The 288,358-nt window shown below is 43.7% G+C and overlaps 1 protein-coding gene across 1 annotated transcript; it reads right to left on the bottom strand.

Annotated features, from left to right (window-relative positions):
* Positions 1 to 90,311: 90,311 nt before the first annotated feature.
* Positions 90,312 to 262,440, bottom strand: LPAR1 (lysophosphatidic acid receptor 1). The gene is made up of 5 exons (XM_069766542.1): positions 261,984 to 262,440; positions 206,900 to 206,959; positions 164,101 to 164,232; positions 145,771 to 146,518; positions 90,312 to 92,380 (listed from the first exon to the last, which is right to left on the bottom strand). The coding sequence occupies exons 3-5, from the start codon at positions 164,155 to 164,157 to the stop codon at positions 92,079 to 92,081; spliced, it is 1,107 nt and encodes a 368-aa protein (XP_069622643.1). The 5' UTR covers positions 164,158 to 164,232; positions 206,900 to 206,959; positions 261,984 to 262,440; the 3' UTR covers positions 90,312 to 92,078.
* Between the last annotated feature and the right edge of the window lie 25,918 nt (positions 262,441 to 288,358).

Below are 288,358 nucleotides of genomic sequence, written 5' to 3'. Positions count from 1 at the left end.
TCCCTCAGTAAGTAAAAGTTTTTTTTTTTGTAAATAAATTTGTGTTTTCCCCCAATCACTGCTTGATCTTTGTCTCTTTCATCGTCGGCAACACACACTGTGTGCCGTCAACACAGATGTCGCCGTATGCACACACTGTGTTTTTGCCACCTCATATCTCCATGACACACAATATGCAGCTCCTCTTTTTTATTTACATTACCAGCAGCATTGCTTCTTGTGCGTGTAATGGAGCTATGAGGTGGCAAAAAGACAAAGAGGAATAAAAATCCTCCAAAAATAAATATATTAATACAGTAAAAAAGGTCAGGGGTCAACAATGCTCACCTGCCCAAGTGTCAGCACTAGTGCACTCAGGATGCAGTGTTTTCTGCATCCTGAGTGCGCTAGTTCTGACACACAGGCAGGTGAGTAAAGATATGAGGTGGATTAGCTCTATCATCTCTTCAATCTGCAGTAATATATAGAAATAGAGAAAAGGCAGACTGAAGAGACGATGGAGCTAATCCAATGTCACCTACCATAGCACTGACATCAGAAAGAAGAAGTGTAGTGCAAAGCATGGGTTACATAACCCAATTTGGTTATAATCCAATGCCTGTACCATGTGATCTGCATGATAAAGCGAGTGAACTATATAAAAACTGTAGTTGTGAACTGGTGATCACCTTAATAACCTCTAATAATTAGTATTCTAATAGAGAGGACACTTGGAACAGTTGTTTAACTATAGGTGTTTTATTGTCAGCAAACAGTAATGTAAATTTAAAAAATGACAGGTACATAACATTGCACAACATTACAAGAACACTAAACCCTGTCATCTCGCCAGGACAGACGTCCACTCTCAGAAACAAAGTAGGACGCAAATGTATTCTTCATTTGGGCAACTTCAACAGTTGTCCTGAAAGGGTGATGATGGTAATCTGGCAATCGGTTATTAACAGGTTCATCAAGTTCAATGTTGGTTCGCTCTTTAGCCATTATGTAGCTGTGCAGAACCACATACGCCTTGACCACCTCATCGACTGTCTCAATTTTTAGATTCAAAAGATACGATGGCTGGCACTCAACTTCAAGATTAGAATGATGGTGCTAGTGAAAGGGGCCAGTGGTCCCATAAACAATAGTTCAAAAAACTCACTGCACACTTATGAGTTGAAAATTATGCTTTAAGTGAGAATTTATTAATAGTAATTGCTGAAGTGACAGGCAAAATGACGTTTCGGTCAGTTAATAGCCTTGATCACATAGTCACCCATTTAATGAAGCATCTTAAGGTACCTTCACACATAACGATATCGTTAACTATATCGTTGCTTTTTGTGACGTAGCAACGATATCGTTAAGGAAATCGTTATGTGTGACAGCGACCAACGATCAGGCCCCTGCTGGGAGATCGTTGGTCGCTGAACAAAGTCCAGAACTTTATTTCGTCGCTGGATCTCCCGTGGACATCGCTGGATCGGCGTGTGTGACACCGATCCAGCGATGTCTTCACTGGTAACCAGGGTAAACATCGGGTAACTAAGCGCAGGGCCGCGCTTAGTAACCCGATGTTTACCCTGGTTACCAGCGTAAAAGTAAAAAAAAACAAACACTACATACTTACCTACCGCTGTCTGTCCCCGGCGCTGTGCTCTGCACTCCTCCTGTACTGGCTGTGAGCGTCGGTCAGCCGGAAAGCAGAGTGGTGACGTCACCGCTCTGCTTTCCGGTCGCTGCGCTCACAGTCAGTGCAGAAGGAGTGCAGAGAAGCACAGCGCCGGGGACAGACAGCGGTAGGTAAGTATGTAGTGTTTTTTTTTTTACTTTTACGCTGGTAACCAGGGTAAACATCGGGTTACTAAGCACGGCCCTGCGCTTAGTTACCCAATGTTTACCCTGGTTACCCGGGGACTTCGGGATCGTTGGTCGCTGGAGAGCTGTCTGTGTGACAGCTCTCCAGCGACCAAACAGCGACGCTGCAGCGATCCGGATCATTGTCGGTATCGCTGCAGCGTCGCCTAATGTGAAGGGGCCTTTAGATCAAGGATTCAAAGATAATTATCCCTGTGGTGTGGTTGTCATGGTTATGTTCTCTCAGGGCTAATGTTGTTAGCCTCTCTTTCAAGATGGGAGAGCTATTTATACTCGCTCCTAACCTGGTATCCTTGTCAGCTTTAGATTTTCTGCAGTCTGTATGCTTGACCTCTGGAGTGTGTGCTGGCTTGCACAGTGTCTTGCTGTCACATGCTTTATTCATTTTCCTGGACCCCTGGCTTGGCTTCTGACTATTCCCTGACTCTCCCTGTTGGTATCTTGTACTCTCCTGGCTACGACCTCTGCTTGTTTCGCTATTCTTTTATGCTTATCCCTTCTCCCTTCTCTGTTTCCCTGCATCTGGCTCTGCCCCATGACCGCCTCCCACTCTGTCACATGTTCTAAGGTCCTGTTGCTTTACCTGATCACTATGTCACATGTGTAAGGTCCCATTGGTGATCAGGTTAGTACTCTACATCTAGTCCAGCTCTGTTGCTGCTGGGTGCATTTTCCCCTGCAGCAGCAATACCCGGGTATCGTGACATTATAGCTGACCTGATAGTTTTTCTCCCTGGTGTGGTGGGGGGTGTTGGTATGCCATGGACCTCGTACAAGCTCTCACGGGACAGGTTAATGAGCTTTCCCAGCTTTTGCAGAAGCTGTCTGTGGAACAGCAAGCCCTGGTGCACTCGCACCAACAGGTGAAGAGAGATATGGCAGGTGCTTTACAGATGTCTGCTCCATTTTGGACCCGGGAGGGGGGCCCCTCTAATGTATTATTAGCGGACCCCGAACCACCGGTAAAATTACCTGACACTTTTTCTGGGGATAAGAAATTGTTCAGGGTCTTTTAGGAGGGATGTAAGTTGATTTTTAAGTTGCATCCCCAGACCTCTGGAAATGAAAGGCAGGGGGTGGGGGTAGTTATGTCTTTATTAAGGGGGTCCCCGCAGGCATGGGCCTTCTCTCTCTCTCTCCCTCTGCTCCTGAACATATGTCTGTGAACCTGTTTTTTGAGTCTCTGGGGCACATTTATGATGAGCCTGATAGAGTACGTCTGACAGAGGATATGGTGATGAGTGTGACACAGGGGAAGCACTCCGCTGAATGGTTCTGCTCGGATTTTATGCGCTGGGCAGCTGAAGTTTCTTGGATTGATGCAGCCTTGAGGGGGTTGTTCCGCATGGGTCTGTCTGACCGTCTGATGGACGCTCTGGCACTTCATACGCCTCCTGATACCCTGGAGGATGCCATGACACAGGCAGTTCGAATGGACGGAGACTCCGTGCTAGAGGAATGATGCAACAGGAGACTTCCTTATTCTCTAAATTGTGTGACGCTGCACCTGTATCTGAGCCCATAGAGATTGGGTCAGTCCCAATCATGGAGAGAGAGAATCTATAAAGGCATGGATGATTGACCTCGTGGAGACCAAAACACCCAACACTGCGGAGACACCATCACGTGTTTCTCAACGCAGGGATCCAGAGCACTGCCCCCAAATATGCAAATGCATGTAGAGGAGCTGCGGAGACACCATCACGTGTTTCTCAATGCAGGCAGTGAATAGCCAGGCCTTTCCCCGGTAAGAAACAACCAAGGCAAGGGCAGCATCCAATAAAGAAAAACATCCAATAAAGGAAAACCACCTATGCCAAGCATGGTATCCATCCACAGACAGCTGTTTCGGGGTTTTTGCCCCTCATCAGTGTGGAGTAGGAAACTGGCTATCAGAAGCAGTGCCTAATAGAAAGTCTATAAAGGACGGATGATTGACCTCGTGGAGACCAAAACATCCAACACTGCGGATACACCATCACGTGTTTCTCAATGCAGGGATCCAGAACACTGCCCCCAAATATGCAAATGCATGTAGAGGAGCTGCGGAGACACCATCACGTGTTTCTCAACGCAGGCAGTGAATAGCCAGGCCTTTCCCCAGGAAGGAACAACCAAGGGAAGGGCAGCATCCAATAAAGGAAAACATCGGTCGAGACCTTTTATCTTGGAGGTCGATGCGACAGAGGTGGGGTGGAGGCAGTGTTGTCTCAGGGCCTGTCCACCCTTACTAACCTTAAACCCTGTGCCTTTTTCTCTAAAAAATGATCTTCGTCTGAGAGAAATTATGATGTCGGCAACAGAGAATTGTTGGCAATTAAATTGGCCGTCGAAGAATGGAGGCATTTTTTGGAAGGGGATGTTCATCCCATTACGGTCATCACTGATTATAAAAATTTGGCCTATATCGAGTCTGCTAAGAGATTGACCCCCAGACAGGCTCAGTGGGCACTTTTTTTTCTCAGTTTCATTTTACCATTACGTTCCGACCACAGTCTAAAAATGTAAAGGCGGATGCCTTATCCCAAAGTTTTGATTCTGTGTCCCCTCCAGAACCTCTTTCCTCCATTATTCAACCTGGAGTGGTTGTGGCTGAAATCTCATCTGAGTTACAGAGAGAGAGATTTTGGAAGCACAGTCACAAGCTCCCAAGAATAAACCCTCTGGCAAATTGTTTGTACCTGATCATTTCCGTCTCACACTTCTGCAAGAATTTCATGACTGTGTTGAGTGCACGCCCTGGGATTGCAGCTACCCGTGGGGCAGTAGCTAGGATTTTTTGGTGGCCTTCTATGGGTACTGATATTAAAAAGTTTGTGCATTCTTGTGGGGTGTGTGCTCGCTCTAAGAGCTCTCTGGTCCGGCCGGCCGGGGAATTGGTACCTTTGCCAATTCCAGATAAACCTTGGACACACCTGTCCATGGACTTTATCACTAATCTTCCTCCTTCAAAGGGCAACTCTGTAGTCTGGGTAGTGGTTGATAGGTTTTCTAAGCAAGCCCACTTTGTGCTGTTACCTGTGTTTCCTTCTGCTGAAACCTTAGCACGTTTGTTTACTCTACATATAGTTGAATATATCGTTTATAGTTTACTCAACATATAGTCCCTGTGAATGTGGTGTCTGACAGGGGTGTGCAATTTGTTGCTAGAGTTTGGAGGGCTTTTTGTAAGAAGTTGGGGGTTATGTTGTCTTTCTCCTCTGCTTATCACCCGGAATCTAATGGTCAGACTGAATGAACAGATTTTGAGATGCCTTGCCTCTTCCAGACAGGAGGACTGGTGTGAGGTATTACCCATGGCAGAATATGCATTCAACTGTCTTATTAACCAATCTACTGGCAAATCTCCTTTTCAGGTCAATTATGGGTTTGTTCCACAATTTGGAGAATTTTCCCGCATGGATTCTGGTTGCCCTGGTGCTGAGGGTCTGGTGCAACAGTTAAGAACCCTTTGGAGGGAGGTTCAGGGTAATATTTCCAAAGCTCAGAGGAGGTACAAACATTTTGCAGACAGGAGGAGGGGGTCGACTCCTACACTTACTGTGGGGGAGAAGGTGTGGTTGTCTACCCATAACATCAAACTTAAAGTACCCTCTATGAAGTTGGGCCCCAGGTCTATAGGTCCATACAAGATTATAGAGGTAATCAACCCGGTGGCCTATAGATTACAGCTGCCCGTCTCCTTCAAAATATCTAATGTCTTCCACAGGTCCCTATTAAAACCTGTGGGGAAAGTTAAAAAGATTCCTCATCCAATGTTCCGCCAGTGTTGGTAGAGGGTCAGCCGGAGTACGAGGTAGGGCACATCATTGATGCACGGTGGATGCGTTGAAGGTTTCAGTACTTAATACATTGGAAGAGATATTCTATTGAAGATTGGTCACGGGTTCCGGACAGTTCTGTGCATGCTGATCAACTGGTGTGTGCCAGGCACCCTGAGAAGCCTGGGGGTCCAGTGGCCCCCCGTTAAGGAGGGGGTAGTGTCATGGTTAGGACAAGATTAATGTCCTGTTCTCTCAGGGTTAATGTTGTTAGCCTCTCTTTCAAGATGGGAAGGCTATTTATACTTGCTCCTATCCTGGTATCCTTGTCAGCCATAGATTTTCTGCAGTCTGCATGCTTGACCTCTGGAGTCGGTGCTGGCTTGCATAGTGTCTTGCTTCACGTGCTTTATTCATTTTCCTGGATTACTGACCCCTGGCTTGGCTTCTGACTATTCCCTGACTCTCCCTGTTGATATCTTGTAATCTCCTGGCTATGACCTCTGCTTGTTTCACTATTCTTTTATGCTTATCCCTTCTCTGTTTCCCTGCGTCTGGCTCTGCCCCCTGAGTGCCTCCAACTCTCTCACATAGTCTAAGGTCCTGTTGCTTTACCTGATCACTCTGTCACATGTGTAAGGTCCCGTTGGTGATCAGGTTAGTACTAGGCATCTAGTCCAGCTCAGTTGCTGCTGGGTGCAGTTTCCCCTGCAGCAGCAATACCCGGGTATCGTGACAGTAGTATTTCATATAATATGATATGGTGTATCCCCACAAAGAGAGATACAGGCTTAGAAACTGAAGTGTCAGCATCTACCACTGTGCATCCAACAGATAGTGACAGCTCCACACCAGAACCTATTGTGTGGAACCTTCTTTTGTCAGCACCTGTAAAAAGATCCCTGTATCTCTACTTGTGGGGATACACCATATCATATTGTATGAAATATTACACCACAGGGATAATTATCTTTGAATCTTTGACCTTAGATGCTCCATTAAATGGGCAACTATGTGATCAAGGATATTAACTGGCCGAAACTTCATTTTGCCTGTCGCTTCAGCAATCACTATTAATAAATTCTCACTTGAAGCATAATTTTCAACTCGTTGTTTTTAACTATTTAATTTTTAGATTAATGGCTGTCCCTAAAATGCGCCATTTTGAGACAAGGATACCAAAGGCACACTCAACAGTTCTTCTTGCCCTGGTAAATCTGTAATCAAAAATCCTTTTAGTGTGGTTCAAGTCCCTAGTGGAGTATGGCTTCAGGAGGTTTCCACACATCTGAAAGGCCTCATCCCCAACTACAACAAATGACATTGGCGGGCCTTGAGTGTTGTGAAGAGGTTGTGGCATGGGGAAATTACAATGATTTCCATGCAACCTCTGGCCCATGTCCGAGTTTTTAAATGTCTGTGAGTCATTACCATGGCAAAAAGATCCAATGTCCACAGAGAAAAAACCTACAGTCTTCAGTTGCAATTGCCATGAGCACAAAGGAAAAATATTTTTTATAATTAAAGTACTTGGATCCAGTTCCAGCCGGTTTGGTAATCCTGATATGTTTTCAGTCCACTGCTACCAAACAGTTGGGGAAATAACAAACTTCAAAAAAATTGGTCTGCAGTTTGCTGCCAGATTTCCGTGGTGGGTAGGGGGATGAATTCCACACGGAGAACATCCCACAAAGCCCTGCAGGTGTCTGCGACAATCCCACAGAGTGTGGAAATTTCTATCTGAAACTGGAAATGGAGCGATGATTGGCTCTCTCCGGTAGCCAGGAATCTGCCGAAAAGAGAAAGAAAAATATAAATGAGAACAATAATTTTTACGACTTGGGGTTTTGAAAATAAGAGAAAGAAAGAAAGAGAAAGAAAGAAAGAAAGAAAGAAAGAAAGAAAGAAAGAAAGAAAGAATATGGCTTTTAGAACAATAATATTTAGGACAGCATTTTAGCAAAAGGGGATAATATTAAGTACATTGCAGAACAATAATAATTATGACAGGCATTAATATTTACATATTATGTACCTTAGTGTCACCAGAAGATGTTCCTCAGCAGGAATTGCTCTATGGAGCTGGGTGTCCTGCCTCCTGATGGCTCCATGTACACGGTCCTGCAATACCAGAAAGCTGTCTTGAGACATCATCATGTACTCAAAATATTTATGTGGGTTTTCACAGAGCTCAATGAATAAGGAGTGGTAGGCTCCACAGCTCTGTCATAGTTCAAGAATTGGGTGCTGCCCAAAGCCCCGACGCCGTCTTCTCTTTTGTTCTCTTTTCCGTTCTTGCTCACAAGCAAATGCAAAGGAAAGAAACAAGTTGACATCTAAATCCAGATTCCGATAGAAACTCTCCATGCAAAGATCCATCTTGACACAGGATATAGGAGCAAAATGTGAGGATTTCATCTGTACAAGGGTTTATATAGAGAAATCCCATGAGCCACGCCCATTTGGCATGGCTTGTTTCAAGGAAATTCTTCTTGAAACAATGTTTCCTTTTAAACGCATGCGCATAAAAACGCAAACGCATGCAAAAACGCATGTAAACGCATGCAAACATTGTGGTTTTTATCCATCATGCGTAAGTTATTGCAGGAAAAAAATCAAGCGGTTGCATGCGTTTTGCATTGCGTTTGCGGTTGCGCACGATACGCTGCTGACTCAACCGCAAATGTGAACCTAGCCTAAGGCACATCTTTGCTATTCTTGTAACAACCTGTAACCTTTCAAATCCCCTCTATATTTGGATAAAGATCAAAACTGATATCAGTGAGGACATGCTCATGCAGGTTAAAAAGGAAAATCCTCAGCAACTTTTCAATAGTGATGAGCGAATATAATCGTTACTCGAGATTTCCTGAGCATGCTCGGGTGTCCTCCGAGTATTTTTTAGTGCTTGGAGTTTTAATTTTTAGTGCTGCAGCTGAATGATTTACATCTGTTAGCCAGCATAAGTACATGTGTTGATTCCCTAGCAAACAGGCAACCCCCATATGTACTTATGCTGGCTAACAGATGTAAATCATTCAGCTGCGGCGCTAAAAACTAAAACTCTGAGCACTAAAAAATTCTCGGAGGACACCCGAGCATGCTCGGGAAATCTCGAGTAACGAGTATATTCGCTGATCACTAGTTATCAACTTCACTGAATAAATTTTCAACAAAAGCTTAATTCTCCTTGAGGACCACTGCATGGAAATGTCTGGAAAAGCATTACACCTACTTGGCTTGCCTACTCCAACAAGAAACCAGGAAGCTAACCAAATGTGCAGGGAGATTTTCAGAGAAACAAACTACAACATTGATGAACTCACAGCATTTGTCTCTTACAATGAGCCACCAGACCAAAGAAATGCCTACAGCCAAATTTTAAGTTTCACTGCAACCAACAAGAGTGTGATTGTCGTCTTAGTTGTTCCAGGTGGTACAGGAAAGACATTTTTAATCAACTTGCGCCTAGCAAAATTTCAGCAACAATAAAAGATTGCACTTGCAGCGGCATCTTCTGGAATTGCACCTACACTTTTAACTGGTGATGGGACTGCACATTCGACATTCAAGCTACCACTTAACCTGTCTCACAGTGACAGCCCAGTTTGCAACATTGCCAAGGGATCAGGACAGGCCAAACTGCTTCAAAAGTGAAGTGCCATCATTTGGGATGAATGCGTAATGTCACACAAGAGGCCTCTGGAAGCAGTGGACAGACTGCTGAAAGACTTGTGTGGAAACAATTCTATCATGAGAGGTGTAGTTGTTGTTTTGGCAGGTGACTTTCAACAAACTCTACCCGTTAGACCAAGCTCAAACCCTGCAGATGAACTCAATGCCTGCCTACAAGTATCATACTTTTGGAGACAAGTTAAGAAAATGTTGCTGAACACAAACATGAGGGTCCTCATGACAGCCGATGTTTCTGCTGGACTGTTCTCCAAGCAACTTTTGACTATTGGAGATGGCAAGGCACCAGTAAACTCAACCACTGGACAGATCATGTTTCCAAGCAACTTTTGCTACATTGTTACATCAAGTGAGGAGTTAAAAGAAAAGGTTTTTCCAAACATTCAATGCAACTTCAGAAAGTCTGGCGGGCTGAGTGAAAGGGTTATTCTAGCTTGGAAAAATGATAGTGTCAACAAGATCAATCTTCAAACTTTAAGTCTCCTTCCAGGTATGTTCATGCATTATTCTATCCAATAGAGTTCTTCAACTACTTGGAGCAACAAGGACTTCCTCTGCATAAACTCTTTCTATAACCTGGAGCACCTATTCTGCTATTGAGAAATATAGATCCACCAAAGCTGTATAATGGAACAAGACTCTTGATTAAGAACCTGTTAACACATGTAATTGAAGCAACCATTTTGACAGGATGTGCCAAAAGAGAGGTCACTTTCATTCCAAGATTTCCACTCATTCCATTTGAATTGCCTCCAGTTTCCAGTCAGACCGGCATTTGCAATGTTCATTAACAAGACTCAGGGACAGTCCTTGAAAGTAGAATGGATTGATTGGCAATCTCCATGCTATTCTCGTGGTCAACTTTACGTGGCCTGCTCAAGAGTTAGAACTGCCAAAAATCTATTAATTTTTGCATCGGAAGGAAAAACTAAAAATGTTATTTATCAAAAGGCTCTTGAATGAGTTGAAAATAAAATACTATCAATACTTGGATAATCATTAAGTTAATTTATGTAGCAAATCTGTAGTGTTGAGTATATGATGTGAAATGTTTTTGTGTGCAGTATAATCATTATAATTTGTTATAACTAACAACAGTTAGCTACCGTTGCCCGGGCTCTTCAGCTAGTACAATATATAGTTAAGAATATCCACTTATTCTATATATGCATTATTTATATTTTTGTGTGTATTTCTAAATTTTATAAAGTGTATAAAATTATGATAAAATTATGTTGCCAGTGCCATTTCTGTATGTAATAGCAACCTTTACGTAATCATTTGAGCTGGTAGAATATATTCCCTTAGTATACAGAATTCCCTCACATCTGCGTTTAAAATCTGCAAGTGCAATGTGAGAAAAAAATCACATTGCACTTGCAACAATGTTGTTCAATGAAGCAGTGTCCATCTGCGAGTTTTCTCTCACTGGAGTGAGGACACAATTGCAGCATGCTGACTACGGCTGAGTAAAACGGCCGAGATTCACCAATGCAAGTCAATAGATGCGAGAAAAAAATTCATATGCCGTCCAATTTTTATGCACCCATCTCAAGGGAAACCTGACATTTTAAAGATGTCAGTGAGATATATAATTAGCGCAGTGAGTGTGTAGCTTACTGTACATGCATTTAATTAATAAATAAAGAAATAAAAGAAAAAAATTGTGAGGTATCCCCTTTATTTTTAATACCCAGCTGTGGGAAAGCAGACAGCTGGGTGTTCAGTGTTATTATTCTGGGCCAATATTCATGAAGTTTCCCAGGTTATTAATATTAGCTCACAGCTGTCTATTCAATCAGAAAAGAAACCAATTGTATGTAAAATCAAATTTGTCATGCACAAATTAGCAAAGAAATCCTCCCCAAAAAATATGCAATAAAGGACAATATTTTATTAAATAATTTTATACTTTATTGAAAATAATAATAGTATTATATATTAAAAATATTATACAGCTGATAATAGAAGCAACTAAAATAAAGGTACAAAGCAGGCCCAACAATTAATAACAAATGTATCAAAATACCTTACTGGATAATGCATAAAAAAACATGAAAAAGTGAATATGAGAATAAATGAAAAAGCCTTGTGAAATAAACCAAAATGTCATCCGCCATAATACCTATTAATGTTTCAAATATCCAGTGTATAAACCTAGATAAGTGACAACATTTCATAAAAGGGATAGAAAATACTATCAAATGTGCAACAGTGCAAAAAAGTGCAAAAAGTGCTAATGCCACAATATCAGAGGAGTATAACCCAAATAAGAAAGTGCAATAGTGCTGATATTAAAAATTAAACTAGGTATATCCCAATCTAAAGATCACTTAATCCAAGCACTGCCTGCAGCAAATATATAAGGTGCCATAGTGCCAAAAATAATAATTAAACATAAACCCAGCAGGTAAAAACTGAACATAGTATACACATCCCAATCAAGAATTAGTTAATCAAAGCACTGCCTGCAGTGAATATATAAAGTGCCACAGTGCTAAAATACTAATTAAGCATAAATCCATTAGGTAGATACTAACAAATATATAAAAGGCTTCTCAAACCTAAGCGTGCTCCGGGTCACTACGCGTGTTTAGGCGCTTGCCTTCTTCTGAGGGGCGTGTACAATGTAACAAGGAGGCATGCATATTTATATAGCAGTGGGCCAATCAATACCAGGTATTGCATGCCGAGTGATGTGTAGCGGTGCATGTGCAGCCGCCCGGACCGCCAATTGCATGCACCCGGCGTCACCCTGACAACGCACAACAAGGTCCGCAACCACGCCCACATAGTCCCGTGAACAGGGAACGGCCGAGAGCATGTCCCCGGGAGACAGACGCCGGAATGGATGCAAACAGCGGCCGGGAATACCGCGTAAGCGCACCACCACCCGCATGCAAGTTAGGTCTGTCATTCATATAGAACAAAAAAACTCTAGTAAAAACAATGCCTACCATAACCTATGTAAGAAGATCAAACTAAGACGGATGGCATCAAATCAAATGGAAGAGAGAATATATAGTATAACCTATTAATACAGCAAATGTACCAAAAATTCATGTATTATTAACATATGATGTACTATCCCGTCGAGGTGGGGTGGGCCCGTATGACCACCGACAGGATAGTACGTCATACGCGATCGGCTGCGCTCACGGGGGGAGTGTGGCCGATCGCGGCCGGGTGTCAACTGACTATCGCAGCTGACAACCGGCACTATGTGCCAGGAGCGGTCACGGACTGCTCCCGGCACATTAACCCCCAGCACACCGTGATCAAACATGATCGCAATGTGCTGGCGGTACAGGGAAGCATTGCGCAGGGAGGGGGCTCCCTGCGTACTTCCCTGAAATGATTGGTACAAGGCGATGTGCTCACCTTGTACCGAGCGTCTCCTCCCTGCAGGCCCCAGATCCAAAATGGCCACGGGGCTACTTCTGGGTCCTGCAGGGTGTACTTCCGGGTCCAGAGCAGGCGCCTGTAAGCCTGCAGCAGGGCATGCCAGATCGCTGATCTGACACAGTGCTCTGCAAAGTGTCGGATCAGCGATCTGTCACTATACAGTGATGTCCCCCCTGGGGCAAAGTAAAAAAGTTTAAAAAAAATGTTCCAATTGTGTAAAAAAAAAATAAAAAAAAAATGTCCTTAATAAAGCAGAAAAAAATATATTGTTCCCATAAATACATTTCTTCATCTAAATAAAAAAACAAACAAGTACACATATTTAGTATCGCCGCGTCTGTAACGACCCAACCTATAAAACTGTCCCACTAGTTAACCCCTTCACTGAACACCGTAAAAAAGAGGCAAAAAAACACTTTACTATCATACCGCTGAACAAAAAGTGAAATAACACGCGATCAAAAAGACAGATATAAATAACCATGGTACCGCTGAAAACGTCATCTTGTCCTGCAAAAAACGAGCTGCCAAACAACATCATCAGCGAAAAAATAAAAAAGTTACAGTCCTCAGAATAAAGCGATGCAAAAATAATTATTTTTTCTATAAAATAGTTTTTATCGTATAAAAAGCACCAAAACATAAAAAAAATGTAAATGAGGTATTGCAGTAATCGTACTGACCCGAAGAATAAAACTGCTTTATCCATTTTACCAAACGCGGAACAGTATAAACGCCCCCCCAAAAGAAATTCATGAATAGCTGGTTTTTGGTCATTCTGCCTCACAAAAATCGGAATAAATAGCGATCAAAAAATGTCACGTGCCCTAAAATGTTACCAATAAAAACGTTAACTCGTCCAGCAAAAAACAAGACCTCACCTGACTCTGTGGACCAAAATATGGAAAAATTATAGCTCTAAAAATGTGGTGACGCAAAAAATATTTTTTGCAATAAAAAGCGTCTTTTAGTGTGTGACGGCTGCCAATCATGAAAATCCGCAGGAAAACCCACTATAAAAGTAAATCAAACCCCCCTTCATCACTTCCTTGTTAGGGAAACATAAAAAAATGTATTTATTTCCATTTTCCTATTAGGGTTAGGGCTAGGGTTAGGGCTAGGGTTAGGGTTAGGGCTAGGGCTAGGGTTAGGGCTAGGGTTAGGGCTAGGGTTAGGGCTAGGGTTAGGGCTAGGTTTGGGCTTAGGGTTGGGGCTAGGGTTAAGGCTAGTGTTGGGGCTAGGGTTGGGGCTAGGATTGGGGTTAGGGTTGGGGCTAGGGTTGGGGCTAGGGTTAGGATTGGGGCTAAAGTTAGGGTTGGGGCTAAAGTTAGGGTTGGGGCTAAAGTTAGGGTTGGGGCTAAAGTTAGGGTTTCAATTACATTCATGGTTGGGATTAGGGTTAGGGGTGTGTCAGGGTTAGGGGTGTGGTTAGGGCTATGGTTAGGGCTAGGGTTAGGGCTAGGGTTAGGGCTAGGGTTGGGGCTAGGGTTAGGGCTAGGGTTGGGGCTAGGTTTGGGCTTAGGGTTGGGGCTAGGGTTGGGGCTAGGTTTGGGCTTAGGGTTGGGGCTACGGTTAGGGCTAAAGTTAGGGTTGGGGCTAAAGTTAGGGTTGGGGCTAAAGTTAGGGTTTCGATTACATTTACGGTTGGGATTAGAGTTAGGGGTGTGTCAGGGTTAGGGGTGTGGTTAGGGCTATGGTTGGGATTAGGGTTAAGGGTGTGTTTGGGATAGGGTTTTAGTTAGAATTGGGGTTTCCACTGTTTAGGCACATGAGGGCTCTCCAAAAGCGACATGGCGTCCGATCTCAATTCCAGCCAATTCTGAGTTGAAAAAGTAAAACAGTGGTCCTTTCTTTCTGAGCTCTCCCGTGCGCCCAAACAGGGATTTACCCCAACATATGGGGTATCAGCATACTCAGGACAAATTGGACAACAACTATTGGGGTCCAATTTCTCTTGTTACCCTTGGGAAAATAAAAATTTGGGGGGCTAAAAAAACATTTTTGCGGGGAAAAAATTAATTTTTATTTTAATGACTCTGCTTAATAAACTGTAGTGAAACACTTGGGGGTTCAAAGCTGTCAAAACACATCTAGATAAGTTCCTTGGGGGGTCTAGTTTCATAAATGGTGTCACTTGTGGGGTGTTTCTACTCTTTAGGTGCATCAGGGGCTCTGCAAATGCAACGTGACGCCTGCAGACCAATCCATCTAAGTTTGCATTCTAAATGGCGCTTCTTCCCTTCCGAGCTCTGCCATGCGCCCAAACGGTGGTTCCCCCCACACATGGGGTATCACCGTAATCAAGACAAATTGGTTAACAACTTTTGGGGTTGAATTTCTCCTGTTATCCTTGGGAAAATACAAAACTGGGGGCTAAAAAATAATTTTTGAGAAAAAAAAATAATTTTTATTTTCACGGCTCTGCATTATAAATTGTAGTGAAACACTTGGGGGTTCAAAGCTGTCAAAACAAAACTAGATAAGTTCCTAACGGGGTCTACTTTCCAAAATCGTGTCACTTGTGGGGGGTTTCAATGTTTAGGCCCATCAGGGGCTCTCCAAACGGGACATGGTGTCCCATCTCAATTCTAGTCAATTTTGCATTGAAAAGTCAAACAGCGCTCCTTCTCTTCCAAGCTCTGCCATGCACCCAAACAGTTGTTTACCCCCACATGTGAAGTATCGGCATACTCAGAACAAATGGCACAACAACTTTTGGGGTCCAATTTCTTCTCACCCTTGGGAAAATAAAAAATTGGGGGCAAAAAGATTATATTTGTGAAAAAATATTTTTCAAAATCGTGTCACTTGTGGGGGGTTTCAATGTTTAGGCCCATCAGGGGCTCTCCAAACGGGACATGGTGTCCCATCTCAATTCTAGTCAATTTTGCATTGAAAAGTCAAACAGCGCTTCTTCCCTTCCGAGCTCTGCCGTGCGCCCAAACAGTGGATACCCCCACATGTCGGGTATCGGCATACTCAGAACAAATGGCACAACAACTTTTGGGGTCCAATTTTTTCTCTTACCCTTGGGAAAATAAAACAAATTGGAGCTGAAGTAAATTTTTTTGTGAAAAAAAGTTAAATGTTAATTTTTTTTAAACATTCCAAAATTTCCTGTAAAACACCTGAAGGGTTAATAAACTTCTTGAATGTGGTTTGGAGCACCTTGAGGGGTGCAGTTTTTAGAATGGTGTCACACTTGGTTATTTTGTATCATATAGACCCCTCAAAATTACTTCAAATATGATGTGGTCCCTAAAAAAAATGGTGCTGTAAAAATGAGAAATTGCTGGTCAAATTTTAACCCTTACAACAACCTAACAAAAAAAAAGTTTGGTTCCAAAATTGTGCTGATGTAAAGTAGACATGTGGGAAATGTTACTTATTAATTATTTTGCATGATATATCTCTGTGATTTAAGGGCATAAAAATTCAAAGTTGGAAAATTGCAAAATTTGCACCAAATTTCTGTTTTTTCACAAATAAACGCAAGTTATATCGAAGAATTTTTACCACTATCATGAAGTACAATATGTCATAAGAAAACAGTGTCAGAATCACAGAGATCCGTTGAAGCGTTCCAGAGTTATAATCTCATAAAGGGACAGTGGTCAGAATTGTAAAAATTGGCCTGGTCATTAACATGCAAACCACCCTTGGGGGTAAAGGGGTTAAATATTAAATACTACAATAAGGGTGAATCATAAAGTAATGCATGATAAATAATAATTTTAGTAAATAGTTAATGTGATATATAAGTATATATTATATTAAGACAAAAAAAATATATATATATTAAAAAATAATAATAAAGAAATACATTTGTACTAATAGTGATAATAAAGAGTGATGTGTATAAGTACATACATTAATGAATAAATAAATACTGAATATTACACAAAAAATATATGAATAATAAAACAATAATATAGGCATAATAATAATACTCAGAAAATTAAATGAAAAATTAAAAAATAATTAATAAAAAATAATAATGAATATTAATGAAATAATGATAATAGTAATAATAATAATATGTGTGACATTTAAGTACATATATAAGTTAATAATTAATTAATGTTACACAAGAAGTGAATAATAAATGTATACGCAAAGATAATAATCACGAATACATATAAATATTTCTTATTTCCTATGTGTCCATCAAATTAAAGTCCATCAAACTAAATCGACATCAAACAGATCAAATTGTTGATGTTAACATCTTCTGATTGTTTGATAGCTGAAATAGGTCTTCAAAATCTTCTTATTAGTCATAAACTAAAGATGGTCCCAGAGTGAAGAATATAGTATTATGACATGATATGCTAAAAAAATAAAATAACATAAATTCATATATGATAATAATAAGTTAAATATGCATACATAATAAAAATGGAATATAGAAATAAAATATAAAATATATAATTAATAAAATTTAACGATGATCAGAGAAATGTTGAATAACTTAGTGTCTCATTAAAACCCAGAGGTTGAAGTGTACGGAGAGTCCAAATCCATCTAGTTTCTTTTTGGGCAAGTCTGCGGCTAATAATGCCGCCATGTAAATCTGTAACGATTCTGTCAATACCAATTATTCGAAGGCCAGTTGGATCACATTTGTGATGGATCTTAAAATGTCTTGGTAATATTTTTAAATATTCAATTGTTTCTTTCTCAGCAGCAATAATTTCTCTCACATGCTCTTGTACGCGTAGTTTCAAGGATCTCGTTGTAAGACCAACATAAATTTTTCCGCACCGACACGTTGCATGATATATTACTGCTTCGGTATTGCACGTAATGGTCTGTGTAATTTTCTAAGATTTACTATCAGATCCAACAAACATAGTAGCATAGTCAATATTAGAACAGGCAATACAATTGCCGCACGGAGCACATCCCCATTTTTCAATGTGTTTTGAAATCAAAGAAGGAAACAATGTAGACTGATTATTAATGGAATAAAAACTCTTGGTTAAATGATCTTTTAAATTACGTGCCCGGCGTGCTGTTATACAAGGTTGTTCTTGTAAATACTCTTTTAATATAGGATCACTTGTAAGTATGGCCCAATGTTTGGAGAGAATATCCCGCATCACATCCCATTGGGAATGATTAATCTGATTTTAGTATCTTTGTGTGGTTTATACATTGGAAAAATTAAACTCTCACGTTCTGTCTTCATGGCACGATAGTAGGCCTTCTTTATACACCTATGGCTGTACCCTCGATCAATGAATCTCCTCTTCATGGGGATGTGCTCTGTGCGGCAATTGTATTGGGGGTTATTTAAACTTTTATATTTTTTTAATTTTTTTCACATTTTTTTTTACTTTTTTTTTAACTTTTGCCATGCTTCAATAGCCTCTATGGGAGGCTAGAAGCTGGCACCACTTGATCGGCTCTGTGACATAGCAGTGATCATCAGATTATGTGGCACTTATATTGCACACAAGTGGACTTCCTTTCTTAAACCATGTGACTTAGAAAGGTAAGGGGTAAATACATATGCACATGACAGTTTTTACATGAACGTAAATTATGCCTTTATTTTTCTCACTTCACTGTCGGTCCCTATTATACTATTTCTACTCTCGTGAAATTTATGCCACTTCTGTGGTGTAAGGCCCTCATTTGTTTAAATGTGAACACTCCTGGTTGGGTGTAGTGAAAGACCTCTCAGTCCCTATTAAACTATCTATACTGTGGTGATATTGATGCCACTTTGGTGGTGTCTGCCAATAATTTTTGGAAATGTGAACACTCCTGGTTGGGCGTCCATCTGCTGGATTGGGAGTAGTGGAAGACATGTCGGTCCCTATTATGCCATTTCTACTGTGTTGAAATTGATGCCACTTTGGTATTGTCTTCCAATAATTTTTGGAAATGTGAACACTCCTGGTTGGGTGTCCATATGCTGGATTGGGCACATTGGAAGACATGTCGGTCCCTATTATACTATTTCTACTGTGGTGAAATTGATGACACTTTAGTATTGTCTGACAATAAATTTTTGAAATGTGAACACTCTTGGTTGGGTGTTCATCTAATGGATTTGGTGTAGTGAAAGACCTGTCGGTCCCTATTCTACTCTCATGAAATTGATGCCACTTTGGCATTGTCTGCCAATAATTTTTGGAAATGTGAATACTACTGGTTGGGTGTCAATCTGCTGCATTGAGTGTAGTGGAACACCTGTCGGTCCCAATTATATTATTTCTACTCTAGTGATAATTTACGCTTCTTCTGCGGTGTAAGGCCCTCATCTGTTTAAATGTAAACACTCCTGGTTGGGTGTCCATCTGCTGGATTAGGCATAGTAAAATATCTGTCGGTCCCTATTATACTATTTCTACTGTGATGAAATTGATGCCACTTTGGTGGTGTCTGCCAATAATTTTTGGAATTTCGGGGTCTGCTTCATGCTTGTTGCCTGTAGCAGTTGGCCTCCGAGACCATCAGGCCTCCACTCCCTTGGACTCAACTACCCGTGTTACTATCCTTAAATTTGTCTGATAATGGTAATCTGCAAGACTAATATTTGTGCAACCTGAGTGTGGCATGAAAACAAGGTAGAGGTGTTTCATGTGGCATCAGGGCTCCCAGCAAAGGAGGCCTACACGGATCCCTCACCCACCTGGTCTTACTATGACATTCAATTGAAAGCTGTAAATGCTGTCCCAGACCCCGATACCTCATGCCTGGCTGATTGCTGCAGTGCCATGCTGTAATTTGTACTGTAGGTGAGTTGAGGCCACTTTCCTGGTGTCTGTCCCTCATTTGATGTGTTTTGACAGCATTTGGGGCCGTTATAAGGTGTTGTGCATGCGTTTGTTTTCGCCTCCCATTGACATGAATGGCATTCAGTTATGTTTGGCGAATATTCGATGAATTATTCATTGAATATTGCAAATTCGTCGATTGTAATCCAATCCAAATATTGAAAGGTTTGCTCATCTCTAGTTATGACAACCTTTGCTACATTTGTAGCTATAGTCTTTCTCAATTTTGTGTGTGGGCTGTGTCTTGTTTTGTGGCTATTGTGGCTATGTACTGCTTCTAGAAGTAAAATACTGTGGCCCCAATTCTCCAAGACTGCCATTTTGCATGGCCTTCTTGATAAACAATGTCCTAGAGTAAAATGTGTCCAATTCATTAATAGGTGAGCGTTGCTTGGAGAATTGTGCCACCACAACAAATGTACTGCAGTCAGAGACAGGGAATGAAGTACATTTCTGTTGTAATTTAAGCCACTTTTGTGCCATAAATTTTGATGAATTTGCCACCCACACTTGTACATGTCCTCTTGTATTGGTTGAAGCATCTTTTTATTCATCTTTACAGAATGTGTGGGAATATTTTATCTTTAACACAGTCAAACAAAATATGCTTTCTAAGGAAAAAAAATACTTTAGAAAACATTTTGTTGCCAGGTATAATGGCATGTTTGCTGAGGTTGTTTTCCTGTAAATGCTTTGCAGTAGTATGTTTGTTTGCATAAGAAGCAGCTTGAGAACTATTTGTATTAAGTACATAATCTTTAGCCTCAGTACTTAATTAAAAGATTAAAAGCAGAATATACTGGTACTGCATATAATCTACAAATATGCTGTGGTGAAATGTCAAGATCAATTCTTATTTCTAAAGAAAACAGCCAGCATTTAGATTGAGATCTCAGAAACTAGTTTACCTCCAGCATGCAAGTACTTTACTTCAATAAAATTAATGTGCATGTTAAGAGCCCATTTTGAAATAAGCACTTTTGGTGACACTTGTACCCAATTATCGGCCTACCTAAACAGGCCAGCAGACATCCCTTAAAAGAGCGAAACATTCATAGGTCAGGTGAGAATATTTTTAAGCTTATTTACAATTCAACAATCTCAGCTGCACAGCATCCTGTGCTGACATGACATGTGCTGTCGACAACATGAAATTATATGGGTACAGACAGGGTTGGACTGGGGTATCTGAGGCCCACAGGGGAAATAGGCTCTAGGGGCCCACTCTACAGCTATATGCAAATATTTGTTAGCTGTTAACCCCAATATAGTGGATGTCAACTGTAAAACACAGGCGGCTTCTGCACATCTACTGTGCGCCACCATAACTGGGATGTACAACTACAATACTTTGCATTAATGGTGATCTTTGATGAAAACAAGTTATTACAAATCCACAGGTTAGGTAGGTGACTTATTGATCAGTAGAATCTGACCATTGCAAACTGCAATGATGGGAAGAATGTGGAACTTTTATCCCTGACAGGACACTTTTATCCCCATTTTAAATTGGAGCAGCAGGTGGGATGTCTGACCTCATCTCCATTTATCATCATTGGGGGCTTCCAGAAAAAGCCAAGGGCAGCCACTTAGGGAATGAATGGATCAGTGGTGGAGTCGTACATGCCGCTCCATACTAATGGAGATAAAAGTTGTGGATTCTGCAGATTGGTGCAGGTCCCAGCAGTCGGACCCCTACCAATCTATAACTTAACACTTATCCTTTGGCCACATTCACTGTTGTGAATTCTGTGGCTGAATTCACTCCTGTGGTCACAAGTGGTACTGCAGCTTCTGAGCTTCCTTCCTCAGGTGTTCTGGTGAGCTCATTAGCTGCTTCGTTACTTAACTCCACCTGATGCTGCTATCCTTGCTCCTAGTCAATGTTCCAGTGTTGGATATGAGCTTCTCCTGATTGTTCCTGTGACCTGCTGCTCTGTATAGCTAAGTGCTTTTTGCTATTTTGTTGCCTTTTTTCTGTCCAGCTTGTCTTTTGTTTTGCTGGAAGCTCTGAGACGCAAAGGGTGTACCGCCGTGCCGTTAGTTCGGCACGGTGGGTCTTTTTTGGCCCCCTTTGCGTGGGTTTTGCTTTAGGGTTTTTTGTAGACTGCAAAGTTCGCTTTACTGTCCTCGCTCTGTCTAAGAATATCGGGCCCCACTTTGCTGAATCTATTTCATCCCTACGTTTTGTCTTTTCATCTTACTCACAGTCATTATATGTGGGGGGCTGCCTTTTCCTTTGGGGTATTTCTCTGGGGGCAAGTCAGGCCTATTTTTCTCTTGCGCCAGGAGACCCTGCATTGAGTAGTGTCGATGCGTTTTTCCTGGCACTCGGATTACTGTTATGTCTGCTAATGAAAGGTGTAATGAAGGCAATCCAGAGACACAGTGTGCCTAGCGATCAGAGCGCACACAGTGATCTGACAAATACCCAAAAACAAAAGAACGAGCTCTGAGACGTGGAAACTCTGTAGACTGCACACCTGATCCTATCCTAAACACAACTAAAAGTGGCTGTGGATTGCGCCTAACCACTACCTATGCAACTCGGCACAGCCTAAGAAACTAGCTAGCCTGAAGATAGAAAAATAGGCCTGACTTGCCCCCAGAGAAATACCCCAAAGGAAAAGGCAGCCCCCCACATATAATGACTGTGAGTAAGATGAAAAGACAAAACGTAGGGATGAAATAGATTCAGCAAAGTGGGGCCCGATATTCTTAGACAGAGCGAGGACAGTAAAGCGAACTTTGCAGTCTACAAAAAACCCTAAAGCAAAACCCACGCAAAGGGGGCCAAAAAAGACCCACCGTGCCGAACTAACGGCACGGCGGTACACCCTTTGCGTCTCAGAGCTTCCAGCAAAACAAAAGACAAGCTGGACAGAAAAAAGGCAACAAAATAGCAAAAAGCACTTAGCTATACAGAGCAGCAGGTCACAGGAACAATCAGGAGAAGCTCAGATCCAACACTGGAACATTGACTAGGAGCAAGGATAGCAGCATCAGGTGGAGTTAAGTAACGAAGCAGCTAATGAGCTCACCAGAACACCTGAGGAAGGAAGCTCAGAAGCTGCAGTACCACTTGTGACCACAGGAGTGAATTCAGCCACAGAATTCACAACAATTCACACGTTCATTATTAGGTTAGTATTTTACATCATATTTGTAAGTCAAAACCAGGAGTGAAACAATCATAGGAAAAGTATAATAGAAACATATGCACCACTTCTGTATTTACAGTATAACGCACTCCTGATTTTGGTTTACAAATACTTAGACAAAATATTGACCAAATACTGAATGTGTGAACATGGCCTTAGAAAAAGTGATTACTTGTAGAATCGCTGTAAAAACAGTTGTGCTCAAAAGTTTGCATGCCCAGGCAGAATTTTTGCTTCCTTGACCTTTATTCAGAGAATATGAATGATAACACCTAAACATTTTCTCCGCTCATGGTTAGTGGTTGGGTAAAGCCATTTATTGTGAAAGTATTGCACTCTTTTTGGCAAACCGCCTCCAGTTCCTGTAAATTCGTGGGCTGTCAAGCATGAACTGCACGCTTGAGATCTCCCCAGAGTGGCTCAATGATATTGAGGTCAGGAGACTGAGATGGCCACTCCAGAACCTTCACTTTGTTCTGCTGTAGCCAGTGTCAGGTCGACTCGGCTTTGTGTTTTGCATCGTTGTCATGTGGGAACATCAAAGTACATCCCATTCCTATGAGCAGCTTCTGGGCTGATGAGTGCAAATTTGCCACCAGTATTTGCTTTTAACGTGCTGAATTCATCTTTCCTTCAACTTTGACCAAGATTCTTGTGCCTTTGTAGCTCACACATCAACAAAACATCAGCGATCCAACTCCGTACTTTACAATAGGATGGTGTTCCATTCATCATAGGCCTTGCTGACCTCTCTCCAAATGTAACGCTTATGGTTGTGGCCAAAAAGTTCAATTTTGGTCTCATTACTTCAAATTCCCTTGTTCCAATAGTTTTGAGGCTTGTCTCTGTGCTGTTTTGCATATTGTAGGCAAGATACTTTGTGGCATTTGCGCAGTAATGGCTTTCTTCTGGCGACTCGACCATGCAGCCCATTTTTCTTCAAATAACTCCTTATTATGCACCTTGAAACAGCCACAATGCTAGTTTTCAAAGAGTCCTGTATTTCAGCTGAGTGATTTTCTTTGCATCCCGAACAATTTCATTGGCAGTTGTGGATGAAATTTTTGTTGGTTTACCTGACCATGGGTTTGGGTTTTGTTTTTTCAGTGTCCCTGATTTTCCATTTGTTGATCACAGTTTGAACGCTGCTGACTGGCACTATCAATTCCTTGGATATCTTTTTGTATCCTGTCAGTGGCTGGATGAAATATGCCAGAGCCTGTCTGGATCCCAGAAACTCACTCAGCTTTTATGCACACACACACTGTTTACAAGCAAACAGGTCACAGGTGAGGATGTTACCTTTAGTAGCCATTCAAACCCATTTGTGTCAACTTCTGTGCATGTTGTCAGGCCAAAATCACCAGGGTATGTGAAATTTTGATCAGGGTCATTTGGATGTCTTGGGCTTCACCCAACCACTAACCATAAGTGGAGAAAAAGTTTTGGTGTTATCATTTGGTGTTCCTTTGAAACGCGTTGGTACGCTTTTTGGCCCCAGTATTGCTCCGTAGCTTAGTTTGTGACATCACACGCCAGACAGTCCTGTCGGCCATCTTTTCCCCTTTTCCTCCTGCACACATCCTGAGATGCCACCGCCCGGGGTTTCTCTGGCTCTGCACAGCACTTCCTCACCTGTGTTCTGCCGACGCCCGCCTCCCTCCTGCCGCTGCAGACTCTCCAACTCTCGGCGATCAGTGCCCCGTCTATCTGGTGAGTCTCACATCTATGCACCAGTTAGTCATATGCACAGCCCCTAAAGCATCACCATCAGCTGTACATTACAGCGGCCTGCAGGGGACCAGTTTTCAGCGTGTAAATTTACGGTGGAACTTCCAGAGGTACAGAACCCGTCCTTAGGTCACATGTATCTCACTCATCGATACATACTGGGTTAGTGTGTACTGTATATACACCGTTTGTATGTCCTACCCTAGATTCATTTCCACCACACCTATGTATCACACATTTCTGTTATAGACCTTTACATCATCCAATTTACGTGGACCCCCCAGTGATTCAGATGCGCCCCTCTCTTCCTTCTCTGATCGCTTTTTCAAAGTATAGTGACACACATTTTTTATCGGATTAAACATAGGTTTCTTTATTTCCCTCAAGCGTGGTTTCGATTCTTTTTCAACATCTACATATCTGTACAAGGAACAGTTAAACTCAGTGTCATGATGAAGAAGATGAAAAGACACTTATGGTACTTGTGCAAGGAACTGATCGTTCGATCTTTGTTTGATAATGCGGTGTCAAATAACACAAAATGTTTGATGGTGGCAACCCTACAAACACCAGCTGGAAAACATCCTCCCAAGAAGATAACTGTTGATTCAGCATCAGTTGTGACTAAGAACCTGGAAGACTTTGTCACTCAGAAAACCTACAGGTTCTTTTGCATGAACGGCATTTCATCAGTGTTCCTGTCCAAGGATGTAGGCTAACAGCCTGCCAAGTAAACAGTGGTAAGACTGTGGTAAGTAACTAATGATACTGCAAAACGTGGAGTAGCACTGATGGAAGAATATAACAAGATGCATACAACAAATGAAGAACAGAAACAATTTCTGCTGTTCGCAGACAAGGAGTTTTGAGAACGACATGGAGACAGAATGAAAAAGAAACTCATGGCCTGCAAATAATAAGTGACACTATCAAACAAGTATTTAACTGGCAGGCAACAAAAGTAACTATTTTGCTGAGAAATAAACATGATTTGTAATTGCCAATCATAATGGTTAATTTTTACCAAGATATGTTCAAATTAGTGTTGAGCGATACCTTCCGATATTCAAAGGTATCGGTATCGGATGGTATCGGCCAATATCCAAAAAATATCGGATATCGCCGATACCGATACCCTATACCAATGCAAGTCAATGGGACACAAATATCGGAATGTATCCTGGATGGTTCCCAGGGTCTGAAGGAGGGGAAACTCTCCTTCAGGCCCTGGGATCCATATTCATGTAAAAAATAAAGATTAAAAATAAAAAATATGGATATACTCACCCCTCCGGAGGACCCTGGCTGTCACCGCTGCAAGCGTCTGCCTCCGTTCCTAAGAATGCAGTGAGTGAAGGACCTTTGATGACGTTGCGGTCAGGTAACCGGTCACCTGACCGCTCATGTGACCGTGACGTCATCGAAGGTCCTTCACTCACTGCATTCTTAGGAATGGAGGCAGACGTTAGCAGCAGTGACAGCCTGGGTTCGCTGGAGGGGTGAGTATATCCATATTTTTTATTTTTATTCTTTATTTTTTACATGAATATGGATCCCAGGGCCTGAAGGAGAGTCTCCTCTCCTCCAGACCCTTGGAACCATACGCACCACACACGCCGATTCCGATTTCTGATATCGCAAAAATATCGGAACTCGGTATCGGAATTCTGATACAGCAAATATCGGCCGATACCCAATACTTGCAGTATCGGAATGCTCAACACTAGTTCAAATGACTACATATGTTAATTGATAGGGACCTGTAAAATTAAAAATATTTTTAAAATGTTTATTTAGTTTTTTACCCAAACTAATCATTTCAAAGGTGCCCCATCAAAAAATTTAAAATATAACTTTTTTGCTTGGACTAAGGACCACTCTAGGGTACAGTCAACACTCTTTGTATAGAGAGCAGTGGCTCTAACTGCACCTCCGGCACTAACTGACAGCTGGCCCTAATGCTGATCCTAGTGTCAGTCAGTGCTGGGGTCACACTTACAGCAGAAGTCACAATTGGGCTCCCACCCACAAAAAAAAAATAATATTTGGCGCGGTCACAGAAGAGCACATCTCACAACTTTGTAGCCCTTACAAAGTAATTTTCCTCCTATTGAAGCCCCTGAGTGTAGTCCTTTCATGGCCCACATAAAGTATTATGCCGACCCCAAAAAGTATCACACTCCCATCATGACCCAACTCAGCATGATGGACCCAACTCAGACCTCCATACAGTGTAATGGCCTTCCATACACTACACATACCCTTACACCCCTGCACACAGTATGATGGCCAGTACACAATTCTATACACATGAACAAGAAATCATGAAGCATAAACGCAGTATATGGCTGAGAGCAATATAGTGCAGCTCTCCCAAAATCAGTATCCAGACACACTGGGTCACCAGGACAACTCCAACAATCATGTACTACAGCAAAGAAACGGAGTATAAAAATCCCAAGGATCATAATAGAAAAGACAACTTTATTGGTACAAAAATACATAGCAAAAAGATATGATCTATTAACCCCTTAGCGACCGCCGATACGCCTTTTAACGGCGGCCGCTAAGGGTACTTAAACCACAGCGCCGTTAATTAACGGCGCTGTGGAAAAAGTCCATAGCGCCCCCCAGAGGCCGATTTTCTCCGGGGTCTCGGCTGCCGAGGGTAGCCGAGACCCCAGAGAACATGATTCGGGGGGTTTTTAACCCACCCCGCATTTGCGATCGCCGGTAATTAACCGTTTACCGGCGATCGTAAAAAAAAAAAAAAAAAAGCGATCTCTTTTTAATTTCTCTGTCCTCCGATGTGATCGCACATCGGAGGACAGAGAAAAGGGGTCCCAGGTGGCCCCCCAATACTCACCTAGCTCCCCCGATGCTCCTCGTGTCTCCCGGTGGGCGCCGCCATCTTCAAAATGGCGGGCGCATGCGCAGTGCGCCCGCCGGCCGGCACCGGGAGAATCTTTGGGGTCTCGGCTGCCGGGGGTAGCCGAGACCCCAAAGAGCACGATCGGGGTCGGTATTACCGACCCCTGTTTTGCGATCGCCGGTAATTAACTGTTTACCGGCGACCGCAAAAAATAAAAAATAAAAAAAAAAGTAAAGTGTAATTCTCTGTCCTCTGATGTGATCGCACATCAGAGGACAGAGAAATAGGGGGATTCGGGGACCCTAGCATACTCACCTAGGTCCCTGGATCCTCTTGCTGCTCCTCCTGGCCGCCGGCAGCAGAACATGGCGGACGCATGCCCAGTGCGCCCGCCATCTGTCTCCATCTGCCGGCCGGCAGGAGAACAGCAGTTGGGGCTAAAATTAGGGTTAGGGGTAGGGTTAGGGTTAGGGTTAGGGGTAGGGTTAGGGGTAGGGTTAGGGGTAGGGTTAGGGTTAGGGGTAGGGTTAGGGGTAGGGGTAGGGGTAGGGTTAGGGGTAGGGTTAGGGTTAGGGGTAGGGTTAGGTTAGGGGTAGGGTTAGGGGTAGGGTTAGGTTAGGGGTAGGGTTAGGGTTAGGTTAGGGTTAGGTTAGGGGTAGGGTTAGGGGTAGGGGTAGGGTTAGGTTAGGGTTAGGGGTAGGGTTAGGGGTAGGGTTAGGTTAGGGGTAGGGTTAGGGCTAGGGTTGGGGCTAAATTTAGGGTTAGGGTTGGGGCTAAATTTAGGGTTAGGGTTGGGGCTAAACTTAGGGTTAGGCTTCTTTCACACTTACGTCGGTACGGGGCCGTCGCAATGCGTCGGCCCGACATACCGACGCACGTTGTGAAAATTGTGCACAACGTGGGCAGCAGCTGTAGTTTTTCAACACATCCGCTGCCCAATCTATGTCCTGGGGAGGAGGGGGCGGAGTTACGGCCACGCATGCGCGGTCAGAAATGGCGGATGCGACGTACAAAAAAACGTTTCATTGAACTTTTTTTGTGCCGACGCTCCGCCAAAACACAACTGATCCAGTGCACGACGGACGCGACGTGTGGCCATCCGTCACGATCCGTCGGCAATACAAGTCTATGGGCAAAAAACGCATCCTGCGGGCACATTTGCAGGATCCGTTTCTTGTCCAAAACGACGGATTGCGACGGAATGCCAAACGACGCAAGTGTGAAAGTAGCCCTAGAGCTAGGGTTAGGGTTGGGGCTAAAGTTAGGGCTAGGGTTGGGGCTAAAGTTAGGGTTAGAGCTGGGATTAGGGTTAGGGTTTGGATTAGGGTTACGCTTGGGATTAGGGTTAGGTTTGGGATTAGGGTTAAGGCTAGGGTTGTGATTAGGGGTGTATTGGGATTAGGGTTAGGTTTGAGGTTAGGGTTGAGATTAGGATTAGGGGTGTGTTGGATTTAGGGTTTTGATTAGGGTTATGGTTGACATTAGGGTTGTTTTGGGGTAAGGGTTGTGATTATGGTTAGGGTTAGTGATTAGGATTATGGATGAGGTTGGGATTAGGGTTAGGGGTGTGTTGGGGTTAGGGTTGGAGCTAGAATTGGGGGGTTTCCACTGTTTAGGTACATCAGGGGGTCTCCAAACACTACAGCCAATTTTGCGCTCAAAAAGTCAAATGGTGCTCCCTCCCTTCTGAGCTCTGCCGTGCGCCCAAACAGTGGGTTACCCCCACATATGGGGCATCAGCATACTCGGGATAAATTGGACAATAACTTCTGGGGTCCAATTTCTCTTGTTACCCTTGTGAAAATAAAAACTTGGGGGCTACAAAATCTTTTTTGTGAAAAAAATAATATTTTTTATTTTCACGACTCTGCATTCTAAACTTCTGTGAAGCACTTGGGTATTCAAAGTTCTCACCACACATCTAGATAAGTTCCTTGGGGGGTCTAGTTTCCAAAATGGGGTCACTTGTGGGGGGTTACTACAGTTTAGGTACATCAGGGGCTCTGCAATCGCAACATAATGCCCACAGACCATTCTATCAAAGTCTGCATTCCAAAAAGGCGCTCCTTCCCTTCCGAGCTCTGCCGTGCGCCCAAACAGTGGTTTACCCCCACATATGGCGCATCAGCGTACTCGAGATAAATTGGAAAACAACTATTGCAGTCCAATTTCTCCTGTTACCCTTGTGAAAATAAAAACTTGGGGGCTACAATATCTTTTTTGTGGAAAAAAAAAAATTTTTTATTTTCACGACTCTGCATTTTAAACTTCTGTGAAGCACTTGGGCATTCAAAGTTCTCACCACACATCTAGATAAGTTCCTTGGGGGGTCTAGTTTCCAAAATGGGGTCACTTGTGGAGGGTTTCTACTGGTTAGGTACATCAGGGGCTCTGCAAACGCAACATAATACCCGCAGACCATTCTATCAAAGTCTGCATTCCAAAACGGCACTCCTTCCTTCCGAGCTCTGCCGTGCGCCCAAACAATGGTTTACCCCCACATATGGGGTACCAGCATACTCAGGACAAATTGGACAACAACTTTTGGGGTCCAATTTCTCTTGTTACTCTTGTGAAAATAAAAATTTGGTGGCTAAAAAATCTTTTTTGTGGAAAAAAAAAATATTTTTTATTTTCACGGCTCTGCATTATAAACTTCTGTGAAGCACTTGGGCATTCAAGGTTCTCACCACACATCTAGATAAGTTCCATGGGGGGTCTAGTTTCCAAAATGGGGTCACTTGTGGGTGATTTCTACTGTTTAGGCACATCAGGGGCTCTCCAAACGCGACATGGCGTCCAATCTCAATTCCAGCCAATTCTACATTGAAAAAGTAAAACGGCACTCTTTCTCTTCCAAGCTCTGCGGTGCGCCCAAACAGTGGTTTACCCCCACATATTGGGTATCAACGTACTCAGGAGAAATTGCACAACAACTTTAGTGGTCTAATTTCTCCTGTTACCCTTGTGAAAATGAAAATTTGTGGGCAAAAAGATCATTTTTGTAGAAAAAATGCAATTTTTTTTTTTCACGGCTCTACGTTATAAACTTCTGTGAAGCACATGGGGGTTCAAAGTGCTCGCCACACATCTAGATAAGTTCCTTAAGGGGTCTAGTTTCCAAAATGGTGTCACTTATGGGGGGCTTCCACTGTTTAGGCACATCAGGGGCTCTCCAAACGCGACATGGCGTCCAATCTCAATTTCAGCCAATTCTACATTGAAAAAGTAAAACGGCACTCCTTCTCTTCCAAGCTCTGCGGTGCGCCCTAACAGTTGTTTACCCCCACATATTGGGTATCAGCGTACTCAGGAGAAATTGCTCAACAACTTTTGTGGTCTAATTTCTCCTGTTACCCTTGTGAAAATAAGAATTTGTGGGCGAAAAGATCATTTTTGTAGAAAAAATGCAATTTTTTTTTTCACGGCTCTACGTTATAAACTTCTGTGAAGCACATGGGGGTTCAAAGTGCTCGCCACACATCTAGATAAGTTCCTTAAGGGGTCTAGTTTCCAAAATGGTGTCACTTATGGGGGGCTTCCACTGTTTAGGCACATCAGGGGCTCTCCAAACGCGACATGGCGTCCAATCTCAATTTCAGCCAATTCTACATTGAAAAAGTAAAACGGCACTCCTTCTCTTCCAAGCTCTGCGGTGCGCCCTAACAGTTGTTTACCCCCACATATTGGGTATCAGCGTACTCAGGAGAAATTGCTCAACAACTTTTGTGGTCTAATTTCTCCTGTTACCCTTGTGAAAATAAGAATTTGTGGGCGAAAAGATCATTTTTGTGTAAACAAAAGCGATTTTTTATTTTCACGGCTCTACGTTATAAACTTCTGTGAAGCACTTGGGGGTTCAAAGTGCTCACCACACATCTAGATAAGTTCCTTAAGGGGTCTAGTTTCCAAAATGGTGTCACTTGTGGGGAGTTTCCACTGTTTAGGTACATCAGGGGCTCTCTAAATGTGACATGGTGTCCGATCTCAATTCCAGCCAATTCTGCATTGAAAAAGTCAAACGGCGCTCCTTCACTTCTAAGTTCTGCGGTGCGCCCTAACAGTGGTTTACCCCCACATATGGCGTATTCAGGAGAAATTGCATAACAAAATTTATGGTTACATTTCTGTTTTTACACTTGTGAAAATAAAAAAAATGGTTCTGAATTAAGATGTTTGCAAAAAAAAGTTAAATGTTCATTTTTTCCTTCCACATTGTTTCAGTTCCTGTGAAGCACGTAAAGGGTTAATAAACTTCTTGAATGTGGTTTTGAGAACCTTGAGGGGTGTAGTTTTTAGAATGGTGTCACACTTCATTATTTTCTATCATATAGACCCCTCAAAATGACTTCAAATGTGATGTGGTCCCTAAAAAAAAATGGTGTTGTAAAAATGAGAAATTGCTGGTCAACTTTTAACCCTTATAACTCCCTAACAAAAAAAAATTTTGTTTCCAAAATTGTGCTGATGTAAAGTAGACATGTGGAAAATGTTATTTATTAACTATTTTTCATGACATATCTCTCTGATTTAAGGGCATAAAAATACAAAGTTTGAAAATTGCAAAATTTTAAAAATTTTCGCCATATTTCCGTTTTTTTCATAAATAATCGCAAGTAATATCGAAGAAATGTTACCACTAACATGAAGTACAATATGTCACGAAAAAACAATCTCAGAATCAGCGGGATCCGTTGAAGCGTTCCAGAGTTATAACCTCATAAATTGACAGTGGTCAGAATTGCAAAAATTGGCCTGGTCATTAAGTACCAAATTGGCTCTGTCACTAAGGGGTTAAAATAATGCACCGAAACAGGTAGTAAATAGAGAGAAACTCTAGGTATACTGGTGTAAATGGGAGACACTAAATGTATCCGGGGATAAGCATGCTGCTAGCGATGCGGCTACTACAAAATCCTATCATTATAGGGTGGTTCCTACAAAATCTCCAGGTGTCAGAGACAATACCCCATGAGGAACATACCTAACAAATAAATAGCCTATGCGTGCTTACCCATAGTATGGCCGGACAGCTCACCCACTGTGCACCAGGAGCCCCTTGACGCACGTTTCGCCACCAAGCTTTTTCAAAAGGGGTTAACTATCAGCTGTTCAAATACCTTTAAATAGTCAGGGAACCGGAACTGCCGCTGGAGTCCGGCGCCTGCGCGTGTGAATCCAGGCTCCACAGCCCCTGTGGCTGTCACCGTCATGCGCGCATTAGAGCAGAAGTCCGCCGCGTGATGTCATTTGACATGCGCACAAGACGGGTATAGATAACCACAGGAGGAGTGGAGAGAACCGGGCCCACACCGCGCCTGTGCACCCAGAGCGGCCTTTAAACTGTGGACGATAGGTGCGGCCATATTGTAAGGGATGTCTGTGGTCTATAAGAATACCGCTGTAGGAATAACTGGCACTAAAATGCACCGTTCATCCCCAACCACAGCGGTGAACTGTCAGAACGTTCGTGGAACCGCATTACTATCAAAATACTAACACAGACTAAAGATAGACTGTGACACATACAGTGAATGTGAAATAATGAAAACATATGAGAAAAGACAAGGACAATAAAAAGAGTATATGAATATATAACATCGATGGGACAAAAAGTGACAAAAATAATTAATACATGTGCAGCAATAAAAGATGAATAATAAGTAGGAAGAAAACCTTCCTAATACACAAGTGATCATATAATAAGCAAAATGACACATATAATAATATTGCACGAAGAGTGTATCCTCCGTAATTCATCCTAGTGATTCCAAAGAAGAAGGCGATTCCAGAGCAAAAAAGAGAAAAGATCTCAAACAGGTCAGGCCGACCAGCATAAATAAACTAAATAAAAAAGGAAAAAAGAACAATAAGCAAAGAAAACATATTAAAACATTAAGAAATAAAGTGGAGGCGACCCACACAAATCAGGAGATGAGGAGGACTCAGACCCATATAACACGAGTATCATATATATGGTGCACGCCAAAAAAACGAAAAGCACCAAAAGATTGGCACCATCGAGAGATCGGCGCACATCCCACACAGAAAGATACCACCTACAGAAGCGGAGCAAAACTAAGGATACCACCAACAGAAACGGAGCAAAACTGATTGATTCGTTTTAGGGGCCAAGGTATCAAGGGTGACAATCCACCTACACTTGCATTGTGCCGTTAATTGGTTAAGATTGCCACCCCTGATACCCCCATGTATTCTATCAATGCCCCTTACTTTCAAGCCACTGGGATCGGAGCCATGGCATTTCCTAAAGTGCCTAGGTATGGTCTTTAACAATGATACATCTAAGGCATCCTTAGCGGCTAGAATGTTGCGCACGTGTTCGCGTGTCCTTATTTTAAGTTCCCTAGATGTGAGACCGACATAAATGAGGGAGCAGGGACAGGTGGCATAGTAAACCACGTGAGTAGTATTACAAGAAATATATTCTCGAATCTTGTATTCCCTGTTCCCATCAGAAGTTTTGAAGGGCCCACATCTAAGTACATTAGGACACGCGACACACGAACCGCATGGGAAGCATCCAACTCTAGGGCAACCAGTGGTAAAAAAAAAATTTCTGTGCCGCCACATAGTGACTTTGCACAAGATTGTCCCTGAGATTCCTCCCCCTGCGCTGTGTAACACTTGGGACTTGTGGTAGATGAATCCCCAGGATATTATCAGTACGCAAAACCGACAAATGCCTTGTCAAAATCTCCCGCATCCGATCCCAATGGCAATTAGAAGTAGATATAAACCTAATTTCAGATTTTCCCGCAGATCTTTTCTGCTTGGATTGTGTCAATAGATCCTCTCTCGCGGTGGCTCTAGCCCGTCTATATCCCGCCTTGATACACCTACGGCTATATCCTCTGGCCCTAAATCGATCGGCAAGGGCCAAGGACTGTCCCTCAAAGCTCCGGCCTATGCAAATTTGTTTTTGGGATACTGGGAGAGGTCCATCTTCCAGGGGGACCAAGCACATGCCGCGGACTCAGTGGTGGGCTGGTTTCGGTACATCGATGATGTATTGATGATTTGGAACGGTGACAAAGCCAGCCTATCCATATTCATGCGGGATTTGAATGACAATTCTTTTAATTTGAAGTTTACTTATTTTTGACATCAGAGGAAAATTAATTTTCTTGACATTACGTTGTGCGTCGCGGAGGATGGTTCCATTGAAACGGACCTATACCGTAAAGAGACATCTGTGAACTCGTTGTTACATGCCTCCTCGGCACACAACTATTCTGTCATTAAAGCCATCCCGGTTGGCCAATTCTTGAGGGGGAGGTGGGTCTGCTCTACCAATGCTCGCTTTGAGGGACAGTCCTTGGCCCTTGCCGATCGATTTAGGGCCAGAGGAAATAGCCGTAGGTGTATCAAGGTGGGATATAGACGGGCTAGAGCCACTGCGAGAGAGGATCTATTGACACAATCCAAACAGAAAAGATCTAGCGGCAAATCTGAAATTAGGTTTATATCTACTTCTAATTGCCATTGGGATCGGATGCAGGAGATATTGACAAGGCATTGGTCGGTTTTGCGTACTGATAATACCCTTGCGATTCATCTACCACAAGTCCCATGTGTTACACAGTGCAGGGGGAGGAAGCTCAGGGACAATCTTGTGCGAAGTCACTATGTGGCAGCACAGAAATCTTTTTTCACTGCTGGTTGCCTTAGAGTTGGATGCTTCCCGTGCGGTTCGTGTGTCGCGTGTCCTAATGTACTTAGATGTGGGACCTTCAAAACTTCTGATGGGAGCAGGGAATACAAGATTCGAGAATATATTTCTTGTAATACTACTCACGTGGTTTACTATGCCAACTGTCCCTGCTTCCTCATTTATGTCGGTCTCACATCTAGGGAACTTAAAATAAGGACACGCGAACACGTGCGCGACATTCTAGCCGCTAAGGATGCCTTAGATGTATCATTGTTAAAGACCATACCTAGGCACTTTAGGAAATGCCATGGCTCCGATCCCAGTGCCTTGAAAGTAAGGGGCATTGATAGAATACATGGGGGTATCAAGGGTGGCAATCTTAACCAATTACGGGCACAATGCGAGTGTAGGTGAATTGTCACCCTTGATACCTTGGCCCCTAAAGGGTTAAACGAATCAATCAGTTTTGCTCTGTTTCTGTAGTTGGTATCGTTAGTTTTGCTCCGCTTTAGTAGGTGGTATCTTTCTGTGTGGGATGTGCGCCGATCTCTCAATGGTGCCAATCTTTTGGTGCTTTTCGTTTTTTCGGCGCGCACCATATATATGATACTTGTGTTATATGGGTCTGAGTCCTCCTCCTCTCCTGATTTGTGGAGTCGCCTCCACTTTATTTTTTAATGTTTTAATATGTTTTCTTTGCTTATTGTTATTTTTTCCTTTTTTATTTAGTTTATTTATGCTGGTCGGCCTGACCTGTTTGAGATCGTTTCTCTTATTTGCTCTGGAATCGCCTTCTTCTTTGGAATCACTAGGATGAATTACGGAGGATACACTCTTCGTGCAATATTATTATATGTGTCATTTTGCTTATTATATGATCACTTGTGTATTATGAAGGTTTTCTTCCTACTTATTATTCATCTTTTATTGCTGCACATGTATTAATTATTTTTGTCACTTTTTGTCCCATCGATGTTATATATTCATATACTCTTTTTATTGTCCTTGTCTTTTCACATATGTTTTCATTATTTCACATTCACTGTATGTGTCACAGTCTATCTTTAGTCTGTGTTAGTATTTTGATAGTAATGCGGTTCCATGAACGTTCTGACAGCTCACCGCTGTGGCTGGGGATGAACGGTGCTTTTAGTGCCAGTTATTCCCACAGCGGTATTCTTATAGACCACAGATATCCCTTACAATATGGCTCTGGGTGCGCAGGCGCGGTGTGGGCCTGGTTCTCTCCACTCCTTCTGTGGTTATCTATACCCGTCTTGTGCACATGTCAAATAACGTCACGAGGCGGACTTCCGCCCTAATGCGCACATGACAGTGACAGCCACGGGCTGTGGAGCCTGGATTCACACGCGCAGGCGCCGGACTCCAGCAGCAGTTCCGGTTCCCGGACTATTTAAAGGTATTTGAACAGCTGATAGTTAACTCGTTTTGAAAAAGCTTGGTGGCAAAACGTGCGTCAAGGGGCTCCTGGTGCACAGTGGGTGAGCTGTCCGGCCATACTATGGGTAAGCACGCATAGGCTATTTATTTGTTAGGTATGTTCCTCATGGAGTATTGTCTCTGACACCTGGAGATTTTGTAGGAACCACCCTATAATGATAGGATTTTGTAGTAGCCGCATCGCTAGCAGCATGCTTACCCCCGGATACATTTAGTGTCTCCCATTTACACCAGTATACCTAGAGTTTCTCTCTATTTACTACCTGTTTTGGTGCATTATTTTAATAGATCATATCTTTTTGCTATGTATTTTTGTACCAATAAAGTTGTCTTTTCTATTATGATCCTTGGAATTTTTATACTCCGTTTCTTTGCTGTAGTACACAATTCTATACACATTATGATGGCCCGCATGGAGTATGATAGACCCCACTAGCCCTCAAAACAGTCTAATGGCCCCCACATAGCCCTCCAAATACTACAATGGATATCACAAAAGCCTCCAAATATTATAATGGCCCACATAACCGTACAAATAGTATAATGCCCCCCCACTTACAGAAGAATAAATCATATAATGACCCACATATAGCCCTACAAATTGTATGGTAGGCCCCATATACAACTGCAAACTATATAATGGCTTCTAAATAGACCTGTAAACTGTATAATGGCCCACACGTACCCCTGCAAACTGTCTTATGGCCCATACACAGCCCTGAAAATTATCCTAGGGCCTACAAACAGCCCTGCAAATCGTATAATGGCCCTTACATAGCCCTGCAAACTGTATAATGGTCACTATATAGTCCTATAAACTGTATAATGGCCCCCACTTGGCCCTGTAAAAATATTTTATTGTTCAATACAGCCTTTAAAATTGTACAATGGTGCTCATATAGCCCTGAAAACTGTATAAAGGTCCTCACTCTGCCCTGCAAACTGTGTAATGGCCCCACATAGGCCTGAAAATTGTATAATTGCACAATGTAACTTTGTAAACTGAATAATGGCCCCCACATAGCCACAAAAACTTTTTTAGGGGCCCCATACAGCTCTCCAAACTGTATAATGGCCCCCATATAACCCTTAAAATTGTATTATGGCCTTAATATACCCCTAGAAATTGTATACTAGTCCCTATATAGCTCTGCAAGCTCTTTAGGGACCCCAACATGCTCTCAAAACAATATAATTGCCCCATTGATTTACAAAATAAAATAATCAAAAAGTCAACTCCTTCCAGGATGCTGGTACAGTTGAAACTGCGATGTCAGGATGGGGACCCGGGAGACAGCACTGGGACCCCCTGACTCACGGACCCCATAGCTGCCACATGGTCTGATGCTATTAGTGGTACGTCACTGGCAAAGCATACAACTGCAATTGCGATGATTTTCTCTAAAGGCAGTGACCTCTATCAGCATCATATTGTGCTTTGCCACACTGCAAAATTGGCTCATGAATAATTCCCCAAACCTTAATCGATTGAGCACATATTTGATGTGACAGAAAAACTAGTTCTAACTATGAAAGTCCAACCTGCAACCTAAAGTCCCTAAACCATATCTTACTACGTCCTGTGATGTAATAAAGAATTTATGAGTGTTCTAAACTAACTTAAACTGTATTGTTAAATTTTAGAATTCAATCTTGGTGTACACCAAGTATATTTCATGGCCAAAAGTATATTAAAATGTATTAATTCCAATTCATACTGTGTCAGTGATGCTAATGACATCACCATCACCATAATGTCAATTTTAGCAGGCGTTCTAAGCAGATATTATATAGAGGCAGCCTGGATTGCTAAAGAGAAAACGTATTTAAGCAATAATAAGCATCTGGAAGTCATTTTACTAAGTCGTTAGGATGCTGCCTTTCAGGCACATGCTAATAAGAGGGATTGTATGTTTGAGCGGGATACTCTTTTATCAATGGCCAAGTTCATGAAGCTGATGAGTGTGAAGAGCAGAACAATATATAAATTTATAGCCATGTATATTTTAAATAAACTGTGAATCACATATAAAGTCACAAGTTTATGCAAGAACATAAATAACAATGCAACGTTACTGTAACGAGAAAGTTAAAGAGGTGTTCTCATCTTCTGTTTATCTGTCTTTAGGACTAAACTGTTCCCCTGCCTTATGGCCTCCTGCTTCACTCCAACACCTCATATAGTAAAGTCCTTTTATCTATTACTGGTGTCTGATGGACAGCTCTGGTCACATTCTCCACCATCAGCAGCCATTGTATAGCTAAGGGTCACAAACCTGTAGCTTGGGAACCACATTAGCTCCAAGTCTAGCAAACCGGTATGAAGAGCACATCTCAAAATGGTGAATTTTGTGGTAGCCCTGCAAAGAAGAGCAGATATGGATTCACATGTACTCGTCTTAGGGTTTAGAGATAATTTAAGGATGGTAAGATATAGACAGGCTTATACTACTTGCCAAAGGAGGTGCTTAAAGCTGGACAGTACATTGTGTGGGGGGTGATTTATGCGAGAATACTGAATGGAGGTGTTCTGTCTCTTCCTGATGGCTGCAAATCCCAAGCGTTCTAATTATCAACTTTTTAGATAATTGTGTGACTGGTACTTACACCACCAAGCGTTCACAGACAGTTTAACTCCTGCGGCACTGCAACTGTAGATAGACGAGGACAAACGGTGCTGTTTTCTTCCAAAATCATGTATTAGTTACAATGAACAGTAGGTAAAAAAGAGTAATCTGTACAGGGCAGTACATATGAGTCTTGAGTAATGGCTGCTGTAGACTAAACTGAGGAAGAAGGAAGGAGCAACCTAATACAGAGCTCAACTGGGTGAGGGACATAGGGACAATCTTCACACAATCTAATTATTCCTAGCAACAACAGGGAATTTTGTTGATTAGAGGAAAAAACTAAGACAGAGAAATATATATTACAGGCTGTTCCCATTCATGGGACACAACAGGAGGTATTGTGGGAAACCCAGGATCTCGGTATACTGCTTTGTTGTGATTTCTGTGGAAAAGCTTTGGTTATCATTATACCTCTAATAGGGGCTATGGATGCCACTATTGTGAGGGGGACAGAAGCTGAATGTGGCTCGTGACCCTCTCTCAGAGATGAATGTGGCTCTCAATGTTAGAAAGGTTGGGGACCACTGGTATGGATAGAAGTGCTGGACAGTTTGTAAGGAAAGCAGCAGTATCAAAAAAATGGCCGATGTCCAGGAAATCCATCAGAGATCTTATTCTCACAGTCTTATTTAGCTGTCTTTTTTTCTGAGCTTCTCCCGGCTGATTTGTGGCCACAGACTGCATTAAAGTTGTTACTGAAAGGGATATATTTAAAATGAGATATGATTGGGGAAAACAAGAAAAAATATGGAGAATGAATACAACTTAAACAATATCATACAATGTCAATCAACAGCTTCTAAGGCCAGCAGGATATTGTCATGTAGTATAAGAGATATGAACTCGCAGAACAGGAATGTAATCCTACCACTTTATAAAGTGTTCATGTGGCCTCATCTGAAATTTGCAGTCCAGTTCTGGGCACCAGGTCACCGAACGGAGGGCCTGTAGCTAAAATAGACATAACGAAGAGCTACAAAACTAGCTGGTCACAATGGAAAGCGTGGATGATCTTTAAAAAAGGCTTTGATCCATTTTAGAAGAAAATAACAAAAATGTAGCATGCATATGTGAAAAAATATACATATATTTTCAATATTGATCCAGTCTATCGACATTCGGGATCAAGAGTGAAAAATTTGCTCTTTAAGGTCAGATTGGTTCATGCTTTGCTGTACCCTTTTTAATCATCTCCAATTACTTGGTTGAACTTGATGGGCATTTATCTTTTTGCAACAGTACTAACTATGCCCCTGACTTCTAAAGATTTAACTATTTCATAGAAAATATGTATTTATTTACTAAAACAGACACATGTGGAGATGACAGGTCCTCTATATAGAATGATAATGCACATGGGAAGTATAGACCGATGCAGATCTAAACAATGCTTTATTTCTTTTTAATCTGTTACTTACAATGTAAATATAGAATAAAAAAAAAGTAAAATTTTAAGAAAAGTAAGTGCTACAAGTCAGAGTTAAATGTAAGCCACAAGTTATACATTGAACATAGAGACACACTAGTCCTATTTTAACCATTTCTGAATGTGCTAGATCTGGTTAGCTCAAAAACTCATTTACACCGCCAAACACATTCATATTTCTCACATATATTATGAGAATCCAATCGATTTCCCATAAAATGGGGTTTTCAATTCCTTAAAACACGGGAAAGATGAATAAAAATGCTCTAAAACAATAATAATAAAAACTGTATTCATCTCTATAATCACCTGCCATTTTATCGCATATCCTCTGGCAGTGTCCCATCAGCGATGCTACATACGTGTTACACGCACCCAACACTGAACTCAGTAGTCATGCGCCGTACGATTTACACCACTGGGAAATAATATAGTGCCTCCTCTGGATAAGCAGAAGAATGATGATATCAGAACTGTTTGCTTCTATTCATCTTTTAACTAGCAAAAAAACTCCATTTAACTTTTAGTTATGTAAAATCTTAAGGAAAATTTCAACAATGAAGGAAAAAACAATTAAGAAATAAATGAACTATAAGATCCATAAGAATTAGGCTTTAATGTCAATAAACACACAAAACAACATTTAAACAAGACTTTAAGAAAAAACAGTTTAGCATTTCAAAGTTGACTTTTATACTCATTTGTGAAACACAAGACCTGTAGTCGGTTATTGATACAGCTTGTGTTCTGTCCTCACTAGCTGAGGCAGGCTCATACGTAGCTATACAGTCAGCTAAACCGCTATACCGGGGTCCAATAAGGAGACTGTGGTTGAGTCTGTGCTTTATTAAACGTAGTGGTATATTGATGCGGTGAAACTGTGAACAATGATATACATAGAATCAGTGCATGGTATAGAACAGATACATACTACACATGATGTACATTATGCATAACATTTAGAAGGCTAGTAACTGAACTAGGAGTACAACTGGTTAAACTAAGCTAATATAGATCAGGAATATCTATATGAAGCATAAAGACATACCGGCAATGCAATCGCAAGGGGGATGAAGTGAAGCGTCTTTCCTTGAAGGCAAACTGAAGAAAGTGAAAGGAAAAATGGAGGGAAATGGAGGCTGAGCTACCATAATGCATTGCAAAGGAGGAGGAGAATCAGACATGGATAATACAAAAACAAGATTGAACTGCCAACATAACTCTGACCGCTAGAGGGAGCCAAAGCATCACAGATGAATAAAGGCATGAATATATCAATACTGTATACTGAGGAAACTGCAATTATGCAAGCAAATAATCAGGGTAACAATATTAGATGGCGGAGACAGAACACTCCCCGTCTGGCATCAACGGATGTCACTATTCCTTTCTTCCGAAGGCAACAATAGGACCAGTTCAGATACCGGTCTGGAAAATGTCTTAGGTTCATTCCCTTTGGTCATCCTTAGCTCAACTTTGCGGACGTTGCCGTCCTTGCTCGGGAACGTTGCGGTAACTAGACCAAGTGGCCACTGGTTCCGGTGAATCTGACAGTCTTTCACAAGAACAAGGTCACCTATGTTCAGATTAGGTTTAGTAGATTGCCACTTCGTCCGTGGCTGCAGGGTAGACAAATATTGTTTGCGCCACCTGTCCCAGAAAGTATTTGCAAGACTTTGTACCTGTCTCCATTGGCGCTTGTAGAGGTCCTTCGCGTCGAATCCTCCTGGAGGGGCACTGGACAGTCCTGTTTTCTGGGTAAGTAAAGTAGCTGGAGTCAATAACAAGGGCTCCTCAGGGTCGTTAGGAACTGGAACCAGGGGTCTTGCATTGATTATAGCTGCAGCTTCAGCCATGAAGGTGATGAGACTTTCGTGGGTAAGCCTCACTGCTCCTTTACATTTTTCCATGTCACGAGTTCTGGTGGTCCTGAATGAGCGAGCTATATGAGTCAGGCAGGTAATGGCTCGAGTAAGTGACTTACAACTTGAGAATCTGTCGAACCTGCAAGATCCAAGCTGGATAACATAGGTCATTGTATGTAGTGTAGACACCTGAGGGCGGATTTCAGCATCTGAGTCCTCTCCTACAAGTTCGAAGGTGTCTGGAAAACATTCCTCAATGTACAATAGTTTTGGTCCAGAGAGCCACGTTGTGCTTCCTAGTCGACTTGCGTCAACTGCTCTAGTTGCATGATCTGCGGGATTCTGGTCTGTGGGTATGTAATGCCACTGCTGTGGGTGAACTGATCTCCTGATACGTAGCACTCTGTTATTGACATAAACGTAGAATCGCCTGGTTTCATTGTGGATATATCCCGGGACTACTTTGCTGTCTGAGTAGAACTTGGCTTGTGTCAGGTCGATATCCATTTCGGATGCGATGAACTCCGCTAACTCAACGGCTAAGACTGCGGCACAAAGCTCTAACCTGGGTATAGTGTGCTCTGGTTGTGGTGCGAGTTTGGCCTTTCCCATGACGAAACCAATGTGGCACTGACATTTGGAGTCTACAGTTTTGAGGTAGGCAACAGCGGCAATTGCTTTGACAGAAGCATCTGCAAATACGTACAGTCTTTGGCTCTGTATCTCAGTAGATGGCACAGGGGTGTATGGTCTTGGCATATGCAAGTTGGAGAGTGCCGCTAACGAGTTCTTCCACTCTTCCCACTGGATCCTCTTATCAGGTGGCAGAGGTGCATCCCAGTCAGATGTTTCCCTAGTTAAGTCTCTTAGTAGGGCCTTGCCTTGTATAGTAACAGGAGCTGCGAAACCCAAGGGGTCGTACAGACTGTTGATGGTAGACAGGACGCCTCTACGTGTGAAAGGCCTTTCTTCCTGGCTGACCTGAAAGGTGAAAGTGTCTGATTGTAGATTCCAGAGAAGCCCGAGGCTGCGTTGCATTGGTGCGGGGTCTGACCCCAGGTCCAGGTCTCTGAGACCATTACATAGGTCTTGAGAAGGGAACGCTTCCATGAGTTCTTGGCTGTTTGAGGCTATTTTATGAAGCCTAAGGTTCGAGTAGGCAAGCATGTCCTGAGCTCTCCTGAGAAGACTGATGGCAGTCTCATTTGAAGGCATGGCTTTTAGACAGTCGTCGACATAAAAGTCCTTTTCTATGAATTGTCTGACATCTGCTCCGCATTCTGCTTCTCCTTCCTGAGCCGACCTTTTGAGTCCGTAAATGGCGACTGCAGGTGAAGGACTGTTGCCAAAGATGTGCACTCTCATGCGATACTCTGTGACTTCTTTAGTAGGATCATTGTCTCTGTACCAGAAGAATCTTAGGAAGTTCCTGTCTCTCTCTCTCACAAGGAAACAATGGAACATTTGCTGGATGTCAGCGATGAAGGCAATGGAATCCTTACGGAAGCGCATAAGTACACCCAGTAGTTTGTTATTGAGGTCTGGTCCTGTCAGCAGAACGTCATTCAGGGAGACATCATTAAATTTAGCACTGGAATCAAACATGACTCTGATCTGGCCTGGTTTCTTAGGGTGGTATACTCCGAACATGGGTAGGAACCAGCATTCTTCAGAGTCTTTGAGAGTGGGAGCTAGTTCTGCGTGACGGTTTTCAAAAATCTTTGACATGAAGGAGAAAAAGTGATCTTTCATCTCTGGTTTCTTTTGCAGATTACAAATGAGAGAGGAGAAACGTTGTAATGCCTGATTTCTGTTGTTCGGTAGACGTGGTCTGTGGGTTTTGAAGGGAAGAGGTGCGACCCAGCTGTTGGTCTCATCTTTAACGAGTCCCTTGTCCATTACCTCTAAGAACAACTTGTCCTCTACCGACATTGCCACTTGGTTGTCCTGCTTAGTTCTTTGGAAGACTGTGCCCCCTAACTGATCCTCATAGCTTCCCGACACTATACTGCTGTCGTGAGTAAAGTCTATTAAATGATCAGGTAGTTGGATGCTGTGTGGCAGTTCCCTGACATGGAACTCATTGTTACAAGGTTGAAACAGAGATGGACGTCCTTTCTCCAATGTATTTGTCAGCATGCTTGTCACAGAAGATGGGGCGTGCATGCGTCCCAAGCATACGTTGCCAATTATGACCCATCCTAGGTCTAGCCTTTGGGCATAGGGAGCATTGTGGAGTCCGTTGATATGACGTCTCACTTTATGAACCTGTAGGATATCTCTCCCCAACAGCAGAATTATCTGGGCCTGATGGTCGAGTTCCGGTATGAGGTGTGCTATTTGTTTTAAGTGAGCGTGATGGATTGCTACATCTGGCGTAGGGATTTCAGATCTGTTGTCTGGGATCTGGTTACATTCGATGATCGTAGGTAGTGGTAGGCAGAATTGTCCGTCTAAAAACTCGATCTGGTAGTCAGTAGCTTTCCTGCCTGCTGTTGTCACAGTACCTGCACACGTCTTTAAGGAGTAGGGAGTGCTTGGCCCTTTGATGTTGAATAGGTCAAAGAACGTTGATCTAGCCAAGGATCGATTACTTTGGTCATCTAAGATAGCATACAGTCTTACAGCTTGGTCTCTATGGCCCTTCGGGTATACTTTGACGAGGCATATTTTTGAACAGGACCTACTGTCTATTGTCCCTTTGCAGACCTCGGTGCATTGTGAAGTGATCTCTGGCGTAGCTGTATCAGTGTTCCTTTCCTCCCCGCCATGCTCACTGTCAGCTGGCGTGTTTTGTGTACTCCATGGTGCTGGGCCAGGGTGTAGAGCGGTGTTATGATCTGTGGTGCCACATTCTGTGCATTTTACACTGACCTTGCAATCCTTGGCGAGATGAGCTGTGGACGAGCAGCACTTGTAGCAGATACCGTTTTCTTTCAGGAAGCTTCTGCGATCTGGCATAGATTTTCCTCTGAAGGCTCTGCATTTCAGGAGAGGATGAGGCTTCTGATGAAGTGGGCACTGCTTGTCAGGGTCCTGCACCTTTGTCTCTGATTGGGAGCAGCCAGCAGACCTGTAATTAGAACCTGGAGAAGAAACATAAGTCTTGTGTACTTCCACAGATGTTCTGCGTGGATTTGCAGGTGGTGACGGTGTGGCATATGGTATTGCAAAGTCAAAGCTGGGATCGTTTCTAATTCTTGCTTGTTGGTGTATGAAGTCAACAAAAACGGAGAAGGGAGGGAATGGAACGCTGTGTTTGTATTTGTACGTGGAACCATGTGTGAGCCACCTCTCCTGTAGATTGTAGGGCAACTTCTGGACTATAGGGTTAACACCTCTGGCTGTGTCGAGAAATGCAAGTCCCTGTAGGTCGTCCTCGTATTTGGCAACTTGGACTTCCTTTAGCAAGTCGCTTAGCTCTCTAAGTTTCTGGAGACCTTTGTTAGATATTTTAGGAAAGTCATCGATTCTTTTGAACAAGGCTCTTTCTATTACTTCTGCTGAGCCGTAACACTCATCCAGCCTTTTCCAGATCTCTTTGAGGCCGGTCTCAGGGGGGTTTATATTAATGTCTCTGATTAGGGTTGAGCGAAACGGGTCGAACATTTTCAAAAGTCGCCGACTTTTGGCTAAGTCGGGGTTTCATGAAACCCGATCCGACCCCTGTGCGGGGTCGGCCATGCGGTACGCGACTTTCGCGCCAAAGTCGCGTTTCAATGACGCGAAAAGCGCCATTTCTCAGCCAATGAAGGTAAACGCAGAGTGTGGGCAGCGTGATGACATAGGTCCTGGTCCCCACCATCTTAGAGAAGGGCATTGCAGTGATTGGCTTGCTGTCTGCGACGTCACAGGGGCTATAAAGAGGCGTTCCCGCCGACCGCCATCTTACTGCTGCTGATCTGAGCTTAGGGAGAGGTTGCTGCCGCTTTGTCAGAAGCAGGGATAGCGTTAGGCAGGGTCCATTAACCACAAAACCGCTTGTGCTGCAGCGATTTGCACTGTCCAACACCACCCTCGGTGTGCAGGGATAGTGGAAGTTTTTTTTTTTTTTTTTTTCCCCTCAGCGCTGTAGCTCATTGGGCTGCCCTAGAAGGCTCCCTGATAGCTGCATTGCTGTGTGTACGCCGCTGTGCAAACCAACTGCTTTTTTCAAAGCACAAATCCTCTTGTTCCTTCCTTTCTGCACAGCTATCTTTTTTGTTTGTCCACACTTTTTATTTCATTTGTGCATCAGTCCACTCCTTATTGCTGCCTGCCATACCTGGCTGAGATTACTGCAGGCAGGGAGATAGTAGCTGCCTGCCATACCTGGCTGAGATTACTGCAGGCAGGGAGATAGTAATTGTAGGACATTCCCTGTTTTTTTTTTTTTTTTTTTTTTGGTGGGAGATTAAGATTGGCAATTTGGCATTTCTGCTAGAGTGCCATCCCTGTGTGTGCCATCTCTCTCACATAGTGGGCCATAGAAAGCCTTTTCATTTTTCTGTATTTTTTTTTGTGGGGTGTATAAATTCTCCCTGATAAAAATACAGTGGGAGATTAATATTGGCCTTTGGGCTTGTGTGCCAGTCCTGAGTGTGCCATCTCTCTCACAAATAGTGGGCCATAGAAAGCCTATTTTATTTTTTTTGGGGTTTTATAAATTCTCCCTGAAAAAAAGGGAGATTAATATTGGCCTCTGGGCTTGTGTGCCAGTCCTGAGCGTGCCATCTGTGCCAGCCCTGAGCGTGCCATCTCTCTCACAAATAGTGGGCCATAGAAAGCCTATTTAATTTTTTTTTTGGTTTTATAAATTCTCCCTGAAAAAAAGGGAGATTAATATTGGCCTCTGGGCTTGTGTGCCAGTTGTGAGCGTGCCATCTGTGCCAGTCCTGAGCGTGCCATCTCTCTCACAAATAGTGGGCCATAGAAAGCCTATTTAATTTTTTTTTTGGTTTTATAAATTTTCCCTGAAAAAAGGGAGATTAATATTGGCCTCTGGGCTTGTGTGCCAGTTGTGAGCGTGCCATCTGTGCCAGTCCTGAGCGTGCCATCTCTCTCACAAATAGTGGGCCATAGAAAGCCTATTTAATTTTTTTTTTGGTTTTATAAATTTTCCCTGAAAAAAGGGAGATTAATATTGGCCTCTGGGCTTGTGTGCCAGTTGTGAGCGTGCCATCTGTGCCAGTCCTGAGCGTGCCATTTCTCTCACAAATAGTGGGCCATAGAAAGCCTATTTAAATATTTTTTTGGTTTTATAAATTCTCCCAGAAAAAAAGGGAGATTAATATTGGCCTCTGGGCTTCTGTGCCAGTCCTGAGCGTGCCATCTGTGCCAGTCCTGAGCGTCCCATCTCTCTCACAAATAGTGGGCCATAGAAAGCCTATTTTTTTTTTTGGGGGGGTTTTAGAAATTCTCCCTGGAAAAAAAAAGGGAGATTAATATTGCCCTTTGGGCTTGTGTGCCAGTACTAAGCGTTCCATCTCTCTCTCTCTCTCAGTCAGTGGGCCATAGAACGCCTATTTTTGGTTTTATTTGTTTTCTAAATTCTCCCTGAAAAAATCATTTTATTTTATTTGGTTTCTAAATTCTTCCTGATAAAATCATATTTTTTTTATTATTTTTTTTTCTAAAGTCTCCCTGAAAAAAAAAAAAAAAAAAAACAGTGGGAGATTAATATTGGCCTTTCTGCTTGTGTGCCAGTCTTGACTCCTGGGTGCGTCATCTCTCAGTCAGTGGGCCATAGAACGCCTATTTTTGGTTTTATTTGTTTTATAAATTCTCCCTGAAAAAATCATTTTATTTTATTTGGTTTCTAAATTCTTCCTGATAAAATCATATTTTTTTTATTATTATTTTTTCTAAAGTCTCCCTGAAAAAAAAAAAAAACAGTGGGAGATTAATATTGGCCTTTCTGCTTGTGTGCCAGTCTTGACTCCTGGGTGTGCCATCTCTCTCTCTCTCTCTCTCTCTCTCCAATTGTGGTCCATAGAAAGCCTATATTTTTTTTCCTTGATTTGGGTTCCAAAATCTACCAGAGAAAATAACTCCATCAATCATTGGTAGAAAAATATTGGCCTCTGGGCTTGTGTGCCACTCCTGATTCCTGTGTGCGTCATCTCTCAGTCAGTGGGCCATAGAACGCCTATTTTTGTTTTTATTTGTTTTATAAATTCTCCCTGAAAAAATCATTTTATTTTATTTGGTTTCTAAATTCTTCCTGATAAAATCATATTTTTTTTATTATTTTTTTTTCTAAAGTCTCCCTGAAAAAAAAAAAAAAAAAACAACCAAAAAAAACAGTGGGAGATTAATATTGGCCTTTCTGCTTGTGTGCCAGTCTTGACTCCTGGGTGTGCCATCTCTCTCTCTCTCTCTCTCTCTCTCCAATTGTGGTCCATAGAAAGCCTATATTTTTTTTCCTTGATTTGGGTTCCAAAATCTACCAGAGAAAATAACTCCATCAATCATTGGTAGAAAAATATTGGCCTCTGGGCTTGTGTGCCACTCCTGATTCCTGTGTGCGTCATCTCTCAGTCAGTGGGCCATAGAACGCCTATTTTTGTTTTTATTTGTTTTATAAATTCTCCCTGAAAAAATCATTTTATTTTATTTGGTTTCTAAATTCTTCCTGATAAAATCATATTTTTTTTATTATTTTTTTTTCTAAAGTCTCCCTGAAAAAAAAAAAAAAAAAACAACCAAAAAAAACAGTGGGAGATTAATATTGGCCTTTCTGCTTGTGTGCCAGTCTTGACTCCTGGGTGTGCCATCTCTCTCTCTCTCTCTCTCTCTCTCTCTCTCTCTCTCTCCAATTGTGGTCCATAGAAAGCCTATATTTTTTTTCCTTGATTTGGGTTCCAAAATCTACCAGAGAAAATAACTCCATCAATCATTGGTAGAAAAATATTGGCCTCTGGGCTTGTGTGCCACTCCTGATTCCTGTGTGCGTCATCTCTCACTCAGTGGCCCATAGAAAGCATATAGTTTGTTACATTTGTTTTCTAAATTCTCCCTGCAGAAATCTATTTTTTTTTTTTGGGGGGGTTTCTAAAGTGTTCCTGAAAAAAATAAAAATAAAAAAAAAATAATAGTGTGACATTAATATTAACATTTGTGCTTCAGTGACAGTCCTGCGTGTGGGGCATCTCTCTAATTTGCAGCCACCAAAAAAAGAGTGTGTAACATTGGGCCTGATTTTCGCTGTGGTCTCACCAACCTGTAAAGGGGTAGCTAAATCATACTGAAGTTATAGCTCACCGTGTAAGTTGTGTGACTGCAACAAATAACGTTAGTTTGGTTACGTTTTTAAAACAATGAGGAAGTCTAGTGGAAGAGGTCGTGGCCGGGGGCGTTCATTGTCAGCTGGTAATGAGGGTAGTGGTAGTGGTGGAGCATCAGGTGGTCGTGGGGAAAAAAATATTGCACCTAAGTCTGGAGCTGTGGAGCCAGGTTCGTCGTCCGGCTACACAAGGCCTCGAACGCTCCCTTTTCTGGGATTAGGAAAACCGCTTTTAAAGCCGGAGCAGCAAGAGCAAGTTTTGGCTTATCTTGCTGACTCAGCCTCTAGCTCTTTTGCCTCCTCTCGTGAAACTGGTAAAAGTAAAAGCAGCGCGTCGTTAGTGGATGTTCACGGTCAGGGACAAGTCACTTCCTTGTCCTCTTCAGCAAAAACAACAACAGAGAAGAATGCAGCAGGCGACACAACGGGTTACTCCATGGAGCTCTTTACACATACCGTCCCTGGCTTAGAAAGTGAAGCAGTTAACAGTCCATGCCCATTACAAATTGAATCTGACATGGAGTGCACTGACGCACAGCCACAGCCAGACTACTATGCTGGTCCTTTGACTCAGACCACAACATTGCCCTCGCAGGGTGCTGATCAAGAATCAGACCCTGATGAGACTATGTTGCCCCATCACGAACGCTATACCACCGAACGACACGGTGACACAGACGAAGTTGCGCAGGAGGTACAAGAAGAGTTATTAGATGACCCAGTTCTTGACCCCGATTGGCAGCCATTGGGGGAACAGGGTGCAGGCGGCAGCAGTTCTGAAGCAGAGGAGGAGGAGGGGCCGCAGCAGGCATCAACATCGCCACAGGTTCCATCTGCCGGGCCCGTATCTTGCCCAAAACGCGTGGCAAAGCCAAAACCTGGTGGAGGACAGCGTGGCCATCCGGTTAAAGCTCAGTCTGCAATGCCTGAAAAGGTATCCGATGCTAGAAAGAGTGCAGTCTGGCATTTTTTTAAACAACATCCAATTGATCAGCGCAAAGTCATCTGTCAAAAATGTTCTACTTCCTTAAGCAGAGGTCAGAATCTGAAAAGTCTCAATACTAGTTGCATGCATAGACATTTAACCACCATGCATTTGAAAGCTTGGACTAACTACCAAACGTCCCTTAAGGTTGTTGCACCCTCGGCCAATGAAGCTAGTCATCAACGCAACATCCCTTCCGGCAGTGTAGGACCACCATTTAGCGCACCACCTGCTGTATCTGTGCAGGTATCATTGCCAGGCCAAAGCAGTCAGGGTCAGGGAATCACCAGTTTCGTAGTAGGAAACACTACATCTAGGGCACCGGCGGCAACAATACCATCTCCCACCGTCTCTCAGTCTGCCATGTCCACCGGCACCCCCGCTAGTTCCACGATCTCCATCTCTCCAGTCCAGCTCACCCTACATGAGACTATGGTTAGAAAAAGGAAATACTTAGCCTCGCATCCGCGTACACAGGGTTTGAATGCCCACATAGCTAGACTAATCTCGTTAGAGATGATGCCCTACCGGTTAGTTGAAAGCGAAGCTTTCAAAGACCTGATGGACTACGCTGTACCACGCTACGAGCTACCCAGTCGACACTTTTTTTCCAGAAAAGCCATCCCAGCCCTCCACCAGCATGTTAAAGAGCGCATCGTCCATGCACTCAGGCAATCTGTGAGCACAAAGGTGCACCTGACAACAGATGCATGGACCAGTAGGCATGGCCAGGGACGTTACGTGTCCATCACGGCACACTGGGTAAATGTGGTGGATTCAGGGTCCACAGGGGACAGCAAGTTTGGGACAGTTCTGCCTAGCCCACGGTCTAGTAAACAGTTGTCTGTAGCCGTTCGCACCCCCTCCTCCTCCTCCTCCTCCTCGTCCTCCTGCAGAAGCAAGAGCTCGTCCACAGACCGCAGTCGCACAAACACTCCATCCGCACCTGCCACTGTTGCACACCAGGTCTCCCATTATGGGGCAGCTACTGGCATACGTCAGCAGGCTGTATTGGCTATGAAGTGTTTGGGCGACAATAGACACACCGCGGAAGTTCTGTCCGAGTTCTTGCAGCAAGAAACGCAGTCGTGGCTGGGCACTGTAGATCTTGAGGCAGGCAAGGTAGTGAGTGATAACGGAAGGAATTTCATGGCTGCCATCTCCCTTTCCCAACTGAAACACATTCCTTGCCTGGCTCACACCTTAAACCTGGTGGTGCAGTGCTTCCTGAAAAGTTATCCGGGGTTATCCGACCTGCTCCTCAAAGTGCGTGGACTTTGCGCACATATCCGCCGTTCGCCTGTACACTCCAGCCGTATGCAGACCTATCAGCGTTCTTTGAACCTTCCCCAGCATCGCCTAATCATAGACGTTGCAACAAGGTGGAACTCAACACTGCACATGCTTCAGAGACTGTGCGAACAGAGGCGGGCTGTTATGTTTTTGTGGGAGGATACACATACACGGGCAGGCAGTAGGATGGCAGACATGGAGTTGTCAGGTGTGCAGTGGTCGAAGATTCAAGACATGTGTCAAGTCCTTCAGTGTTTTGAGGAATGCACACGGCTGGTTAGTGCAGACAACGCCATAATAAGCATGAGCATCCCCCTAATGCGTCTGCTGATGCAAAGTTTGACGCACATAAAGGATCAGGCGTCTGCACCAGAGGAAGAGGAAAGCCTTGATGACAGTCAGCGATTGTCTGGTCAGGGCAGTGTACATGACGAGGTACCGGGCGAAGAGGAGGTGGAGGATGAGGAGGATGATGGGGATGAGTATATTTTTAATGAGGAAGCTTTCCCGGGGGCACGGGAAATTGGTGGCGTGGCAAGGCCGGGTTCTGGTTTTTTGAGGGACACAAGTGACGTAGATTTGCCTGCAACTGCCCCTCAACCAAGCACAACCGCAGATTTGACAACGGGAACTTTGGCCCACATGGCGGATTATGCCTTGCGTATCCTCAAAAGGGACACACGCATTACAAAAATGATGAACGATGACGATTACTGGTTGGCCTGCCTCCTTGATCCTCGCTATAAAGGCAAATTGCAAAATATTATGCCACATGAGAACTTGGAACTAATATTAGCAACAAAACAATCAACTCTTGTTGACCGTTTGCTTCTGGCATTCCCTGCACACAGCGCCCGTGATCGTTCTCACACGAGCTCCAGGGGCCAGCAGACCAGAGGTGTTAGAGGGGCAGAAATCAGAAGTGGCGTTGGCCAGAGGGGTTTTCTGACCAGGTTGTGGAGTGATTTTTCTATGACCGCAGACAGGACAGGTACTGCAGCATCAATTCAAAGTGACAGGAGACAACATTTGTCCAGTATGGTTACAAACTATTTTTCATCCCTTATCGACGTTCTCCCTCAACCGTCATTCCCATTTGATTACTGGGCATCCAAATTAGACACCTGGCCAGAATTGGCAGAATATGCATTGCAGGAGCTTGCTTGCCCGGCAGCTAGTGTCCTATCAGAAAGAGTATTCAGTGCTGCAGGTTCAATACTAACAGAAAAAAGGACTCGTCTGGCTACCCAAAATGTAGATGATCTAACCTTCATTAAAATGAACCACAACTGGATTTCAAAATCTTTTGCCCCACCCTGCCCGGCTGACACCTAGCTTTCCTATGAAAAGGTCTTGCCTGTGGACTATTCTGAATGACTTTTCCAATCTCGTAATTTTCTTCACCTGATTGTCCAGCATACGACATGTTTCCACCTCACGAAATGGCCAAACTCCCCACACGGGGCCGTGCTATCGCCACTTTGCGCTTGGACCCTTGAGAGTGCTGTTTGTCTGAAGAGGTGGGTGTGGCCGCTTTTGGTCGACGGCACTGCCACTGGGTCCCTCATAGTACAATAAAGTGTCTCTGGCGGTGGTGGTGCGCACCCAACGTCAGACACACCGTTGTAATATGAGGGGCCCTGTGCCTGTACCGCCGGCCACAAGACAGTTCCCCCCCCCAGCTCAAACAGTGCTCTACCACTAGCAAAATTATCTCTCACAGCTTCACCAATGTGTAGTCTAGGCGCTGACATCCTTCAATGCCTGGCACTGACAATACCATTGTTTTGACATTTTTGTTATGTTAGGCCTTCGAAGCCTGTCTGCGGTCCCTTCTTTCTACAACTACTACACTGACCAGGCCACTGCTGGCCGTGTTACCCTGGAACCAATTTAAAAGTGCCTACAGTCAGCCCAATTTTGTTATGTTAGGCCTTCGAAGACTGTCTGCCGTCACTCCTTCCACTAGACTTCCACTGACCATACACTGCTGCCCATGTACCCCTGGAACCAATTTAAAGTGCCTACAGCCAGCCCAATTTTGTTATGTTAGGCCTTGGAAGCCTGTCTGCGGTCACTCCTTCCACTAGACTTCCACTGACCAGACCACTGCTGCCCGTGTACCCCTGGAACCAATTTAAAAGTGCCTACAGCCAGCCCAAGTTTGTTATGTTAGGCCTTGGAAGCCTGTCTGCGGTCACTCCTTCCACTAGACTTCCACTGACCAGACCACTGCTGCCCGTGTACCCCTGGAACCAATTTAAAAGTGCCTACAGCCAGCCCAAGTTTGTTATGTTAGGCCTTGGAAGCCTGTCTGCGGTCACTCCTTCCACTAGACTTCCACTGACCAGACCACTGCTGCCCGTGTACCCCTGGAACCAATTTAAAAGTGCCTACAGCCAGCCCAAGTTTGTTATGTTAGGCCTTCGAAGCCTGTCTGCGGTCACTCCTTCCACTAGACTTCCACTGACCAGACCACTGCTGCCCGTGTACCCCTGGAACCAATTTAAAAGTGCCTACAGCCAGCCCAAGTTTGTTATGTTAGGCCTTCGAAGCCTGTCTGCGGTCACTCCTTCCACTAGACTTCCACTGACCAGACCACTGCTGCCCGTGTACCCCTGGAACCAATTTAAAAGTGCCTACAGCCAGCCCAAGTTTGTTATGTTAGGCCTTGGAAGCCTGTCTGCGGTCACTCCTTCCACTAGACTTCCACTGACCAGACCACTGCTGCCCGTGTACCCCTGGAACCAATTTAAAAGTGCCTACAGCCAGCCCAAGTTTGTTATGTTAGGCCTTGGAAGCCTGTCTGCGGTCACTCCTTCCACTAGACTTCCACTGACCAGACCACTGCTGCCCGTGTACCCCTGGAACCAATTTAAAAGTGCCTACAGCCAGCCCAAGTTTGTTATGTTAGGCCTTGGAAGCCTGTCTGCGGTCACTCCTTCCACTAGACTTCCACTGACCAGACCACTGCTGCCCGTGTACCCCTGGAACCAATTTAAAAGTGCCTACAGCCAGCCCAAGTTTGTTATGTTAGGCCTTGGAAGCCTGTCTGCGGTCACTCCTTCCACTAGACTTCCACTGACCAGACCACTGCTGCCCGTGTACCCCTGGAACCAATTTAAAAGTGCCTACAGCCAGCCCAAGTTTGTTATGTTAGGCCTTCGAAGCCTGTCTGCGGTCACTCCTTCCACTAGACTTCCACTGACCAGACCACTGCTGCCCGTGTACCCCTGGAACCAATTTAAAAGTGCCTACAGCCAGCCCAAGTTTGTTATGTTAGGCCTTGGAAGCCTGTCTGCGGTCACTCCTTCCACTAGACTTCCACTGACCAGACCACTGCTGCCCGTGTACCCCTGGAACCAATTTAAAAGTGCCTACAGCCAGCCCAAGTTTGTTATGTTAGGCCTTGGAAGCCTGTCTGCGGTCACTCCTTCCACTAGACTTCCACTGACCAGACCACTGCTGCCCGTGTACCCCTGGAACCAATTTAAAAGTGCCTACAGCCAGCCCAAGTTTGTTATGTTAGGCCTTGGAAGCCTGTCTGCGGTCACTCCTTCCACTAGACTTCCACTGACCAGACCACTGCTGCCCGTGTACCCCTGGAACCAATTTAAAAGTGCCTACAGCCAGCCCAAGTTTGTTATGTTAGGCCTTCGAAGCCTGTCTGCGGTCACTCCTTCCACTAGACTTCCACTGACCAGACCACTGCTGCCCGTGTACCCCTGGAACCAATTTAAAAGTGCCTACAGCCAGCCCAAGTTTGTTATGTTAGGTCTTCGAAGCCTGTCTGCGTCCCGTTCTTTCAACTACAACTACACTGACCAGGCCACTGATGGCCGTGTTCCCTTGGAACCAATTTTAACTTGCCTACTGCCAGCCCTATGTTATTATGTTAGGCCTTCGAAGCCTGTCTGCGGTCACTCCTTCCACTAGACTTCCACAGACCAGACCACTGCTGCCCGTGTACCCCTGGAACCAATTTAAAAGTGCCTACAGCCAGCCCAAGTTTGTTATGTTAGGCCTTGGAAGCCTGTCTGCGGTCACTCCTTCCACTAGACTTCCACTGACCAGACCACTGCTGCCCGTGTACCCCTGGAACCAATTTAAAAGTGCCTACAGCCAGCCCAAGTTTGTTATGTTAGGCCTTGGAAGCCTGTCTGCGGTCACTCCTTCCACTAGACTTCCACTGACCATACACTGCTGCCCATGTACCCCTGGAACAAATTTAAAAGTGCCTACAGCCAGCCCAAGTTTGTTATGTTAGGCCTTCGAAGCCTGTCTGCGTCCCGTTCTTTCAACTACAACTACACTGACCAGGCCACTGATGGCCGTGTTCCCTTGGAACCAATTTTAACTTGCCTACAGCCAGCCCTATGTTATTATGTTAGGCCTTCGAAGCCTGTCTGCGTCCCGTTCTTTCAACTACAACTACACTGACCAGGCCACTGATGGCCGTGTTCCCCTGGAACCAATTTTAACTTGCCTACAGCCAGCCCAATGTTAGGCCTTTGATGCCTGTCTGCCGTCAATCCTTCCACTAGGCCTCCACTGACCTGTCTATTGCTGCCCGTGTACCCCTTGAACCAACATCATTAAATATAAAAAAAATTAATTTGATTATAAAAAATAAGATCGTGTTGAGATCTCAAATGCAGACATTTTAACAATCAAAACAAACACACAACAAATATCTGGAACTGTACTACAAAGGTCCAACAGCTACAATTTCTTTCTCCTGCAAGAAGTTAACTGAAAGTTTTTTGGAGTTGTTAACACAGATATGGCATCCACCGAGTGTTGTCCTGTCGCGTCTCCTTTAAATTATTTCCAATAAGATGTTAAACTATTAATTTAATAAAATCAATAATTAAAAAAATAATTGAGTAAGTCAAAAGCACATTGCAAATAAACATTAATTACAAATCAAGAAGCATGGCGCGTCCGAGGGTGAGTAGATACCGAATAAGAATATAATCACCCTCGGACGCGCAATGCTTATTTACAACAGCCTTCCTTCCTAAGAATCAGCCCTTCCGTGGTGTAGAGAGAGGTTGTGTTACACTCCAAGGTGTTCCCCAGGTTGCCTTTCCTGAGCTTCGATCTTCCGGCTCTCGTTTAGTAGCTGTTGGAAACTACGCTGCATTAGGCCTACTAATTGTGTATGGGTGAAACAGTGGCGCATCTGCGGTCCCTCCTTCCACTAGGCCTCCACTGACCTGTCTACTGCGGCCCGTGTACCCCTTGAACCAACCTAATAAAATATTTAAAAAATTAATTTGATTATAAAAAATAAGATCGTGTTGAGATCTCAAATGCAGACATTTTAACAATCAAAACAAACACACAACAAATATCTGGAACTGTACTACAAAGGTCCAACAGCTACAATTTCTTTCTCCTGCAAGAAGTTAACTGAAAGTTTTTTGGAGTTGTTAACACAGATATGGCATCCACCGAGTGTTGTCCTGTCGCGTCTCCTTTAAATTATTTCCAATAAGATGTTAAACTATTAATTTAATAAAATCAATAATTAAAAAAATAATTGAGTAAGTCAAAAGCACATTGCAAATAAACATTAATTACAAATCAAGAAGCATGGCGCGTCCGAGGGTGAGTAGATACCGAATAAGAATATAATCACCCTCGGACGCGCAATGCTTATTTACAACAGCCTTCCTTCCTAAGAATCAGCCCTTCCGTGGTGTAGAGGGAGGTTGTGTTACACTCCAAGGTGTTCCCCAGGTTGCCTTTCCTGAGCTTCGATCTTCCGGCTCTCGTTTAGTAGGTGTCGGAAAGTAGGCTGCATTAGGCCTACAAATTGGGTATGGGGTGGAGAGAGATGGTGTGTTACACTCCAAGGTGTTCCCCAGGTTTCCTTGCCATTGCTTCGGTCTTCCGACTCTCGTTTAGTAGTTGTAGAAAAGTACACAGCATTAGGCCTACAAAATGGGTATGGGGTGGAGAGAGATGGTGTGTTACACTCCAAGGTGTTCCCCAGGTTGCCTTTCCTGAGCTTCGATCTTCATGCTCTCGTTTAGTAGGTGTCGGAAAGTAGGCTGCATTAGGCCTACAAATTGGGTATGGGGTGGAGAGAGATGGTGTGTTACACTCCAAGGTGTTCCCCAGGTTTCCTTGCCATTGCTTCGGTCTTCCGACTCTCGTTTAGTAGTTGTAGAAAAGTACACAGCATTAGGCCTACAAAATGGGTATGGGGTGGAGAGAGATGGTGTGTTACACTCCAAGGTGTTCCCCAGGTTGCCTTTCCTGAGCTTCGATCTTCATGCTCTCGTTTAGTAGGTGTCGGAAAGTAGGCTGCATTAGGCCTAAAAAATGGGGAATGGGGTGGAGAGAGATGGTGTGTTACACTCCAAGGTGTTCCCCAGGTTTCCTTGCCATTGCTTCGGTCTTCCGACTCTCGTTTAGTAGTTGTAGAAAAGTACACAGCATTAGGCCTACAAAATGGGTATGGGGTGGAGAGAGATGGTGTGTTACACTCCAAGGTGTTCCCCAGGTTGCCTTTCCTGAGCTTCGATCTTCATGCTCTCGTTTAGTAGGTGTCGGAAAGTAGGCTGCATTAGGCCTACAAATTGGGTATGGGGTGGAGAGAGATGGTGTGTTACACTCCAAGGTGTTCCCCAGGTTTCCTTGCCATTGCTTCGGTCTTCCGACTCTCGTTTAGTAGTTGTAGAAAAGTACACAGCATTAGGCCTACAAAATGGGTATGGGGTGGAGAGAGATGGTGTGTTACACTCCAAGGTGTTCCCCAGGTTGCCTTTCCTGAGCTTCGATCTTCATGCTCTCGTTTAGTAGGTGTCGGAAAGTAGGCTGCATTAGGCCTAAAAAATGGGGAATGGGGTGGAGAGAGATGGTGTGTTACACTCCAAGGTGTTCCCCAGGTTTCCTTGCCATTGCTTCGGTCTTCCGACTCTCGTTTAGTAGTTGTAGAAAAGTACACTGCATTAGGCCTAAAAAATGGGTATGGGGTGGAGAGAGATGGTGTGTTACACTCCAAGGTGTTCCCCAGGTTGCCTTTCCTGAGCTTCGATCTTCATGCTCTCGTTTAGTAGGTGTCGGAAAGTAGGCTGCATTAGGCCTACAAATTGGGTATGGGGTGGAGAGAGATGGTGTGTTACACTCCAAGGTGTTCCCCAGGTTTCCTTGCCATTGCTTCGGTCTTCCGACTCTCGTTTAGTAGTTGTAGAAAAGTACACAGCATTAGGCCTACAAAATGGGTATGGGGTGGAGAGAGATGGTGTGTTACACTCCAAGGTGTTCCCCAGGTTGCCTTTCCTGAGCTTCTATCTTCAGGCTCTCATTAAATTGTGGTTAAATGGAACAACTGCATTTGGCGTACTAGTTGGTTTGGGGCCTACTATCGGTGTCTGCCACTCCTTGCTGTTCTCCTGGTTTCCTGTCCTGAAATACCATTTTCAGCCTCTCGTTAAGTAGTTGTTAATGTTAGACTGCATTTGGCCTACTAGTTGGGTTGGGGCCTACTATCGGTGTCTGCCACTCCTTGCTGTTCTCCTCCACTGAACAAAGCTGTGCCGCCTGTTTACTACGGTTGCCAATTTTGAACTGCATTTCGACTACTTACTGATTTGGCCCTACTCTCTGTGTCAGCCTCTCATTCCAGTTGTCCTCCACTGCAATGCCCCCTGGTTATTCCTGTGTTACCAATTTTGAACTGCATTTAGCCCACTTTCTTCTTTGGGCCTATATCTGTGTTTCCACTTCATCGTGCCCATTGCCCAGCCAGTGATAGATGAGTCTGCTGGTACATTGACCCATAACGCAACATTCCCCGTGCACGCTACACAACAACATTGTGACCCTGCTGAAAGTCAGGTTGCTCTTCCCGCATACCATACCACCTTACACGGGGACAAAGAGGAAGGTGCAGATGAAAGTGCAGGTTCCTTCATCAGGTGGGGGGAGGAATACTAGTTGGCGACGTCACTGGCACAGGGCCTCTCATAGTACGCAAAAGTGTTGCTGCCGGTGGGAGGCGCCCCCGCCGTGCAAACACACCGCTGTACTTTGAGGGGCCCTGTGCCAGTGCCAATGCCAACGAGTGGGCCCCCCCTGCTTGCTCAGGTTCACAGCACTTGCAAAGTTGAAATACTTACCTCTCCCTGCTCCACTGCCGTGACGTGGTCCAGATTTCCTGGGCCCACTAATTACTTGAACCAGCCCTACCCCCCACAACTTTAGCCAAATGACCCCCAATTTCAAATGCCTTCCAATTATTATAAGGTAAATTACGCTTGACAAGCTTCATTAAGAAGAATGGATGGTTTTGAAATTAAAATGGGCACTCTAGGTGTTTTCCTGGCCCCCACTCACTGCCGACTATGCTGCCCCATTGACTTGCATTGGGTTTCGTGTTTCGGTCGATCCCGACTTTACGTCATAATCGGCCGATTTCACTCGACCCGACTTTGGACATAGTCGGGTTTCGCAAAACCCGGCTCGACTCTAAAAAGGTTAAGGTCGCTCAACTCTATCTCTGATCCTTACTGCGTGTTTGACTGACTCTTCTCCCAGGTATTTGACTAACAGGTCTATCTCTTCCCTGTGTTGTAGCCCCAAGTCTCTAATGACATTTTGGAAGGAAGCTTTCCAAGCTCTGTAACCTTCAGCTCGGTCAGTGAATTTCATGAGTCCCTTGGCAACCAGTTCACGTCGTGTGAAGAACTTGGCAAATTCTGTCGTGAACCGGTTGTCAGCAGAGTATACTGGTGATGGGTCGCCCTGGTAGTGATGTGAGGTGCGTTCGTACCTGTTAGTGTCCTCATGGTGGCGCCAGCCGGTGTCGTATTGCTTCGGCCTGATGTACGGTGCGTCAGCAGGGTGATCCACGTTGGTTACCTGATGAGGGGCAAGGTAGTCATTAGCAGAGTTGTTTTGCCTCACATTTTCGAGTTTGTTTCTGTCCTGAGCCTCGTGACGACTCTCGCTCACTTCGCTGGAGGTGTCGTATTCTGGTTTTGGTACTGGTTCAGGGTTATAGTTTGGATCAGGAAGGTCATTAACATACTGAGATGTGCGTTGTGGTGAGTCTTGCAGTGGAAACTCCAGACTCGACGTACTGCTTTGGCTATGTAGCTTGGGATTTTGCGCGGCTTCTAGCGATTCTGCTTCGGCGAGGGCTGCGGCAGCTTCCCTTTTTGCTGCTAGGCTTTCTAAGGCGGCATCCACACGTGCCTTCTCTAACTGCGTTCTTCTCTCTTGGTCGGCTCTCTCTAAGCGTGACCTTCTCTCTTCGTCATCTAGGCGTGCTTTTTCTAATTTAAGTTGCATCTCTTGGTCAGCAAAGCTCGCTCGTATTTTGGCGGCTTCAGCATTTGCGCGGGCAATGGCGACCGCGCTGCTGATGGATGTTGTCTTTGAGGAGACGGAAGTAACAGATCTTGTCCTATGTGATTTGTGAGACATGGTGTCTTGGGAGAGTGCTTGGCTGTGCAGAGATTGCTGCAGCTGTATTCAGTCTCTGTGTAGCCGGTGACTTGAATCCCACTAGTTGGATGGCTGCCGTTTCACTGTTCTGTCCTCACTAGCTGAGGCAGGCTCATACGTAGCTATACAGTCAGCTAAACCGCTATACCGGGGTCCAATAAGGAGACTGTGGTTGAGTCTGTGCTTTATTAAACGTAGTGGTATATTGATGCGGTGAAACTGTGAACAATGATATACATAGAATCAGTGCATGGTATAGAACAGATACATACTACACATGATGTACATTATGCATAACATTTAGAAGGCTAGTAACTGAACTAGGAGTACAACTGGTTAAACTAAGCTAATATAGATCAGGAATATCTATATGAAGCATAAAGACATACCGGCAATGCAATCGCAAGGGGGATGAAGTGAAGAGTCTTTCCTTGAAGGCAAACTGAAGAAAGTGAAAGGAAAAATGGAGGGAAATGGAGGCTGAGCTACCATAATGCATTGCAAAGGAGGAGGAGAATCAGACATGGATAATACAAAAACAAGATTGAACTGCCAACATAACTCTGACCGCTATAGGGAGCCAAAGCATCACAGATGAATAAAGGCATGAATATATCAATACTGTATACTGAGGAAACTGCAATTATGCAAGCAAATAATCAGGGTAACAATATTAGATGGCGGAGACAGAACAGCTTGAATTCGTAAAGAAGGGGTATTGCTGTCTAGATCCTTATAAAAGACAAAGGTTGGCCATACACTTTAGAAAAATACTGGCCAGCCACCTGATTTCAGTAGAATGGACTATGCATGTTAGGGCAGCCCAAATTCCTATCACTGGGGCATAAATAAGGAAAGTGTGGACTGTTTGATTTGAACATGCCAATTCCGTGGCTACCGGGGGAGATGAGCTTCTTTGAGATCTTTAGCTTTTGAAATAAAAATGCACACTGAAACCTAGTTCTTCTATACATTGATAACTAATTTGCTATATGCATTGCCATTGAGCACAGCAAGAAGATTATGTAGCACTGTGTAATGCCTTATTCACATGTCAATATTTTTGCCAGTTATTTCATTAGTATTTGTAAGCTAAAAACCAGGAGTGATTCCAATACCCAGAATAGATGTGGGGTTTCCAATACCCAGAATAGATGTGGGGTTTCCATAAGGCTAGTTTCACATTTGCGGATGAGGGCTTTGCGAAGGGCTGTGTAGTTCCTCAGTTAAGCCCCGCAACATGTTGCGGTCAACGCAGGTCAGCGCAGTGTGAAAACGATGCATGCGGAGATATCTGCATACATCCGCATAATCTGCGTAATCCAATGTTAAAGACAGGGTACACAAGACGCATGCCGATGTAGGCGAAGCTGAAGGAAGTCTGGCAATGGTCGGGAGTTAACAGGAACTACGCAGCCCTCCGCAAAGCCCTCGTTCACAAATGTGAAACCAGCCGAAGGCCTTTTGTCTCTATAGATTCCACTACTGAATTTTGGCTTCCAACTATGCAGAAAAGCTGTCCAGAAAAAAACCTGAGATGGAAAGGCGTTAGTATGCATTTACACTGGCTGATAAAAGCTGTTTAACGACCCCTGATAGGCCATATTTACAGAGGACAATGGATCGGCAAAGAACAAGGAATTTTAAGCAGCAATTTACTTGTTGGTCAGATGACTGCAAGCCTGTGACTTACCAATCATCAAGAAACGAGTGCTCTCAAGAATGCTCGTTCACATTTGCACAATGTAAAATGCACCCTTAGTCATTCAAATCTATGTGAGGTTTATGTATTTGTGTCAAAAATGATAAGAATATTGCAGGAGTAAGACCTTTGTTAGCTAACCAGAAAGGCCCCTTGACCAGGCAGGTTAGGAAAAAAAAAATATATTTATTAAAAAAAATATTTTTCTACTTATTGAATTCTTCTACTTATTTAAAGCCTTCACCCCGAAGCCTGTTTTCACCTTCCTGACCAGGCCAATTTTTACAATTCAGATCACTATTATTTTATGAGGTTCTAACTCTGGAATGCTTCAACTGATCCCAGTGACTGAGATTGTTGTCTCATGACAATTGTACTTTATGATAGTGGTATATTTCTTTGATATGACTTGCGTGTATTTGTGGAAAAAAAATGGAAATTTGATAATTTTGAAAATTTTGCAATTTTCAAACTTTTAATTTTTATGCCCGTTTAACATTACATAGACGCAACGTTCTGTGTTATCTTTTTACTGTGCCTAGTGGCAATATCTAATATATAATTGCCTAGAATACTACTTCCTGCAATTTGTGCCAACTTCCGTGGCTTTGTCCGGAGCTAATGTCCGGAGCTAATGTCCGGAGCTAATGTCCGGAGCTAATGTCCGGAGATAAGTGACGTCAACAGTGTCCAGTGTCTGATTGGTTGCTGCCTGCTGCGAGCGACCAATCAGAAACGTGCCGTACTGTGACACACTCCGCCCGCCATTTTGGTGTGATTTTTGAATTTTTACCTCACAGCAAGTTTCTACTGCTTGGAGGCGGGCCCAGTGACGTTGCTCTTCAAGCTCCTGCCGAATTTCGTCAAAAAAATGATAATACCATTTACCAAAACTATATATATTTAGTTGTGAAGTGGTTCAGTGACATTTTCACACCAATTTTGAACTTTTGTATGGTGTTTTCTCCATATACTGCCTATTATTCACTGACTGTTATACTGAGAGACTGCCGTTTATTAACCTCTCCTTTGCCACATTGGGTATATTGCTCTATTATTTGCCACATAAGGACATTGTCCATTATTGCCCAGCAATTTCTCTGCAATATAAACTGCCTATTTATTAATATCTGCATTCCTGCAAAGAACTATTGCCTATTATTAACTGGCTATTTTCCTACTACCTGACACTGCCTCTTATTAACCTGTTGTTTGCCACCACCACGCTTAAAGCTGTTTAGCTTAGCCAACATGAGCTCTAATAGTAAGGATACTAATGACACAGAGCCCAAAGCTGCTGATGGCGCACGTAAGATTAGGTCTGATAGAAAGTATACTAATAATGCAGAGCAAAAAGACGCCGATGCCGCACGTAAGCGCAAACAGCGTGCTAACAAGAGTACAGAGGATAGATGCAAGCGCATGGACACTGTTAAGTATACTAATGACACAGAGTCCAAAGCTTATGATGGCGCACGTAAGATCAGGTCTGATATAAAGTATGGTAATGATGCAGAGCGAAAAGCCGCCGATGCCGGACGTAAGCGCAAACAGCGTGTTAACAAGAGTACAGAGGATAGATGCAAGTGCCTGGATACTGTTAAGTATACTAATGACACAGAGCCCAAAGCTGCTGATGGCGCACGTAAGATCAGGTCTGATATAAAGTATGGTAATGATGCAGAGCGAAATGTCATGATCCCAATGGCAGGGGATCACTAAAGGACAAGCACAGATACAAACAAGCTCTAGGGCGATGGAACCTGAGCTGACCGCGACCCTGAACCTAACACACAAATAAAAGTAGCCGGGGAACGTGCCTACGATGATCCTAGACGTCTCGCTCCAGCCGAAGATCTAACTTCCCCTATTAGAAGAAACACAGACCTCTCTTGCCTCCAGAGAAATCCCCCACAGAAATAGCAGCCCCCCACATATAATGACGGTGAAATGAGAGGAAAGCACATACGCAGTATGAAAACAGTTTCAGCAAAATGAGGCCCGCTAAAGCTAGATAGCAGAGGATACAAAAGTGAACTGTGCGGTCAGCGAAAAACCCTTCAAAAAACCATCCTGAAATTACTTGAACTCATGTGCCAACTCATGGTACATGAGGAGCAATTTCAGCCCACTAGAGCAACCAGCAGCAAGAATCACATATCTGCAGGCTGGACTAAAAACCAAATAAAGCAAAACACCAAAACAGGAAAATCCAAACTTAGCTTGACCAGAAGGTTCTAGGAGCAGGGAGCAGAGGTAACAAGACACACTGGATACATTGATAACCGGCGAGGAAATGCCAGCAAAGCCAGGTTAAATAGGAAACTCCCATATGCTGATGGAACAGGTGGAACCCAGAAACCCAGGAAAGACAAGTCACCCAGTACCATCAGTAACCACCAGAGGGAGCCCAAAAACAGAACTCACAACAGTACCCCCCCCTTGAGGAGGGGTCACCGAACCCTCACGAGAACCATCAGGGCGACCAGGATGAGCCCTATGAAAAGCGCGAACCAAATCATCAGCATGAACATCCGAGGCAACCACCCAAGAATTATCCTCCTGACCATAACCCTTCCACTTGACCAAATACTGGAGTTTCCGTCTGGAAACACGAGAATCCAAGATCTTCTCCACAACATACTCCAATTCTCCCTCCACCAGCACTGGAGCAGGAGGCACAAGCGAAGGAACAACAGGTACCTCATACTTCCGCAACAACGACCGATGAAACACATTATGAATAGCAAACGATGCCGGGAGATCCAAACGAAACGACACAGGGTTAAGAATTTCCAAGGTCCTATAGAGACCGATGAACCGAGGCTTGAACTTAGGAGAAGAGACCTTCATAGGAACAAAACGAGAAGACAACCACACCAAGTCACCAACAAGAAGTCGAGGACCCACGCGGCGACGGCGATTAGCAAACTGCTGAGCCTTCTCCTGGGACAACTTCAAATTGTCCACCACATGACTCCAAATCCGATGCAACCTATCCACCACCATGTCCACTCCAGGACAATCAGAAGGTTCCACCTGACCAGAGGAAAAACGAGGATGAAACCCCGAATTACAAAAGAAAGGAGAAACCAAGGTAGCAGAACTAGCCCGATTATTAAGGGCAAACTCGGCCAACGGCAAAAAGGTAACCCAGTCATCCTGATCAGCAGAAACAAAACACCTTAAATAAGTTTCCAAGGTCTGATTAGTTCGTTCAGTCTGGCCATTCGTCTGAGGATGGAATGCAGACGAAAAGGACAAATCAATGCCCATCTTAGCACAGAACGTCCGCCAAAATCTAGACACAAACTGGGATCCCCTGTCAGAAACGATGTTCTCAGGAATCCCATGCAAACGAACCACATTCTGAAAAAACAGAGGGACCAACTCAGAGGAGGAAGGCAACTTAGGCAAGGGTACCAGATGAACCATTTTAGAAAAGCGATCACACACAACCCAGATGACGGACATTTTTTGAGAGACAGGGAGATCCGAAATAAAGTCCATGGAAATGTGCGTCCAAGGCCTCTTCGGGATAGGCAAAGGTGACAACAATCCACTGGCCCGAGAACAGCAAGGCTTAGCCCGAGCACAAACCTCACAAGACTGCACAAAAGAACGCACATCCCTCGACAAGGAAGGCCACCAAAAAGACCTGGCCACCAAGTCTCTAGTACCAAATATTCCAGGATGATCTGCCAACGCAGAAGAATGGACCTCGGAGATGACTCTACTGGTCCAATTATCCGGAACAAACAGTCTCTCAGGCGGACAACGATCAGGTTTAGCCGCCTGAAACTCCTGCAAAGCACGTCGCAAGTCTGGGGAGACAGCAGACAAAATCACCCCATCCCTAAGGATACCAGAGGGTTCAGAATTTCCAAGGGAGTCAGGCACAAAACTCCTAGAAAGAGCATCCGCCTTCACATTCTTTGAACCTGGCAGGTATGAAACCACAAAATTGAAATGAGAGAAAAACAGTGACCAACGAGCCTGTCTAGGATTCAGACGCCTGGCAGACTCAAGGTAAATCAAATTTTTGTGATCAGTCAAGACCACCACACGATGTCTAGCACCCTCTAGCCAATGACGCCACTCCTCAAATGCCCACTTCATGGCCAAAAGTTCCCGATTACCAACATCATAATTCCGCTCAGCCGGCGAAAACTTTCTAGAAAAAAACGCGCATGGCTTCATCACTGAGCCATCGGAGCTTCTCTGTGACAAAACCGCCCCTGCTCCAATCTCGGAAGCATCAACCTCAACCTGAAAAGGGAGCGAAACATCTGGCTGACGCAACACAGGAGCAGAAGAAAACCGGCGCTTAAGTTCCTGAAAGGCCTCCACAGCCGCAGGAGACCAATTAGCAACATCAGCACCCTTCTTAGTCAAATCCGTCAAAGGCTTAACAACACTAGAAAAATTAGTTATAAAACGACGATAGAAATTAGCAAAGCCCAAGAACTTCTGTAGACTCTTAAGAGATGTAGGCTGCGTCCAGTCACAAATAGCCTGAACCTTGACGGGATCCATCTCAATAGTAGAAGGGGAAAAAATATACCCCAAGAAAGAAATCTTCTGGACTCCAAAGAGACACTTTGAGCCTTTTACAAACAAGGAATTGGCCCGCAGGACCTGAAACACCTTCCTGACCTGCTGAACATGAGACTCCCAGTCATCAGAAAAAACCAAAATATCATCCAAATACACAATCATAAATTTATCCAGATATTCACGGAAAATATTGTGCATAAAGGACTGGAAGACTGAAGGAGCATTAGAAAGTCCAAAAGGCATTACCAAATACTCAAAATGGCCCTCAGGCGTATTAAATGCGGTTTTCCACTCATCACCTTGCTTTATTCGTATAAGATTATACGCACCCCGAAGATCAATCTTAGTGAACCATTTAGCCCCCTTAATGCGAGCAAACAAATCAGTCAACAATGGCAAAGGATACTGATATTTTACGGTAATCTTATTCAAAAGACGATAATCTATACAAGGCCTCAAGGAACCATCTTTTTTGGCCACGAAAAAAAAACCTGCTCCCAAAGGGGACAAAGATGGACGGATATGTCCCTTTTCCAAGGACTCCTTAACATAATCCCGCATAGCAGTATGCTCTGGCACTGACAGATTGAACAAACGACCTTTAGGAAATTTACTGCCTGGAATTAAATTTATAGCACAATCGCAATCCCTGTGAGGAGGAAGCGAACTGAGCTTAGGCTCCTCAAAAACATCCCGATAGTCAGACAAAAACACAGGAATCTCAGAAGGAGTAGATGAAGCGATAGAAATCGGAGGTGCATCATCATGAACCCCCTGACAACCCCAGCTTAACACAGACATTGATTTCCAGTCAAGGACTGGATTATGAGTTTGTAACCATGGCAGACCAAGTACTAGAACATCATGCAAATTATACAGTACCAGGAAGCGAATCACCTCCTGGTGAACGGGAGTCATACGCATGGTCACTTGTGTCCAGTACTGAGGTTTATTCATAGCCAAAGGTGTAGAGTCAATTCCCTTCAAAGGAATAGGGACTTCCAGAGGCTCCAGACTAAACCCACAGCGATTGGCAAATGACCAATCCATAAGACTCAGGACAGCGCCTGAATCCACATAGGCATCGACGGAAATGGATGATAATGAACAAATCAGAGTCACAGACAGAATGAACTTAGACTGTAAAGTACTAATGGCAACAGACTTATCAACCTTTTTTGTGCGTTTAGAGCATGCTGATATAACATGAGCTGAATCACCACAATAAAAGCACAACCCTTTTTTCCGCCTATACTTTTGCCGTTCACTTCTGGACTGAATTCTATCACATTGCATTATCTCAGGTGACGGTTCAGACGACACCGCCAAATGATGCACAGGTTTGCGCTCCCGTAAACGCCGATCAATCTGAACAGCCATAGTCATAGACTCATTCAGACCAGCAGGCGCAGGGAACCCCATCATAACATCTTTAATGGCCTCAGAAAGGCCATCTCTAAACTTTGCAGCCAGAGCGAACTCATTCCACTGAGTAAGTACCGACCACTTCCGAAATTTTTGACAATAAATTTCTGCTTCATCTTGCCCCTGAGAGAGGGCCAACAAAGCTTTTTCAGCCTGAATCTCTTGGTTAGGTTCCTCATAGAGCAAACCCAATGCCAGAAAAAACGCATCCGCATTAAGCAACGCAGGGTCCCCTGGTGCCAATGCAAATGCCCAATCCTGAGGGTCACCCCGCAGGAAAGATATAATTATCTTGACTTGCTGAGCAGGGTCTCCAGAGGAGCGAGATTTCAAAGAAAGAAACAACTTGCAATTGTTCCTAAAATTCAGAAAACGAGATCTATCTCCAGAAAAAAACTCTGGGACAGGAATTCTAGGTTCAGACATAGGAGCATGTACAACAAAATCCTGTATATTTTGAACCTTAGTGGCAAGATTATTCAGGCTGGAAGCCAAACTCTGGACGTCCATGATAAACAGCTGGGATCAGAGCCATTCAAAGATTAAGAGGAGGAGGAAGTAGCCAGGCTGCAATAAGGCTAGGCAGCAAACTCTGAGGGAAAGAGAAAGAAAAAAAAAAAAAACTTCCTCAGACTACTTATCCTCCTACTTCAGCCAATACAATTAACACTTTGTGGGCCGGTTATACTGTCATGATCCCAATGGCAGGGGATCACTAAAGGACAAGCACAGATACAAACAAGCTCTAGGGCGATGGAACCTGAGCTGACCGCGACCCTGAACCTAACACACAAATAAAAGTAGCCGGGGAACGTGCCTACGATGATCCTAGACGTCTCGCTCCAGCCGAAGATCTAACTTCCCCTATTAGAAGAAACACAGACCTCTCTTGCCTCCAGAGAAATCCCCCACAGAAATAGCAGCCCCCCACATATAATGACGGTGAAATGAGAGGAAAGCACATACGCAGTATGAAAACAGTTTCAGCAAAATGAGGCCCGCTAAAGCTAGATAGCAGAGGATACAAAAGTGAACTGCGCGGTCAGCGAAAAACCCTTCAAAAAACCATCCTGAAATTACTTGAACTCATGTGCCAACTCATGGTACATGAGGAGCAATTTCAGCCCACTAGAGCAACCAGCAGCAAGAATCACATATCTGCAGGCTGGACTAAAAACCAAATAAAGCAAAACACCAAAACAGGAAAATCCAAACTTAGCTTGACCAGAAGGTTCTAGGAGCAGGGAGCAGAGGTAACAAGACACACTGGATACATTGATAACCGGCGAGGAAATGCCAGCAAAGCCAGGTTAAATAGGAAACTCCCATATGCTGATGGAACAGGTGGAACCCAGAAACCCAGGAAAGACAAGTCACCCAGTACCATCAGTAACCACCAGAGGGAGCCCAAAAACAGAACTCAGAACAGCGAAAAGCCGTCGATGCCGCACGTAAGCGCAAACAGCGTGTTAACAAGAGTACAGAGGATAGGATGAAGGCTTAGCTAAGCCCAAGAGATGATTAAAAACGTTTCATACCAACCCATCAGATGTAAAATTACTGTGAAAATACCTGATGGGCACACAAGTATGCGCCAGTATGGGTACTAAGAGCCTTTCCACATAATAATGAAATATTTTAAAATGTCATAGAACATACCAATATACATAGTTATTGATACATATTATTTATTATTTACATTATTGTTCTTAAGCAAAGAACCGTTGTTGTGGCATTTGCCACAACACGCAAAGTTGTCGTCTGATGTCTTTCATCCCTCCCCTCATAAGCATGTTCATGGATCCTGTGTAACTGTACCTTAAATAACAAGAATTGTCAAGAGCTGGTGAGTGCAGCCATTTTTTGTTCTTTCTTACTATTATTTATTAATTGTATTATTCTTACATTTGAATAAATAAAGTATATATGGATTCTAGACTCCCGATTCTTTAGAATCGGGCTGCCATCTAGTATGTAATAACTAGTGTTGAGCGATACCGTCCGATACTTGAAAGTATCGGTATCGGATAGTATCGGCCGATACCCGAAAAATATCGGATATCATAGTAACATAGTAACATAGTTAGTAAGGCCGAAAAAAGACATTTGTCCATCCAGTTCAGCCTATATTCCATCATAATAAATCCCCAGATCTACGTCCTTCTACAGAACCTAATTGTATGATACAATATTGTTCTGCTCCAGGAAGACATCCAGGCCTCTCTTGAACCCCTCGACTGAGTTCGCCATCACCACCTCCTCAGGCAAGCAATTCCAGATTCTCACTGCCCTAACAGTAAAGAATCCTCTTCTATGTTGGTGGAAAAACCTTTTCTCCTCCAGACGCAAAGAATGCCCCCTTGTGCCCGTTACCTTCCTTGGTATAAACAGATCCTCAGCGAGATATTTGTATTGTCCCCTTATATACTTATACATGGTTATTAGATCGCCCCTCAGTCGTCTTTTTTCTAGACTAAATAATCCTAATTTCGCTAATCTATCTGGGTATTGTTTTTCTCCCATCCCCTTTATTAATTTTGTTGCCCTCCTTTGTACTCTCTCTAGTTCCATTATATCCTTCCTGAGCACCGGTGCCCAAAACTGGACACAGTACTCCATGTGCGGTCTAACTAGGGATTTGTACAGAGGCAGTATAATGCTCTCATCATGTGTATCCAGACCTCTTTTAATGCACCCCATGATCCTGTTTGCCTTGGCAGCTGCTGCCTGGCACTGGCTGCTCCAGGTAAGTTTATCATTAACTAGGATCCCCAAGTCCTTCTCCCTGTCAGATTTACCCAGTGGTTTACCATTCAGTGTGTAATGGTGATATTGATTCCTTCTTCCCATGTTTATAACCTTACATTTATCATTGTTAAACCTCATCTGCCACCATCTGTAGCATAATACTATCTTCTCTTGTATTAAGATTCAAGATTCAAGATTCAAAGAAGCTTTATTGGCAGGACCAAATAGACATCAGTTTTGCCAAAGCAAGTGTATAAAGGCAATAGGGATAGGGACTGTGGGGATGTTGGGTAGGAGCTGTAGGGAAGGTGGATGGGGGCAGATCCATTGTGGGGGCGACCAATCAGAAGCCGCGACGTCATTCGCAGGTCGTTAATTCCTAGAATTAAGAGTTTAGTGAATGAGAATGACGTCGCGGCTTCTGATTGGTCGCGTTGCGGTCACATGAGCGGCACGCGACCAATCAGAAGCCGCGACGTCATTCGCAGGTCCTAAAGGCGCTCATTTTAAACAAAGAAGCCTGCCGGTTACCAGCGTGATGTCCAGGGGCCGCCGGAGAGGTGAATATATCAATATTTTTTATTTTAATTCTTTATTTTACACATCCCAATGGATCCGATACCGATACCCGATACCACAAAAGTATCGGATCTCGGTATCAGAATTCCGATACCGCAAGTATCGGCCGATACCCGATACTTGCGGTATCGGAATGCTCAACACTAGTAATAACGTATTTTTCAAAATTATTGGTTTGGCTCATATTTTAAAGGGTATAGAAAAAGGAAGAAAAATATGTTCAAAAAGTCACAAAACTAATGCAAATTAAAAATATTTTTGTCACTAACTTTAAACATGACACTCAAATTGTATGTTTTTTTATGATTTGGGCAGCATGGTTTCTCAGTGGTTAGTATTGCGCTGGGGTCCTGGGTCCAAATCCCACCAAGGACATCTGCAAGGATTTTGTATGTTCTCCCTGTGTTTGCGTGAGTTTCTTTCCGGTTCTCCGGTTTCCTCTCACACTCCAAAGACATACTGACAGGGAATTTAGGTTATGAGCCCCAATGGGGACATCAATGAGAAAATTAGTAAAGCGCTACAGAATAAGATGCCGCTGTATATGGGAGTAAAATAATAAATTATTTTTTACCTGGCGTATGCATAAATGGAAAAACCTTTAAATGATGATAATATGCAGTGTATACTTGCAATGCCATAGCCATCAAATTACAGTCATCAATATTATACAGATTTAATCTGTAAACTTCCCATAGGCTTCCACGGTCCTCTTGAATATTCATAAAACCAAACCAACTTCTCTATCACAGCCTCAGCACGCATCTACCAACAACATTCTTTGACGATCAAAAAACTAAAGGTCATTTTATTTTCAGACATTCATTACACATTTTATAAAGGACAAGCCATTATAATAGGGCACACATGTGCATGGTATGCTTTATTAGGATCTACTATGGTGCCTTCTAACCAACCTATAGACATTAACTTACTGATTTATTTAGTTTTTAAGATCCTGGGAGCTGAAATGATAGTGGATAATACATTTGGATAGTGGGAGGACATCACAACAGAGATGGGAAGCAGAGGCGTAGCTAGAGCTTTTGCCGCCCGGGGCTGTTCCCGAGCTTGGCGCCTCCCCCCCCCCAGCAGGATTAAGACCTCAGATGGAGAAGTTAAATTGTTTCGCTGGTGAATGTTACCATCACATGATCGGGACTGCAAAAAAAAAACAAGTTCTGCTTACCTGACCGCGCTCCTGCTCTCTCCACGCAGCTGAAACGTGCACTCGCCGGCGACTGACAATGATGTCAGACGCCGGCGACATGCACACTGGGACTGACGTCAGCTGCCAGCCTCAGATTGGCTGGCGGCTGTTAACTATTGACGTGCGGGCGCGGGCCCGCACGTCAATAGCGTTAAACAGCTGCAGCGCCGGCCCAGTGACCCACCCCCAGGGCCAGCTCCAGGTTTTTGAGGGCCCCGGGCAAAAGAGTCTCAGTGGGTCCCCCCTTTAACACATACCACGATTCATGATGCCCAGATACGGCAGAGAAATCTAGGTATAGTACAATGCCAGATTTCACTTCTAACATGAGTGACAGCTATTGTAAATTCTACAGTGTATATATACAGGATAGGAGGAGAGTACTGTGCAGTGTATATATACAGGAGGAGTGGTACTGTGCAGTGTATATATACAGGATAGGAGGAGTGGTACTGTGCAGTGTATATATACAGGGCAGTGATGGTACTGTGCAGTGTATATATACAGGACAGGAGGAGCAGTACAGTGTATATATACAGGACAGGAGGAGCAGTACAGTGTAGTGTATATATACAGGGCAGTGGTACTGTGCAGGGTATATATACAGGAGGAGTGGTACTGTGCAGTGTATATATACAGGGCAGTGGTACTGTGCAGTGTATATATACAGGGCAGTGGTACGGTGCAGGGTATATATACAGGGCAGTGGTACTGTGCAGTGTATATATACAGGGCAGTGGTACGGTGCAGTGTATATATACAGGGCAGTGGTACTGTGCAGTGTATATATGCAGGGGAGTGGTACTGTGCAGTGTATATATACAGGGCAGTGGTACTGTGCAGTGTATATATACAGGAGGAGTGGTACTGTGCAGTGTATATATACAGGGCAGTGGTACGGTGCAGTGTATATATACAGGGCAGTGGTACTGTGCAGTGTATATATGCAGGGGAGTGGTACTGTGCAGTGTATATATACAGGGCAGTGGTACTGTGCAGTGTATATATACAGGAGGAGTGGTACTGTGCAGTGTATATATACAGGGCAGTGGTACGGTGCAGTGTATATATACAGGGCAGTGGTACTGTGCAATGTATATATACAGGACAGTGGTACTGTGCAGTGTATATATACAGGGCAGTGGTACGGTGCAGTGTACATATACAGGGCAGTGGTACTGTGCAGTGTATATATACAGGAGGAGTGGTACTGTGCAGTGTATATATGCAGGGGAGTGGTACTGTGCAGTGTATATATACAGGGCATTGGTACTGTGCAGTGTATATATACAGGAGGAGTGGTACTGTGCAGTGTATATATACAGGGCAGTGGTACGGTGCAGTGTATATATACAGGGCAGTGGTACTGTGCAGTGTATATATACATGGCAGTGGTACTGTGCAGTGTATATATACAGGGCAGTGGTACTGTGCAGTGTATATATACAGGAGGAGTGGTACTGTGCGGTGTATATATACAGGGCAGTGGTCCTGTGCAGTGTATATATACAGGGCAGTGGTCCTGTGCAGTGTATATAGACAGGGGAGTGGTACTGTGCAGTGTATATATACAGGGCAGTGGTACTGTGCGGTGTATATAGACAGGGCAGTGGTCCTGTGCAGTGTATATAGACAGGGCAGTGGTCCTGTGCAGTGTATATAGACAGGGCAGTGGTCCTGTGCAGTGTATATAGACAGGGCAGTGGTCCTGTGCAGTGTATATAGACAGGGCAGTGGTACTGTGCAGTGTATATAGACAGGGCAGTGGTACTGTGCAGTGTATATAGACAGAGCAGTGGTACTGTGCAGTGTATATAGACAGGGCAGTGGTACTGTGCAGTGTATATAGACAGGGCAGTGGTACTGTGCAGTGTATATATACAGGGCAGTGGTCCTGTGCAGTGTATATATACAGGGCAGTGGTCATGTGCAGTGTATATAGACAGGGCAGTGGTACTGTGCAGTGTATATATACAGGGGAGTGATGGTACTGTGCAGTGTATATATTTCAGCAGCCGCCCAGGCCCCCAGCACCTGTCCTGTATATATATTATATATACTGTCATGCAGGCTGTACAGATACAGTATATACATATACAGGACAGGTGCTGGGGGCCTGGGCGGCTGCTGAAGTACATAATATACAGCATATCAGCTGTGGCCGCCCCAGGTCACCCAGACTGTCAGAATACCTCAGGGCGGCATGGAGCTCCTCTGGAATCTGCATCTGTCTTGATAAGTTCAGCAGCCAGGGAGGGGCGGGCAGGAGAGCAGAGCAGGAGAACTCTCCGCCCACAAACAATGTCATGCTGGCTGCCTTGTTAACCCCGATGTGCCTGCACTGCCTGGCCCTGCACTCACTGAAAAGATGCTTGTGCCAGCAGGGCTAGATGCACGCCCCCCGCCCCCCAGGCACCCCCCTTCCTACGCCACTGATGGGAAGAGAAAGTCCTATAAACAGAAAGAAAAGAAACTGTACAGCACAGAAGTGAATATCATTAGTATGTGAGGAAAGAGAATAAAGCTAGTTCTACACATCATATTCTCCCTATATGTGAAAATGGTCATTGTTTTGTATATATACAAAAGAGAAAGACAGGGGGGTGGCACCACTGTCAACATGAAGCTGCAAACCACGGATAACCACAGGTACGGCTTCAAAGCCAGTATGATTAGGCGCTGTATCCCAAGTCCACCGTGGACCCGTAGAAGCGCTGGCATAGCGCGAAATGGCCATCGTTCTGACCTGCTCGCACTAAGGCTGGAGTCACACTACAGCGAGATACGGCCGAGTCTCGCAGGTTAAAAACAAGCTCTGGCACCGGCACTCCGGGGCGGAGCGTGCGGCTCCATGTATTGCTATGCGGTATTGCTACTCTCCGCTCTGGAGTGCCGTGCTAGACCTTGGTTTTAACCTGCGAGACTCAGCCGTATCTTGCTGTGTGTGATTCCGGCCTAACTCCTTTCCTCACTCTTCCGGCCATGGACTTTTTTTTAATGAAGATTCAATAAAGCTAAGGACTTTTGCAGACAGGTGAGTGCTTTTCATTTTTCTATTGCACAAATATATATATATATATATATATATATATATATATATATACAGTGGGGCAAAAAAGTATTTAGTCAGTCAGCAATAGTGCAAGTTCCACCATTTAAAAAGATGAGAGGCGTCTGTAATTTACATCATAGGTAGACCTCAACTATGGGAGACAAACGGAGAAAAAAAAATCCAGAAAATCACATTGTCTGTTTTTTTAACATTTTATTTGCATATTATGGTGGAAAATAAGTATTTGGTCAGAAACAAAATTTCATCTCAATACTTTGTAATATATCCTTTGTTGGCAATGACAGAGGTCAAATGTTTTCTGTAAGTCTTCACAAGGTTGCCACACACTGTTGTTGGTATGTTGGCCCATTCCTCCATGCAGATCTCCTCTAGAGCAGTGATGTTTTTGGCTTTTTGCTTGGCAACACGGACTTTCAACTTCCTCCAAAGGTTTTCTATAGGGTTGAGATCTGGAGACTGGCTAGGCCACTCCAGGACCTTGAAATGCTTCTTACGAAGCCACTCCTTCGTTGCCCTGGCAGTGTGCTTTGGATCATTGTCATGTTGAAAGACCCAGCCACGTTTCATCTTCAATGCCCTTGCTGATGGAAGGAGGTTTGCACTCAAAATCTCACGATACATGGCCCCATTCATTCTTTCATGTACCCGGATCAGTCGTCCTGGCCCCTTTGCAGAGAAACAGCCCCAAAGCATGATGTTTCCACCACCATGCTTTACAGTAGGTATGGTGTTTGATGGATGCAACTCAGTATTCTTTTTCCTCCAAACACGACAAGTTGTGTTTCTACCAAACAGTTCCAGTTTGGTTTCATCAGACCATAGGACATTCTCCCAAAACTCCTCTGGATCATCCAAATGCTCTCTAGCAAACTTCAGACGGGCCCGGACATGTACTGGCTTAAGCAGTGGGACACGTCTGGCACTGCAGGATCTGAGTCCATGGTGGCGTAGTGTGTTACTTATGGTAGGCCTTGTTACATTGGTCCCAGCTCTCTGCAGTTCATTCACTATGTCCCCCCGCGTGGTTCTGGGATTTTTGCTCACCATTCTTGTGATCATTCTGACCCCACGGGGTGGGATTTTGCGTGGAGCCCCAGATCGAGGGAGATTATCAGTGGTCTTGTATGTCTTCCATTTTCTAATTATTGCTCCCACTGTTGATTTCTTCACTCCAAGCTGGTTGGCTATTGCAGATTCAGTCTTCCCAGCCTGGTGCAGGGCTACAATTTTGTTTCTGGTGTCCTTTGACAGCTCTTTGGTCTTCACTATAGTGGAGTTTGGAGTCAGACTGTTTGAGGGTGTGCACAGGTGTCTTTTTATACTGATAACAAGTTTAAACAGGTGCCATTACTACAGGTAATGAGTGGAGGAAAGAGGAGACTCTTAAAGAAGAAGTTACAGGTCTGTGAGAGCCAGAAATCTTGATTGTTTGTTTCTGACCAAATACTTATTTTCCACCATAAAATGCAATAAAAATGATAAAAAAACAGACAATGTGATTTTCTGGATTTTTTTTGTCTCAGTTTGTCTCCCATAGTTGAGGTCTACCTATGATGTAAATTACAGACGCCTCTCATCTTTTTAAGTGGTGGAACTTGCACTATTGCTGACTGACTAAATACTTTTTTGCCCCACTGTACATATACATACATATATATATATATATATATATATATATATATATTAGCTTCTACTACATATTTAATCCCTTCACCCCGAAGCCTGTTTTCACCTTCCTGACCAGGCCAGTTTTTGCAATTCAGACCACTGTCATTTTATGACGAAATAACTCTGGAACGCTTCAACGGATTCCAGTGACTCTAAGACTGTTGTTTCATGACATATTGTACTTTAAGATAATGGTAAAATTTCTTTGATATGACTTGCATTTATTTGTGAAAAAAAGGAAAATTTTACAAAAATTTTGAAAATTTTGCAATTTTCAATCTATTACTTTTCATGTCCTTAAATCAGTCATATCGCACAAAATAGTAAATAAATAACATTTCCCACATGTCTACTTTACATCAGCACAATTTTGGGAACTTAATTTTTTTTTTGTTAGGAAGTTGTAAGGGTTAAAATTTGACCATGGATTTCTCATTTTTACAACAAAATTTGCAAATCCTTTTAATAGGACCACTTCACATTGGAAGTAACTTTGAGGGGTCTATATGGCAGAAAATACCCCAAAGTGACACAATTCTAAAAACTGAAACCCTCAAGGTACTCAAAACCACATGCAAGAAGTTTATTAACCCTTCAGGTGCTTCACAGGAATTTTTGGAATGTGGAAGAAAAAAACTAAACATTTACTTTTCTTTCACAAAAAATGTAAATGTTACATAGGACTTTTGGAAAGTTCTTGCCTTGAATGTTAAATTGAGATTTTCACAGTTCAAAAATGATTATTTTGAAATTGATTTGGTGTAAGAAAATATTAGTGCTATAGAAATAATGCGGTTAGAAAAAAACACTGCTGTACTAATTTTTTTTTTACTCTCGGAAGGGTATCAGGAGAAAATGTACCATTCATTTTGTTGTGCAATTTCTCCTAAGTACGTCGATACCCCATATGTGGGGGAAATCTACTGTTTGGGCACATGGCTGGACTCAGAAGAGAAGGAGCACCATTTCACTTTTTGAATGTAAAATTTGCTGGCATAATTAGCGGACACTAATATATGGAAAGACCGTGATGTGGGGAGTTTCCTCTGTTTAGGCACAAGTGACACTATTTTGGAAATTAGACCCCATAGGGCAGTGTTCCCCAACTTCTGTCCTCAAGAGCCACCAACAGGTCATGTTTTCAGGATTTCCTTAGTATTTCACAGGTGATGGAATTCCTGCCTGTGCAGGTGATGCAATTATCACTTGGGCAATACTAAGGAAATCCTGAAAATATGACCTGTTGGTGGCTCTTGACGACTGGAGTTGGGGAACACTGCCTTAGGGGAACTTATCTAGATGGGTATTGAGCACCTTGAACCCACAGGTTCTTCATAGAAGTTTATAACGTGCCGTGGGAAAAAAAAAAAGAAAAATTTTTCCCAGATAAATCATGTTTAGCTCCAATTTTTGCATTTTCATAAGGGTAACAAGATAAATTACTCCATAGAATTTGTTGAGCAATTTCGCCTGAGTGCGCAAATACATAATATGTGGAAGAAAACACCTGTTTGGGTGCACGGCGGGGCTTGGAAGGAAAGGACCACCATTTGATTTTTTGAATGTAAAATATGCTGGAATAATTTGCGGTTGCCATGTAGCATTTGGAGTGCCCCTGATGTGCCTAAACAGTGGAAACCAACAACAAATGACACCATTTTGGAAACTAGACACATTTGGGACTTTATCTAGATTTTTATTGAGCACCTTGAACCCACAGGTGCTTCACAGTTTATAACGTTAAGCCGTGAAAATAAAAAAAATCCTATTTTTCCCATACAAATATTTTTTGGTTTCAAACTTTGTATTTTCTCAAGGGCAAAAGGAAAAAACGGACCCCAAGTTTGTTTTACAATTTCTCCTGAGTTCATCGATACCCCATATGTGGTCAAAAACTACTTTTGAGGCTCAGTGCAAAGCTCAGAAGGGAAGTAGCACCATATTAGTTACATTGGCATAACCTCCATCAGTTACCCCATTTTACCAATTAAACCTCTCAATGAATTCATCTAGCGGTGCAGCGATTATATTGACACCACAGGTGTGTTACAGACTTTTATACCATTGGGCAGTGAAGAAAAAATAAATTTACATTTTTACCACCAAGATTGTGTCTTAGCCCCAAGTTTTACATTTTTGCACTAGGAAATGGGTAAAAATGGCACCAGAATTTGTACTACAATTTCTGCTAAATTTAGAATTACCCCATATGTGGCTGTACAGTACTACTGTGCCATACGGAGAGACCCGGGAGGGACAGAGCGCTATTTGCCTCCTGGAGCGCAGATTTTCCTAGACTAGTTTGACGATTCCATACAAAGATCCCCTAAGTGCTAGAAAAGCGGAATCCCTCTCCCCTTAAGAGACCACATTTTGGAAATTATACCCCTTTGGGAATTTAGCTACAGATGTAGTGACGATTTTGACTCCATGGGTGTTTTCCAGAAACAGGCAGCAGTGGATGTTGCTGAGTGAAAATTGCAAACTGCCGTTGTAGTGACCAGTACGTTGCAGTCACCAATACATTATGCCCAGCTCATGCTTCTGGAAACATGAACCTGTAAATTAGATGGGTTCTCATCACTACAGAAATGCCGAACATGTGGACGCTACGTGTTGTTTAGGGACACTGGGGCTCAGAAGGGAGGGGACATTTGGATTTCGGAGTGGAGAATTTGCTGAATTTCTTTAAGGAAGCGAGGAGCCATTTAGCTTTTCCAGAGCCTTTATGCTACCAGCAATGTGGAATTCCCCTATATTTCCATTATCAGATGGCAGACCTGAGTAGGGTCTTGCTTTTTTGTGGATTGAGTTGAAGCTTTTATTGGGAACATTTTACATAACGTTTGAGATCACATTTATCTGGCGCTCTATGCTGACCACTTACTTTGAGGTTTTCATCTAAATCTCCTAGTGACATGACAGATGAAACCCCCGCCCCCCCACCCCGAGGGTTCCAATCACTATAATGAGGCAGTAAATTTACTCTGGACTCCATCTGGCCTCTGTTCAGCAGTGTCCTTTTCAGAAGTGCACAAAACGGTGTTCGATGGCACTTTTATGCAATCCTAAAAAGACGGATACCACTGGATCATAGGTCCTTTGGCATCCACAGTGCCTCCATTTGCCTCATTATAGGGAATTTTCCATCGGGGTTCTGTCTGAATCACATATTTCAGAGTTTTACACAGAAACACAGGATAAATGTGCGCCAAGCCTTATTGCGATGTTTGGGAGGCAGAATGAAAGAAACAATAGCACGTGAAGAATTGGTTTCATTTATTTTTACACCGTTTCTTGTGTGGTCTAAGTTATTAGGCGACTTTATTCTTCATCTCTGTGCGATTAAAGTGATATCAGGTTTATATCGGGTATTTGTGTTTGGCTATTGTCACACACTAAATTACGCTTTTTATTGAGTGAACTAGTTTTTGCATCACCATATTTTGTTGGCCAAAATATGAAAAAATTATAGCTCTCAAGAGTCATGTGAGGGTTTGTTTTTTTTGCAGGATGACCTGATGATTTTATTGGTACCATTTTTCATTGCTTTTTATTCTGATTTTTGGGAGGCAGCATGAACAAAAACCAGCAATTCAGGAATTTTAATACCATTCCTCGTGTAGTAAAATTGATAAAGCAGTTTTATTCTTCGGGTCAGTACAGATTACAGCGATACCTCATTTATATTTGTTTTAGGTTTTGGCGCATTTACCCAATAAAAACTATTTTATTGAAGTAAATAATTATTTTTGCATTGCTTTATTCTGAGAGTTATAACTTTTTTTTATTTTTCTGCTGATGAAGCTGTATGGTGGCTTGTTTTCTTGCAGGACAAGATAACATTTTCAGCGGTATCTTTATTTACATCCGAATCTTTGATTGTATTTTATTCCACTTTTTGTTCGGTGGTATGATGATAAAGCATTGTTTCTCGCCTCTTTTTTTTTTATGGTGTTCACTAGAAGTTTTATAGACCGGGTTTTTATGGATGCAGCGATACCAAATATGTGCACTTTTATTGATTTTTTTATTTACTTAAATGTATTTTTTGAAAAAATATATTTTTCTTCAGGGATTTTTTTTTTTTTACATAAATTTTAAACTTTGTAATTTTTTAATTTATTTAACTTTTTTACATTGACCCAGGATGGAACATTACTATATTATATCAGATCAAGATCGGACAGGCAGGGAAGAAGGCATGCTCTCCACAGGCGCTCACAAGCCACCTTCCCTGCAGGACCCAGAAGGTCCCCACAGTCATCTTGGTGCTGGGGGTCTCCATGGAGACCTCCTCCCTACATGATGCCCCTCTAAGCTGCTGTCACTATTGACAGTGGCATCAGAGGGGTTAAATGCCCGCGATCGGTGCTAGCACTGATTGTGGGCATTGCTGCGGGGTGTCAGTTATCACATAAAGCTGAGATCAGCACCTGATCACCGCGGCACTCAGTGCAAGGCAGCACGATCGAAGCGCCATACTAGTACTGCCATTTGTGGGAACACAGCTCCGGCAGAGCAGTACTAGTATGGCTCATGTCAGGAAGGGGTTAAAATCGTATAATTGGAACAGTACATAGATGACATTAGCAAGGTTTTTTTTCACAATATCATTGACTTGCAAACACAGATCAAAGTGGGACATAACTGTTTTTTATGCTGAGGTCATTTTGACATCACTAAGACTGTGTTTGCAGTAAAGGGCATGAAAGTGGTGGATACCGTCCCAGGAGACCTCAGAGTGAAGCACACATCTTTTCAGGACAACTGGAGGCACTGAAATGCTTTCAATTTACGACAACGCTTTGCCACAAACAAAAATTTCCTAAGAAAATTCAGCAAATTTTACAAGGTTAACTCATCTTCATTGTGTGATTAGAACCACACCCCAATCTTGAATTTGAAGTAAACAATTGAAAAACAAGGCACTGAAATACCTAAATTGGCTAAGCAACCATTGTAACATATGGCACAAGCTCAAGTCTGTTTATATTGCTGGTAGTGTTTGTCTCCTAAATTTATATTGCAGAGTTGAGTTGCTGATGGTCCAGTGACCCATAAGTAGATCAGTTGTAATGATTGAAGAAGAGAGGCTGTCCGTGCTTAGTAAAATAAGAAGCATATCTAAGTTACAGAAAGCACAAAGATGTATAAACTATCCAACTACGTGTTGTCAGGCACGAGGACTTGAGAAGACCGCTTGCTTGGCAAAGAAGACTATTGCAGACATTAAACATTTTCTGGTTCATTTTTTTTTAATTAAATGAATTCCCTTTCAAAACAAATATTGTGTAATTTCCCAAGTGTATCATAGAAAAGTAATTTGTCCCTGCTTTCGCTGTGTTTTGCATTGGCATTTTTTTCATGTCAACTACACTACATCCAAGAAAGGAAAAAATTGCTATGGGAATACACAGGACACAAAGCAAACCACATCCGTCTTCTCACTATTGACACCATGGTGACTCGCGTTCAGTTTACACAAATTGCCAATAAGATATATTGTTCCATTCGATAATACTTCTCGATGCACCTAAGTAAAATAAATTTAGGCCAAAAATGAGATGATTTAAAGTTTGAGGATAGCATTCAGTCTACCATGAGCTACTTGTTACTGTATCCAGAGAGCTAAGAACTCTTTGGTATTTTCTCTGTCCGGCGTCCAGGCACTGCACAACGAAATACAACATTCAAGTAAAGGGTCTGCAGCTGCAGTACTTACCATGTAGAAATACATTTAGAGGGAGCTCATTAGAACCCGACATCCCCTTTAAGGGAATAAATCATCAGGGAAAAAAAAAACTATTGTTCCTTTTTTTTGCCAAATCACGATCTTTATTTAAAAAAAAAAAAATCTGAAGTATTGCAATTTTTGAGACGTTTTTAGACTAATTTCCAGTTTCGAGAAATCAGCATGTACATTAGCCATAATGAAGACTTAGATCATATAATTTTTTATTTGAATCATCCAATGAGGGTGCTCAAGAGTCATTGTTATGGGGGTGGAATGTGGGGGAGCAGGTTCAAATGTGACATTACCTATTACGCTTGGTGGATCCTGTGTTACCAGTCATTCTAACCCATCCTCTGATGACAAGCAAATGGTGGTAAACTCTTCCAGGATGGACAGAACTAATGAGTTGAAAAAAGTCCCAGCCAGTGGGAATACTGCACAGTTACTAATTTTGTTTTTTTGAGCAAGGATCGCGATTTAAAAAAAAAAATGATAACTTATATAAAAAAAAAAAAAAATAACACAAAAACCTCATAAAAACAGAAGGTTGTTTTCTGAGGACAATTCTTTATAAATCTAGAAAAATCGGTGGGATTCTCAGTTGTCGAATCTACACAATCCATTACTGTATATCCAAGCAACATGTCATCACTTTCATGGAAATGGCAACTTACAGTTACGCCCATATATATTTGGACAGAGACAACATTTTTATAATTTTGGATACTGACATTACCACAATGAATTTGAAACAAAACAATTCAGATGCAGTTGAAGTTCAGTCTTTCAGCTTTCATTTGAGGGTATCCCCATTAAAATTGTATGAAGGGTTTAGGAGTTTCAGCTCCTTAACATGTGCTACCCTGTTTTTAAAGGGACCAAAAGTAATTGGACATTTAACTCCAAGGCTATTTCATGGACAGGTGTGGGCAATCCCTTTGTTATGTCATTCTCAATTAAGCAGATCAAATCAACTCCAGGCCTTTTAGGGAAAGAAGAAAGCACTGGTGAATTCATCAATGCAAAAAGACCTGGGCGCCCACGGAAGACAACAGTGGTGGATGATCGCAGAATAATCTCCATGGTGAAGAGAAACCCCTTCACAACAGCCACCCAAGTGAACAACACTCTCCAGGAGGTCGGCGTATCAATATCCAAATCTACCATAAAGAGAAAACTGCTTGAAAGTACTTACAGAGGGTTCACTGAACGGTGCAAGCCACTCATAAGCATCAAGAATAAAAAGGCTAGACTGGACTTTGCTAAAAAACATCTAAAAAAGCCAGCGCAGTTCTGGAAGAACATTCTTTGGACAGATGAAACCAAGATCAACCTCTACCAGAATGATGGAAAGAGAAAAGTATGGCGAAGGCGTGGTACAGCTCATGATCCAAAGTATACCACCTCATCTGTAAAACACGGCGGAGGAAGTGTGATGGCTTGGGCATGCATGGCTGCCAGTGGCACTGGGTCTCGAGTGTTTATTTATGATGTGACACAGGACAGAAGCAGCCGAATGAATTCTGAGGTATTCAGAGACATACTGTGTGCTCAGATCCAGCCAAAAGCAGCCAAACTGATTGGTCGTCATTTCATACTACAGATGGACAATGGCCAAAAACATAAAGCCAAAGCAATCCAGGACTTTATTAAAGCAAAGAAGTGGAATAGTCTTGAATGGCAAAGTCAGTCATCTGATCTCAAACCAATTGAGCATGCATTTCACTTGTTAAAGACTAAACTTCAGACAGAAAGGCCCACAAACAAACAGCAACTGAAAACCACCGCAGTGAAGGCCTGGCAGAGCATCATATAGGAGGAAACATAGCGTCTGGTGATGTCCATGAGTTCAAGACTTCAGGCAGTCATTGCCAACAAAGGGTTTTCACCCAAGTACTAGAAATGAACATTTTATTTAAAATATTTAATCTGTCCAATTACTTTTGGTCCCTTTAAAAACAGGGTGGCAAATGTTAAGGAGCTGAAACTCCGAAACCCTTCATCCAATTTAAATGTGGATACCCTCAAATGAAAGCTGAAAGTCTGAACTTCAACTGCATCTAAATTGTTTTGTTTAAAATTCATTGTGGTAATGTCTACAACCAAAATTAGAAAAATGTTGTCTGTCCAAATACATATTGACGTAACTGTATATTTGCCACTTAGCTAGATCAAAGCAAATTATATATATATATATATATATATATATATATATATATATATAATCTCAGCACAGGTAAGCGATTCCTAATTTGTAGTAACATTTTTACCTTGCCATTGTTCCAGCTACTTAACATACATAATTACATTATCGCTGTATCACTCCCATCACATTGCTAGTGCAATCATGCTCAACAATCACTTCGTTCCCCTCTTGACCAAATATTACGTCTACGTTAAAAATGACATTTATTAACTCTAGAAATAAACACAAAACATAAAATAAAAGATCCATCCTAAAGAATAGCTTTCAAGGCAATTACTACTTAAATTTACTACCTGCTCTATATTGTCTACAGATATTACTGGCCATTTTGGGATACAACGTTAATCAGTTTTTTTTTTGTTTTTTTTTACAAAGATGAAGTGGTTACATAAATGCAGTGGGGGAAATAAGTATATGATCCCTTGCTGATTTTGTAAGTTTGCCCACTGCCACTAGCATTTATCTTCATCCCAGTTCTTGTTACTGACGAAGGTCCCATGTGTGACCGAAACGTTTGCTTGGGATACAATAAATTATCCGTTTTTCTTCTCACAACAAAGTTGAGTGCTGGGTTTTGTTATTGCTTGGTCTAATGGTTTGGGAACCTACCCATGCACCACTTTAGGTTGTGCACACGTTGATCTATCACATGCCCACTGACAAGGACATGAACAGTCTATAATTTTAGGGGTAGGTTAATTTTAGCATTAAGAGGTAGAATATCAACAATAAAATCCAGAAAATCACATTGTATAAATTACATTTATTTGCATTTTTCAGTGAGAAATATTTTATCCCTCTGACAAACAAGACTTAATACTTGGTGGCAAAACTCTTGTTGGCAAGCACAGCAGACGTTTTTTGTAGTTGATGATGAGGTTTGCACACATACAGTGGGGCAAAAAAGTATTTAGTCAGTCAGCAATAGTGCAAGTTCCACCACTTAAAAAGATGAGAGGCGTCTGTAATTTACATCATAGGTAGACCTCAACTATGGGAGACAAACTGAGAAAAAAAATCCAGAAAATCACATTGTCTGTTTTTTTAACATTTTATTTGCATATTATGGTGGAAAATAAGTATTTGGTCAGAAACAAACAATCAAGATTTCTGGCTCTCACAGACCTGTAACTTCTTCTTTAAGAGTCTCCTCTTTCCTCCACTCATTACCTGTAGTAATGGCACCTGTTTAAACTTGTTATCAGTATAAAAAGACACCTGTGCACACCCTCAAACAGTCTGACTCCAAACTCCACTATGGTGAAGACCAAAGAGCTGTCAAAGGACACCAGAAACAAAATTGTAGCCCTGCACCAGGCTGGGAAGACTGAATCTGCAATAGCCAACCAGCTTGGAGTGAAGAAATCAACAGTGGGAGCAATAATTAGAAAATGGAAGACATACAAGACCACTGATAATCTCCCTCGATCTGGGGCTCCACGCAAAATCCCACCCCGTGGGGTCAGAATGATCACAAGAACGATGAGCAAAAATCCCAGAACCACGCGGGGGGACCTAGTGAATGAACTGCAGAGAGCTGGGACCAATGTAACATTGCCTACAATAAGTAACACACTACGCCACCATGGACTCAGATCCTGCAGTGCCAGACGTGTCCCACTGCTTAAGCCAGTACATGTCCGGGCCCGTCTGAAGTTTGCTAGAGAGCATTTGGATGATCCAGAGGAGTTTTGGGAGAATGTCCTATGGTCTGATGAAACCAAACTGGAACTGTTTGGTAGAAACACAACTTGTCGTGTTTGGAGGAAAAAGAATACTGAGTTGCATCCATCAAACACCATACCTACTGTAAAGCATGGTGGTGGAAACATCATGCTTTGGGGCTCTTTCTCTGCAATGGGGCCAGGACGACTGATCCGGGTACATGAAAGAATGAATGGGGCCATGTATCGTGAGATTTTGAGTGCAAACCTCCTTCCATCAGCAAGGGCATTGAAGATGAAACGTGGCTGGGTCTTTCAACATGACAATGATCCAAAGCACACCGCCAGGGCAACGAAGGAGTGGCTTCGTAAGAAGCATTTCAAGGTCCTGGAGTGGCCTAGCCAGTCTCCAGATCTCAACCCTATAGAAAACCTTTGGAGGGAGTTGAAAGTCCGTGTTGCCAAGCGAAAAGCCAAAAACATCACTGCTCTAGAGGAGATCTGCATGGAGGAATGGGCCAACATACCAACAACAGTTTGTGGCAACCTTGTGAAGACTTACAGAAAACGTTTGACCTCTGTCATTGCCAACAAAGGATATATTACAAAGTATTGAGATGAAATTTTGTTTCTGACCAAATACTTATTTTCCACCATAATATGCAAATAAAATGTTAAAAAAACAGACAATGTGATTTTCTGGATTTTTTTTTCTCAGTTTGTCTCCCATAGTTGAGGTCTACCTATGATGTAAATTACAGACGCCTCTCATCTTTTTAAGTGGTGGAACTTGCACTATTGCGGACTGACTAAATACTTTTTTGCCCCACTGTATCAGGAGGAATTTTGGTCCACTCCTCTTTGCAGGTCATCTCTAAATCATTAAGATTTTGAGGCTGCTTCTTGGCAATTCAGAGCTTCAACTCTCTCCATAAGTTTTCTATGGGATTAAGGTCTGGAGACTGGCTAGGCCACTCCATGACCTTAATGTACTTCTTTTTGAGCCACTCCTTTGTTACCTTGGCTGTATGTTTTGGGTCATTCTCTTGCTGGAAGACCCAGCCACCACCCAATTTTAATGTCCTGGCTGAAGGAGGTTGTCACTCAGGATTTTATGGTACATGGCTCCATCCATTATTCTATTGATGCGGTCAAGTAGTCCTGTGCAGAGAAACAACCCCAAAACATAAGGTATCCACCTCCATGCTTGACAGTGTGGACAGTGTTCTCTGGGTCATATGCAGCATTTTTCTTCCTCCAAACATGGCGAGTTTAGTTAAGGCCAAAGACCTCAATTTTTGTCTCATATGACCACAGCACCTTTTCCCAATCACTCAGGGAATCATCCAAGTGTTCATTGGCAAACTTCATACGGGCCTGCATGAGTCTTCTTGAGCCGGGGGACCTTGCAGGCACTGCAGGATTTAAAACTTTTAGGGTATGTGCACACGTATCTGTGAGGGCTGCAGATTTTTCTGCAGCGGATTTGATAAATCTGCAGTGCAAAACCGCTGCAGTTTTTCCTGCGGATTTATCGCGGTTTCTATTGCGGATTCCGCGGCGGGTTTACACCGGCAGTTTTCTATTGGAGCAGGTGTAAACCAGCAGCGGAATCCGCACAAAGAATTGACATGCTGCGGAATGTAAACGGCTGCATTTCCACTCGTTTTTTTCCTCAGCATGTGCACTGCGGATTTCGTTTCCCATAGGTTTACATTATACTGTAAAGGCATGGGAAACCGCTGCGGACCTGCAGCTGCAGATCCGCAGCAAAATCCGCAGCGTGTGCACATATCCTTATGGTGTATTGTGTTATCAATGGTTTTCTTGGTGACTGTGGTCCCAGTTGCCTTGAGATCATTAGCAAGTTCCCCCGTGTAGTTTTAGGCTGATCTCTCACTCTGTCAGTGGGCAAACTTTCAAAATCAGCAAGGAATCAAATACTTATTTCCCCCACTGTACAAATAAACAAATGTAGCTTATATCCAAGATGTAAGAGCCGCATACACCTACTTGGGAGAAAAGCCTCAAGCATGTATTATTTAGTACAATGGGTGTGCACATAACCACTATGACTACGTCCAAATGTAATGCCAATCAATATGCGCAAAAAGTCAATGCTAGGAACCATTGGATCAACCTACGTAAAAATTTGATCAGCACTTAGTTAATAGGAAGAGCTCTCACTATGAGGAATAACAGAGAAACATTTGACTGGATGTTAATATTTTCTGTAGCATTCTGTAGTGTAGCAAAATTATTTCTGCACATTAATGCAGTTCAGAATGACCTAAAGAGGAGATGTCTCCTTACAAATAAAGTAAACCAATTTTTAATTAAAATATTTTAAAAAATGTGAACTTGAAAAGTTATTTTAGAATTCCAAAATAATTGCCCGTTGTAGTATCCATTTAATTTCTTAATTGGGTTTTTATTTCCTTCATACAAAAGTTGTACCCCAGATAAAACATTTTACATATATTGGTAATTCATCAGCAATGTTGTAGCCAAGTTGCATCTATACATATTGAGCCCTTCATTAAAGACATTTGTGTTATATGATTATTCTGACCACAAGTCCAGTATAGGCTCCGATGGAAAAACAAGAGGTCTCTGACCTCTTGCAAACCACATCACTTAAGAAATCCCTCCTGGGGGCTTATCAGACACTTTCCCTCCACTAATTTTCACTCCCCTTAATCCTGTCTACTACTTGATACAACATCACACTGTTCACCCCTGCCTCCTCCTTGTGAGAGATAACAGGGAGAAACCTATCACAAGTAGGAAGCATAGGAGACAGGTTGAAGCTACAGAATGTAGTATACAATGAGACAAAGTGAGTTCGCTATCACTGACATTTACTGCTTCCATCAGATAGAGCAAGTGGGTGATAATGGGACTCTTTACTCTGTTTCTGCAAAGCCAGAGGCATTATGGTAAGAGGTTATTGCCTATTATATCTTCTCTTTTCCTCTCTCAGTACTTTAAAACAAAGACAAAAGATGTGGTTCAAGGGTGGCTTGAGGCAGAAGTATAGACTATGATCCTGGCTACCTGTGGAAATTCTGTAACAAGATCACCTATTACATGGGGGCAATCAGTTGGGGCAGAAGGACCTTTTAGACGTTCTTATACTCTGAATGCATGGGCAGCCACCTTAGTACCCCACCTATAGTTATGCCACTGCAGTTAACAGTTTGGCAAAAAATGAAGAATGATGAGGACACCCAGAGTTTCTCTGTACTTTCTATTGGCACTAATTATGGTAGATTAATACTTCATATAATATAAACACAGAATAAGCTTAGAAACAAACAAACCAAAAATCTCAAAGTTAATACTGACATTGTATCAAATGTTTTGACGTTACAACAAAATAGAACATAGCTGTTCGAATCCTGGTTATCTTGAGTTTTTAATCCAGGTTGACAAGTAGGAAGGTGGTCCCTCAGAAACCTTTTTAGATATAAATATCAATGCTACATAAATTAGCATCTTAGTATTAAAGTCCCCTTTATCACATTAGCACACATTACAAAGTTAATTTTGGCTACTTGGAATCCTGTTTATTTGTCTGCCGGTTATGACAGGCTTTGTGAATATCTTTAAAATCGTACAAATGCCTCATCTAGGAAAAAATAAAAAAAATCTAAAAAACAAAAAATTTAAAAAAACATTTCTAAAATAAAGCCTCACATAACAGAAAAAGACTACACAAAAAACTAGCACAATGCTTTTGTTTATATTAGAAAAATATCTATTTTTGTCTTTTTCTTTCCCTTAAGGCAGTGCAGCTAATGTTAACAAACCACTCCAAAACTTTGTCCATCACAGGCATGCTAATGAGACTAAAATGTAGGTTTTATTTCATGGATTATATTGTATTTTTTTTATATTTGTTTTGTAAATTAACTATTTTTTCTACAGAAATGGCAGTTTTAAATGTGGTAAGTTCATAAACATGTTCTATGTGGGTGAGCCGCTATTGTGTGGCATTAGACATTCATTTGTTAAGGTTGACAGTTTTCAGTATGATTGGAGTTAAGCCGGTTGTGTTGAAGAATCGTAGTAAAATAGGCTCTTGTCCTTATGATGGCTCTGCAGCACTCAGCAGTGAGGCACACACTCCAATATGGTCCACATGGCCATGGCTTTTGGCCCATTCGGTCCTAGTTTACACAACAGAATGGTCATTGCTGTGCACACCGGCCAAAATAGTATGGTTGAGGGAGGATGCAGATCGGTCAGATCCCTCTTGAGGACCATTTGCATTTTCTGTTCTCTGGCAGCAGAGGATCTGTTTGAATGTGGCGCTCATCTCCTTGTCCCGGTACGAATAAATGATGGGATTCATAGCAGAGTTAAATTCAGCCAATAGTAGGAAAAACTTCTCATAGTCCAGAATGTTACACTGTGGACAACATACATCAAGTAGTAACAGAACCAGGCCTGGGGTCCAGCAAATAATAAAAGCTCCTGCGTAGACAGAAGAAAGATAAAACAATTAGAAAATAAATTATATTGTAATGGATAAACATGAAAGACAAGGAAAAAGTCTGTGCACACGGTTATTGTATTATACATCATCACCATACACCAAATAAATTAAATCGGTCACACAGAGCAACAAAAAGATGATATTTTCTTGCAGAAACAGTGCCACATCTGTACACGACTAGTATTGCAGATCAGATTCATTTAAGTGAACAAGGCTAAACTCTTCACACCTATAAATTCACTATAGGGGCAAATAATATCTAAAGTTTTATTTCAAGGGCAGAGCAGGAAAAAAAAAATCGATCTTCCTGCTCTGCCACCTGACTATGGGGCTCCTGAGGAGGAGGGGCAGTGCTAGCAGTGCCCCCCCCCACCCCGACTGTCATCGCAAGTTCAATACAAAATAGAGTGTGCCTATGGGGAATGCATTATACGGTATAGAGTATGCCTAAAGGGAGTACATTATAATATACTGAGAACTATGGTGCAATATACACTATACATGTGATAGAGGTATATACACTAGATGGTGGCCCGATTCTAATGTATTGGGTATTCTAGAATATGTAGGTAGTATATAGCAGAGGCTACGTACTATATTGCACAGTGACATAGTATATAACAGAGCTACGTAGTATATAACACAGCGTATGTAGTATATAGCAGAGCAACGTAGTATATAACATAGCCACGTAGTGTATTGCACAGCTACGTAGTGTATTGCACAGGTACGTAGTATATTGGTCAGCCACGTATTATATAGCAGAGCCACATAGTATATTGTAGAGCCATGTATTATATTGCACAGGCACGTAGTATATTGCACAGCCCACGTAGTATATAACAGTCACGTAGTGTATTGCACAGCTACGTAGTGTATAACAGAGCCCACGCAGTATGTAGCACAGTCCACGTAGTATATAGCAATGTGGGCACAATATGCGTGGTTAAAAAAGACTTAATATAAACATATACTCACCTTTCGAAGGCCTCGTGAAGTCCTGGCACCTGTGTGCGGTGCACGCGGTAGCTTCCGGTCCCAGGGTTGGTATGAACGCAGGACCTGTGATGACGTCGCGGTCACATGACCGTGATGTCATGGAAGGTCCTTCTCGCATAGCATCTTTAGCACCGGAACCTGCCGCTTGCACTGCCGAGGACAGCGCGCCACGTCGGAGGGTGAGAATAACCTTTTTTTTTATTATTACTATTTGTCACATTAGATATTTTTACTATTGATGCCGCTTAGGCAACATCAATAGTGAAAAGTTGGTCACACAGGGTTAATAGCTGCATAATGGAGTGTGTTACCCGCGGCATAACGTGGTCCATTAACGCTGCCATTAACCCTGTGTGAGCGCTGACTGGGGGGTGGGGAGGGGAGTATGGAGCAGGCACTGACGGCTGGGGAGTAGGGAGGGACCAATTCTCGGCCGGTCTGTGCCCGTCGCTGCGATGCGGGATTTCCGGGACAGACAGACGGAAGTGACAATTATATAGTAGATACCCAATGCGTTAGAATCAGGCCACCATCTAGTATTCATATAAACATTGGTGCTTACATTTATGTTTTAACCGATTGGACACACTGCCATTGTTTTTCTCCTGTCTTTATTTTGAGTGTCAAAACTTTATTAGTCATCTATCGCTGCATGATCGCTTGTTCTCTACAGGATTACCTATAGTTTTCAAAGACACCATTTATTTTACCATATGATAAACTTAAAAATGGGGAAAATTTGTATTCTCTCCCTTACACATTGTCCTCCATGTTGTTCTCTCCCTCACAGACTGTCCTCCATGTTATTTTCTCCCTCACACAGTGTCCCAATGTTATTCCCTCCCTCACAACTGTCCTCCATGTTACTCTCTCCCTCACACACTGTCCTCCATGTTATTCTCTTCCTCACAGACTATCCTCCATGTTATTATCTCCATCAGACTGTCGTCCATGTTATTCTCTCCCTCACACACTGTCCTCCATGTTATTCTCTCCCTCACTGACTGTCATCCATGTTATTCTCTCCCTCACAGACTGTCCTCCATGTTATTCTCTCCCTCACAGACTGTCCTTCATGTTACTCTTGTTCTAGTATATGTATGTAGTTTATTTATGAACGCTGATTAGTTGAGGTCGGCCGTGCGTGACCAATCAGCGACGTGGGATTTCGGTTACAAACAGACCCTTCGACAATTATATACAGTGCCTACAAGTAGTATTTAACCCCCTGCAGATTTAGCAGGTTTACACATTTGGAATTAACTTGGCATTGTGACATTTGGACTGTAGATCAGCCTGGAAGTGTGAAATGCACTGCAGCAAAAAAGAATGTTATTTGTTTATTTTTTTTTTTAATTTGTGGAAGTCTTTTCAGAGGGTCATTTATTATTCAACCCCTCAACCCACCAGAATTCTGTTTGGTTCCCCTAAAGTATTAAGAAGTAGTTCAGGCACAAAGAACAATGAGCTTCACATGTTTGGATTAATTATCTCTTTTTCCAGCCTTTTCTGACTATTTAAGACCCTCCCCAAACTTGTGAACAGCACTCATACATGGTCAACATGGGAAAGACAAAGGAGCATTCCAAGGCCATCAGAGACAAGATCGTGGAGGGTCACAAGGCTGGCAAGGGGTACAAAACCCTTTCCAAGGAGTTGGGCCTACCTGTCTCCACTGTTGGGAGCATCATCCGGAAGTGGAAGGCTTATGGAACTACTGTTAGCCTTCCACGGCCTGGACAGCCTTTGAAAGTTTCCTCCCGTGCCGAGGCCAGGCTTGTCCGAAGAGTCAAGGCTAACCCAAGGACAACAAGGAAGGAGCTCCAGGAAGATCTCATGGCAGTGGGGACATTGGTTTCAGTCAATACCATAAGTAACGTACTCCACCGCAATGGTCTCCGTTCCAGACGAGCCCGTAAAGGTACCTTTACTTTCAAAGCGTCATGTCAAGGCTCGTCTACAGTTTGCTCATGATCACTTGGAGGACTCTGAGACTGACTGGTTCAAGGTTCTCTGGTCTGATGAGACCAAGATCGAGATCTTTGGTGCCAACCACACACGTGACGTTTGGAGACTGGATGGCACTGCATACGACCCCAAGAATACCATCCCTACAGTCAAGCATGGTGGTGGCAGCATCATGCTGTGGGGCTGTTTCTCAGCCAAGGGGCCTGGCCATCTGGTCCGCATCCATGGGAAGATGGATAGCACGGCCTACCTGGAGATTTTGGCCAAGAACCACTCTCCATATTCTTAAATCTATATTTTATTAGAGAAGTTATGCAGCACATAGGTCGAAAGAGTGTCTTTATAGCCTCCATCATGCTGGTATTCACTAATAAAAAAAAAGTTAAAGTTAAAATCACCCCTTTTCATATGTCTCAACTTTTTCAAACAGTTTTCTAATACACTTCTTTCACCTGTCGGCTCATCTCTATGCGAGTCATCTAGTCTTCTGTTGTGGTTCTGGCTCTGCGACTTCAAGTCTAGAAACCAGAATCTGACGAACTGAATAGCGCACATCATTGGTGGGGATGGGGCATCTTCAGTGAGAGACAGCAGTCTGAGAATGCATGCTCATATCAAGCTTTGCTCTCCTCTGTCTGGATCTTGCTGATGCTTTCAAGTGCCGTCCCTTCAGCTGACCAGCCCTGTGATATACTTTCTAACAAGCAGCACATCACAGCGCTTGCCTTAAAGGGACAACTCTACAAAGCATTGGCAGGATACACACAGAGGAGGAGAGTCAAGTCTGATCGGAGCATGCATACTCAAGACTGCTGCCACTCACAGAGGTAGACGGTAGAAGACTAGCTAGACCACATAGATATGAGCTTACAGGAGCAGGGCAGGTGAAAAGTACGGTACATTAGAAGTATTAGTAAACTGATAGTTAGGAAAATCTCAATAACGTAGTAGACTATGCTGTTCAATACAACAGTATCCAGCAAAAAAACCCACACATTACAGAGTCTTAATTTTCACGATGCTGTATTTCACAGATTGATCAAAGGCCTTGATATAATGTAAATGTTAGGTGCTTATCCGTAGTAAGTGTAACACCCCAGGTAATTGATTGTTATTGTGGTATTGCTTTCCTCAAGGGGAGAGTGATGTCACACTTGGAAGCGAGGAAGGATCCCTTTGACAGGTATTCAGCACATACTACACTGTTCTGACTCCAGGCCAGAAGGGGGAGCTCTACACCCGACTTCAAGGGAGCTGCTCTCTCTGGTCGGGAGGAGGAGTGAGTTGCTAGGCAGATGCTAGGCAGTTGGAGTTAGACAGTTGGTGAGAGGAGAGCGAGGAGAAAGGAAGGAAAGTTGCGGCCAAGGAGATGAGTGATTCTGCGGCTCTTGAGAAGGAAAAAAAAGCAGAGCAGTATGTAGGAGAATGAGAGGGAAAAGAAGCACAGGAGAGAAGAGCTGGAGAGGGAAGCTGCGACTGGGCTTCCTCCATGCTGAGCGCAGATACCGGTAGCCAGAAGACCGAGGTTGTGGTGGTAACTTCATGCCCACGGCAGAAACCGGCGGACAGCTGATTGCAAGTTACCTGCCCACCATTAATACCCGAGGACACAGTAGCAAATAGAGCCCAGGTCGTGATGGAGATGATGCAAAAAGGCTCGAGCTAGCTGTCGTATGGGTAGTGTCCTACCTAAAGGGGGACCTTGTGTGAGGCGTAAGGCAGCAAGGGACTACAACACCACAGCGCTAGAAGGAAGGCTTCCAACCCCACCTGGTAAGAGGGATTCCCAAATCGCTTCCAAGCTGGTCAGACCACAACAGCATCCGTGATCCAGTACCCTGGACTGGGGCTGCCTTGAACCAAGTAAAGAGGCAAAGAGACTGCAACCCTGTGTCCTGCGTTTCTTACTACACCACATATCACCATCTTTATCTATTATACCGGGAGCCCTGGGGACCCAGCTTCACCTGTGGGAAGCCATATCATCCCTGCTGCCATAACATCACCCCAGTGGACCCCTTTAAGCAGCATCGGTCACCCCTGACCGAATACCACAGGTGGCATCACAAACTTTTATTATTCAACCAACCCCTTTAAAGACCATCCCTTTAAACATGGGCACCCAGGGCTACGGACCAGGATGCCGCAACACATCCCTTTAAGTACCGGACCCGATACCGAGTACCCCACGGCCCTGGTGGGCATTCCATAGACATGATAAAGAGGCTATAAATGAGATGTGAATATGGCCCAAGCTGTATTTGAATAAATAGTGAAGAAATCAACATATACCAGCAATTCAAATTAGCCATATATTCATAAATTAGAAACTAAATCAGTAGCCAAGGTCAGCTCATTATTACATTTTTTAATAGTCAGTTTCCTTATAATTGGTAGTGAATGAGCACAGAGCAGGCGCACATACAGAGGATGCGCAGATACAGAGCATGCACAGATACAGAGCATGCGCAGATACAGAGCATGCGCAAACACTTGACTCAGAGCTGCAAATACAAGATGGAGGACACTATGGCCTTGTGTACAGAAGTAGGAAAACAATTATTGCAAAAAGGGCAGGCTTTTTTTGCACAACATAGAAGAATTAGTTCAATTGTAAATAAAAAGGGAATTAAAGGGAATCTGTCACCCTCTGGACGATTTTGATCTATTATAATGGGCATACAGGTAATACAATTGTTAAACCAGTCTTAGGCCCCTTTCACATATCAGTCTTTTGCCGTCAGTCTCAATCCGGCAAATTTTGAAAAAAAACGGATCCTGCGAATGTTGCCGCCGGATCCATTTTTTTCTCATAGACTTGTATTAGTGACGGATTGCGGCGGATAGCCTCACGTTTCATCCATTGTTCAGCAGATCTGTCAAAAATTGTTTATCTGGCGGCCGGAGACAACAGACAAAGTAACGTTTTTTGTGTTCGTCGAAAAAAAACGGACAGCGACGGATCTGTCGCCTTCCTTTGTTTGCTAAAATGGAAGCCTATGGGTGCCTGATCCGTCAAATGATGGAATCCGGTGACGGATTCTGTTTTTTTTAACGGAGCACGCTCTTTTTTTTTTTTAGGATCCAATTAGCTAGATCAGCTAGTCAGATCCGGCAAAAAAATGGATCCGTCGCATCAGTTTTTCAATATTCGACGGATTGTGACTGATAGCAAAAAGCTGATGTGTTATAGCAGCCTTACCTGTATGCATCATAGCTGCTGTATAGATCTTCAGAAATTAATTTACAATGTTCTATGCTAAAGATTTCTTCCAGGTTCCGGGGCCTGGAAGAAATCCCGGCCCCCGACTTCATTATAATGATACCCCCCTCCCATCAGCGTCACACTGACCTGTTCGGGGCTGTAATCCCATGCATGCGTGCGGATATGCAAACCCTGTCCACCCTACTATGAGCAGTGTTTGCATTGATCTTCTGCGCAGGTGCTGTGAGTCATTGCGCAGTAGCAGAAACTCGCCAGTGCCTGCACAGAAGTTAAGGTATAAGTTCGTGTAAGGGTTGCATAGGAGTAATGATCATAGTTTTCGAACAAAGCAGAGGCTTCCTTTGTCATCTCATCATCAGTTCTAGCATTGCAATCACTGGGGATGACCATTTTATCTAGGGAGCCTATACCTTAGCAAAAGGCTCACAGGGCTGTTTTATTATTACTGCGGGTGTCTAAAATTTAGGTACATCCTAGCATACGTCATATAATAGGATATGGATATTACATTATTTTTGCTAAAGGGGACTTTTCTGCAAAACCATTTATATGACTGTGTAGCCCTTTAAAAGATAAGCCATTCGATCTCTTTATGACCCAATACAGCTTGAAAGTACATTGAAGTATGAGGATGCACTTCTAGCTTCTCAGTCTCATGCTGTATTCCCTACATAGCAGCATCTTCCTTTGGCTAATTGGCAGGTCAGTGGCCGCGTAGCAGAACAAACAACTTGTCAATGAGCCAGGAGAAAGTCCTGAGAAGCTGTAAGTGCATCGCAATGCCCCAAGGCACTTCCAGATTGATGTTCAAAACCGTGATTTCTCGCTGCCAAAGCAGCACTTTGGGGTCATAAAGGCATTGACTGGATAATCTGTTAAAGGGCTATAAAGTAATAGCAGCTTTGGGGTTTAAAAGTTGAGGAAATTTCCTTTAAAAAAAAATATAAAAATCAAAGAAAGACTTTGCCTCTTTCTTTAAGCAGAAGATCGATAACATCAGACAAAGCTTTGGCCCACAGCCCCCGATGACTCTTCCCTTGACAGCTCAGCCCTGTTCTTCCAAAGCCAGCTTCTCCACCATGACAGATAATCAGCTCTCCACGCTTTTGTCAGGATGACATCTCACCACTTGCACGCTTGACCCGCTCCCGTCCCATCTCATCCCTAACCTCGCCAAAGTCTTCATCCCAATCCTAACACAACTCTTCAACCTCTAACTTACAAACTGTGTCTTCCCCTCATCCTTCAAACATGCATCAATCACACCAATCCTCAAAAAACTCTCCCTTGACCCATCCTCTGTGTCCAGCTATCGCCCGATATCCCTTCTCCCTTATGCCTCAAAACTACAGGAACAGCATGTCAATCTGGAAGTGTCCTGCCACCTCTTTTTCTGCTCCCTCTTTGACCGGTTACAATCTGGCTTCCAATCATATCACTCAACAGAAACTGCCCTAACTAAAGTGATCAACGACCTACTAACCGCCAAGAGTAAGCGACACTACTCTGTCCTCTGCCTTCGACACTGTAGACCACTCCCTCCTGTTACAGATTCTCTCATCTCTTGGCATCACAGACTTGACCCTATCCTGGATCTCATCATATCTAACAGACCGGACATTCAGTGACTCCCTCTCCCATACCACCTCCTCATCTCGCCCCTTGTCTGTAGGTGTTCCCCAAGGCTCAGTTCTAGGACCCCTACTCTTCTCTATTTACACATTCGGCCTGGGACAGCTCATAGAATCTCACGGTTGGCAATATTATCTCTACGCTGATGAAACGCAGATCTACCAACTCAAAAACATTTCCCGGATCCGTGCATTCCTTGACCATGAAACCACAAAAACACTAGTGCATGCTCTTATCTTCTGCCTCGACTACTGCAACCTCCTACTCTCTGGCCTCCCCTCTAGTCTCCCCGCTATTCCCCAGCCTCTCCTCTCTGCCAGGCCCTTCATTGGCTTCCTATTGCCCAGAGGCTACAATTCAAAACACTAACAATGACATACAAAGCCATTCACAACCTATCTCCTCCATACATCTGTGACATGGTCTCCCAATACCTACCCTACAAGCAACATTTGATCGTCTCATGATCTCCTTCTCTACTTCTCTCTCATTTCTTCCTCCCACAACTGCATCCAAGACTTTTCCCGTGCTTCCTCTATACTCTGGAACTCTCTACCCCAACACATCAGGCTCTCGCCTACCATGGAAATCTTCAAAAAGAACTTAAAGACCCACCTCATCCGACAAGCATGACAAGCGTACAACCTGAAGTGATCCTTAGTCTGCTGAACCGCCACACGACCAGCTCTACCCTCTCCTAGTGTATCCTCATCCATAACCTGTAGACTGTGAGCCCTCGCAGGCAGGGTCCTCTCTCCTCCTGTACTTGCGTGTGCCTTGTTTTACTCATGTTTATTGTACTTGTCCAATATTTTCCCCGTTCACATGTAAAGCGTCATGGAATAAATGGCGCTATAAAAATGGATAATAATAATAATAATAATAATAATAGCAATAAAGTACCGCGATGGGACTTGAAATGTAGTGGAGTCATTTTAACCTTTTTTTATTTTTTTATTTGGTCCTAGTTAGTGTTGAGCGATACCGTCCGATACTTGAAAGTATCGGTATCGGATAGTATCGGCCGATACCCGAAAAATATCGGATATCGCCGATACCGATATCCGATACCAATACAAGTCAATGGGACATCAAGTATCGGAAGGTATTCTCATGGTTCCCAGGGTCTGAAGGAGAGGAAACTCTCCTTCAGGCCCTGGGATCCATAGGGATGTGTAAAATAAAGAATTAAAATAAAAAATATTGATATATTTACCTCTCCGGCGGCCCCTGAACTCAGCGCGGGTAACCGGCAGGCTTCTTTGTTCAAAATCAGCGCTTTTAGGACCTGAGAATCACGTCCCGGCTTCTGATTGGTCGCGGGCCGCCCATGTGACCGCCACGCGACCAATCACAAGCCGCGACGTCACCGCAAGCTATTAACGCGCTCATTTTTAAAAATGAGCGCGTTAATGACTTTCAAAGACGTAGCGGCTTGTGATTGGTCACGTGGCCGCGACCAATCACAAGCCGCTACGTCTTTGAAAGCCATTAACACGCTCATTTTTAAAAATGAGCGCGTTAATAGCTTGCGGTGACGTCGCGGCTTGTGATTGGTCGCGTGGCGGTCACATGTGCGGCCCGCGACCAATCAGAAGCCGGGACGTGATTCTCAGGTCCTAAAAGCGCTGATTTTGAACAACGAAGCCTGCCGGTTACCCGTGCTGAGTCCAGGGGCCGCCGGAGAGGTAAATATATCAATATTTTTTATTTTAATTCTTTATTTTACACATCTCTATGTATCCGATACCGATACCCGATACCACAAAAGTATCGGATCTCGGTATCGGAATTCCGATACCGCAAGTATCGGCCGATACCCGATACTTGCGGTATCGGAATGCTCAACACTAGTCCTAGTACAAATATGAAAGCATAAGGAGGCATAAAACAAATGCAGCACTGATAAAAAAAAGTCTCCTGAAGCAACTGCTATGTCTTCCAATATCTAGAGTTTACTGAAAATGCAAACCAGATCTAACAGCAGAGAACACTTAACTGAGAAGTATGTTAAGCCCATGGCTGCAATTACAAGGTCAGGCAATTTAGACAGGAAAGCGCTAAATGAGAATGGGCTTTGAAGATATTTTTGTTCTTGTGTTGATTTTGTGGAGAAACATGTGACATAATCCAGACCGTGTACAACACTAGGCAAACACTTGCTGTACATTACTCAGACAGCCTAAAGATTTGTGTGTTTATCTGGGCATGTTAATCACATCTGAAATGTGTTGCATTATGCTCTATAGTTCTTAAGCTCTACAGAAAGTGGTCACCAGGATAGGTCACATGAACCAATGGAAAATGGAACGATTTGAATAGTTTATATCATATCTTCAAAATGTTCATATTGTATTTCATATTTTAATAGAAAACAGATATACCAGTTGAAACATTCTGACCATCAATAGAGTAGAAAGAGGGTAAAAAAGGAGAACTTTAATAATCTCACTTGTTTTAATTTATGTTCTTTTAAAGATCCAGTTAGACAGGGCGATAACAGGAGAGGAACCTCATTTTCTCCAATTATTGGTCTGCCTAAATAGTCTAGCAATCAACGAGCAAACAGAGCAAGCTCATTCAATTGGGATCATTTTTAGGCCGGGGTTACCCCAGAGTATAGCATCGGATGTAATATACTGTACTAATGATACTCAGCTTCAGCTCTGTTTCGAGAGGGAGCCGAGAGTCGGCGCACTGTGCTCCGATCCTCTCGCAGGAGAGAATTGAAAAACAGGCGTGGAGGAGACTGAGAAAGCAATCTCTCCATTTCCTCCATCTATTGCACATTAAACCACCCCAATTTACAGAATATGATTCATCGCTTCAATCATTTTGATGGGAAAAATATTGATGCATGCTGAGGCTATTGATGGAGACTCTAAATTGAGCTCCTGACCACAGAGTGAACATAGCCAAAGATGAATGTATTAAAAAGCCAAGAAGAATTTGCATTTCCACCAACATCTTGAGAGGAAACCACCAGGAAGTCTTAATGTTTTCTACTTGGTTCCACAGAGATAGCCAGCATTCTATTTATGGGGCTGTCTGGAGAACATCCTAACACAAAAATATTGCGAAGATGAGCTGGTTGACTCATGAGATATTGTGCACACTAGTATTATTGATGCATACTTACATACCAATAACCAGTCATAGGCATGTATGGTGTCGGAGAGCAGTTCAGTAAGAGCTTGGTAATCACAAATTCTGGGCAGCACTACAATGATGACATGATGCCCTCACCATCATGCGGTGGATAATTTAGCTATGAGGCACAAAAAAAAATCTGTTATTGCCAGATCAGCATCAGTACTGGTGGTTGAGCTACCTCATAAACAGGGAGACTGTCAAACCCGAGTGATTTTAAAAGGGTTGTTCTTCTATTCTTTTTTCAGGCGCTTACAGCTCTCCAGCCTGCCGGGGAGTGGATGCTCATGCTTGAAGTACAGTTCAGGCCGGCAGCATTGTTGTGGATTCAGGAGCTGAGGCAAGGTACGTGGCCCCGGCATCCTCACCCTAGCGTTAGGGACAGGGAAGGAGCCCCTGGTCCCGGGATACCTGGGAACAGAGTCGTGACAGGATTCTGCAGCTTTGGAAACTCAGTGGGGCTGGAATCAGGAGCTAACCACGTTCTTCAAAGAGAATGACCAGTCTCAGTGCAGTGCTTACAAGCCCTGTATACAGCATTGTAAGAGCTGCGGTCTAGTGATCATGGCTGGGGTTCTTCCCAAAATAACAAGTTGCCCACAATCTATTAGGGAGATCACTTGCTGATTTGCTGGTCTGAGTCACTGTACTCCACTTTCTCTGGCCAAGTACGGAGCATGGGTAGCGCATACACACTTCAGCTCCATTCAGGACAAGGCTGTGCAGAGTCCGTTGTTGAGCTTCCTGAACTCCATCCTCAGATCAACAAGATATCCTAGAGTAAAGAGTTATTCGCAAAATATGGAAAGATCGGGGGGCAAATTTTAATACAAAGTTATTTGCAAAGTTGCTTGTTTTTACAAGTACGGTACTATGCAAATAAACCAGTCTAATAAGATGGGGATAACCCCTTAAAGAACCATAACGGTCTTGATAAGGACACTAGAATATATAACATAGTTAGTAAGGCCGAAAAAAGACATTTGTCCATCCAGTTCAGCCTATATTCCATCATAATAAATCCCCAGATCTACGTCCTTCTACAGAACCTAATTGTATGATACAATATTGTTCTGCTCCAGGAAGACATCCAGGCCTCTCTTGAACCCCTCGACTGAGTTCGCCATCACCACCTCCTCAGGCAAGCAATTCCAGATTCTCACTGCCTTAACAGTAAAGAATCCTCTTCTATGTTGGTGGAAAAACCTTCTCTCCTCCAGACGCAAAGAATGCCCCCTTGTGCCCGTCACCTTCCTTGGTATAAACAGATCCTCAGCGAGATATTTGTATTGTCCCCTTATATACTTATACATGGTTATTAAATCGCCCCCCAGTCGTCTTTTTTCTAGACTAAATAATCCTAATTTCGCTAATCTATCTGGGTATTGTAGTTCTCCCATCCCCTTTATTAATTTTGTTGCCCTCCTTTGTACTCTCTCTAGTTCCATTGTATCCTTCCTGAGCACCGGTGCCCAAAACTGGACACAGTACTCCATGTGCGGTCTAACTAGGGATTTGTACAGAGGCAGTATAATGCTCTCATCATGTGTATCCAGACCTCTTTTAATGCACCCCATGATCCTGTTTGCCTTGGCAGCTGCTGCCTGGCACTGGCTGCTCCAGGTAAGTTTATCATTAACTAGGATCCCCAAGTCCTTCTCCCTGTCAGATTTACCCAGTGGTTTACCATTCAGTGTGTAATGGTGATATTGATTCCTTCTTCCCATGTGTATAACCTTACATTTATCATTGTTAAACCTCATCTGCCACCTTTCAGCCCAAGTTTCCAACTTATCCAGATCCATCTGTAGCAGAATACTATCTTCTCTTGTATTAACTGCTTTACATAGTTTTGTATCATCTGCAAATATTGATATTTTACTGTGTAAACCTTCTACCAGATCATTAATGAATATGTTGAAGAGAACAGGTCCCAATACTGACCCCTGCGGTACCCCACTGGTCACAGCGACCCAGTTAGAGACTATACCATTTATAACCACCCTCTGCTTTCTATCACTAAGCCAGTTACTAACCCATTTACACACAATTTCCCCCAGACCAAGCATTCTCATTTTGTGTACCAACCTCTTGTGTGGCACGGTATCAAACGCTTTGGAAAAATCGAGATATACCACGTCCAATGACTCACCATGGTCCAGCCTATAGCTTACCTCTTCATAAAAACTGATTAGATTGGTTTGACAGGAACGATTTCTCATAAACCCATGCTGATATGGAGTTAAACAGTTATTCTCATTGAGATAATCCAGAATAACATCCCTCAGAAACCCTTCAAATATTTTACCAACAATAGAGGTTAGACTTACTGGCCTATAATTTCCAGGTTCACTTTTAGAGCCCTTTTTGAATATTGGCACCACATTTGCTATGCGCCAATCCTGCGGAACAGACCCTGTCGCTATAGAGTCCCTAAAAATAAGAAATAATGGTTTATCTATTACTAGTGTTGAGCGATACCGTCCGATACTTGAAAGTATCGGTATCGGATAGTATCGGCCGATACCCGAAAAATATCGGATATCGCCGATACCGATATCCGATACCAATACAAGTCAATGGGACATCAAGTATCGGAAGGTATTCTCATGGTTCCCAGGGTCTGAAGGAGAGGAAACTCTCCTTCAGGCCCTGGGATCCATAGGGATGTGTAAAATAAAGAATTAAAATAAAAAATATTGATATATTTACCTCTCCGGCGGCCCCTGAACTCAGCGCGGGTAACCGGCAGGCTTCTTTGTTCAAAATCAGCGCTTTTAGGACCTGAGAATCACGTCCCGGCTTCTGATTGGTCGCGGGCCGCCCATGTGACCGCCACGCGACCAATCACAAGCCGCGACGTCACCGCAAGCTATTAACGCGCTCATTTTTAAAAATGAGCGCGTTAATGACTTTCAAAGACGTAGCGGCTTGTGATTGGTCGCGTTGGTTTAGACCTAATACTATTAGATAGTATTAGGTCTAAAAGTGCTGCTCCTCTGGTTGGATTCTGCACCAATTGTGAAAGATAATTTTTCTTGGTTATTAGCAGAAACCTGTTGCCTTTATGGGTTTCACAGGTTTCTGTTTCCCAGTTAATATCCGGGTAGTTAAAGTCCCCCATAACCAGGACCTCATTATGGGTTGCAGCTTCATCTATCTGCTTTAGAAGTAGACTTTCCATGGTTTCTGTTATATTTGGGGGTTTGTAACAGACCCCAATGAGAATTTTGTTACCATTTTTCCCTCCATGAATTTCGACCCATATGGACTCGACATCCTCATTTCCTTCGCTAATATCCTCCCTTAAAGTGGACTTTAGACAAGACTTTACATAGAGACAAACCCCTCCTCCTCTCCGATTTTTACGATCCTTTCTAAACAGACTGTAACCCTGTAAGTTAACTGCCCAGTCATAGCTTTCATCTAACCATGTCTCGGTTATTCCCACTATGTCAAAGTTACCTGTAGATATTTCTGCTTCTAGTTCTTCCATCTTGTTTGTCAGGCTTCTGGCGTTTGCGAGCATGCAGTTTAGAGGATTTTGTTTTGTTCCAATCTCCTCGCTGTGGATTGTTTTAGAAATGTTCTTACCTCCCTTCTGAGTATGTTTTCCTGGATCTTCTTTGTTCAAGTCTAATGTTTTTCTTCCCGTCCCCTCTTCTTCTAGTTTAACGCCCTCCTGATGAGTGTAGCGAGTCTTCTGGCGAATGTGTGTTTCCCAGGTTTGTTGAGGTGTAGTCCGTCTCTGGCGAGGAGTCCATCGTACAAGTAATTCACACCGTGGTCCAGGAATCCGAATCCTTGTTGTCTGCACCATCGTCTTAGCCAGTTGTTTGCATCAAGGATCCTGTTCCATCTCCTGGTGCCATGCCCGTCTACTGGAAGGATAGAAGTTCCTTTACTTTCTTCCCCAACTCTTCAAAGTCTTTGCAGATTGTCGGTAGGTCCTTCCTTGCCGTGTCATTGGTGCCAACATGTATCAGAAGAAATGGGTGGACGTCCTTGGAGTTGAAGAGCTTTGGTATCCTATCGGTCACATCCTTGATCATCGCACCTGGAAGGCAGCATACTTCTCTTGCGGTTATGTCCGGTCTGCAGATGGCTGCTTCTGTGCCTCTCAATAGTGAGTCTCCCACCACCACCACTCTTCGTTGCTTCTTGGCTGTACTTTTTGCTGTCACTTGTTGCTGTGTGCCCTTTTCTTTTTTGCTTGCTGGTATTGCTTCATCCTTAGGTGTGCCATCTTCATCTTCTACAAAGATTTGATATCGGTTCTTCAGTTGTGTGTATATAAGTAGTGCTGTGCCACAACACAATATTCTTTTGGTCTCTCCAAGCACTGGATGTCCATAAAACATCCTTATTTAATAGCCTAGGATTATGTCAGTTTATGTGAATGATGCAATGAAGAGCAGCTGATGGAAACTGCAAATAACTTGGACAGGAAAGCATTTCCTTCCTGTGCTGAGCAATCATTTCCAGAGCTTTAATGAGGCTCTAACCATACATATTAGAATCAATGTAACAAAAGGGGGTTTTAATTCTTTACCCCAAATTTACAGGTGACAGGAGTTGCAAAATAATGAAGTCAGGTATATTTACCTGTTTTAACTTCCTGGATCTAGTGCAGACTATTCTGCTGGTCTGCACTAGACAGGAAGTAATCATTTACTTCTTTGGTCACTTGACCACAGAAGTCTGTAACTGGCTAAAGTGGATGTGACTGACACATATTAGTCTACGTAGTAATGCAAATTAGTCATATGCAGTCAATACTGGGAAAAGATACTGGGGGCCATGGATATGCCAATCAAGCTTGGAGGGTTCCGCGTGGAAATGCTCAAGATTGGAGGTTTCGGGTTGAGTAAGGCAATCAAGATTGGAGAGTTGGGGTTGGACACCATACTGCTTGACTTGCCATACAAAAATTAAGAGCAGAAAGAAGTATGCTTAAAAAGACTGTCCAGTCACCATTCGGCACATTGGTGGTTATAGTGGTAAAAGGTAAAAAGATAAGCAGGACCAAGACAAGTTCCAATATATTATTGTTGTTTGTGATGTGTACAGAAAAGAAAGTCATCAGTTTCCTGCAGTGCTTATTCTTTTTCATGTCAAGAATTGCTATATCAGTATGAAAGGCAACCTATAATGTAAAAAAAAGCTATTAATCTGCAGATATAGGGTTAATCTGCATAACCTCACCCTCTCTATAAAGTGTTTTTTTAGCCAATGAACATTATTAAAATACCTCAAACTAGAGTTGAGCGACCTTGACCTTTTTAGAGTCGAGCCGGGTTTCGCGAAACCCGACTATCTCAAAAGTCGGGTCGAGTGAAATCGGCCGATTATGACGTAAAGTCGGGATCGACCGAAACACGAAACCCAATGCAAGTCAATGGGGCAGCATAGTCGGCAGTGAGTGGGGGCCAGGAAAACACCTAGAGTGCCCATTTTAATGGCAAAAACATCCATTCTTCTTAATGAAGCTTGTCAAGCGTAATTTACCTTATAATAATTGGAAGGCATTTGAAATTGGGGGTCATTTGGCTAAAGTTGTGGTGGGTAGGGCTGGTTCAAGTAATTAGTGGGCCCAGGAAATCTGGACCACGTCACGGCAGTGGAGCAGGGAGAGGTAAGTATTTCAACTTTGCAAGTGCTGTGAACCTGAGCAAGCAGGGGGGGCCCACTCGTTGGCATTGGCACTGGCACAGGGCCCCTCAAAGTACAGCGGTGTGTTTGCACGGCGGGGGCGCCTCCCACCGGCAGCAACACTTTTGCGTACTATGAGAGGCCCTGTGCCAGTGACGTCGCCAACTAGTATTCCTCCCCCCACCTGATGAAGGAACCTGCACTTTCATCTGCACCTTCCTCTTTGTCCCCGTGTAAGGTGGTATGGTATGCGGGAAGAGCAACCTGACTTTCAGCAGGGTCACAATGTTGTTGTGTAGCGTGCACGGGGAATGTTGCGTTATGGGTCAATGAACCAGCAGACTCATCTATCACTGGCTGGGCAATGGGCAGGATGAGGAGGAAACACAGATATAGGCCCAAAGAATAAAGTTGGCTAAATGCAGTTCAAAATTGGTAACACAGGAATAACCAGGGGTATTGCAGTGGAGGACAACTGGAATGAGAGGCTGACACAGAGAGTAGGGCCAAATCAGTAAGTAGTCGAAATGCAGTTCAAAATTGGCAACCGTAGTAAACAGGCGGCACAGCTTTGTTCAGTGGAGAACAGCAAGGAGTGGCAGACACCGATAGTAGGCCCCAACCCAACTAGTAGGCCAAATGTAGTCTAACATTAACAACTACTTAAAGAGCGTCTGAAAACGGAATTTCAGGACAGGAAACCAGGAGAACAGCAAGGAGCGGCAGACACTGTTAGTAGGCCCCAAACCAACTAGTACGCCAAATGCAGTTGTTCCATTTAACCACAATTTAACGAGAGCCTGAAGATAGAAGCTCAGGAAAGGCAACCTGGAGAACACCTTGGAGTGTAACACACCATCTCTCTCCACCCGATACCCATTTTGTAGGCCTAATGCAGTGTAGTTTTCTACAACTACTAAGGCTACGTTCACATTAGCGTTACGCTAATGTGCGTCGCTGTTGCGTCGGCGACGCAGCGGCGACGCGCCCCTATGTTTAACATAGGGGACGCGTGCGTCTTTTTGCATGCGTTTTCCGACACGTGCGTCGTCTTAGACGCTAGCGTCGGACGCAAGAAAACGCTACAAGTTGCATTTTTCTTGCGTCCGATTTCGGCAAAAAACGGCGCACGCGTCGCAAAACGCGCGCGTTTTTGCGCGCGTTTGCGCGCGTTTTTCCTTGCGTCGCGACGCTAATGTGAACGTAGCCTAAACGAGAGTCGGAAGACCGAAGCAATGGCAAGGAAACCTGGGGAACACCTTGGAGTGTAACACACCATCTCTCTCCACCCGATACCCATTTTGTAGGCCTAATGCAGTGTAGTTTTCTACAACTACTAAACGAGAGTCGGAAGACCGAAGCAATGGCAAGGAAACCTGGGGAACACCTTGGAGTGTAACACACCATCTCTCTCCACCCCATACCCATTTTGTAGGCCTAATGCAGTGTAGTTTTCTACAACTACTAAACGAGAGTCGGAAGACCGAAGCAATGGCAAGGAAACCTGGGGAACACCTTGGAGTGTAACACACCATCTCTCTCCACCCCATACCCAATTTGTAGGCCTAATGCAGCCTACTTTCCGACAACTACTAAACGAGAGCATGAAGATCGAAGCTCAGGAAAGGCAACCTGGGGAACACCTTGGAGTGTAACACACCCTCTCTCTACACCACGGAAGGGCTGATTCTTAGGAAGGAAGGCTGTCGGAAAGAAGCAGGGCACGTCCGAGGGTGATTATATTCTTATTAGGTATATACTCACCCTCGGACGCGCCCTGCTTCTTTATTTGTAAGGAATGTTTATTTGCAATGTGGTTTTGACTTACTCTATTTTTTTGGTAAATAATGATTTTATTATTTTCATTGTTTTGCATCTTCTTGGCAATAATATAAAGAAGACGCGACAGGACAACACTCGGTGGATGCCATATCTGTGTTTTAAATTGAAAAAAACTTTCAGTTAACTACTTGCAGGAGAAAGTTATTGTAGCTGGTGGCCATTTTTAGTACTGTACCAGATTTTTGTTGTATGTGTTTGTTTTTAATGTTAAAAAGTCTGCATTTGATATCTCTCCAGTATTTTCTTTTTTATAAGCAAAATACTTATTTTTATATTTTCTGATGTTGGTTCAAGGGGTACACGGGCAGCAGTAGACAGGTCAGTGGAGGCCTAGTGGAAGGAGGGACCGCAGACAGGCTTCGAAGGCCTAACATAATAAATTGGGCTTGCTGTCGGCAATTTTAAATTGGTTCCAGGGGAACACGGGCGGCAGTAGCCAGGTCAGTGTAGTAGTAGTGGAAAGAACGGGCCACAGACAGGCTTCGAAGGCCTAACATAACAAAAATTGGGCTGTAGGCAATTTAAAATTGGTTCCAGGGGAACACGGGCAGCAGTAGACAGGTCAGTGGAGGCCTAGTGGAAGGAGGGACCGCAGACAGGCTTCGAAGCCCTAACATAATAAATTGGGCTGGCTGTAGGCAATTTAAAATTGGTTCCAGGGGAACACGGGCAGCAGTGGCCAGGTCAGTGTAGTAGTAGTGGAAAGAACGGGCCGCAGACAGGCTTCGAAGGCCTAACATAACAAAAATTGGGCTGTAGGCAATTTAAAATTGGTTCCAGGGGAACACGGGCAGCAGTAGACAGGTCAGTGGAGGCCTAGTGGAAGGAGTGACCGCAGACAGGCTTCGAAGGCCTAACATAAGAAAAATGTCAATACAATGGTATTGACAGTGCCAGGCATTGAAGGATGTCAGCGCATAGACTAATCATTGGTGGAGCTGTGAGAGAAAATTTTGCAAGTGGTAGAGCACTGTTTGAGCTGGGGGGGGGGGGGGAAACTGTCTTGTGGCCGGCGGTACAGGCCCAGGGCCCCTCATATTACAACGTGTGTCTGACGTTGGGTGCGCACCACCACCGCCAGACACTTTATTGTACTATGAGGGACCTAGTGGCAGTGCCGTCGACCAAAAGCGGGCACACCCACCTCCTCAGACAAACAGTACTCTCACAGGTGCTGGCGCCAAGTGGCGATACCACAGCCCCGTGTGGGGACTTTGGCCATTTAGGGAGGTGTTAACATGTCGGATGCTGGACAATCAGGTGCTGCAAATTACGAGATTGGAAAAGTCGTTCAGAATAGTCCACAGGCAAGACCTTTACATAGGAAAGCTAGGTGTCAGCCGGGCAAGGTGGGGCAAAAGATTTCGAAATCCAGTTGTGGTTCATTTTAATGAAGGTTAGATCATCTACATTTTGGGTAGCCAGACGAGTCCTTTTTTCTGTTAGTATTGAACCTGCAGCACTGAACACTCTTTCTGATAGGACACTAGCTGCCGGGCAAGCAAGCTCCTGCAATGCATATTCTGCCAATTCTGGCCAGGTGTCTAATTTTGATGCCCAGTAATCAAATGGGAATGACGGTTGAGGGAGAACGTCAATAAGGGATGAAAAATAGTTAGTAACCATACTGGACAAATGTTGTCTCCTGTCACTTTGAATTGATGCTGCAGTACCTGTCCTGTCTGCGGTCATAGCAAAATCACTCCACAACCTGGTCAGAAAACCCCTCTGGCCAACGCCACTTCTGATTTCTGCCCCTTTAACTCCTCTGGTCTGCTGGCCCCTGCAGCTCGTGTTAGAACGATCATGGGCGCTGTGTGCAGGGAATGCCAGAAGCAAACGGTCAACAAGAGTTCATTGTTTGGTTGCTAATATTAGTTCCAAGTTCTCATGTGGCATTATATTTTGCAATTTGCCTTTATAGCGAGGATCAAGGAGGCAGGCCAACCAGTAATCGTCATTGTTCATCATTTTTGTTATGCGTGTGTCCCTTTTGAGGATACGTAAGGCATAATCCGCCATGTGGCCCAAAGTTCCAGTTCTCAAATCTGTGGTTGTGCTTGGTTGAGGGGCAGTTTCAGGCAAATCCACGTCACTTGTGTCCCTCCAAAAACCAGAACCCGGCCTTGCCGCGCCAACAATTTCCACTGGCCCCGGAAAAGCTTCCTCATTAAAAATATAATCATCCCCATCATCCTCCTCGTCCTCCTCCTCCTGTTCGCCCGCTACCTCGTCCTGTACACTGCCCTGGCCAGACAATGGCTGACTGTCATCAAGGCTTTCCTCTTCCTCAGCTGCAGACGCCTGATCCTTTATGTGCGTCAAACTTTGCATCAGCAGACGCATTAGGGGGATGCTCATGCTTATTATGGCGTTGTCTGCACTAACCAGCCGTGTGCATTCCTCAAAACACTGAAGGACTTGACACATGTCTTGAATCTTCGACCACTGCACACCTGACAACTCCATGTCTGCCATCCTACTGCCTGCCCGTGTATGTGTATCCTCCCACAAAAACATAACAGCCCGCCTCTGTTCACACAGTCTCTGAAGCATGTGCAGTGTTGAGTTCCACCTTGTTGCAACGTCTATGATTAGGCGATGCTGGGGAAGGTTCAAAGAACACTGATATGTCTGCATACGGCTGGAGTGTACGGGCGAACGGCGGATATGTGAGCAAAGTCCACGCACTTTGAGGAGCAGGTCGGATAACCCCGGATAACTTTTCAGGAAGCACTGCACCACCAGGTTTAAGGTGTGAGCCAGGCAAGGAATGTGTTTCAGTTGGGAAAGGGAGATGGCAGCCATGAAATTCCTTTCGTTATCACTCACTACCTTGCCTGCCTCAAGATCTACAGTGCCCAGCCACGACTGCGTTTCTTTCTGCAAGAACTCGGGCAGAACTTCAGCGGTGTGTCTGTTGTCGCCCAAACACTTCATAGCCAATACAGCCTGCTGACGTTTGCCAGTAGCTGCCCCATAATGGGAGACCTGGTGTGCAACAGTGGCAGCTGCGGATGGAGTGGTTGTGCGACTGCGGTCTGTGGACGAGGTCTCGCTTCTGCAGGAGGACGAGGAGGAGGAGGAGGGGGTGCGAACGGCTACAGCCAACAGTTTCCTAGACCGTGGGCTAGGCAGAACTGTCCCAAACTTGCTGTCCCCTGTGGACCCTGCATCCACCACATTTACCCAGTGTGCCGTGATGGACACGTAACGTCCCTGGCCATGCCTACTGGTCCATGCATCTGTTGTCAGGTGCACCTTTGTGCTCACAGATTGCCTGAGTGCATGGACGATGCGCTCTTTAACATGCTGGTGGAGGGCTGGGATGGCTTTTCTGGAAAAAAAGTGTCGACTGGGTAGCTCGTAGCGTGGTACAGCGTAGTCCATCAGGGCTTTGAAAGCTTCGCTTTCAACTAACCGGTAGGGCATCTTCTCTAACGAGATTAGTCTAGCTATGTGGGCGTTCAAACCCTGTGTACGCGGATGCGAGGCTAAGTACTTCCTTTTTCTAACCATAGTCTCATGTAGGGTGAGCTGGACTGGAGAGCTGGAGATCGTGGAACTAGCGGGGGTGCCGGTGGACATGGCAGACTGAGAGACGGTGGGAGATGGTATTGTTGCCGCCGGTGCCCTAGATGCAGTGTTTCCTACTACGAAACTGGTGATTCCCTGACCCTGACTGCTTTGGCCTGGCAAAGAAACCTGCACAGATACTGCAGGTGGTGCAGAAAATGGTGGCCCTACACTGCCGGAAGGGATGTTGCGTTGATGACTAGCTTCATTGGCCGAGGGTGCTACAACCTTAAGGGACGTTTGGTAGTTAGTCCAAGCTTGCAAATGCATGGTGGTTAAATGTCTATGCATGCAACTTGTATTGAGACTTTTCAGATTCTGCCCTCTGCTTAAGGTAGTTGAACATTTTTGACAGATGACTTTGCGCTGATCAATTGGATGTTGTTTAAAAAAATGCCAGACTGCACTCTTTCTAGCATCGGATACCTTTTCAGGCATTGCAGACTGAGCTTTAACCGGATGGCCACGCTGTCCTCCAACAGGTTTTAGCTTTGCCACGCGTTTTGGGCAAGATACGGGCCCGGCAGATGGAACCTGTTGCGATGTTGATGCCTGCTGCGGCCCCTCCTCCTCCGCTTCAGAACTGCTGCCGCCTGCACCCTGTTCCCCCAATGGCTGCCAATCGGGGTCAAGAACTGGGTCATCTATTACCTCTTCTTGTAGCTCGTGTGCAACTTCGTCTGTGTCACCGTGTCGGTCGGTGGTATAGCGTTCGTGATGGGGCAACATAGTCTCATCAGGGTCTGATTCTTGATCAGCACCCTGCGAGGGCAATGTTGTGGTCTGAGTCAAAGGACCAGCATAGTAGTCTGGCTGTGGCTGTGCATCAGTGCACTCCATGTCAGATTCAACTTGTAATGGGCATGGACTGTTAACTGCTTCACTTTCTAAGCCAGGGACGGTATGTGTAAAGAGCTCCATGGAGTAACCCGTTGTGTCGCCTGCTGCATTCTTCTCTGTTGTTGTTTTTGCTGTAGAGGACAAGGAAGCGACTTGTCCCTGACCGTGAACATCCACTAACGACGCGCTGCTTTTACTTTTACCAGTTTCACGAGAGGAGGCAAAAGAGCTAGAGGCTGAGTCAGCAAGATAAGCCAAAACTTACTCTTGCTGCTCCGGCTTTAAAAGCGGTTTTCCTACTCCCAGAAAAGGGAGCGTTCGAGGCCTTGTGTAGCCAGACGACGAACCTGGCTCCACAGCTCCAGACTTAGGTGCAATATTTTTTTTCCCACGACCACCTGATTCTCCACCACTACCACTACCCTCATTACCAGCTGACAATGAACGCCACCGGCCACGACCTCTTCCACCAGACTTCCTCATTGTTTTAAAAACGTAACCAAACTAACGGTATTTGTTGCAGTCACACAACTTACACGGTGAGCTATAACTTCAGTATGATTTAGCTACCCCTTTACAAGTGGGTGAGACCACAACGAAAATCAGGCACAATGTTACACACTCTGTTGTTGGTGGCAACAAATGAGAGAGATGCCACACACGCAGGACTGTCACTGAAGCGCAAATGTAAATATTAATCTCCCACTGATTTGTTTTGTTTTTTTTAAAAGGGAGACTTTAGAAAAAAAAAAATAATAAAAAAAAATGATTTTTTAAGGAAGAATTTATAAACCAAATAAAATGAAATGATTGTTTCAGGGAGAATTTAGAAAACAAATAAAAAAAAATAGGCTTTCTATGGCCCACTGAGTGAGAGAGGACGCACACAGGAGTCAGGAGTGGCACACAAGCCCAGAGGCCAATATTTATCTCCCACTGATTGATTTAGTGATTTTTTCAGGTAGATTTTGGAACCCAAATCAAGCAAAAAAATAAATAGGCTTTCTATGGCCCACTGAGTGAGAGATGGCACACACAGGAGTAAGGAGTGGCACACAAGCCCAGAGGCCAATATTTATCTCCCACTGATTGATTTAGTGATTTTTTCAGGTAGATTTTGGAACCCAAATCAAGCAAAAAAATAAATAGGCTTTCTATGGCCCACAATTGGAGAGAGAGAGAGAGATGGCACACCCAGGAGTCAAGACTGGCACACAAGCAGAAAGGGCAATATTAATCTCCCACTGATTTGATTTTTTTTTTTTTTTCAGGGAGACTTTAGAAAAAAAAAAATACAAAAAAATGAATTTTTCAGGAAGAATTTAGAAACCAAATAAAATGAAATGAGTGTTTCAGGGAGAATTTAGAAAACAAATAAAAAAAAATAGGCTTTCTATGGCCCACTGAGTGAGAGAGGACGCACACAGGAGTCAGGAGTGGCACACAAGCCCAGAGGCCAATATTTATCTCCCACTGATTGATTTATTGATTTTTTCAGGTAGAATTTAGAACCCAAATCAAGCAAAAAAATTAATAGGCTTTCTATGGCCCACTGAGTGAGTGATGGTGCACACAGGAGTCAGGAGTGGCACACAAGCCCTGAGGCCAATATTTTTCTCCCACTGATTGATGTTGTGATTTTTTCAGGTAGATTTTGGAACCCAAATCAAGCAAAAAAATAAATAGGCTTTCTATGGCCCACTGAGTGAGAGATGGCACACACAGGAGTAAGGAGTGGCACACAAGCCCTGAGGCCAATATTTTTCTCCCACTGATTGATGTAGTGATTTTTTCAGGTAGATTTTAGAACCCAAATCAAGCAAAAAAATAAATAGGCTTTCTATGGCCCACTGAGTGAGAGATGACACAGACAAGGATGGCACTCTAGCAGAAATGCCAATCTTAATCTCCCACAAAAAAAAAAAAAAAAAATAGGAACTGTCCTTCAATTACTATCTTCCTGCAGTAATCTCAGCCAGGTATGGCAGGCAGCAATAAGGAGTGGACTGATGCACAAATTAAATAAAAAGTGTGGACAAACAAAAAAGATAGCTGTGCAGAAAGGAAGGAACAAGAGGATTTGTGCTTTAAAAAAAGCAGTTGGTTTGCACAGCGGCGTACACACAGCAATGCAGCTATCAGGGAGCCTTCTAGGGCAGCCCAATGAGCTACAGCGCTGAGGAAAAAAAAAAAAATGTAGCTTCCACTGTCCCTGCACACCGAAGGTGGTGTTGGGCTGTGGAAATCGCTACAGCACAAGCGGTTTGGTGGTTAATGGACCCTGCCTAACGCTATCCCTGCTTCTGACGAAGCGGCAGCAACCTCTCCCTAAGCTCAGATCAGCAGCAGTAACATGGCGGTCGGCGGGAACGCCCCTTTATAGCCCCTGTGACGCCGCGGACAGCAAGCCAATCACTGCAATGCCCTTCTCTAAGATGGTGGGGACCAGGACCTATGTCATCACGCTGCCCACACTCTGCGTTTACCTTCATTGGCTGAGAAATGGCGCTTTTCGCGTCATTGAAACGCGACTTTGGCGCGAAAGTCGCGTACCGCATGGCCGACCCCGCACAGGGGTCGGATCGGGTTTCATGAAACCCGACTTTGCCAAAAGTCGGCGACTTTTGAAAATGAACGACCCGTTTCGCTCAACCCTACCTCAAACCAGTAAAAAAATATAAGCTATCTATTTGATGCAATGATTAACCATTACGCCATATTCGGTGCTTATCCTGTCCACGCGGACATGTACTTGTTGTTGGGCCAGACACACTGCAAATGGTCAGAGGTACCCACTCTACCAAACCTTAGCATATATATATACACACACACACACATATCTATATATATAATTGTCTAAGGGTTTTTCCGTCTGTCTGTCTGTCCTGGAAATCCCGGCTCTCTGATTGGTCGAGGCTGCCAGGCCTCGACCAATCAGAGACCGGCACAGCATCGACGTAGAAATCCCGCGTCTCTGATTGGTCGAGGCCGCCAGGCCTCGACCAATCAGCAACGGGCACAGCGACGATGATGTCATAAAGGACGTAGACATCTCACATTTCTGATTCAGCGACGGGCACAGTATCGACGTAGATGTCATAATGGTTGCCATGGCGACGATGATGTCCTACAGGTTGCCTCGACCAATCAGCGACGGGCACAATCTGCCACGAATTCTGGAATCATCATTGTCCATATACTACGGGCACAGCATGGCGACGATGATGTCATAAAGGTTGCCTCGACCAATCAGCGACGGGCACAGTATCGACGTAAATGTCATAATGGTTGCTATGGCGACGATGATGTCATAAAGGTTGCCTCGACCAAGCAGCGACGGGCACAGTCTGCCGCGAATTCTGGAATCATCATTGTCCATATACTATGGGGACATGCATATTCTAGAATACCCGATGCGTTAGAATCGGGCCACAATCTAGTGTATATATATATATATATATATATATATATATATATATATATATATATATATATAAAGCTGAATGTGTGTGTGTGTGTATGTGTGTGTATGTCCGGGATTGGCATCTGCACCGTCGCAGCTACAGCCACAAAATTTTGCACAGTCACACGTCTGGACCCTGAGAGCGTCATAGGCTATGTTGTGAGGTGAAATTTTAACCCCCCGCTTTCCAATTCACCAAACAATTTTGCCCCTATCTACATAATGGGGAAAAAAGTGAAAGGAAAAGTGTTGGAGGCGTCGCAGCTACAGAAACAAAATTTTGCACAGTCACACGTCTGGACCCTGAGAGCGTCATAGGCTACGTTGTGAGGTGAAATTTTAACCCCGCGCGTTCCAATTCACCAAACAATTTTGCCCCTATCTACATAATGGGGAAAAAGTGAAATGAAAAGTGTTGGAGGCGTCGCAGCTACAGCCACAAAATTTTGCACAGTCACACGTCTGGACCCTGAGAGCGTCATAGGCTATGTTGTGAGGTGAAATTTTAACCCCGCGCTTTCCAATTCACCAAACTATTTTTCCCCTATCTACATTATGGGGAAAAGTGAAAGGAAAAGTGTTGGAGGCAAATTGACAGCTGCCAGATGTGAACAAGGGGGACTTAAAGAGTGAGAGCGATGGCGCCAAAGAGTCTATACTGTACAGTTGCTAAGGTGGGGCCCCGACATGAGATACTCACCACACATAGGGATATGAACACACACACAAAATGCGCCACACACTACCACATGCTTGAACACATATACCACCCTCAGCACACATTTCACCACACATACACCAACCTCGCCACATAAAAGTCGAAACACAAAAGTCGCCGCTCAAAACTCACCACGCGCAAAACTCGCCACATGCAAAAACTAGGCTCACGCAAAACTCGCCACAAGTGCAAAACTCACCTCATGGAAAACTCGCCACACGCAAAACTTGCACACGCGGAAAAATTGCCACACGCACAAAATTTGCAACACATGCAAAAGTTGCCTCACACAAAACTTGCACATACTCAAAAGGCACCAGACATAAAACTCACCACGCGCAAAACTCGCCATGCGCAAAACTTGCTGCACACAACTTGCTACACTAACCTGTCACATGCAACTCGACACACAAAAAGTTGCTACACGCATGTTGCCACACAAAACTCATCTCACAAAAGTCGCTACATGCATGTCGCCACACACAACTCAACACACACAACTTGACAGACGAAACTCGCCCTAAAACACACACAAGTCTGGTATTAGCCTTCAAAAAGAAAAATCTGATTAATAAGCAGACAAACTACAAGAGCAACAAATGTACCATATAGGAAATACGGCAGCTGTCAGTCACATGACCTGTCTATTATGTGTATGTGTGAGCTAATATATACTGCCAGGGGGAGGGCTTCCTGTTGGCTGGGGATTTATCAGGCTGCCAATTTATCTTACAAATACTGAGGTAAAAATACTGAGCAAATAACGTGTTAACGAGGTCTAATACAGGAGATCACACAGGTATATACTATATACAGGGGAGATGACACACAGATATATACTATATACAGGAGAGATGACACATGTATATACTATATAGAGGAGGAGATGACATACAGGTATATACTATATACAGGAGGAGATGACACACAGGTATATACTATCTACAGGAGCAGATTACCTACAGGTATATACTATATACAGGAGGAGATGACATACAGGTATATGCTATATATAGAAGATGACATACAGATATATACTATATACAGGAGGAGATGACACACAGATATATACTATATACAGGGGAGATGACACACAGGTATATACTATATACAGGAAGAGAGGACATACAGGTATATACTATATATAGAAGGAGATGACATACAGGTATATACTATATATAGGAGGAGATGACATACAGGTATATACTATATATAGGAGGAGATGACATACAGGTATATACTATATATAGGAGGAGATGACATACAGGTATATACTATATACAGGGGAGATGAAACAACAGGTATATACTATATACAGGGGAGATGACATACATGTATATACTATATACAGGAGATGACATACAGGTGTATACTATATATAAGGGAGATGACAAACATGTACTGTATATACTGAGGTGAAAATGAGAGGTGTGAGGTGAAAATGAAAAGTTGTGAGTGCAAAATGAGAGGAGTGAGGGAAAATAGTGTAGTGATCGGAAAATGACAGATGTGAGGTCGAAATGACAAGTGTTAGGGGGGAATGAGAGGAGGGAGAAAATGAGAGGTGTGAGGGAGAAAATGAGAGATGTGAGGGGGAAAATTAAAGATGTGATTGGGAAAATGAGAGGCGTGATGGGAAAATAAGAGAAGTGACGTGCTATAACTAACCACAGATATTTACTATGCCCAGGCAACGCCGGGCTCTTCAGCTAGTATATATATATATATACAGGAGGAGATGACACACAGGTATATACTATCTACAGGAGCAGATTACCTACAGGTATATACTATATACAGGAGGAGATGACATACAGGTATATGCTATATATAGAAGATGACATACAGATATTTACTATATACAGGAGGAGATGACACACAGATATATACTATATACAGGGGAGATGACACACAGGTATATACTATATACAGGAAGAGAGGACATACAGGTATATACTATATATAGAAGGAGATGACATACAGGTATATACTATATATAGGAGGAGATGACATACAGGTATATACTATATATAGGAGGAGATGACATACAGGTATATGCCCGGCGTTGCCTGGGCATAGTAAATATCTGTGGTTAGTTATAGCACGTCACTTCTCTTATTTTCCCATCACGCCTCTCATTTTCCCAATCACATCTTTAATTTTCCCCCTCACATCTCTCATTTTCTCCCTCACACCTCTCATTAATACCTATACCTCTATATAATATATATATATACTAGCTGAAGAGCCCGGCGTTGCCTGGGCATAGTAAATATCTGTGGTTAGTTATAGCACCTCACGTCTCTTATCTTCTCATCACACCTCTCATTTTCCCAATCACATCTTTCATTTTCCCCCTCATATCTCTCATTTTTTCCCTTACACCTCTCATTTTCTCCCTCACTCCTCTCATTCCCCCTTAACACTTGTCATTTTCCGATCACTACACTATTTTCCCTCACTCCTCTCATTTTGCACTCACACCTTTTCATTTTCACCTCAGTATATAGATGTTTGTCATCTCCCTTATATATAGTATACACCTGTATGTCATCTCCTGTATATAGTATATACCTGTATGTCATCTCCTTCTATATATAGCATATACCTGTATGTCATCTCCTCCTATATATAGTATATACCTGTATGTCATCTCCTTCTATATATAGCATATACCTGTATGTCATCTCCTTCTATATCTATATATATAATTGTCTAAGGGTTTTTCCGTCTGTCTGTCTGTCCTGGAAATCCCACCTCTCGACGGGCACAGCATCGACGTAGAAGTCCCGCGTCTCTGATTGGTCGAGGCCGCCAGGCCTCGACCAATCAGCGACGATCACAGCGACGATGATGTCATAAAGGACGTAGATATCCCGCGTCTCTGGTCGAGGCCGCCAGGCCTCGACCAATCAGCAACGGGCACAGCGACGATGATGTCATAAAGGACGTAGAAATCCCACGTTTCTGAGTCAGCAACGGGCACAGTATCGACGTAGATGTCATAATGGTTGCCATGGCGACGATGATGTCATAAAGGTTGCCTCGACCAATCAGCGATGGGCACAGTCTGCCGCGAATTCTGGAATCATCATTGTCCATATACTACGGGGACATGCATATTCTAGAATACCCAATGCGTTAGAATCGGGCCACAGTCTAGTATAGCATATACCTGTATGTCATCTCCCCTGTATATAGTATATACCTGTATGTCATCTTCTATATATAGCATATACCTGTATGCCATCTCCTCCTGTATATAGTATATACCTGTAGGTCATCTGCTCCTGTATATAGTATATACCTGTGTGTCATCTCCTCCTGTATATAGTATGTACCTGTATGTCATCTCCTCTATATAGTATATACCTGTGTGTCATCTCTCCTGTATATAGTATATATCTGTGTGTCATCTCCTCCTGTATTAGACCTCGTTCACATGTTATTTGCTCAGTATTTTTACCTCAGTATTTGTAAGCTAAATTTACAGCCTGATAAATCCCCAGCCAACGGGAAACCCTCCCCCTGGCAGTATATATTAGCTCACACATACACATAATAGACAGGTCATGTGACTGACAGCTGCCGTATTTCCTATATGGTACATTTGTTGCTCTTGTAGTTTGTCTGCTTATTAATCAGATTTTTATTTTTGAAGGATAATACCAGACTTGTGTGTGTTTTAGGGCGAGTTTCGTTTGTCAAGTTGTGGGTGTTGAATTGCGTGTGGCGACATGCATGTAGCGACTTTTGTGAGATGAGTTTTGAGTGGCAACATGCATGTAGCAACTTTTTGTGTGTCGAGTTGCATGTGACAGGTTAGTGTAGCAAGTTGTGTGCAGCAAGTTTTGCGCATGGCGAGTTTTATGTGTGGTGCCTTTTGAGTATGTGCAAGTTGTGTGAGGCAACTTTTGCATATGCTGCAACTTTTGTGCATGTGGCAATTTTTCCACGTGTGCAAGTTTTGCATGTGGCGAGTTTTCCATGAGGTGAGTTTTGCACTTGTGGCGAGTTTTGCGTGAGCCTAGTTTTTGCATGTGGCGAGTTTTGCGTGTGGCGAGTTTTGAGCGGCGACTTTTGTGTTTCGACTTTTATGTGGCGAGGTTGGTGTATGTGTGGTGAAATGTGTGCTGAGGGTGGTATATGTGTTCAAGCACGTGGTAGTGTGTGGCACATTTTGTGTGTGTGTTCATATCCCCGTGTGTGGTGAGTATCCCATGTCGGGGCCCCACCTTAGCAACTGTACGGTATATACTCTTTGGCGCCATCGCTCTCATTCTTTAAGTCCCCCTTGTTCACATCTGGCAGCTGTCAATTTGCCCCCAACACTTTTCCTTTCACTTTTCCCCCATTATGTAGATAGGAGCAAAATTGTTTGGTGAATTGGAAAGCGCGGGGTTAAAATTTCACCTCACAACATAGCCTATGACGCTCTCGGGGTCCAGACGTGTGACTGTGCAAAATTTTGTGGCTGTAGCTGCAACGGCTCCAACACTTTTCCTTTCACTTTTTCTCCATTATGTAGATAGGAGCAAAATTGTTTGGTGAATTGGAAAGCGCGGGGTTAAAATTTCACCTCACAACATAGCCTATGATGCTCTCAGGGTCCAGACGTGTGACTGCAAAATTTTGTGGCTGTAGCTGCGACGGTGCAGATGCCAATCCCGGACATACACACACACACATTCACACACACATTCAGCTTATATAATATATATATATATATATATATATATATATATAGATATGTGCATATGTATGTGTGTATATGTATGTGTGTATATGTGTGTATGTATATGTATCTGTGTGTATGTATGTGTTTATGTATATGTGTGTGTATATGTGTGAGTGTGTATATGCGTGTGTGTGTGCGCATGTATGTGTGTGTATATGTGTGAGTATGTATGTGTGTTTATGTATATGTGTGTATATGTATGCATATGTGTGTATAAATGTGTGTATGTATGTGTGTGTATATGTATGTGTATATGTGAGTGTGTGCATGTGTGTGCGTGTGTGTGTGTGTGTGTGTGTGTTTGTGTGTGTATTTTGATGGCGACTTTTTAAACTACAATATCACCATTTGATGGAGCACACTTAATCCAGACAGTTGATTAGTAGACTTAGTTCTAGATTAGTAGTCCTAGACTATCTGCTCATGAACATTTTCCTTCGTGCCTGACTGGTCAATCTTCCTGTACTTTAACCCTTTAAATTAGGAAAATAAGAAGTGCATATCACAGAAGAATGTTGGAAACCTCTTGGAATGACCTAAATCTATACATTCAACAGCACAGGAGCCAGTAAATAATTGTGGAAAATTAAACTTCCAGCAAAGAATCAATAAAAAAAAAAAAAAATTGTTGGCAACAAGGTTGATAGAACAATCTTTTTTTTCCTTACCAGAAAAAAAAAATGGTTGGACAGCTCATGTACTACATATAATGCCTCCAATAAATGGAAACCCTGTATCCAGCTTTTTCCTATCAGTCAACTCTAAGTGACATACAAGAAGCTGAGCCAGGAAGCAGACATGGCCTCTGTGAGATAAGCCACCTCTACAAGTATCCTCTCATTTATATCTGGTGACAAGACAGGCGACAGTTTGACAAATCTAAATACAGAATACAGAAAAGGATGCTTTACAAAGGAAAGCTGCTATTTCTCAGAAAGCATAAGTATCAGACTTGACAGCACTAGGACACCGTGTCATCTTGGGCAGACATTGTAGGACCAAAACTATTGAAAAACTATTTCTGCTCAAATCTTGAAACAATTCACCGAGATGGGATCATTTTTAAGGTACCTTCACACTAAGCGAGGTCGCTAGCGAGATCGCTGCTGAGTCACAAGTTTTGTTACGCAACAGCGACCTCAGTAGCGATCTCGCTATGTTTGACACGTAGCAGCGACCAGGCCCCTGCTGTGAGATCGCTGGTCGTGTCGGAATGGCCTGGACCTTTTTTTGATTGTTGAGGTCCCGCTGGGTAGCACACATCGCTGTGTTTGACACCTTACCAACGACCTCGTTGACGACTCAGACACCGACACATAGGCGTGCATTTGTGTTGCCTTTTCCGCACCCCTCCGCTCCGATTGGTGGTCGCTACTGCGTTCTGATTGGCGGTCATGCCTTCAACAGAAGGCGACATAGTAGCGCTTCCATCCTAGGTGTCAGAAGAACCGTTGAAGAATAGATAAATCGAAGAGGAGTCGCAGGCCGGAGAACTCTACAACGATCTGCAAACCACCACGTGGTCAGGAACAAAGGACGGAAGGGCTATTGTGTCGCCTCATAAGGCAAGGCCGCCACCAATCAGAACGCAGTAGCGACCACCAATCGGAACTGAATGTGCGCGGAAAAGGCAAAGCAAATGCACGCCTGTGTGACTACAACGTCACACAGGACGTCCCTCATCGAGGTCTGCATCGTCATAATAGCTGCCATGTGACAGGGTCACAACAACCAACGACATCGTTGTACAGGTCGCCGCATCGCTGCTGCGTCGTTGGGAAGATCTCACTGTTTGACATCTCACCAGCGACCACATAGCGACGCAGCAACGATCCCTGACAGGTCGTATCGTTGTCGGGATCGCTTTAGCGTCGCTAAGTGTGACGGGGCCTTTAGGCTGGGCGTCTCCAGAGAGTATAGCATCGGATGTGATATGCTAATGATCTTGAAACAATTCATGTAATCATGATGACTTGATAAATAAGAAAAGCTGATGAAAGCTCTTGTTTTGACTGCACAATTTCTAAAAATCCCGTTTGTCTAGACCAGTAAGTACAGAAAACGTAAAAAGGTTTAACAACAGGTAGAAGTCATCACCCAGCCACAGGAGCCCCAACGATCGCCAGAGAGGGGCACTTTTATGTCCTTTAAAATGAAGTGACCACTCTATTCACCGTCTATGAGACCACCAAGGCCCTACACTCAACCTTCGGCAGTCCCATAGGGAATAAATGTAGTGGCGATCATACAGTTAAGTCCATATATATTTGGACAGAGACAACATTTTTCTAATTTTGGTTATGAATTTTAAACCAAACAATTCAGATGCAGTTGAAGTTCCGACTTTCAGCTTTCATTTGAGGGTATCCACATTAAAACTGGATGAAGGGCTTAGGAGTCTCAGCTCCTTAACACGTGCCACCCTGTTTTTAAAGGGACCAAAAGTAATTGGACAATTGACTCCAAGGCTATTTCATGGACAGGTGTGGGCAATCCCTTTGTTATGTCATTCTCAATTAAGCAGATAAAAGGCCTGAAGTTGATTTGAGGTGTGGTGCTTGCATTTGGAAGGTTTTGCTGTGAAGTAAACATGCAGTCAAAGGAGCTCTCCATGCAGGTGAAACAAGCCATCCTTAAGCTGTGAAAACATAAAAAACCCATCCGAGAAATTGCTACAATACTAGGAGTGGCAAAATCTACAGTTTGGTACATCCTGAGAAAGAAAGAAAGCACTGGTGAACTCATCAATGCAAAAAGACCTGGGAGCCCACGGAATACAACAGTGGTGAATGATCGCAGAATAATCTCCATGGTGAAGAGAAACCCCTTCACAACAGCCAACCAAGTGACCAACACTCTCCAGGAGGTAGGCGTATCAATATCCAAATCTACCATAAAGAGAAGATTGCATAAAAGTAAATACAGAGGGTTCACTGCACGGTGCAAGCCACTCATAAGCATCAAGAATAAAATGGCTAGACTGGACTTTGCTAAAAAAAACATCTAAAAAAGCCAGTACAGTTCTGGAAGAACATTCTTTGGACATATGAATCCAAGATCAACCTCTACCAGAATGATGGAAAGAGAAAAGTATGGTGAAGGTGTGGTACAGCTCATGATCCAACGCATAGCACATCATCTATAAAACACGATGGAGGAAGTGTGATGGCTTGGGCATGCATGGCTGCCGGTGGCACTGGGTCACTAGTGTTTATTGATGATGTGACACAGGACAGAAGCAGCCGAATGAATTCTGAGGTATTCAGAGCCATACTGTGTGCTCAGATCCAGCCAAATGCTGCCAAACTGATTGGTCGTCGATTCATACTATAGATGGACAATGACCCAAAACATAAAGCCAAAGCAACCAAGGAGTTTATTAAAGCAAAGAAGTGGAATATTCTTGAATGGCCAAGTCAGTCACCTGATCTCAACCCAATTGAGCATGCATTTCATTTGTTAAACTAAACTTCAGACAGAAAGGCCCACAAACAAACAGCAACTGAAAACCACAGCAGTGAAGGCCTGGCAGAGCATCAAAAAGGAGGAAACACAGCGTCTGGTGGTGTCCATGAGTTCAAGACTTCAGGCAGTCATTGCCAACAAAGGGTTTTCAACCAAGTACTAGAAATGAACATTTTATTTAAAATTATTTAATCTGTCCAATTACATTTGGTCCCTTTAAAAACAGGGTGGCACATGTTAAGGAGCTGAAACTCCTAAACCCTTCATCCAGTTTTAATGTGGATACCCTCAAATGAAAGCTGAAATTCTAAACTTCATCTGAATTGTTTTGTTTAAAATTCATTGTGGTAATGTCTAGAACCAAAATTAGAAAAATGCTGTCTCTGTCCAAATATATATGGACTTAACTGTATGTGCGCTGCCTCTGCGATCTTACAGGAATAACGGTGTTCCGTTCTGGCAATAAGTAGGGATCCTAGCGGAAGAATACCCATCAATCTAGAAGTAGTTATCACTGATCACCTAGGTTCTCTTTCATCTGTAATAAAATTTAGATTAAGTCACATAAGATAATAAACACAGACTATTTTATGGATTGAAAGCACATCTTATTAGCCTAAATCCAAAACATGGCATCATGGAGCTCCGTAATCCCCTGAACACGTCAGCACCCTAGACCATAGCTCGTCCCTGCTCGTGTATGGTTCGTGATGTACATGCCAAGGTCACGTCCTAATGGGAGACTTCTTTCATTCATCCACTCAGCCTTTAAACTTAGTTGTATTTACATCAGCATTTCATCTCGCAAATGGATCGGGAATCCCTAGAGTTTCCAGTTAGCAGCGCTCATGAAAGGCTCTTTACAGGAAAACACCATGTTAGTCAGGAAGCGAAACCTTCAGCATCAAGGAAGAAAACGCTTTCATTATGTGCAAGTGATCCCCCTCCAGATTTCAATATTCCTAGATCATCTACACTTTTTTTCAACTTTAAAGCTTTTAAGGCCACAGTTCCAGCACCAGAGCATAAAGCAAAATCTGTCCCTTCCTGAGAAAGTGGTAGTTTAAAGGGACATCATAGAAAAAAAGCCGTACTTTGAAGTGTATACTGCCTTCTCTAGTGCTGGCAATCATAGCAATGTAGGTCTGTTCCGCATCTGAAAGGTGCTTTGTTCAAATGTTCCTAGAACTATGCTGCCACTGGGGGCGCTGTTTCCCTAACATTGTACAGCACAGAAAGGAGAAGAATCATTAGTTCGTCAGCAGATGCATCTATTTCTTAGAATAATCTTGAAAAAAAATCATGAAACTAAATACAAAGTAGTAATACCTTCCTGAATCTTTATGCAGAGCAATTACGCTAAAATAAATTCATTTCAGTAAATCATATTCCTGTGCTGTCATAGTTCAAGTGCAAGCATGCACAGCCAGAACATGTAAAATGCAATAAGTATCCATATGGCTGCATATGTATATACTAGATTGTGGCCCGATTCTAACGCATCGGGTATTCTAGAATATGCATGTCCCCATAGTATATGGACAATGATGATTCCAGAATTTGCGGCAGACTGTGCCCGTCGCTGCTTGGTCGAGGCAACCTTTATGACATCATCGTCGCCATAGCAACCATTATGACATTTACGTCAATACTGTGCCCGTCGCTGATTGGTCGAGGCAACCTTTATGACATCATCGTCACCATGCTGTGCCCGTAGTATATGGACAATGATGATTCCAGAATTCGCGGCAGATTGTGCCCGTCGCTGATTGGTCGAGGCAACCTTTATGACATCATCGTCGCCATGGCAACCATTATGACATCTACGTCGATACTGTGCCCGTCGCTGAATCAGAAACGTGAGATGTCTACGTCCTTTATGACATCATCGTCGCTGTGCCCGTTGCTGATTGGTCGAGGCCTGGCGGCCTCGACCAATCAGAGACGCGGGATTTCTACGTCGATGCTGTGCCGGTCTCTGATTGGTCGAGGCCTGGCAGCCTCGACCAATCAGAGAGCCGGGATTTCCAGGACAGACAGACAGACATATATATATACACATATATATATATATATATATATATATATATATATACACATACATATACACACACAGTATATATATATATATATATATATATATATATATATATGTGTATGTATATATTATATGTACAAGTGCTTCTCACAAAATTAGAATATAGTAAATAAGTTAATTTGTTTCAGTTCTTCGATACAAAATGTGAAACTCATTATATAGAGTCATTACACACAGAGTGATCTATTTCACGTGTTTATTTCTGTTAATGTTGATGATTATAGCTTACAGCCAATGAAAACCCAAAAGTCACTATCTCAGTAAATTAGAATACTTCATAACACCAAATTGAAAACGGATTCTAAAATCCAAAATGTTGGCCTACTGAAATGTACGTTCAGTAAATGCGCTCAATACTTGGTCGGGCTCCTTGTGCATCAATTACTGCATCAATGCAGCATGGCATGGAGGCGATCAGCCTGTGGCACTGCTGAGGTGTTATGGAAGCCCAGGTTGCTTTGATAGCAGCCTTCAGCTCATCTGTATTGTTGGGTCTGGTGTCTCTCATCCTCCTCTTGACAATACCTCATAGATTCTTTATGGGGTTAAGGTCAGGTGAGTTTGCTGGCCAATCAAGCACAGTGATACTGTTGTTTTTAAACCAAGTATTGGTACTTTTGGCAGTGTGGACAGGTGCCAAGTCCTGCTGGAGAATGAAACTTTCATCTCCAAAAGCTTGTCGGCAGAGGGAAGCATGAAGTGCTCTAAAATTTCCTGGTAGACGGCTGCGCTGACTTTGGTCTTGATAAAACACCGTGGACCTACACAGCAGATGACATGGCTCTCGAAACCATCACTGATTGTGGAAACTTCACAGTAGACCTCATGCAGCTTGGATTGTGTGCCTCTCCACTCTTCCTCCAGACTCTGGGACCTTGATTTCCAAATGAAATGCAAAATTTACGTTCATCTGAAAACAACACCTTGTACCACTGAGCAACAGTCCAGTTCTTTTTCTCCTTGGCCCAGGTAAGACGTTTCTGGCGTTGTCTATTGGTCATGAGTGGCTTGACACAAGGAATGCGACACTTGTAGCCCATGTCCTGGATACGTCTGTGTGTGGTGGCTCTTGAAGCAATGACACCAGCATCAGTCTACTCTTTGGGAGTCTCACCCAAATTTTTGAATGGCCTTTTCTTAAATAATTTCAAGACTGCAGTTATCCCGGTTACTTGTGCACCTTTTTCTACCACACTTTTTCCTTCCACTCAACTTTTCATTAATCTGCTTGGATACCGCACTCTGTGAACAGCCAGCTTCTTTAGCAATGACCTTTTGTGCCTTACCAACCTTGTGGAGTGTGCCAATGATTCTGGACATTGTCAAGTCAGCAGTCTTCCCCATGATTGTGGAGCCTATTGAAACAGACTAAGGGACCTTTTTAAACACTTAGGAAGCCTTTGTAGGTGTTTTTTTTAATTATTCTAATTTACTGAGATAATGACTTTTGGGTTTTATTGGCTGTAAGCCATAAACATCAACATTAACAGAAATAAACACGTGAAATAGATCACTCTGTTGGTAATGACTCTATATAATATAGGAGTTTCACTTTTTGTATTGAAGAATTGAAATAAATTTTTTGATATTCTAGTTTCGTGAGAAGCACCTGTATATATACACCGTACTCAAAATATATATATATATATATATATATATATATATATATATATATATATATATATATATACACACACTACACACACATACAGTATATACAGTTTACTCACTTTAGAGAAAAAAAAAAAAAGAGTCATATGTTGGATGGGAGAGGATTTGTCTAGTTTCTACATTAGAATACATGTTATTCTTCATTTTTTTTGCAATTCTTTTTAATTATTTTTTTCTTTATAACTATACATTTTAGTCTTTAAGCCTTTTCAAGTAGTCAACCAGCTTAGCCACAATTTCATCTTATCCAGGGCTGTCACTTATTTTCAGACTAACAAAGTTAACGTACTTAAAGTAAGCAATGTTACATCCCCTGTTCTGTATCATTGTACAACTAGGAATACCTGTCATTCAGGGGTCTGGCGAAGGTAGGTGTATCAGGGAACTTTTATGGTGGCTACATTGGATATTACCTTGCACTAAAAAGTGACTATCAGTGATGAGCGAACGTACTCGGAAAAGGTGTTATCTGCTATGCTCTTTTGCTAACCGAGTGACTTTGGCGTGCGCAAACATTTTCGAGCACGCCGAAGTCACTCGGTTAGCACACGAGCATGCTCAGATAACGCCTTATCCATGCACGTTCACTCATCACTAGTGATTATACATATATGTCATGTATTATCTCCGAGACTTTGTGTATTTCTCGTTGTCTCTCCACTGATGCTGGCATTTAAGCCATCCTGCGTTGAAAATAGCCACAAACGTGGCTAGGCATAAACAGCGGTAATCCTGAACTACACCTCCCCCTGCCTTTCCTTTGCTGTGCAGAAATGGTTCACACTTACCACTGAAGTGGATATCTTGGATGCAGGAGGACCATAATGCTACCCTCCGCAAAGGCAAAAGGAAGGCAACAAGTACTGTGACTATACATGACAAAATAGTCACTTTTTTATGCCAGGGATGAAGATTGATTTAAATAAACAAGCTCAGCTGCTAACAGTACAAAACCATCCTCCGCTTCCTGTTGGCCGCTTTCTCCATGATCTAGGCATGCAGAGGGATGGCATCAGATTGTTGCCTGCGTCATTTAGGTCAAACTGGCCAGAAGAGGAAGGGAGCAATGCTGCGGGGATCGTCTGGAGATGAGTGATTCTTTTAGCACAGTGGGGAAAAGGGATATAGGACTTGTAATGAACTGCAGGATGAGAGGGGATGCTATCAGAACTTATAATGAATTAGGGGCTTGAGGGGGATGCTTTCAGGAATATATAATGGAGGTGGGAGTTCAGGATAACGCTATACAGAAAAGAGATGAAGTGGGGTGGGAGAGGATGCCATGAAAGGGCTCTATACAGGGACTTATATAGAGGTTGGGAAAGAGATGCCAGGGGACAGGGATTTAGAATGAATCTGAGGGGAGAGTCACAGTGACTGCTTCATTTATATTTATTGGGCAGCAGACGTGAGAGTTAATAGATGCACAGCACCGACTTATCAATTTATATATAATCTTCAATTTTGAATAAATCCCCAACAGTGTCACCAGCAAAGCACCCCCACACCATCACACCTCCTCCTCCGCTTCACAGTGGGAACCAGGCATGTAGAGTCCATCCGTTCACCTTTTCTGCGTCGCACAAAGACACGGTGGTTGGAACCAAAGATCTCAAATTTGGACTCATCAGACCAAAGCACAGATTTCCACTGGTCTAATGTCTATTCATTGTGTTCTTTAGCCCAAACAAGTCTCTTCTGCTTGTTGCCTGTCCTTAGCAGTGGTTTCCTAGCAGCTATTTTACCATGAAGGCCTGCTGCACAAAGTCTCCTCTTAACAGTTGTTGTAGAGATGTGTCTGCTGCTAGAACTCTGTGTGGCATTGACCTGGTCTCTAATCTGAGTTGCTGTTAACCTGCGATTTCTGAGGCTGGTGACTCGGATAAACTTATCCCCAGAAGCAGACGTGACTCTTGGTCTTCCTTTCCTAGGGCAGTCCTCATGTGAGCCATTTTTTTTGCAGCACTTGATGGTTTTTGCCACTGCACTTGGGGACACTTTCAAAGTTTTCCTAATTTTTCGGACTGACTGACCTGGATTTCTTAAAGTAATGATGGCCACTCCTTTTTTCTTTACTTAGCTTCTTTTTTCTTGCCATAATACAAATTCTAACAGTCTATTCAGTAGGACTATCAGCTGTATATCCACCAGACTTCTGCACAACACAACTGATGGTCCCAACCCCATTTATAAGGCAAGAAATCCCACTTATAAAACCTGACAGGGCACACCTGTGAAGTGAAAACCATTGCCAGTGACTAACTCTTGAAGCTCATCAAGAGAATGCCAGGAGTGCGCAAGCAGTTATCAAAACAAAAAGGTGGCTACTTTGAAGAACCTAGAATATAAGACATAATTTCAGTTGTTTCACACTTTTTTGCTAAGTATATAATTCCACATGTGTTAATTCATAGTTTTGATGCCTTCAGTGTGAATGTACAATTTTCATAGTCATAAAAATACAGAAAAATCTTTAAATGAGAAGGTGTGTCCAAACTTTTGGTCTGTACTATATATTTATTATGTGACCTTGTGATTTACAAGGCTGCAGTGATCAGTGTGACAAGACTAGAATGGCTGAAACATTTCGACATGAAGCTATTATCAGATAGAGAGAAGTCTCCAATCAAATCAGACATCAGCTGGTAAGCCACTGGATGTAAATGTTTATTCTGTATCTACATTGTATGACTGGCAGAGAGATAATGGGAGTAAAGGCCCCTTCACATTAAGCGACGCTGCAGCGATACCGACAATGATTCGGATCGCTGCAGCGTCACTGTTTGGTTGCTGGAGAGCTGTCACACAGACCGCTCTCCAGCGACCAACGATGCCGGTAACCAGGGTAAACATCGGGTAACTAAGCGCAGGGCCGCGCTTAGTAACCCGATGTTTACCCTGGATACCATGCTAAAAGTAAAAAAAAACAAACACTACATACTTGCCTAACGCTGTCTGTCCTCCAGCGCTGTGCTCTGCACTCCTCCTGTACTGGCTGTGAGCCGGAAAGCAGAGCGGTGACGTCACCGCTCTGCTTTCCGACTCACAGACAGTACAGGAGGAGAGCAGAGAAGCAGAGCGCAGCGCTGGAGGACAGACGGCTGTAGGTAAGTATCTAGTGTTTGTTTTTTTTACTTTTAGCATGGTATCCAGGGTAAACATCGGGTTACTAAGCGCGGCCCGGCGCTTAGTTACCCGATGTTTACCCTGGTTACCAGTGAAGACATCGCTGGATCGGTGTCACACACGCCGATCCAGCGATGTCTCCAGGGAGTCCAGCGACGAAATAAAGTTCTGGACTTTATTCAGCGACCAACGATCTCCCAGCAGGGGCCTGATCGTTGGTCGCGGTCACACAGAACGATTTAATTAACGATATCGTTGCTACGTCACAAATAGCAACGATATCGTTAACAATATCGTTATGTGTGAAGGTACCTTAATACTGCCGCTTCTAAAACACCCTCCCTTAAGTTACCTTCACACATAACGATTTCGTTAATGATATCGTTGCTTTTTGTGACGTAGCAACGATATCGTTAACGAAATCGTTATTCGTGACAGCGACCAACAATCAGGCCCCTGCTGGGAGATCGTTGGTCGCTGGGAATGATCAGGACCTTTTTTTTGGTCGCTGATCACCCGCTGTCATTGCTGGATCGGCGTGTGTGACGCTGATCCAGCGATGTGTACACTGGTAACCAGGGTAAATATCGGGTTACTAAGCGCAGGGCCACGCTTAGTAACCCGATGTTTACCCTGGTTACCATTGTAAAAGTAAAAAAAAACAAACAGTACATACTTACATTCCGGTGTCTGTCACGTCCCCCGGCGTCAGCTTCCCTGCACTGTGTCAGCGCCGGCCGTAAAGCAGAGCAGTGACGTCACCGCTGTGCTCAGCTTTACGGCCGGCCGGCGCTGACAGTCAGTGCGGGAAGCTGACGCCGGGGGACGTGACAGACACCGGAATGTAAGTATGTACTGTTTGTATTTTTTAACTTTTACCATGGTAACCAGGGTAAACATCGGGTTACTAAGCGCGGCCCTGCGCTTAGTAACCCGATGTTTACCCTGGTTACCAGGGGACTTCGGCATCGTTGGTCGCTGGGGAGCTGTCTTTGTGACAGCTCTCCAGCGACCACACAACGACCAAAACAGCGACGCTGCAGCGATCGGCATCCTTGTCTATATCGCTGCAGCATCGCTAAATGTGACGGTACCTTTAGGCTACATTCTCACATTCCCATGAAATGTCCGTATGCTGCCAGATTTTTGTTTGTTTGTTTTTTGTTTTTTTAATCGGACGGCACACGGATTCAAGTTTATAGAACCATTCACGCATCTGTGAAAGTCACAGATCTGATTATGAGATTTGTGAGATTCAGAGCATGTCCTATTCTGATCCAATTTTGAAGATTGTAATAGGACATTCAATGGGTCTGTGCGATGTGTGGGAATGAAAAGCTGGGTAGCACACTGATGCGTCACATGGATGCGTGAATGTAGTGTTATTATGTAAAGAGCTGTCCGTTAGTACATGGTGTAATCTAGTCATGCATACCAATGTCCTTAATTATATAGCTTCCGCCATTAATACATCCATCATATTATAGCATCCTCCGTAGTTATGTAAAGGATCATCCTTTACAATTGTTATTTTTGTTATTCATAGTGCCCTCTCTGTTACATAGAGTCCTTTCTTTTTAGGCCAGTCCATCAGCCTCCTCCATTATCCTGCCTCCTCCAATATTCCACCTGCTTTTTTTTTTTACATCTAACAAAAGAGGACACTATGAAATAAAGACTTGGTGCTATTATTAACAAGACAGGACTGTTTATTACATAGAGGGTGCTAGGACTATCAAGGACAACAAGAGAATCCAGGACGGGGTATTACATAACAAGAGAGGGCACTACGTAATAAGGGATGGCGCAATGCATAGAAAGAGTAACAGTATATATGATCTGTAGATTGTAACCATAAAATGAGTGGGACCCAGACATACTACTTGCACAGGGGCCCTAAGCTGTAAGTGCCTGCCCCTGACCCCAGCAACAGAAAGGGGATAACTTGTCATTTTTTGGGACTCTTAAAAAGTTTACATCAAACTAATAAAAAAAGAACATAATGAAGGAATGATCATAGTCCACTTCTTGTTAATGCAGTCATAAATAACAGACAAGCATGGTTTACCAAATGGGAGTTTTTCTTAGATAAGAAATGATTTCAGTGCTAGTCATTAATCATGTGCTTTATACAATGTGGAGTCAGACGAGCTCTGAGCACACATTCTGTACCACAGGCTGGCTTGGCCCAAGGAAAAAGGAAGCCACCAATTTGAAAACCAAAACCCAGCAGAACTTGCATGCAAGCTAAAAAATACCTCCTGTTGTAAAACATGCTATTTAGTCTTTCTGGAAACACAGCATTTGGAAAATAATGTAAAGAATGTGTCTTAAAAACTATTTCTATTGGTTGTCACATAGGCACTTAATGACTGCTGGCCATTAATGTCAGTGGTATGCCACAGTTCCGCAGTATAGATGTTCACGTGGAACTAACTGGTGGAAAACATCTGTGTAATGAACACTATCCTTGGCTTTTCTCACAAGCTCTTGCAAGGTCTGATTTGATCGTAGGAGCTTAGGTTGCCCTAATAGTTTCTAATATTGGTAGATCTTCACACTTCCGCATTGACCATTGATGAGGTGCCTACATGGACAACCTAAATTCACGGTCTACAAGAAAATCCAATGCACCACATGTAATCCAGAGGAAGAGAAGGAGATTTATTTATATAGTGCCAACATATTCCGCAGCATTTTACAATCAAGTGGGAACATATACAGACAAAGAGAATACAAAGTAACACATAGTTAAAGGGAACCGGTCAGCAGATTTTGCCACTATAGGATGCAGCCACTGCCTTTCAGGGATGATATACAGCATTCCATAATGCTGTAGATAAGCCCCCAGTCCGACTTGCAAGTGCAGAAAAATAAGTTATATTATACTCACTCAGGAGCGGTGTGGTCTGATGGGTGTCCCAGGCTGGGGTCCGGCGCCCCCCATCTTCTTGCGACGCCGCCCCCTGCTTCTTCATAGCTCCCTGGCATCACACTCCAGCGCAGGCGTACTTCTCTGCCCTGTTAAGGGCAGAGTAAAGTACGGCAGTGCGCAGGTGCTGGGCCTCTCTGACCTTTCCCAGTGCTTGTGCATTGCAATACTTTACTCTGCCCTCAACAGGGCAGAGAAGTACGCCTGCGCCGGAGCACCGATGCTGGGGAGCGATGAAGAAGCAGGAGGGTGTCGTCGTAAGAAGATGGGAGGCGCCGGACCTGTGACACCCATCAGACTGGACCTCCCCCGGGTGAGTATAATATAACTTATTTTTCTTCATTTGCTGGTTGGACTGGGAGCTTATCTACAGCATTACAGAATGTTGTAGATAAGCTCTGAAAGGCAGTGGCTGCATCCTATAGCGGCAAAATCTGTTGACAGGTTCCCTTTAAGGGGAATCTGTCACCTCCCTTTTCATATATAAGCATCGGCCCCTGCCATCAGGGGCTTATCCACAGCATTTCGAGAAGCCCAGCACCTGTGCACTGCAGTACTTTACTCTGTCCTCACCAGGGCAGATAAAGTACGCCTGCACAGGAGCCACGACAGGAAGCAAAGAAGAGGATGTCATCACATGCAGATGGGAGGTGCCGGACCAGGACCGCGACGCCCATCGGACCGGGACCGCCCCTGGGTGAGTATAATCCAACTTCTTTTTCTTATCTTTCAGGATACATCGGGGGCTTATCTACAGCATTCCAGAATGCTGTAGATAAGCCCCTTATGGCGGTGGCCGCAGTTTGTATACGAAAAAGCAGGTGACAGATTCCCTTTAACAGTTAAAGTAGACAAGGCAAGGCAAGATTGCAGGCATGTACTATGGAGGACAGAGAATGAACTTCAATCCAATATTGCAGCCAGCATGCAGATAGCGGGTAAGGAAAGGGTGAATCAAAAACCCCAAAACCCCGCCTCCATGGCTGAAGATTGTTCCCTCCAAATTCGGTGACAGTGTCCCTTTAAAAATGTGGGCGGCTAGGTATTAATTGAGAGAATTCTGGCTGCTGCATTTAAAACAGACTGAAGAAGAGAAAGTTTGGTAAGGGGGAAACCAATCAGAAGAGAGTTGCAGCAGTGCTAATTATGCCAATTGGCATATTACCCACAGGAGCATTGCGGCTTTAAGTCTCCTCATCTCGGCATGCTTAGCATGTCAATCTTCGCAAGGAGAAACAATACTTCTTGGATAACGGTCTGACGCCTCTCACTCAGCCAAACCAGATCTCCGCTTTGCACTGACAAGGGGCAGTACCCCGAAACACAGTGTCTGCAAATTGAGATTCTGGTTTGGCTATTATACTAAGTCATGTGACAAGGCTCATTATATTGTCAACATTGACTGTTAGGATTGCTACTTCCAATAGGTGGCACTAGAGTTCTAGCTCTCTTCCTCTCTGAAGAGACAATTTGCATAATCAGCAAACAGATGGCACTGTATATCTAAGGCCTCTTTCACACTTCAGTCTTTTGGCGTCAGTCACTACCGACATAGTGACGGATTGACGGATCCGTCACAATTGTTGCGAAAACGGTTCTAACGGATCCGTTTTTTTGACGGATCCGTTACTTGGGGGTTGTCTGGGAGAAGTATCTACTTTTTGGAGCATGCGCAATTGAAAAAACGGATTGGGGCGACGGATCCGCCGAAAAAACGGTTGCGGCGGATCCGTCGCCCATAGGCAGCCATTCTATGGAATGGCGGACGCGACGGATCCGTTGCGATCCGCCATTTCGGCGTTGACAAAAAACGTTGCAATGTCCGTCTATTTTCAGAAAACGTCCGCCAAATTTCGACGGATCCGTCGCATGGCGGATGGAACGGACGACCATCCGTCACAATCCGTCACTAATGCAAGTCTATGGGAAAATAACGGATCCGTCAAAAAAAAATGACGGATCCGTTATTTGAGGAAAATGGCGGTTTTAGACTGACGCCAAATAACTGAAGTGTGAAAGAGGCCTAAGGAGTTTAATGACATGTTGGGTGTACACTATAGAAGGCACCTCCTGCTGATAGCATAGGCACAGCTCCTGGGCTCAGTACTCCCACAAAACTGTATGTCAGTTAAATTACTTCATATCACATCACAACATACAGTTACGGTGAGGTGGGGAAAGGGGCTGAGGACCTTGAAATGACAACTTAAATAGCTTTTGCTTCAGACAACAAGCAGACTGATTTTTGATCAATAAGAAAAACAAAAACTTCAACTTCTCTGATCTCCACCATACTATTGGATCACTTTAAGGGTACGTGTCCACGTTCAGGATGGCCAGCGGTTTTGAAGGAGCGGCAAACTCGCTCCGCCCAAAGCTCCGCCCCCTTCTGGAGACGCGATGATGCCGGATGTGTTCATTGCACACATCCGGAATCATCGCACCCCACACATAGGGCCCTGTGTTATACCTTGCGGTGGCGCAGCGGCGCCGCAAGGTAAACGGACATGCTGCGATCTAAAAAGACGCGCCACATGTCCAGAATCGCAGGGCCGCCGGATGCGTGTTACCACGCAAAGTGGAGACGGGATTTAATTAAATCCCCTCCACTATGCTGTAACATCTGGACGCTGCGTGTTTGACGCTGCGTCTCTATGCAGCGTCAAACACGCAGCGTTTACTGAACGTGGAAACATACCCTTAAAGTTATTTAGACATGATCTTCTGACAACCTAATGTGTAAGGAAGCATTCACACTGCACAATTATTGGGAACGTGAGTTCCTTGCAAAAAAGCGACAATCAGTGTAAACAGGCTGACAATTACTCGACGAACGAGCACCGAACAAACGCTTGTTCATCACGTGAAAAGATTTAAGCATGCTTGGAAATTATCGTTCGTGGTAGAGCATCGTCCTTCCTGTGTAATCAGATGTGCTGCCAAGAACAATGACAGTCTATGTGTGCAACAATCCATTAAAGCGGATTCTGTGCACAGTGTAAGGGCGGTCAGCCGATCAGTTCTCCTGACACGTTTGTGTTACTAGCCAGATCTGAAACATTCAGAACTGTGAAATGCATTGTTAGGGCTCATGCCCATACATGCGCTGACCGTGGGTCTCCTGACTAGAGCAGGCAGCCTCATAGAAATACATGCAGCTGTCAAACTCCGGTCTGGAGACTCGCGGCCAGTCCGTGTATTAGCCATCTGTGCTCAGACCGATTTGCACGGACATTTGGTTAAGGCCTTATTCTGTTGATCCTTCTGGAAATGTATAATTAAATTAACATCTTGCCATTACAATTCCCATTGTGTTCCTATACAGTCTGGCTCTGTTAGTACTGATTGGACAGTGTCAGGATTTGAGAATAGATGCTCCAGTGTCGGTATTACATGTGGAATAGATCAATTCACTAAGAGAGATGTGTCCAGAAAGTGATAAAATGCTTTTTAAAAGCTATAAAATGGACTGATGGCAGAAAGTTGGCTCAGTGGTTAGCACTGTTGCTTGGCAGAACTGGGGTCCTAGGTTTAAAATCCCACCAAGGACAACATCTGCAAGGAGTTTGTATGTTCTCTCCGTGTTTGTGTGGGTTTCCTCTGGGTTCTCCGGTTTCCTCCCATATTCCAAAGACATACTGATAGGGAATGTAGATTATGAGCCCCAATGGGGACAGTAATGATAATTCTGTAAAGTGCTGCAAAACATGAAGTCACTAAATAATAAAAGGATTGTGACATTATACAACTGAAGAAAGTGATAAGGAGACCTGACTCAAGCTAAAACCATGGATGGCACACAAAGTTTAGTTGTACTTATGGTGCCGACAAATCATAGCAGCTCATTGAACTGTCTTATGTCATCTTGGAACTACTAAATAGATGACGCCCAGTGCCTAATCCCAGTTTCTCCGCTTAGTTGTGCGGGGGTCATCTAATTCACCAGCACAACAATACGCCCTGTTACTAATATCACTATGGTCGTAGCTAAACAAAGGCGGACATTTACTGAATAGATTGCCTTCCTTCAATGTATAAAGATACAGCTATGAAAACCATGGAAATGCAAATCCATGAAGATTGCCTTTGAATAACCATCATTTTTGGTCACTTTCTTTTACCCCTTTAACACATTAGCAGAACTGATGGCTTTAAAAGAGAACTTCTCTAAAAAGATTGAATTTTGCATTGTCCTTTGTTTCCTGGGGTAGCTAATACGAAGAGAATTTTAATCATGTTCACGGACCCCAGTACTGACAGAACTGATGACTGTGCATCAAAAGTGTACCAATACTAATAAACTACTGTTTCACCCGAGTTACACATTAATTATATATATGACACATTGGTAATTTGTATAATTTTATGAAACATTTAAGGAGTTTAATATAATTTGCACAGAGGTCAATTACTATAAATACAAGAAAAAGAGAAATGTAAAAAAATGTGACTTCCTGCAGGAAATAAAGTGTTAAATAGACGATTTTACAGCAATAGATCATACTTGTCACATACTGTGGTAACAGCATAGTGCAACAAGCAGAATTAGGGTACCGTCACACAGTGCAATTTTGATCGCTACGACGGCACGATTCGTGACGTTCGAGCGATATAGTTACGAGATCGCAGTGTCTGACACGCTCCTGCGATCAGGGACCCCGCTGAGAATCGTACGTCGTAGCAGATCGTTTGAAACTTTCTTTCGTCGTCTAGTGTCCCGCTGTGGCGGCATGATTGCATGGTGTAACATATATCGTATACGATGTGCGCATAGTAACCAACGGCTTCTACATCGCACATACGTCATGAAATTATCGCTCCAGCGTCGTACATTGCAAAGTGTGACAGCAGTCTACGACGCTGGAGCGATATTGTTACGACGCTGGAGCGTCACGGATCGTACCGTCGTAGCGATGAAAATTGCACTGTGTGACGGTACCCTTAGTGCCAAAGGAAATGCAGATATTGTAGTCATCTGCTTGTATAAGCGACTAACAATAATGTGACATATCCTTATCATAGGTCATCAATGTCACATTAGTGGGGGCCCAACATCACCACCACTCAGCTGATGACTAGAGCCACAGCAGCTGGTGTTTCAGTGTCTGAAGCCGAAACACCAAAGTTATGTACACTTTGAAATCAGGACTATCCACAACTTACACAATTGTAGGAGCTCCCGCAAAACACATCTATTCAGAGCGGCCTGTCACGTTCCCTAATCAAAGTCCGTGTGTGTGTGTATATGTGTGCGTGTGTGTGTATGTATATGTGCATGTGTGATGTGTGTGTGTGTGTGTGATGTATGTGTGTGTGTGTGTGATGTATATGTGTGTGTGATGTATATGTGTGTGTGTGTGTGTGTGTCATGTATATGTGTGTGTGATGTATATGTGTGTGATGTATATGTGATGTATATGTGTGTGTGATGTGTGTGTGTGTGATGTATGTGTGTGTGTGATGTATATGTTTGTGTGATGTGTATATGTGTGTGTGATGTGTATATGTGTGTGTGATGTGTATATGTGTGTGTGATGTGTATATGTGTGTGTGATGTATATGTGTGTGTCCCATTCACTATCTGAGAATAACACTCCATCAAACTCCACCACACCCATAAGCACCACAAATACTGACTGCTGACTAGCTCATGCAACCTTTATATATCTCCCATTCCCTCAAGATGGTGTGACCATCATTGTAAATAAGCCTCTGTACTTTGTGTCTCCCCCCACCTCATCGTAGATTGTAACCTCTCACGAGCAGGGTCATCTTATTTTGCATCAATTATTATATTATTTTGAATGTTGTTACCTATGACTTGTGTATGAACTGTTAGAATGTAAAGCGCTGAGGAATATGTTGGCGCTATAAAAATCAAGATTATTATTTGTGGTGGGGTTCTGAGGTTCTGTAGCTCAGATCGCTTTGAAGAAATAGTGGTGTTCTGACTCTCATTACCAAAGCAAACTAAGTATCAACTGAGAGTGGAGGATTCAGACCTCCATAGATCAGATATTGATGACCTTGCTAAGCAATGGGTCATCAATTTGCAAACACTGGAAAATTCCTTTAGTCACCTGTAAACTTTATGATTTTGTGGGTATTTTATTTTTTATTTTCTTGCATGCTGAAGGCAAGATCAACTAAAGCATCATGATATTGGTGATTTCCATCTTCTTTCTCATGTCATGCACACTGATATAGGAAATCAGAAAAGCCCCTCCATACACCTTAGATGCGTTGCCAGCCAACAGCCATCTCTCCAGTACCAGCGAACACTCTAATGTTTTCTATGAGAAAGCAGCTGACAGATCTCTCTGGCTATTTCGAGGAGATCAAAAGGATCTGCAGTCCAAAAATTGGACAAGCTGAATATATAGCTTTCCCAACAATCATCTGTCCAGTAGGGCCTTTACACATCGGATTGTCAAACAAACCATCAATATCAGGTTTGGAATACTTTATTCTAATCTAAGTGGGGGCTTCATGTCCAACTCACATGTTCAATTCAGGCCCAAATCCAAATATTTCTATGAATGGGTGTCACGCCGATTACGGCGATAAGGGCAGGACGGCGTACTGGGACCCGCACCTGTCCATGCCACTATAAGGGGCCCTGGCTTTCCCTTATTTTAGGGGTACCTATGATGGTTAGGAGGCCTGAGCCACCAGTGTATCCCTGTCTCCTGTGCAGGCCCTATCTGTGGCCCCCTCTCCCCCCCAGGGAGGAGGACTGCACCAGTGTATAAATACAACAATAAACAGGGTATACAGACAAGGTAAAAAAAAGTCTCAAACTCACCAAATGCTCACACAGCCACAGAGGAAACACAGAGAAGGGAAGAGAAGGAAAAAACTAGGAAGGAAAACAGGTTTAACATGCAACCAAAACAGCAGACAACAATCTCTGTAAATAAACCTCCAAGCTCCTAATATCCTTCAACCTCCAAGCCAGGCAGCAGAACTAATCACTGACAATAGCTGTAGTCAAGGCTGGGTCTATATGGAGGAAGAGATTACAAAATCCACTTCAGCTGAGAGACCCAGCTCACAGCAACTCAGCAACAAGGTTAACTCCTGCACTGCTGGCACAAAGCAGCCAGGTCAGAATACAGGAGAAGAGCTTCTGTTTACTGTGTGTGAACGAGGCCCAGAGCGCTGCAGTTCTCTGGAACCTCTCTGTCGCGGTAGCCCCGTGACAATGGGTTTGTGAAGTGAATGGATAACACACATAGCCATGCGTATTTAATTATTCTTATTATTCTTATTATTGTTATTATAGCAACATTAGTTCCATGGTGCTGTACATGAGAAAAGGAGTTACAAACAGGGTTATAGCTACCATTTACAGCACACAAATTTACAGTGACAGACTGGTACAGAGGGGAGAGGATCCTGTCCTTGCGGACTTACATTTAATCCGTGTCCTTCGCTGGTAGTACAAGAGTGAGGACAACCATCGATCTATACGTTGCTCTGAAGAGCCTGTCTGAATGGAGCAGAGGTTGAGCATGCACACCTCTACTTTATTCATTATCAATGGCACTGCTGAAGATAGCCAAGTACTGTGCTCAACTGATGTTTGACACTTCCATTAAGAATGAATGGAGCGGATATGCATATGCTTAACTTCCACTCAATTTGCAAAGGCTCTCAGGATTATTTTTTCACCATTGGCGGGGTACCAGTTGTCAGATCACAGCTCGTTTTATACTGTATTAAAATGTTTTGTTTGATTAATAGCATTTAGTTGTCTGAATGGTTTGGAGCCAATCTACCATTTCCCCTCGTTAAAAATCTGACGCTGAGTAAACTGCCTAAATGCAATAAGTAAATAAAAATCAATATAAAAACATAGAAAATAACATTACTCATTAGTAACCCTCAGTGTAAAAAAAAGTGGCTTCTGTCAGGAGAGCAGATTCCATCTTGCTGAGATATATGGTGAGATTTGCTACCAAATAGTAATGATTTACTACGGATTAGAAAAGGGAGCATATACAGTATTTGTCAAGGTTGAAAATCTTTGCACATTGTATTTTATCATAATAAAAAGGTTGACATATGGTTAAACTTGCTGAGGATGTACATGCTCCTGATTAGGGATATCTAAGCTCTACAATACACACCATCAACCTTACAATATCTGTCCATGATCTCCTGCTGTCCTTCAGGTGCCGTAGAATGCAGACCTTCAGAACCACAAAATAATGGACACTCAACTAAACATCTTCAGTAAATTACTGCATAGAAACATGAATACACTTACCTAAAACAATGACAACGGTTTTCAGAAGGCTCATCATAGTATCACGGTTTCTCCTGGGACCAGAGCTGTGCCTTGACATCCTCATAGTCCTCTGCCTGACATATACAAATATATGCGCGTAGAGAACCACCATAACCACGAAAGTGACCAAGTTGAAAATAGCCCAGAAGACCAAGTAGGAATCACTGTAGAGGGGAGCCATATTGGAACAGTGCTCAAGGTCGCAGATACAATTCCATCCAACGCTTGGTATTGCCCCCATCACGATTGCCATTGTCCAGATGACCACTATCACCACGACCACTCTTCGGTTGCTCATTCGTGTATGCAACTGCATTCTGAATACTGTAATGTGCCTTTCTATTGCGATGGCAAGCAAATTGGCTACAGAGGCGGTCAAGCTAGTGTCAATCAGACCTTGTCGGAGTAGCCATGTGCTTACAGTCAATCTTCTAGTGTTAGGACCAGTATTAAACATTAGATAAAAGTAAGCAAGTCCTGCAAAAAAGTCTGCAGCGGCCAAATTGGCCATTAAGTAATAAATAGGAAAGTGGAAACGCCGATTCACATAAATAGCCACCATAACCAGTAAGTTGGCTAACATGATGAATATACATACAGTGATGCCAAGTCCCATCACTAGCTTGTTGACAGTGTGCCACTCGGTGGCAAGAGGTTTTCCACTTCGGTTGTAGAAAAAAGTTATTGTTTCATTGTAGTAGCACTGGTGCTCACTCACTGAAGAAGTCTGTTAGAAGAGAAAAAAATATATATATAAAAGTTCAAAAAAGCAGAACACAATATACGAAATATTACAGTATTACAGAAAATGGAAGCCTATCCCATCTTCAACCTTATGCACAGCAAGATCATTTGAGCCATGTTCTTCGCCCATCATAAATACTGGACGCCTTTATTTTTTATGAAATGGTATACGAAATTTAAAAAGGGAGCCCGTTAGGTGAGCCATTGCCTTTTAAACTACAATTATAATGCTTTAGAGCTTATACATATGTAAAAAATACAACTCCTATAGAGCCATTCATTGTTTGCAAAGTAAAAAGAATCTGTCAGCAGGCTTTTGCTATGTAATTAAAGCAGCATGACGTAAGGGCAGAGATCCGGATTACAGTGATGTTTCGCTTACTAGGATGGGTTTTGCTATTTCAATAAAATCAGTGTTTTATCAGCAGGAGATTATCATTAGAGGACTAGGTGTCTTGTGCACTCTAGTCCAACTCCACCTCCAGCACTGATTAGCAGCTATCTGCCACTATACTATGTACACAGAAAGTTGCCAAACAGTGACATGAATGGTGTTACACAGGGCTCAACATTTTGTAGTGGAGAAAACGGTGATCCTATCACAACTGCTGCACCCAGTAAACTAAGTCATACATTGTTAAAATCAGGGTCTCGGTCTACCTCACGGTTCTTTCAGATTACACAGCAAAATCCTGCTGACAGGGGGCACTTAAACAGGACTAGTCCAGCATGGCGTCTACTCACCCAGACTAATATGGCTTTAGTTTCTGCCATTCCACCCCCTTGGCATAACCAACATTCTATACACTGCTCAGGGCGTCTCCTCAGTCCCAAAAACCTTGTGTACACGCACAACATGTGTGCTGCCTTGGTTTGTGTAATAAAGAAAAGCATATCTCAGGCTTCATTGTGCATGCCCAAGTGGGAAAGTCACTGGTCCAATCTGGGTCAGTAGATACCCCACCAGACTAGTCCTGGCAAATTGGAATACAATAAGCAGCACTTCTATAACTTTTTTTTTTTAGATATATGAAAATTTATATAGAACACCATTTAATGCAGAAATATGGCTTTAAAGCATTAATGTCACAATTTAAAATAATTGGTGGACCCGACAGGATCTCTTTCAGGGTCTTCTGCGTTTACCTCCATCACGTACGGCACCACTCCAGTGTTCTTTTATTTCTTTCATTTCATCACCAAAATGGTATCACTAATGTCCGTTCACTGCTCCCAGTAAAATACTTACCGGCCTCTGTCTTCGGCTCTTCTCTCACACCAATCTGGTCCCATTCCACCATCTTGTGACCACAGCTCCTAAATGACCGGAAGTCAGAGCCAATGTACACAAGCTCACAAAGCAAGTCTATGAGAGCCTTGTTAGGACTCTCGTAGACATACCAAGATGTGACCTCCGGCTCATCCGAAAAACACTGCAGCGATCCAGCTAGTTACTACTAGAAGTTGACTGGGGCAGCGAGGAGAACAGAAGAAGACAGCAGTGTATTACTAGGGGTTGGGAACTTAAATTTGTGATGCCAATCCATAGGTAAAATAAAAAAAGAATGCTGGAGCGCGGCTACCAAAGCTGATGAATGCTTTTTGTTTAGCGTAAAGTGACACTTTGCAAATTGTCTAGCTCAGCATCACCTCCCACCTATGTTCCGAATAGTAAAGAAACATCTGGTATTTGCTGCCCAAAGCATCAGTAGCTTGTAGAAGAAAAGAAGATAAACAGTTTATGACCAGAAGAAACCAAAGCAATGTTTATTAGTCACCTATTGTGGCCAGGTCGTACGCAAACAGACAGTATACAGGAATTCCCACGAGTATAGTTATGGGACTAGATGACCAAGACACATACATAGGTCCAAACAAATGTAGACCCAGTCGAGATCCTTATTCAACTAGACATAATTGTTTAAGTGCTCATGGAGGTATATGTTGTTAGGATTTTACGGAAAGCTAGAAAAAAGGGAATAGAAAGTTCTTTGACCAAGAGAGAAAGATTCCTTGTTCTTTGCCAACCCAAGCTGTGACATCAAAATTCTAAAAATGTTGACTAGTTCATTCTCTTCCAGTTCGCGTTCTTCATGTTTGCTGTGCAAAGTGAACAACTGAATGCTCTAATTTAGCACTAAGCATTCTTTGTGATCAAAGATGATCCGTGGGGGACTCTAAAATGGTCTCTTTAATAAAAAGGCTAGCAAGCCAACAAAAAAAAACAAAAACACAGAACTGGAGATGTGGAGGCTAAAAATATACAGCCAAGGAAGGTAACAAAACCGCAAGCGACTAGAATACTTTGGGAAGCAGTCATTAACTTTTCCACAGGCTTTCAATATAAACCCAAGAGAAGGGAGTGGACTTTTTTTAAGCACAGTTATTGTTAACATGTATGCAAAAATAAAGCGAGACAAGATATGAATGTCATCTTAGGAGATGGCTGGAAAACTCAGAAATAGTCTATGCACCCTGAGTATACCTCCCATACAGGAACATGAACATGCTAAAGCCTGCAGTACAGAAAGCTGGCCAAGATCAGATAACGTTTCGATATCGGTATTTCTAAGTTATACTGGTTGAATATTTACATTGCCCTATATGAAACAGTGTCTATGGGATCAACCAGTGATCTAATGTGTGTGTGGGAGCAGCCCAAAAGTCTCCCAATGACTGGTGTTGAGTAAAGGAATAGCATGTTGAATGCTCAGCTCTGTCCAATAGAATTGAAACATCAGGAAAAACTTTTTGAAAGATCAGTAAGTCAACAAATTACGATCAAGATGAACTGTAAAAATAAAAAGCAACTTGAAGCAAAGAATTTTTTTTTATTTTAAGGTTTCCTGCAAGAAAGATTCAGGTTTATAATATATTTCAACATTCGACTGTGCAAGGAATGTCAGCTATCTCAAGTTAGATCAAGGAATGCCAAGTATTCCATGACATGTAACTATATCCAGGTAGACAGATATGGATGCAGCACAGAAGGTTAAATCTAGACTCAAACTAAAAAAAGATCACTTTTTGCAGGGTTTCGGGTCAAATTCCTGGCACCATAAATACTACTTATCAAGGGTTCCATGTTACGAAGGGGTCAAAAGGTACCCAGAACCTTCCACCATGGAGCGGCACGGGCTACTTCATTCCATGATCACGCGTTGATTTAATAAGCTGGTTGTACTAAATTTAGTAATAAAAGGATTTGATCATAACTATTTCTTTCCCTACTTCAACCTTAGTTTGGGATTTGTGCTCCAGACACGTTCTAGGTTTTCCATGATGTCTAATACTCCGTGTATTTTAGTTTAGATTTTGATTACCTTTTTTTCATTCACTATTTTACACAGTATAAAAAAGGGTTTAGTTTCTGAAAACATATAAGTAGTTTACAGCTGACTGCCATTCCTTTCAATCCACCACAAGTAATAAATATACATGTGGAATCCATCAACTGTTGACTTAGTAATAGATTCTTTCTAAACACTGGAGGACGAAGCTTGAGAGGCCCTGAAAGCTCAATTACCAAACCATCTGCATGTTACTATGGGAGCTCATGAGCCTTTCCAGCAGCTTGCAATCACTGCCGTTTTCAAGGGACAGGTATACAATTACGCAGAAATCTTCACAGATGAAAATGAAGAATACGCAACTACAGGAAATGATATAACCATCAGGAAAGATAGAACGGTTTTTGGTTTGTGTGAACTTCATATTTTCGTTTTATATCACTATTTGATCCTAAATGTGGTGTTGAAAAGGCAATTTGCAGATATTTGATCCCAAATGTTGTCTTTTTCCCGAGTTTGATTGTTGGAGCTCCAACTGTTGGACTCCTTGTCTCAACCAAAAGAACGAGGCTCCAATGTCCTCTGTTACATGGTAGCAAACTAAAGACCTACCAAAATAATCTGAACATATCAACTGGATCACCCAACAGTCTAATTGATATGGGGTGGAGGCTCCAAATTCTCATCCGCCATATAAGAAGGATCTGGCCTGTTGAATTTCAACAGAGGATTCATTTCTACTCACTATAGATAAGAAGCTGCCGGGGGAGTCTGGCTCTTTCATAGAAAAACAGAGAACACAGGAACATTCAGCCGAGCTTTCCTGTGTATATGGGAGTCGACAGGAATATTAGATAGAAGCCAGTTGACAGCTATCTAAAATATATGAAGGCCTTTACAAGAGTGGAGAAGAAAGACAAAGAGGCGACTGCTGTTGGATCTCTCCATTCTTCTAAAATTAATGATGGCCATTACACCTACCACCAGCTTAAAGTGTATGTACTCTAAACAGAAAAGACGACAAGACAAGGTCGTACAATCACAATAGCTGCAGATGATCAGCTTTTAGCTTACAATCACGTAGACCATGGTTTACTCCAAACACCAGATGGGAATTTGCGGGGGAAACGAGGACTGATGACAACACTGTAAGCAATGAAATCTTAGTAAATAAACAATTATGTAAAGGCTAAGCATGACATCTAACCGGCATGGACAAGAGGGGGCTGAAAGTGGATGTAACCAGAGGGGCATAATGATCTCCCCTGTGGAGAAAGGGCTTTTTCACACCACGTCTGGAACTGCTCAAAGATTCTACACTTCAAAAGTGTCTGTGAAGAGTAAACAATGAGTAGTGTGAAACTGGGACAAAAGATCACTTTCTTGGCTAATTCTAATTCTTGGAAGAGATGGAAAAAGATTGGGAAATAGATTAGAACATATTTAAACAAAACCTCCTATAAATAAAACAACTTTATGACCGGAGAGATATAAATGGATACCAACAGTGCGTGTATAAGGGCTGGTTTCGGCCTGTTCATGAGCGGCAATAAACTATATACTATTTAATCGATGCTGGTTTCCTGGCCGACAAATACTGATGGGAGCAGAGTGATGGTTGATATGATCGCTCTTTCCCCATACATTACCATCTTATTGGCAGCACATTTTTACACGTGTGATGAGTCGCCAATCAGCATAAACCATCCAAATTACCCAACGAATCAGCAGCTTGTCGGACCATCACATAATGCTTACAAGGGTGATACTTGGGGATGATGGTTCTTCTAAAACACTCGCACATTCATAACTTAGACAGTGCGCTATTAGGCTGCAGAAATGTAAGTATTTCTCCGAGATGATTGCAATTACACACGTTTTGTTATTCACACGTTTATTTCCTTTGCGTGCATTGGAACAACACAAAAAAAAGATAAAAAAGGCAAATTGGATGTAATTTCGCATAAAACCCCCAAAAATGGGTAGAACAAAACTGTTGGCACCTCAAGGTTATATATGGTTGCACACCCTTTGGAATAAATAACTGCAATCAGATGCTTCCTATAACCATCAACAAGTTTCTTACGCATCAAGTGGAATTTTGGACCACTCTTGTATTGATAACTGCTCCAGGTCTCTCATATTTGAAGGGCACCTTCTCCCAAAAGCAATTGTAGGATCTCTCCACAGGTGCCAAGAGGGATTTACAGCAGCTTGCAAAAGTATTTATCCCCTTGGCATTTTTGGAGTTTTGCTACCTCAACCAGGAATTTCAGTTTTTTAAGGGTTTACAACAGTTAATCTACAGAACATGTCTATAACTGTTAACATTTGATTTTCTTTATATTGTAACGCAAACAGAAAATAACTAAAAACTTCCGTGTGAATGAAAGGCTTTCACACTTCCGTCGGCAGGCGGCTGTCAGAATGCGTCGCTGTGACATATCGACGGGTGGAATAAAAATAGTGGAAAACGGATGTAAAGCATCCAGTTTTTTGACGGATGCGTCGAATGAGGTGCTGCCTGAATTTGAATGTAGAAAATTCTGGAGAGAGAGCAAGCGAGCGAGCGCGAGAGAGAGCGCGAGAGAGAGAGAGCGCGAGAGAGAGAGAGCGCGAGAGAGAGAGAGCGCGAGCGAGAGAGAGCGCGAGCGAGAGAGCGCGAGCGAGAGAGCGCGAGCGAGAGAGCGCGAGCGAGAGAGCGAGAGCGAGAGCGAGAGCGAGAGAGAGAGAGCGAGAGAGAGAGAGCGCGCGAGTGACGGAATGTGAATTACCGTTATATGAGGGATAAACAGTTATGTCCATAAATATTGGAACAGTTCATAGTTAAGGAGTGTGAATGTTTTAATGATTTATGTCTTTTTAAATCAACTAAGAAATTTGCTCCTCAGACTGAGTGGGGTCATCATAACACAGAACCAGACCCCAATCAGAGGAAAATAAAACACACTCCTTATATATGAACTGTTCCAATATTTATGGACACAACTGTTTATTCCTCACATAATGGTAATTCTGCTTCCTATGGCATTTTTCTGTGCTGTGCATAAATATGTGATTCTTCAGAATTTCTATTAGTCTATGCTGTTGTGAATTCTGTGGTCAGGCTCCCTCCTGTGGTCATGAGTGGTACTTCGGCTGGTTCTGTCCATGAGCTTCCTTTGGTGGATGTGAGTGGGGCTGCGGCTTCTGAGGTTCCTTCCTCAGGTGACGAGGTTAAGTCGTTAGGTGCTGTTCTATTTAACTCCACCTAGTTCTTTGTTCCTGGCCTCCAGTCAATGTTCCAGTATTGGTCTTGCTCTCTCCTGGATCGTTCTTGTGGCCTGTCTGCCCTGCATAAGCTAAGTTCTGCTTGTGTTACTTTTGTTTGCTATTTTTTCTGTCCAGCTTGCTATATTGGTTTGTTTTGCTTGCTGGAAGCTCTGGGACGCAGAGGGAGCACCTCCGTACCGTTAGTCGGTGCTGAGGGTCTTTTTGCGCCCTCTGCGTGGTTGTTTGTAGGTTTTTGTGCTGACCGCAAAGCTATCTTTCCTATCCTCGGTCTATTCAGTAAGTCGGGCCTCACTTTGCTAAAATCTAGTTCATCTCTGTGTTTGTATTTTCATCTTAACTCACAGTCATTATATGTGGGGGGCTGCCTTTTCCTTTGGGGAATTTCTCTGAGGCAAGGTAGGCTTATTTTTCTATCTTCAGGCTAGCTAGTTTCTCAGGCTGTGCCCGAGGCGCCTAGGTCTGGTCAGGAGCGCTCCACGGCTACCTCTAGTGTGGTGTGATAGGATTAGGGATTGCGGTCAGCAGTGTTCCCACGTCTCAGAGCTCGTCCTATGTTATTAGTAACTATCAGGTCATTTTCAGTGCTCTTAACCACCAGGTCCATTGTGGTTCTAAATCACCAGTTTATAACACTATGCCTGGTGAAGGGACCTGAGTAGTCTCGAAAGCTTGCAATTTGTTACCTTCTTTTCAGTTAGCCATTAAAAAGGTATCAACCACTGAGGACTCTCAATTCTAAATATTTTTCTATCCACTCTCTAACACAGTACCAAGATATATATCGGACCTTGATCAGCATTACCTGGTTTCTGGGAATCATCTGGCACCACCTGGATTTTGCTTCCAGGCATGCCACAACCCGCTGTCTCGTGCTTTCCATCAAGGCCTATCACCTTGGCCTCAGCATCCGCCTTGACACACGTCCTGTCACTTTGCGCCCCTTTACTTGGTGCAAATCCTCTCCAATTTGGCGTGCTTTTTATATGAGGGAACTGCATCATCAAGGTCAACTGACCTGGTGCTTCATCCAAACTCTTTCTGAAACTCTCCATATCTGGTTGGTTCCACAGGGTCCCACTTGGACAGTAGATGGCAGTCTTCTTGCAGAAATGCTGCACAGTGCTAGACATTCTCATCTTTTCTGGCACACCTTCTTACATGCATAACTATAAACCCCCTAAAGTCAGTACGTTGTAGAGCCTCCTTTTGCGGCAATTACTTTTTTTTTGTGCAAGTCGCTTTGGATAAGCCTCTATGAGCTATTCAGATTTTGCCACTGGGATTTTTGCCCATTCCTCAAGGTAAAACTGCTCCAGCTCCTTCAGGTTAGATGGTTTCCCTTGGTGAACTGCAATATTCAAGTCTGCCCACAAATTCTCAATTGGATTAAGGTCTGGGCTTTGCCAAGCCAATTTAAAAACAATTACACGTTTCCCCTTACAGCACACTGGTGTTTTAGGAATATGCTTTGGGTCATTGTCTTGTTAGAAGGTGAACCTTCGTCGCAGTCTCAAATCACTGAAACAGATTTTGCTCAAAAATAACATTGTATTTCACACTATCCATCTTCCCCTCAACACGGACTATTTTTTCTGCTGCCAAAAAACATTCCCTCAGGAAGATGCTTCCACCACCATGTTTCACTGTGGGCGTGATGTCCTAGAGGTGATGAGCGGTGTTGCTTTGGCACCATAGTGTTTACCTTGGTGGCTAAAAAGTTCAATTTTGGCTTCATCTGACCACAGCACCTTCATTCATACAATTGGGGAGTCTCCCAGATGTCTAGTGGCAAACTCAAAGCGAGCATTACAATTTGTGTGTAAGTAAAGGCTATTTTCTTTTAGTTTTAGCTTAGTTTTGTTTGGCGGCCCACTCTTGGCAGGTTTGTTATGGTACCATGTTCTTTCCATTCAATTGTGCTCCAGGGCTTCAGAGATTGGCTTTTTTTTTTTTTTTTAAATAACTCAACCCTTCTCAACAACTTTGTCCCTTACTTGTTTGGAGATCTGCTTGAAACAAGTGGTTTACCTACAATTTTGAAAAAGTGTCAACAAATTTTGTCCGTCCTATTTTGGGGAGTTAGTGTAAAATTAATGTCCAATTTGCCTTTTTTCCCTCTGTTGTTGCAATACACACAAAAGGAAACAAGTGTGGAAAACAAAACTTGTAATTGCAATAATTTTCAGAGAGAAACACTTTTCTGGAACAATTAAAAAAAACAACTCAGGGTCTAAACCACACTTGTATGTGTAAAAACCACATGGAAAAAATGATGCTTTATGAGGTGCAGGATACACTCTGTCACAATTAATTCACTGTAAAAGCCACACACTTTGTGCATTTATTTATTATGCTTACTTATATACTGCAGTGCCATCATATTCTGCAGCATTTTACAATTATTGTAATCATTGCCCCAATGGGGTTCACCATTGAAATTCCCCATCAGTATATCTTTGGAGTATGGGAGGAAATTGGAGAACCTGGCGTAAAGCCCCCAAAACACGGGGAGAACATACAACCTCATTGCAGATATGGTCTTTGATGAGATTTTAACCTGGGACCCACATCAGAAGTTACCAAGACTCTGAAATGTAGCTACTAAAATTTTTTTTTACCCCTATGAGTATGACATAGGGTAAGGGTTCACTACAGCCAAATCAGATATTGTTTTGTTTTTTTTTTTACTTGTGTTTTTGAAAAGTAGAAATGTTGAGCATTACAACCAAGCAGTGACAGTGACACTACAGGTATAAAATTGACATATAACAAAAAAAAAAAACAAGATAAAAAAAAAAATGTTTTATACAGAATAGCATGTTGATTCAATCAACATTTTAGTTTTAAAAGAAATACAGTGGCATGTAAAAGTTTGGGCACCCCAGGTCAAAATTACAATTAACTGTTTACAGCAACAGTAATTTTCACCAGGCGTGCCTAAACTTTTACATGCAACTGAAAAGAGGTTGACAACGCATGTTTTAGTATTCATTCATCCTTCATACATTACTGATTTCTACGCTAGCCTGAAAGTGAAATAATGGTGGATTTTGTGTTAAGCCAAGGGTTCATTATCTGAAGGGACGTGTCTGGATCTCCCCCAGCTGCATGTGTCAATTTATACATCAGTAGGAATGTTTCCATTAATAGTCACTCGTTGCCCATGGAAAGAACCTTTCCCTGTCTCCAGGCTAGAAGTCCAGCATTGTTCTTGATGAATCCAGTGCTTCTGAAAAGTGGTGTGTGCCCTACCACAAATCCTACTCTAGTCAGGGACTGGAGTTAGATTTGCAGCCTACGGTACACTGCAGCTTACCACGAATTTGACGAGCAGGGGTTGCCACACCACAGCTCCACCCAATTTATTGAAGCTGCGCAAAAAAGGCGTATGATCACCAAAATTTTAAAAATGTTAGCACTGCCTCGCAGTTTTACGACAAAGTTTTCCATGCCATAATTTTGGCATACAAGCCTTTATGAATCAGGCGCTGTTCAAATGTCCAATCCATTGCAAACTGAGCTAATGCAAAGTGGAATCGATTCATAAGAGACTTATTAAAGAAAAAAAAAAGTGAAAAATCTTAAAACAGTTTCCATTTTGCATCCATTTGTGAAGGATCCGCTTTTACTAGAGGTATCCTTTAATGTTCTGGGCATAGTCAGTGCTATAAAACAGATCTGTTAAAGGATGACCATCATTAGGTTCCGATTTCAACACACTTAAACAAGTGGATCCAGCGGCAAACTTTTTTTTTTTTTTGCTGAACAGAAAAAGTTGTGCAGACTTTGGCCCCCATTCATCAGTTGTTTACCACTGAAAACTGGCATTAAACACTTTTAAAAGTCACAACTTTTGTGCCACATGAGGTTGCGAAATTTTTTTTGCATCTTTTGGCGTTGTCATGCTAAAATTGGGGAACTGGGACAGAACAGAGGCAGATCGGGGCAACGCCTGCTTATATAATTCATGATAAGAAGTGGCGCATCTTATGACACAAATCTTTACTCCAGTCTCCGACCGGAGTAAGATTTGTGAGAGATGCAAACAGAGGCTCATGACACTTAAGACTTTCCTGATTTATTAGGGGTGCGTCTCTTAATGAATCAGACGCCTCTGACTCCAACACACCCCAACATCAAGAGCAGTATGAGCTACAACAGTTTTGATGAATAATGGACTGTGTGTTTTGATCCGCGTAAAAAAAAATATATAACAGCTTAAAAGGAGGCAAACGGAAGACAATTCATGATAATTTCCATTCAAATGAATTGTTCCCATACTGGAACATTTTATTTAAGTTTTTATGATTCCAAGAAGTATCCAAAAATCAGTACAAAATCTGCAAATCCCAGTTAGCTGGTTCCTGAGGATTTCACAGTTTTCTATGTAGTAAAGTGTGGACCCTCGATCTTCATATTTAAGATTTGACTGCAAGTAAAAGCCCCCAAACACATTAGAGGAAAGATGACCAAACCCGCTGATATTGGCAGTTTTGGGCAACCGTTAAATGTGTATGAGATGCCTATGAGTAAGGACATGAAGTCTGAAACGCGCCAGGAGTGCGGGGGGTGTTGCCCCTTGACAATTAATGACTAGTGATGAGCGAATATACTCGTTACTCGAGATTTCTGGAGAACGCTCGGGGGTCCTCCAAGTATTTTTTTGTGCTCTGAGATTTAGTTTTTCTTGCCGCAGCTGAATGATTTACATCTGTTAGCCAGCAGAAGTACATGTGGGGATTCCCTAGCAACCAGGCGACCCCCACATGTACTTATGCTGGCTAACAGATGTAAATCATTCAGCTGCGGCAAGAAAAACTAAATCACCGAGTACTAAAAAATACTCGGAGGACCCCCGAGCGTGCTCGAGAAATCTCGAGTAACGAGTATATTCGCTCATCACTATTATTGACATGTATGTTTTTAATTTTTTTTTTTTTGGCTATGGATTAAATAAAAGAAAAATGTAAATTTTTATGGAAATCACCTGGTGCTGTTTTTTTTCTTCTTTGCCCGTTAAATCTGCATGGGGTCTTCCCCATAGATAATTTTTTGGGGAAAATATGGTCCAGCTTGCAGAATTTCAACGTCTGATCAATTTATTCTTCCTGAAGATACGCATCTGCCATGACAGTCTGGCAGTGGCTCTTTCTTGGAAAACACAGGAGGACACAGCGAAGCCCAAAATTTGTGTGTATGGTGGAGTCGGCAGAGATGGCTGTCAGCCAGAAGACTGTTCGGCCAACTGCCATCTAATGTGTCAAATCATCCTGAACAGGCAGATGTCTCCAATGGCTCAATGGTTGACACATATAGTAATTCACTCCAAGACACAAAATAGTCTCCTTTATCCGACTACTTCAGATTTCTTGTTCGTCACAGAGAGAATGAGACACAAGAAGAATTTCCCTTCCCTTTTAAAATATAGGCTCTCAGGCATGACGTGGTTATTCTTGCTGTAGCAGAAAAATAATGGAGTCGTGCACATAATGGGTGATCTATACAAGAAGGCTTCACGCAGAAGGTAAAATGCTATATGACATTAAGGAGTGCTGACCTATACACAAGACATCATGCTCAAGGAAAACATTAAAGGTCCATTATGAGCCGGATGCTGCTGAACTAACACACGAACTTGGTCATTGTCTTACCGGCAGCACTTCAGGTCAAGTCATCCGGAACTTGGTAAAACTTTGCTCAGGTAACACTACCAACATGTGAATAGTATACGCTGCGTGCACTGCCACACAACTGATCTTCCTCCAATAACCTATTAAATAAGACAATTTGTAGACTCCTTCACTATTTAGATCCAGGGGGAATTCTTGGCATCACTTTCTGCTATGATTTAAGTCAAAATCTTCAACAAATACACCAGGAATGAAACATGGCAGCCAAAAAAACCTACACTTCAATGTAGAGTTAGGAATGGTTAAACCACACATAGAGACCTCTAACAAACCAGAAGAGTTTCACGTCGGCCCACCCTTATAGAGCCCAGAATATATGACACAATATCCAGTCACCAGAAAGTGATTCAAGGGCTTCTGTTTAGTCTGAAACCGGCACGGTCATCAACAGTCAGGCATTACGTACAAGAATGGAACAGAACAGCCTTGTACTCCTTTACACAATTCAATAAACCACATATTGTGCATGTGCTGCGCCAAAAACAATGGCCATCACATCACTCCAGAAGACAAAGCTGGCGAGAAGGCACATTGACGTGGAAGCCGGGTCAGATGGTAAATCAAGAAGAAGAAGAATTTAAAGAAACCTCCCTCATCAGAGACGAGCCCCCAGCTTCCCCTTCTCAACCCCTCACTACAGCACAGCTAAACAGTAAAACTTCACATGAAGAGAAGAAAACTTATACATTGAGCTACTATTGATAACGGCTAAGAAAGTGACCCCCAAAAAAGTGCCTCTATCTGCCGCAGTGCCAACCTTCACTTACTGTCAGCCACAGAGACTGAGCACCAGCCAAAGCCCCCCATGATTGAGAGCTCCCAGCTGAATACCATCAGGGCAGGGTGCAGAGAAAATGGGGCCTGGCATCAGGCACTCGATGAATGGTCAGGGCATAGTTGGCGTCCTATGTACCAATGCCTTTGGGTCACAATCGTCACATATTACTGTATTTATGAAGTGGCCTAGACTTTTATAAAATCTTCTGTCGCCAACTGTAGTCTCTTTTATAGCTGAAGTATTTCCAAAAAAAAGAAGTGAATTAGGGAGGTGCTAGTTAAGCAAAGACGCCTAACTTTCAGCACTACAGTAAATGGTTGCCGATCAGCTATTTTTTAGCGGATCATTGGTCATTTAATAGCTTCTTCACACAGGAAGACCATGCTTCAGATGTGCACTTAAGGGTCTGTAATAGAACAGTCAGCGAGTATAGGCTTCCATTATACTCAGAAGCACAAGTCCTGCTTACTCAGAACTACGTGCTGCTGAGCACAATGATCTTTTGGGCAAACCTAAAGATCATTTTACCTGACGAGTGAGCGGTCTCCTTGTTCGTCAGGTGATCGTTAGCTTGTTTAGACTGTATGATTATTGATAACCAACATTTCTAATAATGCTTGTTGAAGGGAATCTAACAGCAGGATTCCACTTTTCAAACTACTTATATGCGCATATAGATCTTTCACAGACAAGTCCAGATACACTTTTACATGGCCGGTCCGTTCTTCTGTTACTAAGAAATCAGCATTTTAATTCATATGCAAATGAGGCTGTAGATCTGAAGCCTCTGTCATTCCAGCTCTATCCCACATCCAGTGGTGCCTCTTGACTGACGGCTCCTTTGCCTGAAGTCACACAGCATAAAAGCTGCCAGTGAAGCAACAAGAGGCAGCGCCGGGCCGGGAAGAGAGCTGGAGTGACCAAGGCTTCAGATCTACAAATAGATAGTCAGCCTCATAATGCGGATTTCTCAGTAATGGAGGAAGGGACCGGCCATGTAAAGGTGTTGCTGGACTTGTCTTTGAAAGATCTACGTGCACACATCATACATAAAATCCATTGGTTATATTTTTTAATTTAAGAATAACTAAGAGGACACAATATTCTCGGTTAAAACATACATGTATATATATATATATATATATATATATATATATATATATATGTGTATATGTGTGTGTATGTATATGTGTGTGTATGTATATGTGTGTGTATGTATATGTGTGTGTATGTATATGTGTGTGTATGTATATGTGTGTGTATGTATATGTGTGTGTATGTATATGTGTGTGTGTATGTATATGTGTGTGTGTGTGTGTGTGTGTGTGTGTGTGTGTGTGTGTGTGTGTGTGTGTGTGTGTGTGTGTGTGTGTATGTATATATACTTCATCACCATGAAGGAGGAAGAGAAAACATATATCTTGCTGGGAGAAGAAGAGAAAGCAGTGGAGATAGCAGCGCGGTATGTGAGCGAATGTCATAGACTGCGAGAAAGAGAACTATGATGCCATGGACTATAGCCCCCAACCTGGACCTGCCCCATCCACCTCCCCTATGCCATGGACTATAGCCCCCACAATGGACCTGCCCCATCCACCTCCCCTATGCCATGGACTATAGCCCCCAACCTGAACCTGCCCCATCCACCTCCCCTATGCCATGGACTATAGCCCCCAACCTGGACCTGCCCCATCCACCTCCCCTATGCCATGGACTATAGCCCCCACAATGGACCTGCCCCATCCACCTCCCCTATGCCATGGACTATAGCCCCCAACCTGAACCTGCCCCATCCACCTCCCCTATGCCATGGACTATAGCCCCCAACCTGGATCTGCCCCATCCACCTCCCCCCACAGCTCCTACCCAACATCCCCTCAGTCCCTATCCCTATTGCCTCTATACACTTGCTTTGGCAAAACTGATGTGTATTTGGTCCTGCCAATAAAGCTTCTTTGAATCTTGAATCTATATATATATATATATATATATATATATATATATATATATATATATATATATGAGTGTGTGTGTGTGAGTGTGTGTGTGTGTGTGTGTATGTGTATGTATATATGTGTGTGTGTGTGTGTGTGTGTGTGTGTGTGTGTGTGTGTGTGTGTGTGTGTGTGTGTGTGTATACACACACACACACATATATATAATACTGTAAAAGGCAAATATCCAGAACAAGCATTTTGGATCATCCTACCCAGGGCGTTTTCCCAGAACTCGGTGTTACAGAGGAGAAAAACAATGAAGTTACATTTTGGCCTCAGGAAAGTTTACGCTTCAGTTTTTCCTACTGAGCAGCATAACCTTATATTGTGGTGACATCACTTGGTCTTCGAGAATCATCTATGAGTGAAGCCACTCTTATGTTATGGGCAGCCATCAGCGGCACAGCTGTTCACTAGTCAGGCAAGGGGACATTAGTTTGTTTACTCTGACTAAATGAGGCAGGCAGACCATGGGTGGCCAGTTCACTAAGTAAAGGCCCTACTAAAGGCAAGGGTCACGTTGTAGGCTTGATGGCCGAATGGCTCTATGCTACAACTTTACCAAATGTATACAAATATTGGAATTCTTTTTAAGCTATGAGGGATTCTGTGAGAATAGGAGATGGGTCAATGCCACTGTTCGGGAACAGGTACTGTGTTTATCTTCTTGCCATGGTTTTTTTTTCTCCAGGAAAAGCAAATCTTATCCTATATTTAACTAAATAAAAAGGTCATGCTATTTTGGGTAGTTCCTAATCAGAATATTCTTATATATGTCCTATATGAAGAACTGGGGAATGGCCTATATAGCTGCTCCCTAATAAATTATTTTAAGATGTAAGAATTTGTACTTTATTTTTAACATTTACTTCCTGTAGGAAAGTGAACATTTCTGGCAGTGGTCTATCTCTTCCAAAAAGACTGTCAGTCCAAAATTAGACATGTTGTATCCTTATCTCCTCCATCATCTGTTGTGGGTCCATCGTACACACTAGACTGTCCGCCGAATCTATTAATATCAGGATGTCTTTACCCTGGACTCTTCAAGTTCTACAATATTCAGTGTATATATACCGTAACTTAGAATAAAACCGGATGTCCAGAAACACTGCAATAAGTAAATAATTAGAAACAAGTAGAAATATAGGGCACCCTGATGACTTTTTTTGGATCTAAAAAGTAAAAAAAAACATTCCACCACAACAAGGTATACTCCAATCAGGATGGTCCCCAATTCTAATATCTCATCTATGCGCCAACCTGTCCTCAAAACAGACGGGGGGGGGGGAGGGAAGAGGAACTGTGCTTGACACCTACCCATGGAACGCTGAGTAGATAAGGTGCCCACGAACGAGCTCGGCTAAGTCATTATCTGAGCATGCTCTTGTGCTAAGTGCCTTTAGCGTGCTCAAAAAATATGTTCAAGTCCCCACGGCTGCATGTCTCACGGCTGTTCGACACTTGGAGGTATTGCCTGTTAGATATGTAATCCCTGCACGTGTTGCGGCTATCGAACAGCCGCGAGGCATGCTACGGGGACTCATGCATACTATTTGAGCATCTGAAGTCACTTGGCTGCCGATCATCCAATGAATGAGCAATTCCCTCCTTCATTGGGTGAAGTAATGATCGTTCATGTTGGCGACTCATCCTGTGTAAAGAGGACCTGTGCTGCCAAGAACAATGGCAGCCTATGCGCACTGCACAACCTCTTACAGATCATTCAGTGGGTATCATTTAGCGCAGTATGCCAGGGTAAGTAGGCTTTTAAACAACTGCCGTTCGGTAAATATTTATCAATTTGTGGTCGTTTCGTGCCATCGGCCGGTACGTGGGAATGGACCTTTAGTGACTGATCTACAGCTCTGCTCTTTGGCCTGTGTAAGCAGGCCAGTAAGTGAATACTAAACGATGTATATAGTTGGTCGCTGCTCATTAATGGTGTATTGTATGGTGTATTGAAATCGACATGTCGAAATGCTCCATAACTCCTGCACTACATAAAGTTCTCGAATTTAGCAATTATAGGAGAGTCCATAATCGGAGAACCCCTTCTTCACTATTCGCTACCCACATCCAGCTAGGAGGTCAAAACACATACCCTCTTATATCTTCTCATCTGAGTGACTTTGAAAAATGAGTGACTATAAGAATGTTATCTGTCGCTTTATATGTATGACTAATGGTGATGGATCAGGCAAGACGCCAATACATTTCGTAACTCCAAGTAACTGCTGTCGGAGTAGCCAGGTGAGGCGTGCATCTCCTCTATGTATGGTTAATGCCCTCTCTTTTGGAGTAAAGCTAAAACATCAAAGTGATTAAGAACGTCAGAGTCTGGTGCCTGACAAGTCGTAAATCTGGAAGAAAAAACTGTGTTCTCCATGAGTTGGCAATAAAAGGGCACTGGATCAGCTGTGTAAACCCACCTACACGTTTATTTTGGAAGTCTAAGGCTCCTTGAAAAGAAACAGAGGGCACTGTGATCGGGTAATACATGGATCTCCGAATTGTTCCTTTTGTTAAGAAGACATTACCTGAGACGGAGACATCATGCCAATCGGGTCAGTAACAAATTCAGAAAGTGTAGCCATCTTGGGGCAGCAGGATGGATCTTGTCACACGTTGTCAGTCCAATGATGTCAAATCTCAGTCATCCTGGCAGGAAACTGTAGAAAAAGCACACATAGAATTACTTACACTTGGCTAAAACAGGAAAAACTGCTTTCCAGAAACCTGTCAGTTTTTGAGGTGTAAAAGCTCTGAGAAGAATATCAAACCTAAAAAAGCAAAATGGAAAGAATACAGCTTTTAGTCTCCACAGGCGGTTCTCAGTCGTTCCAGTGATCAGCCGATTGTCAAGCGTCAATCCCTGGCCATCAGCGGTTACCACCACGGGAGATTTATAGGCTTAGGTAATGCACGGCCATTACACAGCGAGTGACACTTCTTGTTTCGATGGCTCTCTATATGATCAATGGGGCATAAGGACTGGTGTTGTCCAGTCTGGATATTTAGTGGGTCGGTGTCAGCGGCCTCTACACGTTAGCTGGAGCTGCACAATGACACGCCTTTCAATATGTCCAAATCTAGCTGCCACTGGAGATTAGAACATGGGTGGGAGTGCAGGGTGTCGGACCCCCACCATTCTGATATTGATGACCATCATTGTCAAATGACTGGTGTATAATTTCCGAGTACACGTAAAGTCCCTTTCTGGACAAGCAGGGCTCAGACAGCACGGATTCTACTTTTGGATGCGTAAAACCTGCTTAATCTCTCAATATCCTAGATATGAACCAAGAACAGGAGAGATAGGGATCTATCCCTGCTTACTGTTTTGTGAGGAGGCGTCCACTGAATCTGGTTATTATCCGCTAGGACAAGGCAGCTATTTATCAAGACGCTCATTGATGTCTGCTATTTATCTCTCCAGGGAGCAACTACTTTATATTCCCCAAAGAAGAAAATAGAGCTGACCTATCAGTAGGATATTTAACAATGGCCTGCGACTCCGACACCTAGATGTGAACACACCTGAAGCTGTCCATACAATGGGGCAGATATAATAGGACTGGTATACTGCCCTAATGTGTGCCAGTGGGTATTTACCGACTAGGATGTCCTATGTCCTCCAACAAGACTGACGCCAGGTAGGGGATAAGCTACTGAACTACGCCGCGCACAAGCACCAGATTATTGTCATATCATATGAATATGTACAGATTATAAAAAAAAATTAAAAAAAACGTCCACCACTCCATAACAAACGAACATTAATAATAATTAGTGGCAAGCGAGCGTGCTGGGATAAGGAGTAATCCAAACATGCTCGTGTGCTAATAGAGTATCTTCAGCGTGCTAGGTTTGAGTCCCTGTGGATGTTCCATGAATGTGTTGGGACTCGAACATATTATTTGTACTCTCCGAAGATACTCAGTTAGCACCTGAGCATGATCAGATAACACCTTATCAGAGGACGCTCGCTTATCACTAATAATGTGTAACGTGAATATCTACATTTGAAATTGAAAGTGCAGATGTGACCCCCCAAAGCCGAACCTACACAGTACCCACTGATGGGGTGATCCAGAGGCCATTCCTGCATCTGGCACGTACAAGACCTGGGCAGTGGCTATAACATCTGTACGTGGCAGCTTTGTAGCAAAAACCTCTGTGGCTGAAAAAATGGGACAAACATCTGGATAGGGTTTTTTCGGCATGTCCATGGAGTTTTACAACCCCATTCTGATGTATGGAATAGTTGCGGAATTTTCTAAAACAAGCCTGATGTGTGTGACCATTGTCCCAGTGTAAGGCCTCATTCAGACGTCAGGCCATCATGCAGATTTCCATCAGAGCTTGGTTCGAGCTTCATCGATTTTTTTTCACACTGAGGAGAAAAGAATAAATATTTCTCGGACCCATAGACAGACTGATCAGTATCAGACATGTCTTCATGATTTGGAGGAAAACATCCGACACGTGAACAGCCCATAGACCGCCATAGGAACGAGCGCTATCGGTGAACAACATGAATAGCACTAGTGAACAAGTCTCGTTCACACAATCAGATCTGAGTACGGGCCATGAAAAACAAACAAACAGATCAATGTTATTCAGTGGGGCAGTGCAGATGAGAGATTTTTTTCCCCTGATCAAATCAACAAGTGGAGAAAAAAAATAAAATTTAAAAAAAAAAAAAAAAAAAATCACAGCTTCTTCTGTAAATTGGATGATGCTCGCCCATTAAAGCCTATGGGTGTGTAAAAAAATCTAGGCTACCATAGGGAACCACAGTACGGCATCCGATTTTTATGGGTCCATAACAGAGGAAACTGGGAATCGTCCTGTAAATGATTAATAGCTGCTGTAAAAAATGGATCACGAGTGAGGAAAAAATAATAATCAGCGTTTTCTGGATGAATGATTCTTAATAAGCTGGTGTGAAACTTCCTACAAAGGGCAATAACCAGGGTAATACACTGCGGAATTGGTGGTTATTTCTGAAACTTTACCACATTTGCCACAAGCCTATGTTGATGCAAATTTTGCATCACAAAATGCAAAGTCTATGACAATTAGGCACAAACACGACACATCGCGGGATTTAAAAACGAACCACGGGTCGATTCATGCTAGGAAAGCTGGCGGAAAGTGTAGATGGCATTCGCAAACCATCACTGAGCTTGTTAGTTCCGCATGGGATTCCTGCGCTGTGCGCGCCCACCCTAGGAAATGGCGGAATCTGAAAGCTCCTCATCAGTTTGTGTGTGTGGGGACGGAAATCGCAAAATGCATTACATTTATGACATCTCATTCACACAGTGGATCTTTCAGAATGCAGCAGTCCAGTTGTTTCAGAGATTTTACTAAATAAATAATTATATATATAATTAATACATCTACTTACTAGAGAGCAGCAGGTGAGAACACTTACTAGTAACCCAGTGATAAGTACAGAAGACTAAAGTAATGCGAAATTTTATGTAAGTGGTCACAACACATTGTATAAACACTAGCTTACTATATAATAATAATAATAATAATAATAATAATAATAATAATAATAATAATAATAAGAATAATAAGAATAAGTTGACGACGGTGGAATAACAATATAGTGCTTTGTTCCAAAGCACTATAATAATAATAATACAGAAGACCCCCAATTCCAGAAGCCCCCAATCACAGGGCTGCCCTGCTACTGCTACAGGACCCTTACATACCACAGGAGCGCACATCCCGATGTCCAGCCTTGGACTCCAGCTCATGCCAAAGCGCGCAGGGCAGCCCGGCTTCCATCCATGTCGGGACAGGGCTCATAGCAGGACACTAGGACAGCGACAGGAGCAGTGGTGTGCCGGCAGTGCGAGCTCCGGAGCCAGCGGGGACCATGACTCGGGCTCCAGGCGAGCTCCGCACTACACACCGGCGAGCTCCGCACTACACACCGGCGAGCTCCGCACTACACACCGGCGAGCTCCGCACTACACACCGGCGAGCTCAGCACTTCACAAGCTCACACGCTGCACAGGAGGCGCGGCAGCCGGCGAGCCTCTGCACACTGACCAATGGGGAGACTGCTCTCCGGGCGGCGCACACTCGGCTGTGGTCAGCTGGAAGCAAGAGGGAAAGCGCGAGCTGAGGGCCACATGCCTGGAGCCACAGCCGAGGTAGCCATAAAGCAGGCAGCTATGTGGCAGCTCTCACAGCCATCGTGTGTAACTCTGTCACCTGCCCAAGTGGGCTTAGTATACAAGAGGTAGTAATGGCCGACTCTGTAACAGCTTGGCTGAATGATTTCTTCGGTACACATATCCTATATAGAGTCGGCCATTACTACCGCGCTCTCGCCCGATCTCTCTCCCTCACCATCTCCCTCTCTCCCCCCATCTCTCTCTCCCCATCTCTCTCTCCCCCATCTCTCTCTCCCCATCTCTCTCCCCCCATCTCTCTCCCCCCATCTCTCTCCCCCCATCTCTCTCCCCCATCTCTCTCCCCCCATCTCTCTCTCCCCCATCTCTCTCCCCCATCTCTCTCCCCCCATCTCTCTCTCCCCCATCTCTCTCCCCCATCTCTCTCTCCCCATCTCTCTCCCCCCATCTCTCTCCCCCATCTCTCTCCCCCCATCTCTCTCTCCCCCATCTCTCTCCCCCCATCTCTCTCTCCCCCATCTCTCTCCCCCATCTCTCTCCCCCCATCTCTCTCTCCCCCATCTCTCTCCCCCATCTCTCTCTCCCCATCTCTCTCCCCCCATCTCTCTCCCCCATCTCTCTCCCCCCATCTCTCTCTCCCCCATCTCTCTCCCCCATCTCTCTCTCCCCATCTCTCTCCCCCCATCTCTCTCCCCCATCTCTCTCCCCCCATCTCTCTCTCCCCCATCTCTCTCCCCCATCTCTCTCCCCCATCTCTCTCCCCCATCTCTCTCCCCCATCTCTCTCCCCCATCTCTCTCTCCCCCATCTCTCTCTCCCCCATCTCTCTCCCCCCATCTCTCTCTCTTCCCCATCTCTCTTCCCCATCTCTCTTCCCCATCTCTCTCTCCCCATCTCTCTCTCCCCATCTCTCTCTCTTCCCTATCTCTCTCTCCCCATCTCTCTCTCCCCCATCTCTCTCTCCCCATCTCTCTCTCCCCCATCTCTCTCTCCCCCATCTCTCTCTCCCCATCTCTCTCTGCCCCATCTCTCTCTCCCCATCTCTCTCTCCCCATCTCTCTCTCCCCATCTCTCTCTCCCCATCTCTCTCTCCCCATCTCTCTTCCCCATCTCTCTCCCCCATCTCTCTCTCCCCATCTCTCTCCCCCCATCTCTCTCCCCCCATCTCTCTCCCCCCATCTCTCTCCCCCATCTCTCTCCCCCCATCTCTCTCTCCCCCATCTCTCTCCCCCATCTCTCTCCCCCCATCTCTCTCTCCCCATCTCTCTCCCCCATCTCTCTCTCCCCATCTCTCTCTCCCCATCTCTCTCTCCCCCATCTCTCTCTCCCCCATCTCTCTCCCCCATCTCTCTCCCCCCATCTCTCTCTCCCCATCTCTCTCCCCCATCTCTCTCTCCCCATCTCTCTCTCCCCATCTCTCTCTCCCCCATCTCTCTCTCCCCATCTCTCTCTCCCCCATCTCTCTCTCCCCATCTCTCTCCCCCCATCTCTCTCTCCCCATCTCTCTCTCCCCCATCTCTCTCTCCCCATCTCTCTCCCCCCATCTCTCTCCCCCCATCTCTCTCCCCCCATCTCTCTCCCCCATCTCTCTCCCCCCATCTCTCTCTCCCCCATCTCTCTCCCCCATCTCTCTCCCCCCATCTCTCTCTCCCCCATCTCTCTCCCCCATCTCTCTCTCCCCATCTCTCTCCCCCCATCTCTCTCCCCCATCTCTCTCCCCCCATCTCTCTCTCCCCCATCTCTCTCCCCCATCTCTCTCCCCCATCTCTCTCCCCCATCTCTCTCCCCCATCTCTCTCTCCCCCATCTCTCTCTCCCCATCTCTCTCCCCCCATCTCTCTCTCTTCCCCATCTCTCTTCCCCATCTCTCTCTCCCCATCTCTCTCTCCCCATCTCTCTCTCCCCATCTCTCTCTCTTCCCTATCTCTCTCTCCCCATCTCTCTCTCCCCCATCTCTCTCTCCCCCATCTCTCTCTCCCCCATCTCTCTCTCCCCATCTCTCTCTGCCCCATCTCTCTCTCCCCATCTCTCTCTCCCCATCTCTCTCTCCCCATCTCTCTCTCCCCATCTCTCTTCCCCATCTCTCTCTCCCCATCTCTCTCTCTTCCCCATCTCTCTCTCCCCCATCTCTCTCTCCCCCATCTCTCTCTCCCCATCTCTCTCTCCCCATCTCTCTCTCCCCATCTCTCTTCCCCATCTCTCTCTCCCCATCTCTCTCTCCCCCATCTCTCTCTCCCCATCTCTCTCTCCCCCATCTCTCTCTCCCCATCTCTCTCCCCCCCATCTCTCTCTCCCCATCTCTCTCTCCCCCATCTCTCTCTCCCCATCTCTCTCTCCCCCATCTCTCTCTCCCCATCTCTCTCTCCCCCATCTCTCTCTCTTCCCAATCTCTCCCCATCTCTCTCTCCCATCTCTCTCTCCCCATCTCTCTCTCCCCCATCTCTCTCTCCCATCTCTCCCTCCCCATCTCTCCCCATCTCTCTCTCTCCCCATCTCTCTCTCCCCATTTCTCCCCCATCTCTCTCTCCATCTCTCTCTCCCATCTCCCCCCATCTCTCTCTCCCCATCTGTCTCTCATCTCTCTCTCCCCATCTCTCTCTCCCCATCTCTCTCATCTTTCTCTCCCTCATCTCTCTCCCCATCTCTCTCCCCATCTCTCTCTCCCCCATCTCTCTCCCCCCATCTCTCTCCCCCCCATCTCTCTCTCCCCATCTCTCTCTCCCCCATCTCTCTCTCCCCATCTCTCTCTCCCCCATCTCTCTCTCCCCATCTCTCTCTCCCCCATCTCTCTCTCTTCCCAATCTCTCCCCATCTCTCTCTCCCATCTCTCTCTCCCCATCTCTCTCTCCCCCATCTCTCTCTCCCATCTCTCCCTCCCCATCTCTCCCCATCTCTCTCTCTCCCCATCTCTCTCCCCATCTCTCTCTCCCCATTTCTCCCCCATCTCTCTCTCCATCTCTCTCTCCCATCTCCCCCCATCTCTCTCTCCCCATCTGTCTCTCATCTCTCTCTCCCCATCTCTCTCTCCCCATCTCTCTCATCTTTCTCTCCCCCATCTCTCTCCCCATCTCTCTCTCCCATCTCTCTCTCCCATCTCTCTCTCCCCATCTCTCTCTCTCCCATCTCTCCCCATCTCTCCCCATCTCTCTCTCCCCATCTCTCTCTCATCTCTCTCTCCCCATCTCTCTCCCCATCTCTCTCCCCATCTCTCTCATCTCTCTCTCTCTCCCCATCTCTCTCCCATCTCTCCCCATCTCTCTCCCCATCTGTCTCTCATCTCTCCCCATCTCTCTCTCCCCCATCTCTCTCCCCCCATCTCTCTCTCCCCCATCTCTCTCCCCCATCTCTCTCTCCCCATCTCTCTCCCCCCATCTCTCTCCCCCATCTCTCTCCCCCCATCTCTCTCTCCCCCATCTCTCTCCCCCCATCTCTCTCTCCCCCATCTCTCTCCCCCATCTCTCTCCCCCCATCTCTCTCTCCCCCATCTCTCTCCCCCATCTCTCTCTCCCCATCTCTCTCCCCCCATCTCTCTCCCCCATCTCTCTCCCCCCATCTCTCTCTCCCCCATCTCTCTCCCCCATCTCTCTCTCCCCATCTCTCTCCCCCCATCTCTCTCCCCCATCTCTCTCCCCCCATCTCTCTCTCCCCCATCTCTCTCCCCCATCTCTCTCCCCCATCTCTCTCCCCCATCTCTCTCCCCCATCTCTCTCTCCCCCATCTCTCTCTCCCCCATCTCTCTCCCCCCATCTCTCTCTCTTCCCCATCTCTCTTCCCCATCTCTCTTCCCCATCTCTCTCTCCCCATCTCTCTCTCCCCATCTCTCTCTCTTCCCTATCTCTCTCTCCCCATCTCTCTCTCCCCCATCTCTCTCTCCCCATCTCTCTCTCCCCCATCTCTCTCTCCCCCATCTCTCTCTCCCCATCTCTCTCTCCCCATCTCTCTCTCCCCATCTCTCTCTCCCCATCTCTCTCTCCCCATCTCTCTCTCCCCATCTCTCTCTCCCCATCTCTCTCCCCATCTCTCTCCCCCATCTCTCTCTCCCCATCTCTCTCCCCCCATCTCTCTCCCCCCATCTCTCTCCCCCCATCTCTCTCCCCCATCTCTCTCCCCCCATCTCTCTCTCCCCCATCTCTCTCCCCCATCTCTCTCCCCCCATCTCTCTCTCCCCATCTCTCTCCCCCATCTCTCTCTCCCCATCTCTCTCTCCCCATCTCTCTCTCCCCCATCTCTCTCTCCCCCATCTCTCTCCCCCATCTCTCTCCCCCCATCTCTCTCTCCCCATCTCTCTCCCCCATCTCTCTCTCCCCATCTCTCTCTCCCCATCTCTCTCTCCCCCATCTCTCTCTCCCCATCTCTCTCTCCCCCATCTCTCTCTCCCCATCTCTCTCCCCCCATCTCTCTCCCCCCATCTCTCTCTCCCCATCTCTCTCTCCCCCATCTCTCTCTCCCCATCTCTCTCCCCCCATCTCTCTCCCCCCATCTCTCTCCCCCCATCTCTCTCCCCCATCTCTCTCCCCCCATCTCTCTCTCCCCCATCTCTCTCCCCCATCTCTCTCCCCCCATCTCTCTCTCCCCCATCTCTCTCCCCCATCTCTCTCTCCCCATCTCTCTCCCCCCATCTCTCTCCCCCATCTCTCTCCCCCATCTCTCTCTCCCCCATCTCTCTCCCCCATCTCTCTCCCCCATCTCTCTCCCCCATCTCTCTCCCCCATCTCTCTCTCCCCCATCTCTCTCTCCCCATCTCTCTCCCCCCACTCTCTCTCTTCCCCATCTCTCTCCCCATCTCTCTCTCCCCATCTCTCTCTCCCCATCTCTCTCTCCCCATCTCTCTCTCTTCCCTATCTCTCTCTCCCCATCTCTCTCTCCCCCATCTCTCTCTCCCCCATCTCTCTCTCCCCCATCTCTCTCTCCCCATCTCTCTCTGCCCCATCTCTCTCTCCCCATCTCTCTCTCCCCATCTCTCTCTCCCCATCTCTCTCTCCCCATCTCTCTTCCCCATCTCTCTCTCCCCATCTCTCTCTCTTCCCCATCTCTCTCTCCCCCATCTCTCTCTCCCCCATCTCTCTCTCCCCATCTCTCTCTCCCCATCTCTCTCTCCCCATCTCTCTTCCCCATCTCTCTCTCCCCATCTCTCTTCCCCCATCTCTCTCTCCCCATCTCTCTCTCCCCCATCTCTCTCTCCCCATCTCTCTCCCCCCCATCTCTCTCTCCCCATCTCTCTCTCCCCCATCTCTCTCTCCCCATCTCTCTCTCCCCCATCTCTCTCTCCCCATCTCTCTCTCCCCCATCTCTCTCTCTCCCAATCTCTCCCCATCTCTCTCTCCCATCTCTCTCTCCCCATCTCTCTCTCCCCCATCTCTCTCTCCCATCTCTCCCTCCCCATCTCTCCCCATCTCTCTCTCTCCCCATCTCTCTCTCCCCATTTCTCCCCCATCTCTCTCTCCATCTCTCTCTCCCATCTCCCCCCATCTCTCTCTCCCCATCTGTCTCTCATCTCTCTCTCCCCATCTCTCTCTCCCCATCTCTCTCATCTTTCTCTCCCTCATCTCTCTCCCCATCTCTCTCCCCATCTCTCTCTCCCCCATCTCTCTCCCCCCATCTCTCTCCCCCCCATCTCTCTCTCCCCATCTCTCTCTCCCCCATCTCTCTCTCCCCATCTCTCTCTCCCCCATCTCTCTCTCCCCATCTCTCTCTCCCCCATCTCTCTCTCTTCCCAATCTCTCCCCATCTCTCTCTCCCATCTCTCTCTCCCCATCTCTCTCTCCCCCATCTCTCTCTCCCATCTCTCCCTCCCCATCTCTCCCCATCTCTCTCTCTCCCCATCTCTCTCCCCATCTCTCTCTCCCCATTTCTCCCCCATCTCTCTCTCCATCTCTCTCTCCCATCTCCCCCCATCTCTCTCTCCCCATCTGTCTCTCATCTCTCTCTCCCCATCTCTCTCTCCCCATCTCTCTCATCTTTCTCTCCCCCATCTCTCTCCCCATCTCTCTCTCCCATCTCTCTCTCCCATCTCTCTCTCCCCATCTCTCTCTCTCCCATCTCTCCCCATCTCTCCCCATCTCTCTCTCCCCATCTCTCTCTCATCTCTCTCTCCCCATCTCTCTCCCCATCTCTCTCCCCATCTCTCTCATCTCTCTCTCTCTCCCCATCTCTCTCCCATCTCTCCCCATCTCTCTCCCCATCTGTCTCTCATCTCTCCCCATCTCTCTCTCCCCCATCTCTCTCCCCCCATCTCTCTCTCCCCCATCTCTCTCCCCCATCTCTCTCTCCCCATCTCTCTCCCCCCATCTCTCTCCCCCATCTCTCTCCCCCCATCTCTCTCTCCCCCATCTCTCTCCCCCCCATCTCTCTCTCCCCCATCTCTCTCCCCCATCTCTCACCCCCCCATCTCTCACTCCCCCATCACTCTCCCCCATCTCTCTCTCCCCATCTCTCTCCCCCCATCTCTCTCCCCCATCTCTCTCCCCCCATCTCTCTCTCCCCCATCTCTCTCCCCCATCTCTCTCTCCCCATCTCTCTCCCCCCATCTCTCTCCCCCATCTCTCTCCCCCCATCTCTCTCTCCCCCATCTCTCTCCCCCATCTCTCTCCCCCATCTCTCTCCCCCATCTCTCTCCCCCATCTCTCTCTCCCCCATCTCTCTCTCCCCCATCTCTCTCCCCCCATCTCTCTCTCTTCCCCATCTCTCTTCCCCATCTCTCTTCCCCATCTCTCTCTCCCCATCTCTCTCTCCCCATCTCTCTCTCTTCCCTATCTCTCTCTCCCCATCTCTCTCTCCCCCATCTCTCTCTCCCCATCTCTCTCTCCCCCATCTCTCTCTCCCCCATCTCTCTCTCCCCATCTCTCTCTGCCCCATCTCTCTCTCCCCATCTCTCTCTCCCCATCTCTCTCTCCCCATCTCTCTCTCCCCATCTCTCTCTCCCCATCTCTCTTCCCCATCTCTCTCCCCCATCTCTCTCTCCCCATCTCTCTCCCCCCATCTCTCTCCCCCCATCTCTCTCCCCCCATCTCTCTCCCCCATCTCTCTCCCCCCATCTCTCTCTCCCCCATCTCTCTCCCCCATCTCTCTCCCCCCATCTCTCTCTCCCCATCTCTCTCCCCCATCTCTCTCTCCCCATCTCTCTCTCCCCATCTCTCTCTCCCCCATCTCTCTCTCCCCCATCTCTCTCCCCCATCTCTCTCCCCCCATCTCTCTCTCCCCATCTCTCTCCCCCATCTCTCTCTCCCCATCTCTCTCTCCCCATCTCTCTCTCCCCCATCTCTCTCTCCCCATCTCTCTCTCCCCCATCTCTCTCTCCCCATCTCTCTCCCCCCATCTCTCTCTCCCCATCTCTCTCTCCCCCATCTCTCTCTCCCCATCTCTCTCCCCCCATCTCTCTCCCCCCATCTCTCTCCCCCCATCTCTCTCCCCCATCTCTCTCCCCCCATCTCTCTCTCCCCCATCTCTCTCCCCCATCTCTCTCCCCCCATCTCTCTCTCCCCCATCTCTCTCCCCCATCTCTCTCTCCCCATCTCTCTCCCCCCATCTCTCTCCCCCATCTCTCTCCCCCCATCTCTCTCTCCCCCATCTCTCTCCCCCATCTCTCTCCCCCATCTCTCTCCCCCATCTCTCTCCCCCATCTCTCTCTCCCCCATCTCTCTCTCCCCATCTCTCTCCCCCCATCTCTCTCTCTTCCCCATCTCTCTTCCCCATCTCTCTCTCCCCATCTCTCTCTCCCCATCTCTCTCTCCCCATCTCTCTCTCTTCCCTATCTCTCTCTCCCCATCTCTCTCTCCCCCATCTCTCTCTCCCCCATCTCTCTCTCCCCCATCTCTCTCTCCCCATCTCTCTCTGCCCCATCTCTCTCTCCCCATCTCTCTCTCCCCATCTCTCTCTCCCCATCTCTCTCTCCCCATCTCTCTTCCCCATCTCTCTCTCCCCATCTCTCTCTCTTCCCCATCTCTCTCTCCCCCATCTCTCTCTCCCCCATCTCTCTCTCCCCATCTCTCTCTCCCCATCTCTCTCTCCCCATCTCTCTTCCCCATCTCTCTCTCCCCATCTCTCTTTCCCCCATCTCTCTCTCCCCATCTCTCTCTCCCCCATCTCTCTCTCCCCATCTCTCTCCCCCCCATCTCTCTCTCCCCATCTCTCTCTCCCCCATCTCTCTCTCCCCATCTCTCTCTCCCCCATCTCTCTCTCCCCATCTCTCTCTCCCCCATCTCTCTCTCTTCCCAATCTCTCCCCATCTCTCTCTCCCATCTCTCTCTCCCCATCTCTCTCTCCCCCATCTCTCTCTCCCATCTCTCCCTCCCCATCTCTCCCCATCTCTCTCTCTCCCCATCTCTCTCTCCCCATTTCTCCCCCATCTCTCTCTCCATCTCTCTCTCCCATCTCCCCCCATCTCTCTCTCCCCATCTGTCTCTCATCTCTCTCTCCCCATCTCTCTCTCCCCATCTCTCTCATCTTTCTCTCCCTCATCTCTCTCCCCATCTCTCTCCCCATCTCTCTCTCCCCCATCTCTCTCCCCCCATCTCTCTCCCCCCCATCTCTCTCTCCCCATCTCTCTCTCCCCCATCTCTCTCTCCCCATCTCTCTCTCCCCCATCTCTCTCTCCCCATCTCTCTCTCCCCCATCTCTCTCTCTTCCCAATCTCTCCCCATCTCTCTCTCCCATCTCTCTCTCCCCATCTCTCTCTCCCCCATCTCTCTCTCCCATCTCTCCCTCCCCATCTCTCCCCATCTCTCTCTCTCCCCATCTCTCTCCCCATCTCTCTCTCCCCATTTCTCCCCCATCTCTCTCTCCATCTCTCTCTCCCATCTCCCCCCATCTCTCTCTCCCCATCTGTCTCTCATCTCTCTCTCCCCATCTCTCTCTCCCCATCTCTCTCATCTTTCTCTCCCCCATCTCTCTCCCCATCTCTCTCTCCCATCTCTCTCTCCCATCTCTCTCTCCCCATCTCTCTCTCTCCCATCTCTCCCCATCTCTCCCCATCTCTCTCTCCCCATCTCTCTCTCATCTCTCTCTCCCCATCTCTCTCCCCATCTCTCTCCCCATCTCTCTCCCCATCTCTCTCATCTCTCTCTCTCTCCCCATCTCTCTCCCATCTCTCCCCATCTCTCTCCCCATCTGTCTCTCATCTCTCCCCATCTCTCTCTCCCCATCTCTCTCATCTTTCTCCCCCCCATCTCTCTCTCCCATCTCTCTCTCCCATCTCTCTCTCTCCCATCTCTCCCCATCTCTCTCTCCCCATCTGTCTCTCATCTTTCTCTCCCCATCTCTCTCTCCCCATCTCTCTCATCTTTCTCTCCCCCATCTCTCTCCCATCTCTCTCTTCCCCATCTCTCTCTCCCCATCTTTCTCTCCCCCATCTCTCTCTCCCATCTCTCCCCATCTCTCTCTCCCATCTCTCCCCATCTCTCTCTTCCCCATCTCTCTCTCCCATCTCTCCCCATCTCTCCCCATCTCTCTCTCATCTATCTCTCCCCATCTCAATTCAATTCAAATTCAATTCAATTCAAATGAGCTTTATTGGCAGGACTAAGTACATGTTAGCATTGCCAAAGCATATGGTAAAAATACGGGGGTGGGGGAGGGGGGCATATAGAGGTCCAGGGAATATCAAATTCCTTTTAGAGGATAGGGGATGTTTCCAGGGTGGGGTATAGGAGTCCATGACATATCAGGCTCTTTAGTCGGGGGATATGGATTTGTCCAGTGTTGGGGTACGGGAGTCCATGACATATCAGGCTCCTCTTAGTCTGTGGCAGGCACTGACATATTCCACTGCTACAGCCACTGCACTTTCCTCTTCCCCCAGTATTATCGGCAGTTTCTCTTCCTCCTCCTTGGAGGTGAAGTCTGGGAGGAGATCAGACAGCCTCTTGAAGTGAGTGTCCCTCACTGCGGAGTATTTGGGGCACCTTAGCAGTTAGTGAGCCTCATCCTCCACGGCCTCCTGGGGGCACTGCTGGCAGAGTCTGCTCTCTCGAGGCTTGTAGTTCTGTCGGTGCCGCCCGGATTCGATGAGTAGGCTGTGGGCGCTCAGTCTGTACCGGCTCAGGATCTGTCGATCTTTGGGGTTTTCTAGTTTCTCTAGATATGGGGCCAGTTTGTACTCCCTCTGTAGATTCCGGTATATTGTCAGTTTCTGGGATTTGTTTATGTCGTTCCTCCAGATGCTGAGATATTCCTCTTTGACTTTGTGTACCATTTTCTGGATTTCACCTTTTGTCAGGCCATGGAGGTTGATGGGTTGGTCAGACTGGCTTTGGGTACTTTTCCTTGGGAGGCTTCCTGAGGCTTCCTGGTGTAGGAAGGCTTTGTGATGGTAGGAGCTGGGACTGCTACTTTGTAGATGAGCCTTGAATGACAGCGCCTTCTTCTTTATTGCGATGTGTAGTGGGAATCTGCCCAGCTCTGCTCGGCAGGCGCTATTTGATGTGCTCCGATGGACTTGGAGAAGATGCTTGCAGAACTCTAGGTGGAATATTTCTGTCGGCCCAGCGTCCCACTTTGACCAGTTTGGGTATGAGACTGGGCCCCAGACCTCACTACCGTATAGAAGAATTGGGGCAATGATGGAGTCAAAAATTTTTAGCCATACGGTTACTGGTGCCTTGAGGTGGTACAGACGCCTTCTGATGGCATAGAAGGCTTTGGATGCCTTGTCTTTTAGTGACTCTATGGCTTGCTTGAAGCTCCCTGACTGGCTGAGTTCTAGGCCCAGGTAGGTGTACCTGTTGGTTTCAGTAAGTGGACGGTTGTCTATCATATAGGTAGGATTGCCAGTGGGTTTCTGCTTTCTTTTCTGGAACACCATGATATTAGTTTTTTTCTCGTTGATTGGCAGTGCCCATGTGCTGCTGAAGGTCTCTAGGATTTTCAGATGATCTTGGAGGCCTTTCTCAGTTGGTGATAACAGCACGAGGTCATCTGCATACAGCAGAAATTTCACCTGGGTGTCATGGAGGGTGAGTCCTGGTGCTGAGGAGGACTATAGGGCCACTGCCAGCTCATTGATGTAGATGTTAAAGATCGTTGGACTGAGGCTGCAGCCCTGTCTCACTCCTCGACTTTGTTGGAAATAGGCCGTCCTCCTTCCGTTGACCTTCACACTGCAACTGTTCTCTGTGTAGGAGCTTCGGATGACATCATATGTTTTGCCTCCTATTCCGCTCCCCAGCAATTTTAGGAATAGTCCTGGGTGCCACACTGAGTCGAAGGCCTTCTTGAAGTCCACAAAACAAGCGTATATCTTCCCGTTCTTTGTATTGTGGACGTGGCTCTTGATGAGGCTGTGCAGAGTGTAGATGTGGTCAGTGGTGCGGTGGTTCGGCATGAACCCTGCTTGGCTCTTGCTGAGGACGTTGTGCTCGGTGAGGAAGGTGAGGATCCTCTTGTTCAGGATGCAGTTGAAGAGTTTACCCAGGTTGCTGCTGACACATATCCCTCGGTAGTTTGCTGGGTCGTACTTGTCCCCATTTTTGTGTATAGGGGTTATGAGGCCTTGGTTCCAGTTTTTGGGGAAGCAGCCGGCCTGCAGTACAACTCTCTCTCCCCATCTCACTCTCTCTCCCCATCTCTCTCTCCCCATCTCTCCCCCATCTCTCACCATCATAGTTGTAAACATGGTTACCTAGTTTTTGAACCCACTCAGATGTGTTTTGCACCCCCATCCCTGTGCTGAGCCTTAACCAATGCTTTTACACTGACTAGAAAAACAGTGCAAAAACCTGTATACATCTATAGCCTAATCGGGTTGTCATGCCCATACTGTTAGAAGCATGAAAATGACACTAGTGCATACCCACATTTTCTTGACATGCTTCATGGTAATGTCCCATGATATCTACGGTATTAGGGATAATTCTTCTACTGTTCATTCCATTTTTTATTTTGGCTTTTTCAATCAAGTTCAACTGAACTGTTGATGGAAAAGGACAAATCCTGCTCTCATCAATGTCTTTTATTTCCTCATCTGTCTTTCATTCCCTAATTGTTAATTATTTCAAGATCTACAGTTGATCATTACTTGCGACGGCGGGCTATTCTCTTTATACTGTTTCCAGCCTATAGTTAAAATATTTACTAGGGGGCAAATACTTGTATAATAAGCTCAAATCACTGCCTTTACATTTACATTAATTTCTTTTCATGTTTCATCCAGGCAAAGTCCATCATAGCTCATTACAATCCAGTGTTTGGAGAGATCAGTTCATTGCTGGAACAACGAAAATAACCTAGTGGGAAAATTAGGAAAGCTTCTTTCTCCTATTATGTGATCTGTTTCCATGTTGGAATGAGCTAAAAAAAAGTGTATAAAAGCAGTATATACTGTGACAAAGTCACTAGCAAAGTAATAAAGAGGAGATATGTTTCACTGCTATTCGCTTCAGTGATTTGAAACCCAGAAGTTTACTCCAGCACACTAAGTGTTGAGAGGAGTTTAGCAGCCATTTTAAAAGGCCTGGGTTTTCGCGAATAACCATATAGTGGGTGGGAGGCTATCCACCATGTCTCCACCCCAGGGTGTGGTCTGGGATTTAAATAGTCTGCCTTCTCAGGCATTAAGTGTTCAGTAGGGCTGGAGAGAGGAACTCCAGCGCTTTGTTTCCTGATAAGGAAAAGCTGAACCAGTATATGATTGTTCTCATGAACGGGTGGATCACCGCAACAACACGGACTGTGCTTTTTGCTATGTTTTGTTTTTCCTTAGGCCAGAAAGGCCGTGTTTATTTTTGGTAACTCTGCACTGACTTATACAGCATCTTTAAATAAACCAGTGAGAGATTTAAAGAGACAGCGTTCCGGTGTCTACCACCGTGTGAGACGATCTATCACACTACGTTTACGAATACGATTAAACAAGAACTCCAGTAAGATGTTTCTCTGATGCAAAGGTCCATTTAGATGGGATGATAATTGTGGAATGAGCTTGTTCCTCAGGAGCAATTATTATTTAGCTTGCTGAAAGAAGATCGTTATCGGCAGCACAACGCCCCATGCAATCAGGAGTTGTGTTGTTGATAACATGATATTCTAAGAACACAGAGCAGTTGTATCATTGCCCATAAAGCTGTGGTCAGCTTGTTTAACTGCCACCAAACTACGCCAATCACCATGCATCTAGCCAGTTGATGATCATTTAATTACTCTAATCATGCCATCTAAATCCTGTGTAACCACAAAGTGAACTAATGATATCATGGTCTAAGTATACCAAGCAGTTTCTGAATATGTCAGTGAGTCAATAAGTAAGTATGTGTAATCTCCTGGCATTGAACAGTACAATTGGCTTAGGGGTTGGGGTCATGTGATGGCTCCAATAAATCTAAATAGATTAGGGCCCCTGTGCAACACCAACATTTAGGCCCTTTCGGGGCTAATAGTTCATCAGAATGCCCAATTCCAGCTGCTTTGGAAGTATAAATGGGTCCCCTTACCCCATTTTTGTATTTGAGACTTTTCATTCTGAATGGCTGCATTTTTCTCTGTCAAACGTTTTTTTGTACACCCTAACTAAAACGGCCATAAACATCAAAGACTATAGAAGCCTATGGGCCATGGCTTTATAGAACAGGACTTAAGAGACTGAGTGTATCAAGTGCTCAGTCTGTCCCTGGGGTGCTGGCTTTAAAGAAGAGTGATGGAGGCTGGACCTTAAATGAGACAAAATAACCCCACAAGCGTTAAGTAAAAAACAAAACATAAAAACAATCTAGAATTGTAATGTTGAGTACCATGTGGTAATGAATGACTGTAAACCAGTTAGTCCGACCACCCACACTAAACTCCGGGCTGACTGTGAGTTTCATATTATAGGTTTCATTGCATGGGATGATATGTGATTATGTTTTGTTATTTTCTTGCTACAGTTCCGCTGTGTCAGTTTTATTTTCGGGTGTTGCCTTTTTCAGCAGCTGTTCATTTCATTTCCAACATTATGCAAAATTGATGTTTTATATTTAAAAAAAAAAAAAACCAGCATCTTGCGATATGGAGCGAAATCCACATGTCTGTTAAACCCTACACTGTTTGTCTGTGCGGTTTAAGTAATTATTTATCTGAGGTCATAAATATTATTTTTGTGGATGGAATTCAGCAGTTAAGTCCGTTGTTTGTAGAAACCCACATTTACCATATTGGTGTGCTGTCCGCAGCCAGATGTCTAAGAAATGATTCTAAACAAGACACATCATCAAGCAGGACTAAAATAAGATCCTTCACTTCCAAATCTAACACAGTATGAAGAGCAGATGTGTAATCGGCTGATTATGAAGGCCCATATACAATAGACAAATTTATGCCGAACACGCTGATACGGCAGGACTCACTGACAGATGAAGTCGGAGGAGAAAAGAATCCAACTTGCCCAATTTTGGACTTTCGATCCTTTTTTTTTCCTCCCTGAGATTAGCCACCACCAAAGATATCCAGCTGTGGCTTGCTCATAGAAAAGACAGGAGTGCCCGGATGAGCCTAGCTCTCTTATGTTCTCACTGTCAGATGTGCGTGCCTTGAGTATACCTATTTTAGTTGACGTGCTATGTCTGGGTTTTCTGCCATAGTAATTCCTCGTTCCCTCTGATATGGTTCCATTATGGAATCTATATTTTTCATGATACTAGAGTATCGTCATAATGCTCTTGCTCTTATTTATTGATAGCCAGTAACAGAGTAGCCAGTCTGTGTATTCTTTGTGATGTATACAGCAGTCACAATGTATAATATGCAATGTATACTGCAGTTTCAGAGTACATTATGTGATGTATACAGCACAGTCTCTGTGCATTCTCTGTGATGTATGCAGCACAGTCTCAATATTAACATTTGTGATGTATACAGAAGTCTCAGTTTATACTATGCGATGTATACAGCAGAGTCTTGATATGATATATAATGTATACTGCAGTCTCAGTGTATCTTATGTGATGTATACAGCAGTGTCAGTGTATTTTCTGTGATGTTACAGCAGAGTCACAGTGTATAATATGTAAACTGCATTGTCAGTGTATCTTAGGTAATGTATACAGCACAGTCTGTAACGTGTGATGTATACAGCAGTCTGGTTGTCCTGTGTGATGAATAGAGCACAGTCATAATGTAACCTTTGTGATATACACAGAAGTTTCAGTTTATACTATGTGATGTATACAGCTGAGTCTCAGTGTGTGATATGTAATGTATACTGCAGTCTCAGTGCATTCTATTTGATATATACAGCACAACAAACTTTATTATTATCACATAAACAACTGATAAAACCACAAACATAAAGAAAGGGGTAAAGTACAGGAGAAAAAAACCTGGTGGGTATGGCTACTATATATATAGAAAAAGAGATATATATGGGAAAAGCGGGCAGCGGCCATCAGGCAATGTATGGACATAAATATAAAGTGCATTCATGTAGTAATTACATAAGTTAAATAATGCTAAGGCATAAAATATCATACACCTGAGTGCGGCTGCCTGCCGTACCCAACAGAAGTAGCAAGCAGAGTCCGCAATAAAAACTGCAGGCCGGTTCCTATAGAATGGTCTCGGTAGGATGGGTAAAGGCCAAAGACAACAGAAAAGCCTTTGTAAAAGAAAAAATAAATAGTGAAAAAATACAAACAACTCTATCCAAACACAGAAGACAATAGAAGTAAAACCAAAATTAACTATATACAATTAAAAAATTATTCGCATCATACAAGGCAAAACAGGACCACCTCAAGAAAAACAGCCATCAGCCAAATTATCTTGGAAGAAACGGCACAAAACTGTTTTTTCACGATTTATTTATCCTACCGAGACCATTCTATAAGAACCGGCCTGCAGTTTTTATTGTGGTTCACCTACCGTAGATTATATCATATGAGCTGGTCTTCAGCTAGTACTGTGGAGTTTTTCAGTATATGTATTATTTATTTATTTTTATTTTTTATTTTTATTTTCTTATATTTATTTTTATTTATTTATATTTTTTAGTTTTTAGTTTTTCTTATTTTTATTTGTTATTATTTTTTTTGCACACTTCACTATGTTTATTATATTTTGTATATCGGTTGTACACTACACACAACTTTCACAACATTTTTGTTCACCTCATTATGTTTATTATATTTTGTATATCGGTTGTATATTACACATAATACTTACTACATTTAGTTACACATCATGGTCACTTATTTATTATATATAATATTTTTCAGGCTCTCTATTATTCTTATGTACATTTTTTATATCTCACATAGACAAATGTTTTTTTGGTGCACGCCTTTCTCTTCATCCTTTTTATGTTTTATATACTTTTTTCATTGAGAATTTTTTTTTAGTATTTATTTTTTTATTTTATTATTTTTTATTTTTCTGCAGCTTCTGGCCCATGTGCTATCTGTTTGGTCCGATGTAAATTATTATTCTTGGAATGTGTTGTCGTTTGATATCTCTCTATATTTAATATAGTATGATTTGGAATGACTACCGATACCATGAAGTATCCTGCCGTGTGGAATTGAATCTTACAGTCACGGACGATTGTGGTTGCTATGGACGCTTTGGAATTAAGACTTACTTCCTGATCGTTCAGTCCGGATGTGTTGTATGCTCCTGTGGATATTCTTCCGGCTGCGAGACAAGTTGTTGTTGATTGTCGTCATGGACACGGCCGCATCTGCGCACAGCGTCTGAGGGCGCGACCCGGACATTCTTGATGTGACCCTTGCGGATGTATTTCCGGTTTTACGTGTCTCAGCAGCGGTGGTTATTTTCTTTTCTTTTTAATCGGTAGGATGTTTATTGTCAGTAAGCATTGCCGATCTGGCACTGGGAGATCGTATTTGAGTATTATAAACTATGTTTACATATGAGAGGCAATGAGCCTCTCAGTCATTGGCCAATGACTAATATAAAATGCCTGGACTCCAGCTATCCACCACCCCTGGATGAAGCTTGTTTATAGCGAAACGTGCGTTGGGTGTGGTGGGTCCCTGGCTCCTGGTATGTATTTGGTAGGCACTTGCTAAATATTCATTATATGCGGCCTCTGCTTGCTTCTTCTGTTGGGTACAGCAGGCAGCCGCACTCAGGTGTATGATATTTTATGCCTTAGCATTATTTAACTTATGTAATTACTACATGAATGCACTTTATATTTATGTCCATACATTGCCTGATGGCCGCTGCCCGCTTTTCCCATATATATCTTTTTCTATATATATATATAGATATGTCTTTATAGATGTATATTATTGAGTGACTTTATGCATAGTCCATTTTTTTCTTAGTAGCCATACCCACCAGGTTTTTTTCTCCTGTACTTTACCCCTTTCTTTATGTTTGTGGTTTTATCAGTTGTTTATGTGATAATAATAAAGTTTGTTGTATTGTAACCAGCATTGTGGGCAGTTGTTTTTTGGTGGATATTTATGATTTGCCTTACGTTGGTATATACCATTAGGTTCATTTATTGGTGTTTTTGATATATACAGCGTGATAACAGTTGAGTCATCTAGTGTCATTGCTGTCCTATACCTCTTGTGTATAGTATGTCACTGAACCCCTCACTCCAGGGTGAGTGGTTACCTTACGCTAATAGTACAGGAATATGTTAGTGCTGCTGTAGTTCTTATTCAAGTGAAGATCGCCTCAACGAAAAGTGCAGAGTTGTGCCCCATAAACAAAAACGGCACTTAATGAAGCATTGCAGCCACTAAAGTCAGATAGACTTCCTGTCCTTTTCCAGTTCACATAAAGGAATCTTTTACCTAGTTTTTGCTACCTAATGTAAGAGCAACATAATGTAGAGCTAGAGACCCTGATTCCAGTGATGTGTCACTTACTAGGCTCCTTGCTGTAGGTTTGATAGAATCACTGTTTTATCAGCAGGAGATTATCACTAGAGGACTAGTAAACCTGTTGCCTTAAAGTCCTACCACCCCCCACTTCTGATTGACAACTTTCTGCCTATGCACAGTGTACACCGCTGTCAATCAGAGCTATACAGAGCTGACCATTCTGAAAACTGGTAAATCTGCAGCAGATAAAACAATTGTTTTATCAACACTGCAGAAGACAACAAAGTAAGTAAAATATCACTGGAATCAGGGTCTATACTGCTCTCAGATGGGGTAGCAAAAACCTGCTGACTGATTTTGTTTAAGCCTCTTGGAATAGTCGAGGCTTGGTGACTACTCGGCTCACCCCTGACCCGGCTAGCTGTACAAAGTCACAGCCCTTTTCCCTATATAAAAGCATAGCTCATATGTATGAAGGAACAGTAAAATACTGTATGTGTCATTTCTTCTAAAGAGCTGCTTTGCTTTGTCCATACTATTCAGCACAAATAAACACAATCCACAAAAATAACTAGTATTATGAACTAAAAGTTGGAGTAATCAAAAAATGAAAAATGTAGCTATATGAGAAACATAACTACTAATATAGAAGCACATTGATTAGCACATGGTGCTTCCATCTGGTACCAATAATGTGACTAGCATGTTAGTCTCCCAGACTGGTGGATCTTTCCCAGGAAGACATTGGAATGTTGCACAGGCCTTTGTTTAGAGGCTCACACCTCTGCTTTCATGATATGGCGTGTCTTACAGATGTCCAGTCTATAGCTCTGCAGTTTACCACTTTTATGATAGCTTTTCATATGATGATTACTATAAGGTCTCGTTCAGACTAGCCTTTCTTTTTTATGTATTTTTTATCTTTGCCAAAAATGAAATGAGCTGGGTTATGTTACTCTCTTGCTAAAACTGCTTGCTTTTGAAAATCACGTGTTGGATGCTATGTACAGGATGGAATGAATTAGGAATAATCCTTTAACCCCTTTAGTGACCGAGCCAATTTTGACCTCAATAACCAAGCCACATTTTTTAAATCTGACCACTGTCACTTTATGTGGTTATAACTCTGGAACGCATCAACGGATCCCACTGATTCTGTTTTTTCGTGACATAGTGTACATCATAATAATGCTAATATTTGTTCGATAAGACCTGCATTTATTTGTACAAATATTGGAAATTTGGTGAAAATGTTGAAAATGTTGCAATTTTCAAACGCTTAATTCTTATGGAGCAAAAAAGGGGAGAAGCCAGCGCAGCCTAAGGTTAAGATGCAATACATGAAGTGCAAATGCACATATTAATTTCTAACTGTATTTTCAAAATGAGACATTTAGCAAACAATTGATCAATTCTTTGAGCCACCCCGCCTCTTCACGGCAATCTCATATTGGGGCAGGTTGGATCCGAAATGTCTGTCTGGACCTGGTCAACCTTTATCCTCGCTTGCCTACTCTGGCGCCATGGGGGTGACTCAGTAATGCCCCAGGTACAGCATGCTTTTAATGTGGTCTTGCTTTTAGTTCATTTAGGAGGCCTTTATGGCACAGCGAATATAAAAAACGTACACACCACTAACACAAACCCAACCCATAACCCCAACCCTAAGCCCAACTGCAAAGAATGGAAAAAAATATATCTACTATATAATTGTCTAAGGGTCACCTCCGTCTGTCTGTCTGTCTTTCTGTTCGTCTATCTGTCTGTCACAGATATTCATTGGTCGTGGCCTCTGTCTGTCATGGAAATCCAAGTCGCTGATTGGTCGTGGCAAAACAGCCATGACCAATCAGCGACGGGCACAGTCCGGAAGAAAATGGCCGCTCCTTCCTCCCCGCAGTCAGTGCCCGGCGCCCGCATACTCCCCTCCGGTCAGCGCTCACACAGGATTAATGGCAGCGTTGACCGTGGTGTAACGCACTCGGTTAACGCTGCTATTAACCCTGTGTGACCAACTTTTTACTATTCATGCTGCCTATGCAGCATGAATAGTAAAAAGATCTAATGTTAAAAATAATTAAAAAAAAAAAAAATAGTTATATACTCACCTTCCGGTGGCCCCCCAGATTGAAGCGGTTACCAACGCTCCTCGCGACGCCCCGGTGACCGCTCCATGCATTGCGGTCTCGCGAGATGATGATGATATACTACATGGGCTGCGCAATATACTACGTGGGCTGCACAATATACTACGTGGGCTGCGCAATATACTATGTGGGCTGTGCAATGTACTACGTGGGCTGCGCAATATACAATATGCGCTGCGCAATGTACTACGTGGGCTGGGCAATATACTACGTGGTCTGCGCAATATACTACGTGGGCTACGTTATATGCAACATGTACTGCGTGGGCTGCGCAATGTACTGCGTGGGCTGTGCTATACACTATGCATACATCTATATACATAATTGTCTAAGGGGTACTTCCGTCTGTCTGTCAGTCCTTCTGTCACGGATATTCATTGGTCGTGGCCTCTGTCTATCATGGAAATCCAAGTCGCTGATTGGTCGCCGCAAAACAGCCATGACCAATCAGCGAAGGGCACAGTCCGGAAGAAAATGGCCGCTCCATACTCCCCGCAGTCAGTGTCCCCGGCGCCCGCTCCATACTCCCCACAGTCAGTGTCCCCGGAGCTCCGCTCCCCGCAGTCAGTGTCCCCGGAGCTCCGCTCCCCGCAGTCAGTGTCCCCGGCCCTCCGCTCCCCGCAGTCAGTGTCCCCGGCGCTCCGCTGCTTACTCCCCGCAGTCAGTGTTCCCGGCGCCCGCTCTATACTCCACTCCGGTCACCGCTAACACAGGGTTAATGCCGGCGGTAACGCATTCCGTTACCGCCGCTATTAACCCTGTGTGTCCCTACCTTTTACTATTGATGCTGCCTATGAGGCATCAATAGTAAAAGAAAGTAATGTTAAAAATAGTACAAAAACAAAAAACCTGCTATACTCACCCTCCGTTGTCCACTGAACTGCTCGCGCCTGCCGCCATCTTCCTTTCCCAGCGATGCTTTGCGAAATTACCCATAAGACCTAGCGGTCTCGCGAGACCGCTAAGTCATATGGGTAATTTCGCAAAGCATCCTGGGAACGCAAGATGGCGCGCCCATCTGCACAGCAGTGATATACAACATTCTAGTGCAGCACGGTGGCGCAGTGGTTAGCACTGCAGCCTTGCAGCGCTGGGGTCCTGGGTTCTAATCCCACCCAGGACAACAGTTTGTATGTTCTCTCCGTGTTTGCGTGGGTTTCCTCCGGGCACTCTGGTTTCCTCCCACATTCCAAAGACATACTGTTAGGAATTCTAGATTGTGAGCCCTATCGGGGACAGCAATGATAATGTGTGCAAAAACTGTAAAGCGCTGCGGAATATGTTAGCGCTATATAAAAATAAAGATTATTATTATTATTAATATGCTGCATTTGTTTTCGATCTGGCCTGCAAGACAAGAAAAAGACCTCTAATTATACTGACCTACGGCCCGGTCCCGTCCAACGGGCGTTGCAATTTTGGTCCGGCACCTCCTCTCCTCTTGTGATGCCGTCCTCCTCTTCTTTGTATGGATGTGCAGAGACCAAAGAGACTGGCCGCATGCGCACTGCTGTACTTTGGCAGAAAAGTACGCCTGCGCAGGAGTCCAATGCCGGGAGACTTTGTGGATGACGTAGGATGCATCATCCACACGAAGCAAGAAGGAGGACGGCGATCGTAAGAAGAAAGGAGGCACCAGACCAAGATTAGCAATGCCCATTAGACCGGACCACCCCGTGGGTGAGTATAATAAAAGCTCTTTTTCTTGTCTTGCAGGTCGGTTTGGGGGCATATATGGAGCATTATAGAATTCTGTGCATCAGCCCTGAGAAGTGGTGGCCGTATCTCATATCGGTCAAATTTGGTGACCAGGAAGAGGGGAGTATGTTGCTGTCAGACACATCTAATGCCATCCTATCTGCCCTTACAACAATAGTATCAATAGTATTAAAATTCAATAGCATGATTCTTCTATAAGATAGTAGACCAATGTGGTTGAAATACATAAATATAAAATACAAAATGTCAGATTAAAATTTTCACAGGTTACCTGCATAAAACCTAGACAAATTAATGGCGAACATTACAAAAAAGCTGGGAAGCTCCCTCCTTAGGTGGACATTTATCTCGTGCCTTTGAATATTTGACAAGTTCTTCCATTTTTAACTAGTTCCCAGTATTTTCTTTTGTTTTTGACAAACCACACAATGGTTTACTTAGTGATAACGTTCCTTTGACGCTCTGTCTTGTGATGATAAAATTCTAAGGTCTAGAAAGTTTATTACAATGATCTTTGTCAGTGAGAGCGTCTGTTTCCCATAGAGTATTTTCTCATTGTCTCAGAATCACAAACAATTCATGATCTGGATGTGAATGAGATCTGTTAGCGTACAATGAAGTACTTCGCACTCAGACACCAATGTGGGAGAATCCAAGAGGCTGAGAGTATTTCTCACAGTAAGGCTGCCTTCACACTAGCAGTATCTGGTCAGTATTTTACCTCAGTATTTGTAGCCAAAACCAGGAGTGGGTGATAAATACTGAAGTGGTGCATATGTTTCTATTATACTTTTCCTCTAATTGTTCCTCTCCTGGTTTTGGATTACAAATACTGATGTAAAATACTGACAAAATACTGCTAGTGTGACGGCATCCTAAGGCTGTACTCGGACGAGTGTGTTACCCGGACAAGTGTAATCTGATAAAATATCGTACTGTACTTGGCCCAATGTTATTCTGTGAGACCGTGCAGATCAGGGTATTTTTCTCAGCTGTATTTGGCATGATAAAAACTGAAATTTCACTCTGAAATCGGTGTAACGTGAGAAATAAGTTGGATGCCATACAGACCATAATAGTGGTATCCAAATTTTACAAATACATTACAATTCTGTAACAGGAAACTGTAAATAATTAATAGCTGCTGATTGAAAAAACGGATTACATACAGACTGCACATGGATGACTAGAAAAATCGTCCCACTTTTCTGGATGAAAATCAGACAGATTTTTCTATACGCTCCTGTGACCTTGTTGGCTGACCATGCTTCTGCCGATCTTCCAGCTGACAGCCATCTCAGCCGACCCGCACATGGGCAGGAGAACTTGTTCAGCTGGGCACTCCCGTGTCAAAAATCGGACATGTGCGATCAACATCACTCACGACACATTAGAGTGTCAGCCAAACCCATCGATATTGGTGGGTTCAGCCGACATTACTCTAATGTGTATGGGGCCTTAAGGGCTCATGCAGGTGAGCGTATAAATCAGATGTGTGCAGTCCAATTTTTGATCAGACAGTACTCTGACCAATGTTATTCAATAGGGCTGTTCAGGTAAGCTCTGCATAAGCTGGTAAGCTGGTGATACACATTAGATGACTATCTGCCAAATGTTGCTTTGGCCCATTGTTCGGCTGACAGCCATCTCCGCTGACTCTCCTATTGCACAAAAACGCTCAATCAGCCGAGCGTTCTTGTGTTCTATACATGAAAGTCACCAACTGACATGTCAGCTGGCAGCTTATCTTAGGGACAACAATGTGATAAGCATTCCAAAATCGGACATGCATGATCGACTTTTCTCCCAAACATCAGTCGGCCGATGCCCCCTCACACATTAGACCATGAGTTGAACCTGTCGATATCGGCATCTTCAGCTGACATGTGTATGTAGGCTTTAAGGGAACTTTAAAACTGCATTCTAGCACTCATTTGTTGGTCCTGTCAGGGTTTACGTTGGGATTCGGGTGTAGGCACTGATGGGCCATAGACTATAGCAGAGCAAATGTGCAGACAGGCATCATTTTCGGGTGTATACACTTACTGAAGGCGGACACTCCAACATAGTAGACTGCATCTGGGTGTCCGTCTCCAGTAGGCGTACACACCCAACAGTGATGCATGGCAGAGCATATGTTCAGAAGACACAGCAAAAGTCCAGATCTTGGTGCCCGGGTTAAAGTGTGAAGGCTAGTGTTCCCCAGGGATCTTCTCCATAGAGTGGGTAGCACAAAGTCTGTCTGAGTTTATTCATTTCTAAGCACTCTTGTAGACCCGCACTGCCCTGTACATGTAACTGCGGCCATAATAGTCACCTAATATCTTTTCATCATGCATTTCACAATGAGTTTGTGATTGTTTTGTTTGCTTACTTTTCCCCTGAATCTGTCAGTTTCTGTGTGTGAGTAATAATAATAAATAATAATAATCTTTATTTTTATATAGCGCTAACATATTCCGCAGCACTTTACATTTTGCACACATTATCATCACTGTCCCTGATGGGGCTCAATCTAAATTCCCTATCAGTATGTCTTTGGAATGTGGGAGGAAACCGGAGAACCCGGAGGAAACCCATGCAAACACGGAGAGAACATACAAACTCCTTGCAGATGTTGTCCTTGGTGGGGTTTGAACCCAGGATTCCAGCGCTGCAAGGCTGCTGTGCTAACCACTGCGCCACCGTGCCGCCCATTTAGTAATAGGGTTGTTGTGCAGATCTAAACTGAAGCAAACTGGATTGGTCATTCCGCAGCACTTCTGTACAATATTCTGAGCATGACCATATGTTTGAAATTGAAGGCTCTTTTATAATGTTGGCTATGGGACATAACATATGCTGTACATGCAGTGGCGAATTACAGTGTGTAACCCTATGTATACATTTCTTGTTGAATTCCGGACTCTCTAACGACGCTCGTTTGCTCCAACAACACATTACTATATGATTTCTGACAGTTATTAAATGTAATATGTTCCAATTAACTGTAGTTCTAAGCTGAGATCTCTTGGCAGTACGTTGAGGAACGCAGCTTCAAAGAGGAAATGTGCCCCACACTTGACCCAGGTCATCTATCATACGCCCTTTTGTCAACAGACTAGGAGAATTTATAAAATCTACTTTTCCTTCCACTGTGGGATGTAAAATGAATGAAATGCAGAAGAATAACATTCTTGTATCTCACGTATCCTGACAAGTAACCTTCTTACATTGGCAGGTGGCTGTGAATACAACATATGGAAACAGGTTAATAAATGGTCCATCAGATCAATACCAATCAGTGATTTATGTCCAGCAGCTATATCATGAATGTTAGCGATGAAGAAAAACCCTTTTCATCCTCCCTAGTTAAAGAGAAGCTAGCACCAGAAAATAACCTATTGTTTAAATCAGATCTTGTGTTACGTGTATTTTTTTTGGCATTTTTTTTCAAATCACAATTTTTATTAGAAAACAAAATTAATCATATTGCAACTTTCACACTGGCCACTGGGGCTTTTGCAAACTCATACTTCCTACTGTTTCTAGAAAAGTTTTCATCAAGGCTCATTATCATCAGAAGCTGGATTACAATGAAAGGGAACATTTCTATTCACAACACATAATCCACCAATCACAATTGGCAAAATCACAGCTGACCCTGCTCTTCCACCCTTCACGATGACACATGCACTTCCTCATGCTTCAAAACAAAAGATAGGGTCAGAGTGTGCTCATTGTGCCCAATGTTCATGTCTTGCTTCCTGAAACAACAGGAAGTTGGAGTCTAAAAAGCCCCAGTGGTCAGTGTGAAAATTGCAAGATTTCTATCATTTATTTTTTTTACTACAGATTTGGTATGGGAAGAAAAAACATCAAAATAAAAATACAGGAAAAATTTATTTTGGTACCGTGTTACCCAGTGGATAGAAAAATATTTAGAATTGAGAGTCCTCAGTGGTTGATACCTTTTAATGGCTAACTGAAAAGATGGTAACAAATTGCAAGCTTTCGAGACTACTCAGGCCTCTTCACTAGGCTTGCCATTTGTTACTATATTTTCAGTCAGCCATTAAAAGGTATCAACCACTCTCAAATTGAAATCAAATGAATGTAGTTCTGTTTCTCTTTTTACAAGGGGTGATAAATGGATAGTTAGCTTAATGTACAAGTCCCCTGGATCGATGATAAATGTTAGATTGAGGGTCCCAATGCTGAGATGCCCATTGATCGTGAGCACAGACACACGTCTTCTTTTGACCGCATTACCACCCTAAATATTCTTTATACAAACTACTATAACATTACTGTAGAGCATATCATTTTCAAATTAAGAAGTCTCACATTTTTAATAGCGCACCCTAGACACATCACTCCTGAAATTTTTGAAGAAATGCGGTATCTGGAAATGATTGTGTAAAATATGAATCTACATGGAAAGTTCTTTCTCTTTCTCTATCAATGTAATCTCATAGACAACAACACTCATCTACATCACTGCTGCATTTGTACATAAATAACTGTGTAATATTCATCCAATGTTTTAGTGCATTATTTTCCTGTCTGTATTGTTAAGCTGTGAGCTCCGACGTGCTCACTCTGTCATAACTCATCCAAAACTAGCTGCTCGATTCCCTGCCTTGACTTTTACACTGGCTATGATAGTCTCTCCTGATTAGTCACATTATGCTATGTGATAGATGTAAGGTATTTTGGAGAATAATAATAATAATAATAATAATATAGATTCAAAACAGATAGCTGGTGAAGTACTCGGAAATGTGTGGCCATGACAAGGGTGCGTTTGCTTTGAGCAGTCATTTTAATTTTTCTTGAACTGTATTGTAAGTCAGGGAAAAATAGAAACAGACTATGTAATAAATAGTATTTAGCTCATGATACCTATCTACATAAACCAGAGTTTAACTCATATACACTACTTCAGCCATAACTTGGCAAATCAGTCGATGATTACAATCATTAAGGAAGTCATCATTCTGTAAACGTTTCTGTCAAGTCAGCACAACTTTACTCCAAATTTCCAATAATGGAATGAATCCTGTGCCCTGATCTCTGGAAGAATGGAAAATTTTTTCCAACTTAGAAAAACTCCTGTCAACACCATATAAAATCAAGGAGTCTGCCCTGACTAGCAGTAAGCTGTTTTGCAGAAAGAAGAATACATGTTTGGTTTTTCCGCTAGTTGATAGTTGATAGTTGAACTGCCAAGAAACACGTGAAGTTACCCATGGTTGTGTACTATTAAGTATTATTTTAGAAACAGAGAAATCCATAACTTGTTGCGTTGGGATGGTCTCCAGGTATGCATCATTATACTTGGCCAGTTTCTGTTATTCTGATCTCTCGGCTCAGTTCTGTAAATACCCCCTAAAGGTCATGGTATAAATATGTCCTTAATCATAGACTACCTCCTTAATCTGAAAGACGCCTTAGAGAACATCTACACTCCAGCACACAGCTGATTTAACCAGGGCAAGCCATAGCCTGCCAGACATACAGTATCTAAATCAATGTCCCTTTATGTAACACATGGATGGCATAAATCCCCCAACGCCTGATCTACTGTTCCATAATGCACAGGTCTACCATGTTGTCTGCCCAAATGTGTGCCTCTTTTATTGCTTTCTTAAAGTGATTGCTCTGTGTCCAAACATGGACCACCTATCTTTAGGCTAGATGATCAATACCAGATCAGTGGGGACCTGATCCTCTACATCTCCACAGCTCAGCTGGTTCCTATTTAACCAGCCAGATCTCCATTTAATGTAATAGCTGATCCATGGCAATACCCTAACCGATCTAACATTGATAGGTCATTATCTTGTTACAAGCCAACCTCTTTCAATGTGACACCCTTTTTTAACTTAAATGGGATCTGTGAGTAGGATCAATCATCTTATTCATCTGTTATGGAATTTAGGTAATGGAAAGTTGAATAAAATGATACCTTGATATCTGCGAACCAATGTTTTATTCCCAAGAGATCTAAGTTTTCTTATAGGTAAATAAGCTGCTATGATATCGGGGCCGGACATAGATCTCCCTGAGAATCTGTCTCCAGGGCTTATTGTACCGGACAGTGGTCATTACCAGTGTGAGACACGTAGACCAGGAGAGCAGACTGTCAGTCATTACATGTCTCACACTAGTTACACCCCCTTCATTTAAAATAAGTTCTGGAGACAGATTCTCAGGGAGATCGATGTCTGGCCCATAGATTTTAACAGCACATATACATGTTAAAAAATATTACATAATAATGATTTATCTGGAATAAGACATTGTATCGCAGATATCAAGTTACCATTTTATTCAGCTTCTTATGACCTTTAGGAGGGTTGATCCAACTGACACGATTCCCATTAAGGGCATGTGCACACGTTGAGTAAAATTTCTGCACCATTTCTGCATTTCTTAGCAGGAAAAATTCAGCTGCAAAAAAATGCATTTTTGGGTGTTTTGCCTGAATTTTTTTTCCATGCTTTTTGCCCTGCATTTTTGATTGATTTGAGTGTAGTCAGTGATGAAAACCACAGGGCAAAAATGCACAGAGAATTGACATGGAGCAGATTAATTTCTGCACCAAATCTGCAAGTCAAAAAGACTCAACGTGTGCAGGACACAGGTTTCTCATTCACTTTGCTGGCATCAGGATTGCTTCAGGTTTGATCACAAATCTGAGCCTAAAGAACATGACAAAAATTGACCAAATTTTGCTTAGCTTTTGTTGCGTTTTTTTTTTTTTGCTGCGTTTTTGTCAGGGTACATTTGTCTCTTGTACATGCTGGTAAAATCTATTGACTAAAAAAATGTGATTCTACTTCATCAGGTTTTGATTCCACCCATTGTTTTCAATGGGTGAAAAACACTGAAAGGAGTGACATGCTGCTTTTGGCAAAAAACAATGTCTTGCACAAAATACTGAGGACATAAAAAAAACAAGCTGTGTGCATGAGATTTCTGAAATAGGCTTTGCTGGTACAGTAAAATGCAGCTGAAAGTTAGCATGAAAAAAAACGCAATGTGCAAACATAGCCTAACTGTCCCCATTTCTACATGGCCCCTTAGTTCTTGATTTAGGGCCCCCCAAATAGCCCATGCTAAGGACAGGCTGAGACAGTACAATTTGTCAGCTTGACTTAAAAATGACATGGATGAAGGAAGTTGGGTGGAGTACACTACCAATACTACGTATTCATTGTATATTATATTGAACTGCAATAAAAATGCCAAAATCAAAATCTCAGCTCAAATTTTCTGCATTAAAGAGTTCTGCGAAAAAAAGCATTGCCATACAGTAAAGACCAAAGACACTTTTTTTAGGCGCTTCGTATTGACCCAGGTGTTACTGTTTGTATTCTGTACATACGTTTGGTTAAGACTAGCTTAGAGCCAGAGTTCTTCCTGATGCTGTTGTGACATCATTTATAAGAACAATGTCAGGAATGAAGCCTTTGACAGATTCTATTTATTTCTATTAGATCTAAAGTAATGCCAAAATGCATCTGTTTTGTATCACATTCGCACAGTCAGGATCTGTTTTTCACAGGGTTCAAAATGTTAAGTAGACCACTATATATGTGGTTTGTGAAAAACAGCAAAATCTACAAAGCTGATTGGAGCCCTGTGTGCACGCCTTAGTTATTATGCTCACTTATATAGCGCCATAAATTCCGCACGTGACAGACATAATCATGACTGTCCCCATTGGGGCTCACAATCTGAATCAGTATATCGTTAGAGTGTGAGAGGACACACCTTCTCATTTAAAGATTTTTCTGTATTTTCATGTCTATGAAAATTGTACATTCACACTGAAGGCATCAAAACTATGAATTAACACGTGAAATTATATACTTAACAAAAAAGTGTGAAACAACTGAAATTATGTCTTATATTCTAGGTTCTTAAAAGTAGCCACCTTTTGCTTTGATGACTGCTTTGCACACTCTTGGCATTCTCTTGATGAGCTTCAAGAGGTAGTCACCGGAAATGGTTTTCACTTCACAGGTGTGCCCTGTCAGGTTTAATAAGTGGGATTTCTTGCCTAATAAATGGGGTTGGGGCCATCAGTTGTGTTGTGCAGAAGTCTGGTGGATACACAGCTGATAGTCCTACTGAATAGACTGTTAGAATTTGTATTATGGCAAGAAAAAAGCAGCTAAGTAAAGAAAAACGAGTAGCCATCATTTGCAGTGGCAAAAACCATCAAGCGCTACAAAGAAACTGTCTCACATGAGGACCGCCCCAGGAAAGGAAGACCAAGAGTCACCTCTGCTTCTGAGGATAAGTTTATCTGAGTCACCAGCCTCAGAAATAGCAGGTTAGCAGCAGCTCAGATTAGAGACCAGGTCAATGCCATGCAGAGTTCTAGCAGCAGACACATCTCTACAACAACTGTTAAGAGGAGACTTTGTGCAGCAGGCCTTCATGGTAAAATAGCTGCTAGGAAACCACTACTAAGGACAGGCAACAAGCAGAAGAGACTTGTTTGGGCTAAAGAACACAAGGAATGGACATTAGACCAGTGGAAATCTGTGCTTTGTTCTGATGAGTCCAAATTTGAGAGCTTTGCTTCCAACCAACATGTCTTTGTGTGACGCAGAAAAGGTGAACGGATGGACTCTACATGCCTGGTTCCCACCATGAAGCATGGAGGAGGAGGTGTGATGGTGTGGGGGTGCTTTGCTTGTTACACTGTTGGGGATTTATTCAAAATTGAAGGCATACTGAACCAGCATGGCTACCACAGTGTTTTGCAGCGGCATGCTATTCCATCCGCTTTGCGTTTAGTTGGACCATCATTCATCATTTATTTTTCAACAGGACAATGACACCAAATACACCTCCAGTGTGTGTAAGGGCTATTTGACCAAGAAAGAGAGTGATGAGGTGCTATGCCAGATTACCTGGCCTCCACAGTCACCAGACCTGAACCCAATCGAGATGGTTTGGGGTGAGCTGCACCGCAGATTGAAGGCAAAAGGGCCAACAAGTGTTAAGCATCGCTGGAAACTCTTTCAAGATTGTTGGAAGACCATTCCCAGTGCCTACCTCTTGAAGCTCATCAAGAGAATGTCAAAGAGTGTGCAAAGCAGTCATCAAAGCAAAAGGTGGCTACTTTGAAGAACCTAGAATATAAGACACTAGGTGGCCCGATTCTAACATATCGGGTATTCTAGAATATGTAGGTAGTATATAGCACAGGCTACATACTAAATTGCACAGTGACATAGTATATAACTCAACCGACGTAGTATATAACAGAGCTACATAGTATGTAACACAGCATACGTAGTATATAGCAGAGCTACGTAGTATATAACACAGCCACGTAGTATATAACATAGCAACGTAGTGTATTGCACAGCTACGTAATGTATTGCATAGGCACGTAGTATATTGGTCAGCCACGTAGTATATAGCATAGCCTCGTCGTATATCGTAGTATATTGCACTGCCACGTAGTATATTGCACAGTCGACGTAGTATATAACAGAACCGACACAGCCACATAGTATACTGCACAGCGACGTAGTATATAGCACAGAGCACGTAGTATATTGGACAGTCACGTTGTATATTGCCCAGCAACATAGTATATAGCATAGAGATGTAGTATATAACAGAGCCCACGCAGTATGTAACACAGCCCACGTAGTATATAGCAATGTGGGCACTTTATGCGTGGTTAAATAAGACTTAAAATAAAAAATAAACATATACTCACCTTCCGAGGGCCCTTGAAGTCCTGTCGCCTGTGTGCGGTGCACGCGGCAGCTTCCAGTCCCAGGGTTGGTATGAGCGCAGGACCTGTGATGACGTCACGGTCACATGACTGTGACGTCATGGCAGGTCCTTCTCGCATAGCATCCTTGGCACCGGAACCTACCACTTGCACTGCCGAGGACAGCAGGCGACGTCGGAGGGTGAGAATAACCTTTTCTTTTATTATTATTATTTTTAACATTAGATCGTTTGCATACGCAGCATCAATAGTAAAAAGTTGGTCACACAGGGTTAATAGCTGCGTTAACGGAGTGCATTACACCACGGTCCGTTAACTCTGGCATTAACCCTGTGTGACCGCTCAGCGCTGACTGCAGAGCAGTAAATCAGCGGCTATTTCACTGCCAGACTCTGATCGTCGCTGATTGGTCTTGGCAATGGTTGTGAGCGTTTTGCCATGACCAATCAGTGACTTGGATTTCCATGACAGACAGAGGCCGCGACCAATGAATATCTGTGACAGACAGACAGACAGACGGAAGTGACCCTTAGACAATTATATGGCAGATAATTTTAGTTTCACACTTTTTTTGTTAAATATATAATTCCACATGTGTTAATTCATAGTTTTGATGCCTTCAGTGTGAATGTACAATTTTCATAGTCATGAAAATACAGAAAAATCTTTAAATGAGAAGATGTGTCCAAACTATTGGTATGTACTGTACAAACTCCTTGCAGATGTTGTCCTTGGTGGGATTTGAATCCAGGACCCCAGGGCTGCAACGCAACAGTAGTAACCACTGAGCCACCGTGTGCTATTTATGTTATTTTAATTTACATTTCAGTTGACAATTATATAAAGGAGTAGGCCGACTACGCTAATGACACTCGGATCAAACTCATTCAAAGTTTGAACCAGATGTCATCTAACTGTGATCTGATTCTCTCACATGAGAGAATATATCACAGATGCGGAGTAGATGGAGAACTAAATTTCTCCATTGTCTCTGGGCCTGTACATCGGACTGCACTCGGATGATAGACTTGCATGGGTGTGCATGATCCAATATCAGATGCCCTCTTGGCATGCTGCAATTGTTTTCTAATTACAAATCGGCATGAGAAAAAAAAAATCACAGATCTTCACTACCCCTTAGTATAACATTGGGCCGAGTACTATCAGATAAAGCATAACATAGCACTCGGCCATGTTATACGCTCAGATGAGCAAGCTCTTAGATTCCTTTGTAGGGTTATTCCTACGGCAAGATTTTCTGGAACATCCCTAGCGTATGCCACAGCTTCATTACAAACAGGCATGCAAAATCTGGAACTTGCTTCATTCTGAGGATCTCTGACCTCCCATCTCTCAGGAAGTAATGACATCACTTTTTCTGGTAGGCAAACTGTTTTAAAGGGAACCTGTCACCGGCTTTATGCCTTATAAACCCTGCCCATCACCTTTTAAAGCATATAAATTGGGTCACACAACCCCTTTATAGTACCCCTGCAAGCCTCCATTAAAGTGCATTATTCACATCCCATGATGTATGCAAATTCTCTGGTCCGATGGGCAATTCCAGATCGCACTCGGCGCCGGCTCAGATTCTTCACACTCTGCCTTTTGCAAGTTGACGACTCCTACATCATGCACATAATGCTCAAAGTCATGCAATGCGAAGTGAAGTCATGTAATGCGAAGGCATCGGCTTCTATGTCACCAGCTCACTGACTGCTCAATAGGGCAGAGGGAGGCATGTTCTCGATTCCACTAAGCTGGAGCGAGGCTTCGAGCACCATGTGAATAGCGTCATCCACTTTCACCGAGATAGAAGACACAACGGTTGAAGCGACCGGGGTGGCATTGCATGCATTCTGGAGACACCCATTGGACTGGATCATACAAATTGCATGCAGCGGGGACATAAAACACTTTTTTAAAGGCAAGGCACCTATGAAGGGGTTCCAGGAATCCAATTTTCATGCTGTCAAATGTAATGACATAAAACTACTGACAGGTTCCCATTAATGCTACAGAAATCGGATTTGATCGGTAACTATCCAGATCAGGAAAAACGTTGCCCTCAGCCAAGCCATAGGCAGAGTGACCCATTTTTAGGGCAGGCAGGGGTTAAAAGATAAATGTGGGTGGAAGCTCGGGCTCTGGGGTCAAATGTTTAGAGGGGTTGGACAATAGGGTGTGTGTGTTTACAATTAAGCAGGCTTTATCTGCCTTGGGAGGGGTGTGGGCTAGCAATCAGCAAGAGGCACAAAGAGCGAAGGTCCCGCCCTCCCACCCTTTAAATTAGGGGCTCAAGCACAAGGTAAAATATCAAAATGTTTGATGATGATGTCATTGGGTCATTTCGACGTGCTGTTGTGAATTGGAGGCAAATATGTGGTGGGGTTGTACATTATGTGGATGGTAACCTTCCATTTCATGTTTGCATTTTGGTTGATTGCCTGCCAGATTTTGGGATTTTACAGGGTGGGGTCCCTGGGAGTCGGTGTTATGGAAAAGGTTTTCCGGCAGGAAAAGTGCCCCTGAGCCTGTGGACGCAGTTGGGGGTAATTTTGGATGGTTAATTATTATTTACTGGTTTCTGCCAGGTTTTGGAGCTCCAAGAACCTCCTTCCAAAAAGTTATTTATTGTAATAGTTAATAAAAGGCCCATTTTGCCAATTTATCCAAATAAAAAAGGTGTACGAGTGTTCAATTGGGAGAAAGGAGGTGTTCCGTGGGAGCAGGGCAGGGTTGTAAAAGCTTGGCGTTGATATAGAAGAGGGTCAGTTGGAAGGAAGCCTCTACAATATCGCAGTCAGGTTATGGAAGGCAAGTGAAATTCACTTATGAAGGTAAACAAGCTAAAATATCGTTAGAGCAATCACTTCCATTGTGACAAGTGCTGCATTAATGGGATTGCAATGTGAATCGGTAATGTGGGAAAGTAGGTGATAACGTCACACGTCTGTCTAGTACCGAACGTCACACATCCGTCTAGAGCAGTTTTTCTCATGTACACACACAGGTAAGAATATAGACGTGCAGTTAAGTAAGATCTCGCCCCTTCCTTTTGGTTGTAGACATTTACAAAATCGTATTCTTGCTTTGCTTCCTCTTATTATAGCGTGTTTTTTTTTTTCCTGCAGCCTCTTTGTTTCCTGTAGTGCCATGGGAACAAGTGAACAGATTTCTCAAAACGGTCTGACATGTCCACCATACACCACTTATTACCTAAACCTTATCGTCTCTTATTTCTAGATTCCTCATCTCAGTGGTTCTGTCTTCTTAAATGGGAAGAGCTACATTTTATTACCTGGTTTGTACAGTATCTCAGCACAAATACTTAGCCAGCGACCCGTGCTAACCATATTCTGCAACATTTTCTTAACTTTCGTAAAGCCGCCCATAAAACTATCAGACTTGCTGCTTATGGAATGAAAACAGGAAAGGCTAATTGTTTCAAGACCAGAACTATTAGTTTTTGAGTAGAGAGTATTACTTTCCGTTTTTTGTCAAGATTATACAATGAATGGGATTATACAATGAGGGAAGTATTTACTTAAAGTCCACATAATAGGTAACTGGAAAAACTGAGGCTCATTAGTCTGTTGTCTTGTAAGAAGGACAACTAAGGGGCAGACTTACTAATGCGAATAAACCAGTTTTCTGGTGTAACAATATTGCAAATGATAGCACATGCTAGATGTACGCCTCATTTGCAACTTTTTTAATCGACTGCCACTAGGAGGGTTAGTGCAAGGGGTGGTTTCACACACAGCCTAAATAATTAATTTCATTTAACCCATAGATTTGACTTTCTGGCGCAAGCACAGAAGGTGATCGCCCCTAATCTTGTATGAAGTATCTGCCTTTTTTAACAAATCAGACATATTTTACAACACCCTTTTATTCAAATTGGGGTAAAAAATGTGGCGTAATCAAGGAAGGAGGGAGAAGGAAAGGAAGAGAAAACTTCAGGCACCTATAAATAAGGATTAAAGTCTTCTGTATGAATGAAGCTTTAGTGAGTACGTATGATCCTATTAACAGATAATAGAGCAGAGGCTGCACATGCTCACTAATGCTTAATGGACAGGGAACTTTGGGATAATCATTCCCAGATCGGTGAACGTCTTGGCAACAGACGCCCAGCAATCATACGTTTATCATCAAACCTATGAATAGGTGATAAATGTTTATAACACCGCTGTTTTATCTCAGGACATACTAGGCACAAGTATCACATTCCAGTAGCATTTTTATTTGCCTGAAAAGTTCCAACTTGTTAATTGACTCCCATCGGTGGTTATTTCGCCTCACCTTCAATTTTCACATTATACATGTCATCAAACAAGATTACAGTGGTTTTCCACATTGCTGAAGGGGGTTGTCTGGGAATTTAACGTTGATAGCCTATACTTATGATATGTCATCAAAGTCTGATCAGTGGGGGTGCAACACCCGGCACCCTTGTCGCTCTGCTGCTCCAGATGCCATTAGTAGCTGGAACTGCTCTTTAGAAGTGTACACCATGTTTTCACTATCGGGCATACTCCTCAACTAGTATTGCAGTCTTCCTAAATGTCCCCTATTGCCTTTCTTTACTGGTACATCTCATTTTCTAAACGTGCCCCTGGGGACACTGTGCATAGACGGCAGTGCAGCCAAACTGAGAAGGTGTAGTCCACATCAAGCAGCAGATCTCACTTTTCCTTTTTCCTTTATATGTTATAAAATAAAAGCAATGATCGTATTAGTATAGGAATTTGCTCCACTTATGGTTCATGCTGGTTTTAATGCATAAGACATAGTATATACAGTATATAGTGTCTGGTAGAACTTCATATGGTTAAAGAGGACCTGTCACCGGGGCACATTTGCCACGTTTTTTCTCTTCTATTTTCACTGCTCCCTGGAGTATGCCATTTTTTATTTGGTATGGGCCTTTTGATTTATTTTTTCTATGGCCTTTACTCAGCGGGGGGGGGGGGGGGGGCATGGCTCACTAGGAAATAATACAAAACAGATTAATGGCATGCCCCCAGAGAATCATGTGAGCAACACCCCTTTGTAAAGACCACGAAAAAGTAGCAGTGAAACAAAAGACCCAAATCTCTAGAACCATTTACAGAATACTCAGGTAAAATCAGAATGAATTAAAGAAGGACAAAAATTGGATAATTTTGACCAGGTGACAGGTCCTCTTTAAATATGAAAGTAGTTATTACTACATAGATTGTATAACAATGTTCAGCTAGATCAGTGCTTGGCAAATGATTATTTTGCTGTAGTAGTTAAGAAATATTGCTAACTTTATAAAAATTGTGCACAAAAGCCATTCAGCATATTGTCCTGCTTGACAATAAAACCCACTAGATAAACTGACACATTTCTGAGTCACCAGTGTGAAAGATGGAAGCGGACATTCACTGACCACAAAGACAGCTGACGCTTCACAGACGTTTATGAGTCCATGTCAGATGTGACAACTATTCTAACTTTCTGTAAGGCACTTGTGTGGTTTCCTTTCCTATCTGCAGTCTGTAATCCTATATATTAGGGCAGAATTATTAGGGTAAGTTCACACAGGACGTTTTTGCTGTTTTTTCTTTCTGCAGCAAAACCTGATCATCTTGGCAGGAAAGAAGCTGCATCAAAAACACAAGTTTAGGTGCGTTTTTTTGCGCATTTGTTGCGTTTTTGGTGCTTATTTTTCTCTTTGTCCATGCTAATGTCCTTGAATTTTCAGCAGCAAAAATGCAGCAAATAATGATACCTGCATTTTTGCTCCATTTTTGCTGCGTTTTTTTCAACACCCATTCAAGTCAATGGGTGAAAAAACGCAGCAAAAACACTGAAAGAAGTGACATGCTCTATGTCCGAAAAACGCAGCAAAGCACAAAATACTGACCACACAAAAAACCAATGTGTGCGCATGAGATTTCTGAAATCTCATAGGCTTTGCTGCTACTGTAAAAAGTAGCTGAAAATTAGCAAAAAAAACGCAGCAAAAACGCCCTGTGTGAACTTACCCTTAAATTGACCCCATTGTAAAATTGGAGTTACAGGCCTCTCACATGCAAAGCTTTTTATAAAATGAAAAACTGAATGCCTACAGATCCATATTACAGATTCATACCCACTTTTTTATTTGTTCCAATGTAGATAATTACAGAAGAGTATGACAGCTGGAGATAAGCAAATAAATTAGAGTGGACTTGAACTGTACTTGAATATTTCAAAAATACGCATTCACCAAAATGTGGTTTAATAAGGAGTTCGCTTCCACTCGGAATCAGCAATATAGAAGTTTCTGGCTGACATTTGTCTTAACCGTAAAAAGCCAACAGAAGGTTATAACCTAAAAAAAATGTTCTATTCACCTGTCCGGTCCTTCCGGTTCTCACCGTCACCCGTCTGATCCTTGTTGCTGAAATCCCCAGACCTCTCACACCACATAGGGATTTCTGGCTCTGATAAGGCCCAGGCCATGGCGCATGTTATATCGTCATGACTTTTACACATTTGTACAGAACCCTCAGTACTCACGACCTTGATGAGAAGACTGGCGGGTGATGGTGAGAAGCAAAAGGGCCATAGAGGTGAGTGGTGAGGTTGGTATATGGATATTTACATATTTTTTTTACATCTGATGTTTATTATGCCCTAGAGTCTGGAAATTCCCAGAGCATAATAAGGGATATTTAATTAGAAGAATATAACATCTTTTCTAATCTAATTTTCCAGCCAAATTTATGTGAGCAGGTAAATTTGAATTTTGCCAGGCCCACTCATCACTGATGAGCACTATTTTCAGCAGTTGAGTTATATAAGGAATATTTATAAATAGCAAGGTATATTATTTTCCAAGTTTCTTATCATATTAGTAATACTTATAATAAGGAATATCCCTACTATGTTATCACAATGATAGGTCAAAATTGCATAATCTAGCAACAATCTAAAATAGCATATAAAATCTAAGGATCAAATAAGCTAACATCCTTATGTTCAAACCAAATCACATTCTTATTTGCTTAAGCCCTTCACGACCGTGTGATTTTCCGTTTTGTTTTTGTTTTGTTTTTTTTTTTGTCTTTTCCTCCCGTTATTTCAAGAGCCATAACATTTAGAGTTCCTTCGCCATAGCGGTATGAGGGCTTGTTTTTGCAGGCGAAGTTGTAGTTTTGAATGACATCATTCATTTTATCTTGTGATACACTGGAAAACGAGAAAAAATTTCCAAGTGCGTTGAAATTGCAAACAAAGCGCAATTCCCCAATTGTTTGGGGTTTTTATTTACCATGCTCACTATATGGTAAATTTGACCTTGCAATTTGATTTTACAGGTTAGTACAAGTACACAGATGCCAAGGTCAAAGGTCGTGAAGAGATTAAAGGGATTGTCCGGAACTCGCATAGATGACCTATTCCTATGAAAGGTCATTTGATGTGTGTCTGACACCCACTAAATCATGTAAATGATGTATGGAGCTGTGGTGTTCCAATCCATACATTGCTTACAGTCAGCCACCTTTGGAACAGATATTAGATGAGTTGGGAGTTTGGGTGTCAGACCCTCAAAGATCTCATATTGATAACCTGTTCCAAGTGATTGAGTCTAGGAGGCAAGCATCAAATGAAGGCTTCTCTCGTTCACACTATTGAATCATCCATAAACACATTTATTTCGACCCTCTAGAATAGCATTTAGTCTCTGGTGGCTCAGTGGCCAAGAACGCTGTGTAGATAACACATTGCTGGTGTTTATATGGCTTATAGTAGTGTACACAGTAATACAAATGTAACTTACATTTAGAGCTGCCACATTGATCTTGTATAGTTCACCACTATTCTTTCCAGGTGACCTGTCCTAAAACATAAAGGTGATAAAGAATCCATTAATTTACATTATCCATCTGCTACATTAGGTAGTGAAATCACAATAATATACTGGCTGGCTAACGGGTTACTAATGTAAGTGAAAGGTCAATGTGCAAAAATTGGAATGAGCTACAGTATATGATTTTTCTTCCCTTGTTTTCAGTGTATTATGCTTATAACACAACAGTTAAAATAAGAGAAAACAGCTGGAAGACACAGCGCTGTGTCAACTTTCTGGCTTTCCATAAGGAAAAAACAAACTTTTTTGGCTTAAACAAGCAGTACTGTTTCATGTTAAATAGCTTTCAGAATCCAAAACACGAAATACGTATCATGATTCGGCAATAACTGCATAATAGAGTAGAAATATATATATATATATATATATGTTGTAGCATGGCTAAAGGGTGTGTAGTCGATGGGAGGTATGTGCCACATAAGTGCCTTGTTGCTGTAATGTAGCCCGGAATATTGCGTTGTTTTATATAACCATATGTTTGTGTTTCAGGACCTGTGGTGATGTCAGACCACATGGCTAATCATGTGATAGATTACTGGGTGTGGTTAGTCCTATATAAGACTGGCTAATCCTTTACACAGGAGATATGTGTGGAGGTGAAACCCTCCTGAATGTGTTCGGCTTCAGGACTGAGCCGGATGAACTGGACACTTGTTTTCCTTTGCCTGAACCAAAGGCCATTTTGATTTCTGTTGTTTTGCCACATGGTTTATGAAGCAATAAACCCAGTGAACTTTAAAGGAACACGTCTCCTGAGTGTCAGCCGTCGCAGCTGAGTGAGTGAAATCGCTACAATTGGTGGAGACCTGCGAGCAGCGTTCCCAGCGGAGACGTGAGTTTATTTTTGAATGTCCTGGGTCAAGGCTGTTGCAAGCCAGCAAGCATTGCCGGAGAAAATGGAGGACCTGCTGAAACACTTGGTCCAGCAGGAGCAAAGGCAGCAAGAGACCAACAGGCTGTTGATGCAGCAGATACAACAGAGCCAGCAGGAGCAACGGCAGAGTCAGCAGGAGCAACGGCAGCAGATGCAGCAGAGCCAGCAGGAGCATCAGCAGCAGATGCAGCTTCTGGCAACCGCCATCCAGGGCAAGGCGAGCGCCCCAACCCCAGGTGTGGCTGATGACACCCACGTCCGGAAGACGGTAAGACGTGCATTGCAGAAAATGACTCCCGGGGATGATGTTGAGGCCTTCCTGACAGTGTTTGAGAGGGTCGCTGAGAGGGAAAAACTTCCGCCAGAGCAGTGGGCAGAGGTACTTGCGCCATACCTGACGGGAGAACCCCAGAAGGCGTACTATGATTTGACCTTGCAGGATGCCAAAGAGTATCACAAATTGAAAGCCGAGATTCTCGCACGTCTGGGGGTGACACTGACTGTCAGGGCACAGCGAGTTCACTCCTGGGGCTATCACCGGGACAAACCACCTCGTTCCCAAATGTTTGATCTGTTGCACCTGGTCCAGAAATGGCTGCAGCCAGAGACCTCTGCGCCTGCACAGATGGTAGAACGGGTGATGATGGATCGGTTTGTCCATTCCCTCCTGAGGCCTATACAGTCTTGGGTTGCCCAGGGTGATCCCCAGAATGCCGACGAGCTGATCGGACTGGTTGAGAGATACCAAGGGTTGGAAGGCTCCTTCGGGAGGCAGCCCATGCCGTACTGGGGGTCCCAGAGGGCAGCTGAGTCCCAAAAAGGGGTGGTGCGTCCAAGGTCACAAAGGGCGGGGGAGGTGGTGCCCAAGGTCCCCACGGGTGATGTGATTTGTTGGAGGTGCCACAAGCCAGGACATATAGCTGCCCGTTGTTCCCAAGTCACTGAGCAGATGGACTGCAGCATGGGACGCCGTTGTTCATACTATGCGTATCCAGTCTGTAGTGTGAACTCTCCATCCAACGAGGGACCTCAAGCGTGTCCCGTAAAGGTGAACGGTCGAGCAGTAACGGCACTGTTAGACTCGGGGAGCCTAGTGACCCTGGTGAGGGCCACTTTTCCTCTTCATCTGCTCCCAGGAAAGAAAGTCGGAGTGCGGTGCATACATGGTGATGCAAAGGACTACCCTATGGCCAGGGCGGACATTGAAACGGCATGTGGCACTGAATCCCACATAGTCGGCGTAGTTCAGGACTTGTTGCACCCTATAATTATTGGCCGGGATTTCTGTTTGTTTTGGGATTTGTGGGGAAAGGGTTCTGAGCTCCCTGGCAGGGAACCAGTGAACCCTGGAACGGTATCGCCACACCCAGAGGCAGACAGCTTTCCTTTTTGTGTTCTGGTTGGGGATGAGGAGGAAGTATCCCCTACATCTGACATTCTGGAGTTAGAGGTTACCGGTGAAAATTTTGGGACTGCCCAACATAGGGACCCCACTCTGAGGGAAGCCTTTAATAATGTCACAGTTATTGACGGGGTGGTACAGGAGCCGGGGGCAGACAAAAGATTTCCCCATTTTCTGTTGAGGGGGGAATTGTTGTACCGGGTCACGAAAATAAGGGAGGAGTTGGTAGAGCAGTTGATAGTGCCGGGTCCGTATAGACGGAAAGTGTTGGACATGGCCCATTCACACATCTTGGGTGGACACCTAGGGGTGGAAAAAACGCAGGAACGGGTTGTGCAGAGGTTCTATTGGCCTGGGTGTCACCGGGAAATAGTGAACTATTGCAGGTCCTGCCCTACATGTCAGCTAACTGCTCCTACTCCTCATTTCCGGAACCCCCTTGTGCCACTGCCCATTATTGAGGTACCGTTCGAGAGAATTGCCATGGACTTGGTCGGTCCCTTAGTTAAATCAGCTCGGGGCCATTAGTATATATTAGTCATCCTGGACTATGCCACACGCTATCCTGAGGCAATTCCCTTGAGGAATTCTTCCTCAAAGAGCATAGCCCGCGAGTTGGTCCATGTCTTTTCCCGGACAGGTCTGCCAAAGGAGATCCTGACTGACCAGGGTACACCTTTCATGAGCAAGGTGATGAGGGAGTTGTGCAAAGCCCTGAAGATCTCCCAGTTGAGGACCTCGGTGTACCATCCCCAGTCAGATGGTCTTGTTGAGAGGTTTAACAAGACTCTAAAGAGCATGCTGAGAAAAGCTATAGAGAAAGACGGTAGAGACTGGGATTGTCTCTTACCCTATCTGATGTTTTCCATTCGTGAAGTTCCACAGGCCTCCACAGGGTTCTCACCGTTTGAGCTTCTATATGGCCGACATCCACGAGGACTCCTGGATATAGCCAAGGAAACCTGGGAAGCCGAAGTCACGCCCCACAGAAGCGTCATTGAGCATGTGGCCCTGATGCAGCAGAGGATTGCAAAGGTGATGCCTATCGTGAAAGAACACCTTCTCCAAGCACAAGAAGCTCAAGCCAGGGTCTACAACCGGTCTGCAAGAGTGAGGCAGTTCAATTCGGGAGACCGAGTTCTGGTGTTAGTTCCAACGGTGGAAAGCAAGTTCTTGGCCAAATGGCAAGGGCCATATGAGGTTGTCGAGAAACTTGGTGAGGTAAATTATAAAATTCACCAACCAGGAAGACGGAAACCATTCCAAGTTTACCATGTCAACCTCATCAAGCCATGGCAAGATAGAGAGCCGACAGTTACTCCGTCATTGTTAAGCAACCCAGAAGGTGAGGTTGGAGCGGTTACTATAGCAGAGACGCTATCAAAAACCCAGAAACAGCAGTGCCGGGAGTTACTCCAGAAAAACAGGGACCTGTTTTCAGAATTGCCAGGATACACGAAGGTCATAGAGCACGAGGTCCTAACAGAGCCCCATGTGCGGGTGAATGTGAAACCTTATCGTATTCCTGAGGCTCGTCGAGAAGTTATCTCCAAGGAAGTGGAGCGTATGTTGAGGCTTGGAGTCATTGAGGAATCCAAGAGCGGTTGGTCAAGCCCAATTGTCCTGGTCCCAAAACCTGATGGAGAGTGGAGGTTTTGCAACGACTATCGGAAGTTGAATGAGGTCTCCAAGTTCGACGCTTATCCCATGCCCCGTATTGATGAGCTCATCGAAAGGCTTGGGCACGCCAGATATATATCCACCTTGGATCTGACAAAGGGGTATTGGCAGATCCCCATGGCGCAGGAAGCCAAGGAGAAGACAGCCTTTTCGACACCTGATGGATGCTTCCAGTATGCCCGGATGCCGTTTGGCCTACAGGGAGCTCCGGCGACCTTCCAGAGGGCTATGGATAGAGTTCTTGCACCCCATAAGGCCTACGCTGCTGCGTACCTAGATGATATCGTCATCTTTAGCCCGGACTGGGAGAGTCATCTGGAGAAAGTCCAAGTGGTGTTGGATGCTATAAGAGAGGCCGGATTTACTATAAACCCAAAGAAGTGTGCCTTGGGTAAAGAAGAAGCTAAGTACCTTGGATACATAGTGGGTCACGGAGAAATAAAACCCCAAATCAGTAAAGTGGAGGCAATTCAAACGTGGCCAAAACCAGTTTCCAAGAAGCAAGTTAAAGCCTTCCTGGGAATCGTGGGATATTACATGAGGTTCATCCCAAACTTCGCCACGATGGCTGCGCCTCTGACTGACCTGCTAAAAGGGACAAAACCAGTAATGGTTAAGTGGTCCGAAGAAACAGAGTCAGCCTTCCAAGAAATGAAAAACGCTTTGTGTAAGCAACCCGTTCTGATGGCCCCAAACTTCAAGAAAGAGTTTATTCTTCAGACAGATGCCTCAGATGTTGGGGTGGGAGCAGTCCTTTCCCAAGAACTACATGGGGAGGAGCATCCTGTTCTCTATCTGAGTAGGAAGCTGTCCTCATCTGAAAAGAACTACTCAGTCGTTGAGAAGGAGTGCTTGGCCATAAAATGGGCAGTGGACACATTGCGGTACTATCTGCTGGGACGTAAATTTAGACTGGTATCTGACCATGCCCCGCTTAGGTGGATGAGAGAAACGAAAGGAAGAAATGCTAGAGTCACCCGTTGGTTCTTATCCCTGCAGGACTTCAGTTTCCATGTGGAACATCGGGCCGGAAAGCTGCACGGTAATGCGGATGCCCTATCAAGAATCCCTTGTTTAGTGGGAGAAAGTGCCAAGCCCCACGGCTTTAGGCAGAGGGGGGAGGTATGTAGCATGGCTAAAGGGTGTGTAGTCGATGGGAGGTATGTGCCACATAAGTGCCTTGTTGCTGTAATGTAGCCCGGAATATTGCGTTGTTTTATATAACCATATGTTTGTGTTTCAGGACCTGTGGTGATGTCAGACCACATGGCTAATCATGTGATAGATTACTGGGTGTGGTTAGTCCTATATAAGACTGGCTAATCCTTTACACAGGAGATATGTGTGGAGGTGAAACCCTCCTGAATGTGTTCGGCTTCAGGACTGAGCCGGATGAACTGGACACTTGTTTTCCTTTGCCTGAACCAAAGGCCATTTTGATTTCTGTTGTTTTGCCACATGGTTTATGAAGCAATAAACCCAGTGAACTTTAAAGGAACACGTCTCCTGAGTGTCAGCCGTCGCAGCTGAGTGAGTGAAATCGCTACAGTGTGTATATATATATATATATATGTATATATATATATATATATATATATATATATATATATATATATATATATATTTATATAAGAGAAAGCTTTATCATACTCAAGTCTTAACTCCTTGGCGTCAGAGCCAATTTTAACCTTAGTGACCAAGCCTCATTTTTCACATTTGACCAGTGCCACTTTATGTGGTAACTAGATGGTGGCCCGATACTAACGCATCGGGTATTCTAGAATATGCATGTCCATGTAGTATATTGCCTAACCATGTAGTATATTGCCCAGCCACGTAGTGTATTGCCCAGCCACGTAGTGTATTGCCCAGCCACGTAGTGTATTGCCCAGCCACGTAGTGTATTGCCCAGCCACGTAGTATATTGCCCAGCCACGTAGTATATTGCCCACCCACGTAGTATATTGCCCAGCCACGTAGTATATTGCCCAGTCACGTAGTATATTGCCCAGCCACGTAGTATATTGCCCAGCCACATAGTATATTGCCCAGCCACGTAGTATATTGCCTAGCCACATAGTATATTGCCCAGTGTCATAGTATACAGCACAGAGCCACGTAGTATATTGCCCAGCCACGTAGTATATTGCCCATCCACGTAGTATATTGCCCAGCCACCTAGTATATTGCCCAGTCACGTAGTATATTGCCCAGTCACGTAGTATACAGCACAGAGCCACGTAGTATACAGCACAGACACATAGTATATTGGCCAGTCATGTAGTATATTGCCCAGCCACATAGTATATTGCCCAGCCACATAATATATTGCCCAGCCACGTAGTATATTGCCCAGTCACGTAGTATACAGCACAGACACGTAGTATACTGCCCAGACACGTATATTGGCCAGTCACATAGTATGCACCATATCCCTGTTAAAAAAAAGAATTAAAATAAAAAATAGTTACATACTCTCCTTTCGGAGCCTCCCGATCGAAGCGGCCGGTTACCGATGGTCCTCGCGCGCTCCGGTCCCAAGAGTGCATTGCGGTCTCGTGAGATGATGACGTAGCGGTCTCGCGAGATCGCAGCATGGACCAGTTACCGGAGCATCGCGAGCGGGAAAGGCCTGTTGTGGATCCGAGGGGCCGACGGATGGTGAGTATATAACGATTTTTTATTTTTTTAATTATTTTTAACATTAGATCTTTTTACTATTCATGCTGCATTAGCCGCATGAATAGTAAAAAGTTGGTCACACAGGGTTAATAGCGTTAACCGAGAGCGTTACACCGTGGTCAATGGTGCCATTAACCCTGTGTGAGCGCTGACTGGAGGGGAGTATGTGGACGACGGGCACTGACTGCGGGGAGGAAGGAGCGGCCATTTTCTTCCGGACTGTGCCCGTCGCTGATTGGTCGTGGCTGTTTTGCCGCAACCAATCAGCGACTTGGATTTCCATGACAGACAGAGGCCACCACCAATGAATATCTGTGACAGACAGACAAGACGGAAGTGACCCTTAGACAATTATACAGAAGATAACTTTGGAATACTTCAACATATCTCAGTGATTCTGAGATATTTTGTTACACATTTTACTTTATGTTAGCAGTAAATTTAATGCAATAGGGTTTTAGTATGTTTGTGAAAATATCTGAAATATGATGAAAATTTAGAAAAATTATCGATTTTCAAACTTTGAATGCTTATAGTCATATCACACAAAATAGCTACTAAATACTATTTCCCATATGTCTACTTTATGCCAGCATCATTCTTCAAACATCCTTCTATCTCCTTACAATGTTAGAAGGGTTAAAATTTAGAATCAGTTTTTCGTTTTTCTAGAAAATGTACAAATCCAATTTTTTACAGATCTACCCAGTTTTGAAGGGTCATTGAGGGGCCTGTATATCAGGAATCCCCAGAAGACATACCAATTTAAAAACTGCACCCCTCAAATTATTCTAAATTGCTGTTAGGAATTTTGTCAACACTTCAGGTTCTTCACAGGAATTGAGGTAATGTGGATTTTTTTTATTCAGTTTTTTGTGTCTTTTCAGTATGTTGTGTTTTTTTAATTACCTTTTATTCGCCATGCAGAATACATAACGTGTTTTATTGTTTCAGTCTTTCCAGAAGCGTTGATACCAGTTATGTGTACATTTTTGTAAATGCAAACATTGCGTTTTTAGTGGCAAAATGGTTTTGTGTGTTTTTTTTTATTTTATTTTTTACAAATTTAATACAATTAGTTTTACTTTTTCACTTAGTCTCACTCTGGGACGTAAGTATTTTTCATTTTCAGAGTTAGACTAATGCTCTGCAGTACTCATTTTATAATTTGCACTTCATATCTGGATTTACAGCTATTCTGACATGGATTTTCAAAAACTACACCAGCAGTTTGCAGTGTTATATCGGATGATAGATCCAATTAATGTTACTCAGTTGTTGTACTGGTTCCTTTAGTCTGGTCTCTGTCCTTGATTTGGCAGTGCACGTTTTTTTCTAATGTAGAGCAAGTTAAAATCACATTTTTGTTCTTCTTAGTTATTGCATTATCGTATGTATAAAGGTATATTGTTTATTTATATGTGTGTAGGCGGTTATTTGTGTTGTGGATACAGTATCATACAAAATAGTGAGCCCTCGCGGGCAGGGTCTTCTCTCCTTCTGTACCAGTTATGACTTGTATTATTTAATCCCTTCCCGACCTTTGACGCCACGTAGGCGTCATGAAAGTAGGTGCCAATCCGACCCATGACGCCTATGTGGCGTCATGGAAAGATCGCGTCCCTGCAGATCGGGTGAAAGGGTTAACTCCCATTTCACCCGATCTGCAGGGACAGGGGGAGTGGTAGTTTAGCCCAGGGGGGGTGGCTTCACCCCCCCCCCGTGGCTACGATCGCTCTGATTGGCTGCTGAAAGTGAAACTGCCAATCAGAGCGATTTGTAATATTTCACCTATTATAACTGGTGAAATATTACAATCCAGCCATGGCCGATGCTGCAATATCATCGGCCATGACTGGAAATACTAATGTGCCCCCACCCCACCCCACCGATCGCCCCCCCAGCCCTCCGATCTGTCCGGTACACTGCCCCGCTCCCCTCCGTCCTGTGCTCCGCTCACCCCGTGCTCCAATCACCCTCCCCATGCTCCAATCACCCCCCCTGCACTCCGATCCACCCCCCGTGCTCCGTTCCACCCCCCCGTACTCCGTTCCACCCCTCCCGCGTTCCGATCCACCCCCCCATGCTCCGATCCCCCCCCGTGCTCCCCCCACCCCATCATACTTACCGATCCTGCCGGGGTCCGTCCGTCTTCTCCCTGGGCGCCGCCATCTTCCAAAATGGCGGGCGCATACGCAGTGCGCCCGCCGAATCTGCCGGCCGGCAGATTCGTTCAAAGTGCATTTTGATCACTGAGATATAATCTATCCCGTGATCAAAATTAAAAAAAATGATAAATGACCCCCCCCCTTTGTCACCCCCCATAGGTAGGGACAATAAAAAAATAAAGAATTTTTTTTTCCACTAATGTTAGAATAGGGGTAGGGTTAGGGCTAGGGTTAGGGCTAGGGTTAGGGTTAGGGCTAGGGTTAGGGGTAGAGCTAGGGTTAGGGCTAGGGTTAGGGCTAGGGTTAGGGCTAGGGTTAGGGTTAGAGCTAGAGTTAGGGTTAGGGCTAGGGTTAGTGTTTTGGTATGTGCACACGTATTCTGGTCCTCTGCGGATTTTTCCGCTGCGGATTTGATAAATCCGCAGTGCTAAACCGCTGCGGATTTATGGTGGATTTACCATGTTTTTTCTGCGCATTTAACTGTGGTTTTACAACTGCGGTTTTCTATTGGAGCAGTTGTAAAACTGCTGCGGAATCCGCAGAAAGAAGAGACATGCTGCGGAATGTAAACCGCTGCGTTTCCGTGCAGTTTTTCTGCACCATGTGTACAGCGATTTTTGTTTCCCATAGGTTTACATTGAACTGTAAACTCATGGGAAACTGCTGCGGATCCGCAGCGTTTTCCGCAGCGTGTGCACATACCTTTAGAATTAGGCTATGTGCACACGGTGCAGATTTGGCTGCGGATCCGCAGCAGTGTTCCATCAGGTTTGCAGTACCAAGTAAACCTATGGAAAACCAAATCCGCTGTGCCCATGGTGCGGAAAATACCGTGCGGAATCCGCAGATGAAATCCGCACAAAAAACACTGGAAATCCACGGAAAATCCGCAGGTACAACGCAGTGCCTTTTACCCACGGATTTTTCAAAAATGATGCTGAAAAATCTCACACGAATCCGCAACGTGGGCACATAGCCTTAGGGTTAGGGTTGGAATTAGGGTTGTGGTTAGGGTTGTGATTAGGGTTATGGCTACAGTTGGGATTAGAGTTAGGGGTGTGTTGGGGTTAGTGTTGGAGGTAGAATTGAAGGGTTACCACTGTTTAGGCACATCAAGGGTCTCCAAACGCAACATGGCGCCACCATTGATTCCAGCCAATCTTGTATTCAAAAAGTCAAATGATGCTCCCTCAATTCCGAGCCCCGACGTGTGCCCAAACAGTGGTTTACCCCCACATATGGGGTACCAGCATACTCAGGATAAACTGCGCAACAATTACTGGGGTCCAATTTCTCCTGTTACCCTTGTGAAAATAAAAAAATGCTTGCTAAAACATCATTTTTGAGGAAAGAAAAATGATTTTTTATTTTCACGGCTCTGCGTTGTAAACGTCTGTGAAGCACTTGGGGGTTCAAAGTGCTCACCACACATCTAGATAAGTTCCTTTCGGGGTCTAGTTTCCAAAATGGGGTCACTTGTGGGGGGTTTCTACTGTTTAGCCACATCAGGGGCTCTGCAAACGCAACGTCACGCCCGCAGAGCATTCCATCAAAGTCTGCATTTCAAAACGTCACTACTTCACTTCCGAGCCCCGGCGTGTGCCCAAACAGTGGTTTACCCCCACATATGGGGTATCAGCGTACTCAGGAGAAACTGATCAACAACTTATGGGGTGAAATTTCTCCTGTTACCCTTGGGAAAATAAAAAATTGCAGGCTAAATATCATTTTTGAGAAAATAATTTTTTTTTTTCATGGCTCTGCGTTATAAACTTCTGTGAAGCACTTGGGGGTTCAAAGTCCTCACCACACATCTAGATTAGTTCCTTTCGGGGTCTAGTTTCCAAAATGGGGTCATTTGTGGGGGATCTCCAATGTTTAGGCATACAGGGGCTCTCCAAACGTGACATGGTGTCCGCTAATGATTGGAGCTAATTTTCCATTTAAAAAGCCAAATGGAGTGCCTTCCCTGTCGAGCCCTGCCGTGCACCCAAACAGTGGTTTACCCCCACATATGGGGTATCAGCATACTCAGGACAAACTGGACAAGAACATTTGGGGTCCAATTTCTCCTATTACCCTTGGCAAAATAGGAAATTCCAGGCTAAAAAATCATTTTTGAGGGGAGAGAAAAATTATTTTTTATTTTCATGGCTCTGCGTTATAAACTTCTGTGAAGCACCTGGGGGATTAAAGTGCTCATTATGCATCTAGATAAGTTCCTTGGGGCGTCTAGTTTCCAAAATGGGGTCACTTGTGGGGGAGCTCCAATTTTTAGGCACACGGGGGCTCTCCAAACGTGACATGATGTCCGCTAAAAAGTGGAGCCAATTTTTCATTCAAAAAGTCAAATGGCGCTCCTTCCCTTCCAAGCCCTGCCGTGCGCCCAAACAGTGGTTTACACCAACATATGAGGTATCAGTGTACTCAGGACAAATTGTACAACAACTTTCGTGGTTCAGTTTCTCCTTTTACCATTGGGAAAATAAAAAAATTGTTGCTAAAAGATAATTTTTGTGACTAAAAAGTTAAATGTTCATTTTTTCCTTCCATGTTGCTTCTGCTGCTGTGAAGTACCTGAAGGGTTAATAAACTTCTTGAATGTGGTTTTGAGTACCTTGAGGGGTGCATTTTTTAGAATGGTGTCACTTTTGGGTATTTTCAGCCATATAGACCCCTCAAACCAGTGGCGTAGGAAGGGGGGGGCGGTCCGCCCCGGGCGGCACAATGCGGGGGGCGGCCGGCGCTGCAGAAGAAAAAAAAAAAAAAAGACGCCCCTTTAAATCTTCGGGCGGCGCCGTCCGCCGCCACGACCAGGGCCAGCTCCCCCCACCCCCGGACCCCGCCCCCCGCTCTATACTCACCTCTCCTGGTTCCTGCGGCGCCGGCAGCTGCAGCCTCCTCTGACTCTGCGACGTCTCAGAGCAGAGGGCGCGATGACGTCACTACTGTGCGCGCCGCTCTGCCTCTCTGTCCTGAGCGTCGCAGAGCCGGAGAGACGCTGACTGCATCGGACCTGCGCTAGGAACGGGAGAGGTGAGGATTTTACTTTTTTTTTTTTTTCTTTATGTCTGACTGTCTGGGGCTGGGGCAATGCTGGAGACCATGGGGCAGATTGCTGGACACACTGGGGCAATACATGAGACCATGGGGCAGATTGCTGGACACACTGGGGCAATACAGGAGACTATGGGGCAGATTGCTGGACACACTGGGGCAATACAGGAGACCATGGGGCAGATTGCTGGACACACTGGGGCAATACATGAGACCATGGGGCAGATTGCTGGACACACTGGGGCAATACAGGAGACTATGGGGCAGATTGCTGGACACACTGGGGCAATACAGGAGACCATATGGCAGAATGCTGGACACACTGGGGCAATACAGGAGACCATGGGGCAGATTGCTGGACATACTGGGGCAATACATGAGACCATGGGGCAGATTGCTGGACACACTGGGGCAATACAGGAGACTATGGGGCAGATTGCTGGACACACTGGGGCAATACAGGAGACTATGGGGCAGATTGCTGGACACACTGGGGCAATACTGGAGACCATGTGGCAGAATGCTGGACACACTGGGGCAATACAGGAGACCATATGGCAGAATGCTGGACACACTGGGGCAATACATGAGACCATGGGGCAGATTGCTGGACACACTGGGGCAATACATGAGACCATGGGGCAGATTGCTGGACACACTGGGGCAATACAGGAGACTATGGGGCTGATTGCTGGACACACTGGGGCAATACTGGAGACCATGTGGCAGAATGCTGGACACACTGGGGTAATACAGGAGACCATATGGCAGAATGCTGGACACACTGGGGCAATACAGGAGACCATGGGGCAGATTGCTGGACACACTGGGGCAATACTGGAGACCCTGGGGCAGATTTCTGGACACATTGAGGCAATGCTGGAGACCCTGGGGCAGACTTCTGGACACACTGGGGCAATGCTGGACACTGGGGCAGATTGCTGGACACACTGGGGGTAATATGCTGGACACACTGGGGCAATGCTGGACACTGGGGGTAATATGCTGGACACACTGGGGCAGACTGCTGGACACACTGGGGAAAGGCTGGACACTGGGGCAGATTGCTGGACACACTGGGGGCAGTGCTGGACATACTGGGGCAGATTGCTGGACACACTGGGGGTAATATGCTGGACACACTGGGGCAGATTGCTGGACAACATGGGGGTAATATGCTGGACACACTGGGGCAGATTGCTGGACAACATGGGGGTAATATGCTGGACACACTGGGGGCAGGACTTGAGGCATGGGCAGAATGTAGATACGGGGCATGATTGGAGACACGGGGCAGGATTGGATCATGGGGCAGGACGGATACGATGGAGGCTGGTGGGGCAGGATGGGGAGATCATATGGGGTAGAATGGATACTCATGAGGGCAGGATGCGAGAACATATGGCTGGAGCCAGGAATGAGAAACGGGGCCAGGGTGGGGAATATTATTACCATAGGGGCTAATTAAGGGATATTATTACTGCAGTGATGTATTTATTTTATTTTTTGAGTGTACTGTTTTAAATGGGGGGGCGGTCCTGTTACTGTGCAGAGTGACACTATATCACCTTTTTTTTCTTCATGTGATGTAATGTAGAAGTTGTGAAAAATTAAGTAATGTGTTCTGCAAGCGGAGCTCGAGATAACTGTGTTATTTCCTGCAGAAACGAGTCCTGGCTGGAAGGAATGATGGCGGTCTGTGCTGGATGAAAGATGAAGGACTTCACCTAGAGACGTCACTGGTGAGTCAGTGTTACCTATACACTGACACTATACACTGTATACTATATAGAGGTCCTGTGTATAATGTCACCAGTGATCTCTGTATTACCTCTACACAGACACTGCATACTAAGTACAGATCTCCTGTGAATACTGGCACTTATGGTGATAGTATTGTGGTTTTTTTTTTATTACTGATCAGTATTGTAGTATTCAGTCACTATGTGGTGGTAATATGTGGTCTGGAAATGGTGTTGTGGTATTTGTCCCTTGTATGTAGTATTATTCGGTCACTATGTGGCCTGGTCATGGTGTGGTGGTATTAAGTCACAGGTGTGGCATGTGGGGGTGACACCATTAGGCCCAGTTTAAGTTCTACAAAACAGGAAAACCGTTTTTGGTAACCTTTGCGTGTATTGAGCCGGGGGGGGGGCGCCAAACTCGGGAACAGCCCCGGGCGGCAAAAGCTCTAGCTACGCCTCTGCCTCAAACTGACTTCAAATGTGAGGTGGTCCCTAAAAAAATGGTTTTGTAAATTTCGTTGTAAAAATGAGAAATCGCTGGTCAAATTTTAACCCTTATAACTTCCTAGCAAAAAAAATTTTTGTTTCCAAAATTGTGCTGATGTAAAGTAGACGTGTGGGAAATGTTATTTATTAACTATTTTGTGTCACATAACTCTCTGGTTTAACAGAATAAAATTCAAAATGTGAAAATTGTGAAATTTTCAAAATTTTCGCCAAATTTCCGTTATTATCACAGATAAACGCAGAATTTATTGACCTAAATTTACCACTAACATGAAGCCCAATATGTCACGAAAAAACAATCTCAGAAACGCTATGATCCATTGAAGCGTTCCTGAGTTATTACCTCATAAAGGGACACTGGTCAGAATTGCAAAAAACGGCAAGGTCTTTAAGGTCAAAATAGGCTGGGTCATGAAGGGGTTACGATTATTGTACTTGTTTTTATTATGTATACCCCTCCTCACATGTAAAGCACCATGGAATAAATGGCGTAATAAGAATAATAATAATAATACAAGATCATATACATGTAATGGAAAAACAAACTGCAGGTGTATACAATTTGCAGTATGGCAAATATGTTGCCGAAATGCCACAATTTGCAATTGTTATTTAACCTCTTAAATTTATAGAAGTAAAATTCATCATAAACCAGACATCCAAATGATATTAACATTTGCCTCACAATAGTCCTGTTCAATATTCAAATTAAACTGCCACTTAATGTCCAAATAATAATGTGACTTTATGTGTAAATAGTAAAAGAGCTGAGCTGAGTGACATCACAGGGATTCTAGAGTGAAGAGGTTAATAGCAACCATTATTATTCCATCCGTCATTTCACTTTTCACTAGCACATCTTTTTAAGGTATAAATATTCACAAGTTGGTATTTTGAGGATTAGTCCACTTTAATGTGGCTTGTATGTAGGGCTGGACTGGGACCAAAAAGCAGCCCTGGCACAAAAAAAATTAACCAGCCCACATACAATGAATTACATACACTTCATATAGGATGTACACCGCACACATGGTGGACAACACAAGCTCATTACATACACATCAAATAGTCACACAGACACACACATCATACATGTACACAGCACACATGCTGGACAACACAGGCTCGTTATATACACCTGATATAGTCACACAGACACACACACACACAAGTATTAGGCTGGGTTCACATTGCGTTAGTGGCAGTCTGCTAACGGAATCCGTTACATAGTGCCACTAACACAATGTAACGGATCCGTTAGCGCACCCATTGACCGCAATGTATCTAACACATCGCTAACGTATGCCATTTTTGGCATGCGTTAGCGATGTCCCGTTATTTTCTGACGGACCTCGAACACTGCTTGCAGCATTTTTGGGTCCATTCTCGCTAGCGCAGATCGGGCATCTGCGCTAGCGGGATCGCTAAACGCAATCCTTTTTGTACATTGCGTTAGCGCATTCCGTTAGTGCAATCCGTTTAGCGCATACGCTAACGCAATGTGAACCTAGCCTTAACACACACATGTATTACACACAAACACACAAGTATTACACACACGCAAACACTACAGATACCACACACATTACACACACACTACAGATACTGCATACACAAGTATTACACTACAGATACCGCACACACATTACACACACACTACAGATAACTCACACACATTACACACTACAGATACCGCACACGTATTAAACACACACACTACAGATACCGCACACACAAGGATTACACTACAGATACCGCACACACAAGTATTACACTACAGATACCATACACTCATGTATCTCACACACACACACACACACACACAAACACAATTCTGTGGTGCAGAGCAGGCTGATGTCCATGTGCAGCTCTTCAGGTCCTCCTGCTCTCAGACAGCAGCAGCTCTGTCCCGGCACCTCCCCCCCTCCTCCCTGTCTCTCCTTCTCTGATGGGAATGAAAGCAGATCAGAGCAGGAGATAATGTCACCGTGGCCACTCTGTGTGCTTCCAGTGAGAGCTAAGGAATCAGTTTCGCAGGCAGGTATTACCTTTCAGTTTGCGTGCTGCTGTTCTCTGCCACTGTTCTCTGACGCTGGTACTTGCCACTCAGCCAGCATGCGCCGATCGATCGGCCCACTACAAGCATCGGCCCTTCTGGCATTTGCCCCAAGTGCCCGATGCTCAGTCCGGCCCTGCTTCTATGGCCTGATTGGGCGCAAGCCACTATGCGTCACAGGTGCATGAAGTGCTGTAGTTTTCACCTGTTAACCCTTTTTCTAGGATTTGGCCTTCACTGTAATTGCTCCTGGGTAAATCCAAGGACTAGCTTCTGGTTGGTGAAAAGAGTTGAAGATTATCAGCAAGCTAGGTTAGTGCTATAGAATCCAGGCCAATGAGAAAACTAGTAGCCAATTACATGATCAGGAAAACACATGGAATCAAGTCCATTGGACCAGGAAGATATGCAAGTCAGAATAGATGTCATTGTCATATAGTTCAGGGTCAAACCAAACAAGGTGTCCAATGTGTTAATCAGTAGGTTCAAGAGCTGGGTCAGAACACAGAGCCTCAACCAGGGTTAGTGCACCAGGAGTAATCGGGACAATACAATAGCTGGAAATGAACAGGTGCCAGGTGGAGATTTTAATGAGACACAATGCATCTTGATTGGGTGCCAAACCTGTCCAGCAATTCATCTGCTGAATAGCCCCAGCTATCAGTTGGTTGCCAGATCTAATTTACACGTATTAGAACAGAGGTCCCCAACCTTTCTGACCTTGAGAGCCACATCCACCTATGAAAGAGGGTGGTGAGCCACATTCAGCTCTGAGAGAGGGTCGCGAGCAACAACCAGCTCCTTCCCCACTCTCAGTAGTGACACCAAGAACCTCCATTACCGTATAATGACAACCAAAGCTTTTCCACTGAAATCACACCAAGCCACTATGCCAAGCTCCACGGTTTTCTATCTCACCCCCATTCAGATCTGGTCTTCTGTACAGGGCTACACACAAGTCACCATTTAGAGATCTGCTCTTAACAGTTATTTACACCTGGTGTTAATGCACCAAGCTGGCAGGCAGCCGCGAGCCACACATCACGGGCTCGCGAGCCACATGTGGCTCCCGAGCTACAGGTTGGGGATCCCTGTATTAGAACATGAAACCCAATGGTTAAGTGTTAATCCTGCTACCCAGCATGACAGATCACTCCCCTAGCAGGAAAGTCAGGCTGCATAAAAGCTGGGTGGCAAGTATGAACAGGGGCAGGTGAGTATGTTGCATTTAACTACTTAGCTTGATTGCTATGGACATTGCCTTGCTAGTGAGCTAGTCTCTGTACATGATGCTTTATGTTTTTGTGCCAGCTGGACTTGTCTATTAGCATGTATTGCTGCGATAAAGTGCAGGTTATGCTAATAGTTACAATATATCATACCATGTCAATACCATCCAGTAATAAATTCGGCTTTCCTGATTACAGGCCTTGCTTCCTGTACAGCTGCTGCTTTATCTATTACCATTTTATAGCTGTTTACCGATATCTGTAAGCAATTCATACTATTATGTCATAGTCTTCTTGGATTATAGACACTGAAGAATAAAAAATTAAGGGAGGTTACAATGACAAATTAGATGTTTCCCATTAATTTTTTTGTGCCACTTTGACATCACCCACTATCAAGGAGATACAGGAAGAAGACATTGCAATGATTGCTGATGACATGCCGATTGACACCTGGCTCCCTGCTGTTAGGTATCGGGGAGGCGGCTTTCAATCAGCAAGACGTCGGCAGTCATAACTTTTCAATGGAGCAGAGCAGAAGAAAAGCCACTACTCTGTCAACGTGACATCAGCGGAAGCTGCTGAATCGCTAGCAGGAGTGGTGATTGACCACACTGTGCTAGCAGAGATTGGTGCTGGGCAGAACAGGCAGGTAGTAAGCAATTATTAGGGGCGTAGTAACCAAAATTAAATAATACTGGACAACTCTTTTAATTTTGTGGAGGGACTAGATGGTGACTAGTTCTCTGGAGTAGGGGGGAGATGATTGCTTATTTTTATAGTCACATCAGGCCTCTGCTGATATGGTTTATTTTCGCTAATGCTTTTTATACATAATTAAATTCTACAATCAATGTGTTTTTATGACCTTTATTCCAGCAGTAACCACATACCTAACAAGCTAATTCAGCATCTTGTTAGCATTGATTATGTAATACTTCTAACCAAGGTGTGAATAAAGATAAAAGCCTTTCCAAGGGAAAGTGTGGAAAGCCAACCCATTGTTCAAACCTTCCATCTATCAAATGTGAAATCCTTTGTAGGGAAATGGCAGGGTATCAAAGAGATTCCAGACTTTTGCCATATGAAAAGTTAGTTTTGTAAAAAGAAAGATTTAAAGTTAACTTGGCACTTGATATATTAATTTCATGGGCTGTACATTATGCAGAAAAAACAAGTCAATGCAATGAAAATGATGAAGGTGGGGTTGGTATGCTTTAAATGGGATTTTCCAAAACAGAATAGAATATAATGGCCTATATGTGGGTGGTAGCATTCTGAATTGATACCAGCAAAAATGAGCAAACACAAGTGGCTGTGGTACTCACTTTACCTTATACATACAAATTTCCATAGGCATCTTTTATTGTATGCTGCAAGTATGACCAAGTATGCTAACTTATTACACAGTCTTGAGGATCTTTGTCAAATCCATGGTTATACCAGCCCCAACAATTATGCCACTGGGACTGATTATCACCACTACTCCACCTTTCCTTTGTACAGCGCTAATCATGTGCGATTGAAGCATTTAATAGGTTCTGTCTGGGATCGCACTCTTCTGAAAGCCACCCATTATGAAGATGTTCATCATGGGGCAGCAAGTGGCTCAATGAGATCCAAATATCCAAAGGGATAGAAAACCAAAAGAAATAGCAGCACAGTCCACAGAAATGGAGACAACACTTCAAGTATAGAAGATGAAAATGAATGTTCACCCAGAATTCAACGTTTCTGATTGCACCATGACGTTTTCCCAAGCACTGGATATTGGATAAATTGACTTGTATTGGATTATAGTACAGTGCCTGGTATAAAGCCAAAGCAAAGTTTATTTTAATCAATAAATCTTGGAATAAAATTAAGTTCCACAATATCATGTGACAAAAGTAAAAAATGTTCCTGTGCTGAGATAATCTTATATATGTGCTCCTGCTATGTACTGTGTAATGGCCGTGTCTGACCGTGCAGGAATGGGTCATATATACTATATCTCCTGGGCAGGGGAGGAAGCAAGAGTATACAGATATTACAGTATGGGGTCACAAATCAGTTTTTTTATGAGGTAAAACATTGCCCCCAAAACAGGCAGGGAAATGTTTTACATCACAGAAAGAATCATTTACAATCCCATGCTGTCCTGACTGTATGTATACGCTCTTTTGCTTCCTCCATTGCCCAGGAGCTGTGGTATGATCAGACCTGCATGGTCAGACACGGCCATTACACAGTACACAGCAGGGACACATTTATAAGATTATCTCCACACAGGAAAACATTTTTCAACACATCCAACTGTGGAACTTATTTTTAATCCAAAATCTATTGATTTGGTAAAAAAAAAAAAAACCCTTTTACCCATCATACATACCAATGGTTACATAGCAGAATCCAGTGCCTCCCTCAAAATGTTCATGACCACCTTTAACCAACCCCTTGTGGGTGGGTTCTGCTAGGTCCATGCCTTTTTTAGCCATTATTTGTCTAATTCATTCTTTCCCACCAACATAAAAGAAGCAGTGCTAAAATGGTCTTACAACTGCTCATATCCATTTACCTATATAACTACCATGTCAGTTTGACCCATTAGTGGTGGACTTGAGGAAGATATGTGTCTGCCACATAAATTTTAGGCCTACAATTATTTTATACAACTGATGAATTTTGAACAATTTGAATCCAAGAAGGATGTGAATCTAAAGGATAGTACAAATAATACAAACGTTTCAGTCAAACAATAACGACCTTCATCGGTGTACCGACTGCAAGTAGAAATGGTATGCTGGGGATGTATAACGATAACATGACCCAAAAGTACCTTGTGACTAGGGCTTGCAGTTGGTGGATTCCACGTCTTAGGAGATACCAAGCATACGCACCAATTTACTGCTACGTTCCACAGCACACCTGTGAATGAATGATTTGTTCACCCCATCACCTGTAAGCCCTAGTCACAAGGTACTTTTGGGTCACAATATCATCACGATTGTATCATTTGTACTATCCTTTGGATTCACATCCTTCTTGGATTAAAATTGTTCAAAATTCAACAGTTGTGTGCCAAGTTTCATTCAGTTAAGTATAAAGGTTCGGGACCATACTTGTGCACCAACAAAATAACGGTTGTGCCACTTTATATATATATATATATATGTACAATTATTTTATGTCTGGCCAGCTTTGAGATGGGTATCAAGCTTGACCACTCACATACAAAGTGTTCTGTATAGTGCAGAAAGCAACTCAAGAGCCAAGCAACTAACAAATTCTACGATGACTACATTTTAATTGAGTTTAGTGGTACATTCTACTGGATATCTTAACATGAAGTCATTGAAGTAAAGAATAGTCATGCTTTGCAAGAATTAGAAGAAATATGCTCCTTTATGACTCTGTTTTAAGTACGCAATGTCCCAAGGAGATGATTAGCTAAAAGAGATGTTAGCATGACATGTACTGAACTCTAAACCATGCCTACTAGAGGATGGGGGCCATTATTTATGGGCAGCGAGCTGAGGGATTTGCTGGCATGAACACAGCAGGGTCTCTTTATTAGTCTGCAGAAAAATACCATTTGCAGACAATTAACAGAATGATGTAGTAAAGTGAAAACACAGTGTTTTAGAAGAAAGAGGACACACTGACGCCATGAAAACTGGAAAATATGACAATAGGTGGAAGGAGGTTATAATAGTAATGATCCACAACAACCTATGGAAAATTTCACTAATGTCAATGGTATTTTCTAGGCTAAAATAAATAGTCAGGATATAAAATGTATTCCCACTAAAAAAAATGTACATGTTTTAAAAATACGAATTAATGAAGTTGTCTTGACTGGACAATCCATACTAAATAGCTAGAGTAAAGTTGCCCGTAAAAATACTGTGTATACTTACTTCCCGGACTGGTGGTGTTCCTCCAATTGTCCATCAGCAGTCACAAGACATTATTATCAAAAGTTTGCCACAGATTGGCTGCAGTAGACACATAGCATAACAGTGTCACATAGCCACCAGGATATAGAGCACCAACGGACATATTTTTTATTCTATACAGAGCATTTTAGCTGATAAGAGGTTGTGCAGTCGTGAATAACACCTTGAAGGATATTAACTAGCCCATTTTTTTTAAATGTGTCCAAAGATGAGTCAGCCAATTTTCTTCTGTCCCCAATCGCCCGTAATGCTCCTTTTATGTTACCTAATAGTAATGGTGACAGCTGCTTTGATTCCAGCATGAGTACTTTGGTGGTTATGTTTATCGTATGGAAATATAAAGAATGATAGTTAAAAACACCGTTGCTTTGCAGCGCTGGAGTCGTGGGGTCAAATATGACCAAGGACAATATCTGGAGAGAAACATCTCCCAAACTGAAAAATATACTGATAGGTACATTGCCTCATTTAGTGATATATATGTCTGAGATTTGGAAATCAGATTGTGAGCCTTACTGAGGACAAGTTATGTTGGGAATGATGGCAACTTCTCCACCTACAGAACAACATGATATGTGGACAATCTGGGTATCTAAATCTTAACATGCATTTAGGTATAAAGTCAACCTGTGTTTAAAAAAAAATTTGCATATAATAGCTAAAATAGTGCTCCCATGCAATGACCACATAATGCACTATATGAAGCCTAAATACTACTCTCATACAGTTGTAAAAGACACAAGGAGCTGTCCGTAAATACTACTTGGAATGTCTTTGTAAGTATTCATGTTGTGCATTTTCCTGCAATGTATTACTAGATGGTGGAACGATTCTAACGCATCGGTTATTCTAGAATATGTATGTAGTTTATTTATAAAGATTTCAGAATAACGCAATGAATACACAGGATTCGGCCGACCAGGCGCGACCAATTAGCGAAGAGTAGTTCAAATCCCGCAGCAATTCATGGCTGGACTGCGTCTGTCACTGTTCGAGGCCGGCCACGTAGTATATAGCACAGCTATGTAGTATATAGCACAGCCACGTAGTATATAGTACAGCCCACATAATATATAGCACAGCCCACGCAGTATATAACACAGCCCATGCAGTATATTACACAGCTCACGTAGTATAGAGCACAGCCCATGTAGTATATAGCACAGACCACGCAGTATATAACACAGGCAACGTATATAACACAGCCACGTAGTATATAGCACAGCCCACAAAGTATATAACACAGCCCACATAGTATATACCACAGCTTATGTAGCATATAGCACAGCCCACACAGTATATAATACAGCCCACGGAGTAAATAACACAGCCCACATAGTATATACCACAGTTTACATAGTATATAGCACAGCCCACACAGTATATAACACAGGCCACATAGTATATAACACAGCCACGTAGCTTATAACAGCCACGTAGTATATTGCACAGCCACATAGGACATAGCACAGCCCACGTAGTATATAGCACAGCGAGGTAGTATATAACACAGCCCACGCAGTATATAACAGCCCACGCAGCATATAACAGTCCACGTAGTATATAACACAGAATTAAAGTAAAAATTAGTTATATACTGATCTTCCGGTGGCCCCTGGATCCAGCCCAGGCCTTTAGCGATGCTCGTCGCGACACTCCATTCCCAGTAATGCCTTGCAGCAATAACCCGTGATGATGTAGCGGTCTCGTGACCACTACGTCATCATGGCTCATTGCCGCAATGCATTCTTGGAACCGGAGCGGGAAAGGCTGCCGCGGATGACAGAAGGTGAGAATATAATTTTTTTTTATTATTATTATTTTTAACTTCACATGTTTTTACTATTGATGCTGCATAGGCTGCATCAATAGTAAAAAGTTGGTCACACTTACAGGGTTAATGCCACCGGTAACGGACTGTGTTACACCGCGTTATGCCGCGGTGTAACGCAGTCCGTTTAACAGACTTCTTAAACGCTATGTGGGCGCTGACTGGAGGGGAGTATGGAGGGGGCACTGACTGGAGGGGAGTAGGGAGGGGCCAATTCGCGGCCAGACTGTGCCTGTCGCTGATTGGTCACGGCCAGCCAGCCGCGACCAATCAGCGATGCGGGATTTCCGTGACAGACAAACAGATGGAAGTGGAAAACAGACAAACAGATGGAAGTGGATCATAGACAATTATATAGATTACTGTTATAGTTGTAGGGAAAGCGTAGTACCCTAGTTTGGCCACTAGATGGGGGTGCAGAGTTACTCAGCTTGTAAATAGTTAAGTGGGAGGAGCTAATGGCAGTTAATCTGGGAAACATCTGGAAATTTGAATCAGTTGGGCGGGAGCGCCCTGTCAGGGCAGTCAGCTCTGCCGCAGCCCAGAATCCAGTCAGGCAGCATCAGGGCCAGGAAGGCTACGAGAGAAAGAAGGATGGCATTGAAAGGGTTACTGTATAAGTGGGACTGCGGCTGTAGGTGCTAGAAAAGAACTAAGCAGTACGGACAGGTCGCTCAGGATGTGGCGACTTGCTAAGTGGATGGATGTACTTGCGACCAGGGCAAAATGGTTTAGAGGAATCCCTACTAAAGTAAGACCGGGCACAGAGGACGCTGGAGGACCGATGGGCACGGTCCGTTCCGGAAGCAAGCTTAGTAAAGATGTAGGAAAATCAGAGAAAGAGAAGGAACTGTGTAATGCAAAGCCTGATATAAATGCTGACAAGGAAAGAGAGGAGACAGGGACAGAGAAGAAACTGTGTATGGTAAAGGCTGCTGTAAACGCTGAAGAGAACCGTTATGTGCCCGTCTTTAGTAAAGTTTATTGTTCAAGCGTTCTCTGATGATTCTGGTTATTCTGCTTCAGCTGAGGAGAACATGCAGTGCATTACAGGAAGCCCTAGACGTAAAGCACCAGCAGGTATGCCGACTGAGAGTCGTGGAGTGTATGTGAGGGGAGGTCAGGATGTGCAAGAGACTTTTACCTCAGCCATGACTACCACCCTGCCCTACCCTTACACAGTGACCATGTAATACTACTACCATACGTTTCCTAAATAATACTTTCATATAGTGACCACATAATACTGCATATACAAAACAGGAAATAGAAATAACCGTGTTTCTGTATAAGGATGAAAGACCTGTGGTCAGTCCAGGCTTAGTGGTCCACATATGGACTGTGAAATGCGCCTGTCTGAACCCTGTCTAAATGAGTGTGTTACAGACTACTTTAAGTCTGGGGGAAGAATGTTTTTTTGCTCCTCTGAAAAAGTTCCTTTCTGGTCCAAATTTTCATTCCCAATTTTTTTTTCATTTAACAATGGCTGATGGAATTAAACATTGTCTATTATTTCCTGTAGGTTGCAATGATCTAAATGCAGCACTGGTGTCATTGTGCTGTCATTTGCATTACTTTTCCGTTTCCAGTGCCCTATGTCTGTTAAGAGTGGTCCTAGTAGTAACGTTCCAGGAAAAGTGGCTCTTAGTGAATACCACTGTATTTTAATACTGCTTATCATCTTCATGATATTAAACGTACTAGTATGTCCAGTGTCGGACCCCCCGTATGTGATGTGCACACAGGAGCAGAGCCTGTATTAACTTAACTAGCATCTGCCTGTAAAAGCAGCGAGTTGAGCTGAGCATTGTTAATTGCTGTTTAATTCTTAAATGCTACTGTCAGCAATATCCAAAGCAAGTGGTCCAGGAGACGTCATTCCATATATCTATTGTCACTCTTATGAAACGCTCACAGCCTCAGTAAAAGACTGATCTATCTAAATATAAAATTGTGCTTTACTTACCTTTCTATGGTCCATTAAAGTGTCTCTGTCACTGCCTTGGTCTGTGTTGTTTTTATGCAGTGGTAGCATCACGTCACGATTTCTGCAGCCAATCACTGAGCACAGCAGCTCTGAACGGCTCATGCCATCTATATGGGCATGGCCAATTTACTTAATTGTGATTGGCTGCAACAATTTTGACATGACATCAGAGACCAGGGCAGCAATGGAAACACCGTCCTGGACCCTGGAGGGTATATACAGCATAGGTTTCTTTTTTAGAACAAACATACTGCATACAAATTGTAGTGTTGCAGTGACCTTGCTGTGCAATGAGAAGGCAGTGACCCAGAAAAAGATAAAAATAAAGTCTCATTTAATGTACAGTGTACTCACAAACAGAAAGTAAAGTAGATCCTCTGGATCACAGCTGAGAAAACAAAGGCGGTCCTTGACCGGTTGCCGTGGGCGACTGCACCTCCGTATACGCTGGGGTGCCATGCTTTTGGCTCCGCTTGGCCCTGTGTTGCCTCACACAGGAAGAGCTCTGCAAAGCCTTCTGCTCGTTCTGCTCCCAAGACCAACACTGACTCACCCAAACCCTTCCTACAATGTTTTTTTCTCTCCTCTGGAATCTGTGGCCATGGGCCACTTATAAGATCTGACATGGAGGAAACGGACCGGCCCCACTACCTTCCTGCAGTCCGTTTCAAAAATAAAAGCCCATACCAGGTTTTCCTGAACAAATCCTTGGCCACATAACCTGACCAGGTTCATGCTTACGTTTATTCTGCCTTGTGACTCACAGGCACTCCAGCAGATCTAATATGCTTCTGAGCTCATCCTGGGGGACACATAGCGACCCTTGCAAATAACACCAGTCGCTGCCTCACAAAGTACATATCAGGCAAAGTTTTCTGAAATGTGACTACCGCTTTAAATAAAATTATTACCTTACAAGTTTGCTACTGTTGTAATCATACTGACCTGCAGAATCATATTGCCATGTCATTTTTACCTCTTAACGAATGCTGTAAAATGAAAAAACCCCAAAAACAATGGTGAAATTATTTTTTCTTTGCAATTTCACTGGACTTGTATTTTTTTTTCTGTTTTCCAGTACATTGTATGTTAAAATAAAAGGTTCCATTTAAAACTACTACTTGTCTCACAAAAAAACCAAACCTACAGTCATCTATTTTGACTGAAAAATAAAAAAGTTATGGCTCTTGGAAGAAGAGTGAAAAAAAACCCCTAAAGCACAAAAATAGAAAATCTCCCAGTTAAGAGGGGGTTAAACTTCATGATTTAAAAACTAAAATCAACAGGAAATGTTTGCGTTTCCTATTAGAAATCAGTAGGATGTAGGTATGGTCAAGATAACATCTAAACTACATACCCCCAGGGAAGTGAACTAATTAAATGGATAGTAAAAGTATCCATAATAAATTATATTTTGGAGACATGGCTGCACATTTTAGCCAACACATATTTAAAAGGAGGCTGCTAATTATGGTGATGAATATAAGACGTGAGTAATATTATCACAATGAGTCATTCAGACAGCTTTATGTGCACAGAAATGTATTACTTCACCTTTCATTTCCACTTGACTCTCAGGCACACGTATTTCCAGGCATGGACAGTGTTCTGCAATGGACCTAAAGCTTCTGGCCATATAGACTTGACTAAATAAGACTCCTCAGACTTAATTTTAATGTAAACTTCATCTGATAGTGGGCAGATCCAAGCGTCACGGTATGCGGGTCGATTGCATGTCCCTACTGTCTGACATACGCTGCTCGGAGTTTAGATGAAAGAGGTACACTGAAGAGGTCCATGTATTACGGTAAATCTAATATATGCAGAGTGAAGGTCTCGTTCAGAAACTGAAAATGCTGCTCTGCTCCTAATTCTCTTCATTTCTGTTGGTACAAAGAGAGTTTTCATTTGAATTCTTGGAAAGAATGATCGTGAAAACATTCTCCATGCTACCACTTCCTGCTATTTCCTCGGCCTCTTGCTCATCATGTATATTGCAGACTATGTATTAGACGGGTTATCGCTTTATGTGACAGCAGACTTCTGAACCCTTACAGTGTATGCACTACACACTGATTCTGCGGTATTCCTGGCGGTCACATGTATGCACTTTGCGTACTTTTGGTTACATGCCAACTAGACATGCTTGGCCTCATTCAAGTTAATTGAGCATGTCTAGTTGGGAATATGGCCGGAAGTACGCAAATCACGTAACCTCCAGCTTTCACAGCAATACCTGAGGATCTTGACAGTGTGTGATGCAAAAATTATTTGACCCTTAGGCTATTTTGAAATATGGAATATGACTAATTAAATACATAAAGTCTCCTCCTGTTCTTTAGGTTTGATAATGTGTAATTCATACACCATTTGTATAGAAGTATTGCTGGCCTGTGCAAGTAAATATATAAAACTCTGGTAAAAATTAAGAGACCACTGCAAAATGTTCAGTTTGTCTGATTTTTCTCTTCATTCATCTTTCTCTTTATTCTATAAACTACTGACAACATGTCTCCGAAGTTCCAAGCAATACATTTTGTATTTTTTTCCGAAAAGGAGAAATGGTTAAAATTACAAAAAAATGCAGTGCTTCCCAACCTCAAATAATGCAAAGAAAACAAGTTCATAATCATTTAGAAACCACAATACTAATGTTTTAACTCAGGAAGAGTTCAGAAATCAATATTTAGCGGAATAACCATGATTTTTAATCACAGCTTTCATGCGTCTTGGCATGCTTTCCACCAGTCTTTCATACTGCTCCTGACGCACAAATGTAAGCAGTTCTTTGTTTGGTGGCTTGTGATTATCCATCATATTCTTGATTACATTCCAGAGGTTTTCACTGGGGTCCAGGTCTGGAGATTGGGCTGCCCATGACAGGGATTTGATGTGGTGGTCTCTTAATTTTTGCCAGAGCTGTATATAGTGATTGCTAATTTATTTTTATTTTAAAATTACAAGAATTTGTGTGGCGATCTTCCAAATTTACTTAATTTGTAAAAAAGTACAAAAACATTCTGTTAAAATCACTAAAAAATATATAAATTGGAGCATATTTATCAAAACAGATTATTTCTTGGACAGTCTAATCTAAGACAAATAAAGCACAGAACTTCTTGCTGTTTGATAAATCTGTAAAAGTTGAAGACTAAATAGGATTCGGTAAGTTTACACCAACTATTAGTTGACCTACTACCCGAAATATGCACCATAATTTTGATGAATTTTTGAGTACATTTTATCACACATTACACAATTCCCCTTTCCAATGATGCCATGCTTCCAAGGTGGAGATGTCATAAAAAGTGTCTAAAACACATGATAAATATGATGCAAGTCATTAAAGATAGTTTTTGGTGTAAATGAAAACAGAAGTCTGGTGCATTTAGCTTGATAAGTATGCCCCAGTGTGTTAACATGTATGTAACTGTATAGTTAAAGGGAACCTGTCACCCACCACATCGAAGGTGAGCTAAGCCCACAAGCATCAGGGGCTTATCTACAGCATTCTGTAATGCTGTAAATAAGCCCCTGATGTATCTTGAAAGATGAGAAAAAGAGGTTAGATTATACTCACCTGGGGGCGGTCCCGGTCCGATGGGCGTCGCGGTCCGGCCCGGGGCCTCCCATCTTCTTACGATGACATCCTCTTCTTGTATTCACGCTGCGGCTCTGGCGCAGGCGTATTTTGTCTGCCCTGTTGAGGGCAGAGCAAAGTACTGCAGTGCGCAGACGTTGGGAAAGGTCAGAGAGGCCCGGCACCTGCGCACTGCTGTACTTTGTTTGGCCCTCAACAGGGCAGACAAAGTATGCCTGCACAGGAGCCGCAGCATGAATACAAGAAAAGGACGTCATCGTAAGAAGATGGGAGGCCCCGGACCGGACCGCGACACCCATCGGACCGGACGCCCCTGGGTGAGTATAATCTAATCTTGTTTTCTCATCTTTCAGGCTACATTGGGGGGTTTATCTACAGCATTACAGAATGCTGTAAATAAGCCCCTGATGCTGGTGGGCTTAGCTCTCCTTCGATTTTGGGGGTGACAGGTTCCCTTTAAAGAGAACTTGTCACTTGCTTAAAAAATGTATTTAAATGTCTATTCAAAATCTTTGATCCCCCTCGATTCTGCTGTTTTTTTTCTGTTTTACTCAGTGTTACTCCATTGCAGAGATATTCATATTTGTTGCTTTTGGAGGGCAATATGTGAAATCTCTTCTTGCTGTTCTATTGGGTGATTCTTCAGAGATTTTTCTGGGGGCTTGCACTTTCAATCTTCCCTCCCAGCAGCTGCCACTCACAGTTCTGCAGCTGATTTTGCAGTCCGATATGCTTGTGATTGGCAGCATCTGGAAAAGGGGTGAAAACACACTCCCCAAGAGAAGACTCTGAAGAAATGTCCAGTTAGGCTACAAACAGATTTCACATTATTTATTTTTACAGGAATTTTTCTACCAGGTATTTTAGCTGAGAGGTTTTATATTTCTAGTGTAGTCCCACTTTTTATTTAAATAATGTGCTCTTTTTCAAAAAGAAAATACACCTTGTTTCAGAATCCCCGCCATCTTTTTGTGCCGTATAATTTGAGTAAATCTCTAGAAGCCATCTCTTAGGCAAACAAAACACCAAACACAAGAACGTGTTTGAATTAGCTGCTCAAATATTGATCCTTCATTGCTCAGGATGATTCATTTTAAAAGAACATACTAGCTGCTGTTGGGCTTAGAAGGATTACTATAGTACTTCAGCTACTAAATGCATGTAAACAGAAGTATGTCCTACATTTTGTCACCTAGATTATACTCTGGGAAGGAGCTTTAGTAAAATGACTCATACAAATTGGCAGCATTATCACAGTCAAGTAATATTACAAATATTGTATAGATGTTTTTGTAATTGTCAGAACTGGAGATATCTGAGTTAAAGGAAACCTGTAACGTGATTCATGCTGCCCAAGAAACCAGCTGCATGAAATCAATCCTGACTGCATGATTACAGCCAGGTATATTTCTCTCTGAAACACTCCAATGTACGGAGGAGGGCCTGACCTTGCTACAGCAACATGGATTGAAACCTTCTGGAACCTCCAATGGCCCTACTTGTAGTCCTGTCCTATACATAATAGCATACAGTCAAGGCCAAAAGTATTGACACCCCTGCAATTCTGTCAGATAATACTCATTTTCTTCCTGAAAATGATTGCAATCACAAATTATTTGGTATTATTATCTTCATGTAATTTGTCTTAAATGAAAAAACACAAAAGGAATTGTCCTAAAGCCAAATTGGATATAATTCCACACCAAACATAAAAAAGGGGGTGGACAAAGGTATTGGCACTGTTCGAAAAATCATGTGATGCTTCCCTAATTTGTGTAATTAACAGCACCTGTAACTTACCTGTGGAGTGTAGTGTAGTGGATGTATGTGACACCATCATTATTTGGAAAGCAGAGGAAGACTAGTAAGGACCACCATGGATTTGTGGAGAATTGAAGAAGTGAGTATTCATTACTATATACATCTATTACCATAATCCAAGATTGAATGAGCTTTGTTCTATAACAGCACAATCCTTTTCATGGCTGCTAAGAGTTACAGCATTTTTGGAAATCCACTACAGGATTATGAAAATGGACAATGTGCAGCTGCAGTGTAAATAAGTGTTAACTAACCATCAATATAATTTTCAACAATTATGTGTCACTTTCCCTTTCTATTTCAACTGGACAGATGTGCCCTGCAGCTATTACTAAATGTACAACTTTGTGAGGCATTGTACTGCACTTTGTATATCTAAATTGATATAATTAACCGTGACTGTGTTTAGAATTCCTTGGGGGATTTTCGCCCTTTTTTCCAATTTTCATGGTTCATTCATTTTCTACAAATCCACTGTAAAGTGACAACATCTATATATTGCTAATAAGGCTAATGCCAAAATATGTAAGGAAATGGATCTACTGCCCACGTTCTCCCTTAAAGAAATTGTACTATTCTATTGTGTAATGTGAACTGTGACATGCATTAATAGTGTTGGTATTGTGTTCTGCCCGACAGTAGGGACAGTTATAGTTTATGATTAGGACTAGCCCAGAGTGGGAGTGTCTACCGTGAAGAGACAGAGACAGTTTCCTGTCAGGACGTCAGTTGGGGGCCTAGTGTGCATCTGAAGTAGAACTAAGGTCTGGACTGAATGCAGTGCCGCATTACGTGGGTGTTCCAAAGTTAGGGGAAATTAGGAAGGTGTTTAGCGTGAAACAGTGTAAAAGAAAAGGAAAACCCACAGGAGGAAGGAGTGATCAATCGGAGATGGGTCCTGGGAGAAAACGTCTAGCAGTACGGCCCAGAATTTATAACTCAGAGAGGTAGCAGGCCAAGAAAGGAAAGGGTAGAGGTAGTCAAGTTTTGCCTAAAATTTTTATTTTTTGCTTGTTTGTGTGGTTTTCGGTTAAAACATGGCAAAGAAAATGCCAAATTTATCACCAGATGTCAGGAAACTAATTATTTTGGGAATGACATGAGACAAATGCCAAAAAGAGGTAGCTATGGAAATCAACTGCTCTCAGAGTCAAGTGTCACGTATAATAAATAAAGAAAAAGAAGGCTATGGAACAGCTGACAAACCTAGAGGTGGACAACGACGGAAAACTTCCTCCAAAGTTGATCACATTATTAAGGAAAAGTCAGTATCTGATGTCCATAAATGTGCTGTACAGATTGCACACAAAATGAACAAAGAATATGGGGTCAAGGTGAGTTGCCAAACTGTGGTGCGATGACTAAGAGCAGTAGGGTTGAATGCACGAGTTCCAGTCAGGAAGCCTTTCATCTCTGCAAAGGATCGGGGATGGTTCAACTTGAGTTTGTCAAAGAACACAAATGGATGGAAAGAGACAGATTAGTCTAAGTTGTTGTGGTCGGATGAATCCAAGTTCAATCTGTTTGGTAGTGATGGCAAGTACTATATATACTGCTCAATTTGAAAACGTAATGATGTAAGGTACCAAACACCTATAGTGTAACATGGTGGTGGCAATGTCATGGTTTGGGGCTGCTTTTCTGCATCTGCCATTGGCCCTCTGCATAGAATTGATGGAAATATGAATGCTACCATGTATAAGGATATAATGGAGCATATAATGGTGCCACATAGTAAAGGCAAAGTAGGCAGGGGCTGGAAATTCTAGCAAGACAATTATCCTAAGCACACATCCAGTTTAGTCAGAAATTGGTTACCAAACAAAAATGTTCATCTGTTGCAATGGTCAAGCCAATCAAGCCTGATTTAAACCCTTTGGAACACCTTTGGGATGAGTTATGGAGACGAGTAGTGACCTGTACCCATAGGAATAAAGATGAATTGCTTGCATAATTGCAAATGGAATAGAGCAAGATCCCTCGACATTTCTTGAATACCCTAGTGGCTTCAATGCCCCTTCGGTCTGGTGGAGTAATTAAAACAAGAGGTTATGCTACAAAATACTAAGTTATGGCATTGTATCAATAAATAGTATATGCAAAACTTTTGGCAGTCAGTTTTCTGTAATTAAATGACCATACCTATATTCTAAAGCATTTTGGTTAAAACTAAGGTCTTGCATGATGACAACTTCATGCACTTATAGTTCATCACCAGGAACATGGCATCACAACAACCAGACCGAAGTAGTCACACTTAAGAAAGAATGCAAAAGTTTTGGTCGCCACTGTATTGCTATAATATTCCACAGCGCTTTACAGACATCATCAATACTGTCCGCATTGGGGCTCACAATTAAATTATCAATCATTATGTTTTTCGGGTGTGAGAGGGAACCAGGATTCACAGCGGAAACCACAAAAACATGAGGAGAATATACAAACTCCATGCAGATGTTGTTCTTAGTGGGATTTGATTAGCAGGGCTACAGTGTTAACCACTGAGACACCGGTAGAAAACAAAAGGCTTATGTGAATTAGAGAATTTCAACAAAGCAGTCCATGGTCAACAATCTAGACCACTTTGATACCATACTAAGCAACATCTGCCTGTATTGCTGATTGGTGACAAATGTTACTGCTCAGCCCGGCAGCCAGCTCACACTGAGCTGAGCATGAGAACGAGCCTGCATATGACTGGGGGTGGCATCATTAAGGATACCACCGGTCATGCGCAGCCGCGTTCTTACGCTCAGCTCAGTGTCATCTGGTTGCCGCGATGTCAGCGCTTGGTAATGCAAACAGCTGTAGCAAAGTTGGGGTTTGTTGTGGGACAACAGCATTATGGATTATCATCGATAGGTGGGTATACATTTTTTTTATTTTTGTTGTTACGTTAATAAACATTACATTACACAGAATGTTCCCAGGACGGGGAACATTTTTATTTATTACGTGATGGGGCCAGGATGAAGAACATTATTACTAGCAGGGGCTCAAGGCAGAGGACATTACACTAGGAAGCGGCCAAGGTTGGGGGTTCATTATATCAGGCAGGGGCTAAGGCTGGAGGACATTATACCAAGAAGATGCCCAGGATGGGAACAGGAAGGGGACCAGGATGGGTTTATCATTATATGATAGGGGCAAGAATCAGGATATTATTAGAGGATAGGGGACAGGTTGGAGACATTACCTCAGCAAGGGGCCCCAGATGGGGGACATTATTAAATGGTTGGGGGAACAAACGCATATGTCTTTATAGGATATAGAATACTACATGGGCCCATACATTTGACCAACCTGCAGGTGGAGGCTAAGTTTCAAATTTTGAAGCAGGCCCATCGGACTCTAGTTACAGCACTGAGCACAGATAGTCTTCAACCAGTGTTGCTCTACATAGAGATGACAATGGACATGGAAATGATTGGGGTTATTGATTTAATAAAATTTCAAGATCATAGACCCTGATGAAAAGTCTGTAAAAGGGTCCGCACCTACCGCATACTAGTCATAATACTGATGTCTCCTTGTTTGGTAAAGGGACCTATAGACCCCCACTGCTACCTCAGCAACCCTTATAGGTATGTCCTTGAGTTAATTACTTTCTTATGGTTGCAGATATCATGATTTAGTTAGGCCTCAGATATTTGTAAATCCTGATTTCTTCTTTTGTGAAAAAACAGAAAACTTGACAGAAATTCACAAACACAAGCGGAAAAGGAGCCTTAGATTTCATAGTTAAGTCCAGAAATATTTGAACAGTGACACAAGTTTTGGCATTTTAACTGCTTACCAAAACATATTCAGGATACAGTTATAAAATCAATATGGGCTTAAAGTGCATATTCTCAGCTTTAATTTGATGGTATTGAGGGTATTCACGTCCAGTAAGTGTTTAGGAATTACAGCTCAATAATTTGTTGCTGCCTCTTTTTAAAGGGACCAAAGGTAAATGGATAATTATCTCAAACGCTCTTTAAACAGAATCCGTCAGCAGTTTTTTGCGTTATAATCTGAAGACATTAGGGGATAGAGGCTGAAACACAGAATTCAGGGATGTGTCACTTGTCAATGTTCGTGCTGTTGTTTACTAACTGTGAAGGATTTATCACTAAGAGATTAACATTGCCGGACTGTCTATGGACTTTGTAAATGGAGAAACTGGTGTGGGCGGGGTTAGCTTTCTCATCTCTGCTTCATTTCTAAATCTAAAAGCTCTCATTGTGTAAGAATGACTGCACCCAGTAATTTAAGTGATAAATCATTGGATTCAGCTTCTATTTGGCTACATCATGCTACTCTTGGATGAGGTAAGAAAAACCTGCTGACAGATTCCATGGGCTAGTCCCTTGGTAAACTGGAATTGCACCATGTATAGACTGAAACAGAATTTGCATCTCTGACTTAGTGGGATAAGAACTATAGTAACTCATTAATCCTCCCTTGCCTGTGGGCATTATACACATCTATTATGACCTAATGATCGCCACCTACCACCATTAAATTCAAGCACTTTACTGCATAGAAATACATCTAATCTTCAAAGTGGAGCAGATCAGTTTTGTAATTTTGATACCTACATTCATATCTGTACCATAGCACAAGAAGGTTATACAAGTTTTTGCAATGTTTCAATACAGAACTAGAAATACAGATGACTATGGACATACAACAGTGTCAGTAACGCTAATGTGTACATGGATGTTCTCTGACCATCACACGAATGGCAAATAATAATAATCTTGATTTTTATATAGCGCTAACATATTCCACAGCGCTTTACACAATCCCATACAATCACCAACTTTCATTATCCATATTAGGGTTTATGCCCAAGTGGTATGCCAGTCATAAAACCCAATGCACATTTTGCATATACAGTTTCCTCAGGGAACATACAATGCGACTATAGAACTATATAGAATTTTAAAACGTCTCGAGGGTCACTAGAAATTTACTATATATGTTACAATATGAAATTACAGTATTTTGTATCATCTACTGATGGTACGTTACATAACATTAATGATCACAACTGGTCTTACGCTGTAACATATTATCATGTAAGCAATCACATCTTATCACATTGCTCTTTTACTGAGCAATAGAAGAACATATTGTTGGAAAAGAAATGATGGATGGAAATATAATTTATGAGCTCACATTGAATTAAAATACATTAAAATTCTAGTAATTTTCTCTAACACATTTGGAAGAAATAAGAAGGGCATTGAGAGAATACGAGACTTAGAACCGAAGAGATCGGCTGCCTGACTACACAAAGTTCGCTCAGCTTCTCCTAAGTCTACCATACTTATTAATAAAGTGTGACTTTCTCACTTGGCCAAATGTTTACCCCCCCTTTTCCCATTTTTTGGGGGATCACACAGTAAGTGGAAGAGATCAAACTGAAACGATATGTATTATTCCGTGTTTTCTGTCTCGTTCTCTCCCCGCCCTATATTGAATCTATAATAAAATTACTTTTTATAGAAATATTGTCATATGGAAAAATGGCTCCTGGGACAATTTCATGCTTCCTTTTAAGAATGGTGTAAGATGATTAATTCTGTATTGTAAGTGAAAGTAGACATCATATACCAAGTCGAAGACATCAAACAGCATCTACTCAAACCATCAGAAGACGTTTCCACAACATTATGTTACGAGCCAGATGTCCAGCAACAGGTCTTCCATTGACCTCATGCCTGCAATCTCAAAGGCTATCATGGTGCAGAGCAAGATGTCAATGGAGGCTGTAATGGAGGTCTATCCTCTTCATCGATGAGTCCCGCCTTTGCCTCGGACTCAATGATACCCATTGATTTTTCTGGAGACTACGTGGGCAAGCATGCCAAGGCATGTAAGTTCATGTATTCCTTCATACTCATTACTAAATAAATTGAAATGTTTTGAAATTTTGTAACTATTTTTTCATTATTTGCACATCATCAACATATCTTTCGATCCTGTGATTTTCATAGTTCCAGAAATTTTCCATCCTGGTGTTGCAAAGTCATTGCTAAGATGTGTGTAATATACTGTATTACGACAAGACAACATATACTTACATTTTTATATCCATATAGTAGTGGATATAGCTATGGCACGTACGTAAGTAATGCCTACCAAATTACCAACCAGTCCCAATGCAAATTTCATACTTAACCATATGAGCCAAATAATACAAACAGTGTAGGATCTCTTTACATGTTTTTCATGAAGTCAATTCCTCGAGTGTAAAGTACCAGGAAAGTAAAAAGCCAGCCATTATGAAAAAACATATTGAGAAAATTATTACCAAATCTCCCATAATGTATTCATATGCCAAGTGAAAACAGTAGTAACATCAACAACATTAAGACTCAACCTAATAATACAACTAAACAACAACCTTTGAGACGAAGCTTTCAGTATGCTTAGCACCTAAATTTGGCAAAGGTCTGTAATAAATTTACAAGGCTAATGGTTCAAACTTGTTTGGAATAAATACAGATGTCTTTTAGAAAAAAAAGTTAATTATGGTACATGTTGTATATTTTGGCTTTATTTCTAGGCTCCTGTATGTAAAGTACTGTATGTTATGCTTTGTTACCCTGGGACAATATTTTATTTAAATGCAATAATGAGGCACACTAATGGATTTTTGTGATTAAAAAAGTGCCACAAATAAAGGAAAATAACATTTTTATTCTGTTACTTGACTAGTGCTAGATAAAGACGAGTGGATTGATCTGAGGAGGATCAGGTTTGAAATTAATTTCCTGATATTTACTTAAAATCAAACACTTTGAGATTTAATTTGTGGTTCTCGTGGTTCACAATCAAAAAACGTTATCAGAACCATTTCTCACGCTGCTAAAGCATAAGAGAATGGGATAACATCAATTTGCCTTGGTGACCAGGCTTCCCTGTAATGCCCTGCAGATATCACATCAAGCAGATTATCATTTGTTATACAGTATTGGTAAGTACCTGGACCATTCCAGTTGAGCTCTGTTTGTACGGCAGAGTCATTTCCATCTGAAGAGTCACTGGGTAAGTATCTCTCTCCTGAAGAGTGTAAGTGCTTATCGTCAGCAGTGCCCTCTCTCTCTCCTGTAGTGTAAGCTCTTCTGGTCAGCAGGGTCCTCTCTCTCTACTGTAGTGTAAGCTCTTATGGTCAGCATGATCCTCTCTCTCTCTCTCTCTACTGTAGTGTAAGCTCTTATGGTCAGCAGGATCCTCTCTCTCTCCTGTAGAGTGTAAGCTCATATGGTCAGAAGGATCCTCTCTCCTGTAGAGAGTAAGCTCTTATGGTCAGCAGGATCCTCTCTCTCCTGTAGAGTGTAAGCTCACATGGTCAGCTGGATCCACTCTCTCTCCTGTAGAGAGTAAGCTCTTATGGTCAGCAGGGTCCTCTCCTGTAGAGTGTAAGCTCATATGGTCAGCAGGATCCTCTCTCTCCTGTAGAGAGTAAGCTCTTATGGTCAGCAGGGTCTTCTATCTCTTGTAGAGTGTAAGCGCTTATGGTCAGCCGGGTCCTCTCTCTCCTGTAGAGTGTAAGCACATATGGTCAGCATGATCCTCTCTCTCTCCTGTAGAGCGTAAGCTCTTATAGTCAGCAGGGTTCTCTCTCGTAGAGTGTAAGCGCTTATGGTCAGCCAGGTCTTCTCTCTCCTGTAGAGTGTAAGCTCATATGGTCAGCAGGATCCTCTCTCCTGTAGAGAGTAAGCTCTTATGGTCACCAGGGTCCTCTCTCTACTGTAAAGTGTATGTTCATATGGTCAGCAGGATCCTCTCTCTCCTGTAGAGAGTAAGCTCTTATGGTCAGCAGGATCCTCTCTCTCCTGTAGAGTGTAAGCTCATATGGTCATCAGGATCCTCTCTCATGTAGAGAGTAAGCTCTTATGGTCAGCAGGGTCCTCTCCTGTAGAGTGTAAGCTCATATGGTCAGCAGGATCCTCTCCTGTAGAGAAAAGCTCTTATGGTCAGCAGGGTCCTCTCTCTCTTGTAGAGTGTAAGCGCTTTTGGTCCTCAGGGTCATCTCTCTCTCCTGTAGAGTGTAAGCTCATAAGGTCAGCAGGATCCTCTCTCTACTGTAGAGTGTATGCTCATATGGTCAGCCTGATCCTCTCTCTCCTGTAGAGAGTAAGCTCTTATGGTCAGCAGGGTCCTCTCTCCTGTAGTGTAAGCTGTTATGGTCAGCAGTGCCCTCTCTCTCCTGTAGCGTGTAAGCTCTTATGGTCAGCAGGGTCCTCTCTCTTTCCTGTAGCGTGTAAACTCTTATGGTCAGCAGGGTCCTCTCTCTCCTGTAGTGTAAGCTCTTATGGTCAGCAGGGTCCTCTCTCTCCTGTAGTGTAAGCTCTTATGGTCAGCAGGGTCCTCTCTCTTTCCTGTAGCGTGTAAACTCTTATGGTCAGCAGGGTCCTCTCTCTCCTGTAGTGTAAGCTTTTATGGTCAGCATGGTTCTCTCTCTTCTCTATCCACATATATGTATATTTTCTGAGCAATTAAAAGCTTTCCAGTGTTGATATTTGCTTGAATTTATTTGCCGAAAATAGAATTTTGCAGAAAATTCAGCAAAGCCAGTGAATTTGAATTTCAAAGGATCCACTTGTCTCTATTGTTAAGCAATAACTGTGACTGACATAGTCTTATAAGTGAACTCCATGTACTAGCACATCATATGTATACAAATTATTTGTATAAATCTTTGTACACTGTATACTGAGCCAGTTGTGGCTGTAGACAGTTTTATAATTCAAAAAAAACTTTTCAGCTCTTTTATTTTGACCCTGAGCATCACAAGATGTAGGAGCAGAGACCCTAATTCCAGTGATTTAACACTTACTTTGCTGCTTGCCACAGTCTTCATAAATTCACTGCTTTATCTGCTGCAGATATATCAGTATATCCCCGCCTACACTACTCATTGACACTTTCTGTGTATGCTGTGTATAGTCAGAAAGCTGCTAGAGGGGGGATTAAACAGAGTTCATGAATATCAGGAATATGAAGGACTACCTGCCAGCAGATTTACTAGTCCTTTAATTATAATCTCCTCATGATAAAACTGTGATTTATGGACATCCACATGATGGTGTAAATATATTGATAGCCATCAAAGGTTCATGAGGCCTAATTACTTTTTCTGTGTGTCCCCAAGAAATGGCAGCGACAATTTTAAATATTAATAGGCAAATCGATGTTTCATTGTAAACATTGAAACATCTGTGAACTAAAATAAAAGGCATAAAATAAAAAATGGACTATATTATAGCTTTAAGACACATCTGGTTAAAGTGTTCTAAGGCTAGAAAAGCTCAGAGGATGTGTGGTGTGAGCTTCATCAGAAACTGCCTTTTCTTTACTATGTCTATCAGAAATTGTGGAACATTCATACAATGATTTTGCTTTTCTTTATTAACCCCTTAGTGACAGAGCCAATTTGGTACTTAATGACCAGGCCAATTTTTGCAATTCTGACCACAGTCACTTTATGAGGTTATAACTCTGGAACGCTTCAACGGATCCCGCTGATTCTGAGATTGTTTTTTCGTGACATATTGTACTTCATGTTAGTGGTAACATTTCTTCGATATTACTTGCGATTATTTATGAAAAAAACGGAAATATGGCGAAAATTTTTAAAATTTTGCAATTTTCAAACTTTGCATTTTTATGCCCTTAAATCAGAGAGATATGTCACAAAAAATAGTTAATAAATAACATTTCCCACATGTCTACTTTACATCAGCACAATTTTGGAAACAAAATTTTTTTTTGCTAGGGAGTTATAAGGGTTAAAAGTTGACCAGCAATTTCTCATTTTTACAACACCATTTTTTTTTAGGGACCACATCTCATTTGAAGTCATTTTGAGGGGTCTATATGATAGAAAATAATGAAGTGTGACACCATTCTAAAAACTACACCCCTCAAGGTTCTCAAAACCACATTCAAGAAGTTTATTAACCCTTTACGTGCTTCACAGGAACTGAAACAATGTGGAAGGAAAAAATGAACATTTAACTTTTTTTTGCAAACATCTTAATTCAGAACCATTTTTTTTATTTTCACAAGTGTAAAAACAGAAATGTAACCATAAATTTTGTTATGCAATTTCTCCTGAATACGCCAATACCCCATATGTGGGGGTAAACCACTTTTTGGGCGCACCGCAGAACTTAGAAGTGAAGGAGCGCCGTTTGACTTTTTCAATGCAGAATTGGCTGGAATTGAGATCGGACGCCATGTCACGTTTAGAGAGCCCCTGATGTGCCTAAACAGTGGAAACTCCCCACAAGTGACACCATTTTGGAAACTAGACCCCTAAAGGAACTTATCTAGATGTGTGGTGAGCACTTTGAACCCCCAAGTGCTTCACAGAAGTTTATAACGTAGAGCCGTGAAAATAAAAAATCGCTTTTGTTTACACAAAAATGATCTTTTCGCCCACAAATTCTTATTTTCACAAGGGTAACAGGAAAAATTAGACCACAAAAGTTGTTGTGCGATTTCTCCTGAATACGTCGATACCCCATATGTGAGGGTAAACCACTGTTTGGGCGCACCGCAGAGCTTGGAAGTGAAGGAGCGCCGTTTTACTTTTTCAATGTAGAATTGGCTGGAATTGAGATTGGACGCCATGTCGCGTTTGGAGAGCCTCTGATGTGCCTAAACAGTGGAAACCCCCCACAAGTGACCCCATTTTGGAAACTAGACCCCTTAAGGAACATATCTAGATGTGTGGTGGGCACTTTGATCCCCCATGTGCTTCACAGAAGTTTATAATGTAGAGCCGTGAAAAAAAAAATCGCATTTTTTCTACAAAAATGATCTTTTTGCCCACAAATTTTTATTTTCACAAGGGTAACAGGAGAAATTAGACCACAAAAGTTGTTGTGCAATTTCTCCTGAGTATGCTGGTGCCCCATATGTGGGGGTAAACCACTGTTTGGGCGCACGGCAGAGCTCGGAAGTAAGGAGCGCCGTTTTGGAATGCAGACTTTGATAGAATGGTCTGCGGGTATTATGTTGCGTTTGCAGAGCCCCTGATGTACCTAACCAGTAGAAACCCTCCACAAGTGACCCCATTTTGGAAACTAGACCCCCCAAGGAACTTATCTAGATGTGTGGTGAGAACTTTGAATGCCCAAGTGCTTCACAGAAGTTTAGAATGCAGAGTCGTGAAAATAAAAAATATTTTTTTTTCCACAAAAAAGATATTGTAGCCCCCAAGTTTTTATTTTCACAAGAGTAACAGGAGAAATTGGACTGCAATAGTTGTTGTCCAATTTATCCCGAGTACGCTGATGTGCCATATGTGGGGGTAAACCACTGTTTGGGCGCATGGCAGAGCTCGGAAGGGAAGGAGCGCCTTTTTGGAATGCAGACTTTGATAGAATGGTCTGTGGGCATTATGTTGCGATTGCAGAGCCCCTGATGTACCTAAACTGTAGTAACCCCCCACAAGTGACCCCATTTTGGAAACTAGACCCCCCAAGGAACTTATCTAGATGTGTGGTGAGAACTTTGAATGCCCAAGTGCTTCACAGAAGTTTAGAATGCAGAGTCGTGAAAATAAAAAATATTTTTTTTTCCACAAAAAAGATATTGTAGCCCACAAGTTTTTATTTTCACAAGGGTAACAGGAGAAATTGGACTGCAATAGTTGTTGTCCAATTTATCCCGAGTACGCTGATGCGCCATATGTGGGGGTAAACCACTGTTTGAGCGCACGGCAGAGCTCGGAAGGGAAGGAGCGCCTTTTTGGAATGCAGACTTTGATAGAATGGTCTGTGGGCATTATGTTGCGATTGCAGAGCCCCTAATGTACCTAAACAGTAGTAACCCCCCACAAGTGACCCCATTTTGGAAACTAGACCCCCCAAGGAACTTATCTAGATGTGTGGTGAGAACTTTGAATGCCCAAGTGCTTCACAGAAGTTTAGAATGCAGAGTCGTGAAAATAAAAAATATTTTTTTTTTCACAAAAAAGATATTGTAGCCCCCAAGTTTTTATTTTCACAAGGGTAACAAGAGAAATTGGACCCCAGAAGTTGTTGTCCAATTTATCCCGAGTATGCTGATGCCCCATATGTGGGGGTAACCCACTGTTTGGGCGCACGGCAGAGCTCAGAAGGGAGGGAGAACCATTTGACTTTTTGAGCGCAAAATTGGCTGTCGTGTTTGGAGACCCCCTGATGTACCTAAACAGTGGAAACCCCCCAATTCTAGCTCCAACCCTAACCCCAACACACCCCTAACCCTAATCCCAACCTGATCCATAATCCTAATCACTAACCCTAACCATAATCACAACCCTTACCCCAAAACAACCCTAATGTCAACCCTAACCATAACCCTAATCAAAACCCTAAATCCAACACACCCCTAATCCTAATCTCAACCCTAACCTCAAACCTAACCCTAATCCCAATACACCCCTAATCACAACCCTAACCTTAACCCTAATCCCAAACCTAACCCTAATCCCAAGCGTAACCCTAATGCCAACCCTAACCCTAATACCAACCCTAATCCAAACCCTAACCCTAATCCCAGCTCTAACCCTAACTTTAGCCCCAACCCTAGCCCTAACTTTAGCCCCAACCCTAACCCTAGCCCTAAGGCTACTTTCACACTTGCGTCGTTTGGCATTCCGTCGCAATCCGTCGTTTTGGACAAGAAACGGATCCTGCAAATGTGCCCGCAGGATGCGTTTTTTGCCCATAGACTTGTATTGCCGACGGATCGTGACGGATGGCCACACGTCGCGTCTGTCGTGCACTGGATCAGTTGTGTTTTGGCGGGGCATTGGCACAAAAAAAACGTTCAATGAAACGTTTTTTTGTACGTCGCATCCGCCATGCGTTGAAAAACTACAGCTGCTGCCCACGTTGTGCACAATTTTCACAACGTGCGTCGGTATGTCGGGCCGACGCATTGCGACGGCCCCGTACCGACGTAAGTGTGAAAGAAGCCTAACCCTAAATTTAGTCCCAACCCTAACCCTAAATTAAGCCCCAACCCTAACCCTAAATTTAGCCCTAACCCTAGCCCTAACCCTAGCCCTAACCCTACCCCTAACCCTACCCCTACCCCTAACCTAACCCTACCCCTAACCCTACCCCTAACCCTACCCCTAACCCTACCCCTACTCCTAACCCTACCCCTAACCCTACCCCTACCCCTACCCCTAACCCTACCCCTACTCCTAACCCTACCCCTTCCCCTAACCCTACCCCTAACCCTGCCCCTAACCCTACCCCTAACCCTAACCCTACCCCTAACCCTAATTTTAGCCCCAACTGCTGTTCTCCTGCCGGCCGGCAGCCATTTTCTTCTGCAGGCGGCCAGGAGGAGCAGCAAGAGGATCCAGGGACACAGGTAAGTATTGTAGGGTCCCCGAATCCCCCTATTTCTCTGTCCTCTGATGTGCGATCACATCAGAGGACAGAGAATTACACTTTACTTTTTTTTTTGCGGTCGCCGGTAAACAGTTAATTACCGGCGATCGCAAAACAGGGGTCGGTAAAACCGACCCCGATCATGCTCTTTGGGGTCTCGGCTACCCCCGGCAGCCGAGACCCCAAAGATTCTCCCGGTGCCGGCCGGCGGGCGCACTGCGCATGCGCCCGCCATTTTGAAGATGGTGGCGCCCACCGGGAGACACGAGGAGCATCGGGGGAGCTAGGTGAGTATTGGGGGGCCACCTGGGACCCCTTTTCTCTGTCCTCCGATGTGCGATCACATCGGAGGACAGAGAAATTAAAAAGAGATCGCTTTTTTTTTTTTGCGATCGCCGGTAAACAGTCAATTACCGGCGATCGCAAATGCGGGGTGGGTTAAAAACCCCCCGAATCATGTTCTCTGGGGTCTCGGCTACCCCCGGCAGCTGAGACCCCGGAGAAAATCGGCCTCTGGGGGGCGCTATGTACTTTTTCCACAGCGCCGTTAATTAACGGCGCTGTGGTTTAAGTACCCTTAGCGGCCGCCGTTAAAAGGCGTATCGGCGGTCGCTAAGGGGTTAATCATGTCATTTATCATTTTATCACACATTGGATAATACTATGACATACACGTGATGTCTGTCGGGATATGGGTGATTACTAAAAAGTGCTTTTAAACAGCGAAAACGCCAATGCTAGTGATTTTTCTATATTGTTTGATACTGAATAAACACTTAGGATGGATTTCCAGATGACACATGATATACTGCCCAGGGACGGACATACCTTGTACAGAGAGTCTCAGTAGGTTAAGGAGCCCACACACCGCCAGAGAAGCTTCCTATTGCTTAGTAGTTTTCATATACAGTGGGGGAAATAAGTATTTGACCCCTTGCTGATTTTGTATGTTTGCTCACTGACAAAGACATGAAGAGTCTGTAATTTTAACGGAAGGTTAATTTTAACATTGAGAGATAGAATATCAAAAATAAAATCCAGAAAATCACATTGTATAATGTGACTACTTCTCTAAGGTATAACGCAAGAAATATGTTAGTAAATGATAAATTGGCTCCATCGTGGAGACTAATCTAAGTATGTTCATGACTATAATAATGGCAGACGACATATTGGCATAAAGCCATAAATGCGACATTGGAAATGTGAAGTGTAAACCAGGACGTAACCTTTCAATGGCCATTAAATGCTACAGAAGGAGAACTGATTGTAGATGCTGCGGGCTATAAGAAGCTTGTGACTACTTGACCTTAAACCTAGCATCCTGGCAACTGGATACCGCTGTCTGAGAAAGTGACATTGTATGTAGGAAGAGAAGGGAAAGCATAAGAGCAACAGGTCATGCTTTGATGCTAGATGTAAAACATGTAGTGCACTGGACAGTAGACTAAAATTATTAACAGAGGCTGCAAATGTAATATTATATAGAGTGAATAATAGTGAAGGTAGAATAATATAGATGAATCCATACATTGATAATGCTGCACTTGGTGAGATTGTCCCACTTATAGAAGAGCACATAAAGTTGACAATTGCAACACCATGTGTTTTCCATGAGATCCAAAGACATGGTCATATCTCACCAGACAATGACTGTCAGCATACTGTCGAAGTCGTAGACTTATTGGAGACTTATAAAGACCCTATTAAAGAAAATAAATTATACCCAGGGTCTCAAAATATTATCGTAATAAAGCCCTATAAAACTAAATCTTTATTGATAACCAGAACCTACACATTGGTACACACCACAAAATTGACAAAAATAAACACAAACACTGTGCTCGCACATAAACACAAAACTTAAAAAATGGGGTATGCTAGGTGTCCCTGGTGTGTACTAATCTCACACCTGCCTGTCTGCAGGGGTTGGCACCCTGGGGGGGTGCGTTATGGCGTCCCCGCTCCACGATGGCTATCCCTGGGGGCCCTATTGTACCCTGTAGCCACTCGGGAAATCCCACTATCCACAGTCGATAAACAGAACTGTTCCTGCACTAAAGGAACTCCAGGTCCCCACACATAAAATCAATAGTATCCATAGAACACAGAATGCATAGTAGTGGTGTACTGGTGAGGGAGTCTAGGAATAATTATTTACAGGTCCAGTACAACTGTTATGGATAAACTTATTCCAATGCAACATATTAGTCTTAGATACAAGGTCATCAAGATATATCCTAAGTAACAAAGATCCAAACACTTATCTCCCTTCACCCGCCATTTGTCATACAGATCCACAGCGCCTCAATGCGTTTCGCCCCATTGGGCTCCTCAGGAGGCTCGATTCCCAGATAGCATGTGTCCTGATGTGGTGTAGTAACTAAACCTGATACATCCTCTTTTTTAAACCTACCACCTTGTCCGTGCTTTGGAGGCGTGTCCGACCCTCACCTTCTCATCCCGGAAGCTGATGCACCCCTATACTTCACTGCGCATGCTCCAGCTGGACCGCATACATCCAGCAGCCACATCTGCAGCATAATGACTAATGCAGCGATGTCAGCTCTGACATGTGACTCCCGCGTCTCAAACTACTCCCAGGTCGCAGTGGGTCTCCTCGCGCCAAGCCACATGCTCAAACCCTTCATTCCACCTTGCACGTGCAGTTTTTTGAGTACATTGTCTATGGGGTTTTTGAGAACCATTTTGCCTGCACTTTGCTGCATAAGTATTGCGTCACTTTTTATAAATTGCTTAGGTAGTTAGCAACTACCTTCATGTTAGTTTTTAGCCCCAGGAGAACAAATATGAAATGGTACTAGATAACTCCTGTGAACTGTCAGTCACTGAGTTTATAGGTAGCTACCTCCCATAGGTGGCACTTGTGATATCATTTCTCTGTTCTGGAGAGAACTAATTTGTATACAATTTTTCTATGGAGCATTGGTAGTGGGACTGCATATTAGGCCACGTTCACACTATCAGTATTTTACCTCCGTATGTGTAAGCCAAGTACAATAGTGGGTGATAAATACAGACGTGATGACGTGTTTCTATTATGCTTTTCCTCTGATTGTTCCACTTCTGGTTTTGGATAACAGAGACTGATGTAAAATACTGACCAAATACTGAACACGTGCACATGGCCTTAGGCAAGTCTCCTTAAATAGTGCCATTTCCCTCAAATCTTCTCACAAGACATAGAAGGACATTTATAATTGTGCCATTCATCTAAATATATTTGTGCCATTTTTTTGAGCAACTTAAAACATTTACAGTTAGGTCTATATATATTTGGACAGAGACAACATTTTTCTATTTTTGGTTAAAGACATTACCACAATGAATTTTAAACAAAACAATTCAGATGCAGTTGAAGTTCAGACTTTCAGCTTTCATTTGAGGGTATCCACATTAAAATTGGATGAAGGGTTTAGGAGTTTCAGCTCCTTAACATGTGCCACCCTGTTTTTAAAGGGACCAAAAGTAATTGGACAATTGACTCCAAGGCTATTTCATGGACAGGTGTGGGCAATCCCTTCGTTATGTCATTCTCAGTTGAGCAGATAAAAGTCCTGGAGTTGATTTGAGGTGTGGTGCTTGCATTTGGAAGGTTTTGCTGTGAAGTAAACATGTAGTCAAAGGAGCTCTCCATGCAGGTGAAACAAGCCATCCTTAAGCTGCGAAAACAGAAAAAACCCATCCGAGAAATTGCTACAATATTAGGAGTGGCAAAATCTACAGTTTGGTACATCCTGAGAAAGAAAGAAAGCACTGGTGAACTCATCAATGCAAAAAGACCTGGGCGCCCACGGAAAACAACAGTGGTGGATGATCGCAGAATAATCTCCATGGTGAAGAGAAACCCCCTCACAACAGCCAACCAAGTGACCAACACTTTCCAGGGTGTAGGCGTATCAATATCCAAATCTATCATAAAGAGTAAACTGCATGAAAGTAAATACAGAGGGTTCACTGCACAGTGCAAGCCACTCATAAGCATCAAGAATAAAAAGGCTAGACTGGACTTTGCTAAAAAACATTTAAAAAAGCCAGTACAGTTCTGGAAGAACATTCTTTGGACAGATGAAACCAAGATCAACCTCTACCAGAATGATGGAAAGAGAAAAGTATGCCGAAGACGTGGTACAGCTCATGATCCAAAGCATACCACATCATCTGTAAAACATGGCGGAGGCAGTGTGATGGCTTGGGCATGCATGGCTGCCAGTGGCACTGGGTCACTAGTGTTTATTGATGATGTGACACAGGACAGAAGCAGCAGAATGAATTCTGAGGTATTCAGAGACATACTGTGTGTTCAGATCCAGCCAAATGCAGCAAAACTGATTGGTCGTTGTTTCATACTATAGATGGACAATGACCCAAAACATAAAGGCAAAGCAACCCAGGAGATTATTAAAGCAAAGTGGAATATTCTTGAATGGCCAAGTCAGTCACCTGATCTCAACCCAATTGAGCATGCATTACACTTGTTAAAGACTAAACTTCAGACAGAAAGGCCCAAAACAAACAGCAACTGAAAACCACCGCAATGAAGGCCTGGCAGAGCATCAAAAAGGAGGAAACACAGTGTCTGGTGATGTCCATGAGTTCCAGACTTCAGGCAGTCATTGCCAACAAACGGTTTTCAAACAAGTACTAAAAATGAACATTTTATTTAAAATTATTGAATCTGTCCAATTACTATTGGTCCCTTTAAAAACAGAGTAACACATGTTAAGGAGCTGAAACTCCTAAACCCTTCATCCAATTTTAATGTGGATACCCTCAAATGAAAGCTGAAAGTCTGAACTTCAGCTACATCTGAATTATTTTGTTTAAAATTCATTGTGGTAATGTCTATAACCAAAATTAGAAAAATGTTGTCTCTGTCCAAATATATATGGACCTAACTGTAATTGAAGTTTACCAATGTGTCTCACTAATAATTAGTTACATAATTACATTTCTTAGTATGTACAATTAAGTAAGTAAAATTAAAAATGACAATAATATAGGGATGGTTCATCTTTTGGCGTGAGTTATGATAAATTCATGACTGAATTTCTACATAAAAGTTGCATATTCTAACCTGGCTGTAGCTATCTTAAAAAAGGGATGGAACAAATGTTAACAGGTACGCAGATGCAGACAATGAGGAGACAGTGGTACTTAAACCAACAACTATGTGCCTTCGCAACAATATCAGGAGATAATGCAAATGGTGAAAGATGAAGCAAGTTATGTTACAAGAAGAATACAGTAATTCAGATGTAAAGAAATAGAAGAAAAAAGCCAGCTCACCAAGCAACCACCGCAGGTGCACGAAACTCCACGCTGATCAACGGGATCAAATCGAAAGGACACGAAAAACTTGTTCCAGCTCCATAATAAAATTCAGGCTTTATATTTTTATTGAATCCTGTTTAAAAACGGTGGTTGTGAAGCTCTCCAAGAGCACACGGGACAATGAGCGACGCGTTTCAATCCGAAAGGATCTTTATCCAAGCTATAAATGTGAGTGCGCATTCACAATATGTAGAAACTAACAACGAATGAAATTTCCACAAAAAAATCACATGACATATCAAAGGTCCTAGACATCGATGACCAGCTCATTATTTGGGGGTCCGAGGTATCTATCATACCCAGTTTTGTTGATTATCTCAATTCTAATAATTACAACATTCGTTTTACTTTTAGATATGATAAAAATCAAATTAATTTTTTGGATCTTAAATTGAGTGGAATAGTGGATCAGGTTATTATCACAAAAACGCATCACAAGTCATTGAGTGGGAATTCCATTTTGCATGCGAATAGTGGTCATCCTAAGCATACTATTCAGTCTGTCCCCGTGGGGGAATTCATTAGAGTAAAATGCAATTGTAGTAGGGATATGAACCTTGACATAGAGATCAATAGAGTGTCCGACAAACTAAAGTGCCGTAGCTATCCTTCTTGGACACTTAATAGAGCGCAAAAAATTTTGACCCACAAGAAGCGTGAGGATCTCATCTCATGCAAGGAGGGAAATTCTTCTGTTGATTCACATAATAAATTAACCAATAAACCTTTTGTCTGTTTTCAATTCAGTCCCCAGTTTAATCAAATAAAAGGAATTATCAACAGATTTCTTCCAATTTTGCATGAAGATGAGAGTTTAGCCAAACTTTTGAACACAGGTGTCAGTATAGTGTCGAGAAGAGCTCCTACTATTGGGAACAGGATTTTTCCCAGTATGTATCACATCAAAACGAGAAAAGATGAAACTTGGCTTCATTATAATGGTTTTTACAAATGTGGTTCAAATCATTGTAAAACCTGCGCTCATGCCTCCGTCACTAAAACTTTCAATAATTCAGATAATTCGAAGACATTCAATATAAAACAGTATATTAATTGTAACACTACATTTGTAGTGTACAAAATTGATTGTACTGCGTGCCAGCTATCTTATATTGGGTGTACCTCGCGGAAGTTGAAGGTTCATATCACCGAACATTTGTATGACATAGCAAACACGGTTAATTCAACCCATAGTGCGTCGGCAGCATCTAAACATTTTATTGTGCAGCATGGTCGTAGCACTAAGTTTTTTCAGGTTTATGGTATTGAACATGTGAACAGACCTTTGCGGGGTGGTGACGTCAAGCGGCGTCTCCACACACGTTTTGGATGTATTATTTAAATACGCGATCTCCAGCAGGATTGAATAAACGTAATGAACTGATATATTACTATTAATATTTAATTGTACGGTTTATCATGTTTTTAATGTTTTGAGTTTTTGCTTTGCTGTCATTTATATTTGTTTTGATTTAGATGTCTAGGACCTTTGATATGTCATGTGATTTTTTGTGGAAATTTCATTTGTTGTTAGTTTCTACATATTGTGAATGCACACTCACATTTATAGCTCGGATCGAAACGCGTCGCTCATTGTCCCTTGGAGAGCTTCACAGCCACCGTTTTTAAACAGGATTCAGTAAAGATATAAAGCCTGAATTTTATTATGGAGCTGGAACAAGTTTTTCGTTTCCTAGTAATTCAGATGAACAGGATATTGACACAATGCTATTTAAACACTATCGTCCTATTATTATGATTAAACAACTGTTATTGTCACTGAGGCCTTAGTCTTAATACCCTAGCCAAAAGGGTGTCACTACTGTCACTATCATCACTCTCTAGGCAATGCAAAATGTCACTCAAGCCCTAATGAGGGGTCAGCGATACTACCCGCTAGGATGCAAGTCCCAGATTCAGCACTCTGGCCACCTTCTTTTCCTGAAGCACCGCCACTGTCCCCACTTTGTGCAGTACGTCCTTCCTCTGCGGCCTAGTTGTCTCTCTCTCTCTCGGCCCTGGCTCTACTCACTCGGCTAAGCTCCCCCGTCTCTGGTCTCTCTCACATCTTTACTCAGGTCTGGTCTTGGTTTCTTTACTCGGACCTAGCCTCTCAGCTCCTTTACTCGGATTTCATCTATCTCGGATCCTTTACTTGTATCTGGTCTCCCTCAGCTCCTTTATTCAGATCTGGTCCCTCAACTCCTTTACTTGGATCTGTTCTCTCATTAATGGCTTTAAGCCAGCTTGCTGTACTGCACATCCATCCTGGTACAGGTTCAGGCACCAACTCCTCCCTTTCTTGTCCCTCACAGGACTTTATAATTATTAACTGTGCTACAGCTGTCACTTGACCTGGCGTCTCCTCTAATCTCTTCCTCAGGGGACATGTATTTCGCCCTTCAGTTCCTTACTACTGTAGCTTTCTCTGCTCTTTCCTTCCTTGTCACCTTTGGCCAGCAGATGGCGATGTTCATTTGTAGGCACTCAGTTAAGGTATTACTGTATAGTGGTTAATTAGATAATACTGTTGCTTAGCCCATCAAGGACAACATCTTCAAGAAGCTTGCGTTTGTTTGTGTGTGTGTTTCCTCTCAGACTTCAATTAACAATTTTTGGTCACCTGCTTTTATCTAACATTGGGTAGTTTACTGCCATGCTTGAAAAGTTGTGTGGATATAATTTGTGCCAAATTTTGCATTATGCTGTGACATTTGATAAAGATAGAGTGGAGGAGTTGGCTTGACACTAAGATTTGCTGCCACTTTTGATAAATGTAGGATAATTTTCAGATCACTGCTATTATTGTGTCTAAATGCTGTAAACTGGTCAAGGCAAAGCAACAATTTGGCATGACAACCTGTCCGCATCACCTGGAAACTTGGGCACATGCCCAGCGTGGCCACTATTACACCATTTTTTAAAAAGCTTGTTTCAACTGAGCGCTAATATGTTTAGGGATATGGTCACATGGGGTATATTTGCTGTGGAAATCCCACACCAAAATTACAGTACTGTGCAAATCTTTTAGGCAAGTGTGGAAAAAATGCTGCAAAGTAAAAAATAATTTAAAAAATGGAAGTGCTCGTTTATTGTTTAGCAAATAAAAGGCAAAGTGAATGAACAGAAGAGAAATCTAAATCTAATCATTATTTGGTTTGATCACACTTCTCTTTCAAAACTGCATCAATTCTTCTAGGTACACTTGCACTCAGTTTTTGAAGGAACTCGGCAACATCTTGGAGAACTAACCACAGATCTTCTGTGAATGTAATGCAAATGCTTCTGTCTCATCATGTAATCCCAGAAACACTCAATGATGTTTAGATCAGAGATCTGTGAGGGCCATGTCACCAATTCTAGGACTCCTTGTTCTTCTTTAAACTGAAGATAGTTCTTAAAAATATCTGCTATTTACACTGTGTCTTGATCTTGATACAACTTCAGCCAGGTCAAATACTGTGGCGTAAAATACTGTGGGTTTACTGTCTAGAAATTCTGCAGTAAAACCTTCCTTTATAAATTTCAATACAATAATAGCAATAGATATTATAGAAAATAAATATATTAGCTTGGAAAGTATGAAATATTAGTTGAAGTGACTTTCACTAAATACTGTTGAGTTAATCCTTACACTATCTATACCAGGGGTGTCAAACTGCATTCCTCGAGGGCTGCAAACAGGTCATGTTTTCAGGATTTTCTTGTATTGCACAGGTGATAATTCAATCACCAACTCATTATGTGTGTAGGTGATTAAATTATCACCTGTGCAGTACAAGGAAATCCTGAAAACATGACCTGTTTGCAGCCCTCGAGGAATGCAGTTTGACACCTCTGGTCTATACTATGTATTGTCTAATGCATACACTATAAATGTAGGAAGCAAAGCGATTGTTGAGATTTGCAGAAGGAATGGCTGCAGGGCTCTCAGATAATAGTAGGTGGCGCCAGCAGTAACATCCATGTGCAGGGAAGCAGTAGTGGGAAACACACAACCACTACAAAGCGCAGGCAATGAACATGTGGTGGAGCGTGAGGCTGCCTCTATTCAAACTGGGGAGAGACGCAAATAAAATTGTCCAAGATGCAGCAGACAGACATCAAAGTGCACACTACATCAAAGTCAACACACTGAACATATTAACACAACAGCACAGCCAAGCATAAGGAACCTTGATGTTGCCTAGCACCACAGACTTTATCAACTCTCTTCATAAATACCCCTGAAAGGTCAATTTATAATTGTTTTCATTGATTTTGGAAATGAAACCAGTCAGTATCTGGAAACGCCGAAAACATTTTCTTCTTTCGATGGTTTTTTTTTTTTACTAATTCCCAGTGGCCATGCTAAAAATAGGAAAATCATCTGCTACTCATCCTCCTCAGGTCCAGCACTGTGTCTTTGCCTCTGCTCTGATATTGGGTAGAGGCTGCAGCAATGATAGGGTGTCAACAGCGCTGCAGTTAATCACTGGGGTCAGCGGTTATGCCAAATTGTTAAATGACTGGCTGATTGCCTGCAGCGCTGTTGAGGTGACATCACCACTGCACCCTTTACAAAAGCATCAGAGCAGTGGCGGAGACGCAATGCTGGACCATGGGAGCTTAACAGATGACTGTATTATTTTTAGCAAAAAATTCAATCTATGCACTTTATAAGGCTATTTGATCTTTTGGAAAATCAGTGGTAAAGATGCTCTTTAGGACAGAACAATTCACCAGATTTACAGGAATTGAGACAGATTTACATCTTGGAGAACCAGTGGAAAAAAAGCGTGAAATGCATCTGAAAGGGAAATAAGTCTTCAGAATTGAGGTTCTTCACATTGTTGGGGAGAGACAAATCTTTAATATCAATATTTTCTCATTTCTATTACTGATCATTTGTGTCCCCTTGTTTTTTATCTACAAGATATACTTGAATGGAGGAGTTATTTCTGTCCTCAAACAAAAGTTCCCTCTGTTCACGAGACTGTTGAACACCATCAATAGCTCAGAGTGATCATCAACTTAGGTCCCATTCTGCAATACAGATATAAATCCAACAGAACAATTTGCCTAATATTCATGCGTGCTTGAGGAATGAGTGAAGAAGATGTAACGCTGAACCAAGGTAACGATGAAGATTTTAATGAAGATGATCCAGTTGTTATCAGGGCATCTACATTGTGGCCCTACATGTATCAAACGTTCTCCTCACATAATCACCTCTAATTCTGATTGTTACATCTCTGGTACTAAGATTGTTGTTTCGAACCAAGAAAACATGGTCCGAAAAGTTTCTCGCTAATCGATACCACCATTATTGTGCCGGAATATTAATGCACGGTAATTAATGTAGAAGTCAAATAATTTTCCAATCATGAAATATTTGTATAGTAAAGCGCTGCGGAATATGTTGGCGCTATATAAATAAAAATTATTATTATTATTATTATTATTATTAATATTTACTGGTCGCATTGTAAAAAGAATCCATCTTTTCTTTACTCCTCATTTGTGTTACTAATGAGGAACAGACAAGTTAATTAACGGTCTATCGACATCAAACGTTCCCAAGCCAACATCTATTAAGAGTTAGCAAACTCATAACATTATATAACGACTGATGTGACACGTGTAGCATTGACTTGTGGACTAATAAAAAGTTAAGGACTTTACCTGTTCTAGTCCTCTGCTTAGTGATCCACGTTGCAATATTTCAACCCAAGGAATCAAGCCAAAAAAGCAAAACCTCAGTAGATCTTTTTTTCCCCTTCTCCAAGTCCCTCCAGACAAACTGTCTCCCAATTCCGTCACTGCGAAACAGATCCACAAACTATTTGGAACATCATTGTAGAGCACGAAGCAGAGCTGAACAAGGCTAGAATAACTAATGGTACTGCAGATTCTACCAATTCTAGGTCCCTACTAAAAGAGAAGGCACTGCCAAGGGTGATTGTGTATCTGGGTGAAGGACAAGGTGAGACCCAACTTCTTTCTGCTTCGCTATTCCTTCTGTCCCGTAGAATAAGGAATCCCTTTCAGTCCAGGTTTAGTAGAGATTGTGCTGCCAGCCCTGGGATTAGGGAGTGTGGGATGATAGCACAGAGGCTGCCTGTGCTGTAATGTCTGGGGTGTGTGGAAAGCTTCTCACTCTGAATATGAGTCCCACCTATGTCACTCCCACTCTCTGCCAGTTTTCCTGTGTGTACTCCCAGGCAATCAGGCAATGCCTCCACCTCTCGAGAAAGTCTTATGAATGAAGAGGCTTATGACATTTGTTATCGCTGGCCCAGGGGGCTATTTAAATAGTGGTGGTGTTGAAACACAGCATAGTGAGTCTTCTAAGCACGGCTAGATGTATGGTGTAGATATCGACATATCCTTCAGTCTGTCAATGGGTTGCTGAACAATGTACCACCTCTTTCATTACTTGTAAGGCTATGCTCCCATCAGCATCAGGATTTTCGGTTTCTGTTCGTTTATAGGCACAGAAAACCAAAATTAATGCCAGGGCTGGTCAGAACTGTCTGAACCAATTGGCCCTCAGTGGACCACTTGACTATTAGGGTGCATTGTAATTTTGTTATGGTGTCTGTCTGTTTTTTTGTCATCAATTGAAAACCGATCACAATGTGTGCCGCAAAATGACTAATTATGACAAGACTGATGCATATTGTGCCCCATAAGTGTGAATAGGATCTGTCAAAAATACACTTTTCTGTATGTACACTTCAGAATTAATCCAGCTGCTTCTGTCTTCAGTCACATCATCAAAACCCATTAGTAACTGAGTGCTATTGGAAGCCATGCATGCCCATGCCATCACACTGTCTCCACCATGTTTTATAGAGGATGTGGTGTGCTTTGGATCATCACGAGGTGTTCCCAGCTTTATCCATACTTTTTTCTTCCCATCATTCTGGTACTGGTTTATCTTAGTTTCCTCTGTCCTAAAATGCTTTTCTAGATATGGGCAGGCTTCATTATATGTTTTTTGACAAAGTCTAATTTAAAGGGAACCTGTCACCCCGAAAATCGCGGGTGAGGTAATCCCACCGGCATCAGGGGCTTATCTGCAGCATTCTGTAATGCTGTAGATAAGCCCCCGATGTTACCTGAAAAAGGAGAAAAAGACGTTAGATTATACTCACCCAGGGGCGGTCCCGCTGCTGGTCAGGTCGGATGGGCTTCTCCGGTCTGCTCCGGCGCCTCCTATCTTCTTTCCATGACGTCCTCTTCTGATCTTCAGCCACGGCTCCGGCGCAGGCGTACTTTGCTCTGCCCTCTTGAGGGCAGAGGATAGTACTGCAGTGCGCAGGCGCCGGAAAGGTCAGAGGCCTGGCGCTTGCGCACTGCAGTACTTTGTCTGCCCTCAACAGGGCAGAGCAAAGTACGCCTGCGCCGGAGCATTACAGAATGCTGCAGATAAGCCCCTGATGCCGGTGGGATTACCTCACCCGCGATTTTCGGGGTGACAGGTTCCCTTTAACCTTTCTATTTTTCTGACTGTTTTTCACTTTGTGAACTCTCTGTATTTGCTCTCATTAAATCTTCTCTTTAAGATAGACTGAAACATCTACTTCCTGGAGAGTGTTCTTTACTTGGGTGGATGCTGTGAATGTTTTTTTTCACCATGGAAAATATTGTGCAATCATCCACCACTGTTATTTTCTGTGGTTGTCCAAACCTTTTTTGAGTTCCCAAGCTCACCAGTGTGCACTCCTACCATTTCTGCTATCTCTATGATGGATTTCTTTTTTTCACCTTAATGATGGTCTGTTTCTCTTGCATTAAGAGATCATTTGACTGTATATTGTGGGTTCACAGGAACAGCTTCCAAATGCAAGTGCCACACCTGGAATCAGCTCCAGGAATTTACTTGATTAATTGATCATGGATTAATGAGGGAATTGCCAATGCGGCCCTTTAAAGAGCTTTTGAAATAATTGACAAATTACCTTTTGTCCCTTTAAAAAGGCAACTACATATTAAAGAGCTTCAATTCCTAAACTCTTACTCCAATTAGAATGTGAATACCCTCAAATTAAAGCTGAGAGTTTCCACTTTAAGTACATATTGATCATATAACTCTATCTTCAATATGTTTTGGTAAACAGTTAAAACTTGTGTCACTGTCCAAATATTTCTGGACCTAACTGTACATCACATAGGAGACACCGGGGCTGGAGTATGTAAATTACATAGGAGACATTGGGGCTGGAGCATATAAATGACATAGGAGTCACTGGGGCTGGAGTACTGGAGTATATACATTACACAAGAAACACTGGGGTTTGAGTATATACATCATAGGGATGCAGGGGCTCAAGCATATATATATCAGAGGAGACACTGGGTCAGCAGCATATGCATCACAGGAGATGCTGCGGCAGGAGTATGTACATCACAGGAGTCACTGACGCATATATATATATAAGGGGTACGGGGGCCGGTTTATTGCCCTGCACTCCTTACATACGTCCCTGGTATATTTCATATGTCATTCAATGTTTATATATTGTATATTGCATTGTGGTTATGTTCATGTGTTGTAAAGATATAGGGATAGTGTATGACTTAGGCCAGTAGGGGGAGCACAGTAGAATAGAGTAGGGATTAGTTAGACCAATAAGATTTTGTCTGGTTAGGAGGGGCTAGAAAAAGAGTAGTTGGAGAGATTCCTGGAGTTAGGGAGTGTGAGCCGGGAGCAGGGACAGGATGGTTGTGTCCAGGGGAACGTTCAAGCAGAAGAGCCCAGCGTTCCAGGGCCTAAGAGCTGACAGTCACATGGTAGTGGAGGAATATCAGGGCAGCATAAAGATGGTAGCAGCTAACTTCATGGGAACAAGCCCAGTTATTCAAAACTTTTAACTCCCTCCTCTGCCCACTACTGCCCCCTCCAACCTTTCTCATCTCTGCTGAAGACTTTAACACACACTTCAAAGATAAGATAGACCAAACAAGGCAAGTCTTCATTGTTCAACCACCACAACCCCTTTGTATACCAGACCAATGCCCAAACCCCATAACCTCCCTCTCCAACATCACTGAAGGGGAGCTTAATTGTCTCCTCTCCAAATCACACCTCACACCGGCCGCATCCCATCCCACCTCCTCCCCAAACTCACCAACACTCTTATCCCATCCCTAACCCACCTCTTGAACCTATCACTAACTTCTGGTACCTTCACTTCTATCAAACATGCCACAATCACGCCTATCCTTAAAAAGCCCAATATCGCTGCTCCCATTCGCTTCCAAACTCCTGGAGCAGCAAGTCCACGCTGAACTTTCCTCGCATCTCTCATCTAACTTGCTCTTTGGCAATCTACAATCCGGTTTCCGCCCCATCACTCCACTGAGACAGCCCTGACCAACATTACTAGCGACCTACTTACAGCCAAAGCTAATGGACAATACTCTATACTCCTCCATCTAGACCTGGCCTCTGCTTTCGACACTGTTGGCCCGCTGCTTCCTACTACAGATCCTCTCCTCCTTTTGCATCAATGACTTTGCCCTATCCTGCATCTCCTCATACCTTTCCAACCGCGCATTCAGCGTCTCCCACTCCCACACTACCTCCTCATCCCACCCTCTCTATGTTGGAGTCCTCCAAGGTTCTGTTCTTGGAACCCTACTATTAATCTATACACTTGGACTCAGGCAACTCATAAAGTCACATGGATTCCAGTACCACCTTTATGCTGATGACACTCAGATCAACCTCTCTGACCCAGACGTCACCTCTCTGCTGTCCAGAATCCCGAAGTGTCTATAAGCCATAACCTCCTTCTTCTCCTCTCGCTTCCTCAAACTCAATGTGGACAAATCTGAACTCATCATCGTTCTTCCATCTCATAGATCTTCCTTACCTGACCTATCTATCACAATTAAAGACATCACACTTTCCCCCATCCTGGAAGTCCGCTGCCTCAGAATAACTCTTGACTCTGCCCTGTCCTTCAAACTGCACATCCAAGCTCTTTCCACCTCCTGTCATCTCCAGCTCAAAAATATTTCCACAATCCATCCTTTCCTCAACCCTCAATCTACTTAAATGCTAGAGCATGCCCTCATCATCTCCTGCCTCGACTACTGCAACATCCATTTCTGTGGCCTCCATGCTATCCCTCGCACCTCTCCAGTCCATCCTTAACTCTGCAGCCCGACTAATTCGTCTCTCTCCTCACTACGCCTCCACTTCTCCCCTCTGCAAATCTCTTCAATGGCTCCCATTCACTCAGCATATCCAGTTCAAATGACTAATACTGACCTACAAGGCCATCTATAACCTGTCTCCTCCATATATCTCTGAACTAATCTCCCAATATCTTCCCTCACATAATCTCTGGTCCTCCCAAGACCTCCTTCTCTCCTCCGCACTTATTGGCTCCTCACCCAACCACCTCCAAAACATCTACAAAATATCCCCCATCCTCTGGAATTCTTTGCCCCAAAACGTCCGACTATCAATCACACTCGGCTCCTTCAGACGGAACCTGAAAACCCACCTCTTCAGGAAAGCTTACAGACTGCAATGATCCCGCTGCCTCGTCACCACTACCGGAGCTACCTTCTCAACAACACAGAACTGCTGCAATCCTCCGACCTACTGTCTCCTTCCTCACCATCCTGTAGAATGTAAGCCTGCAAGGGCAGGGTCCTCTCCCATCTGTATCAGTCTGTGATTGTTAGTTTGTTTACTATAAGTGATATCTGTAATTTGCATGTAACCCCCTTCTCATGTACCATGTAATCAATGGTGCTATATAAATAAATAATAATAACCCTTAATGTCCGAGACCTATGGCCTAGTAAGGAATGGAAGAGACATTTTTTTGACTTCACCTTTGGAGAGGGAAGCGGGCAGGGAACTCTTGAAGCGGGTTAGTCTGACCAGTCAGGAAGCTGCCTGCGGATCTGGTGGATATTCCTGGAAGAGTGAAGGACAGTACAGGAAACAGAATGGTGATATTCTGCGAAGAATCTTGTGCTGTTTCTGTGACTAAACTGGACGAGCTGATTAAAAATGTTTTGTTGAAGATGACCCTGGACTCTGACTATCATTGTGTGGTGTTGAAAGAAAAGGAACCCCGGCAGTGTGTAATGGACCCTGACTTACAAGTGAGTGGACTGCAATATTTTAATGTGACAGAGAGCCCGGGGTGTCAGTACTGCCGCCCTCAGCCATGACTACCCCCCTAGCCTATGTTTCAATTGGAATAGTATGGCAAGATCTGGGTACCTTGCATTCAGAAGGCGGAGGTACTCTTACTATATTACTATGGCAAAGATGATGGAAAATTGCACAGAGACTGAGGGCAACTCTAGCTCCGCCCTTCGTGGGCATCCTAACCTGAAAATGGCGCAAAACTTCATATGGCAGAGACAGTGGCCCGGGTCTGAGATGCATCCCCCAGTGAGCGGTGCCAGCCCATGGTGGGTGCGACAAAAGAAAAGAAAACCTCGACCCTTACAGCAGATTTACCAGGATGGGCTGAGCCGCTGGAAGTGGCTTCACCCTGAAACAGGTGGGGCCCGGAAGAAAACCTTGTATGCAGCTGCACGGCGCCATTGAGAGGCACGGCACCGGCATGATGGCCCACTCTTGCGCCCATTGTTGCGGCGGTGTTGCCTGCATAGAGTAGAAGTGGTGGCAGATGGAGGAAAGGACCTGGCCGGGAAGGCTGTAGGGAGCGTCTGATGTTGGGGATGAATCGCTCAACAGGTTCCCATTATATTCTGGAGAGCAGTACTGGCGATTGCCTGACCCAGGACATCATCACGTATCTGATGAGGTCAGTGGTCCAGAAGAAGCTGCCCCAGAGGAACCTGACCCAGAAGAGGCAGAACTGGAGGAGCTGTAGATTGAGCCAGAGGGTGCGGTAGCTGTGTCAGTGAAGTCTGACGGTCACAGAGCGATCGTGGCAGGGATGCCGGAACAGTGGGAGCGGGACGATGAGCAGGCAGTAAGTGGAACTCGATCCCACACCCTGGATCACAGGCCCACCTTCATAGACATTCCATCCCTGGGGCTATCAAACCAATAGCAGGAAGAGAGTCCCTTCCTATCCCCTGGGCAGGCAGCGTCGATAGCAGGGGTGATCGAAGGAAAGAAGGAGAGAGAGAGGGAGATCTGGGCAGAGCTGCGCCGACCAGGAGGGGTCAAATGGCAGGACGGCAGACTAGTGGGGTGTTGATGCACACTAGCCCATCTCGCGGGTATAGCTGTATTCACGAGGCCTACACCAATGACAAGGTGTACGTAAATGCCAGCTCTATCAAGTTCCAGAGGCCCCTGAGGGAAGGAAATTAATTAATTTATTTATTTTAAAGAGGATGGACCTCGCAGGTACTTTGCTGTTGTGGTTGCCCTATTACTCCTTGAGTATGACCCTGAACTGTACGAGCATCAGGAATGGGCCAAGTCGTCCTCACGTTTCCTGTCTGTTACACGGCCGGGTTCTGCATCTCCCCTGTTGTTGGCGATGGCGGATGTGACACCTGCGGTGGCCCCAGATCTACCGTCATCTCCTGGAGCACAGGCATGGAGCCCGATGACTGACAGAGCGGCAGGGGACGTGTGCCGTTGAGACAGTGAGTGATGAGGGGTACTTTAAAAAAGGAGATCGTGCTTGCTGCACCTGCTGAAAAAAATGGAGAATAGGGCTGTTCCGTGTTCTATGGGTAGAGAAGCCCTTTCGCACCAAAGCCTGGTGCAGAGTTGAGGAACAGTGTGGCCGCTGCGGCCACGGTTGAACATTGATGAGGAACATTGTTTTTTCTTCCCCCCAAGTTCTGTTGTGCCCGTTGTGCCTCCCCTGCTGGATAGCAGGATCCTGACCTTGAGGGGTTACGTGCCCTTGGACTAAAAACGGACTGTGTGTGGCTGCTGCAAAGGACCGCATTTTAATTTGCTACGTATGTGTAACTGAAACTTTAGAGCAGCACACGTGCGTTAAAGGGCCATACTCTGTGCAAAGGAGGGAGGGGGAATAACTCAAACAGAAGGACCTGATGAAGGGGCCGGGTCAACATAATGTGGACTGTAACCCAGCACCTGCCCAAAGCATATTGCTGGCCAAAAGGTCAGATGTGGACTTTAAATGAAAAATGGACTCTAATGTAGAGCAATGCGACTTTTAGTACAGTTAAAATACGTTTTAAAGAAAAAGAAGTATGTGTCTTGTATTAAAGTTGTGTTGTTCCAGCACTGTGTGGTCGGGGACAACCATGTTTTAGGAGGGATATTTTAGGAGAGAGGGGCGTAAGGGGTATGGGGTGCCAGTTTAATGACCTGCACTCCTTGCATAAGTCCCTGGTATATTTCATATGTCATGTAATGTTTATATATTGCATATTGCATTGTGCTTATGTTCATGTGTTGTAAAGATATTGGGATAGTTTAGGACTAAGACCAGTAGGGGGAGCAGAGTAGAATAGAATAAAGATTAGTTACACCAATTGGATTTTGTCTGGTTAGGAAGGGCTAGAAAAAGAGTTGTTAGGGAGCTTCCTGGAGTAAGGGAGTGTGAGCCGGGAGCAGGGACAGGACGGACGTGTCCAGGGGAACATTCAAGTAGAAGAGCCCAGCGTTCCAGGGCCTAAGTGCTGACAGTCAAACGGTAGTGGAGGAATATCAGGGCAGCATAAAAATGGTAGCAGCTAACTACATGGGAACAACCCTTAACGTCTGAGGCCTATGGCCCAGTAAGGAATAGAAGAGCCATCCTTCAACTTCATTTTTGGAAAGGGAAGCGGGCGGGGAACACTTGAAGCGGGATAGTCTGACCAGTCAGGAAGCTGCAGCACTGGCTGATCTGGTGGATATTCCTGGAGAAGTGAAGGACAGTACAGGGAATGGAATGGTGATATTTTGCGAAGAATCGTGTGCTTGTCATGGTTGTGGACAGGGTTCCTTCCCTGTCCTTTTGGAGTTAATTTGTATAGCCTCCTTCTGGTTTGGGGAGGGCTATATTTACCCGCCTTCATCTGGGGATCCTTGCCAGTAATACTTCTGTCTTGGCTGTGTGTCTGACCACTGGTGTGCTTGCATACTGTTGTCGGGTTGCTTTCTTGTGTATGACTCAGTCCGTTTCCTCGTTCTGTGCTTTGCCTTGTGACTCTGTGCTAATTGTCTGATTCTGGCTCTGACCTTTGGCTTGGTACTCTATCTTCCCTCCTGTCTGTCCCGTTTGTACTGCACCGCTATCTTCGGCTTCCCAACCTTTTTACTATGTCCCACCAAGCTTACATCTCACCCTTTTTGGCACTACATCAACCTCCCGGCTTGACTTTGGCACGTTCAAACTACTCTCCAGCTCCATCGGTCGCCACTGCCACTCGGTATCTGGCTTCACCTCCATCCACTTCCCCGGAGGTCACGTGTTTCAAGTCCTGCGCTTCAGCAGGTGAGCTTACCGCAGCGCTCCTTACTCTGTCTCTGTCCTTCTTTAACACGTGCACAAACTCCTGCTGTAAGGCTGCAGCAGGGCTCTTTATAGTGTTGTTTCTGTGACTAAATTGGACGAGCTGACTAAAATTGTTGTTTTAAAGATGACCCTGGTCTCAGACTGTTATTGTGTGGTGTTGAAAGAAAAGGAACCCCGGCAGTACAAGATAGTGGACTGCAATATGTATGTGCCAGTACTGCAACCCTCAGCCACGACTACTCCACTGGCCTCCGTTTCATATACATCACAGGAGATGCTGTGGCTGGAGCTTATACATCACATAGGAGATGCTGGTGTAGGAGCAGATACATGACAAGACACACTGGGCAAGAGCAAATACATCCCAGGAGTGTCTTGATCCAGACCGGATTTTTCCTGTCTCTCCTTTTCCTTGTCTGGTCATGTCAGGGAATAACTTTTCTCTGCCTCGTTCTGGTTTCAGGTCTTCTATTTGTCTGTGCTGCATTCTGCAGGCAGTGTCAGGTATACTTCCTGCCTATGGCATGTCTAGCTGACTCTGTTGAAACTCTGATTTGTCCTGCTGTGGTTAGCTGACTTTGCCCATGTGTTCATTCCTCTTTTCCCGACCCGACTCTGTGTTTTCCCTTCGAGTCTGGATTCCCCGGTACTTGACTCGGCTTTGGCTCTGACCTGACTCTGTCTCTTCCTTCTGGTACTTCTGCTTCTGCCTGGTACTGTCCTCTGACTCCATGTGTGATTTTCCCCTTGGTACTTCGCTACTCTCTAGGTATTGACCCGGCTCGTTTGACTATTCTGTTGCCACCTGGTGGTAGCCTCACTGCAGTTCAGCTGGTCAGCTCTGAACAGGATTTCTGTCCTCTTTCCGCTCTGCTGCCACCTAGTGGAGTTTGCATTTTCCAGCAGAGCTGCAGTGTGACAAAGAGATGCTGTGACAGGAGAAGATACATCAAAGAAGACTCTGGGGAAGAAACAGATACATCACAGGAGATGCTGGGGCAGGAGAAAATAGATTACAGGAGATGCTGTAGTAGAAGCAGCTACATGACAGATGCTGGGACAGGATACATCACAGGAGACATGGGTGCTGCTACTGTCTTTACCTGTGGGATGGGTGTGCATCAGATACTAACTCCACCCACACACAATGAACGTCCTGGTGCTTTCACTGGCCAGCATCAGCATATAATCCTTCACTGCATGCGTCGCAGCATTCAGCAGTGAATGCTAGTGTGTGCTCGCAGTTCAAAAAGGAATTAAAGGGCAAAATGAGTCTGCTGGCCCGACACTGCATTTCCCGAGAATCTGCTTGGGGTCTGGAGAAAAGTTTGTGGCCCTCGGACCAGAAGTTTCCCCACCCCTGCTCTTTACATTTAATCAACGCTGTGATATGTCCCTACTTGTGGCTTCTGTAACCCATAGATTAAATTGGTATCCATTTTGAAACCTCATCATCACATATCTGTTTAATGAATGCCTTTGACAAATGGAATACAAAAGCATTCATCATGCAAAAGTTTACGTATTTAAAAAAAACATACTATACATGTTTAATGTCTAAAGAAAGCTGCATTATTTCATACCTTTTTTTTGCAGTAGTGATATATACTGTAGGTGGTGGCCAAAATGACACACTATTAGCCTTCATCTGATTATACAGCCTATTATTATTGCCCATTTATTACTTACAACACTGTTCAAAAGTTTTAGGCAAATGCGGAAAAAATGCTGCAAATCTTCATGCACCGGAAGCTTGAAGTTCACTTCCATGTAATTTTTGGCTAGTGCACACAAGCATAAAACTGTTAATTAGGGGGTTAAAGACATCATATGTGTATTGTAAGACCTACAGAACGAGTACCTGCTCGCATTTGGTACTATGTGTCTTTAGGAGGACACCAGAAGGTTAGAGAAAGCCAAGTAATACATATTTATTGTCCGAAAGCGTTGTTTGCTTGTCCTGTTTTTGGGGTGATACTGGAACTTTTTTCATATTTTTAACCCCTTTAATAATTAAGAAGTACATGTTTCCTACAATTGTCCAATTTAAGACTTTCTACACACAGGGTGAGAAGAATTAGGCTATGTGCACACGTTGCAGATTAGGCTTAGGAATTTCTGATGCGGATTCTGCCTCTCCTGGCAGAAAACGCACCTGCAGATTTGTCACGTTTTTTGTGCGTTTTTGCTGCGGTTTTCTTGCGGATTGGCTGCGTTTTTTACCCCTGCGGTTTTCTATAATGGAATGGGTACAAAAACTACAAAAACGCTGCAGATTCACAAAAAAGAAGTGACATGCTACTTCTTTTAAACCGCAGCATTTCTGCAGCGGATTTTCCGTAAAGTGTGCGCAGCATTTTTTTTTTCTCAGTGATTTACATTGTACTGTAAATCAATTGCGGATCTGCAGCGTTTCTGCACTGCAAAAAACGCAGCGAATCCGCAGAGAATCCGCAACGTGTGCACATACCCTAAAATCACCTACCATCAGGGGTGGGATTCACAGGTTCTGTGTTTGTGTGTAGGAAAACCACACCCATTTTAAAAGCCACACCCATTTACACACACCTTTTCCTCAAATATATACAAGCAGGGGTGCAGTCAAACCATACCTCCCAACTTTTGAAGAAGGGAAAGAGGGTAAAGTTTGCAGCGTGGCAAATTTTAGGCCACGCCTCTGACCACACCCATTTCACAACTAGTTACACCCATATCTACATCCCAACCACACCCATTTAGCACTGCTGATCACACTGTTTCATAAACAATATGTATAAACAAAAAAATATGGCCACACAGTGCTCCATACTGTATAATGTCCCCACATGATGCTCCATACTGTATAATGTCCCCACATGATGCTCCATAATGTATAATGGCCCCACATGATGCTCCATACTGTATAATGGCCACACATGATGCTCCATACTGTATAATGGCTGTACATAGTGCTCCATACTGTATAATGGCTGTACATAGTGCTCCATACTGTATAATGGCCAGACATAGTGCTCCATACTGTATAATGGCCACACATGATGCTCCATACTGTATAATGGCCCTACATGATACTCCATACTGTGTAATGGCTCCACATGACCCTCCAAACTGTATAATGGCGCCACATGATGCTCCATACTGTATAATGGCCACACATGATGCTCTATACTGTATAATGGCCACACATGATGCTCCATAGTGTATAATGGCCAGACATAGTGCTCCATACTGTATAATGGCCCCACATGATGCTTCATACTGTATAATGGCTACACATAGTGCTCCATACTGTTTAATGGCCACACATGATATTGCATACAGTATAATGGCCACACATTGTTACTCCTACACATGCGGCTTCGCTCCGTACACCATGCATACACGGCTCCACTCCGTACACTTCGTACACAGGTGGCTCTGCTCCGTACACCTCGTAAACACGAGGCTCTGTTCTGTACACCTCATACACACATGGCTCCACTCTGTACACCTTGCACACACGGCTCAGCTTCGTACACCTCATACACATGGCTCAGCTCCGTAGACCTCGTACACACACGGCTCTTCTCTGTACATCTCATACACACACGGCTCCGCTCCGTACACCTTATACACACACGGCTCCGCTCTGTACACCTCATACACACACATGGCTCCGCTCCATACATACTTGCACACACGGCTCCGCTCCGTACACCTCATACACACCCGGCTCAGCTCCGTACACCTCATACACACGGCTCAGCTCCGTAGACCTCGCACACACGGCTCTTCTCCGTACACCTTATACACACACGGCTCCGCTCTGTAAGGAGCGCCCCCAGACACAGGGCCACGGGGTACTCGGTACCGGGCCTCTTCTTCTTTTGTTCTGAGGATGTCACGGTGGCTAGACCCGGTCTGTGACCCTGCTAAGGGGCGTCCAATGAAAGGTGGTGGTTTGGTGCGTGGTGCAAGGTGCAATGAATAACGAGGACACAGGGTTGCAGTCTCTTTATCTCTTTACTGGAGACTTAGGGATCCGCAATCCAGAGCACTGCTAACAGGGCTGGCTGAGACCGGCCGGTCCGAAGGCACATCCAGAGTTCTCTTTGCAGGTGGGAATCAGTGCCTACCAACTAGCACCTGTGTGCTGTAGTCCTTCCCTGCTGAGCACCACGGGATAGTCCTCACAACTGTCATGTCTGTTTCTGATGTTCTTTTCTCTCTCCGCCCCCCAGATGATATGGCTAGGATGCACCCGTATGACAGGTAGGCCTGGAGTTCTTTTAGGACCCTAGAGTCGCCCCTCTCCCACAATTGCCTCCTTTGTCTGCTTAGGTGATTTAGGTGAGACAGCCAACCTAGAGTTACCTGTCCTGCCGTGGTTCAAAGTAATGCGTAGAGTCTCTAACTTTCTCGGTGCTCTGGCCATTGGCTAAGCGCCTCAGTAGGATGTTGCCGATCTCAGGGGCACGACTCCTTCTGGTTCTATCTCCTTTGTGCTGTGATCACGCTTCTCACTTCCCCACACTATACTTCGCTTCGTGTCCTTTCTTAGAATACCGCCGCAAGGTAATGCAGGCGCGGCTCCGTAACGATCTGTCTTCTTTCTAGGCCGCTGTCAGGATCCCACCCCTGACAGGTCCTCTCCCGAACTCTCCCGGGCTCTTTCTGCCTAACTTCCCATCCAACCCCCAGTTTTACCAGAGTGTGAGGAGTGGCCTAATAGATAGAACCACTCCCCCTGGTGGCCGAAGTGTGAAGTGTAATGTGTGTCTGTGATACCTGGTCAGGTGAACTCCTTTGGTGCAATCAGACGTAACATCACTCCCCTTAGCGGCAGAGCGACATTACTGCAACGACCAGGACTCTGGGGCGCTGCATGTACACCTCATACTCACACATGGCTCCGTTCCGTACACCTCATACACACACGGCTCTCCTCCGTGCACCTCATACACACACACGGCTCCGCTCCGTACACCTCATACACACACTGCTCTGCTCCGTGCACCTCATACACACACACACACGGCTCTTCTCTGTACACCTCATACACACGGCTCTTTTCTGTACACCTGATACACACACATGGCTCTGCTCTGTACACCTCATACACACACGGCTCTGCGCTGTACACCTCGTACACACACACCCACCTTGTACACACCTGGTACACACACACACGGCTCCGCTCTATACACCTCATACACATACACCTCATACACACCTGGTACACACACACGGCTCTGCTACATCCACACTGTAAACAACTCCTGACCCCACACATAAGCTTACTGTCTTCCAGCACATGACAACAAGCACAGAAGAGTCCTGCAATACAGGGAGACCCCTGATCATGTGAATCCGGACTCCTTCCCTCCTGTGAGCTCATCACAGGTCCTGTGTGCTCATCACAGGTCCTGTGTGCACAGAGTAGCGGCAGCCATGTATGTGATGTGCGGCTCTCTGTGGGTGGAGGGATGCAGCTCTGCAGTGCTGGACCATGGGGCACTCAAATCGGGACTCCCCAGTGGAATACGGGCTCTGTATCTCCCTGGTTCGGGGAACCGGCTACTTTTTTAACACTTCTACCCCAGATCTTTTGTATGTGGGTAACATCAATCAAGACAAAAATTAATGCTAAAAAAAAAATTTCTGGTATAGCAATTGGGAACATGAGACTCCTATAAATTGAGCTGTTCAGTCAGTGATAATAAGATTTGTATTGCATAGGGTAATGTGTGGATAAATAAAATCTACATTACAGAAAAAAAAATCTCAATCTGTGCATGAGCCGCCTCCGGCAGCCATTTTAGCAAAGTCCACCGCAGTATTCCCAGCCCAGGACCTTCAGCATCACCCACTCCTGCTGCCGCCAGCTTCCTGCTGCAGCGACCCCTTTAAATGCAAACATATTACTGCTGTCTGAATGCAGCCTTGTTACTTTTTTTATTGTATCATCCCCTGGGCATTGTAAAGTTATGTTTTTTGTGATATACTTTTTTTGCTCTTTTTGCTGCCAAACACTATGCTGCAGTCGCATTTCAATGCTAGGGCCTTGCTCCTTTAGTAGTTTCTTTCATCCGCTGCGCCGCAAATTTCAGCCACAATATGAACTTTCAAAGTCTGTTAAAATTGACCCGTAAAAGCGTACACTAGGCGCGAAACAGCCGTCGTCATGCTTGCCGCTCTCCTTGTTTAGCACCCCCGGCCGTGAAGATGTTTTAACCACACTTCAATAAAGGTACCTGTTCCGGACGATCGGTGAGTGCTGGCTCTTTTCTTCTTTATACCGCATTGACTGTCTGCTATTTCTGCCAAGGCACCCGTGATCAGAAGTCTGAACCTCCATTGCAGGTGAGCAGTTCACACTGTGTTTGAGAGCGGTGGTGCCGTCCAGCTGTCTCTACATTTTGTATAATAATAATGATAGTTTACATCACCCGTAGACAGTTTCTATAACTGACGTTCCAAAAATATATAAACAATCACACGAGTTTGTGGAGATTCAATAGGAAAAGTTGGTTTACTGATGCATCATATAATATTCTCAGGAAATGTGATTCAGATTCAATTTGGAATGAAAACATGCTGTTTTTTTTCCGTTTGCTTCACTGCGTTCTGACAGTCCTAAGTTTCATAACTGTCTGTTTTCATACATGTGCAGGGAATTTTATTTTCTTGGAATAAGTTGTATTATTTACTGCTACAATTTTAAGATACATATATTTTTAGTCTCTGCCGCATTTGCATGACTCTTTCCATTCTCTTCTATGGGAGAAATGAGTGTGGTTGCGGCACGCACATCTATTAGCCATTTATGGCATAATTTATGTTGTGTGAAAAGATAAAGAATTTAGGAGTTTATCATCTATTCGGGATAGCAATAATGATTGCTCAAGTGTATGCACTCAGAATTAGGGATGATGGGATAGGGTCGATGTCTGTGCCCCGCTGATTAGCAGAATCAGAACGTACCAGCAAAAATGTCAGAAGGTTCTGCTTTTCCCACCAATCTAGACTATGACTATGACTTTGTTCCCTTATCTTAGAGCGCATTGAGATGTTCGCATATATCGGTCTGAGATCGGAGAGCAATGGTCTCTGCTATGTTGACCAGTGGTCAAATGAAGCTGCAGAATCACTGGCTAGAGAGGTTTGTGACCGATCTGAGCTGGCAGAAATCAGAGTCGAACAGAACAGGCAGGTACTTACAAATTAACCCCATAAGAAAAAGATACAACCCTTTTAACTTAATCATTTGAAAGTCTCAGGGTCCACACTGCTAAGATTTCCGTAATTGTAAATTTCTGTGTGAAGGCCCATGGTCGAGTTCAAGGCTGTCAATCAAGATCTCACAATCAGCGATTCTGGTCTTCCACAAAACACTGCAACCACGCAAACACAATATCATTGAAGGCTCTCATTATTAACCCCTTCACAACATCTGATGTATATTTACTTCATATGTCCTGTCCATGACTTTGATGCGGGCATCTTTCCTATCTGCCTATCATGGCTGCCGCGACCAATCAGCGACGGCCACAGTCCGATTAGTCCCTCCTCCCTACTCCCCTGCAGTCAGTGCCCGACACCCGCCCCATACTCCCCACAGTCATCGCTCACACAGGGTTAATGCCAGCGGTAACGGACCGCGTTATGCCGCGGGTAACTCACTCCGTTACCGCCGCTATTAACCCTGTGTGACCAAGTTTTTACTATTGATGCTGCCTATGCAGCGTCAATAGTAAAATGATCTAATGTTAAAAATAATAAAAAAAATAAAAAATCATTATATGCTCACCTTTCGCGACGCTCCGGTGACCGCTCCATGCAAGCAGCAGGTTCCGGTGCTAAGGATGGTATGCGACAAGGACCTGCCATGATAAAGGTCTTTTGACCGAAACGTCGCTACAGGAGGCAGAATAAATGTAAGCTCTTATTTTTTCACCATCCATTCTGGCGCTGTCTTTTTGTTCTTTGTGGTCAAGGACCTGCCATGACGTCACAGTCATGTGACCGCGATGTCATCACACCCTGGGACCGGAAGCTGCCACGTGCACCGCGCACAGGCGACAGAACTACAAGGGGCCCTCGGATCGGAAGATGAGTATATGTCATCACAGGTCCTGCGCGCCTGCACAAGAAGGACCTGCCATGACGTCACGGTCATGTGACCGCGATGTCATCACACCCTGGGACCGGAAGCTGCCACGTGCACCGCGCACAGGCGACAGAACTACAAGGGGCCCTCGGATCGGAAGATGAGTATATGTCATCACAGGTCCTGCGCGCCTGCACAAGAAGGACCTGCCATGACGTCACGGTCATGTGACCGCGATGTCATCACACCCTGGGACCGGAAGCTGCCACGTGCACCGCGCACAGGCGACAGAACTACAAGGGGCCCTCGGATCGGAAGGTGAGTATATGTTATTATTATTATTTATTGTTATAGCGCCATTTATTCCATGGCGCTTTACATGTGAGGAGGGGTATACATAATAAAAACAAGTACAATAATCTTAAACAATACAAGTCATAACTGGTGCAGGAGGAGTGAGGACCCTGCCCGCGAAGGCTCACAATCTACAAGGGATGGGTGAGGATACAGTAGGCGAGGATAGAGCTGGTCATGCAGCAGTTTGGTCGATCGGTGGTTACTGCAAGTTGTAGGCTTGTCGGAAGAGGTAGGTCTTCAGGTTCTTTTTGAAGGTTTCGATGGTAGGCGAGAGTCTGATATGTTGGGGTAGAGGGTTCCAGAGTAGGGGTGATACGTGAGAGAAATCTTGTATACGATTGTGGGAAGAGGAGATAAGCTTATATGTTTATTTTTTATTTTTTAACGTGTGACATACGTGGCTCTGTGCTGTATACTATGTCACTGGGCAATATACTACGTGGCTCTGTGCTGTATACTACGTCACTGGGTAATATACTACGTGGCTGGGCAATATACTACGTGGCTGGGCAGTATACTACGTCACTGGGCAATATACTACATAGCTGGGCAATATACTATGTGGCTGGGCAATATACTATGTCACTGGGCAATATACTACGTCACTGGGCAATATACTACGTGGCTGGGCAATATACTACGTGGGCTGTGCAATATACTACGTGGGCTGTGCAATATACTACGTTGACATGCATATTCTAGAATACCCGATGCGTTAGAATCGGGCCACCATCTAGTGTGTATATATATATATATATATATATATATATATATATATATATATATATTTATAGTAAAAAAGAGAAAGCTGCACAAAAAAATAGAAAAAAAGGTGGACTTTATTGCCTGAATGGCGTGGCGACGTTTCGGATGTAATATCCTTCCTCTCTCAGGCTTGAGAAAGGATATTACATCCAAAACGTCGCCACGCCATTCAGGCAATAAAGTCCACCTTTTTTTCTAGTTTTTTGTGCTGCTTTCTCTTTTTTACCTTATATTTGGAGACCATTGGATTGCTGGTTGGGAGAGCTTTGCACAACATGTGAGTTTGTATTGGATGCTGTTCCAATTTTTTCCGTATATATATATATATATATATATATATACCGTACTATATAATTGTCTAAGGGTCACTTCCGTCTGTCTGTCTGTCTGTCGGTCATGGAAATCCCAAGTCGCTGATTGGTCGCGGTCAAACCGCCACGACCAATCAGCGACGGGCACAGTGCGGCCGTGAAATGGCCACTCCCTACTCCCCTGCCATCAGTGCCCGCTCCATACTCCCCACCAGTCAGCACTCACACAGGGTTAATGCCAGCGAGACCGCTATATCATCATCTCGCAAGACCGCAATGCACTGTTGGGACCGGAGCGTCGCGAGGAGCATCAGTAAATGCCTGGGCTGGATCCGGGGGCCGACGGAAGGTGAGTATATAACTATTTTTTATTTTAATTATTTTTTTAACAGGGATATGGTGCCCACATTGCTATATACTACGTTGGGCTGTGTTAGATACTGCGTGGGCTGTGTTATATACTACAACTTTGTGCTATATACTATGTGGGCTGTGCTATATACTACGTGGCTGTGGTATATATTTTGTGGCTGGGCAATATACTACATCTCTGTGCTCTATACTATGTGGCCTGGGTTATATACTATATGGGCAGTGTTATATACTACGTCTCTGTGCTATATAGTACGTGGCTGTGCTATATACTACATGGCTGTGCAATATATTACGTGGCTGTGCAATATACTACATGTCTGTGCTATATACTATGTGGCTGGGCAATATACTATGTGGCTGGGCAATATACTATGTGGCTGGGCAATATACTGTGTAGCTGGGCAATATACTACGTGCCTGTGCTATATACTATGTGTCTGTGCTATATACTACGTGGCCAGGAAATATACTATGTGGCTGGGCAATATACTATGGGGCTGGGCAATATACTACGTGTCTGTGCTATTTACTACGTGTGCTGTGCTATATACTACGTGACTGGGCAATATACTACGTGGCTGTGATATATACTACGTGGCTGTGTTATATACTACGTGGGCTGTTTTATATACTAAGTGGCTGTGCTATATACTACATGGGCTGTGTTATATACTATGTGGGCTGTGTTATACGCTACTTGGCTGTGCTATATTTCTCTGCTGTATCTGTGCATCAAGAATCATGGTATGTGTTAAAGAGGGGGGCCCACTCTTTTGCCTGGGGCCCTCAAAAACCTGGAGCCGGCCCTGGCTTCACTGATTGGTTACACCGGGCCACAAACAATCAGCGACAGTCGCAGTCCGCCTGCGAATTGGCGCGGAATTTGAACCACGCTTTGCTAATTGGTCGCGGACGGCCGGCTGAATCCTTTGTATAAATTGTATTATTCTGAAAACTTCATAAATAAACTACATACATATTCTAGAATACCCGATGCGTTCGAATCAGGCCACCATCTAGTATATATATATGTATATATATATATATATATATATATATATATACATATATATATATATATGTATATATATATATATACATACACTGCTCAAAATAATAAAATAATAAAAGGAATACCTAAAAAACAACAGAATATGCCTCCAAGTAAATCAATCTTCTGTGAAATCAAACTGTCCACTTAGGAAGCAACACTGTTTGACAATCAATTTCACATACTGTTGTGCAAATGGAATAGACAACAGATGGAAAATATGGGCAATTATCAAGACACATTCAATAAAGTAGTGATTCTGTAGATGGGGACCGCAGACCACATATCAGTACCAATGCTTTCTGGTTGGTTTTTTGGTCACATTTGAATGTTGGTTGTGCTTTCACACTCGTGGTAGCATGAGACTGACTCTACAACCCACACAAGTGGCTCAGATAGTGCAGCTCATCCAGAATGGCACATCAATGTGAGCTGTGGCAAGAAGGTTTGCTGTGCCTGTCAGCGTAGTGTCCAGAGGCTGGAGGCACTACCAGGAGACAGGCCAGTACACCGGGAGATGGGGAGGGGGCCATAGGAGGGCAACAACCCAGCAGCAGGAATGCTACCTCAGCCTTTGTGCAAGGAGGAACAGGAGGAACACTGCCAGAGCCCTGCAAAATGACCTCCAGCAGGCCACAAATGTGCATGTGTCTGCACAATTGGTTTGAAACCGACTCCATGAGGATGGTCTGAGTGCCCGACTTCCACAGATGGGGGTTGTGCTCACAGCCCAGCACTGTGCAGGACGCTTGGCATTTGCCACAGAACACCAGGATTGGCAAATTTGCTACTGGAGCCCTGTTGCTCTTCACAGATGAAAGCAGGTTCACACTGAGCACATGTGACAGATGAAACAAATTCTGGAGACACCGTGGAGAGCGATCTGCTGCCTGCAACATCCTTCAGCATGACCGGTTTGGCAGTGGGTCGTATCGGTGTGGGGTGGCATTTCTTTGGAGGGCCGCACAGTCCTCCATGTGCTCGCCAGAGGTAGCCTGACTGCCATTAGGTACTGAGATGAGACCCTCAGACCCCTTGTGAGACCATATGCTGGTGTGGTTGGCCCTGGGTTCCTCCTAATGCCAGACAATGCCATACCTCATGTAACTGGGGTATGTCAGCAGTTCTTGCAAGATGAAGGCATTGTAGCTATGGACTGGCCCGCCCATTCCCCACACCTGAATCAGATTGAACACATCTAGGACAAGATGTCTCGCACCATCCACCAAAGTCACGTTGCATCACAGACTGTCCACGAGATAGCAGATGCTTTAGTCTAGGTCTGGGAGGACATCCCTCAGCAGACCATCAGTAGCATGCCCAGGCATTGTAGGGAGGTCATACAGGCACGTGGAGGCCACAAACACTACCGAGCATCATTTCCTTGTCGAGGCATTTCCACTGAAGCTGGATTAGCCTGTAACTTCATTTTCCACTTTGATTTTGAGCATCATTCCAACTCCAGACCTCCGTGGGATATTAGTTGTGATTTACGGTGATCATTTTTACGTTTTATTGTTCTCAACACATTCCACTATCTATATATACAGTGGGGCAAAAAAGTATTTAGTCAGTCAGCAATAGTGCAAGTTCCACCACTTAAAAAGATGAGAGGCATCTGTAATTTACATCATAGGTAGACCTCAACTATGGGAGACAAACTGAGAAAAAAAAATCCAGAAAATCACATTGTCTGTTTTTTTAACATTTTATTTGCATATTATGGTGGAAAATAAGTATTTGGTCAGAAACAAAATTTCATCTCAATACTTTGTAATATATCCTTTGTTGGCAATGACAGAGGTCAAACGTTTTCTGTAAGTCTTCACAAGGTTGCCACACACTGTTGTTGGTATGTTGGCCCATTCCTCCATGCAGATCTCCTCTAGAGCAGTGATGTTTTTGGCTTTTCGCTTGGCAACACGGACTTTCAACTCCCTCCAAAGGTTTTCTATAGGGTTGAGATCTGGAGACTGGCTAGGCCACTCCAGGACCTTGAAATGCTTCTTACGAAGCCACTCCTTCGTTGCCCTGGCGGTGTGCTTTGGATCATTGTCATGTTGAAAGACCCAGCCACGTTTCATCTTCAATGCCCTTGCTGATGGAAGGAGGTTTGCACTCAAAATCTCACGATACATGGCCCCATTCATTCTTTCATGTACCCGGATCAGTCGTCTTGGCCCCTTTGCAGAGAAACAGCCCCAAAGCATGATGTTTCCACCACCATGCTTTACAGTAGGTATGGTGTTTCATGGATGCAACTCAGTATTCTTTTTCCTCCAAACACGACAAGTTGTGTTTCTACCAAACAGTTCCAGTTTGGTTTCATCAGACCATAGGACATTCTCCCAAAACTCCTCTGGATCATCCAAATGCTCTCTAGCAAACTTCAGACGGGCCCGGACATGTACTGGCTTAAGCAGTGGGACACGTCTGGCACTGCAGGATCTGAGTCCATGGTGGCGTAGTGTGTTACTTATGGTAGGCCTTGTTACATTGGTCCCAGCTCTCTGCAGTTCATTCACTAGGTCCCCCCGCGTGGTTCTGGGATTTTTGCTCACCGTTCTTGTGATCATTCTGACCCCACGGGGTGGGATTTTGCGTGGAGCCCCAGATCGAGGGAGATTATCAGTGGTCTTGTATGTCTTCCATTTTCTAATTATTGCTCCCACTGTTGATTTCTTCACTCCAAGCTGGTTGGCTATTGCAGATTCAGTCTTCCCAGCCTGGTGCAGGGCTACAATTTTGTTTCTGGTGTCCTTTGACAGCTCTTTGGTCTTCACCATAGTGGAGTTTGGAGTCAGACTGTTTGAGGGTATGCACAGGTGTCTTTTTATACTGATAACAAGTTTAAACAGGTGCCATTACTACAGGTAATGAGTGGAGGAAAGAGGAGACTCTTAAAGAAGAAGTTACAGCTCTGTGAGAGCCAGAAATCTTGATTGTTTGTTTCTGACCAAATACTTATTTTCCACCATAATATGCAAAAAAAATGTTAAAAAAACAGACAATGTGATTTTCTGGATTTTTTTTTCTCAGTTTGTCTCCCATAGTTGAGGTCTACCTATGATGTAAATTACAGACGCCTCTCATCTTTTTAAGTGGTGGAACTTTCACTATTGCTGACTGACTAAATACTTTTTTGCCCCACTGTATATACAGTGCCTACAAGTAGTATTCAACCCCCTGCAGATTTAGCAGGTTTAATAAGATGCAAATAAGTTAGAGCCTTCAAACTTCAAACAAGAGCAGGATTTATTAACAGATGCATAAATCTTACAAACCAAAAAGTTTTGTTGCTCAGTTAAATTTTTATAAATTTTAAACATAAAAGTGTGGGTCAATTATTATTCAACCCCTAGGTTTAATATTTTGTGGAATAACCTTTGTTTGCAATTGCAGCTAATAATTGTCTGTTATAAGACCTGATCAGGCCGGCACAGGTCTCTGGAGTTATCTTGGCCCACTCCTCCATGCAGATCTTCTCCAAGTTATCTAGATTCTTTGGGTGTCTCATGTGGACTTTAATCTTGAGCTCCTTCCACAAGTTTTCAATTGGTTAAGGTCAGGAGACTGACTAGGCACCTTGATTTTTTGCCTCTTGAACCAGGCCTTGGTTTTCTTGGCTGTGTGCTTTGGGTCGTTGTCTTGTTGGAAGATGAAATGACGACCCATCTTAAGATCCTTGATGGAGGAGCGGAGGTTCTTGGCCAAAATCTCCAGGTAGACCATGCTATCAATCTTCCCATGGATGCGGACCAGATGGCCAGGCCCCTTGGCTGAGAAACAGCCCCACAGCATGATGCCACCACCATGCTTGACTGCAGGGATGGTATTCTTGGGGTCGTATGCAGTGCCATCCAGTCTCCAAACGTCACGTGTGTGGTTGGCACCAAAGATCTCGATCTTGGTCTCATCAGACCAGAGAACCTTGAACCAGTCAGTCTCAGAGTCCTCCAAGTGATCATGAGCAAACTGTAGACGAGCCTTGACATGACACTTTGAAAGTAAAGGTACCTTACGGGCTCGTCTGGAACGGAGACCATTGCGGTGGAGTACGTTACTTATGGTATTGACTGAAACCAATGCCCCCACTGCCATGAGATCTTCCCGGAGCTCCTTCCTTGTTGTCCTTGGGTTAGCCTTGACTCTTCGGACAAGCCTGGCCTCGGCACGGGAGGAAACTTTCAAAGGCTGTCCAGGCCGTGGAAGGCTAACAGTAGATCCATAAGCCTTCCACTTCCGGATGATGCTCCCAACAGTGGAGACAGGTAGGCCCAACTCCTTGGAAAGGGTTTTGTACCCCTTGCCAGCCTTGTGACCCTCCACGATCTTGTCTGTGATGGCTTTGGAATGCTACTTTGTCTTTCCCATGTTGACCATGTATGAGTGCTGTTCACAAGTTTGGGGAGGGTCTTAAATAGTCAGAAAAGGCTGGAAAAAGAGATAATTAATCCAAACATGTGAAGCTCATTGTTCTTTGTGCCTGAACTACTTCTTAATTCTTTAGGGGAACCAAACAGAATTCTGGTGGGTTGAGGGGTTGAATAATAAATGACCCTCTGAAAAGACTTTTCACAATTTAAAAAAAAAATAAACAAAGAAATAACATTCTTTTTTGCTGCAGTGCATTTCACACTTCCAGGCTGATCTACAGTCCAAATGTCACAATGCCAAGTTAATTCCAAATGTGTAAACCTGCTAAATCTGCAGGGGGTTGAATACTACTTGTAGGCACTGTATATATATACCGTATATACTCGAGTATAAGCCGACCCGAGTATAAGCCGACCCCCCTAATTTTGCCACAAAAAACTGGGAAAACTTATTGACTCGAGTATAAGCCTAGGGTGGAAATGCAGCATTTACCGGTGAATTTCAAAAATAAAAATAGATCATTATTTCCCCATAGCTGTGCCATATAGTGCTCTGCACCGTTCATTATTTCCCCATAGGTGTGAACCATATAGTGCTCTGCACCGTTCATTGTGCCCCCTAGCTGTGCCATATACGGTGCTCTGCACCGTTCATTGTGCCCCCTAGCTGTGCCATATACGGTGCTCTGCACCGTTCACTGTGCCCCATAGATGTGCCATATACGGTGCTCTGCACCGTTCACTGTGCCCCATAGCTGTGCTGTGCCATATACGGTGCTCTGCACCGTTCACTGTGCCCCATAGCTGTGCCATATACGGTGCTCTGCACTGTTCACTGTGCCCCATAGCTGTGCTGTGCCATATACGGTGCTCTGCACCGTTCACTGTGCCCCATAGCTGTGCTGTGCCATATACGGTGCTCTGCACCGTTCACTGTGCCCCATAGCTGTGCTGTGCCATATACGGTGCTCTGCACCGTTCACTGTGCCCCATAGCTGTGCTGTGCCATATACGGTGCTCTGCACCGTTCACTGTGCCCCATAGCTGTGCTGTGCCATATACGGTGCTCTGCACCGTTCACTGTGCCCCATAGCTGTGCTGTGCCATATACGGTGCTCTGCACCGTTCACTGTGCCCCATAGCTGTGCTGTGCCATATACGGTGCTCTGCACCGTTCACTGTGCCCCATAGCTGTGCTGTGCCATATACGGTGCTCTGCACCGTTCACTGTGCCCCATAGCTGTGCTGTGCCATATACGGTGCTCTGCACCGTTCACTGTGCCCCATAGCTGTGCTGTGCCATATACGGTGCTCTGCACCGTTCACTGTGCCCCATAGCTGTGCTGTGCCATATACGGTGCTCTGCACCGTTCACTGTGCCCCATAGATGTTCCACATAAATTTGTGCCGCCGCTGCCGCAATAAAGAAAAAAAAACACATACTCACCTCCCTTGATTGCAGCTCCCGGCGTCTCGTTCCGGCGCCTCCATCTTCCCGGCGTCTCTGCTCTGACTGATCAGGCAGAGGGCGCCGCGCACACTATATGCGTCATCGCGCCCTCTGCCTGAACAGTCAGAGAGCAGAGACGCCGGGAAGATGGAGGCGCCGGCCGGGAAGATGGATCGGCGCCCGGCGGCTGGAACGAGGACAGGTGAATATGCTATACTTACCTAGTCCTGGCGATCCTCGCGCTGTCCCCTCCTGTCTTCGGTGCCGCAGCTTCTTTCTCTATCAGCGGTCACCGGCACCGCTGATTAGAGAAATGAATAAGCGGCTCCGCCCCTATGGGAGGTGGAGCCGCTTATTCATGTCTGTAATGAGCGGTCCCACGTGACCGCTGAAGAGGGGAAGAAGCTGCAGCGCCGAAGCCCGTGGGACGGCAGGGACAGCGCGAGGATCGCTGGGACTAGGTGAGTATACCCCAGCGCCCTCAGCCCCTCACCTGCCGACCCCACCGCTACCGTGACTCGAGTATAAGCCGAGGGGGGCACTTTCAGCCCAAAAATTTGGGCTGAAAATCTCGGCTTATACTCGAGTATATACGGTATATATATAATTGTCTAAGGGGTGTTTCCGTCTGTTTGTGTGTAACTGAAAACCCGCGTCGCTGATTGGTTGCAGCTGCGAATTCACCCTTCCCTACTCCCCTCCAGTCAGTGCCCCTTCCTTACTCCCCAGTCAGTGCCCCATAGCGGTTTAGCAGTCCGTTAAACGGACTGCTTTACACCGAGGCATAACGCGGTGTAACGCAGTCTGTTAACGCTGCCTATGCATCAATAGTAAAATGATCT

Source organism: Ranitomeya imitator, chromosome 1, assembly GCF_032444005.1.
Source record: "Ranitomeya imitator isolate aRanImi1 chromosome 1, aRanImi1.pri, whole genome shotgun sequence".
Taxonomy (NCBI): Eukaryota; Metazoa; Chordata; class Amphibia; order Anura; family Dendrobatidae; genus Ranitomeya; species Ranitomeya imitator.
The sequence above is the reverse complement of the archived record's forward strand: the minus strand, read 5'-3'. Positions and strand labels throughout refer to the sequence as shown.

Coding starts and splice junctions, on each gene's coding strand:
- LPAR1 (XM_069766542.1), bottom strand. CDS start 164,157: ATGGCTACACTTTCTGAATTTGTTACTGACCCGATTGGCATGATGTCT. Junction 146,519..164,100: donor GCATGATGTCTCCGTCTCAG/GTAATGTCTTCT, acceptor CTCTTCTAACAG/ACTTCTTCAGTGAGTGAGCA. Junction 92,381..145,770: donor AACCGTTGTCATTGTTTTAG/GTAAGTGTATTC, acceptor CTGTCTACGCAG/GAGCTTTTATTATTTGCTGG.